The sequence below is a fragment of the Toxotes jaculatrix genome, chromosome 4 (genome assembly GCF_017976425.1).
Source record: "Toxotes jaculatrix isolate fToxJac2 chromosome 4, fToxJac2.pri, whole genome shotgun sequence".
Classification (NCBI taxonomy): Eukaryota; Metazoa; Chordata; class Actinopteri; family Toxotidae; genus Toxotes; species Toxotes jaculatrix.
Window position 1 is genome coordinate 15858258 of NC_054397.1, and position 230635 is coordinate 16088892.

The 230635-nt window shown below is 40.9% G+C and overlaps 7 protein-coding genes across 17 annotated transcripts; all 7 read right to left on the reverse strand.

Moving 5' to 3' along the window:
• Window positions 1–74283: 74283 nt before the first annotated feature.
• sept9b (septin 9b) lies at window positions 74284–145804 on the reverse strand. Of its 5 annotated transcripts, none has more exons than XM_041035692.1 (11): window positions 145768–145804; window positions 115718–116398; window positions 91456–91641; window positions 87392–87520; window positions 87152–87233; window positions 86511–86648; window positions 82442–82559; window positions 80003–80098; window positions 79509–79605; window positions 77109–77160; window positions 74284–76367 (listed from the first exon to the last, which is right to left on the reverse strand). In XM_041035692.1, the coding sequence occupies exons 1-11, from the start codon at window positions 145787–145789 to the stop codon at window positions 76151–76153; spliced, it is 1818 nt and encodes a 605-aa protein (XP_040891626.1). In that variant the 5' UTR covers window positions 145790–145804; the 3' UTR covers window positions 74284–76150. The 5 variants fall into 5 exon arrangements, with proteins under 5 accessions (XP_040891626.1, XP_040891625.1, XP_040891624.1 ...); XM_041035691.1 differs by lacking the exon at window positions 145768–145804 and adding an exon at window positions 130860–130896; XM_041035690.1 differs by lacking the exon at window positions 145768–145804 and adding an exon at window positions 124266–124390.
• A 3037-nt stretch (window positions 145805–148841) lies between these two features.
• Window positions 148842–153064, reverse strand: LOC121181334. Its single transcript, XM_041037250.1, has 4 exons — window positions 152829–153064; window positions 152175–152498; window positions 151164–151294; window positions 148842–150442 (listed from the first exon to the last, which is right to left on the reverse strand). The coding sequence occupies exons 1-4, from the start codon at window positions 152983–152985 to the stop codon at window positions 150332–150334; spliced, it is 723 nt and encodes a 240-aa protein (XP_040893184.1). The 5' UTR covers window positions 152986–153064; the 3' UTR covers window positions 148842–150331.
• A 3074-nt stretch (window positions 153065–156138) lies between these two features.
• On the reverse strand, window positions 156139–167026 carry LOC121180940 (poliovirus receptor-like). Of its 3 annotated transcripts, none has more exons than XM_041036646.1 (9): window positions 166877–167026; window positions 161708–161778; window positions 161277–161615; window positions 160539–160847; window positions 159725–159844; window positions 158973–159005; window positions 158273–158317; window positions 158100–158147; window positions 156139–157954 (listed from the first exon to the last, which is right to left on the reverse strand). In XM_041036646.1, exons 2-8 carry the CDS (start codon window positions 161766–161768, stop codon window positions 158101–158103), a joined length of 954 nt encoding a protein of 317 aa, XP_040892580.1. In that variant the 5' UTR covers window positions 161769–161778; window positions 166877–167026; the 3' UTR covers window positions 156139–157954; window position 158100. The 3 variants fall into 3 exon arrangements, with proteins under 3 accessions (XP_040892580.1, XP_040892581.1, XP_040892582.1); XM_041036647.1 differs by having other exon boundaries at window positions 166865–166928; XM_041036648.1 differs by lacking the exon at window positions 158973–159005 and having other exon boundaries at window positions 166877–167025.
• Window positions 167027–167650: 624 nt separating this feature from the next.
• jpt1a (Jupiter microtubule associated homolog 1a) lies at window positions 167651–185396 on the reverse strand. Of its 2 annotated transcripts, XR_005893979.1 has the most exons (6): window positions 185165–185396; window positions 183479–183621; window positions 180328–180425; window positions 179999–180026; window positions 177256–178188; window positions 167651–167901 (listed from the first exon to the last, which is right to left on the reverse strand). XR_005893979.1 is itself a non-coding variant. In XM_041036649.1 (5 exons), exons 1-5 carry the CDS (start codon window positions 185218–185220, stop codon window positions 178055–178057), a joined length of 459 nt encoding a protein of 152 aa, XP_040892583.1. In that variant the 5' UTR covers window positions 185221–185396; the 3' UTR covers window positions 176707–178054. The 2 variants fall into 2 exon arrangements, 1 of the variants encoding a protein (XP_040892583.1); XM_041036649.1 differs by lacking the exon at window positions 167651–167901 and having other exon boundaries at window positions 176707–178188.
• Window positions 167927–175732, reverse strand: LOC121180939 (CD276 antigen homolog). Of its 3 annotated transcripts, none has more exons than XM_041036643.1 (10): window positions 175602–175732; window positions 174420–174490; window positions 173989–174327; window positions 173256–173564; window positions 172431–172538; window positions 171761–171793; window positions 171352–171396; window positions 170751–170848; window positions 170424–170445; window positions 167927–169485 (listed from the first exon to the last, which is right to left on the reverse strand). In XM_041036643.1, exons 2-10 carry the CDS (start codon window positions 174478–174480, stop codon window positions 169466–169468), a joined length of 1035 nt encoding a protein of 344 aa, XP_040892577.1. In that variant the 5' UTR covers window positions 174481–174490; window positions 175602–175732; the 3' UTR covers window positions 167927–169465. The 3 variants fall into 3 exon arrangements, with proteins under 3 accessions (XP_040892577.1, XP_040892578.1, XP_040892579.1); XM_041036644.1 differs by having other exon boundaries at window positions 174420–174520; window positions 175602–175657; XM_041036645.1 differs by lacking the exon at window positions 171761–171793.
• A 1113-nt stretch (window positions 185397–186509) lies between the features above and the next one.
• On the reverse strand, window positions 186510–190968 carry sumo2a (small ubiquitin like modifier 2a). The gene is made up of 4 exons (XM_041037119.1): window positions 190879–190968; window positions 189775–189906; window positions 189530–189601; window positions 186510–187034 (listed from the first exon to the last, which is right to left on the reverse strand). Exons 1-4 carry the CDS (start codon window positions 190897–190899, stop codon window positions 186969–186971), a joined length of 291 nt encoding a protein of 96 aa, XP_040893053.1. The 5' UTR covers window positions 190900–190968; the 3' UTR covers window positions 186510–186968.
• A 415-nt stretch (window positions 190969–191383) lies between these two features.
• gga3a (golgi associated, gamma adaptin ear containing, ARF binding protein 3a) lies at window positions 191384–201106 on the reverse strand. 2 transcript variants are annotated; one of them, XM_041037191.1, is made up of 17 exons: window positions 201070–201106; window positions 200306–200390; window positions 200040–200115; window positions 199846–199944; window positions 199625–199748; window positions 199296–199399; window positions 198198–198278; window positions 197882–198019; window positions 197463–197544; window positions 197072–197197; window positions 196173–196385; window positions 196020–196042; window positions 195467–195885; window positions 194496–194776; window positions 193609–193778; window positions 193310–193420; window positions 191384–193072 (listed from the first exon to the last, which is right to left on the reverse strand). In XM_041037191.1, the coding sequence occupies exons 1-17, from the start codon at window positions 201104–201106 to the stop codon at window positions 192962–192964; spliced, it is 2280 nt and encodes a 759-aa protein (XP_040893125.1). In that variant the 3' UTR covers window positions 191384–192961. The 2 variants fall into 2 exon arrangements, with proteins under 2 accessions (XP_040893125.1, XP_040893126.1); XM_041037192.1 differs by lacking the exons at window positions 191384–193072; window positions 193310–193420 and having other exon boundaries at window positions 193646–193778; window positions 194465–194776.
• Between the last annotated feature and the right edge of the window lie 29529 nt (window positions 201107–230635).

The window sequence follows — 230635 nt, forward strand, 5'->3', positions numbered from 1 at the left end:
TCACAGCTATTCTTTTAGGTGTCTCTGAGATGTTTCTTTGACTCCGCCAATTTCCCTAATTGCTTTCACATTTAAGCAAACTGCTAACAGAAGTGAGCCAATGGGAAAGGTCCGTCTGACATTCTGATAAGAAACAGCCCAGACACAAGCTGTAGGACTGGAGCGGAGGCAATCGCTCACTCCTTCCCCTCTCAGACAATACACTTCTCCTCCTCCTGCTGCTCTTGCCATTCTCTTTTTTCTCCTCTCTCTCTCTTTCTCGCTCTCCATTTTTTCTTCAGCATGCTCCTCTGCCTTTTGTTTTAATTCCAGTCCAATCATGAGCTGCGTTCCGCATAAGGTTTTAATTTCAAGCCTGCCGTCGGAGTCTGCCAGACTCACACACACATATATGCACAAATTCACACAAGAATGCATGTGCATACACCAAACCACAGATTCTTACGCATACCATACACACACTTACTTTACTCTCACATCACAAATACACGTACACACACTTATGTGTTATGTGGCTACATGCATATTTAATGCATGGGCTCTATGGCTACCTTTTTTTTATCATTTAAACATGTTTCCCATGAGAGAACGTATCTCCATCCAGAAACATTAATAATCACACACATTCATAAAAGGCATACACATCACGAGACAAATTGCATAAAAGAGTCCCAACAGGCTATATTTTGCTTTAGAAGTCAAAATATATTTAGTAAGTTTTGACAGACCAGCTGAATTTATAGAATCATCAAACAAATTTTAAGTCCTTAAAATCTTTTTTTTTTTTTTTTGCTTTACTCTAAAATACAAAGCCCTCTCCAAATGCATCATCTTAACACTTAATCGTGTGGAATTCACCAAACAAACATGATCTGAGGAATACCCAAATATTTCATGACAGCATAGAGTCCAAAAGCAGATCTTGGTTTTAAATCATCGTTCCCTGGACACTGAATTCTAGAGGAAGACATTTATAGTTTGCTGTGTGATGCAGAATGACTGATGAGTTGGGGGGTGTCAGTATTAAGGTATTGATTATGAATACACAATCCTCCTCCACAGTCTGGACTTTATGCATGTGAGTAATCAAAATGCAGACAGCGAGCTACTGCTGCTTCGCTCAAAGTGACATTTCCAAAGGCATGACTTGACATATGCAAAAGGACCGTCATGATGATAATTCTGACAGCAGAAGGAGCCAAATGAAACCTTCTCCTAACTGCACATAAAAGAAGAATGTTGCACAGCGAGTCTCCAAATCCTGCTACTTCAAGGCAAAATTTGCAAGTAGTAGCTGTGCGGTTGAGCTGAAACATTCATTGTCAGTTTTTCTCACTCTGATTAGGAATGTGATTGAAGTGCCTATCCATTAAATAACAGTGCAGAGTGGCAAAGCCCTGCTGAGTTGCTCATTGCTGATCTCCAAGGTCTGCAGCATTGCAATGAAAGATAACAGACTGCAAGTAGCTGAAAGAATGGGAGGCATGCTAGTCCAAAAAAGAACTACCATTAACTTTTACTAAGACTAAAGAGTGAATTACCCTGAGCAGAAGAGGTCAAATACATAAAAGCCATGACATAGGGAAATGTATACATACACACACTCCCATGCATTAAAACACACATGCATACATACAAACTTGGGTGCAGTTACTGTTACATATGCTGTTCATACAAGCACAAAGATACACTATTAGATTATTTCCTGCATATAAATGTAGAGCAGACCTTGGCAACAAAATGCCTCTAATCCTCCATATACTGCTTTGTGTCTGAACAGCATTTAATATATTATGGTGGAAACACAATAGCTAGAAGAATGCAGTGGCTGGTAAAGGGGCAATGCTATGGGTGGAGTGGAGAGGGGGTTATACAGCCTCTGTGTGTATCTGGTGGTGTTTTTGTGTGCGTCGATGTGCATGCAGGCATGTGGGTGAGACTGCATGTGTACAGTACACATATATATGTGTGTTTGTGTGTGTATTTGTGTGTGTCCATATGTGTGTTCTGTATGGGTGGAGGGAAGCAGAGCAGAGCGGAACGTTGCAGTGCAGTAGGACAGCATTTCTGAGCTGTGGTAATTTCCCCTGAGACAAGGAAGCAGGTAAAGGCCAGCATGAGAGGGAGGGAGGCAGAGAGGGATAGAGGAAGGCTGGGATAGAGGGAGGGAGAGGAGCAGCGAGCGAGTGTGTCAGAGAATAATGAGAAATAATACAGCGGTGGCGGGAAAGAGGCTGGCAGATTTGCCCAATCAAATGCACACACACTACATTAACAGCGTCTCAAGGTTGAATATAGCAGCTCTCACTGTCAACACATTAACATTAATGTTTCTATTTTCATTTCAAATGCCTTATCTTGTTAATGAGTGTTTCTGAACTGAGTCATTGTTTTTGTAATGAATTCATCTATTAATTACAAGTGCGCCTTTTCTTGATGACCTTGCTTTATTTTGTTACGTGCTGCAGACCTTAATATTAGCATACATTAAGCCCTGCTTATCTTTCATCCCCAATAGCTAATACGTCAAATTATCACCTGAAAAGAAAAAAGCACATCAACCACAATAGTGGTTTGAATACTGGGATCTGTGTGTATATGTGTGTGTGCATGTGTGTTTGTGGGTGAGCACCCTCACTTATTAGCCCCTGCCCCCTCCCTACTTGCAAACTCATTACAGGGGTATAAGACCTGCGTGGATTTTATGGTGTTTTGGGAACTGACTGGTTAATCAGATTTATTGCACACTTAAGCTTAATTGATTGCCTTTATGGATTCAAATGAATAATTAAGTGCTAACAAGCCTAGTTTCTGTTTCATCATTCTGAAATGATGATAATGACCCACAGAGAGGGAAGGTTGTAGAAGTGTCAATCAAAACATGCTACCACTTTTTGGTCTTATCCAAAACTGATTAGAATAATGCAATGTATGAATTGTTCCACTTGCCTGTCACTCAAAACACAGATGCAAATACCTTATCTTTAAACTTGTAACAAAAAAGAAAAACAAGACAGAGATTTATATTACTATCTGTTACTTACAGACCCTCCACAGTTAGAAATGAAGTAGTATAAGCTATTATATACCAGCAGAGAAAGAACAGTGTATTAAGATCAAGGCAGTCCAAACACAGACAACATATCCTGACCTTCACATGATCTTCACCAGATCAATACTATCATCAGTGCAGACGAGCGGTCACAGATTAACCCAGCCTCCTATAACCATCCCCAACCCCCAACCCAAACACACACACTCACTCTCTCTTTCTCTCTCTCTCTCTCTCTCTCTCTCTCACACACACACACACACACACACACACACTAAAAGAGATACCTTATTCAGTGAGGGGCATGGGTATATTGATTGGTTTGTATTGACTGACACACAGAACCACCACATGTACATGCTTGCTTGCTGACTTTATTTTTCACTGGCTGGCTGGCAGCGTACTGGGGAGGGAAGAGGGTTAAAACAGTAAATTTGGGTCAGGGAAGTCCCATTGTAGCTGTAAGGATCCCCAACTGTGGAAAAAGGAGAGGTGCATGGTGCATGAACACGGGGCAAGATTTTGAAAAGTTTGAAAAATGATAAGATTGCTTCTATACTGTGCAGTGTTGTGCAAATAATGATTGCTTCTGTATTAACATGTACACGTTTGTCATTAGAGAAAAGAGCACAATAAAGGCCACAAGAATAGGTCAATATCTGAGGCCTAGCGCTGCACGTCATTTTTCACATACGTCTGCAGATGCATTACATACATCTGACAAATTTCCATATCTCACTCCCCACCAGCCATTTTCACAAAATATTCACCAACACAGGGAGCAAAACAAGCAAATCGATATCCACACGTCTTTGAGTAGCCAGAAGGCAACTAACTCAATCCCACGTCCAATGTAAATGTTGGTGGCATATCCACAGGCAAGGGCTGATATTTAGAAGTCCATTAACACAGGGTGGAGATGGGTTAATTCACTGTTTTTAGATGGAGATCCAAAGAGGGTTTAGGGCACACAATGAGGGGGAAGGCGAGAGATGGATGATGGAAAAAACGAGAGACAGAAAGACAGAGAAAAAGAGAGAAGACGGTGATGTAGTGATATGCAAAAAGCAACAGAAAGAGAGAGCGAATAAAAGCAGGATGAGGAGGAAGAATGCAAATAAATGTGTGTGGGGGGGGGGTAAATGTGTATGTGAGGAGGGTTGGAGGTGGTGTTGATGGGTGTGTGTGTGGGTCTGTGTGGTGTTGGAGGTGGGGGGGATGTTGTTGTGGGCATTGCTGCCTGCTATCATCCGCCTCAGCCTGGGCGTCAGTTTGATTAATGCTGCTTTCCTCCAACTGACCTCCAAGGTCACTGGAATAGTGGGTACTCAGCTCCTCCCATTTGCTGCTGCACCGGAGGGGGGTAACGGCCGTATAATACGCTTCCCCAGAGGTACGCTTCCTGTTTCCCCTTTTCTCTCTATCTCTCGTTTAAACTCTCTCTCTCGTCCTCCCTGTCTGTCTGTCTGCCTGGTCGTCTCTCCCCTTGATCTGCCCTTCCTCTCTTCCTAGATTCTCTATCTTTCATCCTCATCCATCTCTTTCTCTCCGCCACCATTTCTCTTTTTCTCTATCCCCGTCTATCTGACTCTTTTGCTCCCTCCACCGGCACTCTCTAATCTGAAATGCAATCAAAAGCGGCAATAATGCAATGTGTTTGAAGACGCTGGAGAGAGGGCGAGGGAACAGGCCTGCGAGTGGCTATTAGCGCATCCAGTGAGGTTTTGATAAACGCATACACATTATACACACTACATATAGACACACACACACACGCACGCACACACACACACACACACACACAGACAGCCACCACCACTCTTCCTCCCCTCCCTCACAGACAGACTGCCAAGGTGAAGGCACATGAATAGAGTTGTCCTACTCCAATAGACACTTGGCAAGGACACACTTCCTCTGGCTGAGAAGCTGTAGCAAATGCCACTTATTGTGCCAGCCGGTCTTTCCTGGCATGAACCTGGCAAGAATGGAGTTACATACGGAGAGAGAGAGAGTGGACATGAGGACAGGGGAAAAGGGATATTTTGGAGTGTGCCAACCTCTTTAACCCTATCAGGTGATTCAGTTGTGTGTTAGTGATCTACCCTGCTTTCTTGGCAACAGATCATTTTTGAAATGTTTCTTTTTTTTGTGCCGCATTTTGACATACTAACTGTACCTTCTGGTCATTTGTGTTGACATTAAATGTGGCCACCTACAATAAAATGCTGCATCTGTTTGCAGCAAGCGTCGCCACACATTGTTTGTTTTGTGAACAGTAAATGACGCTGCAAGAAGTTGTTTACTGAGAGGAACACAGCATGTGTATTTGTATGCGTATATCCATGTGTTAAGCTGTATCCAGACAACCATTACTGCGTTAAAAAAAACACAGCCTCCTCATTTATGTCAGCGAGCTGGCACAGTAGGAGTGCTGACGCACAGGGCTGTGGTAGGTGTACTCTCCTGGTAGTTACTTATTGTTTCAGAGTATTATAAGCTGCTATGTAGTGTTCTCATGGATGTATCACTCAAACTGAACTTCTGGATTATATTTCATCTCACCAGAACCCGCAGCAATACACCCACACCAGTGTAGCCTTTGTAATTTTCTATCACAGTGTTATTTTAGGTCTGAACGCCCGCATAGTTATATGAAAAGTAACTCAAGGTTGATTTGATGTTATTTTTTTTATTTTTTTTATACACAGGTCAGCTTATTTGTATTTGTGCATGGGCAGCTGCATATTGTTGTAAATAATGTATTAGAGATCTTCACAGAGCCAGTTGGTTCTGAGGACCCACAGCCTTATCCAGACTACAAATCGAGCTGGGTCCAAATTATATTTATAGTATAGTTTAATCAGGCTGGGTGGCAGAGCAGAGTGCATCATAATGGATGTGAGTATACTGTAGGTCAGTATCAACTTTGAACATGTGGTTCATCATAATCACCACGGGACAAAATTTAGAAAATGAATAGCCTAAATAAAACATATGTAAAGATTTGCACTATTAAATGACAATGTTTCGATTTACAGATATTAAATTGGTTTGAAAATGATTATCTTTTGTCTGTGTATCATCTAGTTTTCTTTATAGTTTATCAGAATAGTTTCTGTTCCAAACCTTTGTCATTGTTCTTGTACAGGAGTTGAAAATTCTTTCCTTTATTATTTCTAATTAGTCTTTGACGCATATGAGAAAACTGTTTTTGAAATTGGTTTCTATGACTTAACATTTATTCTTAAGGCATTGTTATTTTATTGCTGCTCCTTTTGACCACCATGGCTGTGCACAAATTTGGAGACACGTGTTTTTCACTGGACACTGCAAATATGTGCATTTCTGTTGTAAACCTCTGTTATTGATCATCTCTGTAAGGCAGGCCTGACCAAGATGGCGTCTGAAAGTGTGTGCAAAGAAGCCAGTAGTATAATCGCAACCTGGAGAGTTAGCCCTGCTGTGCACCATCAATTTGTCTCACACTCTGTACCCCCCATCCCCCCACTCTCTTCCCTTTTTTCTCTGTCTCTCCCTGTTCCCTTTTTCCAGTCAGTGCCTGAGCGTGAGCGACACACATACACACACGCACACACTCCCGAGCATCATGAATCTTTCATGCGAGCGGGCTGTATAATCCCTGAGGCGTGCTCTCGGAGACCCACACACACCGCCTCCATCACCTTGCAAAAGGAGAGAGGGAAAGAGAGAGAGAGGGAGGGAGACCGGGGTAGAGAGTGAGAGAGAGAATGAGAGAGAGAGAGAGAGAGAGAGAGAGAGAGAGAGAGAGAGAGAGAGAGAGAGGGTGAGTGACAGAGACATAAAGATAGATGGAGAGAGGGAGACATGCAAAAGGAGGGTGGGGGAAGCAGTGGAGGAAGGAGAGGAGAGGAGGAGGAGGAGGGAGGGCAGGCATGGGTGCAGCAAAAGACAAATTGAAGGTGTGAAGTAGGACCTGGCTGGAATTACCTTCCTTCTTTTGACCATTGAGGGAGGGATGAAAGAGGAGGAGGAAGAGATAACAATAGAGAGGTTTGTTCTTTTTCTTCTTGACTGCTGAAGGCTGCAGTGGAAAGTCAATTGGCTTCTCATTACTAGCCCTTGTCTGATGGAAGAAACTAAACACTTTGCCCACTAACCCCCCACCCGTACCCTTCATTAAAGATGGGGAAAAGCTGTGAGGCAGATCTACACTATGCCCTTTAAACTGTATAGACACTTGTAAATATGTGATGTTTACAAACATCCATAGTTAGATAGACTATAGATATACATACATCACAGCAATATACACATATAGAAAACACGTGACATGTTCATGTTTTCAGACTTTTGAAATGGCTTATGGTTTATTTTATTAATCCACATAAAAATGGGAAACTCCAGTGGAAAAAACACTTAAATCTTTCAATTAAAGAAAAACAACTTGCTAAGCATACGTTAGCAAAGCAGTAAAAAAAGAAATGTGAAAAAGAATGATCAAAACATTTTTTCTAAATTTGCTTGAAAACATGGATGGAAATGTAGCTGAAAACGCAAATTGATTATATTTAATAACACACTTTTTGGCATTAGTCCCGTTTTATTTGTATACAGAGCTAAAACTATGAATCAGCTGTGAAATGTTGTGCCAATATCCATGAATGAAAATGATTAACACTGAAATCACTGTGACCCTGAGTCCTTTTATGAAAAATAGGAGCAATGTTATCATTCATTTGGATTTTCTGTGTCTGGCCACCTGGCAAATTAAAGTTCAATATTTAGTCCTATAGCTCTAGTTTTGGTCTCCACCAACTCCTGAGGGAAATATCTGACTCTTGAGCAGCTAAATGCTCTGCTGTCTCCACCAGTTAGTTGCTAACTGGGTCTATCTGCCATTTGGTGCTGAGAAGGTAGTGTAGAGTGGGTTTGTAGAGCCCTTTCTCTGAAAACAGTTGCCTGAAGTAGGTGAAAACAATGCTATGACAGCAGTGAGAGTGAATCAAAACAGTAAATGAGGTGCTGAACTCCAAAACAAACAAATACAGAACACTGACATATTATCATCTTATTAAGTTATTATAGCTACCATACTGCCTACTCACAAAGAACGTCACCATCATACCAATGTAATGTTTCTGGCAAAGTCCACTATTTCCTGCCCTTTAGCTCAGTCTGGGCTTCTAAATATCATCACACTGGGTTTATACAAACGATACCACTGCAATCGGTAAATGAGCCAGACATCGAAACAATATTGTATTAGTGCGGCTTTAATGTTAACCAATACATTGCTCCCTTCACGATCTATTTAACAAATACCAGTGTGCACATAATGTAAAATTTGTTTACTTCAACAAACAGGGTAATATGACGGACAGTTCAGGTATTGTGTTCTTTGTATTTTCTCTTATGATCTATTATCAGCGTGATTCATGAGGAGATTTCTTGTTGTTTGCCATCTCTTTTCATTCATCTCCCGTGGACATGTTCAGATAAATACCACATATTAGTTCCTCCAATAGACTTCCAACGCAGTTGATTAGTGTTGCACTGGCTTTTCTTTGGTGTGTGTCAACCTGAATGCAGGTTGTCCAGGTGAGTTGCTAATGGAGTGACAATAGAGGACTCGCAGGGGACTAGACAGCACAGTTGTGGCTGCAGCTTTAATTACCTGAGACCAGTCAACACAGCAGCAGAGAAAACCTTCTCACCAGCTAGATGAGCTTATTATGCTCTCCACCCTCACACCCAGGGTCTCTGATTTACTATGACACTGATTAACAAGGCTGTCCAGGGGGAAAAAGTGTGTGTGTGCGTGTGTGTGTGTGTGTGTGTGTGTGTGTGTGTGTGTGAATATACACGTTTAAAAATATGACTGTGTCTGTGCATATGTGTGAAATTATTTTGGAAGTATAAATGTATGTGAGGAGCAAAAATGTTATTAGCTTTTTCATTGTGCACATGGAGTTCCACATAGTCTTGACTGGGACGTCTCAAGGTCCCCAGCATACACAAACAGCCCAGGAAAAGGTTGAATAGAGGAGAAGGGCTGCAATAACTCCTTCATGCACATGTGCATTCATGAACAACTAATAATGTGTTTACATGTACAAAAAATGGGCAGGTGTTCTATATACAGTATGTGTGTTTGAGGGAGAGTGTTTTTGTGCGTGTTCCACCTTTAATGCTCACGTCTGCATTAGTGTATATTCATGAGAGTGTTTTCATTCTTGCTGGGGTTGAACATGTGTATATGAGAGTGTGTGTGTGTGTGTGTGTCCAACCTAAATGCATAATGTGTGTTTTCAGGGGGCAATAGGTCGATCGTTTCCCTCCTTCCAGTACCTTGCCCTCACTCCCATTACTGCTCTCTCATGGTCTCAGCTACATTTCACCATGCACTCTACATCTGAGCACCACCTACCAAATACAATTAAGGTGAGTTATGACCACTCCACAGGAGGGGCATGGAGGGTGGGGTGAAGTGTGCTTGTGTGTGTGGGTGTGTGCATTAATGAACAGATATATATGTATAAGGGGAGGCAGTGGGAGAATGCATCACTTGGGCATGGCAAACAGAACCGATAAAGAGTGTCATATGTAGCTTACTGGGGTACAGACACACAACACACACACACACTCAAGTGCTGTAGTTGGTGCAGACTTGGACCCTTCCTTGGTGGAAAGGAGTGGAGGGGGCAGGCAAAGGGCTGGTAGGTTAAGATTGAGAAGGGGGGGCTGTGGGTGGTGGACGGTACAGTGCCAATTTCACGCCTCCGCTCATCTCTGCCTCTTCCAGCTGCACGCTGTATGCTCTCTCTTCTCTCTGCCTCTCCACCCCCCACCTATGCTTTACCCCCCCATACACTCATAACCCTTTCTCCAAAGACTGTATCCACCTGCCCCCCCCCCCCCCCCCCCAACACCCTACCCTATCCATCCCTCCTTGCCCCTCCCATCCTCCCTTCATAGGTTACAGTGTGACAGAACGGTGGCATGGGGGATCCATCTCCAAATAACAATCCAGAGCACATAATAAACCACATCGAAGCCACCTTGGAAAGATTAAAAAAAAAAAAGAGACAAAGAGACAAAATAGCAACTCAGCAGCCGTGCAAAGAAGCATAAGGAGAACCCTGTTCCTGTTCAGTCCCACATCCTGCTCAAGATGGATGCCTCGGTACGCTCACTCCTTATGCCTGGTGGCACAAGGACAAAAAGAGGGCAAAGGAATAAATAGCAGCTCGATTTGCATTCATAAAGGTAACATTTGTTTATAGCATGTGCAACACCTCTCTTAACGACCCCACCGCTGATTGAAGCAAGCTTCCTAATTAAGCATTAATTACACAACAATAGAAGTGGCAATTAGGCGGTGGAGACGCAATGCTGACATATTCCCACCTGGGCTAATGTCAACACAGCATTATTACCATCACCGCCTGCTGTGGTTATGGCTATCTAAACAGTCATAAACGTCAGCTCCGGCATATTGTACCACAGTCGCTATACGACTAAGCAATATGTTTTCCCTCTCTCTCCCTCTCTGTCTGTCTCCCTCTCTCTCTGACAGTCTCTTTCTACTGGTAAACACCAGGGCAGACAGCACACAAGCGGTGAGTTTCTCCCCTGGTGTTAATTGGTAAAAGCAGTGGGATTTACTCAGGCGGGCAGGCAGCGAGGGTTTTCCCTTTGTAGTGGCACAGTGTTTACAGTCCTCCTGCAGCACAGGCTGGGGCCGCATGGACGCTGCCTTTGTTTGCACCACATCACACAGAGACAGGAGATAAACCCTGCTGCTTTTCACAACACACCTTCGTATCAACACAAAATCACACAAACTGAAAGACACCTGACAGAAAAAGAAGGGGATTACAGAGTTACTGGTGGACAGATGGGAAAGCAAATGTGTGTGTGCGTGTTGGTTGATGGGTACCTTAAGACCTAAAGAGCTAAAGAAGAAAAAATTCCTTCACAGTGGGGGCTTGGGTGTTCTACCAAACATGAGATGAGCTCAGTCTTGTGTGGACACCTCATTTGGAGATAGAGAGTGTACAGCTTTGTGACCACAACAGATTGGAAGGAGGAAGATTAACAAAGGTGGTCAACTGGAGTGTTTCAGCGTGTTTGACAGAAGTGAACACATTGATCTGGAGATACGGTGTATGTGGTTGTGGTGAGATCAGAGGTTTGAGAGAGCAAAATTGGTGACTGAGAAGGTGAGAGAGAAACAGACAGTGGAAAATTGTGAGACACATACAATGCTCCACAAATTCTGCAGATGCAAAACTGAGTAATTGTGAGTAATATCCATTAGACGCCACCTTAGAAGCACACACCCACTTGCTCATCAATTTGTATGATTAGAATGCATGATACTAAAAGGGGAAATGATTTATTAAGTCAGTTGTGACTTTAATTAAGAGTAATATGCCAGATTTGTTCTTTTTTAAATTACAACTTCTGCTCCCACCTGTTCTGCATCGCTGCATGTGTGAATATCACCCCAAGCCATTAACAGCATAAAAGCCCCTACTCAGAAAAATAAACAATGCGCAACAGGGAAATGGGATACCAGCAGTAATCCATATATACATAGTATAATTTCTAAAATATCTTCTGGGACTGTATGTTGTAAATCTAAAGACTTGCTGAACTCTGTCTATCTTCTTCTTGAAACAGCCCAGAATGGGGAATTTCACACATGAACAAACTTTGCTTTTTTCCTCCATCCCCAAAGGCATCAGCCTGTGCCTGTGGGCTAACTAACCGGCAGGAGAATCATCTCACTCCTGATCCGCCGATCCCTTTGGCCCATTTCCCCCACCCCTAAATTAGTGGAATTTTCACAAAGCAGGAATACATTAGGGAGGGATCGGGGCAAATGGCACATTATGAATATTGTCAGAAGTGGCCTATTAAAGAGGAATCAGATATTATCGACGCCTACGTATCTGGAGAACAATCTCAGTTAAGTTAATAATGTGCAATTAATCATAGGTCACTTAGTGCAGGATGGGGTATAACAGACTGCAGTGGAACCAGGCCTAATCTGCTGTCCATCCGTCCAGAGGAAGAGAGAGAGATGGATGGAGGCAGGCTGGGAAACTGTAATCTAGACGGGGAGCTGGCTTTGGGTTTTGACAGCTAGCCTGAGACCAACCACTTGTCACCAGCTTACAGCTTTACTCAGCAGGCCTTCGGGGTACTTGCCATTACATTTTTTACGAGTACAGATAAACATTTTTCATGAAATTTTGAGTTAGTTATTACCAATATATGTACAAGACCTACTGCTGTCACCTCTTGCAGTTGTTGTCACTTCACAGCAAAAAGTTCCAATAGGATCAAACACAAAAGGGGATTTCCTTGTGGAGGTTGCAAGTTTTCTTTAATGTTCAAGAAACCTCTGGGTACTCTGGTCTCCAAGCATGCCAGATATTACTCCCTTTATGCCCTGAAGGGTTAAGGTTAAAGGCAGTGATCTTACATCCCCGGATTCTGCCCTACTGCTCCTTAGTTTGTCAAAGGCAGATAACCATTTTCCCCAATGGTACAGTATAACGTGCAGTAATTTACTGGCAATTCTTTGTACGGGCTACTTCAACATGCAGAGAGACACTAGGTTATTTTCATCCTTGTCTGAAGCACTCACTCCCAGAGAGAAGGGTAGAGAGTTTTGGAGATACTTTTATGAATCCAGGTTGCGCCTTCTAATGGAGCTTAGCTGATGGATTTCACGCTGAATGGCACAGAGTTTAGTAAGGATTCAAAAACATGTTACTACCCACTGCTGAGAAGCCCATGTCCCAGAGACGGAAAATCCATATTCCAGTTGCATACATGTGTGGAACCAATAGTGTTGTAAACTAATATTATCGCTAAATCAGCTATTACCCATTCAAAACTAACATTTGAAGAATATTCAGCTATTGAATTCTCAGGGTTTTGGTGTGAGCCTTGTATAGCTTTCCTGTTTAAGTGCCTTGTAATATAGTAGTATCAAACAAGAAAAAAATCCACCTTAAAAAGTTATGAATATGTAACTGCAATTGCCAAAGAAATCAACTTGTGGGAAAACTAGAGATAGAAAAAAAAGATTTACTTTGCATCAATCTGGCCAGTAACTGTAAAGATGTCTAGTTCTGACTCAGTGTGTTGGATGGACAGATGGATCGGTGAACTGACCACCCAACCAACTCTCGTCATCATCCTTAAGCACCATCTCAAACGCAAAAAGCAAAAAAGTTGGCTAAAAGGAACTGCAGTCTTTCCAAAAATCTGATTTATTTATTTCCACATATGTACTTATGTACAACATAAGAAAATACAACTCAGCCCTTGATGCATCAATCTTGCCTTTTAAAGGATACCATGTTTAGATTTCCAAAAGGATTTTAATCACAAAAACGGGGAATATAGTGACGATGGAGAGACATGTAGGTATAAGAAGACAGCCAGACAGAGGATAAGGGAGTATAATCTGATATCACAACAGCACTGGAAAGGAAATAGGAATTTAATCCATTGCTCAGCGACAGGGAAGAGATGGAGGGAGGGACAGAGAAGATGAGGGAGAGGGAGAAAGTGTTAGAGAGAGGAGAAGGAAGAGAGGGAGTGAGAGGAGACAAGCAGGGGAAAAATTCACTTCCACAGTTGGCTGATCTAGGAAATCCTGCAATCTCGCAGCAGCCAGAAAGCAGAAGCAGATGAGCCATGTCTCTCCATCTCTCATCCTCCCTCTCTATCCATCTTCCTCCCTCCCTCATTCTCCAGATGAATTGGCCTCTATCTTTTTCTTTCTCCCTCACTCCTTTGTTCTTTCTCCTCTCTCTATCTTTTATATCGTCCATTTCTTTCTTTTGCCTCCACCTCACTGCACTCACTCTGCCCCCTCCCCATCTCTCTCCCTCTCTCTCATGATGTCCAGAGCTGTTTGACTAGTGCTCAAGCCAGACTATGGCCCCCAGTGGGCTCATTTCACACCTCCAGGCCTGATGCCAGCCAGTCGGCCATCCTGTGGTGTTATAACTGACAGACAGACTGATTAGGATGCATACAGTGAACTGGAAGGAGGAATAGGAGGAAAAATGAATGCTGACGTGTGGCAGGTTAACCCCCTCCCACACGCCATTTAGATGGACTGGGTGAGATGAGTTAAAGTAGCGATATACAGATAAGTGTGAGTATAGTTTTGTGGGTGTGCATGCTTGTCTGTGTGCATTTAAATTGTGTGTGTCTGGCCACACTGAAGCCCGTGTGCCACAGGAAGTGTTTGTACATTTACAGCTGAGTGTATGTCTGCGTGCATGCGTGTGTGTTATGCCGCAGAATACCAATTGCCAGTGATACAGCCAAAGCCTTCAGGCTCCTTCGTTGTACTTCACAGCAAACCACCCACCACCAGTGAAAGCCCACTTCTCTCCATAAAGACAATAAAGACAACTCTCCATGCTTGCAGAATAATAACGGAAGGGGGGTGTCACATATTACATAGCAGGTCAAGTATGGATGAGCATGTGTATTGTATAATGGCAGGAGTAAACGGCGCACAACAAGGACAAATTGAGATGCTCTAACAAAGCAATTACATCTTCTAATAAAGCTGTAATTGTGTTTCATTATGGCGAGACGACATCTATTTGCATCATCTTTTATTCCCTTGCTCATCGAGTGGTGCCTGCTCGCTAACCTCTGACTGGCTCAAACAATGCTTATTATGCTTACGGTGGTGATCACACACAAACACAGGCAACACATAAATGCATACACACACACACACACACACACACACACGCACATTCAGAGGCAGACAATGAAGTCGGGGAAGCCTCTAGTGTCACACCGTAGATCTCTCCATTGAGAACCTGTAATTATAGACCCTGTCTCAAGATAAATCAATTAACTCCAACATATAGCTTTTAATTTAATCCGGAGCTAATTAAAGTGAGGAGACATGCGGGAATGAGTGAGGGGGGGAAGAGGGGAGGAGGGGGTTAGTGGTGGTGGTGGTGGTGGAGGTAAGACAGTAGAGGAGGTGTGTGTATCTGTGGAGGCTGGGGGATTGTTTCAGTCCCTGGGTTCAACCACACACGGCAGAGATGATTGAAATGAATTCCGCTGGCAGTTTGGTTCAGGGATCTCTGATGTTGGCTCAACATTACAAAGCATCACCTGGAGCGGTCTGACTGACAGGTGACACTTTAATTGAAACAATTTAGTTGCTCATTAAGGGAGAAAGACTGAGGCCTTGAAGGAGACTGGAGAGAGATGAGAAAGTGTGTGTCTGTGTGTGTGTAAAAACAGTCATGCAGACAAAGAAAGTAATGGAGCGAATTGCCTTGAAGGGGGCTTTTCTCTGTGCCCTGCGGACACAAGAAGAAAGTGACAGAGTCCTCCAGCTGCTAACTGAGCCTCTTATTACACAGAGTGGAGGAGGAGAAAGTCATTCTTAGCTCTGCCTTTGCCATGCCAACGGCCTATTTGTGAGATTGCTTTGCATGATAGTAAAATAGATGCATTTTTAACAACAGTTTTTTGACAAGACAAACTGGAAATGCGTAAGACGTGTCTGATAAAGATTAGATTGTGTGTGTATGTACAGTATGTGTTTCATTGTGTCTCATTGAAGAGGCCAGGCACACACCATCCCCTCTCTAATCATGGCTAGCATCTCCGCTGGTCGCAGTACAAAGCCCAGTGCTGACAGAAATCGCACCGGCCTTCAATTTACCCTTCGCTGGAGTTTATGAGACATGTTTCCGGTCCCACTTATTATCTGCTTTGTCAATTCTGCCACCCCACACCACTATCAGCTCCCACCTCTCCGTCTCAGCACACTGAAGGCAGGAGAACTCAGCTGCATCATCTCCCTCTAACAGAGATGGACCAGCTATGTCCATTGTTTAAAGGTCAATAAATGCAAGTCTAAATGAAATCTTGTTTAAATCTTGTGCTTGCCTGCTTGACTCAAGTCTCAAGATTCAGTAATGGTTCAGACTTGCTTTTTGCTCAGACAGTATAGGGCTTTTTCCAGTACTCAGTTTTATAAATAAAGTAAAAATAGACCCACAGCAGACATTCTGACAATGGCTCTGTTAAATTCAAGTGCCCCAGTAAGATAAGATGTGAGTGTGACAGTGAATACCAGGACCCTGAAACCAAAGCAGCTAAATAGAATTCAGCCATCTTTTAATTTTATTAATTAAACCTGCACTTTTCCTATTGTGACATATCAGACTCACAGTTTATACTATTTTGCATCCAGTCGTTTTCTTAATGTTTTAACCTGCACAGGGTTACAGAGGATCGGCGCCTCAACAAACACGTTCATACAAATTTGCACCTACAGGCAATTCAGTTTCTAGTTCAACCAACGTACGTGCAAACTCATTAAACCAATGCAATTATGCACATTAAGATGTGTAGTAAGAGCTGCTTTCAATAGACACTTCATGCTTAGTTTCTTGCATATTGGTAATATCAGTAACAGCAATAAAATCAGGAGTCAGCAGTACCATCAGTCAGCTGAAATGTCTCAATATTTGGCGAATAATCTGTTAGAGCGATAACTGGGATGAAGTTACTTGCGGTCACTGGCAGTGTGCAGTTAGCATGGTAACACACAGAAGTCATGAGTAGGTGGGGGAAGGCAACTAACCAGGAGGAGCTGCTGTCTGACTCAGACTGGAAGGCATGTTTCATTGGAAGCAGCACACAGCACTGCAGAGTTCAAAGTTGAGTTTAAAAAATTAATCGCTACAAAAGAACGGTTTGGCACTGTCATAGGGACTTTTCACTTGTGAACTGGATACGATGAGGCAAGTCAGCCTTGCGGTGAAATTTTCTCAGTAGCCAACTGTGATACGATAACAACAACAACAACATCAACAAAAACATTTCAATCCAACAGTCAAAAGCATTTTTTCCATAGGTTATTATTACAAAAGACACATCTGTTAAACTGTTGACAGCACATTGCATACAATGCGAGTTATTACTCTGTTATGATTTTTTTAAAACCATGAGAATTTAATATTTGTAGAACTGGCAGGACCACAGTAAGAGACGCTAATGCCCATATGCAGTGGGCCACGCAATGTAGAGGCAAACCCTGGAAGAGATAAATGCTTAATGGCATATGCATGAGGTGGATAACTCTCATGTTTGGTCGCCATATTGGAACACAGTAAACAAATATCCTTAATTGAGAGCCTTCTTTTTTCTTTATAACCCAAAAGTAAACTTAAAGAGAGAGAGAGAGAGACAAAAATAATGAGTAAAAGAAAAGAAAAACTATTGAACGACAGAAAACAGTGACAGATCTCTCCACTGTGCTCTCTCATTACTCGGCCCCAGGGCACAATGTGAGATGACAGCACACTGTGACACACACACACACACACACACACACACACACACACACACACACACACACACACACACACACACACACAGACACACACAGACACACACACACACACACAAAAATACAAATGTACAATAGCACGTTTAATCCCACACCGCTCACATTGATCTTCATCTTTCTGCTGGGTTGTCTGCCTTCACATTCAGTGCGACTCTAAAACCGGTTGGCATTAATGGCTGACACATCACTGGGAAAAGAGACAGGAAGGGCAGGAATTTTGGGGGCGTTGTAAATGGACAATTTTGTCATCAATTAAAGCAAACTTTTTGTTCCTTTGTCACCCACAGCTTCAATTTTAATTCTAATTTGCCAACATTCATCCCAGCAACAGATAATATTGGGCATTTCCACTGCCAGTGGCACACAAAGATTTGGCGACTGTGAAAAATGCAACGCAGACACAACAGCAGAATCTCATGAATAAAATAACTACAGGAGAAAAGAAGTCATGGTAAGTGAGAGCTGTTCATCTACATTACTATAAAATGATACCAATGTATCATGTTCTTTACTTTAAAGCGACTGAAGTTGGAATGTGGCTGGAGGGAAGCGGACTGAAGCACTGCCTGGTTATTTGGCTGACAAAGTTGCCTTTCAGACACACTGGGGTAATTAAAATCACAATGAGGAGGACATTAGAGAGTAAGAGAGAGGGAGAGTGACACACACAAGAGCCTAGAGAAGAAAAGGATACAGAAAGAAGGAGAAGAATGGAGAGACAGAGCCTCAGACAGATCAAAGATAAATATACAATATACCATCTGTCCATCTGAATGTACTGCAGAGTATACATCAACCAGCTACACTGCTCTCATGTTTCCTACAAAGACGTGAAATGCCTATTATATTTAATAGCTCTCTATTTCATAATCCATATGGACACAACATATTGAAGGATTATATGTGTGTACATAGAGCACATGACCATTCTCGCCAACCCTTTATGCCCTGGGGCATCGTAAAATGCTCATTAATTCCTTAAATTAGCTTAAATGCCCTTACTGAACGCCACCTTCATGATTATTTTTTACTTATTAACTACTCCCTAAGTGGGCTGCCAAGGGTCCTGTCAGGTCAAAGGAGTGGTGTGTGTGTGTCAGGGGAGAGGAGAAACCAGTGCAGAGGCAGACCTAAGCCCCCTCCACCCCTCCCCATGTCTCTCTTGCCAAGCACAGGGGCCTATTGCAGTTGCCTTGGTGACGCTGGCTGGCAGCCGATAGGAAAAGAGGCTGGCAAATGGAAAATGTCAATTACTGCTGAAGATATGTAGATCTGAGTGAGAGACTGCTGCAGAGAGAAAGAGCAGGAATGAAGGAAGAGAAGATGAGGGAAAAGAGGAGGGGGGGGGGGGGTAGGTGGGAAGAAAACTAAACAGAAAGAGGTGTGTTGTCAGGCTGCAGCGAGGAGACAGAGAGAGACAGGGACAAAGATAGAGAGAGATGGGGGGAGAGGGAGGGAGAAGTTGACAGCCAAAGATAGCAAGAGGTTGCAGAGGACTGCTGAAGGGGTGGGGGGGGGGGGGCAAGGGAAAAGATGGTGAGAGGGTGTTAATGCAGGAGATGAGAGGCTGAATTGAGCGCTGGCTGCTGACAGAGAACGTCTGTCCACATCTATTATAACACCTTTCCCTTTCTGAAGCAGAATGGAGCTGCACGGCTGTGTTCATTATTCCTCTCTTTCTCTCTCTCTCTCACTCTCCCAGGCTATATTCCATCCACAACCTTCAGCACCAGCTTCTACCTCTAACTGGCAATTTGATTAAGCCTGGGAGATAAGGTCGCACAGGAGAGAGGGGGGAGACTAGAGACATTCTGGTCTAATCGCTGCATTGATCTCCTAAGCATGTGGCCAGTGTAGATTATGGGACTGAGTTAGGTCCATCATGGGGCTTTGGAATCCAAGATAAGTGTTTATATATATGTGTGTGTGTGTGTGTGTGGGTGTGTGTATCTATATATATATATATATATATATATATATATATATATTTTTTTTTTTTTTTTTTTTTTTTCAAGCCAGTGCAGTTAATCATGCATGCATATCCTGAATATGTGTCCACCCTATTTGTATGTTTGCATATTTAGCCTTTTTTGGTACATGTATGCATCTCCTAGGTGTGTGTGTGTGCGTGCGCACGCTTCATGGAATGAGCATATCCTATTTAAGTATGTTTCACTAGACCTAAGTTGAATTAATGCGTCACTACCCCCATTCCAATTTCCATCGGAGGTCTCTTGACCCTCCCACTCTGCAAACACATAATGGTCCATTTGGGGTTTAGAAGCAGGAATTACCAGGGAGCATGGAGACAGTGAGCTAGACTGTATTTCCATAAGACTGGGACACAGAGGCCCTTCTATACATATATTACCCCCTTTGTGTCTGAGAGGTCGCATGTGGGGCTTGTCTACGCTCATGCACATGCAGTCACATGCACACACGCATAAACACACAAGATACACAAGACAGGATGCATATGCAGACTGACGTGGAAAAACACATACATATACTGTAGGCACAAGCACTCCTATAGCAATGTTATCACACATACATGAGCACAAGCTGTATAAGCACTCACATACACAAATGCAGACACGCACACATAGATATGACAGTTATAATGGGACCTGCATGGCAGCCTGACTGTGATTGACACTGATAAGCTCTGAGGGGAGACATCCCACCTTTGCTGTCATACTACAGCTCTACAGTCTCACACAAATATTTGCGGCCTCTAATGCATTTGCTTGACTTTGATGCATCCTCTGATCTCTTCTGCTAAGTATAAACCTTTATGTTTTACATTTTAATCTATTATTACTTTTTACAAAAACAAACAAAAAAAACCATTTGTATTGACACGGATTGTTGGCATGTTACACACTTTCCTAATGGAAATCCATGGTTGCTGCTTGCGGCAAAGTTTTCAGGGTGACCTCCAGGACAAATGAAAATATCCACTCTAAGAGAGAAGAATCCAGGCGCTCATTGTTCAGTATAACTAAAGTGATTACATCAGCAACATTAGGGTTTCGAAAATGGAACAAAATTTGCAGCAATTACAAATATATTTCATCTGAAGATTCATTTTCATGCCAAAATGTCTTTTGTAGTAAGAGGTGGAAATTCAGTTCAGTGCTTCAACGGTATCATTTCTCCCCAGTAGATGAAAAAAAAAAAAAAAGAAATCTGTTGAAGTATCTTTAAGGGAACAATTTCACTGAAATCAAAGGTTTCATTTGTAATGGAAAAAAAGGTTCCATTTGACTTCAGTTGTATATCTTCAGTTTTATGGAGTACCTCTAATAGACACAAATTGTCAGTAAGAGCTTAAATTGCCATCAACTATTAGGGCTGGACTGTTATCATCAAATCATTTGATCATGAGCACGCAAGACCCTGAGAGCACCTTAATGAACACAGCACTAGGCTTACTCACATCAAACACAATGTAAATCTCTCTTTCTCTCTTGTTCTCTAACACGCACGCACACTCACAGACACACTCACAGACACACACACACCTACAATACACAGTGCGCATCACACTCTCACTCTACAAATATCAGTAAACAGCTGACATTGCTCTCTGTTGACCCACTTCCGATGGTATCAACTTCAAAGAGAGGAGGAAGAAAATCTAATGGAAATAAAGGAGAAAAGGGACAAAGTGGGATTAAAATGAAGAGAGAGGAGTAATTGACTAGTGTTTCTTTATCTGAGGACTGCGAGCCGCCGGTTGCTGTGTAGGTAGGTATAGGTTGGGTTGCCTGGAGGCATAAATGCTCCCTGTTCATTTACAATTTACAGGCTGCTGCTGTTTGAAGCCAGCCACTCGTCTTCATTTGGGATTCACACACGCCTGCCCGTGGCAGATGGCTATTTCATCATCATCACACACATGCACACACGTGCACACACACAAATCCAAAGGAGGCGGCATGCTGATGAAGTAAGGTGGCATCTGTGCGTGCATGTGTGTGTGTGTGTGTATGTGTGTGTGCTGGTGGTTGGGGGATTCCAAAGTATCATTATTTCAGCATAATTGGCTGACAGGAGCATTTGGAGTTAATTGGTTGGCTGACAGTGTAAACCCTAGGGCTTATGGGTATTGTAGTACGCATAATGCAGACATTCTGCTTGGTCACACAGCCTGACTGAGACGATTATCTGAATGCTTGAACAAATTTATCAGTGGCTTTTTCCCCCTCTTTTGTGAATAAGTGAATTACAAGTTGTGTTTTGAGTTCTTCAGATTTTAGACCCTGGAACCAAATTAGCATTTAGTTTCCCTTTGGTTCCATAGTCATAGTTTACAGTAAGAGATGCTGAATTAGATTTAAGAATATTTAATAATGACAATAGAAATGTAGATCTTCACTGGTTGAAGAACCTGAATAAATCTTTTTAAATTTTCTGTCCTTCTATCCTTGTCATCATCATCATCATGTCTGATTTATTGGGGTCAGCTTAATTGTTCCAAGAATTAAATCAGTGGCCCCCAACCTTGGGGTTCGAGGGGTCATTTTCAGTTTGGCTTTTTGTCTTGTGAATGGGATATTTTCACCATTTCCTCAGGGTCAAAAAACGGGGTCACAAGCTAAAAAGGTTTAAATAGCCCATTAAACAGATGTGTTTTGAATTAGTTACACTGCATACAAATCTTTAAAAACCACATTTAATTCATGTTGGCTTTAAGCTACTGAAGACATTTTCAGTGTGTTCTTGTATTGCAATTATTCCTCCCCTTCGAAAATATATTTTTGGTAAATTTAGATCTTATTTTCTTAAATATCATCAGGAGACTTTAGGATTTGTTCTGGCTGCCAGTTATTTGTCAAATTAAAGAATGAAGCATATTCAGTAGTAGCTGTGCAGTCCCTTGATGGTGGATTGATGTTTAAAGTGAGATATCTATGACAGTGAGCACAGTATGTCTGGGTCAACAGCAGAGAAAATCTGCTCCCAGAAATCAAAGTAAAAAAAGTCTCACATTGAACTGAGCCCCTGAGGCAAACTTCAACTTTGGCAGAGCAGTAGCTACTGTATGAGAGATGCTGCCACCTACAGCAGAAATTTACCAAGCCTGTGCCTGGTAATGTATTCCGCTCAACATGGAGCAGCAGAGAAAGAGCCTCCGGCAAATACGAACAGAGGTTCCCAAATCTGCTGCAATAAACCTCAATCATACGCTACTTAGGCTGACTGACAGTCAGTCAAAACAGAGGCATGAGTCACCAGATTAAGAGGGGAAATAGAGTTGAAGAAGGTGAAATTGGAAGAGTCACTTATTTAGTAGGTCGTTCCACATAAAATCCTAACAATTGTAAAACTCTCTTCACCTCACACGTATCCTGCAGGATTATAGTGCTCCACAGAAGAAGTTGGACTAATTCTGTGGATATTCTGCCAGTGGATGTGAGGGAACCGGAATCTTACAAAATTCGCTTGCAGTCTGCAGTAATGAGCCTATGCTTTTCTGTTTATTAAGGAGAAATGCTATTTTTGTATGACACACATAATCTTGTTCTGTCCACACACCTTGGAGTTTGTGTGTGTCTTTATGTGCCTAAGAGGCAAATGCAATGAAAGAAAGAAAGACTGACAAAAAGAAGCAAAATGCACATGTGATGGGTGTCTGTGTGTGTGTCTGTGCGCGTGCATGTTTGTGCCCACTGCTAAGGAAGGCAGTAAATAAATCACCCAACCCGAATGTGAGATATTACCTCCGGGCGAAACAAAAGGACAAAGCAGAAACGGCAACCAGCAAAAGGTCAAGGGGAAGCAAAGAGGAGAGGCACTGGGAAAAGGTCGACTGGCACCAGTAAAAATTGGCTGGATGTGAACAAAATAATGTGGTGGAGTCAGGAACAGCATGTTCTCTAACCTCAGTGGAAGAGCTGGGAACAGGGGGTTACTGATGCCTGATGAAAAGAATGAGTGAGTTGATGAGGGCTCCATGAGGGGCTGCAATAAAAGTGTGAAGCCGTCATGTGGTTTCCATGTATGTGCATGAGAGAGCTATTTTTTTTTTTTTTTTTTTTAAATTCAAGATTTGTGTTCCTGAGTGTGTGAAAGAGAGAGTTTAAAAAAGAATGAGGGCAAGAGAGGGAAAGACCTATTTTATATGAACATGAGTAATAGTGAGCAATAGATAGATAGATAGCCCGGCAATGCAAAGACATATAACAATAACTCTCACAAGAAAGCAGTGTTACATAAATGATAACGCAACAGATACACACAGGCTCTAATGACATTAAATCATAAACACACCCTCAAATTAATTTATCACCTTCATGTTATTCCTAACACGCACACACACATGCACAACGATTAAAGTGCTAACTCGGAACATGATTTACATCATTATGATTATGACTGTCATAATTATGAGCGCCGTTATCACTCTCATTATTAATAGCGACGACACTATTATTAGCCTGTCTGCTGGTGTGCTACTTAGTCTGCAGGCTAATTACTGTGTCTGACTGTCCAGGCACGGTGCCGGTCCACAGCTCCAAGGTCAGAAACCTTCTCCTCCTCTCGTCAAGAGGTTCTCACACTTACTTAATTCTGCCACTCATAATCTCTTTTAATCTCGTAAATGATAGTGAAAACACCAATTCTCTCCAGCACAATTTATTAGTGTGTGTTTGTGCTACTGAGACCCAGCAGTGCATTACTGTCATGGCTAATCCAATTAGTGTGGATGTATCTAGCCGGGCCTAAGGGAAAGCGGAGCGGAGGGATGGGGGAACAGGTAGGGGAGGCTTGTGGGAAGACGTTGCACCCTGCTGTGGGGAGAGCGCATTAGGGAGACTCCCTTCCTGCGGCAGGTGTCTTTTTATCACCACTGTGATGGCCTGAAAATTGGTGTGTGATCACAGGAGAGAAAGAGAGACGGTGAAAATATGGAGCATCCCTCTCTCTGTGTGGTCTGTGTGTATCTGTTTCTGTGTGTGTGTCATGTGTGTGACTATACATGTGCATGTGTGTGAATTTATTTGCATGTGTACCCACTTGTATGTTTTTTTTGTGTGATTGTTTACGCAGCTGAGGTGGTGTGATGATGAGGTCCTTGTGGGACAGCGCAATTTCACAGACCATAGATCTGAGAAGGCTTTGGTGCAAGTACACACACACACACACACACACACACACACACACACACACAGTTCCCCAAACAAGCACACACACACGCACGCACGCACACACACACACACACACACACACACACACACACACACACACACACACACACACACACACACACACACACACACACACACACACACACACACACAGAAAAACACCCACATTAGGTGGTTTTTATTAATACTGTTACAATCAGGGGACTGGAATGTGAGGTTGCTTGAAGTGAACTTGGTCTGTTTGAGCATTACACTGTGGGATAAAAATACAAAGACAAAAGAGACAACATGCTAAGCTGCTTCCATTCAGCGTAGTGACAGTAACTTTTCTGTATTCATTAGTCTTAACAAAAGTCTTGACAAAAGCCTTTTTTTCTCCGTCTTATTCCACTGAAAATTAGTCCTTGACAATTTGTTCGTAATGGACTATACAGACGGAATATGCATCAGGATTTTTTTTTTTTACTGTATTTTTTAAAAAAGAGCTCATCTGTTTAAATTGATTTTCACATGGATTTTGTGTCACCACACATCCAAAAGTTATGTTTTCTGCTGCAAGACACTGAAGTCAGAAAATGCTTCCAGTAATAGAGAATGAATCGAAAAAAGAGAGAGCACAAATAAGCTGCTGCATATGGATTAAAGTTCCTCAGAATAATTTCCAAATCAATAAACATTTCAGCTAGAGAGTGTTTGTGCAGCACATGGTATTTCCAAATCTGATTTCCACCTGTATCTTTTATTCAAAATTTTTAGAATTCAAAAACATAAAAGTAGGAAAAAAATTATGATCCCGACAGGATACCTGTAGCACTATCCAGCAAATACAAGCGAAAAGGCTTTAAGCCACAATATCCATTATCATCAGTTTTAAAAGGCTGTGATCTTTATTAGTGAAAACAATAAATGGCTCCCACGTGCATTATGATCTTTGCGGAATGACTTGCTCAATCCTGCAGTGGTTGTATTAAACTATTTCTACTGATTACTCACATAAACACAGAGTGTTTGCAACACTTACGACACCAATTATAAGCAAGGCTTTAATTAAAGGAGGTAGGAATCAACCACAGGGGACAGAAACAACAGGCTGTCTGACATTAAATACCAAACGCATACGTCTCTCATCTCAGTAATTATTATGTGAAGGCACACAGACAAAATCGTGCAATGTGTTGAGTCACGTTTCAGGAAACACTGTATTGACAGGTGTTGTGTGTTTATGTGACTTAATAGTTATTGCATGTTAGAGGGACTGAGATGAATTGAAAATAGCTTTTAAAGAGGTGTTGTAAGATGAGAGTTCCTGCTTTGCTGGAAGCGGCACCTGCTATTATTTCAAAACTTCGCGCGCACACACACACACACACACACACACACAAAACCTATCAAAAGATATCAAAAGACAGTACCACTCACTTGCCAACTACCCATTTGTCTTCTATCCTGCATCTAAAAAGAAAGGGTATAGCTCTTGAGACATTGATGAGGCAGATAGAGTGATAAGTGATAGAAGAAGAGAATGCATTTAGTCAAGGGATGTGGGATCCTTATGAGCTCTTCACTGTCAGCGTTCAATTTTATTAATCAGTGCTATTGTCCTGATAAGATGTACCCTTTGTGTGTGTGTGTGTGTGAATGTGTCTGTGCATGTATAGGCTTGTGTGTTATTTTCTAGTGCTCCAGCAACTTGCACTTTTCAAGCTGCAATTGTATATTTTTGTAAATTAACAGTTCATCACAACAACTGCAGCCCCCTTGAAAAGACCGACATTTTAAGAATTTTCTGCAATTTTCCGACACTTAAAACCACAAATCTCAACAAAATGAATAGCAGCCGCCCTGGGTGTCCTCGAGCAATCGGCAAACTCCCACCCCGGGATGATTATGAAGATCTTAAGTTAGAAGATGCGCATTTTTCTTTGATTTCTAAGCAGAATTATGGGCATTTGTCTTTGATGAACATCAGTAGCACCATGTAAAATGTGAGTTGCATAGATTCCAGGAGATTTATCAGCTATATCACAAATGGAATTGAAAATGAATATATGAATGAATATATGTAAAATAAGAAATTCTCCCAAAAATTGTCAAACACCTCAAATGTAATCACAATATGTTAATTTAAGGCCAAGTGTCTTTGTTCTTATGTACAAAACAGTCACATGAGACTTTACAATAATTTCAAAATTCTAACTTTATTTTCAATATTGTTGAAGTCAAACCATTTTTGACTTTTTTTCCCGTCTGAATTCTTGATTTAATCAGCCCAATGACACAGACAGTGTAGCGAGGAATGCACCACACTCTTTGGCTGTTTCCTGCCTTCGATGATAAAAAAGCACAACGAAAGAGGGGTCAAGCTGTTTCTTGGCAGACAAGAGCTATTTCAAAAATCCATTAGTGACTCAGTGCAGCATCATTATCACCAGATGCTTAAGCATACAATATCCTGGCTTTGACTTTTCTGTCTTCTTGGCATTTTATTCTGAGGTGAGTCTCGAAATACCACATGAAATAGATAAAGTAGTGAAGGAGAGGTTTCTTTAATGGAGAAAGTGGAGCTGTGGTATTTTAAAAGCCATTTTCATGCTTCTAGTGAAATGACATGAAGTTCCTCCATTAGCAATCATGTTGGCTTTGTGGCAGGACATATTTTGGAGCTTATACAGTATTGTGTGGCATGGACAAGTCTGTGTCTGGTATGCTGTAATCAGAGTCTCAAAGAGGAAAATCAGATTTGACAGGTCTGAAAAAGGGGGGGGGGGGGGGGGGGGGGGGTACCAGGAGCTTAAGAGTTCAGTTACAGACAGCTTTGGACATTTACAGACACACAGAATACAAATAAATAGAAATAAATAAAAAGTGCAGACATTAACAGGTACACATGAGGCTTAGCCACATCTCTTGTCTCTTCTCCCTGTATGTGACTGGTATTCTTGAGTTTTGTCCTTTGTGTGTACGTTGTCTGTCCTTGTACCAGGTATTTGTGGCAGAGGAGGTTGAGTCTCTCAGGACCTGCTAATGTCTGGTAGCATGTTGAAATTTCTGGACAGCTTCCTGAATTCATATAACTCGTATATATTTAAAATCTATTTGTCTAATACTTTCATTCTGTTTCTTCTGTTTTGTTGTTCTGTTTTTCCTACGAATAGAGGGTGTCGTGTACCGTACATATCCATAGGCCCTTTAAATTTGTCATAAAATTGACCTGTCTAATTTCTCACGGTGACATCAGACATCAATACAACAAAACTAGTTGTGCTGTAAATCTCTTTGGCACCTCTGAAAACTAAATTTTATCTTTTTTTTCCCAGTTTGCAATTATTGAATTATTGCCGGATTACTTCTTGGCCAAGTATAGTAACTTCCAATCTTCTTGTCACGGTGAGGTTGCTAGGAAACATCTAGCCGAGAGGCCGAGAAACAGTCCGACACATAGCCCCACTTAACACCGCAATGTTTTTTTTTACAGTTCATTTTTTGAACAAATTTAACAAACAAGATATAACATATGAAGTAGTGAGCCTTAGAGCGGACAGAACTACATGATAGTTGTTTCCAGTCTTTGTGCTAAGCTAAGCTAATGAGCTGCTTGTGGTGAACTACTATAGTGTATACACACACACACACACACACACACACACACACACACATTGAGTCACACATTTCTAGTCCGAGATGGCGCAGAGCCAGGCCGTGGGGCTTTGAACTGGTGTTCTTGTATAATTGCTCATGCTGGAACTATTTGTTCTGTGAGTAAAGGCTTATTAAAGGTGCACCACGCTCCCTCAGGAACAAGTGAGATTGGTGTTGCAAGGGGCTGACACAAAAACACAGAACTTACAGGCCTCTGATTCTCACATACAAAGGCACCATATCAAACACATACACGCACAGTCATATGTAGCCTACAGACACAGAGCACCCTGTGGTACTGTCTAATCACACAGCCAGTATGTATTTCTGTGTAGTTGTCTCAAAGGAGGGTCCATGCTGGGCCTAGAGTTCCCTGGTGAATGCCAGCCCAGTGTGTGCATGTGTCTTGATCATGTCTTGATCACAGCAGCAGGTTTTGCCACACAGAGGGACAGTTATGATCAAGAAGCTACAGGAAAGGTCAGGTGAGAACAAATAACTGCAGGGAGAGGAGACACTGAGTGATGGAGGAATGTGGCCAGAGACAGAAAGGTACAAGTGAAAACGGACAGAGAAAAAGAAGGATACCGGAGCAAGGGGGACTTTGTTCAGTCTGGGAACTGAAACAGAGAGGAAACCACCTGCCAAATCAGCAGACGTCTGACGCTGTGAAAACAGCTAAAAAGCAGAGGTGGTCAAACAGCCTCAGAATTATCATCATTTGGTTCAGACTGGATTAGGGTGAACAATGGCGCATATTCATTCCGCCTGTGGTCTCTCTCACACATGCAGACACACTCATATCATACAACCCACCAGACACACGAAAAAGCAAACACATACACCCAGACACAACTTCATTTCACTGCACTCTGTCACAAAATGGGATTTTTGTGTTTGAGCAGAGGGGGTCCGAGGACTACAAAGGGACACATCAAGAGGTGAGGGCTTTATAATCGCTGATGCCAGATTGGATGTCAGCTGCAGCATAAGTGACTATCTATCACCAGCGAGCCGCACGTGAAGAGGCCTCTTTATAGACGACTAGACTTCAGACAGCACAGAAAAAAAGCCTCCTCCCTCCAGCCCACTCCACTGCCCTGCAGGAGGGATTGCCACACATGCACACAGGGGCCTGCATTCATGCATACATGCACAAGGCAGAAACACAAGTGATGTTCACCCATATTGCCGTAAACATTTATGCACATACAGTGGCAGGGGAATGTTTCAAAACACACATTCATTTGCATTGCAACCCACACACGACTCCTTCTCCAGAAAACACATCACAGACGAAGCCTTGGGCCTCCTCTAAGCGCTCACTCACACAGCCGCACACTACAGTTTTTGGTTTTCTGCAGTTCACTGTACTGCTGACATTCACAGCAGCAGAAGTTCTGCCAATAGCCATCAGTTTAGAGGAAGCTCGGGATGTGTGTTTAGCATTTTAGTGAAAAAATAAGTGAGTTTTACTTTAAATTCAAATGATTTCTTTGTTATTCCTTTCATATATGATTTTAGATACAGATGAAACCCTTGGAAAATTTGCTTTCACTTGAGATGTAAGGGGTATTTTAGTTTTCAAGAACAATGTAGAGGCAACAAAGAAAGACAAAGCGCTATTGTTGTAGGATAGAAAGTTGACAGAAAGAGTGCTTGTTTTCATCTCTGGGATCCTTTGCTAAACCATGCATGTAATTTGCTCTACAGGCTCCATTTGTACATTTGTGCCTCTGTGTGTATGTGTGATTATGTGCTAATGCACCGTCTCTGTCTGCAAGTGTCCACATGCGCAATATATGTGTGTACGTGCGCGCGTGTGTGTGTGTGTGCTCTGTCTGGAAGCGGTGGCGGCGGCAGCAGCAGCAGTGGCACATGCTAATCTGTACTGAGAATCATTATCTGTGTTTCCTGGGCCATTAAACTAATGCTAAGGGATAACACAGAGAAGTGGATGAGACCTGACGCTAACAGGGGCTAATCATCAGGACCACCACTCACTATGAGTTCAGCTATGACACTAAATATCCCTCAGAGGCAGGAACCTCAGGCACTGGCAATCAGATAATTACAGGAGCCGGGAGCATTTTATTAATAAAATTTCAATAAATTGTCTCAAATATTTGAACTAGCTGAGGTGTGTGTGATTTGATTTGACACTTGAATGGCCTCAGAAGTGCTTACATCCTTTTCGTCACTGTTATTAATTATTAATATTCTCAAATACTGATCATTTCATCATAGAGCACTTTTCTGGTTTAATATGCAGCCTGTATGCGTGCAGAGTTTTTGGAAAAAAAACCCAAAAATCTTCAGGAATATCAAATCCTCCAAAAACTGGCAAGTAGGAAGTGGTGTGCGAAGGCTGCTGAAAGAGATACAGGTGTATTCCTTCCAGCTCACAGTTCCCCTAACCCCCAAATTTCTCCTAGCAACAACCATCTCAGAATATTCCCGGCATGAGGTGATGGAGCTTTCTCTTTGCCAGGCATTGGCACAGCACAGCAGCTCTAATCTGCATATCACCTGATCTGACCAATGAATCGCTTCCTGTTTAATCATTCCATTTGACCTAGCAACCAAAAGCACCCGGTGAGCTTTTGAATGGCAAACAGTAAAATAGAATACATCCCCGGGACCTTGGAAGATCAAATGTTGAAGAAAGCGCTAACGAGGCAGGTTCCTCAGCCTTTTTCACTTTTTAATGAGCCGCTACCCAATGAGGGTGACCCTGCTGCTTCACATTGCACCGGGGCTATTGAACACACACCCCCATGGATTCATCAAGGCTACAACTCAATATTAAACAGTCACAGGTACGTATTTACCCTGGGTTAATTTACCGTTTTGTCCTCATGAGAAATAAACTAGATTGCATGTAAAAAAAAAAATATATGAAGACGGAGAGGAGGATGTGTATCAGATAATTTACAACTGATAAAAAAAAAGAGCATTTGTCTGTACATGTACAGTATGTGTGTGTGTGTGTGTGTGTGTGTGTGTGTGTGTGTGTGTGTGTGTGTGTGTGTGTGTGTGTGTGCGCGCGTGCGCACGCCTCCATCTGCTTCAAACACAAATCTTTGAAAGCTGAGAAAACACTGTGTCCCCTCTGTCTTCTGTCGTCCCTGTGTAGCTGCAGAGCTCTGGCTGCATGTCAAAGCCAACCTGATGGACTCAGGCCTGGCCACAGAGAAGGCAAAGGGAGGGCTGCGCATGATTGAAGACAGGCTAAAGAAATACAGCACACACACACATACACATATGCAGACGCACACAGTTCTCCACTGGAAGAAGCAGTAGTAGGCTCCACACAGGGCCTGGCTACAAAGAGACCCCACTGAGGCTGAGCAGACAGACAGAGGTGGCCCTGGGCTGAGGGAGATGATTGAACCGACCCACCGACTGACAAGGGACAGAAACTTCAAACAACCTCCAGGATGAAAAGATAAAGGGAAAAGGAAAGAAGGATGAGGAGCAAGAGAAAGATGAGCAGGAGGCCACAGCTTCATTAGACCTTGCAGGACAGGCTGGTGGACTTATAAAATGCATGGAGGGAAGGAGGAACTAGCAGAGGAGACAAGAGGAAAGGAGAGGTAGGAGGGAGTGCTGGAGGAACGAAGAGGGCCCCTATTAGCGAGGTCCATCACCTTTTGGCCTGCCTGGATCTCCTCATCTCCATAATAAGCTGACCCCCTGTGTTCCAGGCTCATTAGAAAGGCAGACAGCAGGGCCAGGCAGGCACACGCCTGTCACCTCTCTGCTCCCACCGGGGACCTCGATGAGACAGAGATAAAAGAAAGATGAATGGAGAGATGGTCGGAGAGAAAGAGAAGGATGGGATGGAAGGTTGGGCCCCTGGTTTGATCTGGAGAGCAGGAGAAAAGGAAAAGAGCTGAACTGCTTCTTTGGTGGAAAGACAGAGGGAACAGAAAGAGTGGCTGTGTGAAAATAGATCTGCCTAGAAACAGTAATTTGAGAGGAGTAGGGGGAGAACAGGAAAAATAGTATGCTGTGATTTGCCATTGTAAGCCAAGCATAGATTCAGCGTGTATGCACCACTAAACACACAAGTCCAAATAAACCCAGAATCACTTCATCTATATTCATCTGTCAGCTGTACACCTGGGCATAGTTTACCCCATTTTTTGTCCCACACTTTCTCCAGTTTTAGTTTGATTTGATCAGTTTCTCTAGATCTTTATCAAAATGCTGATTTGCTCATCTTCGACTATCACTTGTGGTCTCAGCAATCAAACTTTACCATTAAAAGTAAATGAATTTCTGGGTTTTTTTGCCCAGGGTGTTGCCTGTCAGACAACACGCAGGCAGCTCTGTCTTCTTGGTCGAGGCTGTGAGGGATTGTAATGAAGCATCAGAGTAAAACAACAATGCTTCCACCTCCTTTGCATGTTTATGCCTAATGTTCTCCTAAAAAGACTCCACAATCGAACACATACAGTAAATGAAAGAAAAGGGAAAGCATGATAAACAATTGATATTGCTTTAAAACTATGCACAAACTGACGGTCCTAACTACTTTAGCTTCAAATAGCAACTGACTACTATAGTATAACTACTATAATCAAATAGCAGGAGGGCAAAACCATCTGAGTTCAGTCCTGTCACAAATTTGTTCCCCTCTGTGCACAAATCCATCTTCTGTCACTTCTTATAAAAACAAACAAGCTTGTAGGAAGCGTGATGCCGTACATGAGCAAAAGAGGTTGATTGACAGTCAGTCTGGCCATTCAGGACACTGATGGTTTGTTTGGGATCCTCCCTTGGGAGCCCTTGTTTTATTACATGCTACCCCTGCTATTGATTAAACCGGCGTCCCTATACCAGACTCCCGCCGGACCAGACCCAGAGGTCAGAGGAGCAAGGTCAAGAGTGACAAGGTCAATGACCTCATCTGGCCTTTTCACTATTGGATGGTGATCAGTTACCTCATGGCTGATTGACCGGTGGGTTAAGTTGATTCTGCGTCTTGCCCTCAGGGAAATCACAGCTGATGAAATCACAACTGCCCCACAAGCAAGAAAATTACAGATGATTGATCTTACAAGAACTATAGTAGGAATGTGATAAAATATTTCCAAATATGTTTCCAAATATGGGAAATAAAACATGGTGCAGACATTTCCCCAATCCAAGTCAAAATGTAGTAAACTTCCCTCCTCCAAGACAAGAGAAACACTTTAACAGATCAATCCCTTGCTGCTGCTTCACGGTCTGATGAAAAGCCTGATCTCACCTTAGATCTCTCTATTCCCCTCATCCCTGGATTCATTTGTAAGTCTTGAGCTTCCATGCTTTCCCTCTCTCTCTATTTGCTTTTTTGTGTATCATCTAAATTTCTTGCCCTCCTCTCCTGCATCAATTCTCTATAGCCTTCTCTCATCCGTCTCCTTTTTTCTTTTAATTCTATCACTCTCTTACCTTACCTGTTATTTAGTCCCCAACCTTATCTGTGTGTTATGTGTGCATTTGCTTGCCCGACAGTAATTCAACCTTCAGTAAGTGCATTAAAATGTAATGTTTTGATGTATATTTGCACAAAATAACAATGATATAGGTTATTATTGTGTTAGATGCACAAAACTGTTATGCAAACTAGGGAACAATCTTAATCATGAGGAAAGATGATTAGAAGAAACACTGGTGGTTTTGTGGCAGTGCAACAATGCCATTGCTTCTAACAAACAACAGTCACTCTTCACATGACAATGAGAGCTCGAAAACATAAGCACAATCTACAGCAGCTAGCTTATGTGACTAACATTTGCAGCATCATGTCAGTTTTTTCATTCAAATCATGGTGCATTTCACATTCAAACAATCCTTACATCATCTAACACATTGTTAACACATGGGGACATTGAGATAAGCTTCATTAACTGATGTTAAAAAGAATCATACAAAACACAGCAGTGGAAAGTACATTTACTTAACTTCTGTACCAAAGTGCAATCTTTAAGTACTTGCACTTCGAGTTTTTTTTCCATTCTATGCTCCTTCTACTTCACTACATTTCAAATATTGTACTTTTCACTTTACTACTTTTTTACAGCTTTAGTTACAAGGTCAGATTAGGATTTTACACAAAAAAACAAATATTTTCTGAAAATGTTATAAAAGAAAAGTTAAAAAAACTTAGATCACTTCAGCCAGCTACAACATTAAAGTGCTGCTTTCTTGTAAATGCATCAATGCATGCACTGCATTAATACACTGACTGATCAATAATGATATATTACAACAATGACAGCAGGCATTTTGTATAGTGAGTGCTTTTACCTTTGAAGCTTTGATAAGTACATTTTGCTGAATACTTCTATACTTGTGAAATGTGAATGTGGGAATTTCATTTGTACTGGAGTATTTTTACATGGTGGCATTTCTATATTTATGATGATGATGTGAATACGTCTTTCGCCACAAGCGGCACAGCACTGATAGACACAGAAGAAACAAATGTTGTCTGCAGAAACTTCATCAACGTGAAAACCAAGGCCAAGGATGTGACAGCAGAGGACACACTGCTTGACATACAAGTGATCTCTGAAAAGTGGTGATGAGAGACAAGCGACAACAAACAGAAAAAAAATACTAGAGCTGTGAATTACCACGTCAAAACACACTTGGGCAAACCTCTTTCTCTCCCTTTCTCAAATGCAAACACATACTGACAGCAACCTACCATGTAATCAAACATGCATTTGGGCAATGCAAAAGATGCTCTCATATTCAGTAACCAAATACAATACAATACAGCCCTTAGGACAGAAAGAGAACAGAACAGGCAATCATTATCTACACACACATTAATTAAAATGCCTCACTCCTTTCCCTCTCTCTCTCTCTCTCTCTCACACACACACACACACACACACACACACACACACACACACACACACACACACACACAGACAGACACACACACCCTCTATGCAATGTACACACAGAACTAATTGAGTGGATTTGAGATTTTGCTTCCTCACAACTGATACACTGGAGATCCCTAAATAAATTTATCCAGCTTTTACACAAAGCTCTCCCTGGCGTCTTAGATCTATACCCCCCCAACCCCCACGACCATCTCTCCCTCATCCTCTTTCTATGTATCTTTCTCTTTCCCGTGGCTCTTGGGGAGGTCGACCATTTACACTAACTGGCCTCACCTGTCACAGGGCCAGTGATGGAGATAGAGAGAGAAGAGAGGTGAAGAAAGAAAGAAAGAGTAAAGGAGATGTATGAATGTATTTGTGTATATGTCTCCCTCTCTGTGACAACTCTCCCACCCTCCCTCCTCCGCCCGAGTCTGCTGTTTGCTTTAATTTGCCCTGCCGGCCGCGACCATGAGCTCATAGTTTATTTTGATAAATTGAAGGGGAAGACCCGCTAATAAATCAGGGCCTGTGATGAAGAAAATCCTTAAATAGGATATTAAGATTTATATCAGAGACTCTGTTTGTATGCTGACAAGTGTACAATTGCTCCCTCTTCTCCCTGTCTTTCTTTTTCTCAAACACACTCATTCTATCTTCCCTCCTGCTCTCCCTACCTTTTTCTTTCGCTGTCTCTCTCTCAAGTCAAACTGTCCTTGCTTCTTTCATGGCACTGGCAGTATGATTTCTTATCAGGGCTGTGGAAGGTGGGAGTGAGCCAAAGAAATGAGAAGTAAAAAAGGAAAGGATGAGGAGGGGAGAGAAAAAGAGGAGCCGGAGAGCAGAGGGGGTTCTCTGCTGCAGCCTTTGTGTTATTGACTCAGTGGCCGAGCGTGAATGCAACACACAGAGCTTCATTACTGGAAAGCAGGGGCTATCTGTGTGACAGGATGCTGGATGAGGAGTGTGTGTGCCTGTTTGAGAGCATGTATGTGTGTGTTCTGCATTTGTAGCAAGATGCAAGATTGAATTTGTGTGCCTGCTCCTGCTCCTGGGAGTGTGCGCATATGTGTGTGCTTATGTATGTGTGCCTTCCTTAGATTTGCGACGTGAGCACACACTCTCACAGTGACTTATTTACTCCAGAGGCGAGGCTCTAACCCCAGGTACAGAGCCCCGCACAGAATAATTGCTTTTTTTTCATCCCCCTGCATCACGTTGCCTCTTTGTTCCTAACCGCTCACACGCAAGAAGTGAAATCTATTTGTGAGTGAGAGTGTGTCCGCATGCATATGAATAAATAAGAGTGTGTCTGTCTGTCTGCCTGTGAATATGTGGATCTGCATGGATATGAGACCCAGAATGTGTTCAGAAAAAAAAAAATATTTATTTGCCATCCTGCCAAGAATTAGATGTAAAGACAAACATTAATTTCATCTTTGCGTAAATACATAAAAATTTTTAACGTAGCTTAGCGCAAAGGCTGGAAGCGGTGGGAAACAGCTAGCCTCCCTCACAGAACTACTTCTGTATTGAATTCACAATGTTGAAATTTATATTAATTTCACCTTACTCTCGGTGAGGCACGATAAGCTAAACAGACAAATTGTTGGAATATCCCTTTAAACTCTATTTGCGGCATCTGTGATTTCAAATATGCTCACATCCTCTTTGAAAATGATGCCGCTATGCAAATCAGCAACCACAACTGTGAGTAATTACCAGTTCAGCATTCGTCCATCATTTCATTCAGTTTCAGAGAAAACTGCTTCAGTATCTGGTCTATTAGACTGTTGAGTAATGCTTTTAACTCCGTTCCCATAATTAAACCCAGTGTACAATTGAACACTCAAAGGCGGGTTACTTGCATTGCGTAATGATTGCAATTAAGGGTCGCACACAAAGCTGGGGCTGCTTTCGGAGTCGCCGTGTGTGACGCCGGCAATTAATTGAAAATGCAAATACACAAGCTGATGAATGAGAAGAGTGCTGGGTCTACACTGCGTGAAAAGACTATCCGCCACACTTCAGAAGGCTGGGGGTGGAGGGCGGTGGGGGGGGGGTGGAGGATGCGCCTTGTATTCCTTCAGAGAGGAAATCAAACCAATTGGATATGAAGCATAGCTGTGCCGCTGGGGAGAGCGTGCTGTTTGCTGAGACAGTGTGATACTGCAGACCCCAGGCACACGCACAATAAGACGCTGATTAGACAACAACAGGGTCATGAAGGAAATAGATAGATAGATAAATAAATAAATAAATAAAATCACTCTTTGAGTTTACATTTGCAACTTGCAAAAAAAGGAAGCTCATATATTATATTTATATACGCATCAGCATAAGCCTCCAAATTTACCAGTTTATCAGTCTGACGCAGCCTTTCTGTGATCAGTCACCCTGCTGCTGCCGCCAAACTACTACCAAATATTGCTCTCCGTCTGCACAGTACTTGGATATTTGAAAAGTACCAGGCAAATAAAAATAGACAGGCAGGCGAAACCAGACAGACAAATGGACACACAGACAGAGCCACTGTATGCGGTTGTCTTGACAACAGAGGAGGAGCATGAGCACCCTGGACTCTGAGCATGGATGGAGAATGAGACATGAGAAGGGGTGGACAGAGAAAGCACTGCGTAGAAACCCCATTGAAAATCCACCCAGCATTCAGAAAAAAATCAGTGCTACAACATCAACCTTTGTGGAATATTCAGCTCCATTTTTCTTTCCTTAGGGGTGAGGACACACTGGCAATGTGAAGTGATGGAAATGGGCTATTTTTCCTTCAAAACTGTTCGTACAGCCCATCAAGTTATCAACACTGATTTCACCCTGACTGCCTGTCCCAGAATGCTGCATGAGCTATTAGCAATGCACCAAAAAGCTGCCCATTATCCTTCTTTGATATAATATCTTGATCATCTGACGACCAACACGAACACTGACGAGTCTGAGCTGCAGTCCAAAAAAAAAAAAGAAAAAAAAAAATCCATCCCAGCCCAAGTTCTTTATGAGCCGCTCTTATGTGGTTGCTTCAAGTCTTATTGTGCAGCAGACTGATTTATGCTGTTTCCATGAATCCAGTATTTGTGTGTCCAATTGAACATGTCTAGGTGCATTCATCTCATTGTCATGGTACACCAGCAATGTGACAGTAATGATGAGCTGTCTGTATCTGTGCCAGCTATCAGTGTTCCACATTAGCTGCTGCTGGTTAACCCCTGGTGGGCCGTGGCATGACACAGCTGACACAGCCTGGCAGGAAGTGCTGGGTTTATAGAAGCAGAGTGGATAGACAGTGGGCAATTCAGCTCAATTACCAACTCCACCACCACATTCCTGCACACACAGCCTTTCCCAGAACTGTGGTCATGGGAAAAAAAAGATATCCTTCCACTTCCACTTGTTTGGAAGTGGAATGTTACAGATGATAACATTTGTTCTGCATCAATAACATGTCTCCCAGCCAAACAACGGCTGACTTTAATTCAATCATCTTTTCTGTGCATTCAGGGTCTGTGGTGGCTGGCAGGATCCAGCTGGCTGAACCTGGCAGAGAGTGAAGGATAAGCACCTGGCAACCAGACTCCTGTATAATCAGAAGCCTTTATTGTCATTGTACAAGAATACAATGAAATTATAACTATTATATATTATAACTCAGAGAATGCAGAATGGGACTGACTAACGTCTGAGCTACACCGCCACTGTTGAGCATCTGGTGACACAATCAGACATGAGTAACAAAGTGAACAGTTGAAGACTCTTGACAGACTCCAGGGTATATTTTGTTAATTTCGCTCCCAGGTTTCAAAAACTAATACAGCAGCTCAAAGAATGATCTGTGTGAGTTAAGATGTCGACAGGTGGTACAGTATGACAACTGCTACATGTTTTTATGCTTCTCACTATGTGGTTGGAGCACCCAGACTTAAGGACCTGTCAATCATAAAATGATTGGTCTTTTATCATGGTCTGCATGCAGTTTATTATTGAATATTTGAGCCAAACTATGAAAGAAAATTAAATAAAAACATTGCTTCCCCTCAAAAACCCATGTTGGTCAAAGCCCAACCACAGACAAACACATCCAAGAAATGGTCTGCCTCTTCTCAGCATGGCACTGCACAGCATGGCTGGCCTTGGCACAGAGAGCAATACCACCTGGCTGATGCCAACTGTGATGTATGGCGCTGCACAGTGGCACGGGGGCATTGGGAGGGTACTGCCAGTCTGGTCTGATGAGCAAAAGGCACTTAACTTCAGCACTTTTCCTCAACATCTCTATTCTCCTCCTCTTCCGCGCAGAAGGGATGGGCCCCGTCATACGTCATGAATCACACATACAAATGTACACACACACACACACACACACAGGTGCATGTCTGCATGTGCCCCTTGTGACAGATGGGGGATGAAGTTGTCAGACCCTCGCTCGGCGGTGCTGTAGGGCCTTGTCGGCTGGCTGCTGCTCGTTAACGTGTTAATTAGCCCACTTGTTCGTCCTGTTTGGTAATTACAGTCAGCCTGGGCCAGGACACTCATCAGGGGCCACTGAATGCAAGACGACGGTGCAGGCAGGGTTAGTATGGGGACATATGGCTGAGGCGGCATGTGTTGCATGAAGACACCAAAAAGTGCAGTGTTAGAAAACTGGCCAAACTTGCTAGATTAGAAAAAGTGTGATGCAACTGTGAGCATACAAGTATGCCGGTATGTTTTATCTCTTTAACTCCAAATAATTTATACTCAGCATTTTTGCTCATCTTTACATTTACATCAAACCTTTATTTAAGTTTATTTAGACAAGGAAGCTCCACTGAGAGTAATTCTCTCTTGTCCCAGAAGGCCCAGTTCACACTCACACAGAAACACACACACTCAGCAACCCTCTGGTTAAATGCATCAGATTAATAAAAAGTATTTTTATTAATCAAGTACAGAAATCTGTTGGGCGTGAACATGAAGTCTGCACGGTTTATTGTCAATACTACATTATCACTGAGTGGTAGTGCTGTTTAAGATGGAGATAATATATATAGGAAAATGTGAGAGAAAATGTGTTGGAGAAGGTAAATGGAATGAAAAAAAAAACATGCAAGAATGGACCAAGTATGTTTTTTAAGCACCTTGAATGGACATCAGATAAGTGCTATGAGAGGTGGAGCGGTGGTGAAGGGGTGTCTCCATCTTTGCTGTTATCTCTCCCTGCTCTCCCTCCCACCAACTTCCCACAGGAAGCACCCAGTTCATTTGCCTATGAGTGTCTGACAGAGCCGATTAAGAGCAGTTTGTTTTATAGACGTCGGCTAATTGAGTTGGCTAGATTGCCGTCACCCGGTTCGCTCTCTCTATATTGAAGATTACATATTTCCTTTCCATATCTTGGCGCTGCAGCCGCCCGACCCATCTATCTCCATTCCTCCTCGCTTCCATTCCCCACCACCACCATGTAAACTGAGAAGGGGCTTTGGTCCTATGTCTAATTAGTGCTCCTCTCCATCACTCTCCCTCTTCCTTGTTCACTACTATATCCTTGCCCCAGAGACCTCACTTCGCCTCTCCTCGCTCTGTCTCTGACCCCTCCTTCTCATTATCTCCTCCTCTTCCTCCTCATCTTCCTCTTTGCACCAATCCATCTTTCACCCTCTCCATCTCTCTGTCATTATTCACCCACCCCCTGCCTCTGTCCCTCTCTCTTTCTCTCTGTCTCTACACGCCCCCCCCTCCCCGCTCTCTTCTTCTCAATGAGTTAATTAGGCTCATCTCTGGCACCCTCTTGCCAAAGCCTGTGCCCACAGGGCCAGCCGCAGCACTCCGCTGATGATTGGGGGGGGCTCTATTTTTAGAAGACAACAGAAAGAGGAGAAGCCGAGAGAGGGAGAGAGACAGCTGAAGGTCATTTGGTACTTTCACTTTGAGCATATCTATATCAGAACATGTGAAAGAGACAGACAGGGAAAACAAAAGGGAGAGAAAAAGAGAGCTAGAGGATGAAGCAAAAACCATATGTGGATTCTGTAATTTCAAAAATATGTTATATTATGTATTATATATTTAACAGAGGAAATACACGAAAACCTGATGATGAACAGTTTACTTAAAATCACAGAAGCAAAAAGAGTGAATCTCTGTATATCTCAGTGGTAGATGCCACATGTTGAAGAAACAGACCATCATGCGTCATCATAAACTCAACTCTCTAATGAGCCGAGTCCTTTGAGAGCTCAGTATGCACACTGTAACCCACCAGACAATGTAGAACTGACATCGTGGCTCATTCCCAGGTAAACCATCCATAATAAAAATGAACACCTTCATGTGTGGTGCTTTGTTGAATTTCCTCAGCAACCCAATGGAGCTCGGTTCTAGTTACTATGACTCTGAAGACAACAGAAGCATGTCAGTGGTCTAAAGGTGCCGTTCACTGAAAACAACCAACAGATTTTTAAAAAAATTATCCCACTTTTGTATTGCACTCTCATGATCTCCCACAACTCAGTGCTGCAGGGACAGAATGAGTCATTCCTCATACATATAGGCTAGAGAGACTGGAAGCATGGAAGGTCTCACTCTTTTGTAAGGGAAAAAAATTCTCCCAACCAGTAACATTGTGGGCCGAGAAAATGAGGAATCTAAATTTGTGGGATGATAAAAGCACATACATATGCCGCACCATGTATTACAGCAGCTACTGCAATGTGGTGCAGCTGTGCCATCTGTGTAGCAAACAACATTTATAGGTAACACTTTTTTTTTTTTTTTGCCAAGGTGGGAATAACAATAACAGAGTCTTTTGCTACTGATTGCAACTGCATGTGCAATCCACCGGACTATTTTCAGTTTGTGTATTTGTTTACCTCAAGTGGATACAGATGAAGTAGGTTGTAGTGATCCAACACAATTTGAAGAGAAATCGGACTAAAGACTGGCTGTAATGTATGAAATAATGTGTTCAACTGTATTTCCATTTTTTTCCACAGAAATTTTAATTTTCAGAACATCTCATCTTATCTTAGGCAACAACTGGAGGCATATCTGAGGGAACTTGTTATGAGGCAACGGCAGCACACCACAGAGTTACAAATGTTCTCTACTTTGCCACACACTGTCAAGCTGACTGAGGTTACATTTTCTTACTGCTTTACTAATATATAAAGAAGCCTACTGTATGTTAACAAACAGGACCACAAGGCACACAGATCTAATGACAAATATAGACGCTAGGAATAGCAGAGACGGTATGAGTCAAACCACCAGGAGTTCATTTACCCCTCTCCCTCTAATAAACAAAGCAATCACTGACAGTCAGAGACACAATTATGAGGTAATTACGCAAAATAACAGATTTTCCCTCTCCACCTTCCACGCTTGTTTCACACGGGTACCCCCACAGATTACAACACCCCCCGTCAACCCCTTCTCTCTTGTGAAACCGTTAACCCCCCCACCCCACCCCACACACACAGACCCCCAACTCGCACTCCCTGAACAGATACACGCTCACATGTACTTACACAACATGTGAGTATACACACAGATACACAAGCACAAAAACGCACACAGATTTATGCAGAAGGTTATTCATGCGACCATGCGCTCACTCACACAGAGTCATCCCCCCCTCCCTCCCCGAGCTCGTCTTAATTAGCAGCCAAGTCGTCTCATGGCAACACACTCGTCAATCTCCCTCTATGTAGCCTTGTACTAATTAACCGATTTAAATGGGAGTGTGTAGCGGAGTGACACAGGGCGCAGGTTCTAGTCCCTGAACCGCCCACATATCGTAAAAAATCCTCCACTAACTCCCTAACTGGCCTTACGTCTATACTCTCACTTCTTAACGTTTTCTTTATCTTTTGCTCTTCTCCTCACTTCATCCCTCTTTCCCTTCGTTGCTTCTTCTTCTCCCCTATCCTCCAACACAATGAGTGACTTATTTGATTACAGTTATCGACCCAGGCAGCCTCTTTGCCCTGCCAACTGGAAAGCCACAGTGCCCCCGTGGCCACATAGCTTGTTGGCACAGGCACTGCTGCTCATTTCACAACATGGTCATTATCGTGGGCAGCTCCACAGGGAGGGATTAGGCTAAATATGTAAATGAGAGCAATGTCGAAAGTGTCATGCTCAAAAGGGGGAGAAGGGAACGTTGCGGAGAGGGCCGCAGGCTGTGTCTCGATGTCAAAAAAAATCTGATGTTGGTAAAAGTGCAAAATTATAATTTGAAGAGTCTGGGGTACATCTCAGAATCAGACTGAGCCAACAGCCACAGGATAATGGGTAACTGCAAAAATGAAATCTTATTTCCATAAAATGAAATGTAACACAATCTGTCTGAGTGACAATTTTTGTTCCACAGACAGTGCTGCCTCCAGCAGTTTCAGCCCCGGCAGTTTCTTTGTTTTTGCAGAAAATGAATGAATCCCTTTTGGTTGAAATGAAGTAGAAATCAAAACTTTGCCAGTCACCAGCCAGATTTGATCATATTTTAAAGAAAAACAGAATACAGTCTTCATCTGGGGGGTCCCTGGTTAGAGCAGGAGCGTAGCTGCTGGCTCTTGCAAGCTGCCCTGAGGGCTTCTCTCTCCCCTACTGCTCAATTACAGCCAAGAATGATAAAGCACCTCATAGTAGCCAGGCTACAGAGCTGCAGGCTCCATGTTGGACCCTCATCAATATTTCAGCTCCTTTCCTTTATACTGTATTTACCCCTATCTGTACAATGATAGGCCACATCGCACCCCCAGCCTCGCTTCCCTCAGGCAGTGGGTCACGTTTGGAAACGAGCTGTTACACCTGAATGAGAGCAACAGCAAAATGAAACAGATGGGGTTTCACTCAAGTCTGTGTGTTTTGTGTGTTTAGAGGGAGGCACGGCTACATTATCTCTAACTGAGCCTGAATTTAGCGACAGGTTGCAGTATGTCCACTAAGTGAGGATACGGTCCATCTCTGGGGACTCTGCTGCTGAGCCGCAAAAAGGCCCCTCAGGCTGTCGTCTGATTCCCTGGTTCTTCCTGTTGATCTGCCCTACTCAGTGTGGTTGTGCATGGACACAGTTTCTGTTGGCAGTGAGGGATTACTATAACCAACAATACAGGGATGCTCACTTTAGCTTCCACCTACAACTTGATAATCTGGCTAAACTGTTGGTCATAGTCTGTTAGTCATAAACCAACAGTTGAGCCAGATAACTGCACTTTGTTTTAGCATTGTCATTGTGTTCTCAAATCTCAGCGATTAACTTTGGTGAGTACAATGTTATTATACCCGACAGGGTTGATGGCCAAACCCTAAATGGCCAGATCAAAGCTGTAACTTTAAATATCCAACAAGCCTTCCAAATTAAATATCAAAATCTGTTGTTTGTAACTGCCCTCCAGTACGACACACAGAAGCTGAGATGACGCCCCTATCGACAAGACGGCATAATTTATCTGTGCCTTCTAAAATCGTTACAAACCAATAATCAGGCTGAAGCTCAAAAGGACTTGGTTAGGTTTAAGGAAAGATCCTGGTTTGGATTTAAATAACTACTAAGTTAAGGTTAGCCAAACATCATGGTTTGTGTTAAAAGTGGTATTTGTAAGCGGGCGTCAGTCATCAGTGGTAATACAATTACAACCCTGTAGTTAAGGTTAGAGAACGATCGTGGTCATTGTTAAAAGAAACTGATGCTGACTGTTTTGAAGAAATGTAAAACACTGGTCTTCCATGTTAAAGTTAGGGTCGCCTTGGAATAACGTCGCCTGACTTCCTCCTCTGCTCCCAACAGAGAAAAACCATAACTCTGCAGTACAGGGCCAGGAAAACAATATGTTTACCTGACCCTGTAGTGCCAGGTAAACATATTGTTTTCAGGGGAATTTACTGAAAAAGATTATGTCCTGAAGTATGGTTTAAATGAATGAAACCTAAAAATAGCTAGAGAGCAACAGATAAAGAAACCCAAAAAGGAAAATAAGGGATGATGAAATTGAATCAGACGCCCCCCTCCTGAAACCCCTTGGCTCTCCATCACAGCTCCCGGTGCCCGTTTTTCACAGCAGGTAGCTAATTCCGCTTTTATCCCCAAGTAATATTGGCCTTATCGCTCGCGCCACTGCATCCATGCCGAGACTCAGTGAGCCAAAGGGTGGGGGGGTAGAGGGGTGGGGAAAGGCGAGGCAGGTGCCGGTGGAATGTCTCCTTAGTGGAACTGATTGCGTTTTGCGGCCACAGAGCTGTTGCTCGATTGCACACAAACATGCACACACGCTGCATACACACACACACACACGGGGGGGGAGAGAGAGAGAGAGAGAGAGAGAGAGAGGAACAAACTCTCCTAGGTCCTGCTCACTCTAGGCACTTTTCAGACCACCACTATTGCCACTGATATTGCCTTGATGTTACATCATTCAAGATTCACACACATGCATACAGTATGTATACACACACACACACACACACACACACTAACGCATGTATGCACACATATGCACACACACACACACACACACACACACACACACACACACTCACACAGAGGCAAGGAAAAACCATTTCACATTTCGCCCACCCCTCTCCTTCTATGACTATTTTCACTTTCCCGTCCACATTTTCTCATTCCCCTCCTCAATTACAACTGAGACCTGGGGCAGCCCTTGTGCCCCCTCCCTCTCCCAAGCCAACCTCCTCACCCCAGCTCATAGGGATAGGGTCCCTCTCTCTCAGTAAACAAGGTGCAGATGTCAGTATACAGCAGGCTTGGTAATGTGCTCCACTGCCATACCACACCATACATTACCATGGTAAGGTCTCTTGTTTTCATTTACCCTTACAAAGACACACACACACACACACAGTGACAGGCTGACACAAAATGCTGTGTAGACTGCAGTATTGAAAGCTAAATGCCACTAATAGGTTGATTCTGCACACACAATGAATTCAAATTGCCTGCTGTTCAGCACATCAAGCTCAGCGCACTACACTTGAGCATTCCCATCAAACTGAGGGCATTTCCCCTGATGCCTATCTGTGCTGTGTTAATGAAGATATATGGTGCAGGTACAGTGATGACATTTTCATGGGCAGCAGACAGCTTCCATCTGTCCTGAGGCATCGGTTCATGCAACGGCTGTCTGCTCGGTGATTTGGCAAGTCCATAGTTTCGGACAGAACGACAAGCAAGCAGTGAAGAGTTTAGGGGAATGAGCTCTCTGCGCTGTCAGATGGAAAACTCTGCAAGTAGTAACATGGTGGTTTTACATTATTGTTCTCTGGCACTGAAGGATTTCATGGCCTTGACTGATTGCATGGCACTTTGGTTATAGAACATTGTACTGTGGTAATTACTTGCTGAGATATGGGAATATGGAGATACTACATTGCTACAATGAAGTCTGAAGTGGGTGTAAAGAAGCCAAATTGGCCAAAACTGGAGGTCAAACCAAAAGTGGATATGCCAAAAATGTCTGTAATAATCCCACTCGCACAAGAAATCTACGTGTGAGAACATCCAAAGTAGCTGAAAGATGAACTGGCTGGTCTGTAAACATGATGGATATTTAAAAATTGACAAACATTAGACAGGAAATAAGGGGAAACAGAGAGATGAGTAACATAACAAAGTTCCTGGGCTGGACCCAAATCGGGCAATGGGGACAAGAATTTTACCATTCATCCTTGTTTTTAGTTTGCCTTATGGGGGTTTGTTGTAATACATTACAATGATTGCTTAAAAGATGCCAAAACTGTGTGGTTGTTGACATAATTTGAAGTCTGTTTTTCAGTCTTTGAAGAGTTTCACCCTCTGCTACTCAAAAACTATTCACTTTTTGATGCCTTTCCCTTTCCCCATCCCTTCTACAGGTTCTTTCTTCGCCAATTCACCCCATCCCTTACCTCTCTCCTTCTCCCCATGTGTACGTCTCTCTCTCTCTCTCTCTCTAGGTGGTTGTAGCTGGGAGGGCTGGGGCGCTGGCTGGCTGATGGATGCGGCTGAGTGCGTTGCCATGGAGCTACCTGGTGGGGAATGTTCTGTAATGGGAGGCTAAAGCCAGCAGTCTGCCAGTGGGAGAAGCTAGGGGAAGAGGAGGGTGGTGTTGGCGGTGTGTGTGTGTGTTTGTGTTGGGAGGGAGGGGTGGGGTTGTCTAATTTCACAAACACATACACATATGAGCTCAAACAAAACCTTGCAGGCATGCATGCATCTAAGCAAGTGCATACACATGCGTGCACACACTTTCCATTCTGTAGAATTAAATCTTACCGCTTCCAGAGACTGTGCAGTTGAATTATTTATGGCTGCCCGTCTCCGGGCCAGGCCGTAATAAAGTTACGGCTGAGACTAATTTGCAGTTTGATGAGGTGGGCTTTTAGTGGTGGATCCTGGGCCAACATTAAGTACATATTGTTTTTACAGATTTGATTACCTTTTTATTGTTATTGTTATTAATGCACTGGGTGTGTGCATAGGGTATAATGGAGCACACCCTCCTCGTTTGCTCTAGACAATACAAAAACCTGACCAGAGGAGAGAGCCGAAACTGAATAAGCAGTGTGTGGGGAACCATTAGACATATACGGGATGTAATCTCCTCACTTTAAAAATCCAATAAAAGTGGCAGCTCAACACCTTTTATAGCAACCTGGAGGCAATCTGCTTCTAAATACATAAGCCTCAGCCGTGAATCAGCTGTGAATTGGACCTGAGCCATCTGCCTGCTCACACATTCACACACACACACACATACACACACACACACACACACAATGCACACACACCTCCATAAGGGCCTATAGAAAAGTATTGGGGCTGGTAAGCTGATGTCGGCACTCACAGATAGTACATTAAAGATGGAGTGGGGAGCTTTACAGTAATGGGATGATGGTGTTGGGAATAACAGATTGTGATTTGCGATTTACCCAGGCTAAACAAAATTCAATTTTACACAATTTTCAAAGAACCCCACTTTACCTTGCAAAGGCAGCATGTTGTAAACCCTGTGGATAATTTGATGGAGTGTTGTTGGGCTGTAAAATAAGGACTTTCACAAGCTATTAAAGGCTTAAAGCCTGTAAAAATGTTATGGTGATTAAAATACAAGGAGAAAAGCAGGGTTATACAAAACCTTGTGGACACACTATAACATCTCACAATACTAAACAAGAACAAGACATAGTGCATTCGCCCTCCCCTGGATACATGATAATCCTTTGATTAATGACACCCAGCATATTTAATGCTTAATACTTAGAATGGGAGCTGACAAGCCAAACAATTAGGTCAATTACCGGATGACAACTATGTTGTGTTGGGTTAATTACTGGAATCTTCTGTGGTGGGACACATCCATTTGAGGGCCAATGGCACGTAATCGAGCACACGTGTAAATGAGCTCACCTACTGTACAGGACACCGCCATGCTAGAATATGTGATCTGTGTTATGGATGAGGATCAGTATGTAGGTGTGTATGTGTGTGCTTTTGCATTTTTACAGGGACAGAAAAAAGGGACTGTTTCTTTCTCTTTCACAGTAATTTATCACTATTTCAGGTACACAGGTTGGGGTTTGAATGAGTATATCTGGCCTATGCTGTTCATGTGTGAATATGTTGCCTGAAACTAAATATTTATAGGGAGAAAAATGGAGTCAGAGAGATAATTTATGGGTGTGTGTATTTTGAGCATTAGTAATATTAGCCTCTGGTGTGTAATGGTGGTAGCTCCACCAGGAGGAGCGGAGAGCAGAGGAGATGGGAGAGTGAGAGAAAGTCCCGGCCATGCCCTCAGTCTGTCAGTGGCCACCGTCACTGCAAACATATTAATTAATCAAAACCAGTATACCTGACCCGGTCGCAACCGCTCCAAAGGGACCCATCATGTTATCATACTCTCTTCCTCCCATCATTTGGCCCCCACCCCAAACACACCACCCTTGTGTGCCATGTCTAAACTAGAAAAGCACAGACATGTTCCTTTAATGCTCTGACGCAGACACACAAACAGAAACAGGACATACTCATTTCGGTTGTGCTGCTCTGTGCATTTGGAGAGGTTGGTGTGGGAGCAAAAGAGGATGGCGGAGGTCATTTCCATATTCACTTAACAGAGTGTTGCCTCTCTCCTTTCTGCACTGTAGCGCTTTAATCAAAGCGGGCGGCGCTGCCGTTGCTCCTAAATGGCCCTGGAGCGCCTTTGAAACACACTGACACCGGTGTCACACTGAAAAGGACATGCTTTTTATCCCCTTAAATAGCTTGTAAAAGGGCCCCATTGACTACACAAGCAGCCGACACTTCCATGCCTCCTCGCTTTGGGCTCTATTGTACTGCGGAGTGAATGTGTCAACGATACTGGACGAACACAGACACCCTGTTCAACAATATCCTGTGGGTTTTTTTTTTTTTTTTCAATAGGATTGGAGCATTAGTGCGTGGCAAATATTTATATTGACATCCGTGAGCTCGTCTTTTATGCCACTTGGGAAGAAAATGAGGTTGCTTTAATGCAAAATAAAAAAAAAACTGAAAGGAGAAACCTTATTACCGAGATGTGAATTTCAAGGACATCATTTTCACAGTTTTCTTCTAAGAGTGGATACACAAAACGTTGACACAGACAGTAATGGCATGCATACATGTGCATTCAAACCGGAATACACAGCCGTACACACACAAACTTAATCACACACTAACATAAGCACATACACTTGAAGCCCCCTCAGCACCCAGATCCTATAAGCACGGCAGTACAGTATGAAAGCTGTCATCCATCAAGAGGTATTGCCTGTCCTCGTTAGAAACTCCTAATCCACTTGTTTCTGCAGTCTGTTCTCCTGGTAGGAGCCCTGCACTACCACTCTAATGGGCCCAGAGAGCTTACCACACACACGCACGCACACAGAGACAGACTCTCTCTCTCGCTCTCTCCCCCCTCCCATAATGGTCTGGGAGTGCTGAGAGAGAAGCAGGAGAAATGTTGGGCCATTGCCTCTGACTTGTGTGTGTGTGTGTGTGTGTGTGTATATATGAGAAAGACATTCTTGGTGATCCAAGAATGTCCCCATTCCATTCTACAGACTACTTGTATGTACGATACACGCACTGTCACAGTATATTGTTCTCTCAGTGTGTGCACAAGAAGTCATCATAATTTTATACTAAGAGGAAATGATGCAATAGGGGCACCATCGGATGTCAAACAGCAACTAAAGAAAGACATTACCACTTAAACTTTACAAAAATAAATAAATAAAATCATCACGTACATATAAAGATTTAATATGTACTGGGTTTTTTTCTGGAGCTGTTGAATCACCATTTACTCTTTTTTTTTTTTTTTTTTTTTACAGCTGAGAGCAGTTCCACCATTTTCTTTGTGAGTAGTACATCAACAACAAACTTGAAAATCAAAATATATAACTTGTAATTAGTAATACTAAAAATCCTGCCCATACCAGAGTCATTATTTGTTACACTAAATTTTGCCGTGTTCTGATGTAATTACGATGCAACTATAATTTGCACGTGAAGCAGTGAATCACAAGATCTTGTAACCAGCCATGTGGCGTGTTATATGAGTATATAGTGAAAAATCATGGCCTACTGAAGGAGAGTGGCCTCAGACACAACACAGCACTGTATCGACTTTTTGGTTTACCCTTGCGCGGCGATGAGAGACTTCCCAGTGCTGCTAGATTAAGTGCTACTGTCTCTTCTTCAGATGTGATTGGTGTGTGTGCGTGTGTGTGTGTGTGTGCGTGGCTGTTGATACTTATAATAAGGCATGTACAGAGACTCTACAGCGGCTCTATTACCAGTTTGTTGTGCTTTATACTTCTTCATGCAGCTACATGTGTGTGTGTTGGTGTTTACTTGTGTGTTCATGGAAGTGGTGGGTGTGTTTGAGGATGTGTGTGTAATTGAGCTGGTGCAAGCACGGCCCTATCACTTCTCTCTCTCTCTGTGTAGTCTCTCAATTAGGTGGAGAGCGGGCCCATGGGGAACCATTGTTTGAGCAGCAGTGGAAGACAAACAAGGCTGCCACCGCACGCAGGAGCTCCCTGAGCAACACTTGAGATTGCTGCAGTCATTCACTCACTGGCTCCTGAACGCACAACCACGTACACACACATATGCAGTCCTCCCTCCAACATTTGCATATACTTACTAATGCATATAGGCACAAATAAAAACATTCACACATGCATGTACGTTAGCACTCACCACCAAATTATGATGCATGCATAGATGCTAATGTTTAGCGGCTGGAAAAAGAACAGAAAATCCACACACACACACACACACACACACACACACACACACACACACACACACACACACACACACACACACACACACACACACACACACACACACACACACACACACGCTAATGTTAAATTCAAACACAAAACCTGAAATGTTTGCACACATACACACAAACATACACAGAGGATTACAACACAGGGCTGCTTTTCTTGGTAAATGGACCAAAACCACAGATCCAGGGGGAAAAAATGAGGGCACACGTGTTTACACACAAATTGCACCCTGTGGGATAACTTAGCCCCGTTTCTACAATGAAAGGCCACACAGTGTTAGATGATAATGTGCACATGGATATTCCCTTATGCCAGTCTACTTACACCTTAATAACAGCAAATTTGGCGGGACAAGTCGAAAAAAGACCGATGGGGTTTGTCTGCACATTTGGGTCAATTTACAGGAGAACGGGAGCAAAAGAGATGCTCATTTTGTCGTTTTCCATCTGTCTCCATTTCTCCTTCATCTTCTCATCCCTTAAGCTCAGTTTTTCTCTCCAGAGAGAGAAATGGAGGATTTTCAAGTCATAAAAGTTTTATAGGAGCCGTTAAAGGGTAAGCGTGTACAGTCGGCCCTTCTGAACTCTCACTCCCTGCTCTTTATATCCATCTGAGAGGAGAGATGAGCAGTCAGGTAAAGAATTGCTCTGGAAATAATATAATTGCTATGAACCGTATTTCTTTTTTATTTTTCTAATTTTCTCTCTTTACATTTGAGTTTTTAGTTATTCAATTTCAAGGATCTGGATTTAGTGACATGCTTCTTATTGATTCTACCTGCTAAGCGTGTGTTTAGTGACTTAAAAGCAGTCTCACGCTTTCGTTAATGACAATGTTAACATGCTCGTCCAAAGACAAAAACAAAAGTTCTCATTCAGCCTCAAGTCATAGACAGTCCAGGTATTACTTCATAATACAGTCTGAAGTGCAAAGATGTACTTTGAGGCTTTCAGTGTCACATTAAAGTGCAGGTATATTTATTGTTATGTACTGTAGGGATACACACCACCATTTCTATTGTGGGTATCTCTATCTATCTTTTCACAAAATAAGGAAATGACTTCCACGTTCAACATGGGCTCGCAAATGGGAGATGACAGTTATTCAGCTGAATGGGGTGGCAGCCGGCTCTTTCCCCCTAACCTATGCGGCAAGCTGTAAAATAGCAAGCGAGCGAACAACAAGAGAAATAAATGACTTTCTGGACAAAGGCAGCAGCAAAGCAGAAAGCATTTCTCCTGAGGCTAAGAGGGAGAACAAGAGAGATGGAGGAGGAGAAGGAGGGAGAGGGGAGGGGATACATCACCTTGTGCAGCGCTCCATATCATTTGCATGGTTTATACTCTCCAAGGCCCCCACCATGCAAATGACTCATAAAGTAGAAATAGAGAGACTTTGGAGCTGGTGTCAGGAGTGAATTTATATACGATTGCCAGGCGGGCCCGGTGTCCTAAATCATTTTCAATTAGATGACACTTTCAATATCGAGCCGCTGATTTAGAGATATTAAAACTTCTTCTCCCTTATCCTCCACAGAGTTGAAAGCAAGCAAGCTTATCTCCCACCCTCCTTACCCATCCTCTCTCCTTCCTCCTCTTCCTTTCATCCCCGTTTTCTCATCTTCCTCTTCTTAAAGGTATATGTCAAAAAAAAAAAAAAAAAAGATCTTTTACAGAAATGAGCCAGCTCTTCAAGGGGAGGAGAGGCCCCTGCATATAAAATGAGGGTGATTTGCAATTCATTTTAAATTTACCGTGTCATTGTCTGGGTAGGCATATGCAGCACTGAAACAAATAGGAAAATTTTTATCTGGTGTTACAATTAGAATGGCGAGGGGTATGTGTGTGTGTAAGTCAATGTGGCATCCATTTACAGAATGTGGAGAAAAAGAATAAATTTTAGCTTTATGATGAGATCGTACTGAGTTTCCCTCGCGTTATTAACAGTTGAAAAAATGCAACTCAAAGTGCTGTCAATGAGAAGTTACCTCATAGTGTTTGTGAGTTAAAGTAACCAGCACCTGTCTTGTTAAGCAGCTGAAACTTTCAACGCCTCACCCGCACAAACAACCTTTATGTCCTCTGTTTCTGCTCGCACATCATCAAGGCAGGCATCGATCCTGAATCTCTTTAGATAGTCCTCCCTCATTCACATTCTGCTCATGTGGCCCTCTCGACCTTTCTCCAGGCTGCCTTTCAAACATTCATTGTACCACGCTTAACAACTCCGTTGCATCTGCCTGCACTACATTGTAAACCTCAGTCTGAAAGGCAGCTATATTTAACCAAATGCATCAGCGCGCTCCTGCTTCATCCAGCCTTTCTTCGAGGCAATAAAGCTGACTGAAATTGACAGAGTGGGGTCCATATCAAAAGCTTCACTCGATGGGACCATCACCATCACCTTATCTCCCCAACACTGCGCTGAACACAGAGCAACCCCAACCCATTTCGAGGCAATAAAATCTATATCTTAATGGACATACACTAACAGAATGTCCCACAGTATTGCAACCAAATGGCATCTCCACCTCTCATCGTTATAGTCCACCTCTCGCATTTTGCCTAACTTATGTCTCCCACCCCCTCCCCGCACCACCACCGCCCCCACCCTCTCAGAGACAATAAAACCGAGGCTTAGATGGACATCTCCAATTTCTACACCTCCCTCAACATGCTGTCCTCTACCTCATCTTCCTCTCAACCCACCCCCTCTAGCTTTCCATTCGCCTATCCCCCCCACCCATCTCTGCCTGCCACTTTTCTATCTCCCTCTTCATCCCACCACTCTTTCTCTCACTCCTCCTCCTCCTCCTTCTATCTGTTGTACCCCACCTCTTCGATATCTTGCTCTGTCCTATCAGCCCCCACCCTCCCCTCCTCTTCTTGCTGCTCGCAGTGTGATTGTGTGTGGGGCAGTTCCTGCTGTAAGGCCTGGGCAGGGCCGATAACGCCGGGAGCTGAACAATGGGGGGAATATTGTAAAGCCTAATGGAAAGGAGCTGGAGGTGGAGGGGATCAGAGACATAAATCACAGCGCCTGGCACTGATGGGGCTTTTCAACAGCAATAAGAGAGGCAATACCTCTCAGAGCACCAAGGCAAAGGATAGGAGAGGGGACCTACATATTCCTCCCCTTGTCTCAGATTGAGAAAAGACACATATGAAATGACCTGACACCGAGACACTCTTACAAAGACACATATGCACATTTTCATGCCTACACAAACACTCATACATACACAAAAGTCTGTCTTAAAAACATATCCATGGAGATCTAGTGTGAAAGGAATTCTTGTACGTACAAACATCTGCACACACACACACATATACACATATACACAGACATGCCATCTAAAAGCACTTTCTGAAGGGCTATGTTAAGTAGGCAGTGTGTCAATCTGTGTGGGGATGGATGGGGGTGGGAGTGTAAGTGTGTGTGTGTGTGTGGGGGGGCTCCCATAAGCCACTGAGTGTGATAACCAGTGGGGATGGATGAGTCACATTTTACCTTCATGGTGTTCTGCTATTCACTGTGTAAAGATAATGGACGGAGCCACTTAGTAATCAGAGGTAGAATTAAAGAGCTTCTCTCATCTCCATTCTGACTCACTACAAAGCCTTTCTTATTCTGTCACTTCTTGTTCTCACTTTTTTTTTCTACCCGCCATCATTTCCAATTATCTAGAAATAAATGAATTGCTTCTGCATTTAAAAAAGCTGCTGTGTGTGCTGTTTTAGCCAGCCAAAATGTGAGCGAGGGCATCACTAGTATGCAGAGCCACTATTTGCGTAAGGGAAGAGTTTTTTTTTCTGGCTGTGTTTACTGTCACTGCAGGGCAACAAAGATTTCAACATTTGACAAATATACAGTACTTTCACTGTTTCATTGTTTCTTTTGGTCATCTGACCACATGCATTTTTCTTTTTGGAAATGTTCCTGCGTTTCAAAATCTCGGCTGCTTAACTTGTTGCTGAGTATAATGATATTTTAATTGGGAAAGACTAAATGGAAAAAAGAAACTTACACGATTAATAAGAAATTCATTTATTTGATATAGTCCACGATAGAAAAAGTTTCAGAAATGTGAATATGGATTTAGGGATCCTTTGATGATTAGACCCCATTGTGATTCCATTACTACACAGGGGCAGTCATACACTGAGCTTTGTAGGAACGACCTAAGGACAGGACATGTGATGAGCTCAGTGGAAGGACCAATGGGCAAGCTGGTTTTGATGAAATGAGCTGAGGTGGGCTGCACTGATCTGACACTGAAATGACAGCTGACAGCAGCAGGGAAAAGACCAGTTATATTAAAGTTTGACAGCAAAGAAATGATGACCCACAGAGGTTTCGGCAAAATCTGACTAGTTTAAGTGAAAAGTGTGAAAGCTGTCAGCCAGCTGATGGAGTTGGAAGAGGAAAATGAATAGGAAAAAATAGTGTAAGCCTGAGGATCATCTTTTTTACTAACCACTAGTTATAAGTTTCATAATTACCAAAACTGAATGAAAGCAAAAGTGGTAAAGTTGTAATAAACCAGAATTATCTTTTCATCCTTGTGCCTAAAAAAATATTGCTTGATCAGCTTTTAAAATTCATCTTAGTCTTAGAATTCACAACTTAAAGTTGACTGACACTGACACATGCTGGTTATTATTTAATCATCATTCTAAGCAAAGGAAAAGACAGAAGCTTGTGCGTAATACACCTACATAATTATTATTACCAGACAAAGGGCGTCCTATTTGTCTGTGTGTGGAAATTTGAGAGTTGAAACAAATATTGCTCTGTGAGAAGAGTTAAGTCAGTGAAAACAAACAAAGATGTTACAAGGCAGATCGAAATGTACTGAGAAGCATTCCCACTCACACACTCTCGCTCTCATCTTACCTCTGATCTTGCGATATAAAATAGGTGTCATGGGCCATCTTTGAGCATTCATCACTGTAATTGGCTACATAACCACAGCTGCCCAGTCTGAAACTCGGCCTACAGCAGTCAGTTTTGTTTAAGGAGTGAAAGAGAGTTAGAGAGAGAGAGAGAGAGAGAGAGAGAGAGAGAGAGAGAGAGAGAGAAAGTGATTAGACATCCTTCACAGGTCTTAAATCTCCATTAATCATTGCCCTTCTATTCACAGACTCTGACACAGATAAGAGCTTGGTATAAAGGAAGAACTGGGAAAGACAGGAAGAGGGAGAAAAAGAGCAAAGGAAAAGGGGGAGATCACAGACTTGTTAAAAATAATAAGCCGCTACAGAGCCACGTGGAGGGGCCCTGGTGAGATGGGAATTGCTGATTAAATTAAAGGCTCATTAATCAGCCCTTGACCATGACTCCCCCATTTCTCTTGTTCAGCCCACACCACAGACTTCCCCCATTTTTTTTCTCTCGCTTTTCTTTTTTCTTCCCTCTTGCCAAGAGAGGGATCTCCTGCTGAAGGGTTAGGGTTAAGAGTCAGCAGGAGAGGGGGGGATAAGAAGGGAAAAGACCTGGCAACCCGCTCCCATGATTAGCCTGGAAAAATAGCAATCTGGTGTCCTGCCTCTTTGACTGCCCCCTGGTGAAAGTGAGTACAACCAGTGCCGCCAGTTTGGCAACACCAGAGGTTCACTACCTCTCTCTCTCTCTCTCTCTCTCTCTCACACACACACACACACACACACACACACACACACACACACACACACACACACACACACACACACACACACACGCACACACACACACACACACACACACACACACACACACACACACACACACACACACACACACAGTCCCTCTCTCTTAATCCAAACTCATACAAACAAAGCTTTGTTGGCGGCCTGCTAAATTTCTGCTGTGATTTGGCTGCAGATCTGGCAGCGGCGTTGGTAATCTGTTTGGCTGACTTTGTGTAAGAGGAGTGAGGAGTGAATGAGCGATGGCTGTAGGCATGAGTAGGCAACACTCTGATGATGAAGTGGTTTTGAGCGCCGAGCGCCTGTTTCATAATAGTGGTGATTATGCTGAGGTCATTAGAACCTACGCATTACATCATGGCTGCCAGCGAGGGGAATCCCCCCTGGTTCGGCTTAATGGAGAAAAATGTGTTTTCCCCTCATTACAAAACCAATCAATTAGTCAGTCAGTGAATCAATCAATCAGTAAATCCATCAGTTGGTCTTGTAGGAAAATGATCCCTGCTCCCCTTAATATGGAACATGCATTATGGATGTTGTGTGTCCTCTGACGCTCTTGGTGAAGAAACACATTATGTCCTCAATTATGACTCAATCAATTAGTCGGTCAGATAATCAATCACACAGCCAATCCATCAATCCATATTTGGGTGTTTACAATATGAAATGCAGTCTATGTTTACAGTTACTGTCATAGTGAGATTTCATATCAGTTTCCTGTCTTGTCTTTTCTTTTGTTTGATTGTTTTTAATACAAAGAAGACATCTTGCAATATATTCCATAATAACATTGTTGGAAGAAGTAATTAGATTTTAGTGGTAACAGTAATACAACTTTCCAAAAACACCCCATTACAAGTAAAATGTTGACAGGAAACTGTGTAATATTGAAGCACAGAAATCACAGACAAATATAAATCGCCTCTCTATTATTGTCAGGCGAATGAGATGTAAGAGAGCTAAGAAAGATGTAGCCCTCCAAAACCACAAGTCCACCCATACTCTCCACACCTCGCCCTGTGAGGTCCCCCTCCGGATCACCAGATAAATTGAACTGGAGTCCTTGACATATCTGACAGCATTCTTTTCACTCCTCCGTCGCCCCTATCCACTCGCTAACCCCGCCGCCACCCGCCCCCCTCCCGTTCGCCACAGAGCAGGGCAGTAATAGGATCCCTGGGCTACCTGACCCCCACATATGAAAGGGGCCGACACACAAAGCAAAGGAGGGAGCGGCCACTTAAAAAGGAAATGGAATGAAGGTAGAGGAATAGAACAGGAAGGAGGGCGAGGGAGAGAAAAGCAGAGGAGGATGATGAGGTGAGCATAGAAAAAAAAACAAGTGCCCAGCCATGTGTGAAAGACATAATTGAAAATGTCAAAAGATGTAAGGAATGACAGCAATGAACTGGCTGAGCATGGCAGTGCGGTCTGTCAATGAGCTACTGCCTCCATCCTGAATAGATTCTCTTTCTCTCCTCTCCTACATAGATCCTCACTCTAAGCCACGTGCACACACACGCACTCACACATGCATCAGCACACACTTAAATAATCTGCGATATTCGCCTTTACTCATTTGATTTCATCCATCTGCTTTTTGTCTCTGTGCGACTTAACCTCTCTCTGGCGGGTTTCCCAGTAGAGCGTGTGAGCGTGCAGCCACACACATATAGCTAAAGACTCTAATGTGTGCATGTGAGCATATATGCATATAGATGGATTTGAAAAGGAAATGTGATGCCAGATCAGCACTTGACCCTAATGTCAGCTTTACTGCTGATCCTCACTTCTGCCCCTTTATTCTCTTCTTCATGAGTTATCCCCCATCTCCATCTCCTCTTTCATCTCTGAAGACGAAGAAGAGATTCGTCGCTCACATTGACCATAGATGATCAGCTGAACGCATGACTTGTAATACAGCAAATAGCCATCAAGGAGTGCAGGGTGGGTTTTTTTTTGTAGGTTTTAGATGTGAAAAACGCCACTTGTGCATAGAGGAACCATCAGACAAGGAATCAGTACAAATAATAGTTCATACATTTTGGAATGTAAAACGTTTTTCATGAGCAATGGCTAAAAGGGGGGGCAGTGTCACAGTTACAACATCTCTATAGTTTGATACGAAGGATGATATAATGATTATAACAATCTACCAAGAAAATAGGATGTGGGATATTAATCATCAGTTCAATGATGAGAATTAGAAATTTATGGAAAATGTGCATGCTTCATTTCAGCTTTTGCACTGCAAATGTTTCCTTATTGTGCTGATAAAAACATAAATAGTTATGTTTATAGAATAGAATAGAATAGAATAGAATAGAAATACTTTATTCATCCCAAGTTGGGAAATTTCACTATCACAGCAGCAATACACAGGCACTCAGCCTCCAAATATAAACCTCTATAAATGTATGGCTACTGTAAATGAATTGTAAATAATCGATTTCAACATTAGTAGATTGCAGTTTTGTGTTGTCTTTAGTTGGTGAATTAGCTTGATGAATGTACGATGAATAAATGAGTTAAATGTGCTAAAATGGTCCTGGAAATGCGTGAAAGTCTATCCAATCAGATTTCACCTTTGAATATTCATCCGCCTCAGGGTAAAATTGGCAGAAAATTCACTATTTTAAAGTATTTACAACTTTGGCTTGAGGATAGTCACGTAAAGTGTGACCATCTGATGGGGAACATGCATTTCCTCAAGTCATCAAGACAAAAAAAAAAAAAAAATGTCCAGAGTTATCACTTCCCATTAATAACTGCACCGATTCTGTCATGAAGGAGCTAATTTTCCTTGGAAGAAAAAACATTTTCTCAGCATCATTAATTAAGGAGAAAGAGGGGGGCTGTGTGGCCGTACGGAGATGTGAGGATGTAATTTGCATAGCGTGATGACACGGGTGGAAATCACTGTGATACATATAGGCTTTCTGCACATTCATGAATATTCATTTATTCAGTATGCCACCAACACAACACATCAAAAATAGATGTGCAGAGTGGAAAATGATCTTATCAGAAAATCCATGGGTGACATACAGCATTCAGCTGCAGCCCTCCACCATGGAGAATCTGCTCAGTGATTTTAAGTTCACTGAGTTCAGAGTGTTGGTGTAAGCCGGTTTACACAGCCATTTGATAACAGAGCTCAACAGAAATGTCATGTAAGTCTTGTGTGAGCGATACCAGGACCCCCTGCTGTAAAAACATGAAACTCTGAAAGACTTACTGCTGAACAACATACTTTAGCTCTCCCCATTCTGTGAAATGGCAAATACCACTGTGGCTGTCTGAGACAGTAACGGACTATATCCCGCAGCGATGTCAAAGGTGAACAAGGTAGCTCATCCTTGAAAACTAATAGGTGTTTCTTTTTGTTGCCTGTGGGAATCAGCTTTAGTTATACTGTAATGCTGCCCTCCCAAAAGAGAGGGAAAGAGGAGAAAGGGGGGGGGGGGGGGGGGGGGGGCAGTGGGGGAGCGAGGAGGAGGAGGAGAGGAGGGTATGGAGGCAAAAATGGCTGCAGGGTCTGGGGAGTATATTTAAGACTCAAATTAAACATCCAGAGCAAAGGAGCCAACAAAAATTAAACCTTTAATGACAAATTATTACCCCCACATTAGCAACTCACCAAATACACTGAAAAAGGGTTTGGGAGACTTTGTGTGTGTGTGTGTGTGTGTGTATCTGTGTCTGTGTGAAGGTTGAGATAATGTGATTTAATCAGCTTTATTGCTCACATGGCTCACATTAACGTAAAACAAGTAGAATATTTACTTGTGATAGATTTTTAAAGTGATCAGACATGAGCCTTTTGTGTTGGCGCTCAAATTAAATGATGAAATCACTTACTGCATCACTTATTACTGGAAAAAAGAGAAATAGATAAGACCCCGTGGAAAAAAAACTCTAGAGTGAGATGTTAATTTATATATTTTATATAAGAAAGTTTGTGTTTTGTCTTACATAAAACCTCCTTTTGTACAGACACATAGTATTGTATACTACGTCATCTTTAAAACATACAGAGCACTGGAACTAAGCCCACATTGTAGTCATGTCATGACTACAATGACATTTGTACAGTATGTCATATGTCATATTTAATATGGAAGCAAACACAACCACAAAAACAAAACCAGAAAACATTGCACATCCATCTTTATAAATTGTACATTTACTGCATATGACATAACATTTTTAACATTTTAACAGATTCTTCCTTTCATAGGGAGCCTGTCATTCATAGTGTCCTTCAACAGGTATAAACTGGAACGTGCTGCAGAGAATTGTGTATGTGTTTATGTCTGAGCACATCTGTTTGCGAGCATGTGTGCTGGCACGAATGTCTGTGTGTGTGTGTGTGTGCCTGTGAGCACACTTGTGTCGAGCTCAGCTGCATCTATGCAACCAGTGAGGTGCCTCGACACACAGCACAGTGGAAAAGGAGCTGGCCAGCCAGCGAGAAGGAGTGCCGACACAGCAAACAATGCTGCGACCAGGGACAGCCGGTAATGGGATAAGTGGCGGGCTGCAAATGTGTCAACTGGAGTGTGAACGCCATGTTAGGTATGCAAATGAAGAGGAGAACCTATTGGCTTGGCATGCATGGCCCATCTATTCCACAGCAGCCTGCCACGGTGATACAAGACTTGTCAGTGATGGCCTGTGGTGGCTGCAGCAGTTTACACTATAAATTACAGTTTATGGGTTATTGATTCCAACCTAGGAAAATTAATTCAGTATATCTTTCACTGTAAGCTAAGTGATAACAAAAATGCCCTCCATTCTGAATGCATGCCTCACAGTTGCTCCACCCGGGAAATTTTAATAAAAATTGTCAGCATTCATGCAGGTAACATGCAAGATAAAAATGCACAGGATGCAGATGTGCAATGTAAACCTACAACATAAGGCCCAGTGAACAATACTGGCCTGTCAGCACGACAAAGCTGTACTAATTTGCTCATTAGCAATGAGCAACTTCCACAGCTAAACACTCAACGTTGCACTTCAGATTACATCTGAGTGTTGGCCACAGGTCTTTAACATTACCTACTGAATTCACTGTTCACAGTGTTCTAGCTGTCAGTGCAGACCCCTTGGCACTAGAGTTTGCAAACACGGTCAGCAGACCTGGGCCGCTCTTGTACAAAAATAAATAACTCAAGATGCTTGAGGGGAGAACAGTTCCAAAATCCAACTGTCGAGTTTGTCCAGTTTTGAATAAAAAGTCAGAGGTATAGCCATGTAGAGCCTCAGAGAAAGTTTAACTTCTGTCCCTTATCTAGCCTGAAAATCAGACTCAAACTGAATTTTTCCCTTTAAAGTCAGAGATGTTGGCATCGAGTCAGAGGTCAGAGGTGGTCTAGACCTGTCAGGCTAACCTAGTCCTGACACAGAGTGACATGTTAGCATATCAGAGCACTGATTCTCCACTAACATTTCTGTTGTTGTTGTTTGAAGCTGCTGGTTGGTATCACACAACAGATTAATCAGTTGCTGGGCCAGTACAAACATAAGCACAAACTCTCGCCTCTGTCCGACACCATCGCTCCTCTTCCTCTTCCAGCACCCATTATTTGTCTTTTTGATTTGGCACCCTTACAGCCAGAGAGAGTTTGTTTTCCTCTTTGTACATAAACAGTTGAGAAAAGGCCAGTGGCGATGAAAAGTCTACAGAGGAGGAGCAGAATTTATGGTGAATGCAAAAGTAGAAACGAAAGGAAAAGAAAGTGGAAATGACCCGTGGCAGCACCCAAATGACGAGGTGGCATGCCTCCAGCTCCTTTGAAGAAAAGTCAGGAGCCCTTAAGGTTCAGAGAGGAGAGAAACCTGATTTCTGTTCCTCTGCATTTTTCTTTGTCCTTCTAGCCCTCCCTTCTTCTCCTCCCCTCCCTCAACCCCCCCCCCTTTTTCTAATTTTCCTGAGGACGGAGGTGCCTGCCTGCCTGGCACATGACATTGATTTCCATCAGCGCTTGGAAATAACCTCAGAGCCGTTGCCAGGGCAACCCGCATCTACCTTTTTGCATTTTTGCATATTGCCGCTGAGGTTTTTTTTTTTTTTTTTCCCCCGTCTTTCTTTTTCATTGCGTCGGCCGTGGCTCACAGAGCGACGGGATGACAAATGCTCTCAGGTAGAGAGGCGATGGCAGGGGATGGAGAGGAGGAGAGGGGAGGAGGAGGAGGAGGAGGGGTGATGGAAGAGGAGGAGAGAGAGCAGCGGTCGGGTGGGTGGCGGGTGAGAAGGAGGGGAGGGGAGAATGCTCAGAGAGATGGATGGCTATGCCAGGCAGGAGCAGGCAGGGCTGTGGATACTCTGGCACGTAGTGTGTGTGTGTGTGTGTGTGTGTGTGTGTGTGTTGTGGGGGAGGGTTATTGATGTCTCCCTGTTGGGGTCCACGGGGGCCAAGAGGGGGAACAATAAAACACCAGAGCACTGACACCAATGGACTCCTGCCTCCTAATTAACTACATAAGGATAAACACAGAGATTGAGAGAGGGAGAAAGAGGAAAGATGCATGTGGAGAAGTAAAAAGACAAGACAGAGGGGAGAGAGGACAAACCAAACTGACGTACAGAGTGGGTCACAAGCACAGCAAAATGCTTCCGTCTTTCCAACAAGAACTATCAGATATAAACTCATCTGTCTGAGCTGCAGGCCAACGCCGGCACTGACACTCACAATGTAAGCCTGTAAGGGACATGAAGCTCCTTCACTGACAGCGACAGCATGTGTGTGTGTGTGTGTGTTTATGTGAGTGTGAGTGTCGATGTCACGAGCGGTCTTCTTGCTTCGGTCATTTACAGTTCAGCGGTGAAGAGAGGGAGGCATCCCTGTTATTGTGCGAGTCTCTGCAAATTTATACGTGCACAGGAGCACGGGGCATGTGAACGTGTGCGTTGGGGTGGCTATCGAAATCACCGGAGTGTGTCATGAGAAATGTTGATGCACACAGAGAGAGAGAGACAGAGAGAGGCTACCCACGACATTCCCTCACCAACATTTGCCTCATGATTTCTCTTCCCCTTCCCTGTATCAACACCCCAGTCAAAGTGCAGCCAGGGAGAAAATTAATTTCTTATTACCTGATTATATTATTAGGTTTCGCTTGGAGTGTCAGTTAAATATTCCACATCAGCATTTCATCAGGCAGGGTATAGCATGGTATAGAGGAGTGTATTGTAAAGCAGGGCTACGGGTTGAACAGGGCAGGCCAGCGGTGTGAGCCTGAATCGGGGGCTGTAATCGTCTTGAGACGTGCCTCCCCATCCTGAGGAATAAAGTCTGGCGCTGGCAATATGCTAGCAGAAAGCAATTTGATCAAGTGCTATTCCCTCACCGGCGTCCACCGGTCACACACCACACACACACACACACACACACCCACCCACCAAAGCAGTGCAATGCCCGGCCATTCATTTCACAATGGGTTCAGGAGTTTCACTGAGGTAAAGCACTCACCTACATACACATTTTCTGTGTCTCTCTCTCTCTAACTCACACACACACACACAAACAAGCTTTTTTTCCCCAAATAGGTTCAAGCTGCCTGCATTCATTCAGCCAGCCCTGAGATTTGCCTTTCATTCCCCCTCTGCTCCAAAGCACAGAGGACTTAAGACGTGGCCGATGCCTGAGCATACCCTACCAAACCACCTCCCCACATCTCACAAACACACAAACTGATAGTGGAATTTAGAGGCCATCAGATGTATAAAATGAAAAATGATATTCTGAGCACTGCAGGGGCAGCAACCAAAGGTACATACACTGTAAAAAAAAAAAAAGAAAGAAAGAAAGAAAGAAAGAAAGACATTCCAGGTGTAGATCAATCTTATCTTATATATATTCCTAGCTCAAATGTCTTGATAAGTCTTGGAGGGGATACGGTAAACAAAATTGATCATTACAAAATTCATGAGGTCCAGAAATCCTAACTTGGGTCTCTTTCCTCCTGGAGGGCAATGTTATTATTTTTTCCATCCCTCGCAACAAATCTACACACTCAGTGGCTAAGACTCGAGAAAAGGGCAAATTTACATACCTTCCATAAGGAAGAAAATCTGATCATATAAATGTAAATAAGGTGATCTTAACTTATATTTTCCTTGAGAAAACAGTGAACTGATAACATGAGTGAGAAGCAGGAGGAGGAGAAGAGGTGGATGGAGTGGAGAGGGCTTCAAAGGGCTCGTGGACCAGTATATGCATTAATGTCAGAGACTGACAGTGGGAAATTAGCTTTTTTTTTTTTTTTTTTTGCACATGCTGGCTCAGGCTTGAAATGTCACCGCTGTGGACAAACAGCAGGAGGCAGTGGTGCAGCAGCAGCAGCATATGGTTCTTTTACACACTTCCTGTACATATCTAGTAGCCACCCTCATTTTGCCATGCATTGTTTCACATTTCTTTTATTGCTTAGCACATTTTGTAAACATTACTCAAAACATTAAGTGTAATTACTACATCAGTCTGTACCGTCCTGTCACTCACCTGAAATGTTTAACTCACAACCTCGTAAATACATTCAAGTAAATACATTCACTGAGTTCATCAGAGCCACCAAAATTATTATTTTTTAAATTACTTCTTAAGCCAAGGCTGTCAAATGACTAGAGAACTACGTTAGTATGACAGAAGACTGTAAACTGTGTTTCTTTATGCCATTTCTTCTCGAGACTTGCACTCGCAGAGTACTTTATAAGGAGGACCTGTACACCTGCTTTTTCATGCATTTATCCAATCACCCAGCAGCAGTGCAGCACGTTAGTCATGCAGACACAGGTCAGGAGCTTCAGGTAATGTTCACATCAAACATCAAAACGGGGAGAAAAAAATGGGATCTCAGTGACTCTGAGTGTGGCATGACAATTGACATTGACAAAGGTAGAACGTTGCCTCTGTCCACTCTGTCTGTCTCTCTCTGACCAAACAAATGTCACACATCACTGGTGGGCAAATAGAAGCCTGTGGGCCAAATCCTGCCCTCCAACAGAAATATTTGGCCCCACAACAAAAACTGAACTTTTCACTTTTATAGTCTGCAAAATAGGCTTGTGTAATTCCTGACAAATATGACGATGTAACATCTAATCATAGTAGATAAGTAGCATCTCAAACACAAATAGTTTCTACCAGAAATAGTCTAAGGCAAGCACAATATTAACAACAGAAAACCATAAGTTAATCAGTTTTTTTTTTTTGCCAAGTAAGTATTAAATAAGCTATAGATCTGTGAGCCTTCACTTACTAAATACATACAGATACAAGCCTAAAACAAATTTATATTAAATAAAATGGTCTAACAAGTAAAACATCTACAACATACAGTAGATGCTTTCATCACCACAGTGACTGTAAAAGTGTGTTGGCCCCCATTAAAAAAAAACAACAACAAAAAAAACAGGTCCATGTATGAACCACGAGATACTTGATAAAGATTTCAATCAATCACCTGCTGGGTCTACACCACCACAACCACCACCACCAGCAGCAGCAGCACCTAAACATCCTGTCATATCTTCATATGGGCCTATAGTGAAGATGCTCCACATCAATCGCTGTGGCTTACCTCAGTAAAGTTTGTTATTCACTTCCATTTGATCCATTCTTTGTGAACTGACATACACCCTCCCCTCTGAAAAATGGCAGTTCAGAAGATGCACCTGTAAACTAAAGCTGACAACATGATAAGCTGCACTAAAACTGGAGGGTGATTGTGTTACTAATTGAATTTAAAGATTCATCATATTTCATCATTTCTTCCTATGACCCCAACAAATTACTGCAACTTATGAGACAAATTCATTTGAAAGGTTATGAAAGTTGGCTCAAATGTGTTTGAGATTAATACAGTTCAACAAAAAAGCAGCACAATGCATTTTGACCACCGAGGCTGAGTCAATATATCCCTGGACTTCTATGTGAAAATATGAAGTGAAGCATATGCTGAAAATGAGCTGTGGATCTGAGAACTGCACCCATGATTTTCATTTGAGGAATCGGCCAGAGCAGCTGAGAAAAACTGTAACCTGATGTGATGTTTCATTATTGTTTTCAAGAAACTCAAGTATAAACATACAGCAAACTCTGCACACTTTCTATTTTCTTTTTTTTTTTCCAGAGAACAGAACCTCTCTTACAGTATGTGAATGGACGTCCTTGTCGAATTCAACATAAGTATTTGACTGCTTTACTTTGGCTAATATACTATATTTGGTTGCAAGACACACAAGCTTTCAGGCTGAATGTAATTGTGACAGAGAAAAGTTCATGGCTGAGAAGATAGAAGACAAGCATTCTATTAGCCCGCCCCGGGACATGCTGCTCTACCTACGGAGAAAATGAAAGGACAATCTCTCTGGCTGTATGTGCACGGCAGGCTCAGATCAGATTATTTTCCCCACCTATTGTGACTCAGAATTTGATCTTTTCATTTCTGTCCAAACAAACACTCAATCTGATTTCCCCCTTGTTTTGACATACAATGAAAACATCTGATTTATGCCACAAAATGTAAGAGAAAGACATAACAAAACAAAAAAAAAAACATTGAGTCTGAGGGTGCTGTTTAATTCTTCCTCAGAACAGTACATCCCACAGAGGAGCAAAATGTGATTCACATTATCATGACCTCGAAGGGGGTTTCATCGCGGTGCGACTGCGAGGATGCCAACTCGGTCAATGGTGCATGAAACTGCCTCTTTTTATTGGTGTGGCATTCAATCAGTTCTTCTTGGGTATATGTCCTTGGCTTTGTAGTGGGGGCCACCTATTACAGCACTCGGTGCACCTGCCCACATCTTACTACCCAGTCCTTTTTAATGGCTCCCCCCTCTCGCCTCAATCCCTGCATAAATACAATCAGCCCTGTCAAGAAAGGCAGAACCACTCGCTCTCGTCCTCTATTGTTTCTGATTGATTATGCAGAGGAATTCATCGCTCCATCTTCCCTTCCCTCCCCATGTCTTTGAATTGCACTGGAGTTGGCTCGATGCCAGGAGATCCTCCCCCATCCTTCCTACTCCCACCCTCTGACCTCATAGGGTGCCCACCCACCTATACATCAACCTCGTCCACCTCTGGTGGGACGACAGTCACCCTCTGCCACTAAAAGAAAAGGGGGACAAGGTAGGATGAAGATAACCTTTTCATTGTTCCACTGACAAATTCATACCAAAACCATCACAGATTCATTCATTAATTCATGCTGTAAATTGTACCATTGCTCAGCCAGCCCCCAAACCCCCGAAAAGACAGAAATGCAGCTGGCGCAGGTGAAAACTTTAAAAGAAACTAGTTCTTTCTCCGAAGAAGTGATTGAGGAAGCAATATTTTGTCTTTCACCGAACCCACAAGGGAGCAGCCTATCTGCCACAGAGTGAAAGGATAGCCACATGAGAAACCATTTCTCATTTTAGTACTCAGAAAGCGGAAGAGGTTGCTGTTTTCTTGCAGCAGCCTGGCAGTGGCAGTTAGAAATACAACTGCCTTACCATGCCAAAGCACCTTGAAGGCTGATGGGGATCTATATTTCATTGTCAATTGCCCCTGTTATCATGCAATGCACATTCACTCACGCTCTGCATCAGTGTGAGTCTTAACTGATGTGCCAGTCAGTCAGCCCCATTAAACCCCAAAGCAGTCCCTGGGCAGCCCTTTTGTCTTCACTATTTGTTCCCCTCAGCAGCACTAAACAGCAGCTCCCACAACATTCACTCCAGCTAAACAACCTTCGCCTCCCCGGAGAGGTATGCCTTCTCCACTCCCACCTCCACTGGTGACTTTAATGAAATATGCAGCTGTCTTTTAATCAAAACAAGGCCAATTTGCATACAGACAGGAAGGGGCGGTGGACCCTCCTCCTCCCCCCTACCCTGACCGCGCCAGAGCTGGCTGTGCTCCAGGCAGACGAGCGCCCTGATGTTGGAGCGGCAGGAAGGAGATGGCAAGAAGGCGGAGGAGGAGGAACAGGAGATGCGGGAGGTTTGGATGGGGGCAAGGGAAGGGAGTGGTGGAGTAGGAGGGGCGGGAACATGGCTCGAAACAAGCAAAATCCAAATTAAGCAAACGAACAGATGGATGTGGCACATTAGCATACATCAACAACAAACAGGGGCGCCATGCCTCGTGTCCAGGAGAGTGAGTTGGCAGGGCTCAAGGGTAAATCGGGCGAGGGATTAGAGAATACTAGTGGTCTGTGTGTGTCTGCGTGTACACACACTTGTATTTGTATAAATAAGTTGGTGATTTGAAAGGTGCTGAGTAGCCCAGAGTGAACCGGATGACACAAAATACAATCGTCAGCATGCACAGTTTTAATAAATGCAAAGCCATTAACGAACGGCGATTAATTACCAACAAATTACCTTGCGTCGATTATTTTGGAGGCGCTGTGCAGCGAGGCAGGGGGCGTGTGAGCTGGGCAATGGGTAGCGATCTTTTGTTTTGGGTTGTTTTCGCCGCTCAGGACTGAGGAACAGGCAGATATAACAGAGTTCTCTCCTGTTCTGTGGGTGTCTAAGTAGCTCTGAAGGAGACCGAGGCTGACGAAAGATATGTGTGTGTGTCTGTGTGTGTGTATGTGTGTATGTGTGATTGGGAATAAGAAGAGCAAAAAAAAGAAAACAACTAGCCACTGGTGCCACACCAGCACAGACAGGCGTTGGCTCAGTTAACGATAGGCTTACCAGGCAGATGGTGAACCGGCTGACTGGAAGTCTCTCTGGTTGGCTTTCTGGCTGTCTGGCTGGCCTGGTGGCTCATTGGCTGTCTGGCTGGAAGAACTCTGCCTGGTAACGACAGAGCCAGTGAAGGAACAAGGAAAGCTGTGTTTTTCAATACTGTGGGGTTCTTTTTCTTCTCTGCTTCTTCTCTTAAAACCTGGCTTTGATCTTTCCTTTGAGATTTTGGTGTAAATTTATACACAAAACGGATAATACTGCAGCATGCATCTTAAGCTGACAAAAAGCCATTAAAGACTAACACATTGTTACATTACAATGGTGGAAAAGGCAGAATGGTATACTGGATTTATTCCTACAAGAACGCAACATGAATCACTGTTATCATGCCAGAAGACACTGGTAACACGCTGCCATGGAGCAATATGGTGGTGGGTGAAATGCAGTGATCTATTAAGCGATAAGATCCAGCTGAGACACATAATGTACCTGCTGTTAGATTTGGCACGAATTTCTATATTTCTAAAGCAGCACTGTGGTGGTGGGAAAAGGAGAGCCACAGCTGAGCCATTTATATTTTTCTCATCCCACTGAAAGAGCTATAAGCCCTGTGAACTATTATCAAGTCCCGCTGGATGAAAAAAAAAAAAAAAACATACTCATATCTTGCCAATCTCCAACTGCCCCACCACTGCTGTCAATCCTGCCGACACATCAACAGTAAGCCCTGAGCCCAGCCAGCCACCTGCAGACAAACCGCTCACCATCTGAGAAAAAGTGAGGAACATATTTCACCGCGCTGTCAAATTTTTTGAAAAAAGTCGTCACATCTACCTTGTTTGAGGATGTGACGCACCTGCTAACTCAGGAGAGTACTCAAAAACATGATTAAAGCATCCCAGGGGAAGTTTCCTCTGTTCTTGTGACTCCTGTCAACATATTCATGAGAAACAAAGGCTTTGATGAGCGCTGATGGTGACGAGACAAAAAATGTGTGTGAACCGCCGAGCAGGCCAGTTCAAGCTCTCACGCTCAGCCAAGCCATTAGCTTTGGTTGTTGGAACAGAAATCATTCTGAGCTACCATCCGATGCATGCTGTGATAAGTCACAGAACCGCAAAGAGGTGGACTGAATGAATGAATGGATGAGTGACTGACTGACTGAATGAGTGCTGACAGCAGGTTTCAAGGAGAGAGCAGAATCTATTATTGAGACCTCTTGGAGGTGTCCTGCAATTCAACAAACTGTGGTTCTCACTTGACAATATGTGATAAATCTTCCTCCTGAAAATCATGGCATTATAAATTCATTTCACTCACACAGAGGACATAGTGGCCATTAAACAGGAAATCAATAGAAGCAAGTAGAAGCAGCCCAGCCACTGTCCTTGGTTTTGCATTTCATAAGAACTATTATCATTTCATCCACTGAAAAGACACTGAAAAACGAATCACAGAATCTTGTAAATGTGATGGACCTCATGAATCTGGAGAATAATATGAGCTCACATAATAGCCTATTTAGCCACTAATCACTTGGCTATCAGCTAGTTAGAAGCTAAATGAGGTAGCTGCCTAACCTATCTAACCTACAGGTAGCTATCTGGTAAAGTAGCTAAAATAAGGTAGGTAAATATTCATTTCAAATTAGCAATCAAAAGCAGTTTAACTTTAGTTTAAAATGTAGTATGCAGTTAAATATACATACTTTGTGCAGCCTATGGGTATGAAAATATATGAAATACATAATATCACTGATTCAAATTAACATCACAATATGAGAGACTCGAGTACTGTGTATCACATTAACAAATTTGCTCATGCACTTTGGATAGTAAAAGATGGCACAAATGCACAAATTAGATGGATGGCTGACAAGTTATTTTATCATACCGGTTTCAGGGAATGTGTTACATCCACTTCTGTGCTCATCAGCCTTTAAATTCAGCAAAAGAGTCTGGGTTGTGTGATGAATATATTGCAAATTAAAGGAAAAAAAAAGATTAGCTAATTCATACCCACTTTCACTTTAGTTTAAGTTCCACAAAACTTCAATTTGAGTTAATTACACAATGGCTAAAAAGAGATAGAGACCAGGGACTGTAACTTGGTTGAAGGAAGTATAAACATTGTAATGCTACTTCACCGGCCGACTAGGTGTTCAACTGATAAGAAAGGCAGAAAGAGGGACAGTGCTTACCGGAAGACTCTTCACTTGCTTGAACCGATGCATTTCAGCGCACAGCGATTTCATCAGGGTTGTTTGTTTGTTTGTTTTTTTTTGTTTTTGTTTTTTACAGCGCAGCTAAAAGCACAGCCTGTATGTTCACCACAAATGGCTAGGCCTTTCCCAATCATCCAATAAACGCTAGACCAGACGCATCGGAGGCCGGGCTCTGCGCTCACAACAAGGGCACTTCAAAATAAAAGTTCTCAGAAGTTTGCTTTTGGAGGGATGCATTTTAATATTAATGTTTATGTAGTAAAGGGCAAAGACTGTTTTAGTTTTCAGTCTTTTTAAAGTAGTTTAAATATTTCTGTATTTGTATTTTGTGTGGTTGTTTTTATTGTGGTTGTTTTCATGGCTTTCCAGGCTCATATTCCTCATTGAGAAATCTGTGGTGTGTAGACGTTACGCTTTTACCCCATTTTCTTAAAAATCCTGCAAAGGCCATGAACTGAAAAGTATTTACTCAATAAATCAGTCAGCGTTGCCAAGTTGTCTTTCACATTCATAAACCAAATGAGAGCATAGGCGAGTTCACATCACCTATAACTCCACCAGGAATATTGTCAGTGCATGTCAAAATGTGTATCTCATTTGCAAGCATGTCAAACACGATCTTTGCGTCTTTGATCAAAGGTTTTCTATTTGCCTTATTTTTTTCTTGAGGAAGATACACATGTTGGAATTTTTTTTCCCACAGTTATTTCAGATTTTCCACAATCTGCCATTTCAAGAAGAGGCCTCTGAAAGCTCAGTTTGGCTCAGACAGTCTCTCTTTGTGCCATAAGGTAATCCGTCTGCTTTCTGAACAAATCTGTCTTGGTGTCATACGATGTAAAATGAAGTGTAGACTTTGGATGAAGATGGGAAATTCTTCACAGTAACTACAACTACTAATAGCCTTCCACCTTTTACTATCCATTTTACGGCTCTGTTACATGGATTTCCATTGAGGGAATCACTGAATGAGACAAAAACAAGCCATATCAGTGAGAAAGTACAGGTGTCAGTTTGTATGCACCACCAAATTGGTCTAGTACCTCTGCCAGCCAGTAGACCTGGTGCTGTCATAGCGATGTCAGAGATGTCATTATCCCTCACCTTCATGCTTCTGGATGACTGCCTGGGAAACTGTTTAGATAGAGGTGTCAACGTTAGGTGAGTGTTCAATAGATACTGATTTTTTTTGCAAACTTTCATGGTCTCTCACCTTTGCATTTCTCATTTGTCACCATGGCAGTGCCGTCCTCAGCGCAGACGAGTTTCAAACCAATGAATCCAACACAGAGGTGGCAGGAAAAGCCACAGCAGGAGCTACAATGTGTGAAAGGGTGACAATAACCTTCGACAAACAACACTGTCAACACATTACGATCGGCAGGGTAGTTGAGAAAGAGTGTGACAGGAGGTGTAAATGAGAAGCCCTATTAGACCGGTGCAGTGTGAGAATGGCATGATGCTATGGGCAAAGCTGCAAATTCACATCTCCTCTCAGTTGGGTTTGTGTTGTGAATGTTGTGTGCTGCATGTTTTATTCTATCTGAATGCAAACCATTATGAACTGAACATAAAAAAAGCTCTTCTCTTCCTGTAGCTCATGTGCAAGTGTCTTCACAAAAGAATTAAGGTTCTACAATAACATTACAGCTGACGTGGATTAAGTCTACTATCACAGTAACCACAGAAAAAAAAAAAAACAGCCACCATGTCACAATCAGATTATTTCACTCCTGTTCAACCACCATACCTACCATACCACAGTCGTGTTGTTGTTAATGTTGTTTTATGTAAGTGAAAAGCAAGTAAAGTAAGTTTTTAAGTTAAGAATGCCCAAAAGGCTTTGAAGGAGTCAGATATCTTTGAGATGTTCTAAATTTACTGCGGTAAGCAATGTGTTTATAGTGGTTTATTCCTTAATTAAAGAGATAATACCTCAGTAAACATTCAAAGTATATGCGCTGGTTTCAAATGATTAAATGCTGATGAAAAAGATTAGACCTATCACATAACAGGCAAAGCCTAAAAGATTATGACTGTGATGTTTGAAATCATGCTTAAAAGAAAATGTTCTGAACTAATTAAATCATGCTGTCATTTTAACCTTAGTTAGTAACTGGTGAAATGTTTTCATGGGTTTAACACTAATTAGTTTAACCTTGGGAATCATCAACACAGAGAATAAACTTTTGACAATGAAGACAAGCAACTTTTAAACAATAAAAATATCAATCTTTATTCTTTGAGATAGCATATCAAAGATAAAACCTTGATCTATAATATCATAACAAATTACACAAGAACTATACAACAGTAAACAAAGTGGAACCCAATAACTTTCTCTGGATAAGAGACAATAGTCATTACTTCTCTTTGCATGTATGGAAAACGTTTTTATTGTGACTTGACTATGTTTATTACGAAATGATGAGAATGTTAAAAATTTAGATGTACCCTCTACAAAACATCCCGTGAGTTTGCATGAATGCACACATTTTTTCACAAATATTAAAAATACAGTGGTGTCATGTCATTTTATGGGTTTTATTTAAGGTTGTTTCTTCCTCTCGGTGAATAGCAAAATATCCCCTTCAGACAAAATGATTTAAGTTAGTAACATAAATGTCATTACTGTTCTAACCATTATCTACTGGCGGGATCAGCTGTAATTATTAGTACTGAATGAACAAATACAGACCACTTCACTAGCAGGTTAACTCCTTGGGCACCAGTTATAGTGGAGCCTAACCAACAGGGCACGACATATTGTATGAGTGCAGGCAACAAAAAAAACTAACACTGTCTAAACCTAAAAGATCATCACTGTTTAAGACCTGCAACAAACCTCTGGAAGCCAACAGCTGGAATGGAAGTTGAATTATACTGATTACACTAAACATACACATAAATACCTATTCATAAATCGACTCTATATACTGTATGTGCTTCTCTTTAGGACAGAAAAATTGACTTTTATTTTGGTTTACAGTCAGAAAAAAAAAAATGGGCAAAATGGCTGCATGGGATAACAGTTGCACAGATTTCTCCACAACCCCATCTTACACAATAATATTAGACCATGAACAACAGCAATAAAAATACAATAGTAAATGAGCGATGTAAAATGCAAGGTATGACGGTATTACACAACATTGGCATTATATAGAAAGAGGCAGGATGGTTTGGCAAAAAGGGGTTTTAAAAACATCATAGCACAACAGAAAAATGACAAGACGACTCATTTTCCCGAAAGCTGCTCCACACTGCTATTGCTTTCTTTTTTTATTTGGCAGTGCAGAGGTGTCAACAACATCTTTACTTCCTCCATAATACTATAAACCTAATCTAAATATCCCTATTTAACCCTAGTATCTATACAAAACTATACACCACAACACAAAGCAGACCAGGCCAGTGGCACTAACAGCTATTTCTAGTTTAGAGCTAATCTAGTATCATCTGAAATGCTGTACTTCATTTTGAATTGCCATTTCTCCTCATGAGGGCAGCCCTGAATGGTTAAACCTCCTGCCAATTTTTTACTCTTTTTCCATCATTTTGACTGATTCTGATCAAAATCTTGTGTCTGTTGCTTCACTGTTAAGTCACTCACATCTTGCTTGCATAGATGCTGTACTCCCACTGCAGAGCTGACAATCAGTGGATGCTCTAAAAACAAACCCACCAGTCAAAGCTGACTAATGAGACATGTACTGTATGTATTTAGTTTTGTTTATCCATGACCTGACAACGTTCATGGTTTATTGTAAACAATCCTGAATGTAAATTGCATGGGGAAGTCGAGCAGATGGGAGAAAATGCAATGATGGAAATGACAAGTAACCAGCCCGCAGAAGGAAAATGCTGGGATTTACTCTGAGTCCTGTGTCTTGTAACCTCCTGATAAATTAAAAGCTGTGGTTAGGTAGTCCTTCTAGATAATAAAAATGGTCTTCACAGCATGAGTGCATGTCTATGTGTGCGTGTGGGCATGTTCATGTAAACAGGATACATGAGTGAGTGTATGTATTATGACTGACTGCTTCCTGAAATCATATTTTGGCACCACACTCTCTACATCTCGTGGGACAGGGCTTGATGCTGGGCAGCCACTCCGTTGGCCTGCAGGGCGCTGGGCTGCTCCTCTGGCTGACCATTGGTTTTTGACTCAACAGTAGGATGGTCAGATTGGTGAGAGGTGAAATGGCCGTTGGATTCATTTAACCGGCGGACACGATACGTCTCATAGTGGATGCTGCCTGTGATGTCCTTGATGTTCTGCATGTGTGTCCTGAAAGAAAGGAGACAGTATTACAACGCCGCTAAGTAATGTTCCCAAAGTGGGTGAGTTGAGGACAGGCCAAGGGGGGTGCATTAATTTAATTTTATTGTTTCTCTGTACATTTTAATAATGTTTCACTACCCTTGGCTACTTGGCCTACAACCTTTTGTGAACAGGGGAAACAAGCTCATCAAGTCTCACACTGAAATGACGCATCTGCAGGGAAGGAACTATCATAGAGAGCTTCATACAACTCAACTTCAAGGGAACTTAATACAGTAAAAAAACAAAAACAAAAAAGGAACCAACACATGACATCATGTGTGCATGTATGTTGTCAATAAAAAACAAAAAATGGCCATTTTAACATTTCCATAGCAACACAAAATGACATTTTTCTAAGAGTCTGAGAAAAGGCAGATATTGTTTCCTGTCATATTGATGCTGTCATATATTTTACATCACAGTTATTTGATGTAACTGAGTAGAAACCTGAGTAGAAATGCCTGTTGTAGCACTGTCTAGGGAGGCACTCAACCCACCTAGAGGAATTTAATTGTATTGATTTCAGTGAGAAAGTGAAGCTTCATTGAGTCTCAGTGCTGTTTCCAATTCATTTCAACACATCCACATGATAAAGTGAGTGATTTCTGATCTAATGCACGGCCCAGTCTTTAACATGGCTTTTATACAAGTCCCTGTACATGATAGAAATTACAAAATAAACTATAGAGTGTAATGGAAATTCACCTGATGAGGAGGTCTCGCAGGTAAGCAAACTCACAGTGTGCAATATTCTCAACTGGAAAGAAAGAAACAGGAGAGTACAGAGGAAACATTAGTTGAATAACATACCTTTGGAGACACAAACATTTTGTGCAGCTGTCAAGATAAAATCAGGGCTTTATATACACAGAGAATGATGAATGTTGAAGACATGAAATCATTAGCACGATTCAGGTGGTTAAATGAGTATGATACCTCAAAACCCAGATTATCCAAGCTCACTTGTCATTCCTTAACCTGCCACAAGATGGCTGTGTTGTTCACAAGTCAAATGAAGGGCAGCCTCCAACATGACATCTCCAGCAATATTCTTAAGTCAAGATAACGCTCCTCCACTTCTGAGCAATTTAATACGTCTCAGCTCGCCTCTATATTGGACGACTTTAAGTGAGACGTTTTAACAAACTCCCTGTGACAAGCTGCTGGTGCCTCCGGTAGGGCCAACACATGTTTGAATTATAGATTATGTCAAGAGTGTAAATGAAAAAAAGAGGGTGCTATTTATGTAAAGCTTTGAAATCCAGGGGCAGGAAATTAAATTCTCTTTGAAAGGAGGAGAGTGGAATAACTGCTGGGTCTGTGAGCGCTGATTAGTGGCGTCGAGGGAACACACTACTAACTTGTAACGAGCTGCACGGCTGGTATCTCCCCGTTTCTACTTCTGGGGAAGCATGAAGTCCCTATATATAGTGCAATATATACATTTAAATGCATGCCTACTCCACTCTTTTTCCTCCCTCCTTCTCAAATTGTCCCCTCAACCCCTGAAAATAAACAGTTTCCTCTCCACTTGTGATATATAGAGACTTCTGGCTTCTCCTCTGAGGCCTAATTTATGATGTCGGTGCCGACAAGCCCGGCAGCCCAGCAGCTTCCTCTCTCCTCCGTTTCCCTTGTCCCCCTCTCTCCTGCTGCTTGGCTTTACTAGAATGGAGCCATTGTTCTTTTAGCCGGACAAGACGGCATTTGTCCTGCGGTCTGTGTACTTCACCTCTCTCACCCTGCAGCTCTGTGGAGTTAATTTCATAATGCTTGCTGAGAGAGTAGGAGCTACTGCACTGCCTCAGAAATGTCATCTTATTAGGAAGAAAAACAGCCCTCTTGTTTTAATTTGAACCACAAAATTTCCAAACGTTTTCCCAGGGGGGGTTTAGAAAGGTTTTATGGGCCCATATTTACAATTATGATCACTGCTACATACTTTGAACATACTGGCCCAATCCAATCCAGTATGTGATTACTGATTCACAAGATTCTGAAGAGGTAAACTATCACCAAGTTACAAACATAACAGACAAGCAGCTGCCTTGTCCAAAGTAACAATTAATAACTTATTTTTGGTAAATGATTTATATTTTACAATGAATTTATGGCACAGAGTTCAGTATGCAACGCAGAAGAGTGCGCTGAAGTGCATCCTAGGAAGGAGAAAGTGTTTGTTTAACAGTGGTAGTCCCTTGTCCAGGCCTCCTTCAGCTGTCTTTTTGTCCTCCAATCACATTTTCAGTCCCCGTCCAGACAGATGTCCTCTCTCTCTCTCCTTGTCCCTCTCTCTCTCTCACACACACGCACACATACGCTCATGGGTGAGGTAAGGACACTCACTTGCTAAGAACCTCCTTGGCAGTGCAAGTGTGCAGCACAAGCCAACAAATGCAAACTGTATCAAAGTTACTGCATGCAAGTGTGTGTGAGAGAGAGAGAGGAGGTACATGTGTGTTTTATGTTTCTGCCTGTTATCCCCCCAGACACAGAAAGTCCCTGTAAATCTCTTCCTCCTGTCTCATACATCTCCCTTGCTACAGACTCAGAGAGACGTGCATAAACAAAACGACTGGTAGTCAAACAACAGACGGTTAAAGCAGCTGGACAGATTTTAGAGCAGCAGTTCGTAACTTTCCACATGCTCAAAATACACCAAAAATAAGAATCAGTCTTCTTGTCTGTGAAGCTGTTTTATCTTTTGCTGGCACCTTGTGTGAATGTTGACATCAGCTGACCAGGTACCATCATGTTATCTATTAGAGTGATAAAGTTAGATGGCCATGGCACTGTAAATGGAACAGGTGTGACCCAAATGTAAGGGCAGTAAATGTACTGTTCTTTTTAAGTGTTTTAACAAACTCCACCATGCAGATGGACATTAAATTATCAGACCAATCTGTTACATATGTATGTTATAATTTAAAAAAAATTTCAGCTTCAACTGATGATGACAGTGAGAGCTACATGTGAACATGGATGATCTTCATTTAGACAGTCAGGAAACATACATTATTCTGCCTGGTGAATCATTTTCTATCGCCTGTTTGGCATGTGTGTCTGTCTGTGAATGGTTACAGTGTGTGCGTTTGTGCGTGTTACCTTCTATGGTGCCCCATTTTGTTTTTCTCCCCAGAATCCTCTTCCCGTTCACCTGGTACTCCTGGTCACTGCCCACCACAGCAAAGGGGATCATCTCCTGTTGAGTACACAATCACACACACACACACACACACACACACACACACACACACACACACACACACACACACACACACACACACACACACACACAGCAGATTTATTTGTCATTGAAGTATTACCACTGATTTGTTTTCAAGTCCTGCTTTGATTGTTTACCTTTGGCAGAACAAGATTCTGTAAATTACTATTTTTTTAAGGCTTTTTTAGGCTTTTCAGATTTCCCAAAGAAAACAAAAAATGGGAGACAAAATGAAGCAATTACTACAAAGAATGGCTTGAATTTGAATATGTAAAATACACATTTGCCATTGTGCTGAAGCCACAGGAAGATACTGTCTACTGTGGCTGTTGTACTGTGTCTGAACAGACTGAACCAGATACAGTGAACTTACCCTGATTTTGTCATTGATCATCCTGTCCTCTGCATCCTCATCAAACTCTTTCTGGGGGTAAACATCGATCCCATTGGCCCGCAGCTCTTCTCTAATCTGCACAAAGACAAACACAGTGACACACAGAAAGATTAAGTCTAATTGGCTAAACACATATACTGTTATTTTATCTATAGTAACATTTTAATACCCTAAATCTGTCCTTAAAGTCTTGCTAAATCGTCATTACACAGAGACAAAGGTTTCCATAATGAGAGCTGAGACAGACTGAAGAGAGGGAGATCAGACTGGCAAATACAAAAATCAGTCAGGTCTAAACTCTTCATCTTTCATCTCCCCATCCCAGCACCCTGGAAGGCAACACCCATGTCCATCAGTCACCATAACACGCAAACACAGTTAATGCTTGGACTGAATCCTGTTTACATACAGCTATTTAAGTTTGGGCCAGAGACTTGAATATAAGCTGCTCTGACTCACTAGAGGACTTAAATAAACATTTGGTCATGTTATACTGCCTGGTGTTGACACAAATTGGTTCCTAATATCCTTGACACACAGGAGTTAACATGGAGGTTAACCGCTCTTCAGAACAAAAAAAAAAACAAACGTCCAGACAGAGGTAAGGCTTATAAAACGGCCACCCCAGTTCTGTGTATGTCTTTATAATGACTGAAACTCCAGCACAGACGCAGAAAAATAGACAGACAAGCTTCTGGAAGAAATGTCCTTTTAATGAATAACTGTTCACTCCCACAATTACTAGTCTGACAATTTCAGCTTGGTCCTCGATCAGACATTTCATTGTTTATCCTTGAAAGCTTTCTCAGGCTTACATTATAGGATGCAAACCAAGTAAAATTCTACAAAAAAGCCACATCAACTGTTGGTTAGAGGAATGCGACCAGACACTCACAGCTGGACACACTGAGGCCAAACATTTATTAAAAAAAAAAAAAAGCCTCTTATTCTGTTTGCATGTCAAAGTTGCTACAGGGAAAATGGGGAAAAAAACATTTGGCACAAGAGGCTTTTAGTCAATAATCTTCAGGGTCATACAGAGCCTGTGCGGCCAAGCAAAACAATTCAGCTGCAAGCCCTGCAGCTTCCTTTCACTGCCAGGGCCTGGTCCAAACCCTGCTTTGTTCTTATTGGGACGGTGTTACAGGCATCAGGGGGAACATGGTAGCCAAGACACCCAGTGTGCCTCTACCTCTCTAAAATGAATAAAGCTGTTAGAAAAGCCCGTATTCTTAGACGGAGGGATGTGGAGATAAAGGAAATGATGGAAGAAGGCAGGTGGCTGTCTGCCACCTGTGGACTGAGAATTATCCAAAAGAAACGCACTGAGGAGGAGATGCAGCAGAGACAGTTTAAGACCCCAGCCAGGTGGAGCAAGACTCTGTAGTAACGGTTGAAAGCCATGATAAAGAGTTCACAGCTGTGAGGGTTTATCAGTCTGAGGAGTCCCATAGTATGTTATTTTGCTATGAGCGAGTAACTGGTGTAGCCTACAGCTAAGCTGAAATCTGATTTTTAAATGAAAGTCTGAACAGCTTCCCAATGTTTCGTCTGTTTGCTGACTTTGGCCAAGCAGATCTATTTATTGTACCAGGTCTTGTGATTAAAAAGTATGCAGTTAATACTGAAACAACACCCACAGTCAACAGTCATTCTACTATTCTATTGCTACTCTGTGAGGCTGTACTTAGGCAAAATAGTGCTTTAAGCTAAATGCTAGCAGCATCATGCTTATACGATAATGTAAACTAGCTGATTTAAAGCTTGATCGTAGTGTAGTGTGTCAGCAGGCTAACATGCCAATAGTTTATTAGTTCAGCATAATTTGGTCATAACCCAAAAATCTTGGACCAAGTCAAATTCTGATTTGAATTTCACTACAAAAAAACAACAACAAAAAAATCTCACTGGCACTGGATGAAAAATTTGGGGATCACCAAAGTCATTAAAATACATAACCTGGGAAGCATGAGTGTCAAAAATTTTGTGCAAATTCATCCAATAGGCCTATTTGTTGAGATATTTTGGTCTGGACTAATGTGGTGGCCCAACTGAATGATCAACACGTTCACTGTTTACTAAAATGCTGCTCTCTTAACCCTTAAATCTGGTCATGTTTCACCTCTGTGAACTTGGCTGACTCGTACAGTCACCCAGCAATTCACTGGTAATGAAGGGCCTGCCTGCTTGGTTGGCAAGCGGGCAGAGGTTCCCCTTCTAATAAAGTGCCAGACTTAGGAGTGGTGGAACACCGCTCAGTAAATAAATGCTTCAAATAAATAGCTCTTAAATGCTTCAGTCTGGACTGAGCATGACTTTTAAAGTGTCACAGTTATAAGATGATACAGTATTTCCCAGGATGAGTACAGTGTGGGTTTGCCCAGATGGCTTTTGTTTATGGTGCCTGGCACCTCTCACCGTCTGTTTAAAGAAGTCCCTCTCCTCCAGGGTGAGTGTGTCAGCCTTGGCGATGACGGGGACGATGTTGACCACCTTGCTGAGACGCCTCATGAACTCCACATCCAGAGGCCTAAGACTGCAGGGGGGAGAGAGACAACAGAGTACAACTTCAGTTTTATGTATGAATGTAACTATACCATTGTGTTGTTTGCATGCTCCAGTCTTGAGCTGCAAGAGAAGCCAGCAAGTAACAAAGAATGCAAAACATTTTGTTTTTGAGGACAGAGCTACTCGTGTGTAAACTTGAATGACAGACCTGCGAGACACTAGATCCAACAGGGATGTAAAGATGTTCCTTTTTCCTCTGGCACCAAAGAAATATTTTCTATTGCAGGACTACAGGACTTCACAGCATGTCTATTCCTAAAATATGAATGTAATGGAACAAAAGAACCACTAGAGGGCACTCATGGTCCACTCAGATCCATTCAGTCCATCATGGTTTCTGATGCTGACCCTCATCACACTGCATTAACATTTGCTGCTGAAATAATTTTCTTGTTATTCTCTGCATTTTTCTTTCTTAAAGTAAAGATTAGCTCAGGCCTTGTATACTTGTATACTTCTACTTTGTTCTACAGTGCTGTTCAGTTCCTGATGTTTCCTGTTTCACTTGTGCTTTTTTTCCTGTTCAAACGTTGTCTACAGTTGCTCCTCCAGACAGACTCCCCTCATGCTGTCTGCACTGCCCTCCAATTAGCCCCAGTCAAGCCAGGCCAGCCTGGTGCAAAGACCCAGGGGCAGCTAGAGGAGAGGCCTGGTTGGCCCTCCTCAGTGATTGACAGGCATGTCACTGTGAACATAGGGCGAAACACAGGGGAGCATGTGATACATAGAGCGAGAGAGAGGGAAGGAAAAACAGTAAGCGATGCATTCAACCCTAACTACAGAGGATTACATTTTATGCATTTTTCATGCTGAGGGGACAACTAGCATGTATCCATGCATCCATGCAGAGAGGTATGACAGGAAGGGATCAAAGAAAAGCAAAGACCAGCGATTGATGGTTGATAATCTGTCTGTGTGAATGTTTATCAACCGTGAATTATATAACTGCACATATAAACTGTATATGAACAGATGCAAGAATGTACAAATTTGCATGTGTGCTGTGTCATTTGCATGACTGTGCATACATTCACACTTTAATGTGTACACATGAGTCCTTGCACACTAACATATGTTGTATGGACAATGCATATGTATGCATGCACGCACGCACAGATGTACATTTATATGCCTGCATGCATGCACGAATCGGCCTATTTATGTGGATGAAAAAAAATAGCACTGATGTTCATATAGACTGAGAATGATAACCTACAAAAGTGGAGTAAACAACCCACCACGAAGGAGAAAGCTTTGCCTTCTCACCTTCTAAGTAACAGATCAGAAACCAGCTCTGAGCTGATGAGAGTCAAAGTGCAGTTCTCCTTTTCTCAGGAAGACATGTTAAATGAGGTAGCAACAAGACTACCCAGAGGGAAAATAGTGTGGCTGGCTCTGCCATTATCGGAAATGGCTGCTGATGCCAGGACTGTGTTCTGCTTCACTGAGCACTGTTCATCTATCTGAAACCACAGAAGCAACTTAAAAGCAAATTGCACATTACATTTAGAGCCCAATAACTACAAACTCCTGCTTGAGATGCTTCAAACAAGGCAATCAAAGAAGAAGAAGCAGAAGAAAGAAAAAAAAAGGCATATCTCCAGTGATAGAAGCCTTAAAGAGCTACCAGGGAAGTTCTGTCATAATTTTCCTGCCTGTCATTCTTGGACTGCGGTCACATGGCAGAGGCATGCAGAGGTTTTTGGCATCATGTCTCTATAATTGGTAACAGGCACTAATTTAAAACTTCAACTGGCATTACTGTGTAAAGTGAAAAAGGGAAAATGAGCTGAAAGAGAATAATAGAGTAAGATTTTAGAGTTTTTAGATTTGTTCCAGCACTTTTTTTTTTCTCATGAACCAGGATAACATCTGTGGTAGGACAACAAAACTTATCCACCACAGACTAAAGTGCTATGATCCTTTTTCTGTGCTTGGAAAAACTGATTGGAAGTATGTACCACAGGCCTATATGTTGGGCACTCTAAGTCTCCCAATTTAAACATGTGTAAACATACATACTTGCAAATCTGTCAATTTAAATATATTCCTCTCTATGGCAGATTCAAACAGTAGCCCCAACAGATGTCTCCTTTGTTCTCACGCCTACAACTCTCTGGTTGTGGGCATAAGGAAGACACCACATCCTGACAGATGTTAGTATCTTTGTTTTTGAAAGTAGTCTGTATTTTCATGTTTTCATGTTTCAGTGAATTGTGCATATCTCATATGTATGTGTGTGTGTGTGTAAAAAGCAGATTCACCAAGAAAGAAAGAGGAGAGTGGTTTGGGTGTTGTCGGCTGAACTGTGCAGCTGCTAGCAAGATGATAAACATGTACATTCAGGGCATCCACATAAGTGTAGTAGTACAAGTGTTAGCATGCCCACTGCCCACTTGACTCCACTACCCGCACATGCTTTACATGAACAGGGGCACGCACGCACGCACACACGCACACACGCACACACATTCACTGCCGCTGCAGCTGTGGCGACATGAACAGATGATGAGGGGGTCTGTCAAACAGCAGGACACACAAAGACACACGTGTCATCCCCCACTCATAGAGAGAAGGTTTAAGTGGACAACTGTTGAGTTACCGGTGCACAGAAATATGAAGCAGCAGTGGATGGAGCCGTCACTGAGATATGTGGTCAGATGATTAGTGAATCAGTGTGTGTTTGCAGTTGGTGCACATGAATGCTTTGTGTGCTTTTATCTACTTGTGTACAACACATTACCAAATATCAAGATGCCTCTATTGACCACAGAAACTCTGAGCCTTAATGTTTGTCTGCATGTAAGGCGGCATGTCCTCCTTGACTCTCAGTGCACATGAGGACACACCACTTGATTCTAACAAATTACAGAGTCGAATGCAGAAAATGACCTTGAACACTGACAAGGCGGCAGGAGAAATGTGGTTTGTATTATATCGGTATTAGTAAAGTGCAGCCGAAGCAAACGTCATGTAAAGTGAAGCAAACAGCTTCCACCTGGTTGTTTAACAAGAGACATATGCTTTGCCAGGACACTGTAAGGACACGCTGGACATGACTGGTTTTAATCTTGTAATCTTGTAAAGCTTTTCATTTAATTTAATTTGCTTGCACACATCTTGTGCAAATTTACATCACCATTATTCCTTCCCTTACACTGACTTTGGTCTGTCTGCACCATTTACACCTTTTTCTTGGAGCCAGACCTAGCCTTGTGCTGGTACAGAGGCTCATTAAAATGTGTTAGTCTGACCACTGCCATGTTGGATTCCACCAGACAAGGATCTGTTTACAACTTGAAGTCTCATCTCTCTGTTTAACAAAGGTAAACATGTTCCAGATGAATAAAAAGAGCTGATCTCCGCAAGATGAACCAATAATCTAATCCAGACCTTTGATGCAGCAGTTTTTCCAAAATCAAATCCAACAAAAGAAAATATTTTTAGGCTTAGTGATACAATAAATTAGGCCACTGGTAGATTAGGACAGGGTGGACAATCTTTAGATCATATCATGTCATATGTTTGAATGGTCAATAAGCTTCTAATCAACTCTACCATGACTGTTTCTCCTCTTGAAGATAAGGCACTTTCTACATCACCACTGTCTCTCGACCTCTCTCAACTGTGAGAACTGTAGAATCCAATTACTTTGTGAAATCTGACTCTTCAAGTGATACTTTAGTGTCTCTGAGGAGAGAATGAGTTCCACATGTGGTCACTGGTGAGAGAGAGATGAAAAAGAAGAGCTGTAGAAGGACACAGCTAAAGATCTGTGGAAAGACAATAGGTCAAAGGAAAGATTCCCACAAGGCCTGATTCATCTCTGTAGCTGTTGTGAGAAACTGGTGGGATAAGGAACAAAAAGTAGGGGAACTTAGTCACAAGAATGTGCGTCTCATTTGATATGTTATCTTACCAGTGGCCTGTGGGAGGTATGAAGTATATGCAGCAGTGGACCCTGGAGTCTGGGATCCTCTTCTTTCTATCGATGTTGATTTCCTCCTGCAGGTAGGCTTCATACTGGTCATTGATGAACTTCATAATGGGCTGCCAGCTGACAAAGGAAACACAGGTTCGAGAATGAGAAGGTGACTTTGTATAAGGGAAACAAACCTGTTGTCTACAATCATTCAAGCTATGGCAGTAAGAAGTAAGATGTCTAGTGGTGAATAATGCGGCACAGTAGTTTTATATAGATGTTCATATGGACTTACGTTCTGCAAAATAATAAGCATTAATTCCTTAGAGAAGCACTTAATTAGAGTCTTACTATCATTAAATGGGGTATATTAGTTTTCCTAAAGAGCTTCTAGGTCTTAAAATCATTAATGAGTTTCAGTAGCATGACATTTTCAAATATATAGATTCACAGACAGACACATATCTTTCCAATGACTAAATGAAATAATAAAATGAAAGAAATGTAATGTGTTTTTGATAGGACACTGAAGTTTGGATTTGATAATGAGGACTGAATAAGCAACCATACAAATGCAATGATGGGAGAGACAATAGTAACAGGCACTGAGGCCTTGAGAGTAAGCAACCTTAGCTCACCAGTTTTCATTGTTGATCTGATCTCCAAAACCGGGAGTGTCAATTACTGTCAACTTCATCCTCACTCCTTTCTCCTCAACATCTGAACAAAGAAAAGTTATGTCATTAGTATTTCTTTTGATGACAGACATAAAGAGAAAAACACCTGGAGCATGATGGAGCAGCAGGAAACACACATGCATAGTAATAATACTGAAATCTATTTAGGCTGCAGGCTACTGAAAATGAGAAATGGCCAACCGTGGCTGATGGATTTGATCTCGATGGTTTTGGGGATCCTCTCCTCTGGGTTGGGCTGAACTGATTTACGGCTCACCTTGGATTTGAACAGGGTGTTCATCAGAGTGGACTTCCCCAGGCCGCTTTGCCCTGATCAGGAAAACACACACAAACACACACAAGAATTAGAGAAACGGGAAACACGTTCACAAGTGGCCTTAACCCTTCACAGTCACAGGGGCAAAGCTCTTAGAGCCAAAAGCTTCATTCAGTTCAAACACAAAAGTTTCTTTTAGGATTTTTCTCGCCAAAAAAAAAAAAAAAAAGAACAGTGAGACTGGATATGCACATGACATCATTCCTAGCGTATGGGCTGTGTGGTCAGTCTGTGTGTGCACATGTGAATCTTAATGGTCTATGAGCATAGAAGGACAGCTGCAGGGTCAGACGAGCAAGCTGTGGAGGTCAAGAGGACAGATGTATTGTATAGACCACACACACGCACACTTGCACCACAGTGGACAAATATTCAAAAGTCATTTTTAGCAAATTTATCATACATCACTGCACTCAGACCACCAGGGGATGAATTTGCGTGAGTCACAGCTACAGTAAACTTCTAGGTGAAGCTCCTCTGGAATATTTGTTATCTGAATCTATTAATCCCTTTCTTCCTTTAGTTCCCAACAAAGCAGGAAGTTAAGAAGAACCAAATAAACTAAGTAAGGAATACATCCTTTGCATTTTTCCTTGACGAAAATGTAACGGTCAACTTTGGTGGAAATTATGCATCAAAGTTCATATTACCATAACGGTACCTATGTTTTCATTCAGACCCACAAGTACTTAAAAATAATACTGTAATTTTCCATTGCACAATATATAACTGCCATAATGGTGATTACATTACATTTGGTATTAATTGGTTAATATAAGCATTACACTTAAGATATTAGATATTAGATATAATTAGATATTAGATGTACTCAACTCACTGAAACAGGAAACGCACGGTGCAACCTGACATGTTTGTAGCATCTCTTGTTTGTTTTGACCTTGGAAACACATTCTGTCCTTAACTGCACTGAATTTCATTAGAAGGACACATAGATAGGGTCCAAGACACTAGATACATGTGAACACACAGGAAATTGACCTGCTCAGATACTAAATCACTTTTTATTGTGATTTCAGGAAAGGAAAACAACACACATATATATATGTGCACAACATAGTTCACTTCTTCCTTCCATATTTCTCTCCCGCCCTCTGTTCCCAGCCCCTGTGGGCATCCACTGTGGCGTGTGTTGTGTTGTCAAGCTGCCAGACCCTCTGCAACACCAAGGGCAGCTTTTTCTACTGCTCTCTCCTTCTCTCTGTGTCACACAATTGCACACACTCTACATGCAGTCTTCTCAGTCGCATGCATTTACTCGCACTCACACATTTTCTCCCTCTGTCTCACACACACACAGACACACAGACACACAATGAGACACCCTGGCTGCCCTCTCTGCATGGTGCAAATCAAAAGGTCAGGTGGCTGAGGGCAGGCATTAGGCAAATGCCTCTCATAGAGGAGGCCACAAGGGACAGGGCCAAGACCACAGCTGCTTTAACCTTTCACGTCCTCACTAGCCATCCAAGTGACAGCTCTGTTAGCCAACAGAGACTTTATTAGAATCACCAAAGGTGCTCTATTTTTGTCTTATTTCTACCCTGTGTTATCTTAGGAATCTTCTTTAAACTTGAAAACTAAAGACAGAAACAAACCTAGAGCAAAAAACAAAAAAACTAAAATATATGGTAAGTCAAATAGATTGAGTCATTTTTCTCAGGATTTCATGGACCAGGCACAAAAGGCAGGTAAATACTGGCCTTACAGTCAGAAATATGACTCCAGTGAGGTGTTAGGCAAATATTTGCAAACACATCAGCCAGAAGAACTTGAGATGCTGCTAAAGAACGGTCTATCAAAATTCCCTCTAGCTATTAAAAGTCACTTCATGCTGGTTGAAACTCGTCACTGTTCGTCTCCATTGTAAACTTTTATTGTACTTTACTCCAGTCTGCACAGCGTGAGAGTGTTATTTCACAACACAGTGTTATATATCATCTAATGACACAAGTTTCATTTGTCCTTTCAAGTTTCATTTGGTTTTCAGAGCATAACAAGTAGATACATGTCAACGTTACGTGGAGATGTGCACCTTGTCTGCAACAGTGGTGAAGACTGAGATGCACATCTGAGAAAGATTGAAGACAGTGTTGTATCACTAAGACACTTTATTTTTCTTACTCCCAACAAGAAACATTCACTGTGTTGTGTCTTCACGTTCTCACTAAAACTCTGTCTCACACTTTCACTTCATTTCTGTAACACTCCTCCTTTGATGAACAGTAAACAGTCCATATGCCATGAATCAATGTTTGTCATGTTGTGGGACGTCTCTGTGATGTGAGACATGCCATCATGCTGAGTGCACAAAACGCCGCTCTGCAGCGCCTGAAATCAAACTGGCTGAGTTCAGTAACTGCCATCGTGCCAATGTGAGCAAGAGCAAAACATAAACAGCACAGCTTAAAAAAATCTAATTGGGATTTTGCTGAGGCGCAATGTCTCAGTGTGTGATAAAAAACACATTTTGACATTCCTTTCTCTGAGGATAATATCTGCATAGGTTTTTTTTTTTTCTGTTTCAGATAGGCCTGCCTGCATGCAGACACACTGCTGCATTCATGGATATGTGTTTGTGCACATGTAAGCTCATCATGGTGACACCTAACTGGCAGTGTGGTGCATCTCTCGAAGGAGGTGCGAGTGCTCCCTCAGGACTGTGTGCTTCGGCTTGTCAGAGTAATCACCATCATTATACCACTTTCTCAGCCTGACAGCCTCCTTTTATCCACTCAAGTGCGTGTGTTTGTTTGTTACAAGAGAAGAGCACCATGCAGGCTGACCATTAACAGAACGAGTGAAGTAGAACCAAACAGTAGAACCAAAGCGTCAGGTTAAATGTAAAAAGGAAAAAGAATAAAAAAGGTATTTTGCAGGTCACAGGATCTGCATACTAAGCATTTTGTGTATGACATCCTGACAGTGAGAAAAGGTGTGTACTCTCTCTGTGTGTGTGTGTGTGACTTATATACGGTGTTAATTATTCTGGATTACAGAGCACCTTAGGCAAGAAGCTTTGACCCACATTTTGTGTTGCTGCAGCCTAAATTGAAAATGTTAATAATGGCTACCATCTGATCTTTTTTATTTAATTTATTTATTTTGCTGAATTCAGTACTGAGTCAGTATCTGTTGCAAACACAAGACATTTGGAAGCAATTACAGCTTCAAGTCTTCTGGAATAAATCTGTTTGATCCAATTCTAACATGAAATGCGTAATCAAGCTCAGTGTGAAGCTCAAGGTCAGGCAGCATGAGAAGCTAACCTTTACATCTTTCCACAGATTTTCTGTTGAATTCATTCAGTAAGGTGACCACTTGTTCTCATAAGATTTATATGTTAATATACACTGTGACTTTGCATTAGCTTTGCATCTTGAGGGCTGAAAGACTGCTAAAATATTTAAAGCAGGGTTTTTCTTTACCACAAAATCTACTCATGACAACTAAAGATTTGTATCAGCAGGTTTAAGCTCATGCACATAAGAGACAGATTCTGGTTATGGCTAAATATAAAAGTGTCAACACTACTTGAAACAAGTGAGATTCACCTTGACCTGACCATCACTCTGCATCCTGCTTTGGCACGAAATGACACCACTGAAGGTAAATTACATCCGTAAACTGGTTGCACATGAACATATTCATGGGAGACTAAGGTTAACCAAGGGAGCTAAAACCTTTCTGAAGAGACTCTAGATATGTTGAATTAGTTTTGTTTTTCAAATTATAAAGAGAAAAAGGAGAGAGTAAAGACAATGTCCATGTAGCAGTTGTTGTTTGCCAAGTATTTTTTTCTTGGGCCGCTGTCTGTGTTTTGTGCATTGATTGAAACTGCAGCGGAACAATCAAACTGATGGACTGTTTTTGTGTTTGGTGTTGATGTGCATGGGCGATGTACACTCACCCACAACCATGATGTTAAACTCGAAACCCTGCTTCATGGCCTTCCTCCTCATCTGCTCCAGGATGGCATCGATACCCACATAGCTGAAATCGCTGCCTTGGGTCTTCTCCCCCTTACCCTGAGGAGCGGGGTGGTGGGGCTTGGTGGACTCGGACATGTTGCTGTGGCTCAGACTGACCTCTGACCCTGAGGGACACAGAGTAAAGAGATGTCAATTTAGGTTATAGATTTCTATGTTATGATTTCATGTTCAATATGTATGCATAAAGCATAATGTTTGAGATGTTAAGTCCACAAAGCCATAAATAAAATTGGTAATAAAAATTAAAGCAGTAACTGCATGACCCAATTCACAAATACAACACAGAGAACACCAGGCTCAGTGTACAGGCAACAGAGGATAATGATCTGAGCAGATCAATTTCCTGTGTGAAACAGGAGATACCAGACTTAACATTTACATTTTTGTGCATTTGCCTTTATGTAAGACACTGAGAGGTGAAAAACTGTCATTACCACGGTGCGCCAATAAGCCAGCTCATGCCAGCAGGGAGACACATGTGCACACATGTACAAAAAAATTACAAAGTAAACTTCCCCCTGTTTCTTATTTTCACAGTAATCCTTACTCCAAAGCACACACTCATTATAAAACTTATCATTAAATCAAATGGGAACAGGCACACATCTGCTTCCTAATGCTGCATAAATTTCAACCAGCAACCGTTTGTGTTAGCAGCACAGCCCACAAGGGAAATTTCTAACTTTTCAGAAACAACTGACGTGGAAGTTGATGCCAGGGTGACACAGTGCAGCTGTAGATTAGAGATGAATTTCATAAGCGCAAAAGCATTCGAAACACAAAATGGACAGACCTTGTTGGGCGAAGGAGCTGCCAGCTAAAAATCGTGGCTTACCTCACTTTAAGGAGGATCAGTCGGTAGAAGATGAAGAATGTGTGCCAAAGGCACCGCTGCAACAAGCAAACTAAAAATATATATATACAAAAAACAACAAAAAACAGCTCAACTCTGCCAAATTTGCTAGTATGTGCTTGCAGCAAACTCGCACAGTTAAAGTAGGAGGAGACAACATTTCCTGTGCCGTGACAGAAACTTGTGGTAGTGTCTGTGTGAGGTTTGCAGTCAGAGACACTACAAACCACATACACCTGAAGCTGAATGGATACGGCTATCCTGACTATTTCCTTATCTCTTGCCTATTTCTGGGTGAACAACCTACATGCAGACAGGTGCAGTACAACTGTAACAGTTTAGGCTCTGTTTTCAGAAATGAGAATTCAAAACACCAACATCTATCAGTATTTTGCTGAAGAACATAGAAGTCTTTGTGCTTTTGATTTGTCTGACGTGACACAGCAACAGCCCGCCTGTAACATGTTTTTGCAACATTGTGCCTGTTGGTGAAATGAATATAAATGAAACACACATGACAGCGGAAGATTTCCTGCTCTCCTGCTCAGAGTTTTGCCTTCCTGGACTCTTAAATGAGACGGAAAAAGTGAAATGGAGGTAGAAGAGACAGTGGGAGGGTGCAAAAGACGTGTGATCTGGCGATGAGTACCAATTTTCCAGTTTTTATTACAACTATGATGTACAGACTTTTCAAGAGGAAAAAAAGAAAAGCCTTCCTGTCTGGCAGTCTGTGGCTTTGTTTTAGGAAAACTGTCACCTGTCCCCAGTGCTGAGTCATACACACAGCCACAAAAGAAATGTAACCTCCTCTTAATCAAAAAATGTCAAGGAATAAGCATGTATAGTCCACATGCACTGGAATGTGTATAAACATCACAATATTGTCCTCCTACACACTTGCACATCATATAATAATTGATGAGTCAGCCAAAAAAAAAACAAAAAACAAAAAACAAAACTCTGAACTCAACACCATTTTTTTCGCCTCACAAGACAATTTTGGACTATGTGTATGAGGAAAGGCGTTACCACACCTTCAGCAGTCTTGACAGCATCCGTCAGTGACTCCAACCTTCATTTCTCACACAGAATGATGAGCTGTGTTGTGGAAGCACATGTGGCTTGGCTAAAATCTTTGGAAAAAGGGAAAAAAAAAATCCACCCCCATGTGCCCATCAACAGTCAGTAAATGTTCAGTATAACAGGTTTTGTTTTTGCACAATAATTTCCACATCCAAAAGGGGCAATTTCCCCTCTGCGCTAAGGCATCAATTTTATCAGTATAACAGCAATCTCAACATTCAGGAGGACCGCTCAATCCATGCTGCAATGCGAACCATCCGTGAATACCACATCACGGTGGGCTAGGGCTGATTTAGTGCTGCACTGATGTCCTCAAGAAACCTGACACAGAAATGCTGGGTCTTGGAAGTGAAACAATAATCCTGAAGTATTTGGATCAATTCATCTTTAGCCTTCGAGATGTGTTTGCACATGTTTTGCAAATAGTGTCACAAAGTGTCATTTGGCTAACGCAACCACACTGAGCCCGATTGCATCAGTAGGCTCTTGAATGACACAATGTAAATTAGCCCTAATGGCACGCTCCAGGTCTGCTGCCAAACTGCCTCCTGGGCACCATGACCACGCCAGCCCCAAGCCATCTGCCGGCTTACAAGGCCGCTCTCTAAGAATAGACAGTCTCTCTGTGGCAGAGGCAAACACTCAGCCATGGTAACAAGAACAAGTCAATGTGAAACATGTGAGCACATGTAACGGAAGAAGGAAGAACAAACAGCAGCTCCAGGAGAGTCAAAGTGTTACCCAGTCTGACAACCGCCCTGCTGTTGTGATTTTCACTTGTTCTTCTTCTTCTCATAAAATCCATTTACATTTCATTTCATCAGCACTGCTTCCTAATGATACCCCACCCCACCCCCCATTCTGGGGGCTAAGGATGAGCTGGCCATTAGCAGTCATCATTCACTGCTGTTTTTTTTATAAAATTGTTTATGAAGTCGACTGACAGCTCTGCCATTTACTACCTCCACAACAGCCTCTAAAGTGGCTCCTCATGAGTCAGATCTGCATTCAAATGTTACCACGTTCCACAAAGAAAGCGTTAATAACCTCTGCTACTGCAAACCACTATATTTCTGGATGAGTAACCTCATTACAAATGAACACATTCAGACATACAGTATGACTCAGATCACGACTCAGTGGCCTCGGCCGTTAAATCCAAACGGTTCTCAAACGAGACAGACCCCAGCGGAAAATAGAACAATGTATCACTCATGTGAGACCTCACTGGAATAAAAATTCCCTCAAAGAGCACTGTTGTATTTAACTGAAGCCAAAAAAAAAGCCACAGAGAGCCAACGGGAAGCACAGTTCATTCAAATGAATAACATGAATATGGGAAACTGGTGCAGAGCACCACACAGGTGCATCAATGAACCCTGCTGACCCTTCAATGAGAAAACACATCAAAATATTTGGCCTGCCTCTTATCTCCCTTCATCAATACAAACTCTCCAAACGAAAACAGCTTTATTAAACTGCAAGCAGATGTTATGAGAAAAGATAAGTTCCAATAAATACACTAGGCAGAGGAATTTTTTTTTTTTTTAGCCTCGTGACATGCAAAAGCTGCACTTTAGGATTAGCTGATTTGAGAGCGTTGTTCAATGAATGGAGATGAGTTCAGGCTTTTTCTTTGCATGACTGAATAGATCCCTTCAAAGAGATGACTATTGCTCTATCTTCAAATAAGAGCACTTATAGTTGAATGGGCGCTGGTGCAGATTTTGACAGTGTTTCTATGTGAATCTCTACATTTTAGAAGATGACAACTGTGCTGTTTGTAACGTTCTCTGAAAGAAAGACAACTGGTGAAAAAGGCTGTTACTGCTTATGAACGCTTGTGTTTCACTCGTACTGCACATAAAACTGAGTTTCTATCATGTGCTTTAACAGCATTATGGAAGGTGTTTGGTTTCCTGTTTGTCACCAAAGGCTTCAACAGCAGACAAAACCACAACATCTACTTCCGCACTAGAAATGCTTGTAGCTTAAAGGGGCACTCAATCAATTTTATACATGAATGTCAGTTTACTCGTCACAAGGGGTAAAACTCAGCCTGTGAAACTAGTTACCCAGTGGCTCTGATTGTCTTATGTGGCTCTGTAGGCAGCTCTGCCATCAAGGTTATCTCAGCTTGAACTTAGCATATATCTCATTTTCCTACAAAAGATTTACCAGGCAGGGAGGGGATCATACGAGAAATGCTGCATTGCAAGAGGGGAATTGTAGGATCCACTGTTTTTGGAGATTGACCCATACTGTGGACTAAAAGTCACTTTTTTGAAAATAAAGTTGTCATAAATTTCCCGACTTCATGGATGAGCAATATTAAATCACTGGAGCCTACCTTAAATCAACTATTATTCTTCTATTCAGTTTCCCACATGTCATTTTCCATCATTATGTGTCATGTATTGTATAGTACCGATGCGCGGTAAGGTCAAATAAGTAAATATGGTTTATTACTGCTCATTCATCATTGTGTGTCTTGTAAAGGTGGATACGCTTCTGAAAAACTGCACAAATCCAGTGACAGTAAATCTCTCACTTGTAACCGTTACATTATTTTCAGCAGGACAAAAGTGATAGACTCTAGTCTTTAAGCGAGGGACTACTCAACACATTTCTTGGAAAACACCACAGCAGAATACAGCAAAATTTATTGTTGTTAATCCTGAACGCCAGCAAAGCTCAGTGGAGACCAGAAAATACAATACGGCTTTCAGGAAGCATTCTTGTCTGGCCTCAGCATTCACAGAAAAGTAATACATCATGTTAGTATTTCAAAAAGCATGCAACATGTAAACATTTAGCTAACAGATATCAATAACCGTTATCCTGAAGCATCAAGGCCACTTTGTTCCTTCCTTAAACTGACCTGCAATCTAACCCTCGTGGAAAACGAACACAAAGGGCTTCCCTTCGATCAGATACGACCATCAGTTTCCTTGTTATAGAGAATCCTCTTCCCACTGTAGATTCACACATAACTCAACACTCCCCTCTCAAGGCCTTCATTAAAATCCCATCAGGAAAATCCAACCCTGCATTTAATATTCACCGAGTGAAACTTGAACGAGCCAATACCAGAAACAAAGCCTTTATTATGTTATTGAGAGGCCTTCTAAAAACCAAAGAAATTCAGTTTCCATCGATCCACACATGCCACATCACCACTTCCCTGTTTTGAATTATATGAGAAAGTAGATTTTTGTATGTTATTGTTTGACTCCAGCCCAGGCCCTGACAATATCAGTATGGTAAATGTCCTGCAGAAAGGGAAAGAAAACAGGGAGAGAGAAAGAAATTTGAAAAATGATTTACATGCACAACGTGTAATTAGTCCTGGTGACTGACGATGTGCAGAACAAACTGGTCCATGTGGGAAGATTTTTATAATTGACCACACTGTCATTTGTTTTAATCAAGTTAACTTTTTAAACAACCAGCCCTGGAGAAATGGGATTTCTCTCAAGTAGTGATGCTTGTAGTCAAACACGCATACATGGTTTTCTTCCTGTTCCTTCCTTCAGGCTGTCTAAACGTATGTTCAAAAGCTATCCAGTCACTCCTTAGGGGGTTGAGACTTGGGAAAAGAAGGTATCATGTCTGTTCTTCCACTCACACACTTTAACTCACCCAGTTACTGACAGCTCTACACTAAACACTGTCTGCTATTTGAAACAACATTTTTAACATGGGTTCCATGAGGTGAAACCCCTGAATTTCTGCCCTGGTGCAGTTCAGTTGCATCTTTTTTTTTTTTATCTCTCCTTTGTGTGCATCTGTCACTGTCCTATTTTTTTTTTATCTCTTCCTTTCCCTTTTTCTTTCTTTCTTTTCTTTTCTTTCTTTTTTTTTTTTTAACCGGAGATGACATTTCCACTGGCCCTTTGGTGGCCCCCTCTAAAGAGGAAGAGATCATAAAGTTTTATGTCTGCTGCCGTCTGGAAGAGATAGATGGAGAGTCCAGGAAGAACAGAACAAGAACAAGCGTTGACTGACAGGCCTAAGTGTGTCACGTGAACACAGGATTAACATATGCACACTTTAATATCATGTAAAAAAGCGTGAGAGTACAAGAGTACTTTCATGAGTACAGTGAGGTGAAGAATTTTTGGAGTCTCAAATGAGAAACACATCATCTTGTCTTGGGATTCAAGCACATTGAAACATATCAATACTCATTTCAACTGAAACACATCACTAATGTTTTCAGTCAAATTGTAATCACTTATTTTCCTGATAATGAGTAATGGCACTAATGCATTTAATGGAACACAGGAGAGGCAACAGTGGCTCTGTGTATGTGAACTCAGTGTAGCTGTACTGTGCAGTGACAAAAGCCTAAGTTCATGTTCAGCAATAGAAATGGTCTCTGAACACTCCAAAAACAATAGCTTCACAGACAATAAACTTTAGTATGTACTGCCAGAAAGTTACTACATCAGATTACAACATTTGCAAAAAGAAAAAAAAAGCCATAATGCTGAATGGTGCTTATCAGTTATATTGAGACCCTGCAAACAACACTGAGGCCAAACAAGGCTAGATTTTGAATTGGCTGCGTTCAAATCACAGGTGAAGGAAGTGTGGAAGTATTAATGTCAGGGATTACAGTCAGAATAATGGCAGCACAGGGGAAAAACACAGGACCAGAATGCACAAATTTAAACTGACAAAGATTTGGTAGACTAGTAGACTAAGTGGCATAACAGCTAATATTGTGGTGATTTACTGCCAGCTTCAAATTTCTTTCCAGAAGGTGTTAATATTATTTTGACACCCTGTAATGGTATGATATCTTTCTGAAATCTCTATGAAAGCAGCTTTGTCTGGTACCATTGGCTTCAATGTCAAGTGCAAGCTTGTTTTCAAAGGAGCACAGGCCACTGGCTTGATGCTACACTGCGTTCTGTTTGAGGGAGGTAACATAATGGTGTATTCACAGCAGATAGTGACAGAGTCAGGCCAACAGAAAGGAGCTGGGAGGACACAGGAGGTTCTCGCTGGGCTGTCATGTACATCCAAGGGGAAATCCCTCTCACCCAATCCCCTAGCCACACTTTGAAACCAAAGAAATGTACAGATTAAAAATCCTGACGTGTTTCTGGATCATAATAACTCCCTGTCGTGTAAGACGACAAGGTTCGGCGAGGCCGATGACAGCTACAGCCGACACAAACAGACGTCGGCGCTTCAGAAAAGGTTTAAAGAATGCTGCTGGCCCACTTCATCTTTCAGTCTTGTCACTTGCGCTGGCCCACTGAGAATGCGACCCCTGGCCTAGCGCTGAGAAAAGCAGATGGTGCTGCTCTGTGTTGAAATACAACTCGGCACACGGAAACTTCTGGTAGCATAGATAATGACCTGTCCCAAAACACCTCGAAAAGACTGAGTGAGAAGAGATGGAGAGAAAGAGCTGCGCTTGTAGGGTCAGAGAGGCAAAGGGTATGACCACAGACAAATGAGATGTGAGATAAATGTTACAATAACAGTGAACTCCTGAAAAAACAACAACAAGATTGAGCACAGTTTGGATTGATAGATGTAAGCAGAGACTGAGAAAATGAGAAAGTAAAGCCCAACACAGCAGGGAAGTTGTTGCAGCACTGAGTACCATTGTGAGAGCCCACTGTTCTGGGCAGCTCTAAGTACTGTACTCCTCACTGACCACAGCTGTAACTCAAAGTCCAAACATTTCTGAGAAACATGGAAGGGGAACTAGGGGGTTCCAGCCACAAACCCATCCACAGCTGCAGTAGGGGAACTAGTACAGGGCAAAGGACAAACAAGGCCATGGTGCAGTAAATCACACAACAACCCAGTATTAACTGGAAGAAAGGGCTGGCTGGTTTGACTTTCAATGATAAAAGCTATGTAGCACTTAATAAGAGGAAATGAGAGCTAACTTCTGCACATGAAGATGATTTGTTTTGAGCCACACCAGTCAGTTGCACATAAAATGTATTGCTAATTAGGAGGAAAGCCAGTATAACAGCTCATAGATGTTTGGAAATTAATTAAAGTACCGCTCATCTTTCTTAGACTCTTCAAGTGGGAAGAATAAAATCAATTTCTTGACTAATTATTCAAATGCTTCTATATTTGTCTATAAATCCATAACCCAGCCCATGAATCCACAGTGCAAACAGCAACTAAGGAAGAAACTCAAAAGAAATAACTTAAGAAGAGACGACCACAAACTGGCATAAACCACCCCTTCCCCCTCCAGTGTTGGCAGACCCACAACCCGTCACCTCTGACAGGACATGACATGTCTGACTTCCTCCCATCCGTGACATACATGTAGAAGAGAAAACATCCTTCCATTGTGGGCATCTAGAGTGATTCTCAGTTCGAGACGTGTTTGCAGAAATGTGTTACTTTTGACAGGTAGTCCATCTATTCTTAAAACAAACTGCTGATGACAAAACCACAAACAAAAACACAACTACACTTTTCACTTGCTGATGAAACAGAAAAATAAGACCATATGAGACTCTACTATACACATGGATATAATTAGCTAGAGAACTATGAAGACATACTGTAATGTGGGAAAGAATATTTTCAGACAAACGGTTTGGTTGTTTACTGTAAAACAAGTCTACGCCTCTTCTCCCCTCAGCTGTTCTTCCTTCAAGGCAAATTCTTTGGTCAAAAATAAGGGCCAGAAGTGTGCTGAAGTGTCCAACATGATGGGAACAACATGTTACATATATACAGAGGATTTACCTTTGAAGAATCAGGTTTGAAATCTTAGCTTGCACCTGCAACAACACACATGGTTCCTTGAAAATTATATCTGTGAGAGGACTACTTATGTGATATCAGGCTTTTAATTACAGCAAGAAAAAAAAACCTTCTGTGTGAATTTATTTCATGCTGCTGGCCCCAAACAATCCTAATGAAGTGTTTATCTGCGGTGATTGAATTACTTATTATCAGCAAGCTAATCTGATTAGCATCATGCAAACAATGGCTGAGTGGTTTTAACTGGCGCCTATTGTGAAGCATATTGTAATAATGCTTTATGTAAATCAGATATGTGGCAGCATTTGAGGAATGAGAGGCATTGCATGCCAAGCTTCAGGACACTGACACAGCGGTACTGACAACTGTGAGAAAATAAATCCAAATTAATTGCTTAGTTCAGTAATGCTCTGTTGGTATTGTGACGCTGGTACAGTGGCTTGAGGGTAGCACCCAAGTGCAGTTTATTCATGCAATAGTCTCAGTGTGTGTGTAAGCATCATTTTTCTTGTCAAATATAGTGTAGCTGGTGCAAAGCAAGGATATCTAGAACATCTCTGATAATACTTCTACATGACTAGGCTGCAAATGGAGCAAAAAAAAAAAAAAAAAACAGCCTCTGTTTTTTTGTGTTTCTTTAGCGAGGAGTTGACAGAGATTTTGGGTGCAGCATCCAACAAAGCAGCTATTCAACCGCAAACTTGGTAAAAGTAGACCATGTGACACACTGACAACATAGACGATAAGTGATTTTTCTGGTTTTTCTATCCTCTGGGGGCACAAAATTAAAGCTAAGTGACTAACCACAACCTAATTTTCTTCCCACAAGAAGAGTCAGGAGAAAAGTTCACACTATTCCCTGCAGAGCAGCAAAACTCAGACTGAAAATACGACCTGTTCATCTCTTCAACTCTCCTTGAACTTGGCAACTAACTCTCTAGAGCGCAGACACAAGGGATTGTCAAAATTAAATCACGTCAAAACAGCTTGGCTCCATCAGTGCCTGGCTAATCCACTGCACTGGATCAAAGTCAGCCTGGAAACTCTTGCCTGATGTGACAGGAGCTGAGGATAAGGAGTAAACATGAACTAGACAGAGCCCTGGAGAACTGAGAACTTAAAGAGTTATAAGGTCTATCCTGATTGGTCAGCACCCTGTCCCATTATGGCAGATTGATTATCCATGCATGCTCCAGAGCTGAAGACACAATGGGAGGGAAAAGGGAGAAAGAAAAGAGGAGGGGAGTGTGTTAGGGAGGGAGGGAATAGAGTGGTAGAGCTGACCCCCGCCCCCCCCCCCCAAAAAAACTCTCCCTGATGGCTGAACAATGGGAAAGAGAAAGGATAGAGAGAAAAACATAAGAGAAATAAGAAAACACAAGGCCTGCACACTAAATTAGGAGTTTTCCTACAGATTTCCTGACAACAGCACACTCACTCTCCACCTCTCAGCCTCAACACTTCATTTTCTGCACAGCACACACGAGAGACACCTGGTAAACTAACTTTGACACCAGCAGCCTCAAAGCACCAATCCATATCTGTTTCTGCCTCCCTCCCTCTTCAACACTTATTCTGCCTCTTTCTCCTTTCTCTAAAATCATTCACAGCTCCTACAGCATGGTAAAAAAAAAGAAAAAGAAGCACACAGCAAACATAAAAATCGACAACTCACCCAACCCTTTCCTCTCCTTCTCCTCTATCTCTTCCTCTCCCACTCTCTTCCTCTCTCAATCACAGCCCCAGCTGGTGAGGCTGAGCTGCTGCTTCTGCTGGCCACGCCCACAGCACAAGTCATGTGACCACCATCCCAAGTGGCTAGGAAGGCATTCAGCAGCCACACCCCTCATTCAGAGAAAGTGAATGGAGAACATTGTGGACATGGAGGGTTCTCTCAAACCACGTGCTATTAAGTAAACCCACTTGAGGAAAAGCTGTGTGTGTGTGTGCAGTTTAATCAAAGTGACAGTGGGACAGTGTGCAAAAATTTTGAATACAGGAACATTTATTTTCATAATTTCCTCTGTCTGTCTGTTTGTGTGAAAGTGTGTGTGCTTGTGTGTTTGCACAAGACAAGAGGCAATATCCTCCTCACTTCCATGTCCTTGTGTGTGTCCATCTGCTCTCCCCCTCCCACGTTTTTGTTTCACAGAGGAGGGTATTAGATCATGGGTGCATTGGTGTGTGTGTGAGTCTGTGTGTGTGCGCTGAAAACATGTGTTCATGTCTCTCCTTGAATCCTCCAGGGCTCTCACTCTCTGTCTCCATTCCTCAAAACTGTGGTTATCTTGTAACTAAATCCATGACTAACACAGAACATTTCTAAATTTAGAGGAAAAAAAAACATCTACAAAGGAATAGTTTAACATTTTGGTAAATATGCTCATTTGCTTTCTTACAGAAAGGTAGATCAAAAGATTAAAACCACTTGCTGGACTCTAAAGATGAAGTTAGAGTTAGTGAGCTATAGTTTACCTTAGCCTAAAGTCTGTAAACAGGACAATCAGGTCGCCTCAGCTCTCTCCAAACATCTCTAAAGCTCACGAATTAATATGCAAACAATTTGTGGTACAATGGGGGCTGTGACTATTTGTTGGCTGGATACAGTAACTGTCTGGCGACTTAAGGGTGTGACTGCTCCAAGAAAGAGTTTGGTACATAACTTCCCATAAAACTAACAACTTGTCATGATGCTTCTTTTTTTGGGGGGGGGGGGGGGGTGACTAAAGAAGCACAACATCACATGTTAGTCAGTGAGCTTTAGAGGTGCTGGCAGGCAGATTTTGTTTCCCTAACAGAGCCAGGCTAGCTGTTTCCCTTTTTCCAGAGTTTGTGCTAAGCTGAGCTAACTGGCTGCTGACTGTATGGCCACATATTTACAAGACAAACTTGAGAGTGGTATCAATCCATTCATTTAACTCTTGCCAAGAAAAAACAGATATGCAAGAAAGTGTATTTGTCCAAACTGTCAAACTGCTGTCTCCAGAAATCATCTTTCAGAAAGAAAGATCCCTGACTAAATGACAAACATAAAAAATAGTCAACATTTTTTTTTCTTTGCTCTATGGTGCTGTTGCTGTGCTTCCTCTATTTCATCTGCCTCTTTTGACACTCATCTTACAGCAACATGAAATACTCATGTAACAACTTGAGTGAATCAAGCTGCACTGAAATCGATATTGGCTGCAAAACAGATGAAAATGGCTCCAAAACCCACATGTTCTCTGGAAATCTCTATTGCTCTGCTGTGCTTCCTGTGTCCCAGTTCACCCACAACAGAGAGATTCACATGTATCACAGCCAACCCGCTTGCAGCAAAATACTAATGTAGTCTACATGGGAGAAGATGCTTTTCTAAGAATAGATAAAAGAGAGATGCTGGTCATAAAATGGATTTGATTTTGACTGACTGGAACAAAAAAGTGATTAATTTGTTCCTTTGTTGATATGGTTCAACTTTTTTTCCCCCCATAAGCATAAAGAGCAAAGGCCTGAGAGAGGTTTTCATAACATTCAGCACAAATGTTTCCTTCCTGTCAAAGCTGGATCTGAGGTTCACAATCGGCTGCGGTTTTGTTGTGTATGTGAAGGTACAGAAGCATGAATGCATCTCTGAGTGTGTGTTTACTGTATATCAGGTAATCAGTGCTGCACACTGCTGAAAAACATTCATTACTGTTACGAGTTTCCATTTACAAATCTTAAAAGTCTTGTGCTACTGAAAAGTCATGCAGTCAACTCAGCTTTCACTGCTCTAGTTTGTCCATACTTCAGCAGCTAGTATTGATAGATTCATTGTAGAAATGCAATCATCTCTAGCAATGGACTGTCTCTGGACAAATGTTTTTGTTTTTTTTTTTTCGTTTGTTGAGATCAGGATCCTAAATCTGTCACAGGTCTATTTCCGGTATGGAAAAAGGACAAGAAGTAAATGTTTTTACTGTCCTGCAAAACTGAAGAACAGAACAGTGCTGCTGATGTTCTGGGCAAAGCTTCTGACACATTCCCGCTATATATCTCTTTTTATAAAAGAGAATATTTTCCATATAGCCGTCACTAAACAATAAACAACACTGTATGCATGAAACCTATGACCCACCAGTGTCAGGAGTTGCCATTTCTTCCCGTGGGAACTAAAGATGAAAGTGGAAGCTTGTGGTATCAGTATTATTTTATTAGTCCTGCAAAGAGACCAAAAAGCAGCTTTGAGCAAAAAAAAAATTTATGGCAAATAAATTCAATTAGAATCCAAGCTTGGTGATTAAGTGCATAAGGCAGGGGGCACACAATGAAAGTGTGTGTTTGTGTGTGTGCGTCTCATGGACAATTTTCATCTACAGTCTTTTGGAAAGAAGAGTATCCTGCACCATACAGTTCCCTGTTTACATTATGCATCGTCATGACCGGAGATATCTCATCAAAACGTCCCATGTTTTAACTACAAAACTCAGCCGGGAGTCAGATTTTTTTTTAAAGTGAAGCCATATGCTTACTGGTGCTCTGCAAAGCTCAAATTAAGGGATTTAAGTTGTGTTTCGTTATTTTTTTCTCTAACACAGCAGCCTTTTCGGCTCGATGTTTGCTTACATCAGATCATGAGGGGCTGAAGCGGTAACTGAAGACTAATATGCAGTGATGACTGGCATGCTGAGAGCCCCACTGGGGGAACTCTGTGATTGGCCCAGAGGTCAGGCCTGATTGCTGTAGGCCATCCAATCAGGGCAGAGCACACACATGGAGATGATTAAGAGAGCCACCTCCATGACTCAGTGACTCAGTGACACGTCCTCCCCGAGGGAGGCTGAGAGCTGAAGGAAAGGCTGAAAGCAAGAAGAAGGAGGGGAGTGAGGGGAAGAGGAGGCAAAGGAGAAAAAAAAAAGAGATGAAGTGGAGGAGGAGGTGGTGGTGGGGGTGGGAATGGGGTTGGGGATGTTGGAAGAGTAAAGAGCAGGAGGGAAAAGGAGAAAGAGGAAGAACATCTGGCTTGGCCTGGATATCTACAGAGAAGATATCTGGGTCTGCTGGAGACTTCCTGTTGTGTTTTTTTTTTTTTTTTGCTGTGGTTGCTCTGCTCCCCTGTGGTGAAAATGGAGACAGCATGTGTGTGATGAGTGAGGATGGTTTATCTCAACCTCCCCTTCTGGTTGAAACATACATTAACAGTACAGAGGATTAATCTGTGTATTTATCTTGAGCTGCTTCAAGTGTTGACAGGAAAATACTTCAGCCCTCCAGGTTTATTCCTCAGACTTACACACCTCCCCTCGAGGTTACAATAACTCAGGCTTGAATTTTATCAACGTTTTACTGCATTAACCGAGTCAAAAGTCTGTCTGTTTTTTAAAGGATGACTGCATAAAAGAGAAACTGGTCAGATTTTGCTGCCTGAGCATTTGTTTATGAGGAAGTGTTTACCTAAGCTGTAAGCTTTCACTGCTTAACACTGAGAGCTCCGCTGAGGACTTAGAAAGACACAGAGAGCAGTGAGTATCACTTTCATAAGCTCAAACTAAGCATTATTTTCTTTCAAATAAAACCACAGCAACACTCGAGAGAATGAAACAAGGATTTTAAAAAGGAAGTGCAAAATACGGTCTCACAAGCACATTTGTTTCAACTTAACAATGAGGTTTGTGATAAAATAAATAGAAAGAAAGGGAAAGAAACATTCAACCGGCATCTTGGGATGTTTCTGTGCATCCATTTCCCACATCCCCATCTGAAGAGGATACAACATGCCTCAAACTTGATTGGGCTTAATGGAAACCAGTCATTCATCCTGCCTCTGCAGAGTGACAGTCAAAAACAGCCAAGTTCTCCCATGGACACAACAGACAGTCGAGCAAATACTCACAAAGATTTTCCATCTCATGGTTGTTGTAGAACTCACTGCAAGAAGAAGCCATCTCTGCTGTCAGGGCTTTTCCGTCCCTTCTCTCTCTTGTTTCCAGTAGAGTTTAGCAAGAAAAAAAAAAAAACAAAACTCAACTCTAGAAAACTTCTAGAGTTATATTTCCCAGCCTATAGGTTTTGTCTATATGGCAGCTGTTGTTAAATTTTGTACTGGTCTGCAGATGAAGAAGAGAGCTAATCAAACTAACTACGCTTCCCGATGCACACGCAAACATGTACTCTCTATAGCTGATGTTCTGGAGTCGCAGCCTTCCCTAATGAACAATAAACACAGCGACTCCATGGGATCGGCCTTCTGGGGAATCCCTGGCCCCTCTCTGGATGTGTGGGGGCGAGGGACAGGGATGACTCAACTCCACAAATGAAGAGAAGACGGAAGGAGCTCTGTGATTAAACTCTTTGTGCGGTTGCTGCATGTCTTCTAGAAACATATAACCAAGTTATGATGTTAATTATCTATAATAGAAACCTTCCATGTGTAGACACGGGGTAGCAGATAGAGACAGAGAGAAGTTTCTGTCTCTAGCAATCATGAACCATCATCATGGTGAATTGGTCGTTTTGTGTTACATTTAAAACTGGCTTACCAGGAATGCTTTACAAGAAGGCCTTTGGTTCACCACAGAATATCGAGAATTTTTATTCTTACATTAGGTAACACGGAGTAACTCATCTGGCAATTTACCCTTTCCCCCAAATCCTCAGTTGTCTGTGCGCTTCCTCGAGCTCCCTGAGTGAGTCTGGTGTCTGCAGTCTGCTGTGTAGCATTACAAAGCATTTCACACTATCTAGGCTGGGGGTCAAAGTTCACCTGAAGCCCCCCCCCACCAAGCTCCATTGCTAAGGCTTTTCTTAGAAGAAGAACACCATCATCACAGTAATTGCCCCATAAACCACAAAGCTGCATTTTCATTCTCTAAATCCCCGAGTCATTACTGCAAACCTCAGTTATAGCATAAGATCCAGTGGCAGATCAGCCCTGTTTTTAAAGTCTGCGCCAATTATTGCAAAGTTAAGACCTGAGGATCCTTCACTGATTCAATAAAAGCTGTCAGGCAGCTACGCAGCATGTCTGCACAAGGCTCGCTTGGCTAATCCAAAACATTAATCTATGGCGAGAGAAAGGTGAAGGTACTTAAGCACAACAGAGACGACAAGGATTAATACCAGAAAAGGTATGCATTACTTGCCTGCACTGAACTGTCACCAAATTCTATGTTACACAGTAAAATAAAAAGGTTTTTTTTTCGAATGTGCTGCTGAAATGATGCACTGCTTCACTACTGAAAAAGAGGTGAGATTCCCCCTGATGAATTTCACATGTACAGAGCTGACAGTGTGGAAACAGTGTAATTGGCACTGAAGCTACAGTATCACTTCATCCCAGCCCAGAGGACTGTTATCTTTTTACTGCATCTTGATAACACTCGTCCTGCTGGGGTGAAATTGATTTGTCAAAAAATAAAAATAACAAGAAATACTTGTTTTTTTCACTTCTCACGTCTAAGTATCTGCACCACTAAGTTCCAGTTGATAGTGGAAATCTCCTTAACGCAATTAGAGCAGGCCCAGACTGTGCACGGTTTTTGTGTGCTTTAAACCGGCAAAAGTTTGCTACCAAAACAAACTGTTGCGATCAGCTTTTATTGCTGAAGAATCTGCACAAGCTGGTTAGATTGGCTTTGTCTTCATTTGATTAACAACCCTGTAACGCATCTCTGATTTGTTGCATCTATATAACCAAACAAAGAGTGAAAAGAAGGTGAATAAATAATAAATAAATAATGTGATGACACACCAGCTTCAACTTAACATCAAAAGGCTAAGAGCTGCTGTGTCACGGTGAAGTAGGACAAACGCTCAACTGCATAATCAGTTGTAGTTGGTGTAACATAAGGGAGAAGTCTACACACTCTTATTTTTCATTTTTCACACATGCTGACTTCAGACAGACACACACCCTCACACATGAATCCCTCAGCCCCCTCATCTACTCATTTCAGCAGATGGCAAGACTGTAGCACAAATGGCCATCTGTCTGTCCATACACAGAAAGACACACAAACTTGCACACACACACACACACACACAGAAAACAATTATAGTTTTTCCAGTATGTCCTCCATGAGCCAACAAGTGGTCCAAACATCGTTAGCAGAGAATGTGGAGAACAACTGACCTCACATGAACCATACTTCTGCATTAAAAGCTCTCTGGGTGTAAATATAAACCTGTCGCTATGCAGATGGTCCAATCGAGCCGAAGACAGTTTCACCAAATTCACTCACTTAATTTAAAACTGTGAATATGTCAGAACTACCTTTTAGAGTAACACAATTGCCTCACTTGCCTGTGGCTGTTAAATATGTAATTTTGTATTTTAAGGACAGGTAACCCCCGGCTGCTGGCTGTGGATCAGTCCTGCGAGGTCAGCTATGTTTGATTAATGATGCCGAAAAAAAAACTATTGCTCACTTTGGCAAGGTGTTTTTTCCATCTCACAGCCCAATACGGCTTCATTTCTTCATTTCCATGGCCAACAGGAGAGACATGCTTTTCCCATCAGGTTCTTGGACAAAGGAACCACAGCAGAGTCTCATATCTGGATGAACAGGAGGGGGGATTCACCCGGACACGGACCAGATAAATGAAGATAATGTCAGCTGAGACTAAACGTTATCTCAGTTTGCTTCATCAAACGCTGATGGTCCACATCCTACTATTTGTAATTTTTCTTATGGAGATGGAAAACAGTTGACAAAGGTGGTTTGTGTGTGTGCATGTGTGCGTGTGTATGTGTGCTTTTACATCTATGTTATCTAGTCAAATACATAACTGTCATCTATGTAAAATACATGACTGGGTCAGCTTCACAGCATGCAGGAGAAAGTGATAGAAGAGCAGGCGTCGACTGCAGATGTGGGATTTGGCAAGTCCACAAAAAAGGACAAAGGTCTTTCTGCAGTGGTGGGAAACTTCTTTAACCCTTGACTTCCCCCAGATGCTCAATGTAAACTCCAACTTCCGAAAGCCTTATCCGGGGAGAGGGGAACTGTGTGTGAGTGTGTGTGTGTGTGTGTGTGTTTCTGTGTCTATCTATCTGGGGGAGCGGGGCTGCCCCTTTCCCAGTTTTCTCAGCTCCTCCTCTTCTTCCCCCAATGTAAGATGTTCATAAAAAAGAGAAAACCCTTTTATGTCCAGTTTTGTTAGTGTCCGCACACTTCAAAGGGCTGTGTGACATTGTTTTGAATGACTGCCTATCCTAGTGATACACTGGAGTTTTAAAAACTTTAATCAAATACACACATGAAAAAGCCTGACATCAGCAAGTGTCCTTCAGACCCTGGAGTTGTTTGAGGCCGTTTTATTGATCTCAATTCACACAGCATTCGTTTTTTTTACTTTCATTTGTAAATGAAAGTGACTTTTTTTTTTTTTTTTTTTTTTTTAAAAGAGGAAATACAGCTTTATTTCATCTGCCAGCCAGTTTCACTGTCAAAGCAGATTTTACCTGTCACACACTGCCTCCTAGTGGCCAGTTTATGGAGCACACCCACAGTGTGTCTACATGGGCAAGTTAATGAGAAGTGACACTTGTCACTGTTATCACTGTAGGACATCTGTGAACTGAAAAGACAGAAGTGACGGTTTAGAGGCTCACTGACTTCAAGTGAGCAAAAGTGCACATTATTTGGCAGCAAAGCAACGACACAGTCGGGAACAATCTGTGCCTCAGTGTAAGAACATCATCACGTGATCATCTTAAGGCAAAGATGAATTAGATTTTAGAAAAAAGCTGTAATTTCTCCCTTGCATGATTGTATCTTTACATAATTATACTTTGATATCGCGATGAACCATGACTGTATGACAAAGATGGATATCACATAAAATCACATAAAATGATCAATCCGACCTTCATGAGCCCAAGCTCTACATATGAGTAAAACAAAATAATTTTCTTTTATTTAATTACAGCTTGCTTGGGAAAGTTAATTTAGACAACGGAAATTCTTAAACCAATAAAATGATTTATATTATCACAATATGATTCTGCTGAAAGTCAGTAAACAACTATATTTAATTATTGTCCAAATGTAATAGAAAGTGGTCTAAATTTGTAATTTCTTAAAACCTTAAAAAGCTGAAATGAACTTGCTGTCTGATGTTTATGATTGATTACACTTAATTGATTTCTTTTTTTATTGGGGAGGATTTTATATATAATAAATAAATAGAGATTGATATTTAGATACAGTAAATAAAGACAGATAGATATTTACATGTAATAAATAAAGACAGAGCTGAAGATTAAAGGAAGATTAAAGTCTTAAGACTGTTCCAAACTTCCTCAGAGTCCACATGACTACTGCTCATCATAATGCAGTCACGTATGAAACTTCACAATGATGCTGTTCTTACTCAGCAGCAGCTCCCCATCAAAAGCATGCAGGCAAAACCTTGCTTTCCTTTTCTTTGTCTCTCTCTTTTTTCTCCGGGTAATTAGCCAACAGGTCACTCTGAGTAATGGGTCTGGGATCAGTCCAGAGTAATTACACTGGGAGAGGACTGACCTCGGATATGCCTCCGCCTAAGGGTGCCTTATATGTGTGTACGTGCTTGGGTAGGTATGTCCATGAGGGACAACAAATGTGAGACAAAAAATGTGAGATGACTGTGTGTGTGTGTGTGTGTGTGTGTGTGTGTGTGTGTGTGTGTGTGTGTGTGTGTGTGTGTGTGTGTGTGTGTGTGTGTGTGTGTGTGTGTGCCCTTTCCTGACCTATGGACAGGCAGAGACAAATCACCCACTGATCTCCACTGGCCCCTCCTCCCCACTTTCAGAAGGTCAATCCAAATAAGAGACAAATGGCTTCACTTGCTCCTTCATCTGTGACTACACCTCAGTTAAGGAAACAAATGTACTGTTAATCTGTTTATTTGGGCAATATGTATATGTCACAGCATACAGTATGTCTTTTGTTCTTCACCATCACAACAGGAAGACAGGACACATTAAGTGAATGTTCAGTTACTCTATTTAAATACATATTTCTGCCCTACACTTGAAAGCAGGGCAATGAATGCCTTCGATTTCCTTTCTGCTTTTTTTAGTGTTGTTACAGTAATTCAGCTGAGGTAGGAAGATAAATCCATCTCTGTTACGTGAACATATTTTCCTTTCTTATCACAATAAAACACTAAGGGAGTTACTAAATGAGGTTACAGGGTGTGACCCCAACGATAACCCACCAGTTGGCATTATCCCAGTGATAACTACACTATTTGTGGTTAACCTCTCTACCTAATGACCTCTCTGGAGTGTAGTTGCTGTTTAAGTGACTGTCTTTGTCTTTGGTCTTAAAATGAGAGCAAGTCTTTGTTTCCCAGCACCAATATAACAACAGAAAAAAGGACACATGTCCAATCATTTTGTCCCTTATTTTGTATATTAAACCTTATTCTGCGACTGGGTTTCTGTATGGCAAGGGGTTAGAAATAAGGATCTCCAGGTGAAATAAAGTTTCTTAAATTTCAAAGCTGGTCTGAGAAGTGATAAGAAAATGTGTTATTTCTGACCACATGTGGTCTACGCTTCTCTGTCTAGAGATGTTAGATAGAGCTCGTGCTGCAGTGTTTGATGGATTGATGAACAGCAGGTCTGCCTGTCAAGATAAGGTTCCCCCGTCTGGCTGAACACACTAGATAAAAATCAGAGCGAGCCTAGTGTCTGTAGCCTGAAGTGAACCTAATGGTCAGGCTTTTCTTTGTCATTTTCCCTTGAATATGCTATAGCAATTTAACATCACTTATCACATCCATTTAAAGTAATAACATATACTGTAGATTCCTGTGGCTCTGACAGCACTTAAAGCTATATCACCGTTAAAATGAGTCAAATATTAAAATCTCTTTTATGGTTTCACATTATACAAAATGGAAAATTCAGGATGTCTTGTGCATCATTTTAGACACGTTTCTCTGCAATTCAGCTTGACATATTCATTATCCTTCGAAACCTTGAGACTGGAATTCAAATGGAATAAATTTAGGATGTGCTTGTCTATAATATGAGTTTATAAAGATGGATTTCCAATAGATTTGAAGGGATTTATCTATTAAGAGCACAGAGGGCATTACATGCTCGAGACAATGTAGTTTTGGTACCCATAAATGTAATAAACTGGCAACATATGCTAATGTCATGTCCAAAAATGTGTGTTTATGTGACTTCTGCTGACTTCAGGCATGATCAGTAATCAACCACCACGTGTTGTTCACTTTACACTTGTGTATGTGTGTCCACACTGACCTTGCACATGAAATGCAAAAGGTCGCTTAGATTAGACGCTTAGATCAAAGTACAGAGGGATACTGGCGAGGAAGCTGACAGATGGAGATCACATGACCCCAGCGAGAGGAAGTGCAATGGAGTGAGGTCACACAACGGGGAAAACAATAACGCTGACAGAACACGGAAGGAAGCACAGGATACTCGATGTGTGTTTGTGTGTGCGCACGCGCGCAGATGACGTGTGATGTCATTTCCTGCTGGAAAAACTGAATGGGCAGGAAAGCAGCTTATCAAATAGACTTCTGACGAGTTGACAGCCATATGGAAAAATATACAAGAACTTTAAATAATTGCTGCTTGTAATGTTGCCAACAGCTACATTTTAAAAAAATAATTAAGTCACTGAAGAAAATCAATTAACAATCACAAGTGGAGTAATAGGGGAAATAATCATTAAGCAGTTTTGAACACATGCCAATAGAATGATGTGTATTGATGCCTTGGATATACTTGGACTTTAGTGGTAGGTATTTACACTGTACTAATTTCAAATCTGTGGCTATACGTGTGCCCTCCAGGCAGGTTACGCTTCAGTTCGACTCCTATTACGTAGCTATTTATTACAAATAAATAGCTACATCCTCCATAATCTAAAAGAGAGCCATGTAAAACCTTCAGCACAGACAAAGATGAGAAATTCATAGTCGTATACAGTATAAACATTATGGCAACACGTCACACAGGGACAGACATAGGGACAGCATTTGAATATACCGTGGGAAATGTGCCATATGACATATGAGTGCTGTATTTCAGAGACTTTTTGGTATTTCAGCTTAGAGTCAGTATAAAGTACAAACCAGGATCATATAAAATCAAATGGCCTAAATCATGAGGAAAACACACCCATCATTATGTTTCATCAAGAGCTAATTATAAAATACTTGGCAATGTGGTTAATAGTGATCTAGGGACACTGATTTATCAAATCCACGACAACAAAGCTTTCCCTTTTTACCGTCGCATGTGTAAGGGTTCACTCCTAGTGATGAACCTAGACAGAATTATCGATCAGATCTACAGCTTTCCTCGGCTTTACAGAGTATAGCAATTTTCAGCTCATTCGGTTTAGTTGTCGTGCCCGTACCTTTGCTGTTTTGGTTCACTCTCACTGCTCTCATAGTTTAATTTTTGGCTGCAGCAGGCAGATGTTTCCAGTGAAAAAGCTCTAAAACTGTACACTCCCCGCTCAGCACCAGACAGCAGATAGACACAGTTGGCGACAAGCTGAGCCAGATTTCAGATATTTCCCTCAGGAGTTGGTAGAGACCAAAAACAGAGTGAATACTGGACTAATATTCATCAGGTGGATACAAACACCACTCCAAATGAATGGTAATGCTGCTCTGCAACTACTGGATGTGTAACAAAGATCGCCACATCAATTTAAATGGTGATGATATGTGAATGTTATGTCCAAAGCTTGTTTCTGCTGCCCCCAAGAGGCAAAAACAAAAACAGTTATAGCAGGTTTAAGTTTCATATAATGCTAGAAAATGTTGTGTATATGTGACTTAAATATTAATGTTAAATACGCCCACTGTTAAAATGTGAGACAAACCTTCTAAACTTAAAAACACTAGAACATACTTTTTAATTTCCCCATGTGCGGATGTGTAGTTGTGAAGGGGCTTGACAGGTGGGTTTACTCAAGTGAGAAGGGAAAAAAAACCTGTATACTATATCACTACACTTTACAATGGCAAAACTAAAAGGCAACTGAACACAAACATAGTGCGACTACAGTTGTGTGTGTTTTTTTCACATCAAGTCACAAGCTGCATCTTAGAAACTCATGTAACCCTGTGAGCTAAACTCTGTCTCTCTCTCTGTTGCATATAGTTTTACTGCGACTGTAACGCTAATTACTATTTAACTGCTATACTACTGTGTCGGCTGCTGCCAAGGTTATGCTTTCATCACATAACAAAAACCACCCTGGCTCCAATTCTGCATTAAGTACAGACATGGACTGCCACAAATACAGACAGACAGTCTGCTGTTTCTACAGACAGACAGGCCTCCAAGGACATGGTTACTTGTTTTACTGACAGATAGGCAGACATCAGATTAATCAAACAAGCCACTCCGGTTACTGTGTTTTGGGTTTTTTTTTTTTTCTCAGCGAGAGATCTGATACTCGGGTCAGTCTGTTACCTCAGTGTGAGAGGAGAAGGAGCTGGAAGATATGAAGTAAGAAGTAAAAAGTTCAAATGAATCAGAGTCCAAATGAAATGAAATCTGGAAAATGTGACAACCTTTTTTACTCATTGGGGTTTGAATGAAAACTAACTTACAGCCAAGAGTGTAAAGCTGCCCTTTCCTCATCACATAAGAAAATGTAATTTGGATTTATTTGAGCCTAAGATAGCCTGTTACACTCACTTTAATCTCTTTTCCACTTATGGCACTGTCATTTTAAACTGGTACGCCTGTGCTAAAGCAATCACACAAGCTAGTGAGCTAAGTCAAAGCACCAAAGCATCGTTCTGCTTAATCAGTAATTTACTGTAGCCTCTAATTCAGCTTTTGCACATGCAGTCAAAAACTACACGAGATTCCATATGAGATCCAAAGGAAATCATGCATGAACAGACAGAAAAGGATCAAAACATGTTAACAAAGTACATCATCTAATCTATCCCAGTGACTACTTAAAGTACAATTGTACTAAAGTGTGTTTTGTTTTACATTTGTTCTACAAGCCAGTTTTGTCTGCATTTTTTCCATTACAAACAGAGTTTGGAAGAAATTTTTGGGCCTCAACTCTCTGCCTAAAGGACTCAACAATGCAATTCTAACTCCTTTCTTTAGTCTCAGTCAGGATGGCCACAGTTATGGTGGGTGCAACTATAAAATAAGCCCCCAAAGCAGAAGAGCAGCTTGGAAGAAAGCCACACTTGTGTTGGCTAGAGCTGAATTGGACCATCATGCCCCAGTGGGCCGACTGACAGAATCTTCAGACACAACATTTTTTTTTTTTTTTTTGCTGTCGGTCTACTCATTTGACATGCTTAATCATGATATCAAACTGAAAAATACACATTATTCACCACTTTTATGGTCTGTCAGGAGATGACAGTTCACTAAAAAGTTTTTGGTTTTACTTTCCTGCAGCAGCAAACCGATTAACATAAATAATAAGAACTGGGTAAAGATGCAGTGTTTAGGATTTGGGCTTTGAGCTGGACTAAGACATACATGGTTAAAGTGGACTTACTGTCAGGGTTGGGGGATTTGCGTCCAGCATGGTTAGGTGAGGAACAGCGGAAGGTGGTCACAATGGTGTTGTGGTGTGGGTTGGGGTGGTGTGGGTGGTGCACTGGCGGGTGGTGGCCATTGTTCTCTGGTGGAGCTCTGGTGATGCAGATATCAGGCTTCCGTACATCCCCGGGACTGGGGGGCTCAAACTTGCGAGCGTGATTCTGCTCGGGGGTCCGGCTGGTCCCATTGTTGTTACTGTTGCCCTCGTTGCGCCGTATCACTGGGGAGTCAGTAGGCGTCTTGGCAAAAGTGACCTCCCTCCTGTGGCTCATCTCGGGGGTCTTAGAGTGGCCCAAGACCTCGGGGCGTTTGAGGGCGCTGTTGGTCACAAAGCGCGTGGAAGCAGGGCTGGTGACGTTGTCCACCGGCTTGTTGGATGAGGAGGAGGAGATGTCGATGGAAAGTTCGGAACGGCGTGACACAGGCTCGGGGGTCTTGGAGCCTCCTCCGCCCATAATGGAGCGAGGCTGGGTGTAGTTGAGGTTGTTGTTGTTGTTGGCGGCAGTGCCCAGGTCACGGTAGTAGATGCTGGTAGGAGACATGGCATTACGGTGAGGGGAGTTGGTTGTCCGGCGGGAGCCGGGGGAAGAGTGAGATGAAGTGTCAACATCCTCCACCTCAAAGGACCTCTTCAGAGCTGCATGTAAGGGACACAGACAACATTAGTTGATTAATTGATTAACTGATTGACAGAAAAATAATTGGGAAGTATATTGGTAATCATCTGAGTCTTTTTTTTATAGAAATGTCGGCCATTTTCTGATTTTAGTTTTTCCGAAATAAAGATTTGATCTCTGTTTTATATATATTTATATTGTAGAGTGGATATCTTTAGCATGTGGTGACCCTGTTTCCTAGAAATTAAATTTATATGCAACTAAACTACAACAGCAAATACGTTTTGTAGGAAATGTAATTGGGACAGGATTATGTTTTCTATTAACATAATCATATGTTGTTAATTTACATATTTGTACATACAGATATGTTGAAACTGAAGGTAACGCAGAGTTCATGCCACAGAGAACATATTTGTCTTCTGGGAAAATATCTGATCTTGTAGCACAATATCCACTTGTTGAGCTTGCTGTTGTGGTTTAGTTGTAATTATAGGCAGCAGGGTTGGATGTGGAATGTTGTACAGAGAAAACAAGACATTTGACGAGGTGACCTTTGGCTCTGGAAATCTCTTTTGGACAGTATTGTCTGACATTCTTTAGACAAATACATTTATCAGCAGATTAATTGATGCTTCAATTAATAATGAAAACTTTTTTTTTCTTCAAAACTTTGCTTATTTGTCATATACAAGATGGTTTATCCCTTTGAGCCTGGGAAAAGTGACTTAAATTCATGCACTTGTGAAACATGAAAAGGGAACCCAAGCAGACACTTTTTTTTAAATGGGTCACAAGCCAAAAAGGTTGGTAACCACTGGTTTAATCCACAACAATATATTTTTTACACATATCCATGTTTGAGTAAAATAAATTAAGCCTAGTAAAAGAAATATTTCTGTTTTAAATGTTGTTGAAGTATACAGCACCACATTAGAGAAACACTGAAGTAAAGTTCAAGTACCTCTAAATAATATTTATACAGAGTACCTGACCTTTCCACTAGTGTATAAAGCAGAACATCACAAAGCAAACTGACTCACCCTTGATTTACAATTTCTTAACCAAAACAAGCTCATCTTTCCCTTGTTAACCTATTTACAGGTCAAGATTGCTGTTTATAGGAAGTAGGAACAATATCATAAAATATTCATTAAAAAAAAAGTCATACCAATTAACTTAGCAGTAAACAAAGTGAATTGTTTTTCTAAAACACGTTATGAGCAGTATCCAAGTAGTAAAGAGCCTGAGGTTCGAGGGTGGGGTAGCTGTAGAAGCAATTTTGGTGGCAACACAAAAGAAGCAGCGTGCACCACCAATTAAGCCATACCTATCTAATTTCATTACATTCCCCATCACAAACAGTTTTCTCACCACAGCGTGCAACATGTTTAAGTTGATGTTCTTTTGTCATGACATGGATGCTACGTGTGTGGTACAATACAATATAAAATTCTAGGGTTTTACACAGAGCCATTTGAAGTGTTTCATGACATGTTACAATGCACGCAAACTGCCAAGGATCTAGGCAAAAAAAAAAAAGTCCTAAGTCTCCCTGTTTATGAGCAACATGAGCAAAGAGATAGAGGCACATCCTTCCCCTCGGTTGTGACACGAGAAAGTAGCTGCACTGTCCAAGATGAAGATAGTGAGGGATGGAATCACCCCCTGGGAAGAGCGCATTGGCTCAGCGTCAACTCGAATTTGACTCCCATCGTGGAGTTGCTGTGCCAAGCCAGTGGCCAGGAGCTGCTATCATAATGACACACTAGTTAGACCAGTCCGCTCACGCACACCCTTAAGAACATCTCCTGTTTCCAACAATCCAAAACTCAGAGCTGATTATTTGATCTGTTTGTGGCCTGTGGTGTGTCTGCGTGTGCTCGTGTCTTTATGTAACTATATGTAGTTCTGTTCAAAGTGCTTGTAAAAACGAAGCGAGTGTGTGTTTACGGGAATGTATACATGTTTATTTTTAAGTGACTACACCCACAGGGAGAAAACCGTGCCCCCGTCCCACTGCACTCTGTGTAAAGCTGAAACTCTGTTAGGGGATGCGGAGCTCCACACAATCACACATCAGCCAGCACCGCTAATCTAATTTACTGCTATAAGCTGATTCATTCCAACATGGTGGACATTTGATACAATTTACCCCCCCTCCATAACAAAAAAATTCAGGTCACAGCCAATGTCTTGTTCCATTTTCGTCTTAGTCGGACACACCAAGAACGCTCTCGTTTACCACAAGCATAAATGGGTCTGCACTCACGTTCTTGGAGTTTATGGTGATTTGTGTTACAAATCTCCTTAACTCCTCTCCCATCACTGTACTCCCTTTATCTAGACCTTGAAGCATGGTTACCTTTCATCTGTGGCATTCTTACACCGCAGAGGGAAGCTATAGTCAACTCCAGATAGTTTTACAGTACCTACATTATGTGTGGAAACCATGAAATGCCCCTTAATAAGCACAGAAAACATCTTAGTGTTTAAAAAAAAACAGCCTCTCATACCCACTTCAACGGTCTTTCTCACACAATTTTCTCACACTCCCATTGCTCATTTTCTGTGCTGAAGTTCTGATGAGAACAGAGTTCATTATCCAATAAGGCACTATAAAACAGTTTTAACATCCATCCTTTGATAGATACAAAAAAAATTATATACAATAATAAACTTGCAATTTGTAAGTAGTATCCAAATCCGCAACGCCATTGGACTGTGTCCTTCTTAGTCCTGCTTTCCTCTGTCCTGCTTTTTATGATTGCTGAGAGGGAGTCCAAGGCTGTGGCTACTTTCAACTCTGGCCAGAGAATAAGTTAGTCTGCCAAAACCGGTCTGCAGATTTCATAAGGAGCTGAAAGGTTGTGATGGATGCTAAGCCTGTATTGTGTTGCGATTCATTTTGACCTCCTCCAAGAGTCCCAGTAGTTTAGGAAACTATATACACTCTAACATCTCTTCACCCTTGCTGCAGACTTTTGTTACATTTTGGAGGAGCTGTAAATGTGAGAACTAAAGCTAAACGTGGGAGGGATATCAGGACCCACATTCACAAGTTTTGTCATAATAAGATTTGAACCAAGACGCTGTTTTGCCTGTAACTTGTTTAGTGATCTTAAATTAGTAGTTCTGTTCTTGGCTGCTTTGTGATTAGGAGCACCCCGACACAAGACTAAAGCAGAGGACTTGAGAGCTTAGTTCTCAAATGATTTGTTTGTATTTCGAGACTGTTCAGTCAAGCGCACATGATTTAATATGAGAAATAAATCTGAATCTTTCTGTGCTTTAATGTTGTTGTTTAATTTGGTCTTTCCCACTTAGATGATCACTCTTATATTTTAAGGATCTCGCTTCCTCCCATAGACACCAGGGTTTTACGTATGGTCAGTGGTAGTTCTGTCCCTCTGTCTTGTTTAGCTAAACCAGGGGAAAGGACTGAATTTGCATGAATATCATAAGTACAGCATCACACAGTGAAAGGAGCGGTATTTGTGTATGAGTGTGGGACTGACAGATGGATGAAGGAGAATCGTTCCCAGTGAAACGGCATTCCCAGACTATGAGCTGGAAATGGGAGGTCCAGTCTACCTCAGAGGAACCTCATTAACGGCAGCCGTGAGTCTAGTTTCCCCATGTCCCTCCACTACCTATCACCGCCCAGTGTCCAGTATCTCATTGGGTCTCATGTGGGGAAGATAATGCAGCACAGACAATACAGCTCGGGATTATTGCCGCAACAAAAACAAAAATGGAGGCAGCTGCATCCTTACTTTGGTTCATGGTCATTTGTTCTAATACAGCCCAGGTGTTAGGCTACGCTGCCTCTTTATCATCAGTGTCATCACTTACTACTCAAGCACATCCCAACCAACGAACACAAACACTCAGTATCATCTCAGGCCAGATGCACTAATAAGAGATAGTCAGGAGTTAGAGGGAGGAAACCAAACAGAGACAGAGGAGGGAAGAATGGGAAAGGAGGAAAAAGAGACTGGAGATAGAGAGACAAAGAGGTTGCTTGGTGAGAAATGGGGAGGTTACCACTTCTATCACTGATATTAGTTGGCACCGACAGTTTTGTGATGTTACAGTTTACACTGACTGATGATCCCGACATCTAAAATGAAATCAATGTTATACTGCACCTGTAAAATCTAAAATAAAGGCCAGGACCCAATGTTGTTCACATTGTGTCCTGGCTCAATCATTATTACAACATAGTCATGCTATAATCTTTGCCTATAATCCTTCACTAGAAGTAAAGTGAGTATGCTTTATTGTGTGTGTGAATATATTGTGTGTGTGAATATATAGCAGAAACTGTTTATGGATTCTTTAGTCCTGATGATTGATATTAGGCTGCTATTGACACTTCCTACAGATGTATCACAATAAAATCCTCCCAGGCAAGTGAAGGGATAATGTCTCCTGAACTGCCAAACAGACTTTTGATGTGAAACAGATGGAAATAGTTTGCATCACCAGCAAATAGTAACAAGAGCAGATAAACAGGGTTTCTCACTACATGATGAAACAGGGAGAAGTTAGAAATAAAAGCCACACTCAAATAAAAAAACCTGGTCCTGTAACTGGTGTGACTGTTTAAAGGAGAATTCTACACATAAAATACAGTTATACTGTACAGCTACAAAAAAAAAAAAAATCACCTCACCAGTATTTTAATGAATAAAGGATGTAATTTATTGTACATAGCCTTGAACTCATAATCAGTCTGGTAATTCTAACCTCAGTCAATAAGTCAAGTGATCAAGACAGTTAATCTCTGTCAAACACTGGTTACATAAAACCATTTTATGCACCATGGCCTTTATCTGATGTCAGTAACCACTGAATACAAGTCGTTGTGGTGAGACCAGGGAAAACATGACCAAACCTCCCATCTGACAAGGCCAAACAACGAACGATAGAATTTCACACGCTGGTATTTTGCTGGTTCAGATGAAACTTTAATGCTACACTGTCAAACACACACTTCCTGTTACTGCCCACTAATGGTGTTGTATTTACTAATGCTGCTGTTTCAGATTTACTGCATGGTTCCCTTCTGGTCTGGCCGACACCCTGTGTCCAGCACAAAGGAATTCTGGGACTGTTATAGGTATATGGTAAAGATATGTTAGAGGAAGCTGGTGCAGAGCTTGGGTCAGAATGGTCATTGTTTTTGTAGAAATGTTAAAGTACAAGATGTTTAAAAGGAGGATCTGAACCCTAATGAGAGCCATTTAACTCCTGACTGAAGATGTCAGACCACACACACACACACACACACACACACACACACACACACACACACACACACACACACACACACACACACACAGAGAGAGAGAGAGAGAGAGAGAGAGAGAGAGAGAGAGAGAGAGAGAGAGAGAGAGAGAGAGAGAGAGAGAAAGTTATTCAGGCAGCTGTTGAATACCTGGTCTGGTGCTCAGCTCCAGGCTCTTTAGGCCTTAACCTTTGACAGGTAAAGCCTTGTTCTGTTCCTTGAAGCACTGGTTAACTATCTCATGAACAGATTGATTTACATCAGTGACCAGAGAAGGTATAAAAAGAGTAGCTGCATTCTACTTAACACCTGTTGACACACACTGCTTGGACTTTCTATAAAGTCCTGATAGAAAGGGAGAGTGGGGGAGAGAAAAGCGGTTGGCAACATGGATTACAGATTATATGTGATTAACTGGAGCTCCTTGACCACAAAGCTGAAATTAAAATATTCAGACGAAGCACTTTTTACTTATGAATCACACACAGAAAAAATTCACAAAGGCAGGACTGCCAGTAAATTATTGTGTAAAGAACACAATGATGCAGAGCTATCAGTTCTATCTGCAGTCTCTGGGAGTTTAATGTGGACGTTTGTATTTGTGTGTGTGTGTGCGTGATGATGATGATTGACAGTCAAATGTACTGCCAGTCTGGAAATAACACACAGTACGTATGAAACCCAAATCTGTATTTAACTGGACTGACACAGGCACACCAGCAATGCATGCTTTTTTTCCCCCAGCCACCTGTGGTTTAATATAACTGTCTCAGAACGAACAGGACCACAGAGAACTGTTAAGAAAGTGTTGTACTGACACGCATAGTCCACTCGAACCAACTTAATAACACACTGGCCTCTGTGCCGGGTTTAGAAAATGTACCACACACATGCTCCCTCTCCATTTCTATGTTAATTTCCTCTCTGTGCCCACATGCCACACCGGAGCAACAACATAGCACCTTTAAACAGATAATCAGCCCAAATAGCTTGGACTGGACACAACACTCAGTTTAGGTTGGCAAACACAGCAGGAGCCCGTGTATGACTCTACAAAGCCTCTCTGAATATACAAATAAGGGCTTATTCTGGACTTTTTCTCTGGTGACTCATAAGTTTAGATTCAGCAGAGGCAGTTTGTACGTTTTAGGAAATTGTCTTATTGTTTCAGTCTGTAGTTTCTATGCTTGTTTCTATCATTCATTTTCAATAATATCCCCCAGTAGTCTTTAGTGTGCTCACCAATGAAATTGCCTTTCCCATCTCTGTGCCCATTTCCTCTATAGTGTGAGATACAGCGCAGTGCAATGTACTGGAAAACATAATGACCTAGGATAAAATAGGGATTTTCTCAGTCAAGTGTTGAACCTCTCTCTACAGTTGTTTATACACTGGATGAAAACACTAAACTGGTTTGTACTGACCATTATAATCTACTGATGACACGGACTATGATGGTCACTATCAGAATATTGGCTACAGAAAGTGTTATCTGTGTGTAGATGACTGTCTTTGGCAATACATTACAAGAGCACATGCAGGGAGTAATCCGGTAGTGGTCTTACTATAACTATTTGCATTTGGCCTTATTGCCTTTTAATGTCACTGAGAATAAACTAGCTAATGTGATGTTTCGATCCACCTGTAACATCCCATTTACACCAAAAATGGTCTTCCAGCAGATACATTAGAGAATATCTGACCACCACAGACTGAGAACTAGGTTACTTCCATCCATAAAGCTGGAGGTATTCTCAAAATAATCTAGTCTGTTCAACAAGTCTGACGTAGCATAAACAGGTTAACATGCCTCAATTTTTCTTTTAACTCAGTCAGACACAGTAACAGAGACCAGCCATGTGAGTATTAAATAAATCCATGTAAACTAGGTTATTGGAAAGAAATGTTAATTATTCAAAACCTGCTTGTACTTCCACTGATCTGCATTTTGCTGAGGATGTGTACTTTGTCTGGCTTCTGATCTCAGCATCAGTCGATGACATCTAACAGTGACTGTGAGGAGGAACAGGAAAGGCGTGGGGAAGGAAGAAAGACAGAACGGCAGAGGAAAAGGAGGACAAAGGGAATTAATGCCAGCTCCACGCTGGCTTAGAAAACAAAGGAGAGGCACAGTTGTGAATGTTGTATGAGGGGTTAGACAGATGTTAACTCTTAGAGTCGAGGTTTCCACTGTCTCACTCTTAGTGCTTTCAGCTGAGGGCTTTCCAGGGCTGGAATAGTGTGGTGTCAGTGCTGTGTTTGTTCCTATTATTGACATAACTTCTAATCAATAACAGATGATAGTCTACAGGCACTTGGACAGAATATGCCCACCACCCTGCTTTTAACACAGTAACAACTACACACACACACACACACACACACACACACACACACACACACACAGAAATACATGTAAACTACTTCACAGATATGCACACACAGCACATTGGCACACATGGTGAAAAGATACTGATCAAACTAATAATACTACTCACAAACAGAATATGTCTGACAGATGTTGCTTCTTTTCATAAACTGTCAGTATGATTTCACATTGTAAGTGAAAGAAAAGTGGAAAATAAATTACAAACCTTCAAAATCAGAAATAATCCCCTCCAAGTGTGGATTGACTCCAGAGTCAGACATCTTTTCACTCATGAAATATCTCACAACTTCTTTGTCTTTCAACTTTCAAGTGGTTCCCTGTCAAATCTGAACAAATTCCAAAATAGAGTCACTGAGAAACAAGTCCAAGCCCACAGCTCTAGGAGCAACTTTTTTTTCTCTGACTTCCAACCAACTTTTCTATATCACTGCATTCAGGCTTCAGAGAGAGCGAGAAGGCAACAGGCAAGTCTCCTCCCTTCTCCTCCCCTCCCTGTAGCTAGAAACACTCTCCCCCTTCTCCCTCGAGAGTGTATGTGTGCATTTCCCCTACCCCCCACGCACTCGTGCGTGCACGCGCAAGCACTGACGCAGACAACAGACCCTGTCATACCCTGAGACCCTTTACGACCCAAGGTGCTCTCAGGTCTGATTTCCTCATTCAGCCTCTGAGCAGCTCTCACAGTGAAAGTGGACGAAATGTCACACACACTGTCACACGGTAAACTTTAACCAAGTTAACCTGAAATTAGACAACATCCCCTGTTGAAGTGAGAGTTTGAGGCTTCAGTTTTGGGTGAACAACCTCCAAAAACCAGCCTGGTATCACCTAATGGCATATGCATAACGACAATTTCTTGAGTCAGTTTGAGGATTATCACTACACATTTTCATGTGTCCTTTCATGCTACATTATTGATGAATGACACATTAAAAGCTTAAACTGAGTAGACAGGATTCGCAGAATGTTTAGCAAAATGTTAAAAGTGGCATGTTATTTATAAGCCATCATGATGTCATGTAGCTAAAAAACTGGCTGGCATGTTAGCTTGACTGCAGTCACTTCTGTGGTAGCCGATTTCCTGTGACAGAAAAACCTGAGCGACTTCTTGTACAAAGTTGACATTAGGGGTTTGCAGCAGAGCCTCAGGGCAATCAAAGGGTGATTCGTGCACCAACCTGCCCTTTGTGACACCGTTATCAGGAAGAACATGGGAATTTGAGCACGGTGGACACATCAGACCTTTAAATCCAGCACTGAGCACCGACGAGCAGCTGGCTTTTGATGTAGTGGGTATGGTTACACTGCTGCTCCTTGAAGCTGCTGTGGCCAATTTGGTGAACGTTCTTTGGAGTATTAGAGAAACACTGTTGAAAAGGTGTTGATAAAATAATCTGAAGTGATGAAATATCAAAGTTGGCCTTGTGTTTACTTAACCACTTCCACCATCTCCCTCTGGGATGTGCCACAGTGTTACTTGTTCATGAATCTGCCACAGAAACAAAGCAATAGCGATGATATCACTATATTGGTCATGAGTGAGCAGCTTTTTGCAACTTCCTGTCTGCAGCAAGGCGAAACTGCAAATGAGATTTTGATGAATTGTCCCTGAGCCTTGGTCATTTTGACCATTCCCACATTAATGGTTATAGTCATAACAGTTAATGTAGAAGTTGGCCCCAGCTCAGCCTCAAAAGAAACTTAAAACTACAGCAAGGACCACAGGAATCTGGTTATTTCCACTTCCAGATATACAGGAGATACTGTCGCACATCAGATGCCACAAATCACATACAGTTTTTCAGCCTTAGTGAGAGCACAAAGGCTCAAAACACTGCTTGGCACTTTTATAGGCTCCAAATAGTTGGGAAATCCCATTAGAATGAAAAACTTCTTTCAAAGGGGCACTAATAGGATGCCAAGCCCACCCAGTGGCCCCTAACCCTAACACCTGAGAGGTCGATGGTGACACAGAATAACACTGTGCGTTTATGGTGCAGTCTGGTTGTTTTATAAAACTGCTGCAAAGGTGTCTCAGGATATAAAACAGAATGTGGTGCTGGTGTGCGCACAGTATTTGTATGTATCCATCAATCAGAAACTTTACTAGGTAGAATATAAGTCCCCTGAGAAGCTTGTTGTCATATGTTGTGCAATTAAGCTTCAAGCCCATTTTGTAATACAGCACATAATATGCATCACACATCCTGGCAGCTGCATCCTTTATAGTTTATGTGTTGGTTTGAGCTTCCCAGCATGTGTATGGTTATTGTACACTATGCACATGTATGAAAAAAAAAAAAAACCCAAAAAACAAAAAAAAACTTTGTATGTACTGTAACAGTGCGTGCACACAAACACAAACACAGACACAAACACACACACACACACACACACACACACACACACACACACACACACACACACACACACACACACACACACATATATATACAGAGAGAGAGAGAGAGAGAGAGAGAGAGAGAGAGAGAGAGAGAGAGAGAAAGAGAGAGAGCTGTACGTAACAAAGCATGTGCTCCCTCAGTGCCCATGCAGGCCCAAGTGCACTGTAAACCATATGCCACAAGTATTCAATTAAACCAGAACACATGGTATGTGAAATACACACCTCCACCAGCCAGTGTGTATTTATCTAAACATGGATACACACTCTGGGCTGGCTGTGAGGCAAAGCTCAGCGACAGAATAAGGGAAAGCTCCAAAACAACATCTGGAGCAGCAGAGCATGTGTATGCGCGTATGTGTTTGTACCAGAAGTAACATTATGTGATCATGTGCCTGTGCATACATGTTGTGTAAAATGTCAAATATTCATGTACACCAGCATTTAAATATCTTTGTTTTTATGATAAGATGACATTTATGCAGGAGGCATTTATTATTATGCAGCTTATATTTTAGGCTGTGTTGCTTGGTCATTTTAAGACAAACAGGAATTCAACGCAACCACAAACCTCACACAGCCTCATATGCAGGAAGATGCACAAAACCAAACTCTATTTGCACGATTTGCTCACATGGACTAAAGTGTGCGGTTTCAACCTTTATCTAAATGACACCTCTTAAAGTTGATCAGTTCAACCAACATGCACAGGATGTATTAAAAAAGATTACACTTATGAATGTGAGTTGAATTAACTCACTTATTGTAGCTGAGCCTAAATAACACGCTGTCAGTGCAGAAATATTATCCAATTAAACAAGAAAGAACAATGAAACTGAGGGTGCTGGAGAAGTAGGAAGAGTTCATTGAGAGTAGGCACATACAGCCTTGTTTTAACCCAGATCACTCTATGCCACTACTCACACAGTATATGTATGTTTTTATTAATATGACAGTTCTTTGGAAAAACTATTATCCTTGAAGCTTTTAAATTGGCCTAAAAGCTGTGTGGACAATTTATGCTGGCAGCAAGAAGACTGCAGTGGTTTTAAGACTTGGATGTTACTCACTGCGTAGGGAGCTGTTCTACTGAGCACAAATGGCATTTGTAAAATGGATCTATGGAGTCTGTGTTATCTTGGTGTAAGCAAACCACTGGAGTATCACATGAAAGTTCAGCTGTTGACAACTTGCCAACCTCCTCACATATGTGTCACTATGAAGATTAGAGTTTGCATATTTGTTCCCCGTCTTTTGGAAGGTGAGGGATGATAAAGGTTTAGATGCAGCTCTTCACACATCTTCATGCTTATCTATAAAATGATTTAGAAGTGTCAGTGTGATATGCTGTAATTTGTGGTAAAAACATATTTGAAATGCATATTTTATGGAACAAAATAAAATATCACTGTTATGACTTTATTGTATTTTGATATTGAAAAATAGATGTCTGTTAAATAAGGTGGGGGGGTGAAAGCATTTTTGTAACATTTAGAGACTCAAAAATGCCCTTTATGGGTAAAGTGCATCTTGTGAGTTAAATGCTGGCCAGTTATCTTTATTTGTGAATGAAATGTGTTTTGAAAATGCACTCATGAAAAGTCTGCAAGTTAATAATAGTTATACACTGACTATTTTGTGCATGCATTAAGTTCCCCACACTCAGCTTGGTTCTGTTTTTAACAGTTTGACAGCCCTCGTTGTTCTCTTTACCCAGAGCTAACCGCAAGCTGAGCTGCTTGTAAACAATCACACTTGGCTCGACCTGTTTCCATCATGTTGAAAAATGTCACCTGTCAGAAATCCTCCCTCAGGATGACTGAAGGTGGAACTTCCCAGTCCGTTTCCTGTGCTCCCTGTGCTGGCCGTTTTCATGGCTCCCTCACTTATCATCACTAAATAACAATCTGAGAAACAATATGAGGTGAGATACTGGGAGGGCAGTGGGAGGAGAACTGCGGGGCGTTCACTCATAGAGGATATCCTGTACACTTCTTTTATGGAACATGGCGAGCTGAGTGATTTCCTTGATTTCCTTTGACTCCAGGTTCATGTGTGTTTGTGGTGGTGGGTGTGGTTTTGTGCACGTGTGTTTCAGGGTAAGAGTATACAGTGCTCTGGGTGGATACATCAGCACTTCCAAAACTGTACATTCGTGTGTGAACAGACGCAATGGGAGACAGTGCGCTCACATACCATTAAAGTACCATTAAATTTGTGACCAACTTAAAAGCAACATTGAACATTATGTGCTGCCAAATGTTGGCTTTTAATAGAAAGAGTGATGCATGATCATTCACACTATGTATTAGAATATAGTCACAAACTCAGTATGGGTCCTGGCCTTGACCCCTTCATGTCAACAAATGCAAGCGGGTTTTAATCACCTTACGTCCCTGAGGGATGTGCACCAACAGGTCCTTTCAAAATCTATCAAAGAAGGCTGTAGCTGTCCTGCTTGTAACCCCCAAGTCCAACTACTGAATCACTGCTTTTATTGTTGTCAGTGTGATGCAAAACAGGCCACAGAAATACTGCAATTAGTGTCATCTCAACTGACAAGACATGGATTTTCTTCCTGTTTCATTGGCAGAACATGAAAAAAAAACATCACGCAACCATTTCTCTCATTTCCAGACTGAACACTTTGTTTTTCTTTTCCTTTGTTGTATTTTAAAGACAGTGTGTCACCAATTAGCAATTAAAGCAAGTCAATGTGGTGACCATACGGGACAGTCAGGGAAGATTATGTGTCATATTGAACATATTATTTTAATCCTGAACAGGCGAGGATGAGGAAGGTAGGAGGTGCTCAGAGTCAGGGTGGAGGAAAATGCAAACGTAATCAGGGGGGGTGAAAATGGCATCTATGCACTGCAGCCTCAGCTCCTATCTTTATCAAAACAAGGTCTGAAGGGATCAGGAGTGGGTGGGACAGGGGCTGAGGCTGAGGCTGCAGTCATGACAACAGGCCCGAAACAGAAACCAACAGCACAGGTTGGAAACTAGGAAGTAGCTCAGCCTATGCAGGACTTCCTCAATTGAGAGGAGTGAGGAGGGGGAAGGAATCATGCCTGACAGCTGTGATTTCACGGTGGAAAAATAGCTAACGTTTAGCTTCCTCACCTCTCTACTACACTATCCTCACCCCCACTGGAGTCAGTCTTTACTAAATTCCTCCATCTCCCATTAAAAAAAAAAAAAAAAAAAAAAAAAAAATCCCTCCATCTGCAAAATATGAATCATCCACATGGAACATTTCACAGAACTTAAGGAAATGGTGGCTGTACCACAGAGGACAAAATGACACTGCAACACTGCCACCAAGTGGTAATCAAAATAGGTGTGCGGCGTGTCTGTACGGCTCACTGAGCTCAGCCACTTTATTAACGGTCGAATTAAAGGCTAATTTGCAGAGTGTAGCTCAGCTTGATGTCCAGCCTTAATCACTGTAAGATGCTAGATTAGTCCTTATCCTCACAGCGCAGACTGAACACATATGGGCCTGAACAGAAGTTCCATTGAGTCTCCATTAACACTAAACAAAGCACACATTAAAACCAATTAAGAGTTACTGATTAAAGGAGTCAAGAAGAATTGCTGATGGGAAATAGCCACGGCAGAAGCTTCTGAGTGGGACAGAGTTATAAATGCCATGGTGTACAGACTCTGGTGCAAGCTAAACATTCCTCAAAAGAGTCTGCTCTGTGTCGAAAACCAAATCATATTAGCTGACATATGAGCTCTGCTCTCATGCAACTGTAACTTAAAATAAACCATCTGTGTCGGTCTGAATTAATCTGACAACTGGGCTCCTCAGCTTAAAGCCCAATCATATGATGACGGCATGAAGATTTAACTCTGTCCATCTATTGACATATGGTAGTGGTGCACAGGATGTGGGTCAGCTGTAAGTCAGTATCCGACCCAAGGCTGCAACTCTGCACTGGAAGATTATGCATTCTCATTCTGGGAAGTCGTCTTTGACAGCGTATCACATGAGGTTTGCTCAGTGTCACTCTGCATATGGTAGTTATTCAGAGACAGTGTGTGCACTTCACAGTGAGCTTAGCCGTGGCTGTTCATTCAATGAGAATGAGAGGAGACAAAGACTTCTGGTTTGTGGCTCAGACAACATCTATGAGAAATAAATCAAAGGTAAAGCTGACATGCAGACATACGTACGTAAAGACAGACAGGAGTTTCTAAACGGCTGCTCACACAACTGACCAAGCAAAGCAAACACAACCAGGGTGGCTTCGAGCTGACTGCTGCCCCTGCTGAGAAGCAGCTTCCTCTCAAGTCTAACAAAGAAAAGAAGAAAGAAACTCCCTCCTGAGGATAAAATTCCTTACTGTTAAAGTATCAAAGAAACTGGAAAAAGCCACAACTTACCGGCTATTCTGTCTCGCTCCATAACTCAACAGCTACCTCAAATAACCACATGTAACCTCTCCTTTTTCTCTCCTCTCCTCCCTTCCCTCCCTTTTTTTTCTTCTTCATGGAGACTTCCCCTTTCTCCTGACTTAGTCACCCTGTCCCCCTCTTTCAACCCTCCCTCTCTCCTCCCTCCTTTTCCTCCCTCTGTCTCCCTTGCTCTTACTTCCTCCAAGTTTTAATGTCTTCAGTCTGTCAGGATAACAAGTGAACGGAGCAGACATCCGCAACCATGTGCTAGTCATATGGAGTCCCCCCCTCTCTCTTGGCTTTCTTTGCTCATACATGTGATGCAGGCTTTTATCCCAGAGACACACAAACTGACACTTTTTCATTTTGCTTTTTTCTCTTGTCCCTTTCTCCTGTATTCTCTATTATTCCCATGATAATGAAGCAGCCTGACTTTTTCCTCTCTCTCTCTCTCTCTCTCTCTCTCTCTCTCCTCTCTCTCTCTCTCTCCTCTCTCTCTCTCTCTCCTCTCTCTCTCTCTCCTCTCTCTCTCTCTCTCTCTCTCTCTCTCTCTCTCTCTCTCTCACTCACCACACACACACACCTACACACAAACACACACACACACACGCTCCCCTGACACTGAAGCTGCATTGTGCCTTTTGAAACAGAGCCTCAGCCCATTCGACCAAAGGTCTTCATCTGAAAATAAACTCGCCCCACGTATTACACGAGTAAAACCATCCACCAACAACACACAGTCCTACCATGTCATCATCACCACATACTACTTGCAATATCAGCATGTAGAAGCCCACATAAAGCTGTGATACAAAGAACCGATGAATGAAGTGCTTCTCAATAAAGCTTGTTTACAGCAGCTAATAATTAGTCTAGTATGAACTCCGCCAACAAGTTTCTCACCTCCAACATATCAAGTGAGTGCCTTTCAGCTCAGCTCTATAAGAAATGACTTTGATGTTTCTCACAGTACGAAAGAATCATTATTCTGTGACCCTAAACCAGATTTAGCAGCAAAAATAACTGGTGTTACCAGAGAAGCACAGTAATACACACACACACAAACACACCTACACACACACACACAAAACACGTCATGCTCAGACTCCGGCCTCTGACCATCAACTTGCAGCTCGACAAGTTCAAGTGCCACTTAACGAGCCGTCGTCTTGGTGAGAAACTCTCAAGACGCTGCAACACACGCAATCTCACTCCCACCCGTCATTGTTTTTCGTGTCAGAGAGAGAGGGAGAAGGCTCAACACAGCTCACTTCCTATTCCTCTTTTCTTACAAGGAACATACCTCCTCACCCCATATCTTCCAGATTTGCACATAGCAACAAGACTAGCTTTAGCAATAAGCATAAATATGGCCCAAAACAAACTGTCTCCCTGTCCACATACACATACTTAGTCAAGCAAATCTTATATAGAGGACAGAAACACACACACACACAGATAGAGTCAACAGGAACATCTCTCTTGGGTGAGGCCAGTGCTTGGATAAAGCAGTGATATGACCTGCTGTTTCTCCAAACATGCAGTGATGACAAATGCCTCTCTCTATCAGACGTGCCCTGATACAGGGAAACTTCTGAAGAGACTTGACAAGTGTTTTTTTTGTTTTGTTTTGTGTATTTGTGTTTTAAGATTTCAAAGATTGTAAAAGAAAGAATCTTCACCTTATTTCACATTTTACAACATATATTTATAATATGAACACAAACGGTGGATGGAGTATTCTAAGTAATACAGGACAATTCGCACACACATACTTGCATACACACACACACACACACACACACACGCAACTGCCTCTCCCCTGCAGTCCCCGGGCCTTTTCTGACATCCACAACAGAGAAGTGAGGAGAAGCAGAGCAGAGGAGGCAGATTAGGGATGTTCAAATCTAACTGTACTGTGAGAATTTGAGTAGGTTTAGCCCCATAAGGGGCTCTGACTAAGATCGGAGTGAAAACAGGATTTATTATAAACCCGTTCAGATTTATCTAGTTCTGTCTTTTCTTTTTTTGTTTGAATATAGAACTTTTTTTTTTTTTTGTAACCAGAATAGTTATTTTAGTGTGCAAGTCAAGATGTGATTGTATTGAGTTAGATTAATTTAAATACCATTATAGTTAAATTACAGTTAAATACCATTATGGTGGGTGCCTATACTTATATATGAATGCAGTATATTCATATATATTTATAGACTCTTAGGTTTGAGTCGGGGCAGTCAGCCTCAGATTTGTTTTATTTTGTTAGTAAGGGCGAAGACAGATAAAACTATTCAGGACTGTTTTCCACTTGTATGGTCAGTCCTCTCTGTGCATGTGACGGTGTGTTGTTTATACACTGTATTTTAACTTTCTATATTTGTGCAACATTGCTGCTGAAGTACAGTCATATTCAGGCAGTGACCCAAATCAAAATTCTGTTCAAGGTTTTAAATTAAACCAGAAATCAGGATAAAAGCAAACAATTCCCAAAGGAGCCTTTTGGTGTTGAATCCATATGGAAAGCTGGATGCTGGTGCTGTGACAGAGGTGTGGTTTTAAAAATAGAGACATGTCTGTTTTGGCCGCTGGCTCTTTCTGTCTCGTGATCATTTTCCAGACGTAAAAAGCTGCAGTTAATCACAGGGTCAGGGTAAAAAAAACAAAAAAAAAAAACACATGAAACACACAACATGTGCTTATGCATTTGTTGACTCACTCTCATATGCATAATACACAAACACATGTTCTGAGATACATGTAAACACATACATATGTGAGGAGCTGCCAGTGCATTTGTGCGCACATGGGGCACTGCTACTGTCGCATAATTTATTTAAAGCTGTGAGTAAGTTAGTTGCTCTTCTCTTCCTGTTGTTTGGAGCCAAATGGCAGCAACAACAAACACACACAAAAATAAAAACCTGTATAGCAGGTCCACCCTGCAGTGTGCTCCTCTGGCCTCAGGACAAAGAGCAGTGAGTGAAATGGCAGCCTACTCACGCACTCACACACATGAATGCATATTCATGGAAACGCACACACACAAATTTGAATGGTGTTGATAACTTGGTCGGAGGACCTCAACTTACAAAGGAATTCTTCATAATAAGCAGGATTATGGGTGTGGCAATAATTTCTTTTACCTGCAACATTAAGTTGAAAGCACGGCATAATTTCATTTTAAACAATGAAAGTATTTCTGGCATTTTATTATTTATTCATTTAAATATAATTCATTTTCCTAATAATCTTGCATAACCTACTTTGGAGAGGTAAAAATCATCCATGTGTCCTTGGTAAATTATTCGCTCCAGTGCTCCAGAGCATTATCTAAGGAGACACTGACCTTTCAGTTTTTATTTAATTTTTATTTATTTTTTAATGAAACAGTATAAGTATAAATTGAAAATAAAAAGAAAACATCATTAACTTAATACATCTCATACAGGCATATTTATTTTGGGAATTATTTGGATTTTCCAACAAGAAGCTTGTAAAGGACATAATTCAGACAGACCTGATGCAGAGAGAACAGCGAGCAGAGAGGGCCTGAGAGGCCTTACTCATACCTTTCACCACCTCCCCTCTCCATCATCCAAACCTGCTGGCGAGATATAGTCAGACCCACCCACCACACATACACACACACAAACATATACACGCTCAAACTCACACAAACATCCACTTAAAGCCAGAGACACACATACACACACAAACTAAAAGGGTTATCCAAGCAGATTCCTCTTGCATGACAGTACATCCTGTAAACACACATAGAAAACACACACACACACACACACACACACACACACACACTCAGCCTCTCTCTTTCTCAGACTCACACACACACATAGAACTAACATGTAGCCTATATTTGCACCCAACAAGGCAGATGGTCATGAGGCGCAGACGGACACGTGCGCTTGTTCACTCATGCGAGACAAACTCAAACACACACACACACACACACACCCCACCCCCTGAAAAAAAAAAAAACCTGAATATTGCACATTGATTAAGAGTGGATGGAGAGCCTTGGGGTGCACATTAATGTAAGCCGTCACTTTCAGAGCATGACCTATGGCCAAACGCGTGACTCAAACATGATAAATTTAATTACATAACAGTTGAGCAAAAACACTCACCAGCATGCCAGCCAACACTAAAGGGATGCCTGCAGGGCAGCGATGCACAGTGAAGGAGAAAGAACAGTGGGAAGAAGATAAAAGATAAAAGGAGAAGAGGAGGAGCGGGCACTGGGAGCAGTGAAAGGGGTAAATGGAGGGGAAGAAGAAAGGAGATAAGGTGAGGGAGGAGAGGAGGAAGAGGAGCTGGAGATGCTTGTGTCTTCAGGGCTGAAAAACACTGTGAGACAGATCTAACACACACACACACACACACACACACACACACAAACACACACACACACACACACACTATCTAAAGGTGGAATTATACATGTGCGCCATGGTGTGCGGCACTCATGCCACAAGAGCCTTTACTGTACTGATTTATAGTTCATTGTCAAATTTCAGCTGCTGATACTGCACAGGGATAAAAAAAATATATATATGATGAATGATGGCTGAATTCCATTTAGCTGCTTCAGCTTCAGGGTCCTGGTGTTGTTGGTGTATGTTGGCTCACTGTCACACTGTCCTGCCTTATTAAGATACTTGAATAGAACAGAGCCAATGTTAATGTTATTAGCAACACCTGTGACAAGTCAAAATGTCCACTAAGAAAAAGGCACCAAGTATACAGTTGGCTGTGTTAACATTATATTCAACACAAACACTATTGCTAGTGTTTGTGTTCCAGAAAATGAGAATATAACTGTTTCCTCAGCTTGCTTGATGTTTCCTTCCCTTCTAACAATCTCCACCAGCACTGGAAGCATGAAGGTGAAAACAAAAGCAACCCAAGCTGACCAATCACATAGCTGCAGCAACCCCAATGTCCAGTTATATTTTTGCAGAGTTGCATATTAGTTACTTTGAAGCCTTGTGTATAGCTGCCATAACTCTTTCGTGAACGAGTATGAATGTGGCTTCAAGCAACAGAGGCGCAACTACCAAAACATGGACACAAAAACATTATGACACCACAACTGCACTTCACACTGTGACATATATCTGTATATCAACATACCTAAGCATGCTTAACTGCACACAAACACATACTTTATTGCCTAAAGCGCCCCCCCCCCCCCCCATCAAAAAAAATCCTGTGGGCAGTGAAAAAGAGACCACAGTGTGAAGTGGCCCTGCTGGTCACAGTCTAATGACCTCACCAGAGCACTACGCCAAACTCATCTTCCTCCATCATACCCACTTATGTGCACAGAGAGAGAGAGAGAGAGAGAAAAAGAGAGAGAAAGAGAGAGAGAGAGAGAGAGAGAGAGAGAGAGAGAGAGAGAGAGAGAGAGAGAGAGAGAGAGAGAGAGAGAGAGAGAGAGGCACTGCTGCTGCTCCAGCTTACACATCCAACCTGGGGCATGTACAGGGACGACACAACTCTTCACATCAGTCATCCACACAACCCAAATTTAGAACCAGACCCCATACTCACATGCAAACCATGAGGAAATACATTTTTGTACATGCAGAGCTCACATCGCTTCACCCAGAAGGATTTCACTTTTGCTTTTGTAAGTGCTGTTCTACTGAATTGGGGGGAATACCACAATATGGGCAACCCATCCTCTAAATCACTGTGGTTCTTTCAACAGATCGCTCAGATTATGGTTCTCAGTGTTTTTCCACCAATAACAGCTTTGAGGTTACATTTTAAATCTGGAATTTTATTTTTGACAAGTCATCCTCTTAAACATGGTGTACCATCCAGAATAAGCCCGGGAGTTATTCAGACACTGTTGGACAGTAAATACGCATCATTACAGCAATCTGGGAATAAGAGGGTCTGATTGTATCTCAATTTTCCAATCAGACTTCCCAGCCTGGCTTGATGGCAGCCACATGGCCCCACAAATGACTCCCACTGAATCGACCGAATAACAGGGGAGACAAATGGACGGGAGAGCCTGTCTGCTGTTGTCCTCTAACATAAACTCAGAAACTTGATGGGTTTTTCCTTTATACGTTGCATCACACCGTTCAAAACAATGCATTTCAGATATGAATCCAAGCTGTATCACTCAGTCTGCTTCCCATTCACTGGTGTGGTATTTCCGTGCTGGGGTGCAGATTCATAGCTGCTGACCTGCTGAGTTGAGTGAACAAAATGAAGCCTGGACTCAATAAAATGTATGAGTGACTGTCTGAGAATTGTAAACATATCATTTATATGCAATTTAAAAATTATTGTCAGGAAAACCCCTGTGAGATTCACATGTAAGAATTTGACCCAGTAGAGTTTCCACAACTACTGGAAAGTTTTAACAAAATGCCGATAACATTATGAGAACCTGACAAACCAAAAAGCTACAGTCATTTATGTTCACTTTTATTTTAGGATTCCCTAAAATACACTGTAGTAACACTACAGTCTGAACACAAGTAAATTTCAGACATGTCATGGATAAATGAGCAATATAAGAATGAGTAATAAATGGGAAACAAGACTAACACCATGTCTACACAGAAGGCGTAGCATGAGCAGCACATAAGCAGAGCAGCAGCAGTATAACGTCTGTGTCTACGAAGGATGCATTCAGGCACAGTGCTGAGCTGTAGTTCTCCCACATTTTAGAAGCACTCAAAACCAAATACACGATGACTGTAAGTATAAAAAATTCTTCAGGTTGCGCTTCTGGGTTAGCAAAAGTAAAAACCAGGCCATAAGACGACCAGATTCATTAAAATATCTGTTCCCTTGGACATGTATGAGACAGACAACTGAAAAACACTGAAATACCTTCGGTGTAGTGTACTCACAATGACGATGAAAACATGTTGATGTTTAGCAGGTAAAATCTTTACTATGTCCACCATCTTAGTTTAACACTAAACACAAAGTAGAGCTGATGGTGGTGGGAATTATATAATTTTTACAAGTAACTGGTCATAAACTGAAGTACTAAAAAAATAAAATAAAATCATAATTTTGATCTTCTTGGGCTGATAGAATAAAAGTCAGGGGGCGACCAAAGTGAGTAGGATCTATCCTCTGGAGACTACGTATGTCTGTTCAAAATTTCATGTCAATCCATTCAGTAGTTGTTGAGATATTTCAGTCTGGACCAAAGCAGTGGACTGACAGACCAACACTGGCATCCCTAGAGCCATGCCGCAAGTGTGGCTAAAAATACAACAAAATCTGAAATGAGGCAGAACCCAAATGTCCTCCAGTGCCTCAAATAATCTGCTGAAAAATAAAAAAATCCACACAAACCTTCTCTATGATTAGCAAGGCCTATCAAAAGTTCTCAACCACTGAGGATGTTTCGCAGCTCATAAAACTGGTAGTCAAAACAAAGCCATGCAAAGCTATATGGCCAAAGCCATTACTGATGTTGAATCAGCAACTGGCAGGACTTCCAGTCAGCACTGAGATGCTCTCAACCAATCATCTGCGAGAACCAGAGAAAATCATGAAGATAACCAATACATGACCCTGTTACTCATGAAACACACAATACACACACACACACACACACACATACAGAGGCACACTCACACACGTTGTCCAGTCAAATCCAGTTCACAGAAAACCCCATTCCTTTAAGCTATAACTCACATAGGCTCCTCTCTTCCAGCTCTGACAATTTAAATCCCACTTTCAGGTCATTTGGACTGTCGGAGGTTGTAAAAGTGCTAGTAGCGCAGTCTGTATGTCTGTCCATCCCAGCATGGCTGTGGTAAAACTGCTGGCGATTTCCTCCTCACCATAAGGTAATCATTAGATGTGAGAGGGAGCTGGCAGCAGACTACGTAAAATAGGATATCCTCTAAGTTCCAGATCCCTTGCAGGAAAGAAGGGGGTCTGTTGTAGCAATTGATAAATATGCGGACGCTGTTTGGATATGGCAGATAAAGTAGAAGCCACTGTAGAAATCCTGGCATCTTTTATCCATCCTGCAGGATTTTTGTATGAACTCATTTTGGGGTTCTGAATGGCACTGAAGCAAGAATAAAAACCGAAATGTTGGCTTCAGAAATCCATTTGAAATTTGTTGAACTGGAACAATAATAGTCTGTCAGCAGTGCTTAGTATTTGCTACAATGTGTAATATACCTCATTTTGTTTTGCACTGTTATAATCCCCATTGTTTAAATGTGCGTTAGCTAATTGATTAAAGTTAAGCTTAGACAGAGCATGGATGAGAGGAGCACAGTTATACGATTTGGCTGATTATCATAAGGAACAGAACCCAGCCACATCAGCCCGAGGCCTGCTGCTTTCACCTCCATCCCTGCAAATTAGCCTGAACTGATGGAGGGATGCTGCTGGAAAGAGAAAGAGGGAAGAGAGAGAGAGAGAGAGAGAGAGAGAGAGAGAGAGAGAGAGAGAGAGAGAGAGAGAGAGAGAGAGAGAGTTCCTGTGGTTCCCCGTGGCTTCAGAACTCTGTAATCAGCATGCCAAGCTCCTGATGTCTAAATCCGCAACTCGGACCCAGACAGTCTACATTTACTCTGCACACAAACACATACATGTACAGAGACACATGCACGCAGACACACACAGAGTGAGCTCCTGACACATGAGCTCTGCAATGATCTCTGTTCATGTGGAGTTTGGCGAGGGATCACGTCCCAAATAAATGAAAAATGACTCAGTGTGAAATATATACAGTATCTATGCAGTGTTGCAATGAGCCATTACACAATGGACATGTATAATTCATCAGCATCTGAGTTTTCTGATTTCCCGATTTGATTACATAGTTAAAAAAAAAAAAAAAAAACACTGGTGGAGCCTGATGGATACTGGATATTTGAGGGGCGATACCAGGATTGTTCATTGGAAGTTTTAAAATCAGATTTTTTTGGTAAGGATGTCTGAAATGTGGTTGTTAAAATATAGTGACCCAGATATGAGTAGGTCATTTTACGGTGGAAAAATAAAACTCTCTGTTATGAGCTTATGTAAGAGACTAATTTAGACAGTTTATTGGTTGGGTTCTTCTATTTCTCTAATTTTTCTTTTTCTGCAGCTTAGTGCGTGAATGATAGCGTGAGCTGGGTATATGATTCCCACAGCATCATCTAGACCAAAAGAAATGCGCGTACTTCTCTCAGCCTTCTCTCTTGTCTGTGTGTCCAGAGTTGAATCTAAAAATGGTGTGAGTTACATTTTGGACAAAACTTGGCAATATACATATTATCATTGGAAAAGCTCTTGTCTGGTGGCCTAATGAAGACATTTGAAACTGCAAAAAATAAAGGGGGATATTCAAAGAGCTCAAGTAAAAATCCTAAATTAAATTGGTTGGGAAATTGTGGTCACCAGCCAACTAATTCTGATAAGATAAATATCTGTAACAGAATAAGGGGTTTCAATGTTATGGTTGGGACAGAAAAGGTGTGAACACTTTGCACATCATCATCTTTTCTTTAATAACATTAGGAAAAGGTGGCCTACGTTTATTTTGTTCTTTTAATTTTTACTCATGCATACACAAACAAACCTCTCTCATAAAAGGTAAAACATGTTATTCCTTGTACTACATCAAATAATCAGCGCACAAAATTAACAAAAGTAACATGATGCTGTCATGGCATCTGACATCTGCTTGTAACATCAGGTGTTTCTTTAATGAGCATGCGGCAAAATCATTCACGACTGGCTGGCTGCTCATTATGATAAGCGGCAGTGACATGGCCTGTTTTCATCCTTATGTTATTCACAGGGGGGCTTGGTTAAGCTGAAACGTCACCATCGACCGTCTCTATTTATAGTCAAACTCTGACACAGTGGCAGATGATGTCATACTCGCATTTGTGTGTGCATGTGCACCAGGGAGAGAGGTCTCCTTTATGCGCGCATGCATTGTTGAAGCATGGGTCAGCATTTGAGAGCCCAAAGCTAAGTTTAATCAGATAAGAATTACAGCTGAGAAGAGAGATAAACTGAGATAAAACCACAAGAGAGAGCAAAAACCATGTGTCACTTCCTTAAGTAGGAGGGAAAGGATTAGGCTAATAACTGAGGGAAGGTTTATCTAAGGGGAAAAAAGTTCAGACCTTTCAGTAAGACAAACTTTTGTTGAATAACCCATATCTGAGGGAGACGTTGGGGGTTAAGATAGTGAACTTTTATACTTGGCACTTACGAAAGAAGACAGATGAAGGTAGTCTAATACTCATGGAGGCTTTCGAGCAGTGGTTTTAATGTGATAAGGATTATATGAAAAGGAGAGCTTGGCAGCTTGACGCTTACGTAGTGAATTAAATAGATGCTTGCCGATGAATAGCAAAGTCTCCAAAGACAGCTTTATTATCGCAGGGAGTAGTAGTGAGTGTGGTGTCAGTTCAGGCCAATATATGACTCAGACTGAAGGGAATCCAACTCAGCTGTCACTGAAGAGCCATTGTTGAACAGAAATAAAGAGCTGTATTGACTCCACTCATCTGCTGGTTCTCTGTGGGACCTACTGGTGTGGTTTAGTGGGAGTATGGATGACATGACGGATGCTGCAGTTTAAAGTGTTATGGGATTTTTGAGAAACCAGTTAGACCTAGCAGTACTGAAGCCAGTCCCCCAGAATCATCTGGGCTTGATTTGACAGTGCATCAGGGGACAGAATGATTGATCTGATCGGTGACCAGTTTGACATCAGTCTTGTGCTGTTGCAAGTTTTTGAGTGGTGGGATTTGAGCAGTGGCCTTAGATTAGTATTCCTACTCTTGTGACCTGCATGAATTAAATGTTGATGCAATGAATCCATTACAAAACCAGTAAACAATTGCAGTAATAAATTAATGCTTTAAATAAGTTACCATTTGCCAGATTTTTTTTAAAGTGGGTACCTCCTCTATTTCATTTCCCTGTTTTATATATCTTTCTTTATATATCTGTTCAATATATATCTTATCCCTAATGAGTGTTGATTGGGAAAACAACCTTAAAGTTTTGGCTGTTTTCTTTAGATTAAACTATTAAACAGGTACATTTTAAAAATAATTGACACATCCATTCCTAATGTAAATAATCATTCACAGCCTAACATGAGTTAAAATCCAATTTTTCGCTCTCCTTTAGCTCGGGTTTTTGGTCTCTACCACCTCCTGAGAGAAGTATTTGCCTCTTTGCTAAATGCAAAAGCAAAGCCACCAGTTTACCAGCTAGTCACTAACTATCTGTCTGCTCTTTGATGCTCAGCAGCCAGTACACAGTGGGCCTTGAGAGCTTTTTATCTTAAATCAACAGCTTGCTGTGGCTGAAAACATCTCTGTGAGAGCAGTGAGTGGGAACCAAGACAGTGAAGATGCAGATCAGACAGCTAAATGATGAGCTGAAACTCACTACACAGCTCTGTAAAGCAGAGGGGGAGCTGCAGATTTAGGTGATAATTCTCTGCAGGCTTTCACAATGTCACATAGTTTTCATTTTACTGTCACTTCAAACATTATGATAAAAAAAAACAAAAAAACAAAAAAACAAGCTTTAATTATTTGCATGGAATCACTAATTTGGATAGCAGTTTTGTAGAACAATGGCATGATATGATCACATCATCATGCATACAGTTTCACAGAAATTCAATCAGCGATAAGACTGATGCATCTCTCTTCCTTATAATGTAAATATTGCCATTTGTGTTTGGATGCACAGGACCTGTTTTATTAAAATGGCCTTCTTATTAGAAGTACTTTAACAGTTTAATGCGATAAGTCTAATGTGTGGGCCAAAGTCCGTACATGCCACCCACTACGTCTAATCCAGCTTACTAAATCCTGGCCATCAGCCCCTTTAGCCTGCTGCAGAGCTCTGAGATGTACAGTCATTATAATAATTTGCCATTTCCTTGTAAAATTGGTAGAGATCATGGTAGTTAGGGGTTCTGGGGGTGGTTCTAACGTAACTTAAAAGTACCAGAGTAACAATCTTTGTTGATGAAAAAAAATAAATAAATCACTGTCATAGTCAAAGTCATCTTCACTGGCACCGGAGTCAATGTCTTGTGTTCCACCTACAAGTCACATCAAGAATGCCTCCCTGAGTTTTTAATCAAATCTTCTATCACAGATGAAAGGTCCAACAAATCCACATAACCAGCCCCCAGCTAATGTTCACCACAAAGGAGTCTATTCAAGCTGAGGACGAGCCTATTTTCAAAAATGACCCAACCACGAGAATATATAGCACAGCTGACTGGGATCTCTCATGCGTAGGAAGATGGAAAGAAAAAAGGGGGGAGGAAAAAAAACAGTGCATTTACTCCACTGGGTCTCCCTGTTCATTCAGGGTCATGTTACTTGAAACTACAAAACAACATGGGCACATCCAGTTGATTAAGCCCAACAAGCTCCGTGTCTCACCGGACCTTCCTAACTGGAGCCAACATATTTTTGTGGGTGATCTGAGAAGGGACAACACACCGCTCGCACTTGGAGAGTAAAATTAAACACGAGTGACTTGAGAAAGCACAGATTTAATGCACCCTTTCCAAAGAGAATGTAAAAATGGAAGGGCATTTCTTTAAAAAAAAAAAAATGCTTTTGCAGGTAGATTTTGTACTGCATTTCTGGTGCTGAAGAAAAGTAGTGGCCACAGTGGGACATGTGATGCATAAACTGGAAGGGATTTGGTATGAAAGGGTTTTTTCTCACCAAGTCACCTTTATCTTTGTCTGTACTCACTATTTTAATAGATGATAGCTGCTCTTGATACACATCTGCATAACTCCAGCATTATCACACCCTGAGACAGCCCACACAAACTAAACTTCTGAAATGTAGAAATGTCAAAGAAGAATGACAGAACAAGGATCTTCATTAAGTGAAAAGAAAATGTGTAACTGCTAATTGGGTTCTCTCTCAGTTCAGCCATGAAATTCTCCAGCCTGACAGATAGTTTGACACCTTAAGGTCAAGATGCTGAATTAATAAAACCGCTGGAGCATCTATGAGCTCTGAACTGAGGAGGATGGAGTTTGGCTGCCTGGTCTCACGGTTTGGCTTCGCCCAGAGAGAGATCTGACTACCAGCCAGCCTAATGATCAAAGTGCCTCAAGACCTTAGCGTTAAACCTACTCAGTGTTATTCAGTCAACAGTTACAATTTCGTCCAAGACTCCTGGACAGTATTTTAACTTCTGTAAAGTGACAGACCCACAACCAGCTTTCACAGCAGTCCGACCACCTACTAAGTTTTCAATTCATCTCTGGCTAAAGACAACACAGACAGTTTAAGGGTGTTTGTATAGCACTGATGTGTCAGTGCAGGTGCGGCGGTGAGGATCTCCAGAGATAGCAACTGACAGTTAGTGATAAGACTCTTAAAACAGGCCAGTGCCTCACCTCTAAGTATGCCCTTTCCCATATTTCTATTCCATAAAAGGACAAGCACTGATTCCTTAAGGCTCAAGACTACTGCAGTGTATGTGCACACGGTTAATACTTTGACAATCGGGATTTTCTGATAATATACAGTAAGATTGCAGAAAATCAAATATGGACTATGTGTAATGTAACAACACAGAAAGATGAATAAATGGACTTAAGTAAGATTTAAATAACAGAAATGAGGAGTTAACAGCTGTGAAATGTAATTTACATATGACTGCAAAGTTTTGACTTGGCAAAAGTCAACAACTTGAAGGCCTTGGATTGCCAAACACCTGCAAAACACTTAAAAAAAAAAAAAAAAACACTATTAGCATAGCTTTGAAAAGAAAATTTCATGCCATTTTATTGGTCACCATTCAAAAACCTTCAAAGCTTTGCAATTTACTTATGAACATCTGATCTGGACTTGTCACCTGTGAATTTAAAACGGATGTTAGTCTTTCGTGGCATGAATGAACTTGACCTCTGTTTTCCTCAAGCTCTGAGTCAAATATGTGTCCTGTTTTCAACAAAAGCCTCAGCAGCATCAGCTTGTGCCTCATCTATGTGTCTGTTTAATCTAGAACGCTTTATTTCTCTCCCCAGAGCCCATCCTGTATTCCTAAATGTTGAGAGAGGGAGAACATGCAGATGGGGCCTGAGCAAAGCCAGAGATGTTTTATAACACGCACAATCACACAGTTATATTGCGTCATGCATGCACAGTGCAGAAGCAAACATGTACACAAATACATGTACACAAATATATGTTCAATGACATCATAAGCATGTAAACATCTAAAATGTTTGTTAAAGTCAAACACGCTCACGCTCACACACACACACACAGCACTATGAGAGCGCAGCCTGAAGGGGCCACACAGAAGGTCAGGCTGAGAAGGACAGATGATGATGATGCACATCAGACTTTAATAGCCAAGGGACCCCAGGGTGCTCCCCCCGGGTGCTTTACCCTCAGCCGCAAAACAAACTGAGGTAAAACAGTGAAGGGGGGTGGGGGGCAAGTGAAAGAGTTTGACATGTTGGAAAGGGATAAAACGACAACTCTAGATAAATAAACTTAAAATAAATAAAGTTTAAAGAGAACATTCAGTGATGCTGTTTTTGCCACAGAAGGACAAACAGTCTCTTGAGCAGTAAAACTTGCTAAACAGCAATTCATCTAAATCATACACTAATTTCATAAATAATATATCCTTCATATATCCATACACAGCCTGTTTGGTATTACTTTAACATGAAAAAACAAGTATTTCAAAGATCGTACTTAAGCCTGTGCCAAAAGTAGGTCACATTTTTATGAGAATAACATGTATAATGCATTTTTTTTTATTGTTTTTCTGCATCATTTGATAATTAAGTTGAAACGATGCAATATGTTATCACCATATAATGTGTAGTGTAGCATAATTTGTACATCTGTACCTGAATTTGGAGTCTTCTTCATGCTCTGGGTTTGCTGCTGGTCCTCACTCGGTCGTCAGTAAAGTCAGCACTTCGCTCCCCACAGGAAACCTGGGACTGTCTCGTCTGACGCGGTCCCGTGGTCCAAAGACTGGACTCGACTTCTCAGTTTCCCCTTGCACTTGCTCTTGTGCAGCTCGCTCTCGGTGCGGGATGACAGAGTGGGAGTGCAGGCAGCGCAAATGCAGATATGCCGTGAGATCGGCTGTGCTCGATGAAGTGCACACTTTTAGTGGGATGCTGGAGACTCTCCACTCTCGAGACCGCACGACCATGATAAAAGAAATGTGAGCGCTCGAGGGGGGGCGGGTGGAGAGGTCCGCTGACGCGTCTTTACGCATGGATCACAATCGGAGACTACAGTCGCTATGCAGGGTTAGGATTCAGTTCAGTATACGATGTAATCTTTTTTGGGGGGGCTAAATTCGCTATTCAGATACCTGACGCAGCTGTAAGCTGGCACGTATCTACCACATCTGATGCTTTAGGAGCTTAATCGCCACTTTTCACCTCATTTTCTTTAGAGGTGTCAAACCTGTTCCACAAAGGACCGTGTGGCAGCAGGTTTTTGTTCCAACCAATCAAGAACACACAGTTTGACCAATCAACTGTCTGAAGACTGAGATCAGTTGATTAAATGAGTCAAGTCTGGTGTGCTACTGCTTGATTGGAACAAAAACCTGCAGCCACAAGGCCCTTTGTGGAACAGGTTTGACACCTCTGTAACGAGATATGAACACAGTCCTCTCTGTGGGTTGACAAGCGCCTTCTGGCTGAAACAATACCGCACAACTGTGTGCACAGAAGCACACACGTTTGCATGCACTCCTGTGATCCAAGCGATGCTCCTGGAAGCTTTCTAACATCATTTGTCCACGTTTTACAGTGACTTCAGACTGAGGTCGAAGCATACAGTATGTTGCAGTATGATTTCTGTCCTGCGCTGGTTAAAGGTGAGACCGGAGACACACCTCCCACCTGTTTTTCCTTTCTGAAAAATAGGTTGGTTGGTTGAAGGTTGTACTGCAGCAACTTAGGCAAACTAGATTAGATCATTTCCACCACAGACCATTTCACCCGTAATAGCAGGACAAACACAGGAGGAGGAAATAACACGGATAAAGGTTCTCTTACATTTAAGCGTCTCAGTCAGTCATACCAGCGAGCAAGCATGCGTGTCAGCAGAGACCCAGAATAGGAGCATCTAAATGGGCTGCGGCATTTATTAGTAACACCTGTGGTTTTTTCCTCCCTTCTGTTACGTGGCAACGTGTCGGCTGTTGAGAGGGTCTTTATCACTGTGGACAAATGTCTGTTGCTCAGTTTTACACATGCATGTTGAAATTGACATTGATTGTTCATACTACATATTGGCAAGCCTATACAATGTTCATTCATAAAAATAATAAATATAGTTATACATTAAATGTGTTCATAATAATGGTCCTGAACATTTCTTTGTATCTTTTATCTTTTATCATAATACAAACTTCCTCTGAGAATAGACGCAAAGTTTAATGTGAACAGCAAAGTTCAACATGCAAACACATAATCCAAAATTCTGCAGCTGCCCTTTTTTTGCCCTACTTCCATTTATGTACCTCTCAAAGACCCTTATCACCCTCATACATGGATGTGTTCCACATATTCTTTTTATCAGAATAACAAGGACTATTTGAAAATGAAGAATGAAGTGTTTGATGTGATTAGTTACATTCAAGATTCATTATGGATTATACATACATGTGGTCTTTTGGTCCACCTTGAGAAAATAGTTGCAGAGTACACTTTATTAGAATTTTTAAGTTGTCAGATGTGATGGTTTATTATTGTATTCTGTGAAGTTTTTAGGGAAACTAACAAAAACATAAACTAATCAGTTTGTGTGCAGGGCTTCTGCGGGGACTAATAGGGTTAATAAAGTGTCAGAATGTAAGGTTGTAAGTGAAGTTACTCAAAAGCAGACTCATCAAGCACAAAACATCAATACGTTTTAAAATTTCTTTCTAAGATAATAAAACCTCTGACGAGTTTGTTTGGCTCTTGCTGATACTTCCTGCCTGAAGACTGTTTGTTTTTGTTTTTTTTTTTTTGTTTTTTTTTTTTGTTTTTTTTAATCTTTACGTTAATTTAGTTACGAAAAGGAAAGCCGCAAAACAAACTGATTTCTGGAATCATTTTTTCTCAGTAATTTGTAACCTAACATTATTATGAAGAGAGCTTGGAAAATTTCCGCCTTAGTTGGTCTGTGTATTTGTCTGGCGTCATGTGTTGACTTGTGTGTGAACCACAATGGAAACACATCAAAAGGAGAGGTGCGTGTGCGTGTTTGTGTATGTGTGAGCATTGTGTGTGTGCTTTCATTCTTCCATTGATTGTAGCTACTGCACTATAAAAATCAATCAACCAAGACTATAAGGCGGTGGTCAAATGATGGCTCGGGCAGACGAAAAAAGGACAAGGCTGAAAAGTTAAGGCAACTGCCAACATAGACACTCTGTAACTGAATTAGCAGTAAATGTCTTCATACTCCGGGGCTACAAACTGGTGTGAGACACCTGTAGCTCGAAAGGGTCTTCAGACCAGATATAGCAAACCATGATCAGGAAGTAAGCTCAGATGTGTTGGTTGTCATTCAGCTGTGACTGTTTTTCAGTTTGTAAACCTCTAAAGACCCACACTCACAGCTCCACTACATCCCACAATGTTAGTCATTGGTTGAATATGAAAGTTAAAAAAAAAAAAAAAAAGGTCATGAGAACCGCACTATGTTCAGAGCATGTGCTAAATTTTAACAAAAGAAGGAATCAGTTTATTCAATTAAATCATAAAATCAACCCAACTTTTACCACTAAACTTTCCAAACTGTATTACAGGCCATTATTACTCTATGTAACTGTCAAACATGTTTTTGTAATGTCTGTGGTTTATTTTAGCACACACTTCCTGCCCATTATCGACAAACATGTTTCTCATAAGCAGTAGTGTTGAACAGAAGCACAATTCCAGTATTGGGTTTGACTTGAAATGATCAGTCAGTGTGTTTTTCTTTTATTGATTAATCTGCATTAAATCCACATCCAAACACAACATTCAAACACGACAGATATAGATAAAACTCTTTGCAAACAATAGAAAAAAAAAATCAAAACTTCTGTTGCGTTTTGCATATTGCCATTTGCTTTACAGATAGCAGTATGAAGCTTGATTGCACAGCATAAATCATATTGATATGTTAATAGGAGGAAGTGTCAGACATGGGACAGAAGTACTGTAAATGATTTGTTACTAGTTTGAATGTATTCACCAAAAATATTTTCACACTTTCAAATATGGTGACACACAGCTGTGAGTAAAATACTTCTGACTATTCTGAGCCCATAACAGCATATCGAAACCCATTCTCACAGTAATACATGAAAGAGACACAGAAAATAATCTATTGATTTGTGTCCTTTTCCTCGTGAGACTGCACAATTTCCAAATTAATGGATGAAGTGTTCTATTCATTAATGCCAGCGAAGCCATAAGTAGCTGTTTGGGGATGGTGGATGTGCAAAGTGCTGTCACACCAGAGACCAGGGTTCACATCCAGAGTCCTGTGTGTGTTTAGCCAACAAAAGCACTTTGGTGAAGTTTAGGGAAAGATCACATTGTTTTTTTGTTTGTTTTGATTTTTGTTAAATGTAACTAAACACGTTGTGTCTGAAGTCCCTGTGAACTTTTTCTGTATTAAACCAGACCACCATCTTTCCTTAGTTAGTGTAATAATAAGTCGATATTTAACTGTCAAGAAAAAAAATGGCCAATTTGTGTCCATGTGCCCCCCCACCACCACCAACACCAAAAGAAAATCACAACATATAAAAACAGATTACTCATTGTCTTTCTAATAACCATACACAATGACAATAATTAACATTTAAACTGGTTTACAGTGATCAATCATTTACATCCCCCTCATCAACTCAACTAGGAATATATGGATTATATTAGATTTGTATTATGTTGTGTGAGCACTCTACAGTAAAACATGCAAATCACCCATCTGCCCTTATCTCCCCTAAAGTGCATGGTTTGTGACCATGAGTGCTGTAATAGACAGCATGCACTCACAGCCCTCCCACACACCCTTCCTCCCTGTTCATCTTTTAGTTTTAGCACTCTGATTAGCACTTTGATTTGTTTGTTCAAATGTTCGTGGGTTGTTTTGATTAATACTTGAGTTGAACACTTTTCCTACAAATTAAATTTGTAAATGTTATTGGGCATAAACCCCTGCAAATCCAGCTCAAATGCTTTGATAAACAAACAAATACTGATAATCAGTACTGACAATATCAAGAATCATTTGGACAATTTAAAAAAATGTTTTGTTTTGTTTTTATGTCAATAAAAATGATTATATTTTACACTGATTGACGTCACTTAAAAATCTGGAGAAAACCAGTCCTCAAGAAAAAGATGGTCATCAAGCCAATGATATGTGCTCTGAATATGCAAAGTCATACAGGCTTGGCAATGACTACTCTTGAGAACCCAGAGGACGAAGGCCATTCTTGGTCATAACTTCATACACATAGTCATTGGACGTCTGTGGGACATTTCTTGGTCTTCTTCCAGTCCATTTTCTCATCTGTTGGCAGTGAAATAACATTGTAGAGATTGTCTGTATAGTTTGAAAATGTGTACAGATACCAGACAATTAGATTCAAGTGTGTTGTAAGACCCTTTTAAGTTGGAGTTTAAGGAAATAGAAGATTGACTTTTTGGACGAATGTTGACAGGAAGAAATTTTTCTCTAGTTTTTCTCATGGAGCAAATGGCAAGTGGAGATGGTTATATAGTGTAATAAATCGAAATGAGATTTCTTCACAGGTACAGTATGATTTTTTTCTTACATCCTTGTACAGTAGGTACAAGGATGCAGCATTGCCTGAATGAAAACCCATTTCCTTAGTGGTTTAAACACAGTCAAGAGGGAAAGAAATTCTCAAATAATGAGCTCTTCTATCTAATGAAACTGAACATCTCTGACAAATAGAAATTATATCGTGAAACTGAGAAGTTGCATCTACATCTGTGCCTCAGAGGCAGACAGAGCGTTCAGTTGTGCGAGATGTTATCAGCAGTCAGAATATTTCAAGGTGGTAAACTTTCGGTTTTGCAGCCGTTACATGGTCTTAGAAGAACAAAGTGAGAGAAACTGGCAAATGTGTACACAGTAAATCAAATCTACAGACACTGGAGGAAACCGCTGCTGAAGCAGGGTTTGGTTGTTTAGTTGAGGCACAAAGACTGAAATAAAATAGTCAAGCTCAGTCATGCACAAAGTGTGTGTAGAGATCTGAACTCACCATCATGATCAGCAGGATTGAGATTATGACTGCCACTGTGCCGATGGAACAGGTGACGACAATGATTAACACTGGAAGTGTACACCTCTCACTGACGTGATCTTCTTTTGGTATGGAACACTGTACCACTTCTGAGTGAATTGAAGAAAGGGCAAACGTGGGTTACGCCAAGCAAATGTTGCTCTAGAAATTCCATCTAGTGACATCTGTCAGCAAACTGAACAGACATTCTCTAAGTAGTGTATGAATGTAGCCTATAGAAAACCAAATAGGAAATGACTCAGTTTAAGTAAAAGACACATGGTCCAACAGTGGTGGGGTATTCATGTTAACACAATGTTTAAGGGAATTCGACCTCCCTGAAGTCTAACTGTATCTAAACATAAGTGATGATTAGCATCACTACGGATAACGTGGTAAATTTTCTTTCCTTCCTTCCTTTATTTGGTCATGTTCATCAAATGTGCGAGCTGAGTTTGTGCATATTTCATATATTTTCTTTGTATAAGCTCAGAAGAAAAAAAATAAATCCAAAGAAAAATTGGAAATAAAACGCAAATACAATTATATATGTATCATCACTAGTAAATGTGATCCTACTACTCATGAGTGATACTAAGCACACACACACACACACACACACACACACACACACACACACACACACACACACACACACACACACACACATATATATACACACATATATTTGCTAAATCCATTTTTTCTTTGGATTTTTTTTGTCATTGATGCATTGACATAAAAAAATGTATCATATTTCATAAACTTACCCCATGTTTTATTATGTAAAATCTTAATCTGCAAGTAACTGGTAACGATAGCCTTTACAATTTTTAAATGGAGTAAAAAGTACAATATTGCTCTATGAAGTGTACTAGAAGTAGTAAATAGAAATAAATAGATCACTGAAAAAGGTGCTTACTGTATGCATGCATTGTATTGCACTTGGGCTGTGCTTTATCATAGTGAGATATAAAAGGAAAAACACACCTGATATAAGCAGTAGGTAGACATTGCATTTGACTTCACTATCAGAATTCTTTTTGTAGACACAGCTGTAGATACCAGAGTCCTCCACGGTCAGATCTCTGATGGTGATGGTGTGGTTCTTAAAAATTCCTTTTGTCTTAACCCTTTCTGAGTATCTGAGCCGTGGGGTGACTTTTTCAGAATTTACATAAAAAAGCACCTCCTCCTTCTCGTCTATCTCATGATACAGATACATCCCGAAAAACTTGTCGATGCTCGGACATTTTTCAAAGGAACACTCCAAGGTGACGTTCCCACCAGGCTCTCGCCACACTAGATTGTTCGCTGTCATAAAAGAGACAAACTGCCTGTTCAGAGGGTTGAATAACATACCACAAGTCATAAACATCTTTTCATCGTTTTGTTGAGTGTCTTATATTATTTTTAAGCGAATGATTTTTAACTGCCTCAGTGCAGTCACAAGATGTTTTAGCCCTGGTTCAACTATCTAAAGCACTTTGTAACTTTGTTTTAAAAAGTGCTATATAAAGCCAATATCATCATTAACATGATCATTATTATCAGCATTGTTATTATTACAGTGAATATCGTTTCAAGCAGACTTCAACTACAGCAAAATGTTCTTCAGTTGTTAAGAAAAGTAAATGGACATACCTGCATTGACAGACAGACAGAGCAACAGTGTAGACCAACAGAGCAGCATCATCTTGCAGCACTGAACACAAATGCTGTTTTCGTCTCTCACATATATGCAGTCGCTATAGTGTAGCAAACAGTGCTTCCTGTACCGTTTGATGTGGTGTGACAACATGCAACCTGTGAGACAAAGCAGTTTGTTAGCAGCTATTTCCTCATGATCCTTAGACAGTCACTGATTTTGGCTTCATTGTTAAGATGTTGAAAACCAGGTGATGAAGAAGTGAAAAAAGAAAATAAACGAGGTGAAAGCTAAAGAACTCCTTTGAGTTGAAAAATATGTCACAGGTTTAAAATGACAGAAATCCCCTCACCACAAATAGCTGTGAATTTAGATCATTTTGTTCTCTATATGTGGTTGTACTTCACATACAGAACTATGAGGTGAGAGCTCTAGAGGAAGTTAGTGGAAGAAAGCAGAAAGTAAATACAATAAAAGCCAAAGGAAAAAATAATCTCTGTGGCTATTGCATGACACATGAACAGATCTGAATAAAGTATGTGAAAATAAGTGCAGCATGTCATATGAACCTATGGATGTAAGGTGTTAACCCATATGCTATTATTATTGTATGGAGGACACTTCAATTGCAATTAAAGAAGTTACAAATGCATTTTACTGAGAGCTGCTCCAATGATTTTATAACAACTAATCCTCTTGTTCGAGAATATTTCCAGTGTGGGAGATTTAGAGATGCCAGAACTGCTGCCGTACCTCCACAGCCACTTGAATTTCACTAATGCCTTCATGGAAAGACAAGGAAAATCACAGGTGTAAATAATACAAGTAATAATGGCTGAATTCTGTGTACCGGCTCCATTTTCAGCTGTATGATGTGTCACTGTCACAATATCGTGACATACTCGGACAGTGTAACTGATCCTTTGTCAATAAAATCTGTTTCATCTGTGCTTTCTCTGCTTTGACAAGTCAAAATGTCTGCTGTGAAAAAGGCCTCTTTCATCCAGTAACCCCTAAAGTAACTCAAGTCTTTATCAAATCATTTAATGTAGCTTCTAGACATATCTTGTTCCATGCATAAGGATTTGAATTGTTAGGTGAGATCTCCCTCTAGTGGACATTACTGAAAGCAACAGCTGTAAAAAGGGCAGACAAAACTCTATTTTCACGACTGATGAAACACAGCGAACAAATGAATGAATACATGTTAGCAAGGATCATCTTTCTCCGGTTTTGTTCATGACCAGATTTCTGATCCCACTGATGTTCAGAAATACAGATGTTGTGAACATCCACAGCTGGTCAGTGAGAAGATATTTTTCCTTGGAACATGTAATTCCAGTGACTAAGGCCATTTGTGTCTACTACGCAAACCGTGTGGTGTATTGCATCAAGATAAAGCTCAGTGGAAAATTGTGAAATGCAGGCGTGGTGTCACACAGGGAGGAGCACCTTTTTGTCATGGGACATCATTACTATTAGGCTGACGAGTCTCACAGGTAAGCACCAAATGCAACAGTTCATTGTCTGACTCTAGGATAGTCTCTTGAAACTTCATCCATCACAAGTTGACCAGCTCACAGATTTCCATCACAAGTCAGAAATAGTCAAAACATCCATATGATGTCTGAAAGTGGGCCTGGATGGACCGACAGCAACTGAGAACAAACCTCCTTTAAAAAAACCCATGTCAAAGCACGGTGGCTCAACTCCTCTAACACGAATACGGTCTGTTTGATTCTGTGGGAACAGACAACTGTGAATCAACCCTTTAAAACCACAGCCTGCTGCAGATCGCACTGTTATTAGAATCAGAATGAGGAACTCTTACTGTACGCACCCCTGCACTCTTTCTCAGAAACTGGACTGCATTTCTCTCAATGCACAAGACAGCTGTTCATTTTTAAAAAAGCAATCTAAGCATCCATCCCTTTCCTCTAACTGGACAACTATAGAGCAGGGGATTGTCAAACTCATTCTGCCAACTGGCTTTAGAGGCAGGCCCCAACAATAAAAACTACACTTTTTCAGCCTCCAAGAATTACGTATAACACATTTTTAAACTTTATACTTTGTTGATTCTGGGTAATTTCAAATAACTCCTATGGGAATGATTAATCTGGACTGCAAATGTTTGGTTTGCAAATGTAGTGGTGGCACATGAAGCCTGAAATGCTTTAACAGCTAGTTGGTTGTTTTTAAACAGCTAATCTGCACACTTGAACTCCATGTCCACTAAGTCCGATACCAAACTACAGGCCACTGTGCATTGTGTTGTTAAGCAAATGTTCTGTAAACTTTTGTGAATTATACACAATATGATCCATTTGTATTACAGCCTTCAAAACTGCCATAGCCTTGAGATTATATTTTGCAGTGTCTCAGTTTATGTATGTGCACAAAAGACAAAAATGACCCAAAAGTCATAAAATTGGCAAAGGAGGGATTAGACTGTTTCATGAATGATGAGGATCATTCTCATGAATATTAATTAAAAGGTGTCTTTGATTACTTCTAAAGATTTTGTTGCATTTTTCTCTTGGTAAAACAACCTCAAGTCAAGCTTCACTTACTTGCTTTGTTTGCTCTCACACAGTCTTGGTTAACATATGGGGTTTGCTCAATTTTGATGTTGCTGCAGAGGCAGACTTTTCATAATTCCGAGGGACTTCTTGATGATATGTTCATATGTCCGTTATTTTCTTCGGAGCAGAGACACCAGTGCTAGAGGTTGCCACTGAAATGAAACAAGTTGGTGTAAAATTACAAATTAGTGTTCATGTAGTTCACCTGTGCTGCTGTGGCCTAACATGTTGTGATGCTGTTTGTCCAATAGATGGCAGGATTGAGTGCTATTCGAGGTTTGCAAGATCTGTATTCTGATATATTTCTTAAATCTGGATCAAAATGATGTCTTAAGAAATGTTTACCAGTGTACTGCTATTAAAAAATACAGTAATCTCATTCAAAGATTTCTAAATAAGTCTCAGTTCTACGCTGCTCTGTAATCAAATGAGGTCATCAGGAAGAGGAAAAAATGGAGACAGATAGTGATTGAGACAGGGATTATGTCCCAGTCTGAAAACAAGTTACTACATGCAGTTGTAACATGTAGTTCTATCAAACAATGCTTTATACAACATCAAAATTTTCACATCTGCATTCTCCCGAAATTGAGGGGAAAACCAGAAAAAACTATTTTGTTCATTCACATCTGTACTATGTACAGGCATCAATACCCATTAACAAGAACAGACATTACTGAGATGTAATCTACATGGTTGCAGAAGTACTAAAACACCATTCTTTTCAGTTTTAAAAAACTCTTTTAATCACATTTAAAGATCACAAATCACAGTTCACAGTGCTAATCAGAAAAACACCCGAGTGACAGCTTTTAATGTGATGTATAAATTCGATCAACAACATAGAACTCACACAGACACACAGAATTTATAAATTTACACAGATTTATAAAAACATCTGCAAAACTGTATGCACCTTATGGTTTATAAATTGCCAGAAAAAATAATTAAAATATTTCAATGTTTAAACTTATGTTGTTTTTCTCTCCAAAAAGTAAAAGAATGATCCAAATGACTCTGTGTTACAATATCAAGATTAATCATATACACATAGTGGCGGTAGATGATGACATGACATCTTAAGCACAGAACATTTTGTTGCGGCCTGCTCCATTACCAAGCACACCTCAGATGAAAAAAATCATGTTCCCTAACTGTTCTAATATGGACAGCCATTTTTCTGAGACCTGCTTTCAGATGGTGATGGTGAGAAGTGTGGAACTGAAAGACTCATAGAGTGGCCAGATGTTACATAAATAAACATGAAAGACACACGGGACTAAAACAAGGACTCTATCTGGTAAACTTTCCCAGGGACCAGAAAAAGGATATGAAATTTGTGGGGGCTGAACTCTGAGGCTCACTGCCAAGTGTGTTCAGCCCCCACAAAGAGTTGCAGTAGACTGACCAAAACCATGAGAAACTTACATACAAGGACACTAAAAGGGTAATGGCTAGTGAAAGACTGAATATTTTATGGTCTACAAATCTCAAACACAAATATTTCATATTATAGTGGAGGTGCTTATATTTGGGAAGACAATAATTAAAAACACATCAGTTAGTAGCACTGGGTGACATGTCTCTTCATTAAAGAAACACAAATAGTGTTTAGGGAATTACTGCAGCTTTTTTTTCTCCTAATAACTCTACACACTTTTTACAATTTACATTACCTGTAGAAAGACATGGGACTTTATCTGAGTGCCACTGGCATGGTAGGGCAGTCAAAAATGACTGAGACGTTCTAACACATTATTCATTTTCGGGTTCCAGTGACATTTGCTGTCAGTAAGAAAAAATATAGTGAAACAGCAGTCTTATTGACCATTCTTATTTTTCAAATATCTTCACAAAACCTGCATAAATTCATCATGTGGAGTAAAAACACAAAAAGTTCAATTAGAAAAAACAGCCTGTTCAATTACAAAGCTGCATTTTCATATTGCTGGGGCTCTCTCTCTCTCTCTCTCTCTCTCTCTCTCTCTCTCTCTCTCACACACACACACACACACACACAACACACATAACTCCCTGCCCCTCTCCCTAGAATATGAATCCATATTTCCTTATAACCGCTGACATAATATGAGAAAAGGAAGTGAGAGGGGAGGCTCTGTCAACCTTTAAAATGCTACCGTTACTGTGTAGGCTGAACAAAGACAAATTAAAAAACCCTTTATCCTCCAACACACAACACATACTCAGACCCTAAAGCTACTTCTACCATGTTACATTTTGCTCCTGATGTAGCTGAGAGTTTTAAGGTCTCACAGCCTGAACTGGACTCCCTGGCTTCTGATTGTCTGATCAGTCTGATTTATTGTATTCCGACCTTGTGTTTACTTAGGAAGCTTACATTAGGTAAATGAAGATGTCACATTTCCTCTGATAAATCACAGTGATACAAACTATTCCTTGGTTATATCGTTTGCAGTAGGATAGATACAATGACAGAGAGTAGTTTAGCAAACAAGGAAGTGTTGATTTCAGGGGTTTCTGGTAAGTAAGCATTTTCATGTGACATGCAGTATCTCCTGTAAAGAGAGAGAGAGAGAGAAAGAGAGACAGAGCTTTCAGATATCTCATATTGTCTATTTTAGTGCCAATACCCTCATAACAAAATAGATGTGAAACTAATCATTTCAATTGCTCACTTCGAGTACTATAATCTATACTTACCTCAGACCTGGCCACCTGGGAACTCTTTATCTGTTGTCTGAGAATTGTCTGCAAAAAGATTTGTCAAAGGCTGAATTAAATCTTATAGTGTGTGCAGGTACAGCTGTAATATAATGGTATTAAAGTTTTATCAGTTAGACACAGTGAGTCAAGATGTTGTAATTTAGACATACCTCTGTCATAATCTGCTTCCTCTTGAGAAACCTCTCGATGGTCACCTGGAAGAAAATAAAGATTTTACTGTGGGGTTACAATGGATGGGTGTGATACCATCACCATAAGCAAGTTAGGATGTGGAATGATTCAAAGACCAGTGATTAATGCTGAGCCCATTTTTGCACAAGTCATGGAAAAATACTAAAACAGTGTCCACTGTAGTACATATCACTGTTAGTTCCCAGGGCACTGTCAAAGTCAGAGGAATCCCAGCACATTTTGATGCCCAGTAAGTGAAGGGACGGTGAAGTCTCTTGGTCAATGATGAGCATGTGCTCCAACCAAATTCACGAACAAAGTGCAAAATGTGGCAGGAGTACACACTGGAATAGGCTCGGCAAGAGATCAGAAATTCGTGTGTGGTGAGTAAGTTTGGTTTCATGCTGTATCAAAATATGTAGTCCATATGTAGGCTACTTATAGGACTCGTATTTCCAGCTACATGCATTAGTAAAACAGTTAAAAAAAAAAAAAAAAATCCAGCGATAGACTTGAAGGACCCTTACTCTTGATTACGTTTTGCCAGCAAAATTTAAAGCAGGTCTGTAGCAGATATTTAGTTTGAGGCAGCTTAAAATAGACGATAAACTGAAAAATCCAGAGACAGAAGCTTTATATATTTGTAGACACAACAAAGGTAACTAAAGACGGACGTACGCATGAGGGGTGCTGTGGAGTGCCTCCGTGCCTCTGTCAAGAAAATGACAGAATGACAGTGAGTGCACACTTAGTGTACATATGTACTTGTGCTCACTTCAACAATCTTTGTCAGACATTTTGGAGAACACTGTTCAGTAATGTAAACTGAATTTACTGTGCTGTTTTAGACTGATGAAGATTCCTAAGCCTCTGAATCCAACTTCACAGAAAAAAAAAGATTGTTCATTCTGAATGACATGGTGTCGGGTGTTGTTCAGGTTTTTCCACCTCCAGCTATTTTGGTTTCAACCGTCACCTAATGTCAGGTTATTTCCTTTCAGCACTTTATTGTTTACAGAATGTCAGTGATGAAATCTCACGCAACATTTGACAATGCTCACTACCTGCCCATTAAGAACGCCCTTAAACACTTGAGCCATTTTTTTAAATCAGGAAATTTTCAGCTAAACAATGTGGTTGTGTCTGTCCTTCAGGTACACTGGATCAAGAGTTCAGTGCTTCCTGTCAAGGGTTCATTATGTTCACCCTTTCTTTCTTTTGTAAGAAATCAAGAGCGCAGAAGTGCTAACATAGGGCGTCTAGAGTTTGTCTGGGCTTTAAACCTTTTCTTAGGGCCAAGAAAAGGCTAGAAACACATTAAACCAACAATAATTGTAAATTTTAAGTGCACTTTTTCACATTTGTTATGAAAAATAATAACTGGTCATTTTTGAAACCGAAGCAAGATGAGGGCTCGTGTAGGTACTCACGCTGATTTCGCCTTCTATAAATCAGCAGCAACAGCAATCCTATGATCAGCGACCCGATGACCACCACAGGAGCAACTATTTTGGAGGCTGGAGCCCCCAGAACCCTGCCTCCTTCTTGCCCTGAATAAATTGAAGAATAGAGATTTAATACCTCATGTCAAAACAAAAGAGAGTAAAGATGTAAGTGCTTGTGAAAATGACATGTGTGTATCGATGGGAATTTCCCAGTGTAATACTTTAACAATCTACATTCACTTTCTCTTTTGTCCCAGAGGTCTGCACAGTTTGGACATTAGCTCTGAGTGAACATATAAAGTTTGTAGACTACACAGAAAGTATGGCAGGCAAACAGCACTTGCATCACACTGGTGGTGCAACAACATGACAGGTGACAGGACTAGAGATATTGATCAGCTGATACTAAATGACCTTTTATTTTTGCCAGTCCACAAAACCTCCATCCTGTCTGGAATGTCTTTATATGGAGTACGTGTGGTTAAATTTTAGTCTGTCTGTCTAACTTGCCGAGATGTTCTTGTTTTTTTTGGTGACCTATAAGATCCTTATGGTTTTACTTTTCAGTTCTTGGTTTCTGTTGGAAAACTGCCCTGTGTGGACACCCAGAGTACTGACAAAGAACCTTGTGGTTCAGGTTCCTCTTAGTTGAGCCATCATAAACAATGGTCTGATTATGTAACATCCATGTTGCTTCAAGTTTCAATTGATGCTTGAGCTACGACATTTTATTGTGTGCAGCAGGATTGAGCCAAAGGGCCTTAAAAAGGTATCAAGTGTGGTGCTTAACAACATTTACCTTCTGGTCGGTCTTGTACTTTATATATGGCCTCATCTTCTTTGCCTCCACTGGCATTGTACACTACGCAGGTATACTTGGAGAAAATGGATCCGTGCAGCAAAGGCAGCTTGCTGGTGAGCTTCAACAGACCATTTTCTGTCACTGTCACCTCCATTTTAGAGCTTCTTGTCCAGTCTGTCTTGTCTTCAACAAACCAGCGAATTTCACCTTGTGGGTAGCCACCATCAGCATCACAAATCAGGGTACCATCGGCCGTTCGAGTAATTTTCTCAGGCCTGGAGTGTATAACTGGTACACTGTATTTGGCTGCAGAAAGAAGATGGAAAGCATAACATTATCATAACATTATTTATCATAACATTATTTGTTGACCATGACATTTGTCAAGCACGATGAAGTACAATATGATGCATAACAAACTGCTTTACAATCTGGATGTGCCATTGTCACATTGAAACTGAAAGTAAGTGTAGATTGCTTAAGGGAAATACCAACATACTTGGCCTGGAAAGCACCTAATCTCTCAACAATCCTCATTCACAGTTGAGTCCAGCAAATCAATTTTCTGTGTTTAACTACACATATTCACAGAAACAGAAACAACTTTACTCACAGTTGCTTTGAGTATGTAGGGATTAGTTCTGATGGTATCTTCTTGTCTGAAAATGATCATCTCTCTGTGGCAAATAGTGGTATGAATGTTTTAAACGGTTAGCCATGGGTAGAGGCTCTCACCTGTGACTTTCAGTCTGATGTCGCTCTTTTCATCACCACTGTTTGTCACCACCATGCACGTATAAATTCCAGCGTTTTTCACTGCAGTGTTGGTGACGAGCAGAGACACGTTCATGTTCTTGTTGTCCCAGGATGGCTCCGCAAACTTATAACCTGGCTGCAGTGTAGTTTGCCCATTGTGAAAAACCAGTAAGGCTTCCTCATCTCCCTCCTTCTTCCAAGTGACCACTCGAATTTGTGTGTCAGTTGCATCTTTTGTGGGTCTGACAACACACTCCAGCAATGACTGCTGGCCATACTGTCCCACGTTTTCAGAGCTGCATTGCACAACTACAAAACCTGTAGAAGACATTTTGTTAATGGTATGACAGATTCCATCAGTGGCAAGCAGCATTTCACACTTGAAATTCTCAAATTATGGTAGAACCTACCTGCATTTCCTGTACTGATACAGATGGCTGTGACAATAAAGAGGGGACCAAGCGAGGCCATGTTCTTTTACCTGAAATAAACAATTTTATGTGGGGATCAGCTGAAATGTAATGAACACATACATGTTTTAGCTCAAAGGGATTTATGTTGTTGTTCTGAATCAAAGTGCAGGGCGCAAAGGGCAGCCAAGTTATTTTTAGTATTTTATATTACCTTCCCTCTGTTTGTACATTGACAGTATTTTTCTATTGAAACTTTTCCTATAAAGAAACCAACATTAATGTTGCACTGGCAAGTTTTCCAGATGAACTGACATTTCTGAACAGAATGAAAATCCAGCTTTCACCTTGTTCTGGGCATGTTTTTAATTCTATTTCTCCTCATGTAAATCCACAGATTAACCACTGTGATGTAAATACGTCTTTGGTGCATTCAGCAAAATAAAAGTTAAGATTGAATATTAATTATCTATTAGTTATCTTGTGTTTTGAGGGTGGCATTTTTTGTAAAAACAATTTTTGTACACGACTCATTCTGCTCGATCACAGAATGTGACTGGAACAAATGTCTACCTTAATTGCAGTTAAAAATGTTGTGCCCCAGGGCTCCAGGTGGTACTTGTGCCTGACTCATTTGAAAGATGACACTCAGTTGTTGCCCCAGTAACGCAGTGGGGCAACAACTGAGAAGAACAAACTCTTTCAAGCTATCAGTGGATCTGTTGTGGCTACTGGTGATTTTACAGTGCACAACCACTGATGGAACCATTGCAGATGGAACCCATTACTGCCCTCAGATTCTTGTATGAGGGCAGGAGAGGCTTTGAACTGATGCTGGTGAATAATGCTGATAAGAATAACACAAAAATCTATTTTGTGTAATTCTTACACAAAATAGATTTTTGCCATGTTGTCCTAATACAGTCGGATTTTTTAAAGCATTAACAAATATCTAGTGAAAGTACAATAAAAGAAAAAGAAAAAAGCAAAATAGATAAGAAAGGGATTGTGTGGTCTGGCTACGTGTGCCTTTGTGGTGTGGTTTGTTTGGCTCCAGCAATCATGGTGATGAAAACAAAACCCAGGTGCACTGTGAGTTGTGCATTGTTGATGACTGGTCTGGACAGGCAATCAACACACCTATTTAGTTATATTTACTTAAATATCAAACAAGGAACACTGGTGCAGAATGGTACTTTGCACTGTAGGATTTCCGCCAGTGTGCTTTTTGGCCACTTCGCCTGAAAGACCACTTCCACTATCAAAGAAAGTAAAAAGAAGTAAAATATTGACAGGGGAATAACAGAGGAACTATGTCATACACTTGGTATTATTATAAATTGTCTTTAAGTAAATGGATCACAGGACAAATGAGTTGCAGACTGCTGGGGGGGAAACCCAGCACTATGTGCCTGAACAAAAATAGAGACTTAGACAGTAAAGCTTTACAAGGGAAGAGTGTTGTAGTAAATGTAGTGTTTTATACTATCATTGTTTGAGGCTAAGGTTTAACTTATTCGTCATTTTTCAAACCATCAAGATCAACTGGTTACTTAACCAAAAAAAAAAGAGTTCACCAGCACTGAACCATGAGAAAGACTCTGATGAGTGTTTGTTTGATGAAAGTAATAATGAAAGTGGTCTTGGTGCTTTCACGGTGGACTGGGGCCAACGATACTATTTAATGATTCAACAAAGAACAATTGGCTGCGCATCATACATCATCAAAAATAACTGGTCTGTTCTAAAGTAAAATTAAAAGTAAAAAACAAAGTAAAGTAGCTCATTTGTCGCTTAGTTTGAGATGACATTGAAATCCTTGTGGGCTCTTCTGTTTCCTTCCACTTTTTGTGCAACTGGTCTGATTCTCATAATCTGACCTCTGTCTCTAAGTATCTGCTTTCACTTTTGTTGTTTATTTGATCCAGTGGGTGAAAGTCATGTACACAGGTGCCTTGCATGGATAAGCTGGATAGGTTGGTCGTGTCAGTTTAAAAGCTGCAAAATTCATTTTTCTTCCAGAAGCATCCTTCTCTGCTAATCTTAACTGAACAGAACATCATAAGGAAGTAGGGTCTCCAGAGATTTTTTTTTTTGTGTGTTTATGTTATTTTATGTTTATTTTCCAACTCACTGATAAAACAGTTGCAGGTTTTTTATGGCTTCATCTCATTTGTAACGCTCATGGCTGAGGAAGCTTTTTAAAAGACACATGCACATAAACACACAACAGAAAAATCAAAATGAAAGCAGACAAGATCCTACATAAAGACATCTGATTACTACTTCTCTGACCGCTGTTGGCTGCTATAAACCATGAAGCTACACAATAATTTCAGTGCAAAAAAAATGATTTCTTATGTTTGTCACATAAAATGAAAAACAGTCTCTAACAGTCTCATCTGCAACTTTCTTTTATTGCAGGACAACTTCAGAAACCTGTTTGACCTAGCGTGCAATGACTTTCAAAGAGCTTGTGTTTAGACTGTAAACAGCTTTTTATCCTATCCATTCATCTCTTTAAGCATAGAGTCAAGAGTCATACTGAAAGTGAAAGTCCATTTTTATCATATGACACGAACTACTACTTTTATCAGCTACACTATTTATGGTACTTGCTGCCACACTGCATTGCCTTTTTGTAAAGAGTTTGCTTAGTTTTGTCCATTTCATTTTGACACCACTCGCATGGGTGATCTCCATCCTTGTGCCTTAGTCCAGCATAGAATTCCAACCACAACTGCATTCTGTTATGTCCGGCTATCACTGAGGGCACTCACATGATTGAAACAGAAAATGGTCTGAAAATGACCATGAAATGGTCACCAATATGTCAACACAAAAGGGCAGGGAGAGCCCCCGCCTACCCCTTTCCTATTCAATATGTGTTTTTGGGTGAGACTGGAAAGTCCTGAATTCTTAAACTGGATACATATGCTAATATGTTTGCATGCAAGTCACAATCCGGACAATCTTTCTCACGCCAAACAAGAATCTTTTGTACAAACGTCCTTTCCCAATACACTAATTGAGCCACTGCAGCTGTGTGGTGGCGGATGCTTGTCTGGAATTTTTTGGACATGGCAGTCGCACATCTGCGTTCCCTGCACACGCAATATCACGTCAGGATTTAATCCATGAATTTGTTCTTCTCAGTGAACATATCCATCCTGCTCAGTCGCCTACTGAGGCTACAGGTCAAAGCAACCTTTGACTTATAGATATACAATGTTGTGCAGGACGTGGCCACAGTACACGATGGTTGTGGTTTTAACTCCAGCAATATTGTTTTTAACTCAGTGGTCTCATGGGTTGACTGCTATCATAGTTATTTTCTCCATTTAAGACCAGGAATAACATGGTCCTGGCAGCCGTCCCTGTCTGTACTCTTTGAATATTTTCAGTGTGAACGTTCACACACAGCAGAAGCAGCCCTCATCCACTACAGCTTTTTAACAGCTACAAGATCAAGGAGCTGTGCTGCAGGGAAGAGTTGACAATTGACACTACAGCCTAAGAAATACTTACATTTGAGAGTTTAAAACCAACTGTTATATTTTTTTGATTCGTAGCATAGACTTGTTTCTGGCAGTTTTTCATCTCGTTGGTGCAGCTGACACTACAGAAAAAACAGGGGTCATACCTACATCGCCAGGGTTGCGTCAAGAAGGGCATCCAGCGTAAAACAACGTGCCAACTTTGAAACGTGCGAATCGTCAGTTTTGGATGATTCGCTGTGGCGCCCCCCAGTGGGGAACAGCCGAAAGTCTGAGTCGTACACAAAACGGAAGAAGAAACTTGTCGAACTAAATAATACTGTCACCACTAAAATGGAACTTGGGCTTGTCAGTTCTGCACTACCTTGTTACATTTCTGCAAAACTATCAGACATGCTTATCTGAGAGCCAATGATAGTCAGTATCATGGCCCAGCTGACATCCTGCTAGCAATCTCACCCACTGAGTAAGCTTGAGAGTTCTAAAGTCACTTAAACATTATACTACTGTGCAAATTTCACTCCATCATTATGGAGCCTTCATGCCCCCTGCATCGCTTCCAAGTCCTTCAGTTGTCGATAAAAAAGACTCCCTTTGTTCCAACTGACATTAACAATGCGGGGCAGAGTGGGTGGTGAGTTTGCTCCTATAACCCAATCTGCCTCGTGATGTCTTTTGAATTAATTTGTATGTTGAATCTGAATTTGAATTTGAATGTGAATCATCCGTAGGCTACTCTCTGGAAATCTGGATACAGGCAGCTGCTTTGTGACTAAGCTTCTTTACTTCCTCATTGAGAAGTTTTTAAATAATTCAGGCTCATGCCTACGCCACAGACATATCGAGACAAATTTGACTTTAATGTCTATTACAAATATGTATTACGTGATCTCCACATGAAAAATAATGGCGACTGAACCTAACCATAGCGCAGCACTACAGGAGGGAAATAAATTTCGACGGGACAGCAGACTTTGATACCCGCAGCGTGGCTGCTTCCCCATTTAGCAGCAGCTTCTTTATGCCATGTAGTCAGACAGCACTTAAACGCAGCTGTGTGGGCCTGTGGAGACTGTGAATAGTCTCAAAATCCAATGCACGAATTAAATAACCTGATCTGTGCGTATCAGGCGATCCCACGCACACACATTTAACAGTCTGTAAATAAATGCATGCAAAAGAAAGAATGATTTTTTGTTGCTGTTTCTAGACACTTCAAAAATGTTTGCATTTTCAAAAGCGAAAATGTCCAGATCTGTGAAGCTGAAGTCAAAGATTTGTACGTACAGAATATTTAAACAATAGCTCAGGTTGTGATGTGTCATGTGTGCATTTGTTAAAATGGTGCTGCTTGTGTTCAGATAGCTCGGTGCTTGTCTGTGTGGGTCGGAACACGTTTTGTAGCAAGAGTTTGAGAGGGCATGTGAAAGCAACACACCAAAAAAAAGTGGAGCTATGGAAGACGGAAAAAAAGAACAGTCAGACAGCTTACAGCCTGTAGCCTGTTTCCCCACAGTCGCTTCATGTCTCAGTAAAAAACAAACAGACCATAAAACCTGGCGTTAACAACGTACGTGGCAAAACGCTTCCTACCGATCTTTACAAGACACACTGTTAATGTGCCACACCACCACCAACAACAACAACAACACCGCCGTACCGTCAAACTCACCGTACACGCTCCTCTTCAACAGACGCTTCTCTTCGGTGAGATCGTCGGAGATAGTGCCGCACTACACTGGGCACAGGATTCAACCCTTAAACATACTTTCACTTTCGATCGCGAACTGTGGGCTGTACATGTTTAAGCGACACAGACTGCGTTTTTGTTTATGCTTGCTGTAGTCTCTTTGCTCGTTTACATTGGCTTGTAGAATATTGTTTCCTGACCTGCAATCACTGGGAAAGATGTGGGGATACAAGTTTCACAGTCACTGTTCTGAACAGACTGTCTTATCTTGTGCTAACAAGAGGCTTTGTCGGTATTTTCCAAATTTTAAGTCGTTTGCAGTGGGACAGTTCTACGGCAGTGGCTGCAACTTATGATTAATTCCTTGTTGAACAACATTGTTTATAAAATGTAAAAAAAAAAAAGAAAGAAAGAAAGAAAGAAAGAATCCCAGAACCCGAGGCGACATCTTCAAATGTCGGATCAGCAATTAAAAACCCCAGGATCAGTTTCCCCTCATGTGCGACAAAGAAAAACCCTCATCCCTAAAATCCTTATACTGCAGAAGTTGGAACAATGAATCATAATCAAAATAGTCACCAGTTAATTTTCTGTTGATTTATTCATTCATTAACTGACTAATCACTGCAGCTCAAAGTATAACCATTCAGCCAGAAAGATACTACACACAACAAATACAGCACATGGTCAAGACTGATTTTTAATTGTTCATTTCCAAATTTTTGCAGTGACTTACATCAAGCAACAAGAGTTGGTATAGGATGCAAACAGATGTGTCTTGCATCATAACAATGTATGTAACATATGAAATGTATGATTTTCTTGCATGATAGCTGGCTGAATTTTGGTGTGAATGATGTGATGTGAAATCAAAAAAACAAAAGGCTGAGTTGTCATAAGGTCACTTGTCAAATCTAGGATGGGAAGGATTAAGGGAAAACCCAACCTTGTTTGATGTTGTAGCCTAACACACAAACAGGCACACTTGATTTTACAGTAAATTTTACCTATAAAAACACACGTCACTCAAAATCAGAACCAGAATCTGGTTTTATTGCCAAGTATGTTTTTACATGCAAGGAATTTGCTGCAGCATTGGTGGTGTATGCAGTAAATAATAAACAGAAATATAAACAGAACAAGAACATATCAACATATTTACAATGTGGTGGAATATGCAATGTATATACAGTGTTCAGCATGAATGAGTACACCCCAACAGATTTGTCAGAAAACCTTTTGATTCCCTTCAGAATCAACATTTTCTATAGGAGACTATATATTACAAGAAGATCAGCAAAGCTTTATCAGTCAGAATACTGCAGCAAAAGTGATACAAAACTGGAACTGGAACCATCTCACAGAGACGTCCAGGCCGTCCATGGAAGTTAACATCTCAACAGGAATGTCTACTGATGAGAAGGGTTGAAGAAAATCGCCATGCAAGTTCATTGCAGTTAGCTAAAGTAGTAGAAAGCCTAACTGTGGTGACTGTTTCCTGTGACACAATACGGCATACACTGCAGAGGAATGGCATGCATGGGTGTCGTCCACGAAGGAAGCCTCTCCTAAAACCCACACACAAAAAAGCCTGCCTAGAATTTACCAGGGTCCCTGGTGACGAAGACTCATGGGACTCCATACTCTGGAGCGATGAGACCACGATAAATGTTTTTGGAACTGATGGCTTCAAAACTGTATGGCATCACAAAGGTGAGGAGTACAAAGAAAAATACATGGGGCCTACAGTGAAACATGGTGGTGGCAGTGTCCTTATGTGGGGCTGCATCAGTGCTACTGGTGTTGGGGAGCTGCATTTCATTGATGGTATCATGAATTCACAGATGTACTGCTCTATATTGAAACAGAAGATGCTACCATCACTCCGTGCCCTTGGTTGTCGTGCACTTTTCCAACATGAGAATGATCCAAAACACACATCTAAGGCCACTGTTGCGTTTCTGAAGAAGAACAGGGTGAAAGTGATTCAGTGGCCAAGTATGTCTCCTGATCTGAGCTCAGTCGAACACCTGTGGGGAATTCTGAAGAGACAAGCTGAGCACCACTCTCCATCCAGCATCCAGATAGATGTTGCAATATGTCGCCAACTTGTTCATTCCATGCCTAGAAGACTTGGTGCTGCCCTTAAAAATAATTGAGGTCATACAAAATACTAGATGTAGTACTTTTTGTTGTGGGGGTGTATTCATTTTTGCATCAACTAATTGTAGTAAAACTGAAGATTTTGTAATCTAAGTTATATTATTAACCTTACTTGCATGGTATGAGTTAAACAAATGTTCTATAAAACTCAGTCTTGTCAAAATTTTGGAAATTGTTCTCGTGCTCATTGAGATATTGATTAAAATCTTACTTTCAAAGGGTGTGTGAGCACAGTATATTTATGTACAGAGTATATAAATCCACAAGGGTTGTAGTTTTGATTTTAAAGCTCTTCTCTGGTGAAAGTGCTCCTGGAGCAAACACAATCTTCACAGTTGCGTTTGTGGGTGGATCCCTGCGGCCAGACGGTACTCTTGCAGCGGGCTCCTTGGCTGGAGGGTCATCCTCCTATTGGTCCGGATCTGAAACTATGTAAATAATGTTGAAGAGTCAGCATTTTTTGTTTTTCAGCAGCCTTAGCCTTATCATCTACTAATAGCAAAAATGTTTCATTTTCTCCTGCCTGGTTCTCTTTAAACGATCACACAGATTTACAGGAATCTGTTTTTCCACATCCTTTCAGCCCTGCTGGTATCGCTGGTATCAGCAATGACTGAGTTAACCATTAAACCAAACAGCACATTTGCCAAACACAACAAAAATGTTCCTTCCTCTTGTAATATGAAAACGGAACCAGTTGAGAACTATTTGAAAATACTAACAAATACATAAGCTAAGCAGCCAATAAGAATTATGAATGAAATAACACTCTTTTGTACTTACTTAAATACTTCTAATACCAGGACTAACTAGCTGTACATTGCAATACAAAAACAATATAATTTTTTTTATGTACATGTATCATCAACTGGTGATGACTTCTTACTTGGGACATGCCATTTTACCCTCAGTCTTTCAGCTCAGTTTCATGTACTGTATGTTGCCGTCAAATGCATTTTTAAGACCCTTTTGCAAAATTCTCATTATAAAACAGAAACATAAAAAGTCAGCTGGAGACTGTTTTCAATCAACTCATGGATCTATTAGATTAGATTATTTATCTGAGAGGTAAATAATCAGTCTAAGAAAAGATAGTGTTAGTATTCGATGGAGTAATTTAGCTTGTGCAGAAACACATCAATCTGGATTTTTGTTGATTTTGGTTCCACCAGTTTGGTTTAACATTGGATGGCAAAGCACTTATTTACTGATACAGTTTCTTTCTCTATTAACAGCAGGTGTTGTACACATTATGTTAAAAACTACTGTGCATAAATCTGCCAGCAGGTAAACTACAGGGAGGTACAGCAGGCTGTCCATGCACTGTAAAGCTGGGAGATGTGAGCAGAAAAACACAGGTGCTTACCACGATCACGTAGAGGATCTTCCTAAAAAACATGAGTAGAAAAGGGGGAGTCAGCATTTCAACTGCATTAACAGGAAAAAGGAAAAGTCTGTATAGTTATCAGTCTTGATGAAAAAAAAACATACTAGAAGATGCAGTTTAAGTCATTTGGTAAATTCTTGTTCCTTTCTTTAATGATACACAAGCTATCTCTGTGAGACATTCTAGGAAAATGAAGAGGGAAAAAAATGCAAATTATTCGACCTTAGTTTCTTCTCTACATGTACGTCTGACCTCAGGTTTCACTTCACTTCTTTGCACAACTCATGATCTGAAACATGATCTTACTGTGACAGGGGTGTCTGAAGAGTGGTTGGTGGTGTGGTTCCCTCCTCTCCTCAGGGGTACTGATGGTTCCCCACACAGCGCCCCTGTGGGCTTCCCACCTGGAGGAACAAAGAGACATAATGGCTCAGACAGATAAACTTTCACACGGGAGGTGCAAAGACAATATCCAATAAATGTTCTGGACTTTCACAAAGAGACAAATGTCATGGTAACATTCACTATGTACGATCATGACAACATCGTTACAATGAGCTTGATGGGGCAAGAAACATGCGGTCAGTTGATCCATCTCGCACGGCCAGTTGTATGGTTTCCCTCAAGAACATTAAAAAGTCAGACGGAGACTTTTCAATCAACTCATGGATCTGATATGAGCTTAACTGGTTGCCAAGCTGCAGACTGCAAAGTGGGTGAAAATGAGAACAATTTCTTTCTTTTGTAAGAAATCAAATGTTAGTAAAGAAGTGGAGGATTGTCTGCAAAAGGATTTGTCAATGGCTGAATTAAATCTTATAGAGGGTGCAGGTACATCAATAAAAAAACTGCATTAAAGTTTTACCAGTTAGACACAGTGAGTCAAGATATTGTAATTTAGACATACCTTTATCATGATCTGCTTCCTCTTGAGCAACCTCTTGATGGTCACCTGGAAAAAATAAATATTTTACTGTGGGGTTACAATGGATGGCTGTGATACCATCACCATATGAAAGTTCAAAAAACAAAAACAGTGTCTACTGTAGTACATATCACTTTTACTTCCCCGGACACTGTTAAAGACACTGTTAAAGTCAGAGGAATCCCAGCTCCAACCAAATTCATGAACAAAGTTCAATGTAGTCCAAGAGGCTACTCACAGGACTCGTATGTGTCCTGTGAGTAGATGAAATAGATGAAAAATCCAGAGACAGAACCTTTATATATTTGTAGACACACCGAAAGTGAGCCCTTCATGCAGTGTTAGAAAAGAACAAAAACAGAGGCAACAGTATGTCTAAAGATAGACGTACGCATGAGGGGTGCTGTGGAGTGCCTCCGTGCCTCTGTCAAGAAAATAGAACAGAATAGAAAATAGAATGACAGTGACTGTACACTCAGTGTACATATGTACCTGTACTCACTTCAACAATCTTTGTCAGACATTTTGGAGAACACTGTTCAGTAATGTAAACTGAATTTACTGTGCTGTTTTAGACTGATGAAGATTCCTGTAGCTAAGCCTGTGCTTTACCCATCCTGGATGACATGGTGTTCTTCAGGTTTTTCACCTCCAGCCATTTTGGTTTCAACCCTCACCTATTTTCAGGTTATTTCCTTTCAGCACTTTATTGTTTACAGATTTCAGTGATTAAATATTACACAACATTTGACAGTGCTCACTACCCATTAAGAATGTCCTTGAACACTTGAGCCATTTTTTTAACCAGGAAATTTGCAGCTAAACAATGTGGTTGTGTTTGTCCTTGTATTGTGTTTGTCAGGTTTGTCTTTCACTGGATCAAGAGCTCAGTGCTACCCGTCAGGGGATCAGTATTTTTCACCCAGGAACACCTACATTAAACCAGCAATAACTGTAAATTTTAATTGCACTTTTTCATATTTGTTATGTCATTACTCAAAAAGAAATTAACTGGTCGTTTTTTGAAACAAAGCCAAATGAGGGCTCGTGTAGGTACTCACGTTGATTTCGCCTTCTACAAATCAGAAGCGCCAACGGCAATCCTACGATCAGCGACCCGATGATCACCACAGGAGGAACTATTTTGGAGGCTGGAGGCCCAGAAATCACTTCTCGCCATGAATAAATTGAAGAATAGAGATTTAATACCTCATGTCACAACCAAAGAGAGTAAAGATGTAAGTGCTTGTTTAAATGACATATATATGTACCGGTGGGGATTTCCCAGTGTAATACTTTAACAATCTACATTCACTTTCTCTTTTGCCCCAGAGGTCTGCACAGTTTGGACATTAGCTCTGAGTGAACATATAAAGTTTGTAGTCTACATCTTTTGTGTAAACTACACCTGTATGTGGCTGTGAAAACTTAAATAACAACTCAAATATGATGAGTTAGTTAGTTTCTAAGTAGGTAGGTAGGAAAAACCAGACAAGCACGAAGATGTAGGGCGAGATTTAGAGACATGCTGCAAACTGTTTTTGTTCAGCAAACTGCTTTGTTATCAAAACAAGTACAGCACAACCAATGGCTGTCTGTAGTTACTGAAAAAATAAAAACGTACTGTGGAGGAAGAAAATTTGCAGAAAAATCTTGGTTTCTGTTTGAAAACTCTGCCCTGTGTGGACACCCAGAGCACTGACAAAGAACCTTGTGGTTCAGGTTCCTCTTAGTTGAGCCATCCTAAACAAAGGTCTGTTTATGTAACATCTGCGTTGCTTGCTTCATTTCAATTGATGCTTGAGCTACGACATTTTATTGTGTGCAGCTGGATTGAGCCAAAGGGCCTTAAAAAGTTATCAAGTGTGGTGATCAACAACATTTACCTTTTGATAGGTCTTGTACTTCATATATGAACTCATTTTCTTCGCCCCCACTGGCATTGAACACTACGCAGGTATACTTGGAGAAATTGGATCCTTGCAGCAAAGGCAGCTCACTAGTGAGGTTAAACAGACCATTTTCTGTCTCTGTCACCTCCATTTTAGAGCCTTTTGCCCAGTCTGTCTTGTCATCAACAAACCAGTGGATTTCACCTTGTGGGTAGCCACCATCAGCATCACAAATCAGGGTACCATTGGCCGTTCGAGTAATTTTCTCAGGCCTGGAGTGTATAACTGGTACACTGTATTTGGCTGCAGAAAGAAGATGGAAAGCATTCATGACCATTAGGCTGAACATCGCTCAATGACATCTATCAAATCAGACCAGTAAGGTATCACATCATTTGTTGACCATGACATTTGTCAAGCATGATGAAGTACAACATGATACATAACAAACTGCTTTACAATGGGATGAACCTCTGGATGTGCCATCAACATACTTGGCCTGGAAAGCACCAAATCTCTCAACAATCCTCATTCACAGTTAAGTCCAGCAAACCAATTTTCTGTGTTTAACTACACATAAATATTCACAGAAACAGAAACAACTTTACTCAGTTAAGTATGTAGGGATTAGTTCTGATGGTATCTTCTTGTCTGAAAATGATCATCTCTCTGTGGCAAATAGTGGTATAAATGTTTGAAATGGTTAGCCATGGGTAGAGGCTCTCACCTGTGACTTTAAGTCTGATGTTGCTCTCGTCATCACCGCTGTTTGTCGCCACCATGCACGTATAAATTCCAGCGCTTTTCACCACAGTGTTGGTGACGAGCAGAGACACGTTCATGTTCTTGTTGTCCCAGGATGGCTCCGCAAACTTATAACCTGACAGAGGTGTAGTTTGCCCCTTGTGAAAAAGCAGTAAGGGGTTCTCATCTCCCTCCTTCTTCCAAGTGACCACTCGAATTTGTGTGTCAGTTGCATCTTGTGTGGCTCTGACAACACACTCCAGCAGTGATTGCTGGCCATACTGTCCCACATTTTCAGAGCTGCATTGCACAACTACAAAACCTGTAGAAGACATTTTGTTAATGGGATGACAGATTACATCAGTGGCAAGCAGCATTTCACACTTGAAATTTTCAAATTATGGTAGAACCTACCTGCATTTCCTGTACTGATACAGATGACTGAGAAAATAAAGAGGACACCAAGCAAGGCCATGTTCTTTTACCTGAAATAAACCATTTTATGTGGGGATCAGCTGAAATGTAATGAACACATACATGTTTTAGCTCAAAGGGATTTATGTTGCTGTTGTGAAGTAAAGTGCAGGGCGCAAAGGGCAGCCAAGTTATTTTTAATATTTTTGTGGCCACAAGTACCCCACACTTCACAGAGCATACTTAGATATAGGGTGGGATTTGGACAAATGTATTATTATGCATTAGATGCTGGTGAAATTTATGGTGAAGCATCTTTCCTCTGTTTGTACAGTGACAGCTTTTTAATTGAAACTTTTCCTATAAAGAAACCAACATTAATGTTGCAATTGTAATTTTTCCAGATGAACTGACATTTCTGAGCAGAATGAAAATCCAGCTTTCACCTTGTTCTGGGCATGTTTTTAATTTGATTTCTCCTCATATTAATCCACAGATTAACCACTGTGATGTAAATACATATTTGGTGCAATCAGCAAAATAAAAGTTAAGATTAAATATGTTATCTGGTGTTTTGAGGGTGGCATTTTTTTTTGTAAAAACAATTTTTGGACACGACGCATGTGACTGGCACAAATGTCTATCTTAATTGCAGTTAAAAATGTTGTGCCCCAGGGCTTCAGGTGGTACTTGTGCCTGACTCATTTGAAAGATGACAGACTCAGTCGTTGCCCCAGTGGACCTGTGTTGAGCTGGAGTCCGTGAAAAGAGTCTCAAAACTCCTCACACATGTATAACCTGATCTGTGCGTATCAGGCGATATCGTGCACACACCGTGCAACAATCTGTCTAAAATAAAGAATGATTTTTGTTGTTGGTTTTAGACGTTTGTATGCACAAAAGCAAACATGACCAGAACCATGAAGTCGAGCGATGGATGACTGCAAAAAAGAACAGGCAGACAAGTCATAGCCTGCTTTCCCACAGTCCCTTTCTGTCCCATAAAAAAATACAACATACGAAAAAAGTATTACTGAAACAAACAGGGCAAAATTCATTACATTAAGAACCTACGTACAATACATACAACCGTAGTTGCCTCGTTGCTAACCTGGCGTTAACAACGTACGTCGCAAAACGCCAACAACAACAACAACAACAACAACGTGAAGTCAAACTCACCGTACACGCTCCTCTTCTACAGGCGGCAGACGCTTCTCTCTGGGGAGACCGTAACAGACTGTGCCACACTACACTGTGCACAGGGTTCAACGGTTAAACACTTTCACTTTCAGTCACGGATGCGGACACATTTTACTATGCCTCCGCGATAGCCAAAGCCGGAGGCATTATGTTTTCGGGTTGTCTGTCTGTCTCTGTCTGTCCGCCCGATTCTTCTACGCGCGATATCTCAAGAACGCTTTGAGGTCTCTCTGACAAACTTTGCACAAATGTTGACTGTGCTCATTTAATTTTATGCAGGCAAATGTTATATCTGAAGCATACTTTGAAGGATGTTCTTTAAAGTTTGCACAAATGTTCACTGTCACTCAATGATGAAGTGAGTAGATTTTAAAGGTTTGAGGTCAAAGGTCAAGGTCGCTGTGACTTTAATGCAAATTTTGTGCTTCAGAATGTGTACAATCTCTACAATACTTTGAGTGATGTTCTTTAAACTTTGCACATATTATCACTGCTTGTCAAAGATGGAGTCAATATGTATTGAGGTCAGAGGTCAACGGTCAAGGCCACTGTGATCTTGTGTAAGTTTTGCTTGTGAACACCCAACACTAACCTTCCCAAGCATTGCCATTACAAAACACCCATAACCTCTACCTCTACATCTGCTACGAACCGGCACCCAACCGCGCGGAGGCATACTACTGCCATCCCGTACTCCTAGTTTTCAAGTCTGCCTTTACACAAGTAGCCTGGTGTCCATATAAACAATAGATTTGCTTGCTGTAGTCTCTTTCCTCTTGTTTGCATTGGCCTGTAGAATATTGTTTCCTGTCCTGCAATCACTGGGAGAGATGTGTGGACAAGTTTCAGTCACTGTTCTGAACAGACTGTCCTATCTTGTGCTAACAAGATACAACAAGACAGTTGGAACTGTCAAATTCGTTGGCATTTTTGTCTAAAAAAAAAAGACCAAAAAAAATTAATCATAATCAAAATAGTCACCAGTTAATTTTCTGTTGATTTATTCATTCATTAACTGACTAATCGCTGCAGCTCAAAGTATGACCATTCAGCCAGAAAGATACTACACACAACAAATACAGCACATGGTCAAGACTGATTTTTAATTGTTCATTTCCACTTGTGCCATTTCTTGAATTCGAATTTCTGCAGTGACTTACATCAAGCAACAGGAGTTGGTATAGGATGCAAACAGACGTGTCTTGCATCATAACAATGTATGTAACGTATGAAATGTATGATTTCCTTGCATGATAGCTGGCTGAAACAGCAGTCACACAGGTGACTCGACAAGACAGAAGCAGGAAGGAGTCTGAATTTTGGTGTGAATGATGTGATGTGAAATCTACAAAAAGACTATCATATTTCCAGTGAGAAGAGTCTTTAACAAAGGTGTAAGAGGATAAAACAGAGCGGAAAAAAAAGGCTGAGCTGTCATAAGGTCACTTGTCAAATCTAGGATGGGTTTACCAGAAACACTTAAGTGTCAGGACCAACAACATTCCATTAACTTGCAATGGAGTAACTGGAGATCTCAGAGATACTGGTAGAACACATAAGGGAAAACCCAACCTTGTTTGATGTTGTAGCCTAACACACAAACAGGCACACTTGATTTTACAGTAAATTTTACCTATAAAAACACGGGTCACTCAAAGTCGGCACTGGGGTTACAATATTCCAAGGTTAGTGACTACAATATAAAAAAGGCTTATTCCAATTCTGTTACCTGACATGGGACATACAGTACTCATCTGAAGACAAGTGTTTGCATCCTTCAGATCACAATGACAGTAATTTATGTGGCTCCTATTTGGTTCCTATTTGGATAATACTAATAATCAGTAGAAATATTCCAACTTCATGCAACAACAACACAACAATTATTCCACACAAAAAAAAACAACTAAGAAACAGGTGGAATTATTTAAAAAAATCTTCACAGTTATGTTTCTTCTCACATTCATACATTACAGACCAGATGTGCATGCACAATGGGTCAAACTGAACACACTGCAAAAGTGAAAGCTTTTTTCTTTGCTTGTGTTCTAGAAACAGCTTGTATAATCACCTACAGTGAGTAGGCAAATTAGCAGGGACTTACCAGTGGTTGAAAAGAGAAATGTGATCCTTCTGCCCTTTCTGACAGGTCTAATGCATTACACGGACAAAGGCAGACTTTGAACCATATACATAGAAATACATAAAGTGCTTCTGTCGAAATAAACAAACAATAAAAACAGTACAAAACGGTTTCCAAAAAAGAGGTATCAAAACAATGCACTTGGGGATGTGGAGGAGACTGGTGTCTGTGGGACATCAGGATTCCTGTGGTACAGACAAATGGGCTGGGGATCCTTGTTTGAAAAGAAAAAAAAAAAAAAGATGGGTTCAGAGATGAGTGGAGGTAAAGAGGGGCAGTGGGCTGGGATTCAACCCAGGATGAGGCTGGACTTGCCCCCAGGTGGATTCCTGCGGCCGGACGGTACTCCTGCAGCGGGCTCCTCGGCTGGAGGGGCCTCCTCCTGTTGCTCCGGAACTGCTTCAGGCTCAGCTGCACTGTTTTCTGAACACAGGAAGGGGGAAAAGCGACATGATGAATATTTGAGCAAGGGGACTGTATAATATATATATAATTTTGTCATGAATGACAATTTGGAATTTGGAATCCACCTTGGGGCAAGTCCAGCCCTGTCATGAAAATATGTCTCACTGCTTGAAATCTTACCAGGTTCAACCAAACAACTGTCATGACACTGCCCCGAGGGGACTCAAAACAAACTATGTAAATAATGTTGAAGAGTCAGTATCTTTTGTTTTTCAGCAGCCTTAGCCTTATCATCTACTAATAGCAAAAATGTTTCATTTTCTCCTGCCTGGTTCTCGTTAAACGATCACACAGATTTACAGGAATCTGTTTTTCCACATTCTTTCAGCCTTGCTGGTATCGCTGGTATCAGTTGTGAATTAACCATTAAACCAAACAGCACATTTGCCAAACACAACAAAAATGTTCCTTCCTCTTGTAATATGAAAACGGAACCAGTTGAGAACTATTTGAAAATACTAATACATAAGCTAAGCAGCCAATAAGAATTATGAATGAAATAACACTCTGATCTTTTGTACTTACTTAAATACTTCTAATACTAGGACTAACTAGTTGTACATTGCAATACAAAAACTACATAATTTCTTTATTTCAATGTCTTGTACATATATCATCAACTAGTGATAACTTCTTACTTGGGACATGGCATTTTACCCTCAGTCTTTCAGCTCAGTTTCATGTACTGTATGTTGCCGTCAAATGCATTTTTAAGACCCTTTTGCAAAATTCTCATTATAAAACAGAAACATAAAAAGTCAGCTGCAGACTTTTGTTGTTTTCAATCAACTCATGGATCTGATATGAGCTTAACTGCTTACCTAGCTACAGACTGCAAAGTGGGTGAAAATGAGAAGTATGTTTTTGTCTACCCACCATTTTAAAAGCTACTACAAACTCTGAGAAGAATAATCTATCTAAGAAAATATAGTGTTAGTATTCGATGGGGTAATTTAGCTTGTGCAGAAACACATCAATCTGGATTTTTGTTGATTTTGGTTCCACCAGTTTGGTTTAACATTGGATGGCAAAGCACTTATTTACTGATACAGTTTCTAAAGTGAAGAAAATGTGAGTATGTACAGTAAATTTATGCCTATATGTATTCATGCATGTTTGTGTATATGGGAACATACACTGCATGTGCACATGTACATTTAAATGTAAATGTATGATGATTGTTACAGAGTGATGTTATGACGTATCACTAATGTGTTCTTTGTAATATTGGATCACTGTTTCAGGGTCTGTGGGGTGGGGGTGCTCTCCTTATCTAATCCTTTTTTTTTTGTCTTTCTCTCTCTCTCTTTTCTATTAACAGCAGGTGTTGTACACCATCATCATCATCATCATCTTCATCCGCTTATCCGAGGCCAGCAGTCTAAGCAGGGACGCCCAGACTTCCCTCTCCCTGGACACTTCTTCCAGCTCTTCCGGGGAACCCCGAGGTGTTCCCAGGCCAGCCGAGAGACATAGTCCCTCCAGCGTGTCCTAGGTCTTCCCCGGGGCCTCCTCCCGGTGAGACATGCCCGGAACACCTCCCTAGGGAGGCGTCCAGGGGGCATCTTCAATAGATGCCCGAGCCACCTCAACTGGCCCCTCTCGACGTGGAGGAGAAGCGGCTGTACTCCAAGTACAATGTGTTGTACATGTTATGTTAAAAACTACTGTGCATAAATCTGCCAGCAGGTAAACTACAGGGAGGTACAGCAGGCTGTCCATGTACTGTAAAGCTGGGAGATGCGAGCAGAAAAACACAGGGGCTTACCACGATCACGTAGAGGATTTTCTCCTTCCTAAAAAACATGAGTAGAAAAGGGGGAGTCAGCATTTCAAACACATTAACAGGAAAAATGAAAAGTCTGTATAGTCATCAGTCTTGGTGAAAAAAACTGGATGATGCGATTTAAGTCATTTGGTAAATTCTTGTTCCTTTCTTTAATGATACACAAGCTATCTGTGAGACATTCTAGAAAGACGAAGAGGGAAAAAAATGCATCAAATTATTACAGCCTTAGTTTCTTCCCTACATGTACATCTGACCTCAGGTTTCACTTCGCTTCCTTCCACAACTCATGATCTAAAGCATGATCTTACTGTGACGGGGATGTCTGAAGAGTGGTTGGTGGTGTGGTTCCCTCCTCTCCTCAGAGGGGCTGACGGCTCCCCACACAGCACCCCTGTGGGCTTCCCTCCTGGAGGAACAAGGGGACATAATGGCTCAGACAGATAAAATGCAAATACAGCAAACAATAAACTGGTTGGACTTGAATACTTTTGTAAATGAGAGATTTCAGTTTTAAATTTTTAATACAGTAGCAAAAAATTCTGAAAACATCTCTTTGTTTTTGGCTTCAGATAATCAAAGGAAATACAGTTGTTATCCCTGGCTCCAATCTTCAGGCACAAAGTAAACATGAGGCACACTCCATCAGATGCAAGAACATTGCCTCAGAGCGTTTATAGTGTGTGGACTTTTCCTGAGTTTAATGACACCACTTCCTGACCTCATGTCCCATATTATTCTGGTCTTTTGTTTGTGTCTCGTCTCACACATTTCCTGATAGATTCCCATTGTGGGACTTTTTAGATTTTGGATGTTTCACTTTCACATTAAATGACTTTGCATAACAAATGTAAGATTCACTGACTTAGTTTATCCCTTGAGAGACACACACACACACTCACACACACACTCTCTCTCTCTCTCTCTCTCTCTCTCTCTCTCTCTCTCTCTCTCTCTCTCTCTCTCTCTCTCTCTCTCTCTCTCTCTCTATATATATATATATATATATATATATATATATATATATATATATGTATATGTATGCGTTTCATCTCTGTATAGTGAATCAGTGTATCAGATGATATGTGTTTTTTCTTTTTGACATTTGTAGCTCACACCTTCTAAGCGGTGGTACTTGCATGGGCTATATTTAAATTCGGCACCAGTGATATCAGTGTCTGTATATTTCTTACCCAGTGAAGGTCTGAGTGAGCACAAATGATAAACAGTGTGAGTTATTAATCCTTCACGCTTTTCAATAAGACCTTCTGGTGTGCAAGAACTTTGTCGTAAAAGCCAACGGTGAAGTGAATGGAAAAGAAGCACAGAGGTAGAAAGTAAATAAGCAGTGAAGTGTTAGTTGTGTGTTCTTAAAGTTACTTTCTATGTTCTGCTTTATATCAGTATTTCCATCTCGTAGTTTCTAAATTATACTCCACTACTTTTTACAGGAAAATACAGAACATCTTATTTCATTACATTTAGGTTCCAGTTGTAGATGTTGTAGTACATATGACGGAGCATAACACAGCCAACCACTGCATCTCTCTGTGACAGTTGAGCACTCAGTGACTATGAGAGAAATAGTTGTTGAAAATTTTAAAAAGTTGAGCCTTTTCAAAGACGACGGCCAGTCTGACTCCTTTTAATCGAGAATCAAGAATATTGTCTGGACTAAAAGTTTATTTCTTTAAACAAATGGGAGAAGTAAAAGGAGGAACTGGGAAATGAGACTCGACAGTATTAAATCAGGGTGCAAAATAATGTCTTTTGCTGAATTTGAGAAGTACAAGAAGGAAGAACAAAAGGTTAGAGGAAAATGTGTGAAACCATCAGCACGTATTTAGCCTGTGACTACTTAGAAATTCTTTAAAGATCCCCCATAGGTGTTACTGTGTTTGTGACTCATAAGACCACAATAGAATTAGTACCCAAAAAAAGTTTTTTTTTTTTTAATTTATGTAGGCTGTTATACATTAGACTGTCTCAAAAAACATTCATAACATAATATTTTTTATTTGAAGTTTCTTTTTTTAACCAGATACCTTTTAGAAGGCTGCTCTAAAACGTTTATTATTGTAACAGTCATGTAGTTTCCACGCATACGACAAACACAGTAGAGGTATTATTATGCAGGTAACAATGACATGGAAACTATTTTGTCTCACCACAACAGACTACTTCTTCAGTTGGGGCTTTCTGGTTGATAACTACTGCCTTGGTGACGCAGAATTCATGCTGTCACTGTCATAATGTCAATCAACTTTGGACAAGCCAGCAAAAGTAATACTATTGGTACTTGTGTGTTACAGACCACCGCTCATTTGATGAGTTTCTGGAAATACTATTAAAGCTTCCACAACACTTCCAGCTTGACACCTGCTATGGAGTTTTCAGTTCCAACAAAATAAGTGGACTTTGAGATTCCTCCAAATGACACATACTAAACAGCTGCATTTGCTTTGTCCCTGATGGCAAACCATTACTCTGTAATGTACTGTGGCTGGGACACTCAAAGAACAGCTCATTTTCCCAGCTGCTAGATAAATGAAGAAGCAGCATTTCAGCATTGCACTGTGGTACTGTTAGTGGTGTGGTGATGTTACTGATGGGATTCACTTGTTTTGACCTGTTGTACTAGTTCTCCAAATGATCAGAGATCACAAATTGTTCACTACAGACCCTGAGCCCAGTAGGTTCACAGTAGTGACCCAGTGTTTGAGAGCTGCCAGCTGCTTTTGTGGCAAATTATGAATTAGTAAAGTTTTCTAAGTCTTATATACTTGTTAAATTCATTGTAGCTACAGGTATTTCAAGATGGGGTGGTGTACTGCTACACCCAGACTACCATGAAAATTGCCAACTTTCTGTTGTTTTTATTTTATGTTCATTGGTCATAAAAACTCGACCTGCCCTATATGCCGGAATGCCTCATCTGCAAGGCAAGGCTATGAAATACAGCACTGGTTCTAAGGAAGTTTAAGAGATATCACTTATAATAAATGTTGTCATCTTAAAGGGCCTTTATCGTTGTGTGTGCATGATGCAGAGCTGTGAAAAATAATTCTAGAGAACTAGGCATCACTGGACAAGATGAAAAATGCATACCTAACATCAATTTTCCCTTCAAAGTTTCATTTCCTCTTTTGATAGCACTTTGCTGTTTTAGATTTAGAGACATTTTTATTCATGTTTTATCAATGAATTATGATGAATCTGTCACAAACAAACAATACTTAGAATATACTTTTTTTTTCAATTCTATAATGAACTCTGATCTAACAAGGACTTGAGGTAGCTCAATTATACATGAATATTTGCATTAATTTTGTGCTCTGGTTTAGTTTTTAAGTTACAACATCCATAAATATTGTGGTAAACTGTCAAAATAAGATGGGTATGAGAACCTGAAAATAAGCTTTCACACTAAAGCAACATTTTTGGAGATGAGGCAGATTGTACCTGGTGGGTTGTTCCTTCGATTAGCATAGGGGTCCTCCGGCTCAGCGAAAACACTGGAGGCCATCTTGTTTTTCCGGACAGGAGGTTTCTCCTCATCTGCACCAAGTGAAATGTTGGAGCCACCACCAGGAGGGCGCAAAACCCTAGAGAGAGATAGATGGTCAACATTGTTACTGGAAGCTAGGTTGTACTGGCTGATTTTTCTGGAGCTTCTTCTCTCCATTCTGAAATTATTTATTTAAAAACAACTTGTCTTAACACTGTGGTTCAGACAAGGAACGTACAAAATTAATCAATACAAAATTATTCTTCATCCACATTTGTGTCAGTAAAGGTCAACAATCACGGGTTTTATTTTGGGTCATTTAAAAATGTCCTGCCTTGTGCGACTGCAACTAATCAAAGGGGTTCTAGAGTCTGAGCAGCCAGATTCAAGTGGCCTGAAAAGGCTAACTGTTCCCAGTCAACATAAAAAGGTTTAGTATATTGCCAATGAATTACAAAAGCATTCCTTAAATTCCTTGTGTGCACTGTGGGGACTTTATATGTTGGCTACAATTGTACCAACTGAATCGCATGCTGGGGAGTTCCAGTTGAGTTGGTGAGCTGGAGTTACATTCAAACCTTATTTGGGTTCTGTAAATAATGTACTGACGTAATGGATAAAAACAATTAACCAACATAAGGTGTGTTAGTAATCCTTGAGCAATATTTGTCCTTAGACACCTGTCTGTATTTGCACTTTTAACTGGGTGTGTTGAATCAACGAGCAACTGCTATACACCTGCTATATTTCCATGCTGATTATGTACTTCTCTCTAAACTGTAAAGGTACCACCACATAAGGCTTTCACACTGCAGTAAATATACCGGTCTAATGTATTTCTGTATTTTGCAATACTCACACTGACACTGTCGCGCTATATGAAGGAATTTACCACAATTGCTATAAAACGTTTAAAGTCCACTCGTTCATTTAGAAATGGTCAATTTTAAATGTGCATTATTCTTGTTTTAATGTCAGTGGAATAGCAGTGGACTGCTTTCATTGCATCTGTGTGATGATAAATACAGATGTAGCTCGGGTTAATAATCAGGTGTGGCCAGCTGTAACAGGCCCTCGCCTCAATGAGGCCATATGCAAGGGCTGACTAGAGGATGTCTTGTTGTACCTCAAGGATAATCTCTATAACTGATCTGAAATCCACATGGACCCCACCCTACTGTAATGACAGATCTGATGAGTCTTTCCGTTTCCCGACAATACACACAAAAATCTAATGCGGAAATACAGTACATACGCACGCGAACATACACAGGCCTACACAGTGATCGCTAGGTGCCGAGCCTCCTAGCGTGCACTTGCTAGCTAAGCAGCATCCCTACAAAAGGCAGGGTCCATGTGTGCTATCCTGCTAGCTAACGTTTAAAATGGCAATGGTCCATCCCGCCGGACAAAAACGTGAAGGTGTGGTACCGAGCTTTATCCTCGCATCGTCGTCCCGTGCTTAGTTTCAAACCATCTCGAAGCAGTTCAGTAACAATTACAGACAGGGGTCGGAACAAAAAGTGTCTTTACGTTTTGCGTTAACCTATGGAGTGTTGAGATTAACATCACAGGACGCTGGACTTGTTGGCTCCATGGTGGCTAACGGGTACCAGAACGGTCTGAACTACGCCTTTTACCTGGAACTGCTTTTAGCACCGGGTTCCATCCCTTGAAATGTCGTGGTCGTCGTCATTTTTGAACAAGAAGTCGTGAAATACAAATTAATCTGGCAGGATACACGCGAATTACACTCCCGTTAGCAGTAACAAAGATGCTTCACCGCATCATCATTGTCTATCGTAGCCGGCAGCTCCTGATAATCAACCTGCTTCCAATCTAGCTGGACCAGTGTCTACTCAACCAGGAGAAGTTTGGCTTCCGGTAAAATTTTCAAAATAACATATGTTAACCTCACAAATAAAGGTTGTGGCGTTATTGAGGTTCTTATCACAGTTAAACCCAGTGATATCTAAATAATTTATTTAAGGAGAACACGATTTACGGTTAAGTATTTGCTCTTTATGACTCCGTACATCATCAAAACTGACACTGTTGGAGTGCAATTTGAAGGTGAAAACGCCTCATTTCCGGTTTTTCTCTGTTCATTTCTGTCAAGTGTGACACAGCAGTGTGGATGCAACAGACCCCTCTGTGGGAAAGGCGAATCTATACCCCCCAAGCATCGCCCACAAGTGCACAGCTCCTTTAACTGGACCCTGGCACATTAATCAAGCCTGTGTTTGGTTTAAGTGTTTGTGGGAATTCATGACATGTCTCATAATGTGATGTTAACCCAGAAGTCCATTAACAAGCTATTATTTGTATAATATTGTTGAAGAAAACATTACACATAACTAATACTTCTGGGGTACGAAAAAACAGAAGTTTAGTGAAGCAGCTGGAGGCCAAATTCATCTTGTGTGTGCTAATAAGCTAACAAACACCTAAACTGTGATTTAACAGAAAGAACCTTTTCATCTAAAGTGAGGACAGACAGCACAACCATAATGCAATACAAGGGAAACTGGGTTACTCCAAATAGTTAAGTAAAGCGGGCAATGGTGACCTGCAATCCATTAATCACACACTGCTTAAAGGTAACTACCATGGTGCAGGAACTGACACTGTGAAAGGCCTGTTTACTGTCTAATGAGGAACAAGGAGTGCTGACTTGCATGGCTACTCCATCTGGGTTTAAAAAAATAGTCCTGTACATACATCATTTGTGTTATTATTGAAGTGCAAGTCTCTCAACTTTTGCTAAGATCTTTGAAGCAATGCATTTTAAAGTAAAACCTAAGGAAAATCATCTGTAAAGCACCTTTCTCATTTGTTTTACACATCCCTGGTTAAACGGTTTACTGTTGCAGGGTCAGACTACATGCACTGTTTACATTTTTTTTTTAACCTGCTCGTTCCAATGATATATGCTGGTTTGGAACCCCAAACCATCCATAAAACAAAGGACAAGAACAGAAGTTTAAAAAAAAAAAACAAACTCAATTTATTCCAATAACACATTTTCATAACAGATGTCAGTGAATTTAAAATGCAGGCTTACTTGACAATAACAACAAAATTCCATCTGAATCAAAACCTTAATGACAAGTATAAAAAACAAAAAAACAAGGATCAAGGAATTTTTTCCCAAAACTTCCTAAAAGAAAGAAAAAAAAAATCATGACAAGCTTTTAAGTTCTTCGGCACATTATACTCAATGCAGCTTAGAAGTTGTCTACACTGCGCAGTTCAGAAATGTTAACATATGAATGACAGCGTGATAAAAATCTATCTACACCAACTGTGCTGCTGTCTTCCAGCATTTTCAAAAAGTATTCCACTGGATGGTATCAACACTGGTCATGAACATTTGAAGACTGGGCATAACAAACATGTTCAGAAAGGAAAAGGGGAGGTAGGGATGTTTGTAGGAAACAGTCTTTAAAGAGAAGAGCCTCCGGTTTGCTGTTGGAACACATCAATTGTATCTTCATCCTCCATTTCTAGCTGTAAGACAAAGTTCAAATGTCATTTGGGAGTGTGTTAGTAAAGTAGTCGTGTGAGAGACAAAAACACAGGAGCATTATTCCAACGCTTTTACCTCTGTGTCAGTCCACTGTACATACAATGCATTCACATTTTGTTATGTTGCAGCCTCATGCTAAGGTTATATTATTCTTGTTGTTTCACTTTTAGCTGTTCCCCTTCAGGGGGTCGCCACAGCGAATCAAACCCGAAACTGACGATTCGCACGTTTCAAATTTGGCACATTGTTTTAAGCCGGATGCTCTTCCTGATGCAACCCTCTACAGAGGGAGAACAATGCTATGGTTAGGCTGTTGTTTTAATTATTTTTTTCTCCCTCAGTCTGCACCCAAGATTCCATAATGCTAAAGTGAAAACTGAATTTTAGAAATTTCTGAAAATATTTTAAAAAGGAAAAACAAATATCACATAAAGAAGTATTCAGACCCTTTGTTATGACACTTGAAATTTAGCTCAGGCGCCTCCCATTTCTCTTGATCATCTTTGAGATGTTGGAGATGTTTCCAAACCTTGACTGGAGTTGAGTGCCCCCTGTGGTAAATTCGACTGACTGGCCATGATTTGGAAAGGCACACACCTGTCTAAACCAAGCCATGAGGTGAAAGCAACTGCCTGCAGAGCTCAGAGACAGGATTGTGCTGAGGCACATATCTAGGGAAGGTTACAAAAACATTTCTAGCTACTCTGAAGGTTCCAAAGAGCAGTCGCCCCCAAAAATCTTAAATAGGATAAGTTTGGAACAACAAGGACTCTTCCTAAACCTGCTCGCCCGGCCAAATTGAGCAACTGGGGGAGAAGGTCATTGGTAATAGAGGTGGCCCTGACCCAGATGGTCACTCTGGCTGAGACCAAAAGATCCTGTGCAGAGATAGGAGAAACTTCCAAAAGGACAATCATCACTGAAGCACTCCGCCGACCTGGGCTTTATGGCAGGAAGGCCAGGCGGAAGCCTCTCCTCAGTGAAAGACACATGAAAACCTACTTACAGTTTGCAAAAAATAAAAGCACCTAAAGGACTTAAACGCTGTAATATACAAGTTTGAAACCAAGACTGAATTGTGTGGCCTCAATTCAAAACCTCACATCTGGAGGAAGCCAGGCACCACACATCACCTGCCCAATACCACCTCAATGGTGAAGCATGACGGTGGCAGCATCATGTTGTGAGTTTTTTTTTTTTTTTTTTTTTTTTTTCAGTGGCAGGATCAGGACGACTGGTCAAAGGGAAAGCTGAATGGAGCCAAGTACAGATATATCCTTTATGACTTGAAATGAATTTGCAAAATCTTCTGAAATTCCTGTAGTTATTGTGAGGTACGGATTGAGGAAGGGAAAAATGAATTTAAATGACTTTAGCATGAGACTGCAACATACCAAAATATGAACAAAGTGAAAGGGGTCTGAATACTTTCTGAATGCACTGTAATACTGCCTTATTTACTCAAGCACAATGACTGTCACCCTTGTTAGAATCGTTTGTTCCCCCATCCTGCATGGTTTTCTCCACCATTTGTTACTGCAAACTAATCACTTCCTGGGAAGTAGGTCAGACAACAGAGGCGGACTTCATAGTTCAGACGTGATGTAAACAGACTTTGTTAAGTCCTTAGAAGAAGTGTAGAAGCAGACTCCCAAAACGAAAGCGAGCAAAATAATTTTTCCATTGTTTGCTTGTTACATAGACAGCACAGCTGCTTACTGTTATATCGGCACTTTATTTGAAAACAATGTCATTATTGTAACAGTGTTAATATTGGAGAAAGCTTATTTGAGAGAGCGTCTACCCTCATGAGTCTCAAGTATGAAGCGAAAGAGAGGCTTCACCGCAGGCGTTTAAGCTGCTGTACATGAAGCTAACTCCATCTTTCCACAACTGTTTCACTGCTGTCTAATGGCTTGGCTTTTTAATTTAACTGTGATGATTTATACAGAAATCCAGACTATCATGTATCAGTTAAGTTGTGTTAACACAACTTCCAGAGTCAATTCAAGGTAAGTGTACACTTTGTTAAAAAAAGTGGTGAGCCAGGTAACCTTAACGAGCAACTACCTAAAACTTCAATAGAATTTTTATAGAGTAATAATGTACTAACATTTATATTTATTTAGGAATACATACAGTTTGTTAACTAACTGAGCAGTGCATTTGTTAAAACATGCCAACAACGCACCAACTTTTTTCATTTCCACTGTATTTTACAACTAGAAGCAACATTGTTTAGATTTAAGAAGTTTAAAAGAACTTTAATATTAAACTTGTGACGTTTCTCTTGTCTCACCATGTGCTTTCATAAAATACTTAAGATTCCTTTAAACTATTCTTAAAATACTCCCAAATATAAAAACTGACAATAAAGCCTAAAATCTGAGTTATTCTCAGTGTCCCAAGTAGTAATACTGTGAGCTTAGTATTCAGTCTCTCATTCAACACGCTGCACAAAAGGATGTAGCTTTACCTGCGAGGGTGTGTCTGTTTCATTGATGGGCTGACCATCAAATCGAAATCGTATTTGCCTCATTGACAGCCCCTGTGTGAACAGACAGACAAACATAGTTTTTTATAATGTTGAAAACTTGTGTTATGGGAGATTCCGGTGACGCCCATTTTCATCTCTGCAACACCAAAAGTATTTGTGAGGCAACAAGAGAGAGATTATCAAGCTTACAAAGTTTTTCCATTACAACTGTGTAGTAGCCTTACCTGTCGTTCACAATAAGCTTTCATCAGTTTGCTGAGCGGAGTGTGCCTTTTGATCTTGAACTGCACCACTGAGCCATCCTGCCCTGCCACCTTCAGGTTGATGTGCTCATTGTTCTCTGTCTTCACTCCCTCCTGCAGGAAACAAAATAAGTATGCAGAAAGTCAAGCTGATATTAAAATGTGATGTAAGGATAAATAAGAAGCTTGTTCAAAAGCGACATCCAGCATGTGTAATGCATGTGCCCCCACCCACAAAATCCCATCTATCTGGGTCAGACACAATTTAAGATCCACGTACAGCATGTACCTCAGTGACTTAAGACAATAAGTATAAATGAACCCAACCGTTATTCACGGGTCACACACGTGGAAATGTGTGTAAACTGAATTCTTACCAATGTTACATCTCCCTGACTATGCCTGGTGTGCACAGATCCCAGAATCTGCGTGGTTACTGAGCGTGGGAGAGGCAACATTACAACTTCAACGTTAGCATTAGCATTAGCATTACGCTAGTCAACTGACAATGGCCTACAACTTATGATCCTGCCCAACGGCCTAACCAGAATGAAAATCATATCTTGCACATATCAGTGACCCCTTCTGACCTGACATACCAGGGGAAAGGCTAGTGATGAACATGATCTAAGTATTTCATATGGATTAACGGTTCTTGCTCCAACAATCCATTTTGAGCCGTTACTGCTGTACGTTACGGTCTCTCAATGCTACTAACCTTTCTTCGGTACCTGGTAACGTTACCTGGACACACAACAACCATATCGCTTCACGGTGCATGTGTATTACTAATACCAATAGCAGCATAAAAGAGGTATGAATGAAGCGTGTTTAAAAAGAGACCAGAAATATTTAATTTCACCCGGCTCTCTTTCCACGTTAGCCATGTTAGCGTATTATGCTAACTTCACCCGCTAGCTTGCTAGCGCGGTAGCTCTGGCTTATGCGGTTAGCATCCTCTGTAATTATGCGCCCGTTGACGAATTGGTCGCACAAGGCGGCTTTTCACACTGTCATCTCAACAATTATCAAACACTGAGTGGATACACATTGTGAATAAAAACCCCTACGAAATTCGCTCCTCACCTTGGGTTTTTCGTCTGCCATGGCTGCCGCTATGTCTGTCTGCGCCTGTTCAGCTGCGGCTGCGCTGTCTGGCACGCCACTTGGCGTCGGGGGCAGTGCGCACAGCTGCGCCAGATCATCTGGGCGCTCTTCAAATGTATTGCACCCAATCCATGTTAGTTTTTTCCCCAGTCTACATTTAAATATTAGTTTGCACAAAGTATTTTTTTTGATGCATGTTTACGTTTATACCAGTGGTACTGGACAGTGTAGGTACTTGGAGGTATTTTGAAATACTTGTACTTCACTTGAGTTTTTCCATTTTACTTTTGGTACTTTCCTTGTTAAATACTTCTACTTTTCCATGGAACATTTCTACACTGTGGTACTACTATTTATACATAAGCAAAGAATCTGATTATGATTGGTAGCTGTACTAAAGTACACGTTAATGTTGTTACTTTGATACTGCAGTGATAGGCCTACTGAACAATGAAGTAAAAACATGTTTAAATTGTAATATAAATAGACCCATCTCATTCTTTATTTTTCCATGCACAGAAATAGCTTTTCCAAAAATATGTAATGACCTGTTCATTTAACAATCTATGACAAATAAATAATTTTATAAGAAACATGGAGAAACTCCTACGACAGCCCCAAAAAGACAAAAATAAAGAAGACACAGATGAACACATGGTAAGCCTAATGCTTTGAATTAACCACCACCAAGTTTTAACTACAGATATATCTTCTCTAGGCTTACTCAAAAGAAACATTTTCCTAGTTTGATATAAGAAACTCCCTCACAAGCTAAACATTTACAGCTGACCCAGTAAAAATAACCTGCTCCTTAGCTTGGTTTCCACAGCAGAAGTAAGGGCAAAGATCTCCATGGCATTTAAATAACTTCAAACAATATGCCTTTCTGTGTCCAAGGGTTAATTACCGGCTGGTCTGCACTTCTGTAAGCACATCTACTTAATGTAAATAGTCCATTCTTGCCCTTAATAGTTCATGTTGTGCCTTCCAAGGTATATAGGCTAACTGTCACAAAGCTGTGGTTGTATCTAGCAGGATTTACTTTTTTTTTCTACATTAAAATACTTTCCAGAGTTTACCCCACTGTTGCTACATAATGTAACATATAACAAAATGTCTGTCTGAATATTTGAAAACATTGCCACTACTCATTTGTGCCTTTCTTACTGCAATACTGAAAGTGTTCATCATAAGAAGAGTATGCAGAAGGAATACAGTTGTCGATTGCAATCCATAGTTATACAGTAACAGATCTGATACGTTCCTCCACTAGCCAAAATAAATAATACATTCAGAACAATAAATACTGAAAGACTACAAAGCATAACAAGAGTCTGAGCTATGAGTTAGTACAGAACCCAGTAGACAAGTCAAAGTGTTCAGTAGTAATTGTGAGCGATATTGGAAGCAGTGAACTGAGAGTAACTAATTTTTAACAAGCCAATCTATGAGTGCCTTTCATTTAGCAACAGAGGGGCTCTTGTCTGCTTTAGTCCAATGTCTTCGGCGTAAAATATTGTTATCCTACATTGTCAGCAGCAAACCGTGTGAAATGCACGTTGTGGTCACATGTTCATGTGAACCTGGCTTCACAATCTCCTTCAGTGTGTGTTTTTGCTCTATATTAAGTCTGGCATCCAAAAGTGCAAGTATCAGTTCTGATATGACTGAGGGAGAGCAGTAAACATCAGCATTAAAATGAGAGCAAAAGGGCATAATGACAGTAACAACTTAATAATAACTATTAATGATAACTATTTTTTCCCCACTTAGCCATCGTTCACGCTCACCCAGTTCACACCATTTGTTATTGTACCACGTTGACTACATCTGGCACAATAGTAAAGTTTAAGTTGGATGTGTGCTACAGGACTTTGGCTACTTCAGTGGGAACATCTCAAGCAGAAGAACTCCTTCAAGCTTCATTAAAGTTTATATTATATTCTTCTAATTTTCCCTAAAAGTCTTCAAGTACTGCCCTTTTGACTTCTGAGCTGCACTGACAAACTAAACTGTTAAGGAAGTCTTGTAGTGTCTGGCCATCCTAAAGGGTTAGGCATGGCTATAGAGCACCCCATCTGTCAGCAGGCGGGAACTCATTCACCTCCCCCACTTCTGTGACCGGCTGCTCTCCCAGTGTGAATGTCAGTTTGTACCTCATCCGAACCTTCTCCTGAAAAACACATACACACGCACACACTCAGTTTGACAGCTTGCTGGAATACATGACATATTGAGCATTGGCAAGGGCACGGATCATTGTATCCTCAAAGCGGTAAGTGGTAAAATGGTGCTGTGCTGTATGAACTCATAGCTGGGTAAAAACAGTGAACAGTGTTCTGTCAATGATACATTACTTCACGCATTAATAATCATATGAACATCAAAAAAGCTCCAGGCAGAGACCTACCTTGAGAGGATTGGCAAGCAACATGACCTGAGTGATGGCCGCAGGGGGGAGAATTGGATTAAAAGGTGTCAGCTCTGTCCCTGAAGGTGGCTGCAGTTTCACTTTCATTGTCTGTAAAATCGGCAGAACAGATAAACATGTACATTAAATGTACACAGCCACTCACATTTTATTTTCAGGCAAATATTTAATTACATGAGTTGAACATGTGCCTAAATGAGTAGTGTTTTAATATAAATTCACAGTGTGTAGGTTCCTATGCAGCAACAGTGATCTCACAGCTGCACAGAAGGTCTTACCTTGGGTACAGCTGCCTGCAGAACAATGCTCCTAACAGGTTGCGGGGCTGTGTTAACCATGGACGCCACTATCACCAGTACATCAGGCCTGCCTGGTGGACAATCCTTGGCAAAATGCAGCAGAACACGGACACCATCTTTATCATATGCTGTCACAGGACACACTTTACCTGAAATGCAAGACACAAAGAGGAAAAGGAAAATGTGATCACCGCAGAGATTGATGGGAGCACAAAGGAAATTCACTGCATGCAGCTATATGGGTCAGCTAATGTTCTTTTTACAACAAGCGCAGAGTCTTTTCACAAATATAGAATCTCATATTGCTCACAATGTAATCTGTATTTATGTCATGATTTGATGAATGTCGTTCCTTTGGCACATGCTGTGATAATTTCTTTCAGACCGCAGTAATTATATAATTGGCATAATTGGGGAACATATCACCCAGCATCTTCTTCCAGTTTTATGAAGTTTGCCACTGTCGCCACTAAGTGGCAGTAATGTCTAAATCTCTGTTTTCTAACCATCAATTAGTCTCAAATGAGCAGCTGGCTGTTACATTCTGACTAGACTGTTCCTTCTAGCTTATTTTTTATTTTTAATCTTTTTGGTAATTATCCTTTTTACAGAGTGTTCTATGATGGTTTAATGGTCAGGCAAACTTTCCCTTCATCACCATGGTCTGTGGGAAATTCGAACAGAAATTCAAATACACTTACGTATATACATCTCTACAAAATGCCATAGACTGAAATCTGACTCAATGTGATGTCCTTCTTTGTATTTTATTCTCTGTCTAAATTTCCCTGTACACCAAGAGCATAAAAGCATTTGAAATTTTGAAAACACTCACACAAGCATAAAGCCTATCTCCTGGAACTCACTTGGCTTGATAGCATCCAAAGGAACAAAGACATTGGCCAGGGACACTTCCTGTCCCCTGTCTGGACTGGCCTGGCTCAGAGGGAGGATAGGGGACAGAGAGCGCAACACAGGGCTGTCATCTGCCTGACTCTTAGAAGGTGGAGGAGTGGAGCCCCCTTGCATCCCTGCTAAGAGCAGTGAGGTGGATGTGGTCGAGGAGACACTAAGACTGGAAGACGCGGTAGCTGGACGCTCCTCACTTTTTACCAGCAAGCTGCCAAAGTCCATTACAGCTGGTGTACTGTATGAATAATTTAAAAAAAGCGTCTTGGTCAAAGGCACCAAAGGTTCCACAATGTTTAAACATATAATGATGGAAATAAACATAGACAAGCCGATGAAAACAAAAAGATAACAGAGGGAGGCGGAAAGGAAATGCTACCTGAAATTCCAAAACAAAGATTGTGCAGTCAGGTATTATTATTATTCCTGGAATGCAAAGGCACTTGTCTTCACACTAATACAAAACAAAATCTCAGCCACTTGACATTTCAAAAAATGGCAGCAAGTCTCTCAAGTCTCACGACCACTTAAAAATGATCAGTGACATGATTTTTGCCTTTTGATTAAACACAGGCAATACAAAGTACTCTGTTTTGTACTAATTACTATGTTCTGAAATATAATTTAGAGACTATTCTGAAAAAAAATTAACCAGTGGTGCTGCTTAAAGTGTTCAAAACATGGCTCATTAAGTGGGTGCGGTGTCACACAAGGATCTCTTTGTATCAAATGTTAATGGAGTCCTGTGACTCAATCTGCCATTTACGAAGCTAGTGGTTGAGATGCAGTTGAATTTTCAAATAGCAGAGCAGAGAAATCACAGTTTAGCATCTCAGGGTACATTATGATTCGGCATCTAAGATATTATGTGTGAAGGATGGACAGAATTCCCTCCCCAGTTTTATCTCATGATGCAAGTACTACTCACTTTTTTGGACTGCCCAGATCCAGCAAGGCAAGGTCTTGTAGATTGTTACTGAGAGAAGCTGAAGGAGAGTGGGAAGCTCTAGGTGAAGTGGAGACCTGTTGAGGAGTGACCTGGGTTGCTGAAGGAGCGGGCAAGGTCATGCTGAGTGACTGAGGAAGAGCAGTCGGGGCCACGGAAGTTAATACTGAACTGAGGGGCTGTGGGAATATGACTGATGTTGTCGAGACGGATTCTGTAAAAACAGGAGGTGTTGACAGGACAGGGCCAGGGAAGCTTAAAGCAGAGGCAGTTGTAGAAGACTTGGTAGGGCTAGTTGGGGTTATTGTTGCAGTGAGGGCATCTGGAAAAAGTGAAGATGTAGAAAATGTAGGACCAGAAGGCGCAGTAGTGTTAAAAAGATGCAAATCCTGACTGTGACCCTAGAAAACATGATAAAAAACACTGTTAGTCAGATAATACTTGGCATTAGTATAAATAACTGCAATTATTATAAATAGCTGTAAAGATGACAATTGCTCCGGTTTGCATGTGTTGGTGCAGTTGATTTACTTACAACAGGAACGGGTTCATTGAGGCCTATAAATGAACACACATTTTAACGAAACATGTTATAACTACATGTAAAACAGGATATTCTCAAACAAAACTTAATGCTGTCATAAAAAAAAAACAACAGTGACTCATACTACATTATAGTGCATGTTACCTAAGGATAGTAGCTCTTCATCCAGCAGAGAGAGAGCTGCAGAGGGTGCACTGTGGGTCGGGGACTGAGGGTCAGTGGCAGCAGACCCACACAGCAGGTCAGAAGGAAAAGACAGAGAAGATGAGGGGGGGTGTTGTTCTGGTGGAGAGGGGCTCTGGACATCCAGACCCACCAGGTCAATCAGAATCTCGGATTGGTTTGTGTGGCCGGTACCTGTCACATGGAGAACAACATAAGCAACAGGAAAACAAAGGTGTATTCATTCTCCACATGAAAATAAAGTGTGTATTCATCTGTCAAGTAAAATTTAATGGGTCAGTTCACACAAACACACACACAAGTGCTGTCTGCACACGTAGACAGTTTGACTTTTATCTGACAAGGCTTTGAGATCTCTCTCTTTGAGACACCTCTGCCACCATCTGAATACATACGCACTTCCTTTGTGACTCTCAAAAAAAAAAAAAAAAGATACCTGAATGGCCCGGACAAAATGTCCCAGCTGCTCAGCATAATAATCACAGACCTAGCTGTCACAGAGAACTATGGCAGTTGCACCTTTGCACAGTTTCCTGCAGGAAACTGTCCTCTCTCAGAAAATGGTTTGTGCAATTTGCAATGTTCTTTCAACAAATCTAACTTAATGCAGAATAATTTGCAAAAACATAATGGGGTTGAAATCAAGCTGCTGATATTCACACATTTTGAGGAAAAAAAATAGGGAACAAGGTTATTTTGTTTGTTTGTTTTGTGTCTTCACATGTGTGTTTTTTTTTAGAGTGATGCCAAAGACAATAATTTTTAGGGGAATTGAAAATACGTCAGAATGTACAATGATAAAGGGCACAATTATTACCCTTTTCTGTTCGTAACTGTACAGTCCTATCAGCCAAATTTACCTTGTTTGACTGGTGTTCGTGTTTGCTGTGCTTCTTCAGTCTCTCCATTGATGGTCTGTCCTTCCACAATCTTCTTGTAAGCATTAATAACATGCGAGAGGTCATCACTGGCCTGCAGTATGTCCCCTAATAAATGCATTTTAAAAGGTTAGATCAAGGTGATGTCCATAACATTCTGAAACAACAATAACAAATGTTTGTTTCCTAAACTTAGGAACTCTGTGAGCGTAATGCTTTATTATGAGTCAAGCGAGCATCCGGGACTGATGGGATGCTGGTTGTGAGTCAGCACAAGGCCTCTGTGAATCATGACTCAACCTTTGTATACTTAAATTAGCTTTGCAAGAACACGTCATCACAATCAATAGGGCCAAATGACAGGTTTTCTCACCCAAGCTGCTGTCATTGTCCTCAGTCTCAGTAGCGAGCTGAAACACAGTTTGCCTAAGCTTGTCACAATCACCGTACAACTCCTGGAAAAAGAATTGCCACAATTACTGAATATCCACATCTCAAAAATGAAATGTGTTATTTTTATGTATCTGGATGAACTTATGTTAATTTTTTTAAAACATTACTTGAGTATATTTGACCATATAACTTTACCTCATGAAGTCTGTTTTCATTGGTTCACGAAAGGTTAAATTAAGCAGCAATAAATTACCACAGGCAGCTTAGAAGCTGTCTGGGCAAGGTTTGGACTTTTGCAACAGTGTTTCCAGAAAGGTCAATTAATGCCAAAGAAAACAAAACAAAAAAAAAAAAAATTGTTTAAAAAGGTGATTTGACCCTTATCTTATGAGAACAAACCCTAATGAGCTCCTTGTCTCCGTCCGTGGAGTCTTCTGGGCTGAAGTGAGCGAGCATCTCGTTAAGGAGTTTGACGCTGTTGTTGACTGCCTCCAGTGTGCTTTTTTGCTTTGTCACTTTCTGTGTTCTCACTTCGTCCTGAGACAAAAAAATAAAAAAATAGAAAAGAAGTTGAGTTGAATTTGTTGAAACAACTCATTAAATTTGACTGTCAGTGTAAACAGGCTTTAAAGTGAAAACTGAGAAATGTGCTGTAATTTGCTTCCAATTTCTCTTTAAGAAAGCCGCAAACAAAACAATCGGAACATTTTCACACCTCCTTCACCATGTTCTTGATGAGCCGATTTGCCTCTTGCAGATCTTCAGGCTTTTTGCTCTTCAGCAGCTCCGCCAATCTCTGCAGGGATGAGAGAACCATCAGAGAGTAAACACACAAGCCTATTTCCCACAGATGCCCCAGAAATGAACAGAAAAAGCAATGTCAGTTCCCAGACCCTGGAAAAACAAACTGCATCCACAGATCAACAGCAGTCAACACAAAGTAAACAAGCAGTCGTGACCTGTTTTGGTGTGCTGTAACCAGTGAGGCAGTGAGGCGAAAACACAGAAACGAGACCAGTTTCAGAGCTTTAAATGCACATTTAATCCCCTTTTTTCAGTTGGATGCCATCAAAAAAAAGCCTTTAGTGAGTGATGCAAGAGTGATAGAGGGGAAGAAATAGAATGAAAGAAAGATAGAAAGATCGTCCTTCAATCCTTTAAAACCTTTCCATCTTCAGTATGTAGTGAGAAAATCCTGTAATCGAAATTCTCATTAAAGTATGAAAAAACTGTTAACTATATGGCAATGAAAGACTAGTTTTTCTGTTTAATTATGCGGTTTCTTTTTGAGATTTTGTTTCTCGTAAAAATGAGCTGCATCCATATGGAAAAATTAAAGCAGCAGCTCAATATTTTGGGCCATCCACTCATGTGCTTTCTTCCAAAGCATCAGGAAAGAAATTTAGCTAAGTTTAACAATAAAACTGTTCTTGGCTGGTGTCAGTGAACTCCTGGAGCTAAGCTAACAATCTCCCGCCTGTAGCTTCATATATAATGAACATATCTACATGAGAGAGGTATCAATATTCTCATCTAATTTTCTGCAAGAAAGTGAATACTATACTAGTGAAAATACTATGACCACAGAGCACTGAAAAACACATACATATTGTACTGAACACACATACACAATGTAGGGAATAAGATATACTACTGATTATGGTTATATTTATTGATTACAATCTACTCTGCGCCAATAAAAGAAACCACTGAAAACATGTACCTGCAAACGAGCTAAAACAAGAGAAAGGGAGGGTTGCGTGCAGTGAGTTGCAGTGCCAACATAATCAAATCCCAAAATAATTCTTCTTACCTTAGTCTTCTTCTCGTCATCAAACACAGGATTCTTGGGTCGCGGAGAATGTGATGGTATTAGTGTGGCATCAAGAGAGATTTCTGGGTCAACTAAAACAATACCTGAAATAAAAATGACAACAAGCAGCTAATATACTCCGGAAATGACAGTTTCAGGACTTCAAGGAGACAAAATTATCTTATAAGAGTTCAAAGCACAATACTGTCATATCTGACTGTACAGTGTATTATTTTTGGATGTCACTGTCAAGCATTCATATTGTATTACTGTGCTGTTATATCTTATCAGCATATTTCAGTGGCTGTTTTATGTGGCTGGTGTCTCACCCTGAGACTTCAGCATCTGATATGCTTCGGCGATCTTTGCCTCATCTGGTAGAGACATAGTCCAACTGTACAGCATCTCAATCACTTTTGACTTCACCTTTTCCGATACTTTGTCTCCTAGGTACTGAAAAATAATAGATGCACTGCTTAGAATGGCACCACACATCAGTTCAAGTAAATATATCTCCATTAGAAGTTGTTCGAAAATTTACGTTGCTTACTTTGGGTGAAACCACCTTAATTAATTCATTTAAAAACCTAAATTTCCCCACTTCATTGTGAAACCTTCGCCCACAGTTCTTCATACAAGCCTCAAGAACCTACAAAAGGAAGACAAGCTTAAATAAATATCTTTGAATTGTGCATGATTATGCTATCAGAATCAAAAATGGACTAATATCATTATAGTACAGACCGTTAATGCTTGTAGCGCCTCCCATTCCTGAGGGGACTGAACCTTGTGAGCCAGCAGTCTGACGGATATTTGTGGGCTGATAAATATGACAGACAGAAACAATCCATCACAAACTCAATAATAAAAGCAACACAGGGTCCGGGTTGTAACATGCTCTATAATAAGCTCCATGTGTTTACCACACTGAGGACACAGACAAGTAACAATAGATGAGTGTGATTCAACGTTAAAGGACAGATTGGGTTTATTGGATGAATGTGACCTACCCTTCTAGCTCCTTATTGATTTGGTCACAGAATCCCATTATATACTCCCAGTCTTCCTGTCTGTTGGAAGGGTTAGTGGCTTTGTCTGAAAAGAAAAGGGTACAGTTTCTCATGAGCACGCAGCCCTGATTGAACATTTCAAATCTTGCCAAGAGATATACATATGGTAAACTGGCTGTCCTGTGCATGGAGAGGTAATGAAGTCTGCAGCTCGGTGACACTCGACCCTGACCAAGATTTACATCAACCCTCGAGTACCTAGCTCTGTCTCTTCCCGAGACCAGCTTACAGTCAACCCACACAAGTGCTATCCAACGTTTTCAGCTCATCTCATTATGAATTCTCTCTTTTCTAGCCCCCAGACACCTCACTGATCCAGTTTGTTGTTGCTGCTGCTTCACGTCTTGTTTGGATAAGTTAACGCCTCCAGGTGTTTATGCAACTCCAAGTGAGCAAATGCTGTTTTTTTTTTTTAAACAATTTTATTTTTACAATAAACATTTCAGCCTACCAGGTGTAAGTCCAAGATGTGAGTAAACCTAACATCAAAGCTGATTTTGCCTCGCGACACCCATCAGTTGCCATCAGCTGTCTGTGTTAGCCACTTTCTGACAACACAGAAGAATTAGCGCGATACTTTTCATTTGCAGCGATGTCACGTGAGCCTAACCAATGTTTTGAACACATACGGCTATGCAGCACAGGACTGCACACCTCTGATGTTAATAAACGATGTGAAAAAAGGAGTTTGAGCATGTACTTACTAAGCCAAGACTCCAAAGACTCTCCATCGTCCGCCATAATTGCAGAGCACTGAGGCAAACAACGCGTGACTCCTGCTGCCTTCAGGGGTTGTCCGACAAATGAGAGTTGCCGATTGCTAGTTCAATGACCCACTGACACGTTTAGTATCAGTGGCTAAAGCCTGAATTCTCTTCTTTGCCGAAATGTGACGATATAAATAATGTTTCGTTTAATACAGTATAATATTTCTGTGTTCTGTGATGCTTGCTGTATAGTTACACGTCTCTATTTTTCTTTCATTTTTTGCTGTAACACACAAATAAGCATTTTGGACATTCTTCTGTCTCCTGCTGCTGCGACAACTAACCTGTTTAGCGTGATTTCAATTTTTTTTTTTTTTTCGTTGGAGTTGAAAGAGACCAAAACATAACTAACATTCAAATTTAGTGCACTGCACCAGTTTAGTGCAGTGAAATTGTACAAAAAGATTGGTTGTTTTGAGGTTGAACTTTGAGGTACCAGTATCAGTAAATAAAATACAGTAAAATAATACTTTTAGGAGACACAGATCAGTTAAATTGAATTCCAAACATTAGAGGATGGCCAAGCTTCTCACCTTCTCTGTATGGTGGCATGTTTCTGTTTGTCCTTGTTTCCTGGCACACCAGCCCTTCATCACAGAATCAGCATCTGACCATGGAAAAATTAAAGGCAGCTCTTGGCCTCAGCATGTCCTCAGCATTACAGTCCTCAATATTACATGGATTAAAATGCAACAACATGACAGGTGGCTTCACTTGCCTCAGCTGATGGGGACAGATCAGGAAAGGACTGTGGGACAACCTCTGCCAGCCTGTACGCAAGGAGGCAGATAGAGCTAAATTAGATGCTTTCTGCAGCCAAGTGTCATTCACGCTTTCTCTTCAGGCAAACTGTGTGACCTCTGGGATACCTGTACCATTCCAAGGTTTACCACAGCCACAGCTGTCACTGTCACAGCCCCCATTCATGAAAACCAGATTCTTTCAAATCTAGACAGCACACACTCCTCTGCAAGTCATCCCCTCTTATCTCTCTTATTCTTATAAAGGAAGCAGCTTCTCTGTCTCACGTAAACACATCTGTCCATCCACTCTCCTTGCCTTTGTGTGGTATTCCTACTGGCAAGATTCTGATTTGTGTGGGATGAGGATATCAGGGACAGGAGAGAGACCCTGTCAGTCATCCTGATGACTCCACAGCACATGAGCATGTCACTGATTTCCAGCACTGATACAGGTATTGTTGGACCAGCTCACATCACTTAATTCAACAGTTTGTTGTTGTTTACTCCCAGTAAACCACACTTTTAAGTAATAGTGTAAATGTCTCTAAAATTGTTGAGGTGCACACTTTGGGTCTGTGGCATAGGTTCCCAACACGATTCCACGTGCTTCTGAGAAAAACCATGTATGGTCATGCTAATGTGCCGATGGATAAATACTGACAGGATTTCTGTTCGAATATGATTACACAGTCTTCCTGTTCAAAAAAGTGGAAGCTTTATCAAAGCTTTATGTTACTCTTTAGTAACAATTTACACTCTACCAGGTGAAGTGTCGTTAGAGAAACATGATTCTTCCAACTTAATGGCTTATAGTGACACTTGAGGACAGAGTGAGAGGTGATGAGTACAAACAGACACAGGAGATAAGACTGGTGTCATTAAAAGCAGGACTGATCTTTTCCACTCTGGACAAAGTACTCAGATTTGATGGCAGGGATTCCCACGTTTTGTTGGCAGCCCACAGACAATATCTTGAAGCTTCTCTTGTTCTTACACAAGTTTCTGCCAGGAACCACTGGTCTGCCTGTACTTGGTCTTACTGAAATAAATCAAGGATTTCAAAACTGTATGTCATGGCTAATCTTACTGTCTGGCCATGTGGTGGCGCTAACAACTCAGCAAGGATCTCAAGTATGTACTTATTATGTTCTGTCACTTTTGGCAGTGAAATTTCAGAGTGGTATTCATCATGTGCTGAGGAGTTACACATTAAGGGAGTTTATTCAATTTCAGTCTATTAACTGAGACAAATGACTGGGGTGATCATGCTGATGAAAATGTATTTTTCACAGACACAACCAGAGAGGCTTCCTCTTTCTCATCTCAGATTGGGCAAATTCAGTTTCACACTATGTAAGCAAATGCTGGTAAACTAATTTTCTGTTTCAAGTAGAAAAAGCAGGAAATTATATAATTAGACCTATAATATCAATCAGGCCCTTAAAGTCCAGATAGGATGCAACTTAATGAATCGTCACAGTGTTATTTACTTACAGGCAGAAATTGGGAAAATGTTGACCTGCCACAGTTGAACATGAATTTTTATATTCACAGACTGGATTCTCTTCCTCAGCTTTTATGTTTGGAAATCATAGAATTCAGTTTCGAGCTGAGCATCAGTAGCCAGTCAATAAAGCTGTGGGAGACTCAAATCTCAATACCAAAGTATAAACTACAGTGCCATTAAAGAAATACATAACAGTTTTCAACTGTAAAAGGATGTGTGGGTGGAAGAATGGTGCATCAGCTTTCATTTTATTTATTTATTTATTTTTCGTTTTAAATGATGAAACATCTATGCTACAGTCCATACACATCCACACCATCTATGCAAATCTCATGCAGTGTGTGAAAGCATGGCACCGCTACGCAATTATATATAATGTTTTGCACTTTGTTTTGAAATAATGAAAGATATTTGCACAGAAGATTGACAGGAGATAAAATGAATCTCTCATTTGTGTGAATGAACCTTATTGGGAAAGATTATTTCATCTCATGATTTGCTCTGAAGAATTCTCAGAAAACGTCAGCTCTGACTCAGGCAAGACATTAGCGCTCTGTCACATGTTGCTTTTGAAGTTGCTTAAGCTAACTGACTCAACAATGTGACTGGAAAAATTGGTGACTTCAATTGTACGACTGTTCTGTCTTCATCTTGTTTCTTTCCCATCAGTCTTTCTCCAGAACCAACATTGCTTTATGAGACTACATTTCTGCATTCGACACTACTGTCCCTCTTGGGCACATTAAGTGAGACACTTTGCTTTTGCATGATTCAGAGGAAACACAAAGGAGTTAACGCTTATTTACATTCTCATTTTCTGAATTTGAGTACTTGTTCCCCAAACTTCAAAGCAAGATTACTGTGGAAACATTACTCTTTGGTTTCCTCCTCTGACATCTTGTGAATGATCTGTTTTTAGTAGACGTGTTCAGTGCAAATACAAAATAATAGTGCATCAGTGAAATATATGATTAAATTCAATCAGAAGTATTAAAATTTGACACAAAAGAGCCTAACCGAACCCTCTTCACTTCATGTTTGATCTGTGCAGAGTTGAGGAATAACAGCCTGCCTGCCTTGCTTAGAATAGTGTGCGGTGGTGGAGCACTGCTGTTTCAAAATTCAAGACATTTTTCATTTTCATTTCATCAGCTACAATTAGATTTGACTGGTGCCATGTAATTGTGGGGGAACACATCTTTCTGCCCATTGCACATTCCTTTCCACCAGTTGGAATGACGCTTATCCAAGACCTGAAAGACCTTTTCACACTTGAATGAGAGATGCTGATTTTTCTTAAAATCAAAACCTAGTACTCCACATATATTTATGACTTTTTAAAGTGTCAAATAACTGTTCTGTGATACTGAAGTATAATCTTTTGGTGTTAAAAGTCAAAAGTAATAAGCAGTTGCACCATAAAATGATCTCCTGCGCCTGGATCTCCTCCATGTCACGAAGCGAGATTGGTTTGCTGCTGCACAGTGAAGAGTTGAGGTGATAGTCCACTAGCTGGCTTGGTACGCTGATCTTTACCACCCAGCGGAGATGCTTTCCTGCTCCATCGTGCAAGACCTTGAAATGCTGAACATCATTGTCTTTACTGAGGAGGATGACAATGTAAAAAACAGCATAATCTTTAAAAGCTGGAATAGTTTGTGCTGGTAAAAACAGAGTAAGTATAAGCAATAAAGGGAATGAAATGAAAAACATTTCTATGAAAGCTAAAACATAAAAAGAACCCCCAAACTAACCTGAGGGCAAAAATGATTCCTGAAAAAATTTAAAGCAACACAGAGGATGTCACAGACTTTCAACTTTAATTCGAACCTTCGAGGTGTGATAGATGAAAAGAGTGGAAAAGAAATGAGGAGTGTGAACCATTACCATACAATCATTAACCAGCTATTACAATCAGCAGGAAAATTATGTGTTAAATAGAATACTAAACCAGGAGCCACTGAGACATTTTTCAACACTATGTTTTGGAGGTTAACACACCCTTCATCTGAACCATTTGTGTTATGAAAAAAAGAAAAAAATTAAACAGTTTGATCCAATATGTCCATTTCCCCCTAAATTATAATACCAACATTTATTGCTGTGTTTCATACACTAAAAATACTGTTGTGCACTTTTAGATTTACTGTTGTGCACTTTAGATAATAATATCATTAACCTTATTTTAATTGGTAAGTCTAAATAGAGATAACAATCTATTGCTCAAGAGTTACCAGAGTGCATGAAAATAATTAACTAAACCAATTCCAGGAAATTCATTTGCAAAGATACCAAAACGAAAAATAATTAACATATATAGGAGCAAGCAGCAATCTGTGGGTTCTGACCTTTTTGCACTCAAGCGCTCAAAGTTACAGCTGCAAGCAGCAGCCAGCGGGTTAGAGGCTTGGCAAAGCCTAGAAAGTCACTTCACCTGTTTAATCCCGTTCAACGCAGGAGTGACACCAATCACACTCTTGTTTCATCATCACGATGCCTGCAGAAAAAAATGAAATTTGTCCATGTAGTAAATAAAATCTTATGCATTATATAGTAAATGTATTGGGGAGCTCACTGATGAAAAAAAAAATCTACTTCAGTGCTGTTTATTAATATTTTCCTCCAAAAATTATTAGCAAAAGTATAAACTCTGGAGTTTAATTATGCTTATGACAAGAGAAAAAGGATAATGAAATGGAAGATGACATTATAATGCTAAGAGATTTTTGCCCTGTTTCCAGCTACAATTGATCCAGGTTGCTTGGTTTGTTTGATTTATTGTTATTTGAAGCGTATTAGTGTATAAGCATAAATATTAAACGTATTGTTGTATGAGACCATCAAAACACATACACACACACACACACACACACAGAGGGGTTCTTCTTTGGTAGAATTATAACACAACACAAAAGTCAGACACAGTCTATTATTTAAGACAGTTGATTGTGTTAGCGGGAAAATAATTACTAGCTTTGCTTTTTCCCCAGCATGTACACTGCTTGTGTTGACCCAATACGTCTGTCAATAGGTGATCCATAAAAAGTCCCACATAAACACAACAACCTTTTAATTAACCCAGTCATGGGGCAAAAGTATAGTTTATTGAGTGGGATGCCCTGAATTAATTAAGCAATGGAGGTTATATCTGTCTAATTATTATCTAACAGTCAGAAAACCCAGAGCCAGCAGCAGCTCATCAATGCCAGGCTGAACTTACTACTACTCCGATTGAGACATACAGGACACCAAAGCAAAGGTGCATTTAGACAGTTCTTGTTAACTCATTATCTCAAAAAGGTCAAAACCCTGAGGTGGCTGACAAAGTGGTAATTAAATCATCATTTTACTACATCATGACATATGTGAAGAAAAAAACCCATTAAAGTTCACAGTATGAGTGGTGACTTTCCAATTCATCATATAATGGACTAACAGACACATCAACAAACAGTGGAATTTGAACCTGGCTTTCATAATTTGCTCTGCATGTGCTTTATCCGGTGAGATGATGATGGCATTATTGCCACATTTGAGACAACAACAATATAGCTCTTGCTGGCCACTATTACAGAGGTCAGGATGGCATGTTGAAGCCAGAATGTGTGAGACTGATAGCTGGTGTGGTCTGGTAAGGTTGACAACTTTGGTTTTGAGTCTGGAATGGGACAACCTCCTTTAATATTCCATTTAGTCTTTAAATGTGGACTTTGAAGTGTGCAGTCCCTGAACTGAGCTGCAGCATACTGTATGTGCGTAATACCTGTGACAGAATTGTTAAGAATATTTTCCAAGAAAATCTGCAGGAGAGGGGGCGTGACAGAAATACAGTATCTACTTATGTCCAATAAAACACAGTAAAGAGTAAATGTAGATAGAAGAAGACATTTTAGGCATTAATTCTTTGTCTGCTTCATATTTCCACAGTTCTGAACTAGTATGGTACAGTACAAGTTTACTTTAGATCTCATTTGTTACATTAGGTGTTCAGTATGTTGACATGCTCACAATGACAATACTATTAAACTGATGTTAAGTGGATACTGTGTACAAATACAAACTATTACAGTATGAAATAGTGACTGAAACCCAGCCCATTAAAACATGTTAACGAGAAGTCACGTCCAAATTCTGCACTGCTAAAACCCTGATTTGCGACACTGTCTGCCAAAATCACTGTACACACAAGTTAAAAACAGAAAAACAAATACAGACTGCTTGGGTAAAATTTTGTAATTTTGTAATCCTAAACACAGTGACAAAACATATCCCCATCTGTAAAATGAATGAGTGATTTGTCTGTTTTCCCTTGTCAACAACTACTGAGTAAACCTTAAAAAACTCCGCTCTTCCATGTGCTCACTGGACACTAGTGTAAGATTATACTGGTGTTTCCTGCAGTGCTGAGTCTAACTGTGTGAATGTCAAGCAGTGTTGCTTCATATTCAATTTTTGTGGGCAAAAGGTTCAAAATTGGCAGTGCAGCAAACTCTTTTGATAATCAGACCCAGCTCCCCAAATGTGAGGATTTGCTACTGTTCAGTGTTTTATATCAATGTAAACAGAATATGTTGGGGTTCTGGGCTATTGGTTGGACAAAACACGCAATATGTAAAATATTACCTTGGGCTCTTAGAAACTGGATAAAGGGGATATTTTCAGTATTGTCTGACATTTTAAAAACCAAATTAATTAAAAAAAAAAGAGAGAAGTCAAATTAAACAACAATGAATATAATCAGGTAATGGAAGACTACTGTGAGATGTAAATTATTTCCATCAATCACGACTTACCATTCTGGTTCAACTGCGACATGCTTCTTGGGAATTAAGCTGTCCCTTCTGATCAGTTCTGCTTTGTGCCAGTTCATGTCATTATTTTCATTAAAAATCTGTGGAAATGAAATTAAGAGAGAATGAAAAAAAACAAAAAAACAAAACAAAAAAACAAACAAAAAAAAAACACTAACGATGGAGTTTATTTTTATCCACAGAAGTGATGTTATCGAAAACTGGCTGAACTGTGAGATTGCACTGCACAGCAGACACCCTGGTCAAAAGGAAATTCTATTTTGAAGAACCACAGACAGCAATCCCAATCCAGGTCCCCTGCTGGACTTTGAATCATTGTTGAGACGCGAGGTGTTGTTCTGGTTTGGGTCTCTGTGTGGCCACTGTCAGAGTCAGGGAGTCTGACTCTGACATGACTGTCTACAACTATCATCACACTCAAACCAAGACACTATAAATTTCCTATAGCAGACGGGAATTAAATAAAAGACTTTTCACACTTGAAATGAATATAGAAATGATGGAAGAGCTGCATAGCATTAGGGTAGCCCGAGACTTGTCGCATGAAAAGAACTTCATATTTAGGATTTCTAATATATATTTTAGAAGATGAAGGACTATACCATCTTCAGTAGTATAAAATACAATTACTGTCCACTTTATATAATATATTCAGACAGAAATGGCAGAATTGAATCTTGAAACACTAAGAGAAGCCTTATTTGTATAAATTAAATTAATTTATGCTGTGTTTCAAAACTTGACATTGGCTTTCTCTCAGAAATGCTACTTTACTATGCATGTTAATCCAAATTTGTCATTTGCAATGACCCCACACTTGGCAGGGAGTATCTTGCAGAGAGTGGATGATCTGCCACCAGCTGCGATGCAAATTAAAGTCATTGATTTGGTATATCAGTTTGGATAGGCCACACAGGCCATGAAATTCCAGCAGCGGCAGAAATGTGATGCATTATGTATATATGCTGGCTTCAGTTTACAGAATTTATTTCTGACTCTTACTGAAAACATACAAACTCACAAGCTGTAAAAAAAAAGAAAAAAGGAACAGCATCAGCATCCTCCTGCAGGATTATTCCCCACATCCCAAAAGTAGTTTCCAAACCACAATAATCTAACTGCTCACTGACGAGGCTCCAGGGACTCAATCATTCATGCTCACAGTGAAACAAAAAATTTTGTAGTGACCACTGTAACCGCTGGAGAATACAGACTGCTGCTTGTAGCTTGTGTCTGATTTCGTAAACAAACATTTTGTCCTACTGTTTCAGTGGCCACAAATAGCTTGTACTAAGTACAACTGTGAACATTCAAGCAAGGTAGATCATACACATCATTGTAGTATGAGTAGTTTGATGTTAGGTGAGTGGTAATATGGATTGGTACACATTTGTATGCTTGGCAATGACAGCAGGCATTTGTTTTCCTAACCACACGTTAACTTGTACACCTGCCACCCCCACCAAAAAAACAAATAAACAAAAAAAACCCCAGAAAAGCCTAAGGCTTATACTTAAGCTTATGTTCTGTCTTCCCGTGAAGAAAACATCTGCCAAAATTTCTGGTTTCTGCCAACAAACTCCCCATGTAAAAGCCAAACATATTTACACAGATTCAGTCTCCTTTTGTAGCCAGTAAACATCAGAGCCTGTCTCCTTCTGAAAAATGAATGACCATAACTAACCCTAATCCCAAACCAACCTCTCAGAGACAGACAAGATATTTATGACACTGATCCTGCAAGAATGAGGAGCCATGGTTCCAAAGGCAGGCTCCAAGAAATGATAAATAAATGTCTTTAAATGTGTTTTGGCCTAGAATCAATGAATATTTTATTGTGTCCATGAGTGTTTGTGTGGGGTCTCTTTGTGTGTGTGTGTGTGTGTGTGTGTGTGTGTGTGTGTGTATCTCCAGCTCCCTCTCAGGGATTTTGTGACTGAGCAGAACGCTGAACACCCTTAGAAACGCACAACAATCCATTTAAACTTGAATGTACTGAAATGACTGATGAGGCAGGGCGCATGCGCGCACGTGCACACACACACACACGCATGCTCTAGCACGTTGACCCTCCATTATTGTAATCAATAGCAGAAGTGAGCTCCACAAACATAAATTATCATTTTCTCTCCTGTCAACACACAAACACAAGCACCACTTCACCCACACGGCCAAATTATCTATGGGTATTACAACAAATAAAGAAGGAGCGCACACACACACACACAATTCTAAAAATGGTGACTCACCCAGTTTCTCACGAGGGAGCTCTAATGAGCTGAGGTCTTAGAAGGGACACTCCACATCAGAGACACCAGAGGCTTCAACAGGTGCTTAAGCAGCAAGGTCCTTTGTCTGAGCCTGACACACGTCTGAATAACAACACCAGAACTGCATATAACTTCATGCTGCACGGCTTTGGGTCGTGATGGCACAGAGATTGCCACTAATTAGTCTGTGTATGTGTGAGTGCATTGTACATTAACACATTTGTGGTGTTGAGGAAATGAGAGAAGATAATGGCTGATATCAGTTTCGACCTCCTGAAAGGGATTTTAGAAGAGGCACTCTGACAATAGAAAGACAGAGCGCAGGATCGGAGTCTGGATAATGTGTTAGGTATTGAGAACAGACACTGAGTTGATCCAGTTCCAGATTTTTATGAACCAGGGATCTGTCTTTTCAGAAAGATGATTTTTGATTACTGGCTGCAAACTTTGGACCTAGTGTGCCCCCTTTAGAGGAGCTTAGGTTGTGCTCAAAGCTGTGGGTAATGTGGCAGTGTGTGGCAGTGATACGGCAATCATTGCACAAAATAGTACCATGTCTGATTCAAGCAAACTGATTCAAGACACACTAGCACAAAAAATCCCACATGCTTGTTGTCGAGACATTCTCAGAAATGGGTCTGGCCATTGGATGACTATCTTATGTAAATGAACAGAGGGCCAATCATGAGTGAATGCTCTTTTTGCAGGAACTTTAAAATTATCATTCTGACTTCTCACTCCTATAAAGTATTTTGCACTAGGTTGTACAATATATATTTTATTCTTCTACCCATCAGTGTTTTGCCAGTGTTTTCTGCCACACAGCCTTAAAACTGGATTTTTGCTTTAAACATCTCTGGTTGTTTTCTTTTCTTACTCAACTAACATGCCAAGGTTTGAGTCAGGATTCAATAAGACTCACAACCAATATGTGAAACTGAAACTGGAATCAGAACCACCCGGCTGTATACACCCTCTGGTCAACAGTGAAGTTAGAAGAAGAAGAAGTTTTTTTTATCAAAAAAGGGAAGTGAACAAATGCTCTGGTGAAACACCTTTAATCTTTTGTATTGTGACTGAAAACAATGTCTGTCAGAGGGTCCTAATGGAATGCAATTTTACACGAAGCACGCACACACAAAAAATAAATGTCACAAATAATTATTTATGCCTTCCTCTACCTCAGAGTAGCCCTTTATACCTGAACAAAGGAGAGAAAATGAGAGGAACGAAGGAAGAGGGAGAGTCAAATAAGAGCTGATGGGTTTTTAGGCGCGAATTACCGAGCAGGAAATAGACAGCTTTTAGAAAATTCAAATGTAAAGCAAACTTTTTCCTGCATTTTTAAGTTTTCTGATTGGCAGGAGACAAAAAACAAACAAACACATTTTTGAATTCAAACTACTTAATACATGCACAGCTCAGACATGAGTGAGGATGAAAACAGAGGAGAAAAGATAAAGCAATGAAGATGAGGAAAAAGGGGGATGGCAAAAGAGAGATGGGGAAACTGTGACAAACAGCATGTTAATGAAGTCTTATCATTTTCGGTGTAATGTACAGAGCAGGTAGTGGCAGGCAGAATCCATTGTGACATTTACTATTGATCTATCTGACCGAGCCATAGCCACATGAAATCTGAAAAGGCTCCTATTCTCAGGCACAAACCCTCAGACATTTGCTGTCCACTTGTTTAATGCTAATTTTTGGTGACTTTATTTGTATTATTGAACATTTTTCATTTATTTCTGCAACCAATTCAATAAGTCTAATAACTGTCTCTGTGCTACATGCTGGAAACCAAATGTCTGATTTGCATGACAAAAGGAACAAGGAAGCCAGGAGGAGACGCAGGCAGACAAACTACATGTCTCATCTGAGCAATGGAATCAAAGAACGTGGAGGCAAACACCAGACACTGCATTTCAACCAAGATAATAGCATCAAGTGAAACAAACAAATGCAACGTACGTATGACAACCTTGCCTGAGCTTCATGTGCTGTTGTGCTTTTGAATGACAAGAACATTATGGCGGGAAATGAAAATAATGGTCGCTGAAGGAAAACATTTCTTAAAACACATCAAGGCCAGTATTTATTAAGCACCTCAGAGTGCGAAATCACTCTGAGTGATGCAGGTTTGGTCCAAACTTTATGCTTACAGAAAAAAGCTATTCACCACCTTTTTCAAACAGGAAATTACTTCCAACTCCTCCAGGACAGAAAAGATTTCCCACCCAGCTCTTGCAATTTCTGCCTAATTGAAAACAGGGAAACCTCTATTGACATGCATAACAAATAATCTAGTCATTGCTATACAAAACTGAAGATTCAACACACTGGTTATGCATGCTTGAACATTAAGTTCAAGTATAAAGTAAACTCTTTAAATGGTAGGTGAACTCTGTCTTTTCTAATAATGCTGCTATGGCATTAACTAAATGCTGAATAACACTGAATAAATCACTGAATAAACTTTACCCATAGTTTTATGTGGAAATGACCATAGAGTTACATACAATCTGTCTATGCACTAAGAGCCGTCAGAATAAAAGCCGATCATGTTTAAGGTCTTCAAATAGTTTTGCTCATAATTTTGGTCAACTGAAAACAACTTTTTGTAGTTTTCCAGGGCTCTGTATAAAACCCGTGGAGCTTGAAAATTAATCTTACATTTCTCACATCTCTGTTGGCACTCTCTGCACACTACAGATGATTGATATGAAACTTACTATTCAACCAAATCAAATTTATTTTAAATTCATTTTCAACATTTACATGGATAGCATTAAATTTTTAGGTCACATCATATGAATTTGAAAGGATACACATTGAAAAAGTCCATTGGAGAATATGCCTGCAGCTCTCAAACCTGCAGCACTTCACCAAAACCAATCTCAACTTCACAAAAATAAGGCCAAAGTTGACTGATGCTGTGCTTTATAATCTATGAGGCTGTAAAAACAGATGCACACAGGAAGCGTTCACAGAGAACCGATACTTAACAATTTAGGAAACTAGATATTTTTTTATTTTTTTTTTTAGTCTTGCAGTATACTGGGCAATTTAAGGATGCCAAACAGAACCAAACTGAACAAACGAACGAACGAACAGACAGATGACAGTATGAACTCTAGCTAGCTTGGACTCAACAAGTTTGTGTAAAACCTGATGAACCGGATGCTATGGATGTGTGCATGATGTGGCAACGATCCAAAGAGCTTCTTGTGGTTGTGAACACTCGACTTTCTCAGTTGAGTGTTCACTTTTATGGGGGCACTTTCTCAAGTGCCCCCATAAATATTCAGTGGGGTTGAGGTCAGGTGACTGTGGAGGAAAATCAATTAAAATCAGGACTCACTGGGCTTCTTTGATTTTCAAGTAGTTCTTGGAAAGCTTTGAGGTGTGTTCGGTGCCATTTTCCTGCTGCAGTATGAATCATTGTCCACAAAGCAGGAAACCAGAGGGTGCAGGTGCACAACTCCAGAGGAGGCAAAACATCCCCAGACTTGAACATTCCCACCACCGTGTTCAACTGCCGCTTTGATACACTGATGTATCATTGCCTCTCCTGTTTGTCTCCCTACATAAACCCTTCCGTTACTGCCATAAATCTCAAACTTGGAATTATCTGTAAATAAAAAAAAAATTCCAGTAGTCCACTGTGAAATGCTGGTATTTTTAACCTACTCCAAGTGTTTGGCCATGTAGGTGCTTTAGAAACTGTTACTTGTCCTTTGACACCACAACAAGGCAGCCCTCTTAGAACAGCCTTGCGTTTTTTATTTAGCACATTCTGTATGTGCTAAGTGGTGAGGTTGCTTTTATATCAGTCAGGGAACAAAGCCCGATGTATTGATCTTCTGATGGTGTGGTCACTTTTGGTGATTTTTGCTTTGGTGACAACTGATCCAGCTTCTGCAAAGTGTTTTAGAGTTCCATGCACGGCTGCCCTGTGAGGCTGAAGTCCCTCTTTGCTCAGAATAACAATTCTGACACTTTCACTTAGTTTTGAAGCCATCTTTCCCACTATCCCAATGCTATTTAGTGAGCAATGATCTGCTGGAAACATGAGGCAGAGCATTATTTATAACAGATGAACACTGGCTGCAAGGTGAGCTACCTGAACAAGCTTTTGATGAGGAGATGAAATTTTAATTGTTTTAGTGCAGAATCTTAAATATTGCTTCTTCATATTACATGACGTAACTTCTTGAGTTTTCACGTTTCCAAATACTCAAAGTTTCTGATTATTTCAAGGGTTACATATACATGAAATATTTGAGATTTTCAGTGTGGTCTCAACCTTTTGGGCTTCATTGTATATATATTCTAGCCATGTAGAACAGGAGCTGGAGGTGATTTTCTGTGCAAGACACACTGGCAATTCAACGACAGAAGTTCTCAGGCACCAAGGTCACCCTGTCTCTGATTATAAGTTATTAAAGGAAATTAAATTTTAAAAAATGAGTGAGTTGAAATAATACATAAATGTTTATGTGTTACTTTTAGTTTTTAGTTTTTGTTTTTTTCCTTTGTACTTAAGAATAGCATCGAGGTACTTGCATTTTACTTGACTATTTCCATTTTATGCTATTTTATACTTCAACTCCACTAAACGTCAGAGACGAAATATTGTGCCTTTGACTGTACTGCTTTTTATTTCACAGCTATTTACCTGGTGATTAATACGGGGTTCAGTTCATATCACTTACATGCAGTGTCATTGGTCATCAGGAAGAAGCACAACTGAAAACAACAGAAACCCGATTCAGCAATGCTGCAACCAATAAAGTGGCCAGAAATTAGTAATGCTATCAGTGCTAAAGGGTTTGAAGTAAGAGGGCTTCAGGAAACAGTAAAACACAACAGAGTGACCTGAAAAGCAAGACTGATGAAGATGGTCCACAGGACGTGGTTGTAACCTGACATACAACTTAATTCCATGTTAGTTTTAGAAATAACCCGCCTTGTAAGGCCCCTCCTGCAACCATAATTATAAATGCTGCAACTGTTTCAGCAAGTTAAGGCCACTTTAATAATAACACTGTAATGGGTGAGTGAAGCAAGAAGCCATTAAATTTAATGTTTGGGAATAAGTTGTTATGGATTTCTTAGGTGTGTCCAAGTTAATTATTGGCAAAATGAAAACTAATTAAATGAGAAACATTGATGATTAATTGGGAAATGGATTTAACTTATGAATGTAAACTAAATCATTTTTAATTAAGAGTTTTTAAAAATTGGTTCGGATTTAAGTTATTCTTTTCTTAACTGTTTATAGAGTGTGTTTATAATTATAAGAGTGAACTATGACAGCCTCTGGACTTTGGTGTTCATATGAAATAAGTCAATTATCTTCCTCCTCCGCCAAAGCTAGCTCCTCATTCAAAATTTTCCACTCAGAGGTCATGATGTGCCTTTCACCTTCACCAGCTACAACAGTGAAGTGCTTGCAAATTCAGTGAAACTGAATAGCCTTTTGGATGAGAGGTGAAACATTTTCAAGAACTACAAGAAAGTACAGTTTCCTTTGCACAGCACTTAGAAATGCTGAGTCTTCACAAACCCATTGTTTTGTTCGCTCTCACCTCTCTCATCAACCTTGGTTCAAGCAGTGGCAGACAGCTGTTACCAGAAATATAAAATCCCTAACAAATCCACTGCACACCATCAAACTACAGACAAAGTTACAGACCAGCTGGTAAATGTAGTAGAGGAATTAGTAGCTAAAGAGCCAGATGTGTCCATCAACAAAAACAGAGGTAATTTGAGTGAACATTGGGCTTATATTCATCAGGTGGCCAGAAACTTCACGGTTTAGACAAAGCACGTGTGTTTCTAAATGAACTGAATAAATATAAATAAATGCAACATGCATACAGTATGTCAGTTATTATTTCACCATGGAGTAACAGAATAGCAGCTCCATCTTTGAAAGTTTAACAAACATGAGGTGAAACCACACTGTCCTCCCAAAGAAGATTTGGTCATCAAATCTGGAGGACTTGTTGAGTAAAACCAGAGAATCTGTAATGCAGCAATAAGCATTGGGATAATGTTTCAGAATGAGAAATGACTGATTATTGTTATCAGATCAGCTGATTCTAATCACATTAAGACATCACATTTCTAATAATGTTTCTAATTTCTTAATGAAGCCTTTCGCTCTTATCTGAGGAAAACAGGCATTGGATACTTGGACTGGTGCCCATTATCAGTGTAACAGAATCAGTATCAGGAAGGAAAAAGTGTGACTGGAACACACTTTATTATGAACCACATAAAAGAAGTGCATTGAGCGTACTTCATTTGTATGCTGCAGAAGCAGAGCTCGCATTAAAGCTGTTGGATGCTCAAGGTAGAGATGAAGGCCAACGATAAGCACAATCTGATCTTGAATGAATGTAAACTGCCAATGTAGACATTATTGCAAAATAACACACACGAACAGCAAAGGTTGATCTCCAAAAGACAGGGCATATTGCTTTGTGTTTGCACTACTTGGTATACAATATTCGTTACCTGTTGGTATCATCACATCTGCTTAGGTGCAAACATTCAGTTGCTCAAATGTTTAACATAAACACTAGTTTGGGTGGGGCAACCCATTTTAATGTCATAGTTTAAGCATGCTAACTCGGTGAACAAAACAATATAGAGAAACAAACAATATAAGAAAAATTAAATTTGTTTTGTCTGAAGATCAGGTGTTTTATTTTTGTTTCACATTTGAAAATCATGGTGGAAAACTAAACCAGGGAATATAAAGCAGCACATCTCCCCTGTGAAGGTATTTCTGTGATGCTTAACATGCAGTCAATCTAGCCGGGGGGATAAACAGCCACAGGAAAGTTTTTCTGCGGTGTACATTACAACCTTCACGATGGTGAAGTGTGTATCTAAAACTTTCATCTTAAAGAGAATATAGTAGATTTTATACACAGGAGACCAGTCTTTACACAAAAACTCAATTACCTATCGAGATCACTGAAGACTGCAATGTTGTGAGTTCCAAGCGAGAAAATAGCTATGAATTAATCTGGTAGAGCACTCAAAAGGTAAACGTAAACATAAAAGGTTGGTCTTTGAATGCCATCAAACACATGCACCAAAAGAAACCACTGATGCAAGTGATTTCAGTGCCCAGGAGGATGACTCATAACATTTGTGTCTGTGCAAATGTGCAAATTATCTATGTCCTTTCATAATCTGAAACCTAAAAATTGCACACTTGAAGATGCTTACAAAAAAAAATTCTCATTCAAGGCATTGTTTGTGAAGACAGCTAGAGAAATGAAATGTTACTCAGATTGAAACAATAATGACCTTAAACACAGGGCCACAGAGAGGGAACTGACAGGGAAAATGGTTGCATTTGTCTTTCAATCCAAACACTGTTCCTAAAACAATGGAGCACCTCCTGATGTGGAAGGCTGATAAGTGTTCTTTCTTCCCTAGATCTAAGCAAAGACCCTGACAAAATAAAAAGTTACATTTTTTGGCGGGGGGGGGGGGGGGGGGGGGGGGGGGGTCGGTACAAATTGTGTGCCGACTTTGTCCACAATGATGATGACAGAGTTGACTATCATGTTGGAGCACTTTGAAAAGGTTGAATCACTTAATGGGGGTCACAACATTTTACTGGTTTTGAAGAGGGACTTGTGAAACCAGCTTTCTAACCAGTGTGATCCATCCATTTATTCTTCTGCCGCTTATCCAGGGTTGGGTTGCGGTGGCTGCAGGCTGAGCAAGGCAATTCAGACATCCCTCTCCTCAGCAACGTTTTCCAGCTCCTCTGGGAGATACTGAGACGTTCCCAGGCCAAATGAGATACATGATCTTTCCAGTATGAGAACTACCTGAGGCATTTGCATCAGATGCACAAACCATGTCAAGGAGCAGCAGCTCTACACCAAGCTCCCAAAACTTGTTTCAGTTGCTTACATCAGCGATCTCCTTATTTCTATCACTGACCAAAACACATGACCATAGGCAAAGGTCAATTATCGACTGGTAAAATGAATGCTTTGACTTCCAGCTCCCTCCTCTGCACAACATTCCGGTACAGCACCCGCTTTACTGCTGGTGCTACAAAGTAAGTGGATAAGAAGTGTCCTTAAAACAGTAAATACATTTTCAAGAAGTTTTTCTGAGCGTCAAACCCCCCCCCCCCCCCCCCAGTATGACTTTTCCATTTGATCCACTTGTACCAGTAACATTTGGAAAGTCATGTACAATTAAATTGTTTCATCCCCTTTAATTGTGCAAGCAGTCAAGGGAAGTCAGCAAACTAGGTTCAAATGAACACATACCTCCGCCAGGGGCGAAATTGTCAAAGACTGTCATATCTCAAAATGTGGGAAGGGAAGTTGTGCAAAATTTCTGGATTCACCGCTTTAAGCGGATCCATGCCAAAACTAAATGGGTTATTCCCTGGACCAGGCGCAGTCCCTCCACCATGTTTGGTGCAAACTGGTTCAGTGCTTTTTGGCATAATCATGCTGACAAACAAACAAACAAACCATCAAACACAAGCGAAAACACAACCTCACTGGCAGTAGTAATAACAAGACATCCTCATATCTAAATGCCTGAACAGGTAATTTTTCAATGAGTTCCAATGAATTCACAAAAAAACTCGGATTGGAGCACAGAATCACCTTCTCTCAACTAAACCCTGTCCACTACAAATCAGTGACAAGAAACCTCACAGATGGAAATGTCTTCTGAGAAATGACCAAAGCTGTTATAATTTTGACATAAAATGTTTCCTTACGCACGACACAACTGCTGATAGTAAGAAGCTAAGTAAAGAAAATTTACAGAAACCATGATTGACTGCTGGTGCAAGATGGGGCACAAAGTCTGGACTCAAAGTCAGTCTGGCCCTCAAACCCTAACTTTTCATTGGACTATATGAACAAAAATTGACATCCAGCTCTGGCACAAACATAGGCTGTTTAAAGCTGTTAGACCAGTCCACTAATGCAGCTGTCTTTCTGGACAGGACTTTCTGAATAATATGTACAGAGGCACTGCTGCACTGAGATTTCAGGTATGGTGGGCTACCGCAAATGAATGAACAAAGCACAAACACTATTCCTGCAACATAACACAGTCTGAGTGTTCTCAGTGATGCAAGTGCAAAGAGGTTTCCACACTATCAAATGCTTGAATGTTCCCCTGACTATAAATCTAGCTAGTGAAACACACAAGCAAAAAAGACCAAGTCTGCAGCACTTAGGCCTTGAAAAAATAATGTTTCTGGGATTGCAATCTGTGATACAGGTCTGTGATTCATCACAAATAGCATTCAGTTTTGAATGTTTCCCCAGAAACCCTCAAATCCTGACTTGAGATGCTTAAATCTGAGAATCAGCATAATCTAAGATACACATTCATCAAATCCACAGTGCATAGCACATGGAATTTAACAAAATTTGGGCGCAGAGCACCAACAATCACCACCTAAAATCACAGACATCTACAGAAAAATAGCTGTTCTGTTTCATATCTCCTAAGGCTTCCTTTCCTAAATTTACTCAGTCTGTGACAATTTCCCAGAAATGCTCAAAGACTCCGCTCTTACTCTCTTTGATGACTCCCTCCTTCCTTTTGATCTGTAGAAAACAGCTCTGCTGTCCACCACTGCAAAACACAATCAAGAGAAGATGCAGGGAGAAAAAGGTCTTTCTGAAGGTCTGTAAAGACTTTAAATCAAAATACAGATGTTGTTAATGCATCTGTGTATTTTGTGTGTTCACATAATGATTCCGCAATCAAGCATCTTGTAATGTGGTTAGACTTGTTTCAAGGCTAACAAGCTCTATTAATTTTCCCAGGACCGTGAAGGGAAGAAGGATAAATTCAATTTGTACTAACTGCCTGACAGCACTGGGCTGCCAGGATCATCATGCTCATTATTTTTGCTCAGCTGTGCTTTTTAAGAAGTCTTCAACTTCAACTCTACTTTATGCCATTTGGCCTGATAAGAAATAAATAGAGAAAAAAAAAACACACACACAACAAGTTAGAGGATCAGTTGCGAGAATAATATATTCTTGTTGCTAAATGTGTTTGCACTGTTTTCAGTCAACTGATGTCCTCTGTGTAAGTGGATATACATACTCATTCCTAAACAAATACAAGTTGTACAAATTGTGTGTGCCGACTTTGTCCACAACATCTGCTGAAATGTTGAAAAATGTTGAAAAGCCTACAGGGCTGGATTACAAGTGCATCAAACATCTTGGGCCATTCGGTTTTCTGGCAGACTAGGCACAGGAGCTGCGTTGCTGCCTGCCGCCAGTTGGAAGCAACAACTTGCATGGTCTTTGCAAACAGAATGGATGTACATGTTTATTTGCATACAGAGCAGGGCAGAGAGATCTGATCACAAGTGGTCACTTGAGACGCATGAGGAAATGCATTTTAATGCCACGTGTGAACTGATGTACTGCATGTTAATGCCAGGTCTGAACAGGCCATTTTAGTACTTGACCCTCTTGATGGACGCAAAAGCCTGCCCTAATGGAGTCTTAAGTTCTGTACTAGAAACCTCAGCAGCATTAGCATTTAATGGCTTCGTATTCCTGACATAAGCTGGAGGTGAAAGGGTTATTCCAGGACAGACGAGTGTGTGTATGTGCGTATGTGTATATTTGTGTACATAGGTGTGTTTTGGGTGCTTGCAAACAAGGAAGACTAATAAATAGGAGGAAAAATAGAGTTGAGTGGCTGGGAAAATGTGAAAATAATAAAAACATCAACACTGTGTTTTGTTCAACTGATCTTTCCCCTCCAAGACTTCTTCTGTCCATTTAGGCATTATGCTGCTCTTCCATCAGCAAGCCAAAAAGATGAAAAACTGTCAGCACAGGTGCTCCAAAGCTTTCTATTTCCTGTTGCTTTTTCTTAGTAACAAGAAAACCGTCTTAGAAAACTGGTAGTTTTACCCTCCTAACCATTTTTTCCCCCACTCTCATCTGAGGGACAGAAGGAGTAGTATGGCTAGAAATGTGACTCTCAGTAAGGAGGCTGAAATCGATTACCATACATGCCCGAAAACTGATTTGGATGGATGTCCTCTACCCCGCATGAAGCCAACGTCCTGTCAGACACTGAAAATCCACACACGGTATGAGGTTTGTCTGTACCAACAGGATATAGTTTGATATTAATAACAGTTGAGCGGAACTGACAGGCACAAGAACCACTCTGAGCTTCTATGGCAAAGGTCTCCCAAGCTCGGATAGAGAAGGGCAAGAAGGCTGTCATGATTCAAGAAGAAAGATTTGAAACACAACAGATTCTCTCAGACAGCTGTAAGAATTTAGTGTTAAGTTTATGTCTGTTATCTGGCTTGATCGCAATACCACTGATCGCAAAACCAAAGTCAGTAAAGAAAATACAAGAATACCAGAGCCCTTAGGCTACACATGAAGCTTAGGCATCTCGCACCACAGGGCCAGAACAAGCAATGAAGTGGAACATTTTCCTCTTGTGTGATAAGACCTCTCACCTGCATATATATGCAGGTGAGGTGCATATATATGCAGGTGAGAGGTAAAGCTGGAGGTATCAAAGAAAGAGAACGCCTGCCATGGACTGGATAAATATAAGCACTCTTATTCTTCAGAGCAAGTAATATCTGCACATAGTATGTCTTTCAACTATAATGCTGCCCTTAAGCTGAAAACTGAAAAATTCTATTCCACATTTTACCCCCCATATTTTTCTCTTATGTATATACTTAATGTAAATACTTTACTTGCGAAGCCCTTGTCCTCTTTGAACCTAAGAAAACTTGTCAAGCAATTACTCTGCATCGCTCTTCCTCCCTCTGTCCATAAAGTCTCTATAAAATTTGTCTTGAGGGAAAGACATTTTGGGTTTTTTTCTTACAAGAAATTAGGCTTCAGGAAGTTTCATTGTCTCATATAAAAGTATGATTGTCACATTTTGGGAACTTCAACAAAGCTGTCTAGTAAAGGTACACATCTCACATAATAAACAAATTACAAGAAACAGCAATCAGGGTGCTTTAATCCACAGCACCAAGATGGTGATTAAAAAACAAAATTAAACAAAACTAGCAAAGGAACAGTCTGTGTTTTAGGGCTTCAGGAACTGTCTACAGTAGTGACAGAAGAAGGTATCTCAGTTCTTCAAGGTACTGATGACATTTTGAATAAATGCCATTTCACCAGTAAAGTTTTAGTCAAAATTCCTTTGGTTGCTTATAAAACACTGAACAGGAATGCTGTAAGGGCAAACAAGGGCTTTTTGTCATCATCCAATCCCACATTAAATCTAAAGGGAGCTCTTCTGCTGTTGTACTCTACAGGTTCATCTGCCCTCAGGGCTGTAGAGTCTGGATCTGCTGCTGTGGGCCATCTACTGCCCTCATTACTTGTCCTCTTACTTACTTGTCTTCTTTTTACTTTCAATCTTGCTGTCATCATGAAACCTGCATTGTCCTATGTCCTCTTTCCCTCCTCTAGATAACATTATAAAGAGTACGGTCTAGACTTGCTCTATAAGAAAAGTGCCTTGAGATTACTTCTGTCATGATTTGGTGCTATATAAATAAAACTGAATTGAACTGAATTGAAAGTATTTATTTTGGTGGAACAGCCACAAGCATTTGATTACTTAACAAAATGCATACTTTGTACTTTTAAAACTCTGAATTTTTTTTGTCAGTGTTATTGTTTTGACTGACTTAACTGTCTTGCCCGTCACTATACCATTAGTTTCTTTCGTACAGTGTTTTTGTTATCTTTTTATTGTGAAGCACAGAGTAACCTCGGCTTGGAAAGGTTCTGAATGAATAAATATTGACAGAAAAACTTTAAGAACAAAGCAGCCTGCACTGTCCCGAGAGAGCTCTGCTGTGTGAGCAGAATCACACACTCCTCACTTTGACCTGGTACTTTGTGTATCTGCTGCAAAGAGGAAGATTTTTCCACTTTGTAGTGAAAAAGAATTAGCTTCAAAGCAGAATACTATGAAAAAAAATTCCACTTTTTCACATCCGACTTTTGGCTTTTGTGGAAAAACGTTGTTGCTTAAGCTCTACTCTGCAATGTCAAGAGGATAGAAAGTTATTGCCAGACCCCTACAACTCAGAAATACTAAAGTTCTTTTTATTATACCTTTTCAATGGAATATCTTTTTTTGTTTTTTCATTCGACTGATAGCTGAAGAAACACTCAATAATGAAGCACACATACATACTCCCAAAATGACGTATACTTATCCTTAACATTATAACAACTGTTACTAACTCGAGAAATGAGAAATACATTTAAGTGCATCACATGCAAGTCTTTTCTGTAGTTTGAGAGGAGTAAGTGAATCACGTGAACATTGTATAATATGATCAGTGCTCAATAACAGAGATGATGTTCACAGTAAAAAGGCCTGCTGCCAAAAGCTGCCTCTCTGAATCGGTTTGAGATGGAACATGCCGAAGCTTCCAATGAATACAGGATAAAGAACCAAACAGTCCCATCCACTGTGGCTGAATATTCAAACTGAAACAAGAGAGACAACATTTCTGAGACGGCTCCAATGATTTCTCTATGCTCTTTTATTGTCCACTGACTTTTCTCCTCGATCCCCTTTTGCGGCAAACACAGTGGAAAAAAAGCTATTAAAAGCCAAAAATTTCTATACTAAAACACACACTGCGCTCTGTAATAATAAATATTTAAAGATCTGCAAATGCAGACACACACAGAGCCTAGAGAAACACACACACCCTGGTACTTCTTCCAAGCAGGCTGCAATAGTTTGGACGAGAAGAAGTTTGTCTTCTGAAGTCAAGCTAACAACCAGACTGAGTGACAAAATGAGACGAGTTGTAGGAGTCACAAGAAACCAAAGTTAGTCAGTCAGCCAGGACATGGACAGCTGTGAGTGTATGTTTGTGTGCGTGTCTGACTTTGCTGATTATTGATTTCAATCTTTTCGTTCAGTTCTGCTCAAAGAGGACACCCACTATGTAGTGTACTTGAACATCAATGTTCAAGTACACCAATGTTCACCAATGTGAACATCAATGTCCAAGTACACCCCAGTATAAGTGAACGCATCACAGTTCACTTTGTAGACTTGTTGATAAAGTTTGTTTGTACATGTACTGAACAGTTCCAACAGCAGCTTCTTGATTTGTGAACAAAAGATTCTACACAAAGATAAAAATACACTGTCCCAAACACAAGCCTCTTGCAATTTAAACCACAAAGCCATCACTAGCTAACCATTTATGTCCTCCAAAGACACAAAATGTTGTACAGAGACTTTTGTCTGTGTGTCTTCTGTCTAATGTGTTTCTTCATCCCTGCATGCTTTTGTAAAATTTCTGCTCCAGTCGTCTCTAGTAGCACCAAATCGCAAAGTGCTTGCCAGCCTTAATAGATAGCCAGATGTGTCTGGATGTCTTTTCCTGCAAAAGCTTTAATGATAACAAAGCTGATCCTGACCACAGTTACATCAGCCTGAGTGAAGTTGTGTATTGAAAGAGTAGTTCTGACAGACCCTTAAATTACTGGTCTGTAGAGTTCATGGACATCGGAACTGGGTATGAGAGTGATGACTGCCAGGATTTACACTTGTAGAGCCAGTATAAACTCAGATTAGAGCAGCAGGAGAAGGATACTGGAGACAAGTGACAGCTCAGCAGCAACACAATGTTTTAACAGCAGTTGAAACAAACTTCCTAGATTTTCAATTTTTTTTTCCCATAACCTCTGCCTGGTGTAAATTCATGGATCACTACATAAAATACACAAATCTGACTGAACATTTATATAAAACAATGTATACCTTTGGAAAAATCACTCACCAAAGCCTATTGTATCTGAATTACAATACATCTTCAATAGTCACGTATCTAGCAGTGTATATGTACCTCATGTAAATAAGTTATCAGAACTACTAAATCTTTTGTCTACATACACCCATTCACAAAGAAAATGTATCCCACCATAACAAGTTCAAGCAAAGTAGATCAGGAAAAAGAACACACACATAAAATTTATCTTACTATAGTCTTATTGCTATATTGCTTACTATAGTCTTATTGTAAAAGAGAGAGCAGATTACAAATGTTAAAACTAAACTAAATGACAGGAGGCTTACCTTTACTATTGCTCCAAGCTTGAAACTCAGTTCATCCTCTCCTGTCAAAGTAAAGTCGGCACTGGCTGTGGCCTCTATGGAGAAAAAACCTGCGAGCACCTTTTACAGATGAACAAACTAACTAACCCTAACCCATCCTGTATGAACAACACTGTTAGTCCACTGGTGGGGGAAACACGTTTTACATATCCCACGCTGATCTCCTGGGACGACTTTCCCTGAGCTTTGATAAAAAAAAGAAAAAAAAAAAAAAGAAAAACCTGAGGCAGCTTTTCGTACAATTTTGCGTCCTATCACACAGACGTTAAATCACCCTCGGAGGCCATTGTGGAGGTGAATGTGAGCGGTGGAGGAACAAACCCATCCTGTGACTGGCGTCACCTTCGGCCAATTACAGCGCGCGCTCTTACTAATTACCCAATAGCATAAGAGGGAAAGACCTATTAAGTAAATGATAGTGAGTGTGCGTGCGTGTGTGTGTTGTGTGTGCGCGCGCGCTTCAAAGTAATATTCATTCATTCAACCTTTATTTAAATCTGGAGGAACCCGAGAGGGCAAACCTATCGTTTTCAATTATGTCGACAGCACAAAAACTCAAAGAAAGAACAAACAACAGACCAAACACCACTAAAAACAGTTACATCCAAAAACACCACGCACGTTGTAAGATGTTCCGGGTAGAAGCAGCAACTAAAAGCAATTTTTCCAAAATCAGTATTTCTGATTCTTGAAGATGTGGAATAATTACTACGTGACCACTACGGTATCTTAGTACACCAAACAAAGACATACATATAACAACAATTCATACATTTCCCAAACTTTTCCCACATTTAAGCAAAGGCTTTTCCTAACCCTGTCAGCTCATAAAATCTTGAAACTTATGTGCTGTACTCTTAAATCTTTTATCATTTTTGTGGGGTTGTTGCATATTGCATCCCATTCATCAAATGATATACCGACATCCCTTTCCACAATCAGCACTTCAGAGCTTCATTAAAATCCATCATTCCCAAACAAGAACTACCGAATCCAACCTACAAGCAAGGGGAAAGAAAGGGCACCGGTGATACCAGGCAGTTCTTGTCTTATCATATCCTCGACATAATTCAAGTTCTGTTGCATGAATAACCCAGCAGGGTTACAACAATGGCGCCTGGGGATTTCTACCTGCGCTTGACCAATTATTTTCACATATATTTGTGCACAAATCTTGTGTATTGCCTAAGGCGGTGGTTCCCAATCGGGGACATCTGAGGACTGTGGAGTGCCTCATCCAATTTGACATTTATGCATATTTGTGTTCAGGTGAAGAGTAAAGACACAAATAGGATTGCAAAGAGGTGTGAACTTTATTTATTTATTTATTTATTTATTTATTTATTTTACGTTAATTTATTTCCTGTCACAAAAGCCTACTAACTGTGATAGACTGACAGCAAAAAATACACCTCAGATTTTGACCAATCTGAGTCAGTTGCAACACCTTAACTCCATATGTTGCAACTGATAGAAGATGAAAACTAGCTGGAAAAAAGTTAGCCGACAAAAAAGGACAGGAGTCTCTATGTTTCTTGTGCTTCTTATCTCATCTTATCTGATCTTACTGTCAGACTCAGGGGCATGACCAAAGTATCACTGCTTACTGCTGAAATTTTACTAACCACATCCTTTTCAATACACCAATACACACTTTTAGTAGACATACTCTGACGCAGTCAAATGTCACTTTTGATTTTATTGCAGCCATTTTGCAGTTCCAGTGTGATACTTGTGTTAATTTGCGTCTGCTGGATGTGTAATGAGGAAATTATTCAAAAATGCTATTACTTAATTTTCCAAATGAGGGCACACTTAAACACATTTGTACACAATTGCTCCTAACATTGCATATGCTCCATGTGCATTCAACTGCAGCCCAGCTGCACTAATTACAACACCTGTCGATGAAAGTTAATCTGATTTATCCACTTAAATCACAACAGATTCCATGACCTCTACAGTTGCTAAGGCATGTCCATATTTTGGAATGGCTGATTCAAAAGAATGCCAAGTTTACACGTCTTAAGCCAGATCCCAGGGAGTGAAGGCACTGAGGAAGGGCTGACTGATGACAGACCACCCCTGTGTGGTCCTCATGGATGGCAGTGCTGAAGAAACAAGCCTGCTAGAAGCAATGTTTTTTTTAACTTCTCTTTACTCCAGATCAGATTAGGAAGTAGGCCACATAATGTCTCAGGAAACCATGCGTGATGACACTCCATTCTTCTCATATCAAAGTTATCATAATTACTGGTTTCCAACTTGTAAATAGCTTTCAGGACAACATCCAAGTTGGAGTACTACTACTGTGCCTCAGCACTTCAGAGGGTGACAGCTTGTGGAAAGTTGTGAATCCACTGTTAAAGAATTAACACTTAACACCATGCTGAGAACTACTCTTTACTTTCAGCTGCTTCTGGCGCAATGGCTGATTATTAAGCGACATCATTATTAAAACAATTTGTGTTTGTTTGTCTGCACTGTAAACAGATACACTAGTTGCTCCTCTGTTATATTTCTGACAAAGCAGCTACTCAACCAGTGTTTGCTGCCCACAGAACTCTGTGTTAAACCACACTTGTTGGTTACCACAGTAACCATGGGTGTTACCAAATCAATCAGAACTGAAAGGGTTTGAACTTTTAATTGCTGTGGAACTGTGCTATTAAAGGTTGCTACTAGCAACTGAATGATCCAATGAAACCAGCTGCTGTTGTCATGATAGTGACTTAAAAACATCTATTAACTCTGTGGTAAATTAATTTAGAATTTACAAATTTAAACAGAAATTCACAGAACTGAATTGTTTTCTTTAAAGGTTGAGGCAAAAAAAAGTCTGACAAACTTAAAAGTGACAAAAAGAAAAAAAAATCCATATCCCACTAGTGTGTTCTAGCTCTGGGTCTGGATTTGTTCACAGTGACACTTGCCCAGGCTTTGGGGGAGCATCCGGATGACACGCCTGCAGCCAGTCATAAGAACTATTTTCTAGTGCTGAAATTATTATACAGTATTTTTTTGTGTGTTCTCACAGTGTGTTCTGTTCTCTGTTGATGATCCAAAGTAATGGAGACATTTTTTTAAGTAAATAAGTCATTGGTGCTGAGTTTGTATGTGAAATTTTAGATTTTGATTTCTACGGGACAACACCAGTGGTACTAGAAGCTCCCAGTACTTTTCTCTTTCTCCCTAATACTCAAAAGTCATAAGCTTCCACTGCTTTCAACATTTATCAAAAACTGCTCACAGAAAAATATTACTGCATTGTGTTGAGCAGCATGTTTATCACAGCAGCATGTGTATCACAGCTTTTCCTAATATTATTTTATCACACAGTTGATTATGCATTATGATGAACATGGACACTGTCTGTCATCACGTGCTGTTTTCTTATTCCCTTCACAGTAAAGAAGCAAAACAAAACTCAAATCTTCTGTCTGCTACCCATTCTTTTGTTTGTCAGCTGTTTCATTTGAGAAAACTTTTCAGCTTGGAGCAGGCAATGTCTACAAATACCATATGTAGCTGGGCATGCTGCACTAAATCCAATCATCCAGTCCATCCATCCATTTATTTTCTATAACACTTATCCTCTTAAGGGTCATGGGGGTGCTGGAGCTAATCCCAGCTGACTTTGAGCAAGGGGCGGGGTACACCCAGAGCAGGTTGCCAGTCTATCACAGTGCTGACATAGAGAGAAACAACCATTCACACCCACATCAACACCTATGGACAATGTAGGGTAGCCAATTAACCTAGTATGCATGGTTAAAGACTTAAAAAGGACAATCTCCACCATTGCCAAATAATTTGATGTTTTAAATCCACTTACTGAGGTAAGATCATCAACATTCTACTACACTGCTCAATAATTAGAGGACAGATTATTACCACAGCATGCCTTAGAGGAGAGGTTGAGAAATGAAAATCAATACACGTCTCTGTGCTCAGTGAATTAGAAGACATGAAAAACAGGAAATTGTGGTAACATCATCAAAAAAAATTGACAATAGCAGCAAACTGTGGGAGGTTTGCGCATTAATAAGTCCCCCTCATTTGGCAAAAAAAGGAGACCCCTCTTCCAGTCTTTCCAAGAATCAGAGACAACGTTATACATAATTTTCAACCCACTAAAATATATCAGACTTGTCTTCATCTAAAAGGAAACTACATGCTTACATTTCTGAATCTTAGAACATAAAACAGCCAGTGGCACAAGGAACATGGAATATGTTATAGCCATACACTATCATGAAGCCAAACATGGCTCTCCAGCTACTCTACAATTATTATTGGACTTAAGCATGTAACTCCTCCAACCAGAGGGGGCAATCCATCAAAACTATTCTCTCAGAGTGAGATATACTAAATCTCAACACTCAATACAATGACACCTGCTGGACTGAATGGTGATTTCAGTTTCATGTGCTTCCTCTGAACAAGTGTCAAAATGTGGAAAAACAAAGTGTGTGTAACAGAACCCGTAACCTCAGTTCCAATGGTATGGGATTTACCATTTCACCTGCTTTACGTCATAGTATTAAGAAAGTGCCCCCATTAAGAGAGTGCCCCCATGAATGTGTAGTCAGGTTGAGGTCAGGTGACTGTGGAGGAAAGTCAATTAAAGTCAGAACTCATTGGTCTTCTTTGATCTTCAAGTAGCTCTTTGAGCTTTGAGGTGTGTTTAGGGTCATTATCCTGCTGAAGAATGAATCATTTTCCACAAAGACACAAAACAGAGGGTACAGCATGTTTCTGAGGAGTGGAGTGGTGTGGTACTTCTCCTTGATCAGGATGCTGTCAATTTTATGCAGGTAAACAACTCCAGAGAAGGCAAAACACCCCCAGACTCGAATATTCCCACCATCCTGTTTCACTGTTGGTTTTATACACTGCCGTATCATTCTCTCTCCTGTTCGTCTCCCTACATACCTTAGAGAACTGACCTTGATGTATTGATCTTCTGATAGCATGGTCAGT

What these genes read in the sequence shown, in the direction of transcription:
- jpt1a (XM_041036649.1), bottom strand. Translation starts at nt 185,220, where the DNA reads ATGACGACGACCACGACATTTCAAGGGATGGAACCCGGTGCTAAAAGC. An exon ending in GGTGCTAAAAGCAGTTCCAG is followed by an intron (nt 183,622 to 185,164) that starts GTAAAAGGCGTA and finishes ATCTCTCTCTAG; the next exon opens with GGTTTTGCGCCCTCCTGGTG. An exon ending in TCGAAGGAACAACCCACCAG is followed by an intron (nt 180,426 to 183,478) that starts GTACAATCTGCC and finishes TTGTTCCTCCAG; the next exon opens with GAGGGAAGCCCACAGGGGTG.
- sept9b (XM_041035690.1), bottom strand. Translation starts at nt 124,332, where the DNA reads ATGAGTGAAAAGATGTCTGACTCTGGAGTCAATCCACACTTGGAGGGG. An exon ending in GGGACTTCTTTAAACAGACG is followed by an intron (nt 80,099 to 82,441) that starts GTGAGAGGTGCC and finishes GTCTTTGTGCAG; the next exon opens with ATTAGAGAAGAGCTGCGGGC. An exon ending in TGATCAATGACAAAATCAGG is followed by an intron (nt 79,606 to 80,002) that starts GTAAGTTCACTG and finishes TGTACTCAACAG; the next exon opens with GAGATGATCCCCTTTGCTGT.
- LOC121181334 (XM_041037250.1), bottom strand. Translation starts at nt 152,985, where the DNA reads ATGTTGTCACACCACATCAAACGGTACAGGAAGCACTGTTTGCTACAC. An exon ending in CTACCTACTGCTTATATCAG is followed by an intron (nt 151,295 to 152,174) that starts GTGTGTTTTTCC and finishes CAATTCACTCAG; the next exon opens with AAGTGGTACAGTGTTCCATA. An exon ending in CAATCCTGCTGATCATGATG is followed by an intron (nt 150,443 to 151,163) that starts GTGAGTTCAGAT and finishes CACTGCCAACAG; the next exon opens with ATGAGAAAATGGACTGGAAG.
- sumo2a (XM_041037119.1), bottom strand. Translation starts at nt 190,899, where the DNA reads ATGGCAGACGAAAAACCCAAG. An exon ending in AAGCTTATTGTGAACGACAG is followed by an intron (nt 189,602 to 189,774) that starts GTAAGGCTACTA and finishes CTGTTCACACAG; the next exon opens with GGGCTGTCAATGAGGCAAAT. An exon ending in AAACAGACACACCCTCGCAG is followed by an intron (nt 187,035 to 189,529) that starts GTAAAGCTACAT and finishes TTTGTCTTACAG; the next exon opens with CTAGAAATGGAGGATGAAGA.
- gga3a (XM_041037191.1), bottom strand. Translation starts at nt 201,106, where the DNA reads ATGGCGGACGATGGAGAGTCTTTGGAGTCTTGGCTTA. An exon ending in TCAGATGCTGAAGTCTCAGG is followed by an intron (nt 199,400 to 199,624) that starts GTGAGACACCAG and finishes TTTTTATTTCAG; the next exon opens with GTATTGTTTTAGTTGACCCA. An exon ending in GATCTGGGCAGTCCAAAAAA is followed by an intron (nt 194,777 to 195,466) that starts GTGAGTAGTACT and finishes TTATTCATACAG; the next exon opens with TACACCAGCTGTAATGGACT.
- LOC121180940 (XM_041036646.1), bottom strand. Translation starts at nt 161,768, where the DNA reads ATGGCCTCGCTTGGTCCCCTCTTTATTGTCACAGCCATCTGTATCAGT. An exon ending in TTATAGAAGGCGAAATCAGC is followed by an intron (nt 159,006 to 159,724) that starts GTGAGTACCTAC and finishes TTTTCTTGACAG; the next exon opens with AGGCACGGAGGCACTCCACA. An exon ending in GGAAGCAGATTATGACAGAG is followed by an intron (nt 158,148 to 158,272) that starts GTATGTCTAAAT and finishes ATCTTTTTGCAG; the next exon opens with ACAATTCTCAGACAACAGAT.
- LOC121180939 (XM_041036643.1), bottom strand. Translation starts at nt 174,480, where the DNA reads ATGGCCTTGCTTGGTGTCCTCTTTATTTTCTCAGTCATCTGTATCAGT. An exon ending in CTCCACAGCACCCCTCATGC is followed by an intron (nt 171,397 to 171,760) that starts GTACGTCTATCT and finishes TATTTTTTCCAG; the next exon opens with GTGACCATCAAGAGGTTGCT. An exon ending in AGATCCTCTACGTGATCGTG is followed by an intron (nt 169,486 to 170,423) that starts GTAAGCACCTGT and finishes TTATTTACATAG; the next exon opens with TTTCAGATCCGGACCAATAG.